Source organism: Staurois parvus, unplaced genomic scaffold, assembly GCF_062004578.1.
Source record: "Staurois parvus isolate SC_StPar_1 unplaced genomic scaffold, SC_StPar_1.0 ptg000639l, whole genome shotgun sequence".
NCBI classification, from domain to species: domain Eukaryota; kingdom Metazoa; phylum Chordata; class Amphibia; order Anura; family Ranidae; genus Staurois; species Staurois parvus.
Genome location: NW_028318435.1, coordinates 3006054 through 3294411, shown reverse-complemented (window position 1 = coordinate 3294411; position 288358 = coordinate 3006054). Strand labels below are relative to the sequence as shown.

General features: G+C 42.8%; 2 protein-coding genes across 4 annotated transcripts; one reads left to right on the top strand and one right to left on the bottom strand.

The window, feature by feature from the left end:
* The first annotated feature begins 145886 nt into the window (after positions 1-145886).
* Positions 145887-193638, top strand: SCOC (short coiled-coil protein). The gene is made up of 4 exons (XM_089693892.1): positions 145887-146038; positions 180377-180448; positions 182052-182135; positions 191250-193638. Exons 1-4 carry the CDS (start codon positions 145918-145920, stop codon positions 191390-191392), a joined length of 420 nt encoding a protein of 139 aa, XP_089550018.1. The 5' UTR covers positions 145887-145917; the 3' UTR covers positions 191393-193638.
* Positions 193639-206988: 13350 nt separating this feature from the next.
* Positions 206989-286536, bottom strand: CLGN (calmegin). 3 transcript variants are annotated; one of them, XM_089693889.1, is made up of 15 exons: positions 286382-286536; positions 268539-268703; positions 261092-261165; positions 253508-253566; positions 242833-242974; positions 239816-239897; positions 236654-236846; positions 234739-234928; positions 234203-234316; positions 228549-228705; positions 227817-228032; positions 220029-220148; positions 218836-218983; positions 214508-214608; positions 206989-208779 (listed from the first exon to the last, which is right to left on the bottom strand). In XM_089693889.1, exons 2-15 carry the CDS (start codon positions 268692-268694, stop codon positions 208699-208701), a joined length of 1833 nt encoding a protein of 610 aa, XP_089550015.1. In that variant the 5' UTR covers positions 268695-268703; positions 286382-286536; the 3' UTR covers positions 206989-208698. The 3 variants fall into 3 exon arrangements, with proteins under 3 accessions (XP_089550015.1, XP_089550016.1, XP_089550017.1); XM_089693890.1 differs by having other exon boundaries at positions 268539-268639; positions 286382-286525; XM_089693891.1 differs by lacking the exon at positions 268539-268703 and having other exon boundaries at positions 286382-286508.
* Between the last annotated feature and the right edge of the window lie 1822 nt (positions 286537-288358).

Here is a 288358-nt window from a genome sequence, read left to right as displayed (position 1 = left end):
CCTCCTCCCTCCCCGTAGTCTTGTGAGACACGTGACAGGTCCCAAAAGACTACGGGGCCAGTCACGAAGCGCAACGCTTCTCGCGCATGCGCAGTGGGCACCCGGCTGTGAAGCCACAAGCTGTCACAGCCAAGTGCCCACTCTGAAGATGCCAGTGCCAGGGAGAGAAGACGGCCGATAGAAGTAGGACACCACTGGACCGAGAAACAGGTAGGACAGAGGAGTGGGTTCTTCTGCACAGTAAAGCCGAGCGGCCTGGTATTTCCGCCGCAGCCGCTGTGTTGGATTACCAGGCCGGCCGCTCCATATTCACAGACATTTTCCCCCATTATTTTGGGGACAAAAGTGTGTCTTATGGAGCGAAAAATACGGTAGTTCATTTCCTCCTTGCCCTTCCGTGGTCTATGATCTCCAGTGTGTTCCTGTCTGTGTTCCTGTGTACAACTGACTTCTCTTCCAATTGCTGGCACATCCCACACTGGCATCCAAACCCTGGCTTCTGTTTTTGACTACATTCCTTCCTGTACTGTGTTATTTTTGCTATTTCATTAAAGGTGTGATTTTACTGCACAGTCTGAAGGAAAGAAGGGAAAGGGGAGATATGACTGAAACCTCTAAATACATCAAGGGGGTGAATAGGGTTCAGGAGGGCAGTATTTTCAACATGAAACCAAAATCAAGAACATGAGGACATGACCTTAAACTAACTGGAGAAAAGTTCAAAACTAATCTCAGAAAGTACTATTTTGCTGAAAGAGTAGTTTATGCTTGGAATATACTTCCAGCAGAGGACGTGAGCCAGTCAACAGTAAATAGCTTCAAACATGCATGGGACAAGCATAGATCTATACTCAGACAAAAAAGTTAATAAACAAAAACAAAAAAATTCAATCAAAATCATACAAACAAAAAAAACTAAAATAAACAAAAAAAACAACACCCCCCCCCCAAAAAAAAGGTGTAGACTCGATGGACCCCTCTTTTTCTGCTATCACTTTTCTATGTTTCTATGAATGTATACCAATAGTCGGGGGTGTCGCAAACGTGCGCACCAGAGACTGACGCAGTCCTGCATTTTGTTAAGCGTTCTCCATGCCCCCCCCCTCATTCTCCCCCTTCCTCTCTGTTCAGCCACAGTGACATCTGGTTGTGGGTCACTGGCAGGCTAGAGCCAGCAGGGAGCCCAGAGCTATAAAACACCTCTCTGAGCTGGGGCCTAGCTGTCCAAAGAACCTGTGCAATTTAACACCTCGTATAAGATAAGGCAAGCTTTCCCTGGAGTTCAAAGAACATTCCCAGGAAACACGGCCAGATAACCTTTGTTAAAATCCATTTTTCCCCTATGTCTCATATCTTGGAATATGAGAGACTTACATAAAAAACAGACATATCGTCAGATTGGCTAAGAGGAGACAAACAATTTGATAGGTCACTCTCCTTTTCTCGAATACAGAAAAGTAGATCTCGGGAACCGATCAGTGTATAATTTCATAATTCATATCTAATCAATCCTTAGACGTGTCTGCATAATAATCTACCCGCGGGTGGAATGTCACTTGTGCAGATGGAAAGTTATGGGCCAAAATATGAGTTATGGGAGATTTTGGCTCTAGTTGAGGCATCCACCCATACCTACACGGCCTAAACGGGGTATTGGTCCTTGACTTCAGAGACACCCCCTGCTGGGGAACTACAAATTAGGCTGTCAGGCCTAAGAGAAAGAAGTTGAAGACGTCTCCCATTTTAACATCAGTACCACCTGGGGAGACCCGTGCCCTTTCGCTCTGAAACTTGGATCTGCTAACCCAGGACTTTGGCAAGTACCTTAACCCTTTCACCTCTCTCTGATATCTCTTTGCTGTGCTGTTAGTCCCTGTATATTTATATATATATCTTAGTTACATCTTTTCTGTAAATATTTTTATTGCACCCGTTTGACCTTTTAGTAATAAATCTTTCCTTCGGAAAGTGTTGAACTGTTTCTATAGCGCTTTATTGCAATTTACGAATTCCTTCCTCTGAAGAGAACGCTACTGTGTTTGTTTAACCCTCTGTATAACCGTGTTATACAGACGATTACCTCAACCATTATAATGTTATTGCGGATATCGCCGAGTTTCCTCTTTCTCTGTACAAAAAGGATGTGGTGGCAGTGTGAAGGGTTAATTGCGTTATTAACCTGACCCAGTAACAATCGCTTAGGCTGCCGGTACATCGATTGTGGTCCAATTAGCTGGAAAATCGTTGTGCAGGGTGCAGCTGGGTGTGGCATTGTTACGCACGTGAAATCGCGGTTTTAGATCGTCTAGTCCTTTGGTCACAAGTTTGGTGAGAAGGTCTGGGGTCTGACGCCGCGATCATGACAGGGGGTACTGAGTGCAAGATACAGAGCAGGAGCAGGCAGGAATTAGGATTAAAATAATTCAGGAAGCTGGTATCTGGCTAGCAGGCAAACCACTGAAGCAAGGTGGAATAGCAGAGGAGGGACTAAATACCCACACAGCATCTAGCATTAGGTGCAGACTCTTTGCTGGGATCTGCCAGCTTACTGGGAGACACCCACTGGTAGACACCAGAGCTACAACATTCTGGTCTGGGAACCACAGTGCCACCAGCAGGTGATCCAGTTCCTGACAATTCAACGGTTCTAATGGCAGGATCACTCTATAAGAGGAAGTACCTATACAACAGTTCTACTGGCAGGATCACTCTGTTGAAGTATTAAATAAAGTACCTATCCAATGGTTCCACTGGCAAGAGGATCACTCTATTAAAAAAAGTACCCAATGAAGAGTTCTACTGGCAGGATCACTCTATTAAAGAAATTACTGGTTCAATTATTCTACTGGCAGGATCACTCTATCAAAGGAGGTACCTATCCAATGGTTCTACTGTAAACACTGGTGCTAGACTTGCTCCTTTTTTGACAATCACTTTCTATTATAGTAGGTCTATGCAGAATAAAAATCAAGCATATGATTCTTACATACATATTAGGAATGCTATACTATCTTCCTGAACCCATAAATAACCCATGGCCTGCAGCTTTTAAGTTCCCTGTAGCAGGATGTCTCACAGGGAGCCGTAGGAACCTGGTTTACACCTCACCCAGGCTTCTCTCATATACCATTTCATATTCCAAGAAATGCACTTGTGTCTGGCTGCAATTACGCAGCCAGGTGAGTTCTATTAACTACTTCCCAATCGTCCTATAGCAGAACTACTGCTACAGAGCAGCAGGGCTGCGCAAAATCATGTATATATAAATGTGATTTTGTATTTCCAGGTTGGGGATGCACGCGCACCCTACCCGCGCCGCCATTGGTGGTTACAGCTGTCGATCACCGGGTCCTGGAGATTCCCCGCCGGCACCCGGTGATTACTGAGGAACACTGATGAGGTAGAGGTCTGTATATAAACAATACAGACCTTTCCCCTGTCGGCTTCAACACGGTGCTTTGTATTGCTCTGCATAGCAGAGTACTACAAAGCAGCGTGCTTACACAGTAAAACAGCACACTGCATGCAGTAAAACACACACAGCACACAGTTACCCTTTGATCGCCCTAGATGTTACCCCTTCAGGCCCAGTGCCCATTAGTACAGTGTCAGTGCTTTTTATTAGCACTGATCACTGTATTAGTGTCACTGGGGATGTCAGTGACAGTTAGTCAGTTCCCACCCAGTGTCAGAATGCCCACCGCAGTCGCTGATCGCCACCATTACTAGTATTAAAAAAAAAATTCCAGTATATATATCACTATTTGTAGATGCTATAACTTTCATGTAAACCAATTCATTTACATGTATTGGGATTTTTTTTTAGCAAAGATATATCACAGAATACATTTTAGCCTAAATTTATGACGAAATCTGATTTTTAAAATTTTTTTCACTGGATATGTTTTATAGCAAAAAGTCAAAAATATTGTTTTTTTTCAAAATTGTTGTGCTTTTTCAGTTTATAGAGCAAAAAATTAAAACCGCAGAGGTGATCAAATACCACCAAAAGAAAGCTCTATTTTTGCGAAAAAAAGGACATAAATCTCATTTGGGTGCAGCGTTGCATGACCGCGCAATTGTCAGTTAAAGCAACGCAGCGCCATATCGCAAGAAATGGCCTGGTCAGGATGGAGGGCAAGTGGTTAAAAGAACTGGTACACTCAGAGAGAGTGTTTTGTAGCCTGCCAAGCAGGAAGGTTGAGTCTGCTGGAGTTAGGGATTGTGGAAATTTATTTTTGTGTCTGACAAACACTAGACATGTTTAGTTTGCTGGTCAGGACTGTGTTTATGTAAAGTTAATGTCAGGACAAGGCTTTTCATTTTTCTTGTGTTTGTTTATTCATAGCTCCCATGTAAATTTTTGTAAATAGTACCTTTAAACACACCACTGTTTGCAAGAGGCCACTAGACTAGACTCTGTCTCAAAGCAGACATTTACTCAGATTTTGGACAATTCAGAATCTTAACTCCCCCTCCTGCCTTTCACACATTTAGTCATTTTTTTGGGGGGTGATAAGTACCTTTTCCTCTGAGTGGCGAGGATGATGTACTCTGAATCTGCTTCCCACCCCCTCCTCACCTGCATCTTCCTTGGATACATGGTACTAGGTATAACTTGCAGTGCCGCTCTAAGCAGAGACAAGGATCTACCCACTGATTGTAGTGAAGGAAGCAGGAGCCAGTCAGGGGTGTAGAAGCATCATCAGAGAAAGGAAGAAGCATTGCTCACCATGACAGTCCTTGAATATGTAGATGAGTGTACCCTCAGACAGTGCCGCTTCAGCCAGACCCTCTGACATGTTTCGCCCCACATATGGGGGTTGGTCACAGAGGTGTGCTTCTTCCTTTCTCTGATGTTCCTTGGATACATGCCATACATCCCAGAAGATCACAGGACCACTCTACCTACATACTGTGTCTCACACATACACTGTAGGGGCCAGCTGTGAGTCTTCAGGAAGTCCTAGCTGGCTTCTGATTTCAGGATGGTGGCATGGGTTGCATTATAAAAAAAACAGTGCTGGACTTCTTTTCCTGGCAGGTTTTTTTTTTTGTTTTTTTTGTTTTGGGTGAAAAGACGCCGCTAGGTGAAACGTACGTAGAAGCGTTATCCCGTCACTTCCGGGTCCTTATGACATCACATCTCGCCCACTGGTAGCGAGGCATGGAATGCACGCCAGCCATCACAATTGAGAGTCATGATGCACACAAGCTGCATAGATTGGTGCCAGTATTTGAGCACCGTCACATGTAAGTGTATTGACATTTTATTTATCTGAACCATGGTCTTTAATAAATATTACACTTAGAGCATTCTAATCTATTTGGTTAATTTGAGCTAATTGGAGCACTATCTATACCTTGAGGAGAGCCTGGGATTGGGAATCCATTCAATTATCCATTCACCTAGAGCTTCAAGACCACCTATCTGGGGGTCGTTATTCTTGGTTCCTTGGATCCATATTCCATATCAGGAGACCAGGAGGCCCAGTCCATGAGAGCTTGCTGTTGGCTGTCAGCTTACTGTATGACCATAAAGCGCTTTTTCACCACCTTAACTGGGGTCAATAATTTTTGGTGAGTGTGGAATTCACTTATTGTCAACACGTGGTGGAAAAGAAAATCTTTTGATCTACGGGTTAACATTTCATGGGACTGTTATTCACTATACCTTTAAAATATTTTGTCTGGGACTTTAAGTCACTTTATGTTGCTGTGAGGTTATTTTGTTGTCATTTGTCACATGTCTTATTGATTTAGCGCATACCTATTCACAATTTTATTTCACAAATGTATTTGAATGTTTAGGGGCAGCTGATATTATTGCTGGCCTAGTGCTGGCACCATTTACAAATTTCTGATGTTATTCACTAAGGTTTATTCCTTATTCACAATAAAGTTCCTCTTTAGAAATGCTGCTCATTCTGGAGAGCAGGGCACCTGCTACTCACCCCTCATATAGTAACTACCTCCAACTGTCATCTGCTGGATATCTCTCTTGCTGCATTTATTTTAGGGGAATCACTAACTAGAACAAGAAAACTGTTCTGTAATCTTAAAGGTTTTACACTTGCCGATAACACACATTTCATTATGAGCACCTGCTAAAGTTCTTAAACTAGCTATCCCAGAGTGCCTCGTTGTAATTGGCAGCCCCATTCTGACATCCTCTTCCTGCTTTTCATTACAATGTCTCCTCAATCATTATAGTACTTCCTACTTGTCCTCTTCCCCTTCCATCACTCGTTTTCCCCCCTCCCATCAACAGCATTTTATTTCTCTTTGCAAAGAATCGAGCTGAGTGACTCTTTCTGCAGTATTATTGTGAAATAAATGTGCTTTATAATCGGACATGAGCGGTCTCTTATAAAAAAAATGAGCATTGGTGTGTTGTAAGTCATTCTGGCAGCCCACATACAGTATTTATCTCAAATATTAATTTTGAAAGGAATATATTGTTGCCTTTCATGGCCCATTCACACCAGGTGTGTTGGGCTGCACTGGGCAGTGTTGTTCCAATGCATAGACAAGGCAAATTGCTTCATGTCCTACTTCATCAGTTTACATCACTGCACTATGGTAGTGTGTACTGAAAAAAGTACTACTTATTTCCTCCTCAGCAGTGGTGAATAAACAGGAATAGAATGTCATTTTGTGACAGTCCAATAAAGTTGAAAAAAATTGAATAAACAAACAGTGTGATATGCTGTATTCAGTGCATACGTAGTGTGGACTCAGCAAGGCATCAGTGGGCATATTACAAACTGTCTGCTTATGTGAAAAAACTCTTGTAAAAAAAATATTATTTCCTTTTGTAAGGTAACATTTAAATATTTCATATAAATATTGTACAGTGTTCTGTCAAGCCAGCAAGTGAAGCTTCAAACTTCTTTTCACATGTTAAAGCCTAATCTTACTTGGAAGACAAAAAATAAAAGAAAGAATAAGCACAAGGGTTATTAATTAGCTTCAGTGAGGTACAGTTGTGATCAAAAGTTTACATACCCTGGCAGAAATTGTGAAATTTTGGCATTGATATTGAAAATATGACTGATCATGCCAAAAAATGCTTTTTTATTGAAGGATGATGATCATATGAAGCCATTTATTAAGTGTTCTTGCATGGCAAGACCACTTACTGTTATCTCACATATATATTCTTATTATTATAGCCAAATTTGCCACCCTAACTCCTCCCACAGTTTTTACACTACATAGACAGTAATATACCTAAACGTGCGGATTGTTCCCGATTGGTGTGCTATTACTTTGTGGAACGTTTCGCCAAATGGCAGAGCAGGTTGTGACCTGTCATCCACCCGCTCTGCTCATTGTGGCCCACGGCTGGTTACCAAGTTGCTTAAGTGGCCCTCAATCTTCAAAAGATTTGGCGCCCCTGTTATGAATAATGGACAATGTAAAGAAGAAAAAATTATACTCCAACAGAACTGTTTTTTTTTTCAGTGTACGACAATCACAACATACAGGCGTGAGTGGGTGCAGCATGGTGTGGTGGTAATGAAACACAGTGGGGTTAATTTACTAAAAACTGCAGAGTGCAAAATCTGGTGAAATTAATCAGCTTTCTGGTTGTTTTGGTCAACGCTTCTTTGAACAAGCTGAAGTTAGATGCTGATTGTCTACCATGTACAGCTACACCAAATTTTGCACTCTCCAGTTTTAGTAAATGAACCCCACTGAGACCGGTTGCAATGAACAAACTTTTATTGAAGGAACTGCTCAAAGATACAAACAGTCCAGTGGGAAGGCTCCCGTCTAGGAACTCTCACAGATCCATTACAAAATTGTAGAGTGAAGTAGCTTCTGGTGCATCGACAGCATCTGTCTCTTAGTCTGAGGGTGTAGTGTGACCTGGCCAGTCTGAGCCCAACGAGGAAGGATTCCTAAGAAGGATGGCATGTCCCTATGCTGTCCCCACTCGTCCGGAAGCTTTCCCTACCGTTATTCACTTTTCTTCACAGACGGGTAACCTGTCCCTACTTGTCTACTCGCAAAATACATGCCAAGTCCGGGAGCCAGGGTCTTAAAAAGACTCTGCCTGACCCAAGATGGTCGCCATAGTCGCATGGGGTGGCAGCATCCAACCAGATCACTTCCCCAGTGACCCAGGTAACCATAGAGGAATATGTTCCTCTTGATTTCCTCTCCTGCAGTGCCGCTGTGATTGAGCACCACCTGCAGTGGGTTTTTGATTCTTTTTTCCTTCTCCTCCCTATTCTCACCAAGGTTTGGCTTAGCTTTCCTTTTTTACTCTATTCTGGGTATTGTATTCCTGTATGTATTTCTGAACATCAGCTCTTACATTTTAAGTGTAGCTCATTGCACCTATATGCATGCATGATCTTTGCTGTAAGTCAGCAATGGAATGTACATCTTTCTCATATTATGCTTGATGTTAGATGACATACTTGGTTATCTGTACCAGCTAGGTGATTGTATGTATTGTATACGCCTAATACAAATGTATTTCTTAAGCAGTTTGGCTATGTGGTGTGCTTACTCTATACTTTAAAAACTCTTATACTAACAGATGGATACACTGTTGAGAGGTTTAAGCACCCTTACTAATAATATATTGCTGGTTGTTGAATGGTGTAGTTAAAGTGTTACTAAACCCAGGACCCTGCATTCACTATATCTGGTCTCTCACAGTACACAGAACATGGAAATGCAATTATTTTAATCAATATAAACTGCTAAATACCCTTTCACATTAGCAGTTAGAGCAGTCTTGTGACTTCTATCAATGTCCAGCCGTGCACTAATTAAAACTTTTTAAGAGGTGTTGCTCTAGGAGGATGCAGAACAGACATGCTTTACTGCATATACAGACTGATTTTACTGTTGTGGGTTTAGTAACACTTTAACAGTGGTGGGACCTTTATTGCTAATTACACTGTTTAAAGAACCTTTCAATTCGTTAACTGAGCTACCTAATTTCATTAACTTGCCTATTATTTAGGATAGTTTACTTTCCATTTAATTAAGTGTTCTTGCATGGCAAGACCACTTACTGTTATCTCACATATATATTCTTATTATTATAGCCAAATTTACCACCCTAACTCCTCCCACAGTTTTTACACTACATGGACAGTAATATACCGAAACGTGCGGATTGTTCCCGATTGGTGTGCTATTACTTTGTGGAACGTTTCGCCAAATGGTTCACGAACTATCTGTGTTTTTGTGGTAAAATTGGTCCATTAGGAATGAATGGCGGAATGTTCAAAAGTAGAGTGGGAGCTGACAAAAGCTAGTGTGAGCTGGAAAATCAGGACATGATTTCTAAACTGCCATCACTCCCTCATTTTCAAGCCCACCTACACAAATCTTATATCAAAACGTTCAGCTATCCCTGCTGCCACTAAAAATGTCCATGACTAAGCCATAGTCCTGATAGTTTTCACAATATAACCATTTGTTTGCAACTCACGCCGCCCATTGACATTCATTAAAACTCCACTTAGCCACCTCAAATTTGAAGGGCAAATTCTACACTGTAACTGTGCCTTCATTTTTAATATTTCAGAGACATACTATGCATCAAAATGTAGGTCTGGGTCTTGTGATTCTCACAATATAAAGCTCCTCGGAGTAGGATTTATAATTTTTAAACTACAACCATTTGAAGATGGCAACGCCAGTGAAGTGAGCAAGTTGGAGCAGTTTGTTTTTAACCGCTCTTCTCTGCCCTTGCTGTAGAGTGAGTTGCCATAGGAACCCAGGTGTGTGAGCAGGCAGCAGAGTGACAAAAGCTAGAGTGTGAGCTGGAAAATCAGGACATGAATTCTAAACTGCCATCACTCCCTCATTTTCAAGCCCACCTACACAAATCTTATATAAAAACATTCAGCTGCCACTAAAAATGTCCATGGCTAAGCCATAGTCCTGATAGTTTTCATGATATGATCATTTGTTTGCAACTCACACCGCCCATTGACCTTTTCACAGTTACTCCAGCCACTCCAACCACACAACAGTTACTCAAGCCACTCCACCCAGTTACTCCGCCCACTCCAGTTGTAGACTAATGGTGGAGGCAAGAACACTAGCTTTTCTAGTTTTCTTTGCAATTGTGGTTTTTATCTTTATTGTGTATTTGATCATTATTTGTATACTATTGCAATTAAATATTATTTTACTCTTTTTTCAGTTTTTTTCTTTCAGTGATATTTTCATAAATATTGAGATTAATCAGATACATTTTTGGCAGAAGAAGAAGAGGTCCAGGGTAGGTTGAAAGCAGCTTCCATGGTGAAATTTCACAGAAATCTCCTGATTTTTACCCAAAGTTTTGCATTTTCTTCACCTTTATTTTCTAGCAAAAGTGGTCACCGGAACTTCTGTGCAACCAGCCTGTCGGTTTTTTTTCACCCTATAGCTGACAACAATGATCATTGTATTCTGCCAGTGGGGAAGGTTCCCCGTGCTCCCCACCGGCAGAACACAATAGCACCATGAGATGGATACCCCCAGCAGCACCTGTGGCTGAAGAAAAGAAAATTGCATAATGTATGGCTAGCCTTACAGAAAAACTGATAGGTGTTCTAATCCTTCACAATGCCATCTCAAAAAGGAGAGAAAAAGGTTTGGCTGTGCATACTCTTTATTTCAGTGCTTTATTCTAGTGACAGAATCACTTTAAAAGTGGGGTTATGTTATTTAACACCTGTACTGCAAATTAGAAGGAGGAGGAAAGTATATGTGGTCAGGCGTAATTTCTAAACTTCCTGGGATTGCTGACTTTAAGTCTCAAACTGAGAAGACTCAGACAAAGTAAGTAGAAATAAATTAAGGGGAAATATAAATATTAATATTGAAGAGAAACTATAATGATTTGGCTCAGTTTTATTGATATCACATTTTTAAGTATATAGTATTTTATATTTTTTAAATATTTATATAAAATACTTGTTTTGCAAACAGATCTTTGGTACAGGGGACACCCATGACACAGTGAAACAAGCAGAAGCAGAAGCTGACTCCTGCTCTCTCTGATTAAACTTTATATGACCCCTCTCAGCAGAGCAGGGAGAGAAGAACGAGTCACACTGACTCAATTGTGAGTGTGATATTTGGCTTGAGCTACTGAGCTCTATAAATAACTTTTTTTTTAACAGGTGAAAAAAAGAAAGAATGAAAAACATGTTGAAATCATCAAGAAGGATCCAAAAGCTTCACAGCTTGTTAATATGCAATATTTCATAATTAATCCACAAAAATTGTATTTTTTTTTAAATTCCTAACCATAACACAGCAAGTATAGTCAGAACCACTATACAAGTATACCAGTGTTATGTAAGTAATTGATAATATGTACTAATTTTTAAAAACTTTATTTGTATGCACATTTTGTAACTATATACTGTATGTACATGGTGGGAACCATATTTGTTTAGTAAATACACAGATTATTTTTCCTGTATGTGCTTTACTGAATCTTCTAACAGTAAGCGTCTATGATTGTACAGCTCATTGAAAACAATGCACCAAGTCTGTGGCTAATATCCTTTCTCAACATTTATAGAGAGAGGTAAAGCTCTTGCACCAAGACATTGAGCGCTCCATGTAGTACCTAAACTAGGAATTTCTATTTTAAATTTTTAGAATTAATACAATAATAATAGAGCATTTATTTGTGGGGAATGCAGGAGTTTTAGTGTGCTTTCGGAAAGCTGGGCAGGTGGTGAGAAATCAACAAAATGCTGCCTAATTTAACCTGTTTGCTGTACTGCATGATGGTGCAGGAGGCTTGCAGAGTAGTCTCATTCACTTGAATTGGTCATGCTTGGAAGGAGCCACACCCATCAACCATGTCAGGGTGTATAACTCTGCTGTGGATTCAACATGTGTACACCCCTGGCCACTGCAGCTAAAGGGGGTGCGGTTGGGGCAGGGTGGTAAAAACACATCTTAACCATGGAGTTTTACCACCACCCCCCAATCTGAAAATATAAATGAACCCTTACTGTTCTGAGCCCTCTAGAAGACTGCTTTCATACCGATGTGCTGTGGTTTACCTTCACCGCAGGTGCATCACAGTGCACCTGTGACTTTCCTGTGTTAGCTGCACTTTGCCATAGACTTCTATTATATCCTGCAGGTGTGGTACACTTTCTGAAAGCGCACTGAAACTCCTGCATTCTCAGAAAACCCTTAGGCTATAATAGAAGTCTATGGCTAATCGCAGCAAACCCGCAGGAAAGCTGCACCTGCAGTGCATCAGTGTGAAAGCAGCCCTATACTATTATGCCCAGTGTATTGCTTCACACTGACCTGAAGATCTCTTCTTTCCTAATGCTGGCAACACTCTGGAGACCTCTAATTGGGTTAAGTGGTGGAGTGCAGTTGGTGTCACTCCGCATGGGGTAGGAGCCAGCACTACAGAGGAGGCTTCAGCTTAGGTGGCTCTTGCTTCCTACTACAGCTCCAACTTTACAAGTAGCCCCTCTGCATTGCACTCTGTTTGATGCTCTGGGATGGAGGGTCAGCAAGCCCTGACCGTGATCTACCAGTCACCTGGCCAAGATCTACTGGTAGATCGTGGATTGATCCTATGATATTATTCAATAAATGTTTTGCTGATCTTTGTAGGCTGCATCCCTGATCATTTATTGGAAAACCACAAGAATATTACCTGATTTTCAGTACTGAGCTCCATATGCAAGCACCCCTTGCATTTGTACATATAGTAAAGTTCTAGAAATGGAAATGTTCGGCACATTTCATATTTTTCCTCTGCAGAACAATGTACAATTCTTTTCTTCATTTATTATTTATATTGGGCTGGCATGCCTGCTATCCATTTACATAATTCATCCAGCTGCTTTTTCTTATACACTAGCAACAGTCAAATGTGGTAAATGTATCCATCATTACTTCTCTCTTTATGACTTTATGGCACTGACTGTCCTTCCTATGATGTGCAAATCCAAAACCCAGCATCCCTGTAAAAACCTACTGTGCCTACTGGTACTTATAGATCCATACTCACACAGGACACCTATGACTACTATGAAATAAAGTCATTCTATCTGAAGTGAATAACTGCTTATACACCTCTATATATAATTCAAGACCAATTGCATGTAATGTTGGTAAAATAATAAATCAATAATGTAAGGTTATGTTAAAATAGTTACATAGTTGGTAAAGTTGAATAAAGGCACCAGTCCATCCAGTTCAACCTGTATGGGTTTGTGTGTTCATTTTAAAAACCATTTCCCGTATCCCTGTATACTGCGTTAAGATGCCCATCTAAGTGTTTTTTTAAACTATCTATACTTCCCATTGACACCACTGATTGTGGAAGGGAATTCCACATCCCTACCCCTCTGACACTGAAAATCCCCCTATGCAGTTTAAGGTTAAACTGTTTCTTTACCAATTTCATTGAGTGGTCCTGTGCAGTCTTACACTCCAGAGGACTGGTTTATTTCCTATGCTAGAATCATTAGATATTTAAGGTATTTCTATGTAGCTATCATATCGCCTCTCAAGCGTCTCTTCTCCAGGGAGAATGAGTTTAAAGTTTGGAGTAGTTCCTCATAGCTGAGGTCCTCCAGTCCCCTTATTAGCTTTGTTACCATTCTCTAGCCTCACTCCATTCCCAGCATATCCTTCCTGAGGACTGGTGACCTTAACTGGATGGCATACTCTAGATGTGGCCGAACCAGAGTTTTATAAAATGGCAGGATCATTGTTTTATCTCTGGAGTAAATACACTTTTTAATGCATGCTAATATTCTGCTTGCTTTGCTTGCTGCATCTTGGCATTGTATGCCATTTTTGAGCTTGTGATCTACTAGGACCCCCAGATCTTTTTTTCCATCCTGGATTCCCCCAAAGGTTCTCCCCCTTGTTTGTAATTTGTGTTCATATTTTTAGCCCCCAATTGCATTTTTCAACATTAAACCTCATTTGCCATGTAGTTGCCCTTTATTTTGTTGAGGTCTTCTTGTAAAGTTATTGCCCCACAGGATATTGAAACTTTACAAGAAGACACACTCTTACAACATGTGAATGTGCTCACATACCTCCCAACATTTTAACACCTGTATTTCTGCTACAACCTGCAAGAATCTCACTTTGCTTTATCCAGCTTCCCTACCTTTAAGTGAGATCTCAACTATTAGTACCTAATTGCTTTCAGAGTCCAATAGTATAGACTGTACAACCAAACTATGAGAAGTGAGATGTATGTTTGGTGGCATTTCTATAACTATCAAGACCACTATGGTTTTTATTTATTTCACTTTTTTTCCTTAATATTCAACTCAGAGTTCATATTTTAATCCACAAGTCGATACATTTTGCATTTTATACAAACCTTTTAATAAATATTTATTAGAAAAATTAAAAAAATGTGGGTTGGCTGAAAATTGGGAATGGGATATTTAAAGTTATACTGGGGGGAGGATAATTGCTGAAGTATGTAAATATTACCATAGTACTAACACTACTGCTGTAATACACATACTGTAAATACATATGTGACAAGGTGTTGAAAAATATGATGATGCTAATAGTATAGTAACCCTAATTAGCAGCTAACCAGATTTAGTGACACATCCTATCTTTTTGCTATACCATATACCTTTGTTTATAGGTAGTTGTTAGCTATATATTGCAGCCTGTTTATTCTGTTACTCCTCTCAAGGAATCCCTAGGTAGCAGCTGTGAAATTGCGTAAAAATTGACTTTACCTTTAAAGGTCTGTGTTCAGTCTGATACAAATACGTCAAGCCTTTTTTTCTGATTGGCTTTGATTTTTGTCTATTATAGGAGATTAACCAATAGAAAAAAATACATTCTGCCAATAAGGAATGCAGTGAAAGTAACTAGAGCCATTGTGTAAAGGTAATATTATATGTATTTACTTATTTTATTTATTACAGGTATTTATATAGCTCTGAAAATTGAAAGCATTACTATACCCACATAATAAAAAAGCTTCCAATAAATGCTGTATTACATGCTGTTCTTACTCACTGAGTCACTATGAGATTTGTTTCTGTATTCTGCAAACAACCTGGTTGAACCTGCTGTTCTCTATCTCCACCTTCTGTTCATGTCCCCAATTCAGCTAGGGATTTTGCAGCTGTAGTGGCAACTCTGCACATGCTCAGTTTTCAGTGAGTTGCTATGTTGAGCATTTCCTCCCTATCAGATATGAGCAACCCATGTGATTATATAGTCACACATGTGGGTGTATACACAGTGATAAATGACAGCCCACTCTCTCCCTCCTCCTCCATGCCCACTAACCATCAAAACACAACGAGGGCGGGATAATACGTATAGATTGATGGAGGTTTCACCTCCCTCTAATTCTAAGACGCAGACTGGAAGGGTGTGACACATGCTGTGACTGTCAGAAATCCATCCACACCATGTTACTTCCAGGAAATAATAAAGATTTGATTTCATATATATCTTTGTATGCCAATTTAAACTAGTTTATTGATATTATTTATTTATTTTACTCTGTGTTCCAAAGGCTATTTTTTTTTATTTTGAACATGTGACCAGCAGCAGAGGACTAGAGGTTCATCCTGCTTATGTTCCCCTACAGACAGGCTGGAAAAGAGCAAAGTCATGTGACAGTTGTATATTGAATACGAAAAGGGTACTTAGATTTTTTTTAAATTTAAATAATTACAGTACCATCATCCATACACAGAGAGAGAAGGGAAAATGTCAGTTATACACTGGGGGGAGATTTACTAAAGCTGGTTCACTCAGAATCTGGTGCACCTGTGCATGGTAGTCAATCAGCTTCTAACTTCAGCTTGCTCAATTAAGCGTTGGCAATAAAACCTGGAAGCTGATTGGTTTTTATGCAGTAGTGAACGTGATTTTGCACTTTCCAGCTATAGTAAATAAACCCCACTGTGTGTTTAGTATCACTCTAGAGCTGATTGACGTTAATGTGAATTGGATGCATTTTGAATTGCATCCAACTCGCATGACATGTGAAATAACATTGGTTTATATTGTGCTCTTCACACATATGCGATGTGCGGATGTGGTGCGAACTAAAAAAAAGTCCTGTCAGTTTTTTGAACAGTGCAGTCTGGTTCAGATGTGAATTCAGGCTTATTGACTTCTGTGGGAATGCTTCTGAATCGCACATGTCATCAGTTGTGAACAGGATAAAATCCTGACCCGATCCTGATCTAAACCTGTCCTGAACATGATCTAAACCTGACCTGAACCAGTGAAAAACTACTTTGTCAATTAGCTGTGAAACTTGAGCATCAATTCACAATGGACATATGTGAATCCACATACTAAACCCACAACAGTAAAATCAGTCTGTATATGCAGTAAAGCATGCTTGTTATACTCACTGTGGAATTTAGGGGTTAATCCTCTGCATTGTGTAAAAAAGGATGTTTGATCCTGTCTTCTCTAATCCTTCCATTTTTCCAGGTTCCCTATTTCATCTCCCGGTAGAACACAGCCTCGAGGACACTCTGCACATGTGTAAGCCATGTACCGGGGTGGGCTCCCCAGGATACAGTGAAGTCACAAACGAGGACAGCAACCCCAACACCAGCTTTTGCCACAACAGAATTTTACTTAGATGTGGCAAATAAACACAAGCACAAATGCTGGAAACATACAATAAATTTACATACACCCAGCCCAAAGGCTGAGACCCTTGTGCTGCACAGCACGGCGCCTCCTGATGGATGAAGGTAGAAAGTGAAGTAATTTACCTACTGGCGGGCACAACTAAGCTGCCACACCTTACCTGTTATTACCCTAAAAGAGCAGGAATCAGTGTATGGGTGTATGGTATGGGCTAGCCTGCGGTGCAGCACAACAGCTTACAATCTTACACAAATCTACAGTATTCCTCTCCCATAACTGGTCCTGTGGCATGTGCCTGAGTATTCCTTCTCAGCAAAACGCCAGTCTGGCTTGAGTTTGTAGGATTTTATCAGCTCTCCAATGTGAAATGTCACTTTAAGTTGTGGAGTCCTTCCAATGATCAGTAAAAACATTTGTGGCCTGACACAAACAGAGACCCTAACTAACTAACTATATGCCTGGACTCAGTCTCAAGGTGCCAACACTGAAATGAGGTGCGTGCACGATCTTACCGACCCCGGTCTGCTTTGCATCCGCTGTTGACTCTGAACAGAACAAATGTCTCTCCAACAAGCATGCGGTCTCGCTGTATATGTTGCTTAGTTCCTCTGCTCTCATCAGCCTTCCTGGCAGCAATCACATCAGCATTCCTGGTACAATCTCATCAGCTTCCTGGCAGCAATCTCATCAGCTTCACTTAGCTGCAGCTCTGGTTACGGAGGGACGCTTTCACACCTGGATGTCATCAGATTCTCAGCTCACAGGGCCCCTTATTCACCATGCTCCAAAACATGGCTTCTCTCTCTCCTTCCTGTTCTCTCCAACTCTGTGTGCAAAAAAACCCCACCTCTTCATGAATATAGAAATATCTATGCAGTCTGAGGCTGTGTTAGAAAAACAGTGACATCTTTTGGCTAAACTGCAGAATGTCAGTCAAAACATTACTTCCACACAAACAGTGTTCAAACAATGAGAGCTGTTTCCCCATCTCACACATGCTCAGTTTGATGTGTACTGCTAGAGTTTTTTTTTTTTCTTGGGAGAGAGCATGTGATCAACACAAGGCCAATCAGCACTGTCCAGACAGAGGGTCAGGGGTTATGCAATATCATAGGGCAGTTAAAGGAGAATGAAAACTCCTCCTACAAGCTTTAACCAGTGCTTAGCTGGATACTGATAGAAGTCACAAGACTGCTATATACTGCTGATGAGAAAAGAATTTAGCAGTTTATATTTACTAAAATAATTGTACTTTTATGTTGGGTGTACTGTGGGAGACCAGATATAGTGAATGCAGGGTCCGGGGTTTAGTAACACTTTAAACAGCACTTTACATACCGTGCATTCACATCAGTCCCTGCCCTCAAGCAGTTTACAGTCTAAAATGGGATAAGATAGCAAGCAGAATGGCATGTGTTAAATTAGGTTTATTGCAATCAAAGGGGAGTTTTTTACACTGAACTTGTTGCTATAAAGTACTTTACATACAACCTAATCAAAGTTATTATAATTTGCGTATATTGGGTGGGTGGCACTGGATCTCTAGAAAGCGGCAATTGCAATGAGTACCATGGAGTATATAAATTGTAGTGTGTTTGCGCTAAGCTGGTGACTCGTATATACAGAATGGTCCTGGAAGCTCTTCATGTTAGAGAAAGTGTTTGGATAAAATCTTGGATGGACCTCCACATTCAAAAAAGGGTCTAAAACATATTTGTTTCAATAAAATGGTTCACTAACCTTCAGCAGTAATAAACCTGGCTCTCTCTTGTATAAGGAAAGAAGGAACAAAAATTACACATTTTGCTACAGAAACCAATTGGATTGTTTGTTGTTTTTTTCTCATTGCAGTAGAGAAGTGTTAGTTTGCATCTGGTTGGCTCCTATAAGCAATATTTCAGTATTTATATCTTATTTTATTATGCAGTATCGCTTGCAATAATTGACACCCATAGTTAGAAAACACTAGAAATTCCATTATAAGCACTTCCATGAATGTGTTGCTGTGTGATAGATATAAGAATTAGGTTTGCAGGAAATACTGTTCATTCTCAAGAAAAAAACGATTTATTACTGACATTGAACGACACCATGTACTGTATGTATCTGAGTATAGTAGGATAGGAGCTGGCCAGGGTGCTGGAGTTTGCAAAACAAAGTAGGTGCATATGCTTGTGTTTTCCAAATTAAGTAAATTATTAAATTATGCACCCCTTAACAAACTTTAAATTTGCCAATGCTTGTGTATCATTTTCTTAAAGCAGAACTTCACTCTCTCAATCAACATGGACTATTTCTAATCCTTATGCTGCTAGCATTAGTACATAAATAGGAAAATATATAATATTTACTTGTTTTAACCTTTTTTTTCATTCCTTAACCTCCCTAGCGGTATGATTATGTCCATATTTCTGTGCTCAAAGCAGTACATTTTTATGCATGGAAATATGTCGTTTTTTGTATTGTAGGCCTGTAATTTTTAGGAATAACTCACTGAAATCTGTCCAAACAAGAGTCTAGTAAACATCCTGGATATGATAAAACTTGAAACACAAAATCATAAATTATAATATAATAAATAATCATAAATAATAATAATATACTAATAATAAATTTAATTCAATAATGTAATCAAATTAAAAACACTGAAATGTGAAATATAGCGCCAAGTTCGCACATCGCTGAGCTCAGTCGAAGAATTGTTTTCAGTGTCTGATGATGAATTTCCCCACGAATCATTATCACTCAATTCTGCAATTGGTTCTAATTTACTATCGCTGTTCTCTAGCTGGTCTAAAACCGCTTTTGACCTAAAGGGACGCTTTTTGTACGCCATGGACTTTTCTCAGTTTCCAGGCAGAAAGAACAGTAAAAATGCAGGCAGGGCACAGGACAAAGCACTAGGGACAAAATGTATGTGAAATGCTTTGAAACAGGAATGTTTTACTATGTGATTTTAGTGTATTAGTGAATGTCAGTTTTTAAAATTTTCAAATTTCCTGCCGGTTCCGGCCCCTGTACGTCCCGTACATCCAACGCTCACAGGAAGATGGAATACGGATGCTGGCATCGGCTGGAGGAGATGGCCGGGGACGCTGCAGGGGTCACATCACAGGAGCACAGGACAAGGTAAGTGCTACAGGGAATCCCTGAGCAATGCTGCAGGGTATTCCCAAGTGTAGCTCGGGGTTACCGCTTTTGGTACTGAAACTTTACCCCGAGCTACACTCAGGAATACCGCCAGGGAGGTTAATTTACTTCCTGGTTTCCATGTCTAGGCAAATGACATCATAAATCCCAGGAGTTTTCAGGAGGGGAGAGGATTATCACCTCAGTCAATACCTGAGCTAAGGACAGATACATTTTAGGAAGTAACTGCTACAAGAATCATCTGCCCTTACTCAAGATGGCCACTGCCAGAAATTCCTGGAGGTGTTTTTAAAATGATTTATCAGAAAAATAAAGCATGGATGGATGGGTGAGTTTGTTTTGAAAATTAAAAATGAATTATATAGCATATTTGGTTTGTGGTACTCAGATGCAGAGCAATTCCACTTTAATCACTTCTTGGGTTGTGCACTTGCTGTGATTTTGAAAACAGATCTGTTAGTATATGATTTATTATACACTAAAACTTTTATCAGGTGTCCTGATTTACTTATAAGAACTCCATTAAAGAAAAAGGTAAGAGTAAATTACACTGACCTCAGAGGATCAGATACTGTAAAAATAGGGTTATCCAGCATGATTCCAGTCACTGTGATTTGACCTACCTACAGTACTTTACTGGAAATGAAGTCTGGAGATGTAATTTTGCCTGCTTCTGACTGTCCTGACTTCCCAACATACTTGACAGTAGAGACCAAAAATGGGTTTGGAATCAGGAGATGATCTGGGATGTTTTAACAGCTGACCTCCTAAATAAAACCACAGAGCTAAATGTAACTTACACTAACTGCCAGATATAGCTAAAAGGGATGTAGATTATTTTTATATGTAGCACCCCTTACCCCTGGGAAGTTAAGGAGGCTCTCATGGTGGCTTGGTGTGCTAGCATTTCAACTTGACCTGTTGTGGGGTAAATGGAATTGAGCACCAGTGACTTTAGTACATTTATAGGGTTTATATACAGTAGTCTAATAAGCAATGTAGAGAGGGTTAGGGTACAGGATACAACACAAAAACAGACACTAATACAATTCCAGAATTCTCTTCTAGGAAAGTTGGTAGTTGGCCCTTTAGGAGAAGCCAAGCAGAACTCAAGTGTTATGCAATCAATGGCAGAAAAACATATAAAGAGAAGTGCATGGCTAATAAAAGCAGATAAACCACTATAACATTTAAAAACTTAATTAAGTAAAATGCAAACAGATAAATTGGAAAGTATCTTCAACAGACAAACGGTGTGATTCAGCTGGAAGAATGTGACACAGTCCACCTATAAAGCCTTAATAGGCTAATCGATGGATGCTGGTGCTCAAAGGATGATGACTATAACAAGAAACCCTTCACCAGACCAAACACACTGCCTCTTACCAAAGCATATTGACCACCCTAAAAAAGGACACTATCAAACAGCACTGTATTAAACCAAAGAGCACTTCAGGGATGGACTCTCCACCAACTTCTCACCCAGATCTGACTTTCATAGGTTTCCAGATTGATCCAACCAAATGGGCAAGTTTATTAGGTTGAGCTGTTTTTAATATCTCCAAACTGTATGTGTTACAGCTGTGTCCAGGGAACGCTCATGTGTCTGCTTAAAATTCTTTTCCATTCCTTGTTGTGACTCCAACATTCTTCCCAGGGAGTTTTAGCATATTCAAGCAGAATTGTCTTTCTGAAAAACCTGCTGCTCATTTCACCATATCTGTCACAATGCATTAATAAAAGTGGAAGTAAACTTCTTGAAGAAAACATTATTTTAATGTGTTTTCTGTGCCAATATTTCATGAATATATTCGGAAGTGCCCTAAATATGCTACAGCATGATTACAGTACAAGGCATGGTACAACTGTCAAGTGTGCATGTGGGAAGGTGCAGCATGGTGCGGTGACAGCAAAGACACAGAGGGGTTAATTTACTAAAACTGCAGAGTGCAAAATCTGATGCAGATGTGCATGGTAGCCAATCAGCTTCTAACTTCAGCTTGTTCAATTAATTTTTGACAATAAAACCTGGATGCTGATTGGTTTTAATGCAGAGCTTCACAAGATTTTGCACTCTCCAGCTTTAGTAAATCAATGCCTGCAATAAAATTTAGAACTTGTATTGAAGAGAATGCCAAATACAAACACCACAGTGGGAGAACACCGCTTGGAGAAAACATTCGCAGTTCAGTCAAAGGCAGAGATGCAGCAACAGCGTCTGTTTAAGAAGGTGAAGTTCAGCCTGGCTGGTCCAGTCCCAAAAAGGGAGGCTCCTTTGAGGATAGCGGATCCCTAGCCTGTCCCTCCTCATGAGGAACATTTCCCTGCTACTAGTCACTTTCCCTGTCAGACAAGGTCTCTCTCCCTACTCCAACAACTTCCCCAAAGAGCTCCAAAACCAGGGGGACAAGGACTTATAAAGATCCTGCTGACCCAAGATGGCTGCCAGGGATCACATGGATGCAGCGTAGCCAACCAGCGCACTACTCTGTGACCCAAGTTTCCCCTGACTTCCTTTCCAGGCTGTGGTAACACTCATTTGAGCGCCCCCTGCAGTGCAGTGAACAGATTGCATACATGCAATCCATAATATGTAAGCCCTGGGTCACACTGGATCTGACTTTGAAATCATGCAACTTCACTTGAAGTCACATGATTTCAAAGTCACATGCCAGTGCAGCTTCAGGTGCGCCTTGGAAGACATCTGTGGGACTTCATGCACAAATGTCTATGCAAGTCACTCCTGAAATCGCAAAAAGTAGTGCAGGAAATGCTTTCAAAAGTGGTGCGACTCCGTTGGAGTCGGGAGTCTCGCTGATTTGAACGGTTCCATTGTGGATAATAGAGTGCGACTTGTCATATAATTTTAAACTGTCAAATTGCACGAAAAGTTGCACCAGTGTGAACCAGGGCTAAGGATTGCTGCAAAATCAATGCACCTGCTATCCCCACCAACCTAGGTATAGAAATTGAACTTTATTAAAGGAACTAACCCCACATGACAATCCCCAGGTCTGGTAATGCTAAATAAAATGTGATGTACATATGTTGGATTTCTACTCATGTATCACGAAGGATAGCGATTTCTGCATACAGTTGTGCAGCTGACAAGCCCAGAAGCTTAGTAGAGGAGTATAAGGAGAAGAAAACAACGTCCTCAATGCAGCCATGTCACAGAATAGTAAGCTGCTGTTCTGCAAGTGGGCTATTGTCATCCAGTGTCAGTCAGTCAGGCTTTGTACATGCCAGGAATGCACTTGCAATATCACAGGTTTATTAGCATTCACAAAACATTTCAGATACAGCTTCTTTCCTTTGGGTTCATTACAGGAAAAAGGCTCAGACAGCTGTCATTTCAATAACAAGGCACCTGTTTTAAAAATATCACATTTTACATACTTGGAATGATTGATCACACAGCTCTGACGTGATGATTATAAATAAAACCAAAAGGAGTGGAAGTATCTGGAGCAAGTCAGTAGAAAACAGAAATATTCAGCTGATTTGATTGCAGTTCATCTCCTCTCAGCATGAAAACAGAGGAATGACAATAAACAGTATACTTCACTTTCTTTCACATGAATAGGTGGCCCTATTAGATTGTATACAGCAACACCCTCAGATTCTTGTCTGACAGTGTTTATGGTCAAGAGGGGAAGCTCACAGTTAATATACATATAAAGGTCTCCTTCACACTGACAATGACATACATGCCTCTAGTGTCTGGTCACACCAGTGCGAATTTAGGTGCGATTTGCGATTAGAAATTACACCTGAAATCGCATCTAATGAATGTCAGTGTCTTAACATGTGTGATTTGCTGCAGCGCAATTTCTAAAGTAATTCTTGCATTACCTTTTCTGCAGTTTTGTTGAGATTTCAAATATATAGAATTAAATGGAAATCTCGCCGCCAGGTGAAACGTACATAGAAGCGTGATCCCATCACATCTGGGTCCCCATAATGTCACATCTGGTCTGCTGACAGCGAAGCTTGGAACGCATGCCAGCCATCACCATTGAGATACATAGACAGGCTGCATAGACTGGTACCGGTATCTGGGCACCATTACATGTGAGTGCATCAGAATTTTATCTATTTGTACCATAATCTTTAATAAATACTACACTTAGAGCATTTTAATATATTTGATTTATTTGAGCTACTTGCAGCAATATCTTTATCTTGAGGAGAGCCTGGGATTGGGAATCCATCCTATATCTGTGTATCCAAAGTCTCACGACCACTTATCTGGGGGCTGCCATCCTTAGTCTTCTGGATCCATATTCCATACTAAGAGGCAAAGAAGCCCGATCCATGAGAGTTTGCTGCTGGTTGTCAACATTCTATGATCACAAAGTGCTTTTTGATCATCTTAAGCGGGTTAAATAATTTCTGGCGAGATATTCACTTATTGTTTACACGTGGTGTAAAAGAAAATTCCTTTACCTATGGGACTATATTTTTATGGGACTGTCACTTATCATTATATGTCTATTATTTATATTATTTTATTCTGTTTGGGACTACTGTATTAGTTACTTTATGTCGCTGATAGGAAATCTATTTTTGTCATATGATATATTTGATTTAATGAATTAGCGCCTACCTATTCAAAAATGTATTATCTAATAATTCTTTTGTACAACAAAAGGATAAAGGAAGTACAGAGAATACTCAAAGCTGACTTTGAATGTAGCGACAATAGTAATACAGAATAATGGCATTTAAAAAAAACGTCAATATAGGGTGTTACATTTAACTTGCAAAACTGTACAAACACTTCAATTAAACAAAACAAATGGAGTCATCCAGAACAGGGGCACGTAATGTATCCTGCAGAATCATAGTATGAACAAGTACCCAATTGCATAAGCTATAGGAACCATACTCCCGGTGCCTCTGGGACAGTTGAGCTGCATTTGGAGAAAATAGAATTCTGTGTGTCCGGGGGCAGATACATACATTTAATGCAAGAGGAATTGACCTGAGAAGCATAAAGTTTTATTATACTTTCTAGGCCATTTTCCTGCTTTTAAAGCAGAACTACATCCATTTATTTAATTCCTTCCAAAACTGATAAATTCAAGGCAAACCATGAATGATAACTGTCACAGTTGCTTGTACTATCAACTGTCAAGTCATCAAATGGTAGGTGTCATAACTCATCACATGTTCAGCACCATGGCAACTGCTGGTCAAACTCAGACTAAGATGGGAGCTCTCCTGGCTGTAAAGCAGTGTATTCTAAATTGCTGCATCAGGGCCAGATGCAGAGCTTTGCTTGCTTTTATCCAGCCCTTGGGGCACTCTTTCATCAACTGATACCAACAATGGGGCATAATTCTCACCCACTGACACCAATGAAAGGGCACAATTCCTCCCAATGACACCAACGATGGGGCACAAAGATACCAATGAAGGGGCACAACTCCTCTCAATGACACCAACAGTGGGGCACAATTCCTCCCACTGGCACCAATGATAGAGCACAATTCCTCCTACTGGCACCAAAAATGGGGCTTTGTGTTTTCCCACTGATGTCGAGGTCTTTTCTACTCCCATTGGTCATAGTCTGGTCCCCCTAAAGTCTGAAGGACAGTAAACTGGCCCATTGATCAGAAAGTTTGGAGACCACTGTTGTAAAGGACAGGAATTATTATTTATTATTTTATTTCAGGTACTTATATAGCACCATCAATTTACGCAGCGCTTTACATATATATTGTACATTCACATCAGTCCCTAACCCTCAAGGGGCGTACAATCTAAAGTCCCTAACTCACATTCATATGCAAGGGCCAATTTAGACAGGATCCAATTAACCTACCAGCATGTCTTTGGAGTGTGGGAGGAAACCGGAGTACCAGGAAGAAACCCATGCAGGCACAGGGAGAACATGCAAACTCCAGGCAGGAGGTGCTGTGGCTGGGATTGAACCAACGACCCTAGTACTGCCAGGCGGAAGTGCTAACCATTTAGCTACTGTGCTGCCCATATTTAGTTCTTCATTAACCCCTTGGTGCCACATTCTGGTGGCTCTTTATAGTGGAGCTAAAGGTATTATATTTACTTCTCTAATGGTCTGGGTCTCTTGCCGGTGCCGGCATCTTCTCCCAGGGTGCTTGACTTCAGGCATCTTCATTGACCAGTGCAAGGCAATGGGATCCCTATGTATGCGCAGGAGTCAGTCATCCCATCACACAGGAACCATGTTGGTGATGTAAGCTGAGCTGCGCATGCTCATGAATGCCATGAGCCTATCTTTCTGGATCCCGATCACCAACAGTGATTGGAAGCTGGCAGTGATAGCTCAGTCAGTGTGCTTTGAGTGTGTGCTCAACACATGAACCTTGGAACCCGATGTATTTGTAGCACTACTCACCTTAGGGGTTGCTGATGAATTTTGGTCCCCCTATAGTCCTGAATAGCCAGGTATTCAGCATTCTTCAAACAAGCTTGCTTCAGAGTCAGAAACCAGTCCTTGAGCTTTTTTTTTAGTTGTTTATTGAGGGGATTTAGAACTGGGATAGGATAAAGGGAGTATAGGATGCCCAAGGGAACCGATAACTGAGGACAAACTTTCCTGAACAATGCACAAGCTTCTCTTCTTCTGTCTCAGCTGGAGAGCTAGCCAGCATCTCCTTGATGTACCACCCCAGACCGTAGATGAACTTCTCCCAGCAACCTGGAGGTCTTTTTCTGAGCAGGGGATCTGACTTCTGTCCCTTTGAATAGGTGTACAGTCACTAGTAGGTGACTTATCTGGTTTCCTACCAGAGTGCTCCCTCCCCTATCTGCCCAGGGGGTGCAGGTGTACTCATTCAGATCCTCTCCTGTACCGCTTATGGGTTGGCTGCTGCTACCAGGCCTGTCAGCTGGGCTGCTCCTTCCCTGCCATGCAAGGTGGTCCTTGCTCAGGGGCCAGTGAGCTCCATGTTTTCCTCCTCTCCATCTCCAGGCTTGCAGGCAGGCCCCATCCCACTAGGCTTCCTGGCAGCCTTCTATCTTCCTCTCCCACACTACTCTTCTTCTTCCACCTGCCTCCTCCCACTGAGCAGGCTCCAACACTTTTTAAGGGAGTCCAGCCCCTTGCCAAGCCTTCTGTTGGGGAATGACTGAGGTTCCCCAGGAGAGCAGCCAGCCACTGCCTCCAAGGCCAGTCTCTGAAAGCCTCAGAGCAGGGGGAAATTCCAGAAGGGCTGACCTGCAGAGCCTCTCAGCCCTGACCACAATTTGACCTCTCTGACTGCTACTCCTGAGCTGCTATTCAGCTGTTGTCTAACCATTAGGATCTAGCTCCAACTAGCTAAACTAGGAGAGTGCTACATATGCATATGCTCTGCCATATACATTATTCTGGTGGGAAGAGGTTAAGTAAACCAACTCGAGAGTGCTAGTGTGAAAGTAGCCAAATAGATTGCCATTTTCAGTGTTGGAATCTTCAAGTTCAGATCACTGAAGAGTGAACATTTGCAATACACAACCAAGATACTCCAGAGGCGAACAAATATTTTAACCTGGAGCTTTGTCTGTCAATAACCTGGAGATTTGTCTGTCAATAACCTGAAGTTTTTCATTATCAGCCTCCTTTTGTAACCTACACTGGACAAGCATGTGTCATATCCACAGAAGGGCCATTCCACCTGATGAAAAACTGTGGTTTTTAGTTGATGCAGATAAGTTAAATAGACTTCTTTTAACTTTGGATACCGCAGGAGAAAGATATCAGTTTGTCAATTTCCACGTCTCGCTAGAAATTAGGTAGGGGCAGTAGGAATCCCATGCATCTATTCTGCAGTCAGGGGAACAGAGCTCTTAATTCCAACAGGGAAATGTCATTACCAGAGTTACTAAGAGAGAGAATACATTGTTGGATAATTTAACTCATCAGGAGCTGCAAAAAAATTAACTTCAATTTATGAGTGGGAGTGACACTTCACAATGAAATTACAGTATTCTCAGCAGGGAAATGGGGTTGTTCGTTCCAAAAGACAAAGGGAACCTCTTGTCATAGGTGGTACCCTCTAGAGCTAGCTCTAATAAGATAAGATTCTTGCCTTGGCTCCAGGTTTCTTGGCTGCCCAGGTGCCCATGTGGTTTATTAAGAAAGTGCAGAGAAAATTCAGGGGGTTCCATTTCTCTTCTGCATTAGTGAACTGTTTCCCAGTATTTGCATTGGATTGTTTGACTACAGCGGTAAGGAGCAGAACCTACCACAGCAGAAGCGCTTATAGCAGATGGCCAGGTGTCACTAAGAAAGACAGAAAGATAGCTTTCTGTAAAACAGCTTATGGCATCAATAACTGACAATACTCTGCAATACAACCAAGCCTAATATACAAGTTTATGGGTTTAAATGGTTAATCTACTAAAGGCAAAAAGCTGTTCACTTTCCAAGGGAATTTTCACTTTTCAAGGGAATTTTCCCTTAGCCTAGTAATTGAGGGGAAGCTCTGCTGCCTTTCATCTTCCAATTTTGTGCAAGCAAAAATACTGTTTGTTTGTTTTCTCCTTGCACTTGAGTGAGTATTCTTTTTAAAGTGAAATTTCACTGAATTCACTAAGCTAAAGAGAAAATTTCTTCGCAAAGTGAAAAATATCTTACAAATGTTCTTGCCTTTAGTAAATTAATTACGAAAGCTGGCCATAGATCATGTAATTTTCTCCAACCCATAGTTGCAGGAAAGAAAATAGCTTGATTCCTCCATCCACACAGTCAGCATTGATGGGGGAATCCCTCCCACGGAGCTATTGTGTTCGCCCAGCAGGGGGCGGCCATCCCTGTCAGGAGAACATAGATTATTGTCAGGGATTACAGCCGCTGGCAATAACTGCATGAAAAATTCAACAGGCTGGTTGTACCCAAGTCATACAACAATTGAATTGGGTACAATCAGCCTGCCCATAGAAACCATAAAAACCCTCTATGTCCGGCTTTAGTCCTGATGTGCAGAAAGTGAATAAAGACAGATTTCAGGCACTTATACAAGCAGTAATTTATGAGAATTGTTTTGATGAGTACATAACTGGATCAAGAGAATTTAGCATTAACAGCATCTGTGGTATGAATGTCTTTTTACAATAAATATAAGAACGTTGGCTTTTTGACTGTTTTAAGAAGAAAATAAATGTTTAAATAAGAATAGCTATAATAATAAATGCAATGAGCATTGTATCACGGATGTGGTTTTGTTAAAACTGTTAGTTTGTGACTCCTGAGTGTTACTTTGTTTGTTTACACTAGAATACTGAATTCATCTCATCCTGACATATGGCACTGTCACTATGATTGACATATGTATATTTTCATTCCTTGTGTCGTGGGAGTTAAAGTGATAATACAAATGTCATCAATCTCATGTACTTGTTTGTTTTTTTCTGTGTAAGCAAGTAAACATATAATAGGTATCATAAAAGCATACTGAATGGAAGATTATTTGGGTGTTGTATAAATTATTGAATTTTTTATTATTAGCAAAAGTGTGCCCAGTAGTGTCATAAGGATTGAGAATTGTCCCTGTTACCTGGCTATAGATTTTGCTGGACACCTTCTTACTGGTCCTTCCGTGATCCAGAGAGTTTGTGCAGCCTCTGTTAAACATTCCTTTTAGTGAAGGGGTGATCGTAGACCAGAGGGTATGGGGGAAAGAAGGAATTAGGGGCTCATCATTTTACAGGGGGAGACAGAATCTGATTGTGGACCCAGAGAAAGGAGGGCACACTTGATGATGGACTGATAGAATGGGATGGCATAGAACCTGACCCTGGACTTGGGGGAAGAGAGACTCGGGAAACCCTGATCCAGGACCTGGGGGGTAGAAGCCCCATCATGAGGCTGATGGAGAGTTAGGTAGAGAAGAGGCAGTGAAAGCTCTATATAGAAAAGGGTGTGGGGACACTATCCGTATTACTGTATGGCTATAGGAGCTATTGTGCAGAAACCAGATACAAAATACACTGGAGGGAAGCATGTCTGTGGTTTGTAGGTGAACAGAGAGAAGAGCACAGTAGGGACCTAATACAGGTGGATGGCCAGAGAGGGGGGCGGCAGTAGGGACTTTATTATCAACAGATGAAAAAGAATAGGCGGAATAAAACAACAGAACTGCAAAAGATCACTGAAAAATATCAGGAGAGCATGTGGATTTGATGGAGGAAAATGAAATGAGAACAGACTACTACACATATAAAATGGGGGACAGAGAAGAGCTACATCTGAGCTACAACCAGATAGGGTGGGGAGGCAGAAGATGGAGCCATAAGACTGTTGAGTTGGAATAAGTATTTCTACAGTAATTGAGGGGAGAGCTCTATATCATGCATGCCCATATTAACTTTTTCATTATTGTAGTAAACAAGTGAGTGGTCCAGAGAACTCTTATTTCCATATATGCAGCAGAGAACACAGGGTCAGTAACTGTACAGCAGGGATACAGTAGAAGAGAGAAGGAGTACTGCTGATAGTTGGTCAAGGAGAAAGTCAGGTGGTCCCATTTGACAGGGAATGGGGAGGAAAAAGTAGTTTTGCCAAGGCTTCCATGGTAATCATGTGCGCAATAGAGGAGGCAAATCAAGGCTAGAAACTGGGGAGCAGAGGGAACTCTTGTTTTGGTGTTCTGCAATTCATGCTACTGTAAGAGAGGATTATGTTATCTGAAAAGTATGAATAATGCAACCCCTATATAGGCCATGCTGTAGGCAGTGGATCATGCATACAAGTGCATAAGAACAAGCATACAGCTTTATAGATTGGGGAGACATATATATATATATACACTATATTTCCAAAAGTATTGGGGCTCCTGCCTTTACATGGACATGAACTTTAATGGAATCCCAGTCTTAGTCCGTAGACTGGGATTGATATTGAGTTGGCACACCCTTGCAGCTATAACAGCTTTACCTCTTCTGGGAAGGCTGTTCACAAGATTTAGGAGTGTGTTTATGGGAATGTTTGACCATTTGTCCAGAAGCTCATTTGTGAGGTCAGGCACTGATGTTGGACAAGAAGGCCTGGCTTGCAGTCTCTGCTCTTAACCATCCCAAAGGTGTCCTATCGGGTTGAGGTCAGTACTCTGCGCAGGCCAGTCAAGTTCCACCCTCTGAACTTGCTCATTCATGTCTTTTTCGACCTTGCTTTGTGCACTGGTGCTCAGTCATGTTGGAACAGGAAAGGGCCATCCCCAAACTGTTCCCACAAAGTTGGGAGCATGAAATTGTCCAAAATGTCTTGGTATGCTGACGCCTTAAGTGTTCCCTTCACTGGAACTAAGGGGCCAAGCCCAACCCCTGAAAAACAACCCCACACCATAATCCCCCCTTCACCAAACTTTACACTTGGCACAATGCAGTCAGGCAAGTACCATTCTCCTGGCAGTCGCAAAACCCAGACATGCCCATTGAATTGCCAGACAGAGAAGCGTGATTTGTCACTCCAGAGACCATGTCTCCACTACTCTAGAGTCCAGTGGCTGTGTGCTTTACGCCACTGCATCCGACACTGTGCATTGCACTTGGTGATGTATGGCTTGGATGCAGCTGCTCGGCCATGGAAACTTGTTCCATGAAGCTCTCTATGCACTCTTGTTGTGCTAAATTGAAGGCCACACAAAGTTTGGAAATCTTTAGCTATTGACTCTGCAGACAGTTGGCCACTTCCGCGCACTGTGCGCTTCAGCTTGTGCTGACCCCGTTCTATCATTTTACGTGGCCTACCACTACGTAGCTGAGTTGCTTCCACTTTTTTAGAATACCACTAACAATTGACTGTGGAATATTTACAGGTGAAACTCGAAAAATTTGAAAATCGTGCAAAAGTTCATTTATTTCAGTAATGCAACTTAAAAGGTGAAACTAATATATGAGATAGACTCATTACATGCAAAGCAAGATAGTTCAAACCGTGATTTGTCATAATTGTGATGATTATGGCTTACAGCTCATCAAAACCCCAAATCCACAATCTCAGAAAATTAGAATATTACATGCAATCAACAAAACAAGGATTGTACATAGAACAATATCGGACCTCTAAAAAGTATAAGCATGCATATGTACTCAGTTCAATGCGGCGTGGCATGGAAGCTATCAGCTTGTGGCACTGCTGAGGTGTTATGGAAGACCAGGAAGCTTCAATAGCGGCCTTCAGCTCTTCTGCATTGTTCGGTCTCATGTCTCTCATCTTTCTCTTGGCAATGCCCCATAGATTCTCTATGGGGTTCAGGTCAGGCGAGTTTGCTGGCCAATCAAGCACAGTAATCCCACGGTCATTGAACCAGGTTTTGGTGCTTTTGGCAGTGTGGGCAGGTGCCAAGTCCTGCTGGAAAATGAAGTCAGCATCCCTATAAAGCTCGTGTGTGGAAGGAAGCATGAAGTGCTCTAAAATCTCCTGGTAGTTGGCTGAGTTGACCCTGGACTTAATGAAGCACAGTGGACCAACACCAGCAGATGACATGGTTCCCCGAATCAACACAGACTGTGGAAACTTCACACTGGACTTCAAGCATCTTGCAGTGTGTGCCTCTCCATTCTTCCTCCATACTCTAGGTCCTTGGTTTCCAAATGAGATGCAAAAGTTGCTCTCATCAGAAAAGAGGACTTTGGACCACTGAGCAACAGACCAGGTCTGTTTTTCTTTATCCGAGGTAAGACGCTTCTGACGTTGTTTGTTGTTCAGGAGCGGCTTGACAAGAGGAATACGACATTTGAAGCCCATGTCCAGGATCCATCTGTGTGTGGTGGCTCTTCATGCACTGACTCCAGCCTCAGTCCACTCCTTGTGAAAGTTCCCAACACTTTTGAATGGCCTTTTCCTGACAATCCTCTCCAGGTTGTGGTCATCCCTGCTGCTTGTGCACCTTTTCCTTCCACACTTTTCCCTTCCACATAACTTTCTATTAATGTGCTTTGATACAGCACTTTGGGAACATCCAACTTCTTTTGCAATTACCTTTTGAGGCTTTCCCTCCTTATGGAGCGTGTCAGTGATGGTTTTCTGCACAACTGTCAGGTCAGCAGTCTTTCCCATGATTGTGATTCCTACTGAACCAGACTGAGAGACCATTTAAAGGCTCAGGAACCCTTTGCAGGTGTTATGGCTTAATTAGCTGATTAGAGTGGGACACTTTGAGCCTAGAATATTGCACCTTTTCACAATATTCTAATTTTCTGAGATTGTGGATTTGGGGTTTTCATGAGCTGTAAGCCATAATCATCACAATTATGACAAATCACGGCTTGAACTATCTTGCTTTGCATGTAATGAGTCTATCTCATATATTAGTTTCACCTTTTAAGTTGCATTACTGAAATAAATGAACTTTTGCACCATATTCTAATTTTTCGAGTTTCACCTGTAGTAGCAAGAAAATTTCACGGATGGACATATTGCACAGGTGGCAACCAATATATATATATATATATATATATATATATATATATATATATATATATATAAAACAGTTTCGGGGCAATATAACTAACCATTCCTCAGGCAAGACACAAAGAAACACATCTAACAAAATATCACACTACACTCTTAATTTATACTATACAGCGAACCATAATTATATAATTGAAACTATTCTGTACAGTTGAATGAAATACTAATGATTATAATGAAAAGGAGATAACAGCTAACATTCCCAACTGACTGAAGATATATAATACACATGTAATCATTTTATTTTAGAATAAGAAGAAAAATAGAGATGAATATATCACATGGAAATCTATGCAAAAATATAAAAGTATATAAGGATGCATAAAACTACATATACAGTATATACAATTGGTATCAAAAACATATAATCTCTAATACTTTTCTGTTATGGTTCTGTGTATAGTATAAATTAAGAGTTTAGGTAGTGTGGTTATATTGGTATATTGAGATATATTATATATAATATGTCGTAATTTACCAATTCTTAGATGTGATAGTTGTCTTTTTTAGGCTTTCTTTCCTTTATATTCACCTGGTGATCCAGCCTGCAGATGTACAGTAGCAGTTAGAGATTTGAGACAAACTATTTACTACTGACAGGGGTGCTTACAATGATAGTTTACTGTCAAAAAAAATTGACAGTAACTGCCTAAAAGTTGTTAGCTGGAGTTTGACTTTGACTTCTGTTAGTGAATCTACATCTGCTAGTACTGTACATATAACACTCCCCTCACTCCAGATTGACAATGTTGCTGTTCAAAGGTGTCCCTGTTGCTCTTTCATTCAGAGTGTGGTCACTGTACTGCAGATGTGTTACTGGCCAGATCACCAGGTGAGGGAAAAAAGCCTAAAAAAAGGACACTATTGCATCTAATCATTGGTAAGCTGCAATATATGACAAATAATTAAACAGCAGCATCATTTTTTATTTTGTGGCAGCCTAGGACTTGGACTTTGGGTGTCAGCTAAGTAGGTATTGATTGCTGCCACGTGGTAAAGTGACATTAAACCCACAACCAATAATGTACCAATTATGGATGTGGCGGCTGCTTCGGTTTTCTTTTCTTTGGCTCTTTTCCTCTGTTTTCACATGGTGATCTGGCCATACCTCCTATATTAGTGAGACACAACTCTGGAGGAATGAGCACAGGAGGCACCTTTGGACAGCAGCATTGTCAGTCTGGAGGGAGGGGAGTGTGATATGTATTTTCAGATTTAAATACGCTAACCAAACTTCAGCCAAACCCCAGCTCACACTTTATAATCAGTTACAGCATTTTTTTTTTCATTTTATTAACTCACTCAAAATTCACAAAAAAATGCGTCTAAAACACAGCATGCGGTATTTTTCCAAAATAAGCAGTATTTTTCTCATGAAACGATGCAGTATTTTATCTCATGCAATATCCAGTGGGATAGATACAGTGGAGAAGGATTATTTTGTAAAATGTGGTGTAGCGCTGTATGTGCTATGATTAAATTAAATGATGTCAAACCATATTAATATGAATAAATAATCATGTGTATACTCAATATACTTAATAAAAATATAAAGTGTAGTATAATCCAACAAAAAGATAATAATTGCAATCAAAGTGACCAAATTATACACGGTGACATACATAAATAGCAAAAAGTCCCAAGTGTGAAAAAATTATATGCACAAAAATAAATAAAAAAAAAAAAATAATTTAAAAAATCCAGATTTTTCAATTCTTCGACTTTATATTGCGTGCTCATATAAATGGTGTCAATCTATCTGTCACCTTCTGGCGTGTGCACTCACCTCACAAATTTGACCCTCAAGGAGTCATAAAGCAATTAATATCACCTGATGATCCCAGGCTGGATGGATCTCTCCCTTTGACTGGACACAGGAACAGCTTCCATCGAAATCAAAAAACGGTCAAACACACCTTTAGGGGATCTTCAAATGGCTCAAAAAGAAGTCAGAAAGAGAACTTCCATAGTGTAGTAATTTAGTATTTATTGGTAAAAAATCAATGCCAAGAACCTACTCACAATAAAAACAAGGGTCACAGACCCATCAGGCATGTACTGTGTAACCCACAGTCAGGAGTACATACAAAGTGTCCCAAGATGGCAATTGCCATCCATACGGTGGTAACGTTACCTGTGTAACGTCACGTTAAAAACGTGAGTTTTTCAGCTTTTTTTAGTGTTTTTGCATTAGCGTTTAGCGGTGTTTTCCCGTGTTTGCGTTCTTCAGCATTTTTTTTACCAAACAAAAAAAATTTTTTTTTGTTCAAAAAAAGTCCAAAAATGCCGGTTTGCAGCATTTTACCATGTTTTACCAAGTTTTACCGTGCTTTGCTGTGTTTTTCAGAGTTATAGCGTTTTTACAGCTAAAAAACTCCTCTAGAAACCCACTAGTTTTGGGGGTTTTTTCCTGGCAAAAAACGTCCCAGCCAAAAAACATTAATTACAGTCTATGTGTGCACAGACACATAGGATAACATGCTGGGGAGTTTATTGACTGTAGAAAAAAACATCAAACGCCAAAAACAGCAGCTGTAAAAACGTCCAGTGTGCATGAGGGCAAATTAAGCAGTCTTTTAGCCTGAACCAACTCCTGGCCAGGCTTTTCTTATTAGTGTTCACATGCTGTCTCTTTTTACTGATCTATGTACACATGCTCCTCTCCTGCAGCAGCCATGCACCTGGCTGAGGCTGGAAGGGAGACCATTATGGCCAGAAAAGTTGAGGCTTTGTATTTGGCTTGATTTACAGTTATTACTTTTTTTACAGGCTATGTAGGTACTACTAAGCAGTACTTACAAAGCCAGTTATACTTAATACTTTGTGCCTGGCTTCGTGCCTGACGTTGTAAGTACAGCTCTGAGTCTGGCTTTGTGAGTACAGATTTGTGCCTGGCTTTGTGAGTTCAGGTTTGTGCCTGGCTTTGTGCCTGGCTTCATGAGTACGGCTCTGTGCCTGGCTTTATAAGTATGGCTCTGTTCCTGGCTTTGTGAGTACAGCTTTGTGCTTGGCTTTGTGACTACAGCTCTGTGCCTGGCTTTGTAAGTACAGCTCTGTACCTGGCTTTGTGACTATAGCTCTGTGCCTGGCTTTGTAAGTAAAGCTCTGTGCTTGGCTTTGTGAGTACAACTCTGTGCCTAGCTTTGTGAGTAAAGCTCTGTGCCTGACTTTGTGACTACAGCTCTGTGCCTGGCTTTGTAACTACGGCATTGTGCCTGAATTTGTGACTACAGCGCTGTGCCTGGCTTTGGGACTACAGCTCTGTGCCTAGCTTTGTAACTATAGCTCTGTGCCTGGCTATGTGAGTGCAGCTTTGCACCTGGCTATGTGAGTACAGCTCTGTGACTGGCTTTGTGAGTACAGCTTTGTGCCTGGCTTTGCGAGTATGACTTTGTGCCTGGCTTTTATAAGTACAGCTTTGTGAGTGCGGTTCTGTACTTGGCTTTGTGACTACAGCTCTGTGCCTGGATTTGAAAATACAGCTCTGTTCCTGGCTTTGTGCCTGAATTTGTGAGTGTAGTTTTGTGCCTGGCTTTGTGAGTACGGCTTTGCAAGTACTACTTTGTGAGTGCAGCTCTGTACCTGGCTTTGTGACTACATCCCTGTGCCTGGCTTTGTAAATACAGCTCTGTTCCTGGCTTTGTGCCTGAATTTATGAGTGCAGTTTGTTTTGTGCCTGGCTTTGTGAGTATGGCTTTGCAAGTACTGCTTTGTGTCTGGTTTTGCAAGTGCTGCTTTGTGGCTGGCTTTTTGAGTACAGCTTTGTCACTGGCTTTTTGAGTACTGCTTTAGAACTACAACTTCACAACAAGGTTTGGTAACTGGTGCTTTAGAAATATTATTTGTTCTAAAGTACTAGTTTCCAAACCCTGTTCTAAGGCTACTTTCATATGAGCTTTTAGCCATTGCATGAATGGCAGCAACAGAAATATGCGGATTGCTGCTGTTGTGTTTGACACCTGCAAGGGGCACTTTGGAGTTTTTTTTCTAAAGCTGGTTCTCTCAGAATGTCGTGCACTTCTGTATAGAAACCAATCAGCTTCCAGGTTTTATTGCTAAAGCTTTATTGAACAAGCTGAGGTTAGAAGCTGATTGGTTATCATGCATAGGTGCACCAGATTCTGAGTGAACCAGCTTTAGTAAATCCCCCCCTTTGTGTGCATCCAGCAGCAATAATTGCAGGTAAATGCTGGCTGTGTCAACAGCCATGAATAGTTGCAGCCACTAGAAACGTATCATCAACCAGTTCCCAACCACCCTATAGCAGGAATACTGCTACAGGGCGGCACAGGTGCGCAAAATCATATATATATATATATACGTGATTTTGCATTTCAGGGTAGGGCCGTCAATTACCAGGTCCCGGCCATTGATTACCCGTGATTACCGACAATCACCAATGGGGAGGAGGGCTGCTTTGTTTACCAACAGTCCTCTTCCCTGTCAGTTTGGGCACACTGCTCTGGGTGGCTGTGCACAGCCATCCAGAGCAGTGTGCTTACGGTGAAGCACACCCCTCCCCCGCCCCCTAGTAAAACACTCCCAGCACACAGTTACCCCCTTTGATCGCCCCTCATGTTAACCCCTTCCTGCTTAGTGCCATTAGTGCCATTAGTACAGTGTCAGTGCTTTTTTTTTAGTACTGATCACTGTATTGGTGTCACTGGGTATGTCAGTGACACCAATTCAGTTCCCCCCAGTGTCAGAATTCCCTGCCATAGTCCCACTATAAGTCGTTGATCGCCCCCATCATTACTAAAAAAAAACAAACCAATTCCAGTATCTATACTGCCATTTGTAAATGCTAGAACTTTCATGTAAACCAATTCATTTATACGTAATGGGTGTCTTCTTTAAAATATATATATATAATGTTTGGGGGTTCAAAGTAATTTCCTAGCAAAAAATACAGATTTTTTTCATGTGAACAAAAAAGTGTCAGAAAGGGCTTTGTCTTCAGGTGGTTAGAAGAGTGAGTGATGTGTGGCATAAACTTCTAATGCTGGACATAAAATGACCCCCAAAACGACCCCTCTTTGGAAAGTAGACACCCCAAACTATTTTCTGAGAGGCATGTTGAGTCAATAGAAGAATTTATTTTTTACCACAAGTTTTTGGGAACTGACAAAAAAAATATATTTTTTTTTACACAGAATTGTCACTTAAATGATGTATAGGTATATGTAGAATTACTCCCCAAAACACATTCTCATCTTTTCCAAAGTATGGGGATACCACATGTAAGAATCTTTTTGGCAGTCTGGCCAAGTACAGGACCCCAAAATCCATTAGGTACCTTCAGGCTTTAAAAGGCTTTATTTCCTCATTACACTTCCTGGCTACCTATCACAGTTTTGGAGGCCCTGAAATGCCAGGATAGCACCAACCCCCCCAAATGACCCTTTTTTGGAAAGTAGACACCCCAGGCAATTTGATAAGAAGTATGGTGAGTATTTTGCAGATCTCGTTTGTTGCCACAAGTTTTTGGAAATTGAAGAAAGAAAACAAAAACATATTTTTTCTTTTCTTTTTTTATATTTAAAAACCTTGAGAAAAAAAATGGGATCTGCAAAATACTCACAATGCCTCTTTTTAAATTCCTTGGGGTATCTACTTTCTAAAAATTAGTCATTTGGGGGGGGGGGGGGGGGTTGGCGCTATCCTGGCATTTCAGGGCCTCCAAAACTGTGGGTAGTGAGGAAGTGAAATGAGGAAGTTACACACCTTCAGGTTTTCAAAGTGGTCATTGGATTTCAGGCTCCTGTATGTGGCTAGGCTCCCAAAAAGTCTCACACATGTGGTATCCCCATACTCAGTAGAAGTAGCAGAATGTATTTTGGGGTGTAATTCCACATATGCCCATGGATTGTGTGAGAAATATATAATTTAAGTGACAACTTTGTGTAAAAAACATAAAATGTTTTTGTCATTTTCCAAAAACTTGTAAAAAAAAAAATCTTCCAGGGATTCAATATGCCTCTCAGCAGATAGCTTAGGGTGTCTACTTTCCGAAAAAAAAAGGTAATTTGGGGGTGTTTGTACTGTCCTGGTATTTTAGCACCTCAAGAAATGTGATGGGCAGTCAGAAAGTAAAAGCTGTGTAAATTCCATTATCTATACCATAGTTTGTAGACGCTATAACTTTCACACAAAGCAATAAATATACACTTATTGAATTTTTTTTAACCAAAAACATGTAGCAGAATACATTTTGGCCTAAATTTATGACTAACTTTGAGTTTACTATATATTTTTTATAGCCAAAAGTAAAAAATATTGTTTTTCTTCAAAATTTTTGGGGTTTTTTTGTTTATAGCGTGAAAAATAAAAAGCACACAGGTGATCAAATACCACCAAAATAAAGCTCTATTTGTGTGGAAAAAAGGGCCATGCAATTACCAGTTGAAATAGTGCAGTGCTGTATAGCAAAAAGAGGCCTGGTAATTAAGGGGGGCAGAAATTGGGGTAATCGGAGGGGTGAGGGTACAGGAATTGGGGTGATCTGAGGTATGAAGATACAGGAATTGGGGTGATTTGTGGTGTGAAGGTGAAGGAATTGGGGCTGATCTGAGGTATGGAGATGCCGGAACTGGGGTGATCTGGGGCTGAAGATGCAGGAATTGGGATGATCTGAGGTGTGAAGGTGAAGCAGCTGGGTTGATCTGAGATGGGAAGATTCAGGAAATGAGGTGCTATGAGGGTTAAAGGTGAAGGAATTGGGGTGAACTTAGAGGTAAAGGTGCAGGAATTGCGGTGATATGAGCTGCAAAGGTGCAGGAATTGGAGTAACCTGAGGTATGAAGGTACAGGAATTGGGGTGATCTTAGGGGTGAAGGTCCAGGAATTGGAGTAACCTGAGCTATGAAGGTGCAGGAATTAGGATGATATGAGCTGCAAAGGTGCAGGAATTGGGGTAACCTGAGATATGAAGATGCAGGAATTGGGGAGATCTTAAGGCGAAGGTGCAGGAATTGGAATGATGTTAGGGGTGAAGGTGCAAGAATTGGGGTGATCTGAGGTGTGAAGGTGAAGGAATTGGAGTGATCTGAACAAGGATAAGTTACCATTTATTTTATCACTTTCCATTGATCTTTGAGAGCTCAATGCTCATTTCTTACTATTATTCAAATATTTTTTTCCTTTTCGCATTTGATAGTGTGAAGTTGACATTTTTTTTAAAGTAATTGGCACTCTCAATGTCTCTGAAAATATTTTTCGTCACACTCTGCTCAAAAGATTGCCTACCCCTGATGTAGAAGAAGGGTATTTATATATGTGTGTGATTTATTTATATTATTTTCATTCAATATTTGACATTTTTAAAGATATATTGTATTTCTTTAAAGTATAACTAAAGGAAAAACTTTGTTTTAGTTTTGGATAGGGTGGAGAGGTATTAACACACCAATTAGGTTATTATTGCTTTCTGTGTACCCATTAAGGGGATTCACTCTCTCTGTCCTGCTTAGCATTATCTTTGAAAATGAAAGTAAAATAAAATCCACATTTTGGGTTGTCCCTAGAAAATTAGTAAAGGGGAAATCTTCCAATGGGGACACTAGTTCTGGTGACCTTGGATTGCAAGGGTTTCCTCTCACTTCCAGTTTTGGCTATGGGACAGGAAGTGAAGGGAAATCTTCCCAACGGGACACAGATGGCAAAAAAAACTAAATCTGACAGGGGTTCTAACCCTCTATTACACGATCAAAACTGAAAAAGAAATTTTGTCGAGTTATACTTTAAAGCAGCCTTTCTTAACCTTTTCAACACAGAGGAACCCTTGAAATAACTTTCCAGTCTCAGGAAACTCCTACTGAAAATTACTATCTCCACAAGTAATGATACATTTGTGTGATAGCCAGAGGTAAGAATGCTCCTTACACGTGTGGTCATTGGGAAGAATTCCCCCTTACAGATAGCTAAAAACATCAATGGTGTCCGTGGGAACTTGTCAGTCGGAAGATATCTCTAAAAATAATTGTGAAAAATGAAAAGTTTCCCCACTACATATGACATACAGTATGTTCTAACAAGGGATGGGATCGTTGTCATATGAATGCATATTGTAATATGTTTTGAGCGATTGGGAGGTTCTTTTGCAACAAATGATGTATATGCTTGTATAGTCACAAACAAAGTCTACAAATCTGGCAAAATGACAGGAGAAAATAAATAGATGTTATTACATGTAATGGGGTGGATTTAGTAAAGGCGCATAGAAGGAGCACTTTGCAAGTGAAGTTGCTCCAGAGCTTAGTAAATGAGAGGAGCTCTACTGACTTCCATCATCCAATCATGTTCAAGCAAAACTGCTGTTTTTCTCCTTGCATGTGATTGGGTATTCTTTGTAAAGTAAAGTTTTACCTCATTTACTAAGCTCTGGAGCAACTTGCAAAGTGCACAGCCTATTTGCTCTATGTAGTGGGGAAACCTTTCTTTTTTCACAATTATTTTTAGAGATATCTTCCCACTGACAAGTTCCCACGGACACCATTGATGTTTTGATGTCTTCCCAATGACCACAAGTGTAAGGAGCATTCTTACCTCTGGCTATCACACTAATGTATCATTACTTGTGGAGATAGTAATTTTCAGCAGGGGTTTCCTGAGACTGGAAAGTTATTTCCAGGGTTCCTCTGTGTTGAAAAGGTTAAGAAAGGCTGCTTGAAAGTATAACTTAAGACAAAATTTATTTTTCAATTTGGATCATGTAATGGAGGGTTAGAACCCCTTCCCTTCTTCAGGGAAGCCTACCCCACCCCCTGCTAATTGCCGACCTCCTCCACTCTTCCTACCACTCCATCCCCCACAGCTATTTCCTCCTGTATCACTATCCCCTCCCAACTAGATTGTAAGTTCCAAGGAGCAGGGCCCTCGAATCCCTTGTGTATTGCACTGTAATGTTATTGTACTCATGTATTGTCTCCCATTGTAATGTACAGCGCTGAGCGAACTGTTGGCGCTTTATAAATACTGTATTATAATAATAATAATAATAATAATAGAACTTTAGACAAAACTTTTCTTTTTCATTTTAGATTTAGTTTTTTTTTTGCTATCTGTGTCCCATTGGGGAGACTTACCTTCACTTCTTATCCCATAGCCAAAACAGGAAGTGAGAGGAAATCCCTACAAAATAAAGGCATCCATTGACAAATAGAGTATGGTATTACACATGCCTTAATGTTTGAATGCTTTCTAAGCATACGGCACAATTATCTTTGGGTTTCAATTTTTATATTTTTGGGGGTTATTGAATGTATTGAGTTTACACCATTATTATTACCTTATAAAATAATATGGATTGATATACAGTCATGGCCGAAATTGTTGGCACCCTTGATATTTCTCCAGGAAATCATGTATTTCTCACGAAACGTATTGCATTAACACATGTTTTGCTATACACATGTTTATTCCCTTTGTGTGTATTGGGACAAAACAAAAAAAGGGAGGAAAGAAAGCAAATTCGACATAATGTCACACAAACCTCCAAAAATGGGCTGGACAAAAGTATTGGCACCCTTTCACAACTGCGGATAAATAAGAATGTTACAAGCATGTGATGCTCCTGTAAACTCACCTGGGGCAAGTAACAGGTGTGGGCAATATAGAAATCACACCTGAAAGCAGATAAAAAGGAGAGACGTTCACTTAACCTTTGCATTGTGTGTCTGTCTGTTCCACACTAAGCATGGACAACAGAAAGAGGAGACGAGAACTGTCTGAGGACCTGAGAACCAAAATTGTGGCAAAATATCAACAATCTCAAGGTTACAAGTCCATCTCCAGAGAACTAGATTTGCCTTTGTCCACAGTGCGCAACATTATCAAGAAGTTTGCAACCCATGGCACTGTAGCTAATCTCCCTGGTCGTGGACGGATGAGGAAAATTGATGAAAGATTGCAACGCAGAATAGTCCGGATGGTGGATAAGCAGCCCCAAACATGTTCCAAAGACATTCAAGCTGTCCTGCAGGCTCAGGGAGCATCAGTGTCAGCGCGAACTATCCGTCGACATTTAAATGAAATGAAACGCTATGGCAGGAGACCCAGGAGGACCCCACTGCTGACACAGAGACATAAAAAAGCAAGACTACAGTTTGCCAAAATGTACTTGAGTAAGCCAAAAGCCTTCTGGGAAAACGTCTTGTGGACAGATGAGACCAAGATAGAGCTTTTCGGTAAAGCACATCATTCTACTGTTTACCGAAAACGGAATGAGGCCTACAAAGAACAAAACACAGTACCTACGGTAAAATATGGTGGAGGTTCAATGATGTTTTGGGGTTGTTTTGCTGCCTCTGGCACTGGGTGCCTTGACTGTGTGCAAGGCATCATGAAATCTGAGGATTACCAAAGGATTTTGGGTCGCACTGTAGGGCCCAGTGTCAGAAAGCTGGGTTTGCGTCCAAGATCCTGGGTCTTCCAGCAGGACAATGACCCCAAACATACGTCAAAAAGCACTCAGAAATGGATGGCAAAGAAGCGCTGGAGAGTTCTGAAGTGGCCAGCAATGAGCCCAGATCTAAATCCCATTGAACACCTGTGGAGAGATCTTAAAATTGCTGTTGGGAAAAGGTGTCCTTCCAATAAGAGAGACCTGGAGCTGTTTGCAAAGGAAGAGTGGTCCAAAATTCCGGGTGAGAGGTGTCAGAAGCTTATTGATGGTTATAGGAAGCGACTGATTTCAGTTATGTTTTCCAAAGGGTGTGCAACCAAATATTAAGTTAAGGGTGCCAATACTTTTGTCCAGCCCATTTTTGGGGTTTTGTGTGACATTATGTCATATTTGCTTTTCTGCCTCTGTTTTATATTTGTTCCAATACATACAAAGGGAATAAACATGTGTATAGCAAAACATGTGTTAATGCAATACCTTTTTTGTGTGAAATACTTGATTTTCAGGAAAAATATCAAGGGTGCCAACAATTTCGGCCATGACTGTAGTTATATTATATGAGGTGTGAAGGTAAAGGAATTGGGGCTGATCATATTATATGAACAATTGCACTTTGGAATTTTTAAGAGACAGTGCGCCCACTTTTCTTGAAGTAGTTGTTTTACATCTAGTATCTAGATTGTGTAGTGGAAATGGAGTGAGTTACCAATATGCCAACAAAAAAGGTAATTGGCCTTTGAGAATTTAGGCAATTGAATGGGGTAATGTGCAAGCAAAGTAGGATTTTTTGGGGATACTTCCCAATGATCCATGTAATGAGATGTACTGTAACTGGATTTTAAAGCCTGTTGCCATTGACTATGTTAAAAGATTATGCCAAGGTCCCTTTTCCACTTGAACAAAGGGTTAGTTTTGGAAAACAGCATTTTATTTCTGAGAATGTGACAGAATAAAGAAATGCCTGTGCATGTGTTGGTCAGGGGGTAAAGAATTGCCAAGCTTTGAAGAAAAGTAGTACATGTGGGTGTTTAGCAGTTCTTATAGAGTGAGCTATTTGTAGATATTTCAGCCTCTTCTGTTTGGGCAGGCTAAATTTAGCAGCTAAGGAAGTCGGTATTAATTTATTGTTGGTAAAAGGGTTGATGGACCATTGTGTGCATTTGTTATTCCAACTCTGTAGTAAACTTCATTATTATATTTTTTTATATATTATGTATATATTATTATATATTATTTATATTTTGGCATTGCGAGAGATTGTTTTTCATCAGCTCCCTGGCTCACATTCATTAGAATGGTAGATTTATGGAAGGAATCTCACTGGGGTCATGCTGATTATGTAGGACTGATTTAAGATGTAGAGATACCTCTACCTTTCACTTTCTCTACTCTGTGCAATAAGTCCATCTGCAACTGGGTACAACAGCAAGAGGCCACGTAAAATGACAGTCAGTGCATGCTGATGCGCACAGTGCACAGAAGTCACCAACTGTCTGCAGAGTTAATAGCTAAAGACCTCCAAACTTCATGTGGCCTTCAGATTAGCACAACAACAATACATAGACAGCTTCATGGAATGGGTTTCCATGGCCGAGCAGCTGCATCCAAGCCTTAAATCACCAAGTGCAATGCAAAATGTTGGATGCAGTGGTGTAAAGCACACCACCACTGGACTCTAGAGCAGTGGACATGTGTTCTCTGGAGAGACGAATCACGCGTCTCTGTTTGGCAATCAGATGGACACGTCTGGGTTGGCGGTTGCCAGGAGAACAGTACTTGCCTGACTGCATTGTGCCAAGTGTAAAGTTTGGTGGAGGTGGGATTATGGTGTGGGGTTGTCTTTCAGGAGTTGGGCTTGGCCCTTTAGTTCCAGTGAAGGGAACTCTTAAGGCGTCAGCATACCAAGACATTTTGGAAAATGTCATGCTCCTAATGTTGTGGAACAATTTGTGGATGGCCCCTTTCTGTTCCAATATGACTGCACACTAGTGCACAAAGCAAGGTCCATAAAGACATCGATGAGCGAGTTTGGGGTTGAGGAACTTGATTGGCTTGCACAGAGTCCTGACCTCAACCTGAAAGAACACCTTTGGGATGAATTAGAGCAGAGATTATAAGCCAGGCCTTCCCGTTCCACATCAGTGCCTGACCTCATAAATGCGCTTCTGAAAGAATTGTTAAACATTCCCCTAGACATACTCCTAAACCTTGTGGACAGCCTTCCAGAAGAGTTGAAACTGTTATAGCTGCAAAGGGTGGGCCAACTCAATATTGAACCCTACGGACTAAGATTGGGATGCTATTAAAGTTCATGTGAGTGTGAAGGCAGGTGACCCAATACTTTTGGCAATATAGTGTATGTAGGACTTCTGTAGGAAGCAATAGAAGTCAGTGGGCTGGAATGGCCAGTCATAACCTACAGTATATGTTGTATGCAATATTGTTGACAGTGTAATGTTAGCCCAGAAAATGTAAAAGTGAACACTTAAGGGGAGGACACTCAATGGGGGTCAGAAATATGTTGAGCACCCCTTAACACATCTGTCTGAACGAGTCATTTATCAGTTGTCACTGTGAAAAAAATGACAGTGTGCCGTTTCAGAAGTTGCCTGTAAATGCGCTGAATAATGATGTTTTATCAAAGCCTTTCTTAACATACTAGCTACTAAGCTGCAGGTCAGCACATTTACACATTACACCAAAGCTGCCACAGATCCGGAAATGAAGGGTGTGTAACTTGAACATTTCCAGCATAACTAACACATTATAAAATTGCACCTTTGTTTTATAAAGTTCCATCCTTTTTGCACTGAATCAGCTATTTAACTTTCTAAATGTTTCCTTATCATAACACTGACCTTGCTCTGGTTTCAAGGCACATTCTATAGTTTTCCAACTAAAAAATCGGAAGAAAGATTATGGCATGTACAAAGTAGAAGTCATTGATAACATAATTATGTTCTCTTAAGGAAAATGTGAGGCTTTCAAAGATCTAGCATTTTTGTGATGCAAAAAGCAGAACCTTTTGACCTTGGCTAGTCCAAAAACTGTTCTACTAGTATGTCCTTAGTATATGCAACCTTTTAAAAAAAGTCTCAGTAACAGCCAGCTACTTAGGGCTCATTCACATAATATTAAACAATGCAATACACACAGCCTTGTATTTTGACATGTGTTGGATTGCAGTTTTGAAGGATCCTATTCTATAGACTAAGTGTATCTTAACCAACACATTTAAACCAATAGTGTATGCTATTGTACATGTTCCTGTGATGTCAAAAATTAAATTTTTAAAATATGGTGTGCTTCCAATGAAATCATACCAGCAAGGTGTATTCAGAGGTTTTTCCTGTTCTAGGGTGACAATGCTTACTCAGTTCAGATGCAGCGTAGTCATCCTCTTCTGAGTTACAAGCAGCCATGCCAATGCACATTGTGCCAGTATATTCTGCTGTAGCCAACACAGTAAGGGCTCATGTTGATGGGTGTAATTTCAGTGGACTTGAAATATTTTCTTTAAATATCAGTGTGGATGGACATTTTAATACTGAGACCGAACAGCACTTGCTTTGTGAATTATCAAACAGAGGCTATTCCATTTACCAGTGTTTGAGGTAACTCAGATGGCAAAGAAGAGGAAATGCTGCTCAGAGACAGTCTGCCTGACAACTTGTGGCTGTGAGCTGGTTTGGAAGTGAGTGCATCTACAATCATAAGATTGGTTGGAAGAGAAGAGCCAGACAAGTCAGAAGACTAGAACTATCAGGGGAACACATGGGATGGCCTCCAATAGCAATTTTAATGTAGTTTGGAAGCACATGTTTGTGGGCAGGTGCTTCTAAAAGGGTTCTAAAGTGTTAACAGTTTTTATTTTGCTTTTTTCATGCTTTAGGGTTATGTTAGGCCCCTTTCATATGGACTTTCATATGGACTTTCATATGGATGGACTGATCAGGTCTGCCTGTCCGTTATTTAGGCGGACCTGATCAGACCATCCTTTGCCCTTTATAGAGCAGCGGATGTAAATGGACATGTGTCCGTTTACACCCTCCTGCATCTAATCTGCTGAAAACAGACCGTTTGGGATCTGTTCATCACCCATTTAGTGGATTGGATGACAGTTGGATGTAAATGGACAGGCGGTCTGTTTATATCCTACTGTCCATAGAGGAAAGCAGGCTCTCTCTGTGTCCCCTCTGCATAAGTGGAGAGGACGCAGACCTGTCATCCGCCTGTTTCGTGGGGATCAGCGGACAGATCCCCCATTAAGCAGGTTGATCTGCTGGCAGAGTTTGCCCTTCTGAAAGAGGTCTTTTGTGTGCAGACCAAATGTTACAATGTAACTGTTTGCAACATTTGTCCTTGGTTGATCTGCTAGGCTGGGGGATCTGAGAAGGAAGAATTAACTGCAGGTCATACAATATAAATTGGGCTCATTTAGTGCCCTGGGAGGGCTGTTAGCAGAGGTTCCAGATATACTGCCTAGGTGTAGCTATTATTCTGCCGATTTGCCCCTTATGGGAACCCAGTCAAGGTTCCAAGGGGTTTGGACCTACATGGACCTATGCTTAATTCTTGTGGATTAATTAATTGCCTTTGTGGATTTATTAGAACTCTTGCCTTGCTATGGATTACTTGTATGAACTCTGCTGCTAAACTCAGGTATGACTACCGTATGGAGTATTAGAGAGTTTTTTACAGGAATTTATGCTGAAGACCTATTAACTGTTTCTTGTTACCTTTAACTACATTAGTAAAGAATTTTGCTGTTCATGTCACCTACTTGGTCTGAAGTCTTTAGAGGGGTGCATGCATGGTGTATCAAAAGAACAGGTCTGACAACAAGATACTAAAGAGGTTAGAGAAGATACAGTACAGAGGTCTAACAAGCAGAATGCTGTCCAGAGGAGGCTAGGTTGCCATAGCTAATGCCATATTCGTGTCACATGCTAAAGCAACCAACCAGCCAGGAGATGGGTGACATGGCAGAGTTGACGGATACTGGGGTAGTAAAGAAGTATTATGTTTGACCCCTTCAATAGTAGCCATTCCCCCATAACCTGGTACTGATCTTGCAGCACAGAGTACCTAGGGACATAGCCTGGAGTTACAGGAGACAGATGTAGAGAGGGCCCTGGGAAGAAAAACAAGCCTAGAGTTATGAAGTTATGAACAAGCGTGTTTCACGTGTTCAATAGCAACATACAGCACATTGTCACTGGAAGTGAGGTGAGAGGACTGCTGAGTTGCTGGAGACCGATACATGCTCTGCAGTACCATCTTAGAAATGCTGCACTGTCAAGCAGAAGTCGTGTCCTAAGTGCTTAGTGATAACAGCGTAAGGAGAAGGGCCACAGATTACAAAGAGTTAACTGTGCAAGTTGCTGCTCGCTTCTAAGTCTGGAGTGCTGCCTTTTAGTTAACTTTCCCATGACAGTGTGTTAGGCCTCAGGTACACATTAGCTCATCTAGACATTTAGCTCTCCTGGCATTAGAAAAATGGTAAATGCAGCAAAGACGCATGTAAATGTGGTACCGCATTTAGCCGTATTCAGCCGCGTTCAGCACTTGGACGTTTATTCATTTGATTGGTGAGAATATTTTCCACTGACATGAATAAACGCCCATGCGTTAAACATTGCTAGCGTTTAGACGCATTTACACATGTTTTGTGTAGTGTTTTTTTTGGTCAAAACGTTCCTCTCCTGAACTTGATTCTTCTGGGTTCAGGAGAGAAACCTTTAACTGCCCCTAAACTCTGCTACTCTTAAACTCTGGGAAAAGCCTATGTGTACATTGACACATAGGCTTTTATTGAGTTAAGTTCAGGGACTTTGGCATAAAAATGCCCAAATCTCCTAAACTCACGTTTAGGAGTAGCAGTGTACATGAAGCCTTAAAATGTTAAAGCGTTTGGGGATTAATTAAATTTTTAACAATGAAGCCTGTCATCATGAGACTTTAAACTGTGATGTTCATCTGCTGCAAGAATATGCCAACGTCCATAAGAATTTCATACAAGGGCTCTACAGGATGTGCACAGCACCGGGTGAGCAAACATGTACAAAGTAAGTGCAAAACTGTATTCTTGTAACTAAAATAATGCAGTTCTGTCTTACTTACAGTGTTCTGCAAAACTAAATATTCTATTGTGGGAGTTCAGTTTCACTTTTCACTATAGGACTACACGTCCCAAGATGTCCCCTCTGCTGTCAGAAGAACTGGATCCACTCTGCTAACAGGAAGTGATGTAGCAGTTCCAGTACTGGGCACCAGGGGGAAAAGGGTAAATCATAGTCTCATCTAAATGTCCTTGAAAGGCATAATGATATACTGTATCAGACACCTGGCTACACTTAACTCACTTACACTCATTGACCACTTTATTAGGTACACCTTGCTAGAACCAATAAAATATCCCCCACCCCAGTACACCACCACCACCACCACCAGCCTGAACTGTTGATACTAGGCAGGATGGATCCATACTTTCATGTTGTTTATGCCAAATTCTGACCCTACCATCTCAATTAGAGATGAGCGAATCGAAGTATCCGAAGTGGAATTCGAGTCGAATATCTGAAAAATTTCGATTCGTGCCGAATCCGAAAAATAGCCTAATTCGGACGCGCGAATCGAAATTTTTCAGAAAATGGCGGCTGACATGTGCGGCGACGGAGCGGGGATGTCTGGGAAGGCGCGCAGACAAGGCGCGCTGACCCATAATGCATGCCTCAACTACATGTGATCGCATCAGCCTATCAGCAGCCAGCCAGCCAGCACTGTGTAATGGTCGAGCTATAAATAGCGGCCATTTTGGAATTCTTCATTTGCCTGCAGTTATTGAACAGAGGCAGACCGCTCTGTACTAGGGACAGGGACAGAGTTAGGGCCACAGAAACGATAATTGGGGACAGAGAAAAGTTACTTAGGGACAGAGAACCATTACTCAGGGACACAGACTTGTTAATGAGGGCCACAGAATCGTTATTTAGGGACAAAGAAACGCTAGTTAGGGCCACAGAATTCATAATCAGGGACAGACAGAATTGTTACTCAGTGCCAGAGAATTGTTACTTAGGGCCACAGAAACGTTATTAGGGCCACAGAATTGTTACTCAGGGACAGACAGAATTGTTACTGAGTGCCAGAGAATTGTTACTCAGGGACAGACAGAATTGTTACTGAGTGCCAGAGAATTGTTACTCAGGGCCACAGAAACTTTAATTAGGGCCACAGAATTTTTACTCAGGGACAGACAGAATTGTTACTCAGTGCCAGAGAATTGTTACTCAGGGACAGACAGAATTGTTACTGAGTGCCAGAGAATTGTTACTCAGGGCCACAGAAACTTTACTTAGGGCCACAGAATTTTTACTCAGGGACAGACAGAATTGTTACTGAGTGCCAGAGAATTGTTACTCAGGGACAGACAGAATTGTTACTGAGTGCCAGAGAATTGTTACTTAGGGCCACAGAAACTTTACTTAGGGCCACAGAATTGTTACTCGCACAGACACAGAATTGTTACTCGCACAGACACAGAATTGTTACTGAAGGCCACAGAACTGTTACTTAGGGCCACAGAATTGTTACTCGCACAGACACAGAATTGTTACTCGCACAGACACAGAACTGTTACTGAGGGCCACAGAACTGTTACTTAGGGACAAAGAAACGCTAGTTAGGGCCACAGAATTGTTACTCAGGGACAGACAGAATTGTTACTGAGTGCCAGAGAATTGTTACTCAGGGACAGACAGAATTGTTACTGAGTGCCAGAGAATTGTTACTTAGGGCCACAGAAACTTTAATTAGGGCCACAGAATTTTTACTCAGGGACAGACAGAATTGTTACTCAGTGCCAGAGAATTGTTACTCAGGGACAGACAGAATTGTTACTGAGTGCCAGAGAATTGTTACTCAGGGCCACAGAAACTTTACTTAGGGCCACAGAATTTTTACTCAGGGACAGACAGAATTGTTACTGAGTGCCAGAGAATTGTTACTCAGGGACAGACAGAATTGTTACTGAGTGCCAGAGAATTGTTACTTAGGGCCACAGAAACTTTACTTAGGGCCACAGAATTGTTACTCGCACAGACACAGAATTGTTACTCGCACAGACACAGAATTGTTACTGAAGGCCACAGAACTGTTACTTAGGGCCACAGAATTGTTACTCGCACAGACACAGAATTGTTACTCGCACAGACACAGAACTGTTACTGAGGGCCACAGAACTGTTACTTAGGGACAAAGAAACGCTAGTTAGGGCCACAGAATTCATACTCAGGGACAGACAGAATTGTTACGGAGTGCCAGAGAATTGTTACTCAGGGACAGACAGAATTGTTACGGAGTGCCAGAGAATTGTTACTCAGGGACAGACAGAATTGTTACTGAGTGCCAGAGAATTGTTACTTAGGGCCACAGAAACTTTAATTAGGGCCACAGAATTTTTACTCAGGGACAGACAGAATTGTTACTGAGTGCCAGAGAATTGTTACTCAGGGACAGACAGAATTGTTACCGAGTGCCAGAGAATTGTTACTCAGGGACAGACAGAATTGTTAATGAGTGCCAGAGAATTGTTACTTAGGGCCACAGAAACTTTAATTAGGGCCACAGAATTTTTACTCAGGGACAGACAGAATTGTTACTGAGTGCCAGAGAATTGTTACTCAGGGACAGACAGAATTGTTACCGAGTGCCAGAGAATTGTTACTCAGGGACAGACAGAATTGTTACTGAGTGCCAGAGAATTGTTACTTAGGGCCACAGAAACTTTCATTAGGGCCACAGAAATTTTACTCAGGGACAGACAGAATTGTTACTGAGTGCCAGAGAATTGTTACTCAGGGACAGAGAGAATTGTTACTGAGTGCCAGAGAATTGTTACTTAGGGCCACAGAAACTTTAATTAGGCCCACAGAATTTTTACTCAGGGACAGACAGAATTGTTACTGAGTGCCAGAGAATTGTTACTCAGGGACAGACAGAATTGTTACCGAGTGCCAGAGAATTGTTACTCAGGGACAGACAGAATTGTTACTGAGTGCCAGAGAATTGTTACTTAGGGCCACAGAAACTTTAATTAGGGCCACAGAATTTTTACTCAGGGACAGACAGAATTGTTACGGAGTGCCAGAGAATTGTTACTCAGGGACAGACAGAATTGTTACGGAGTGCCAGAGAATTGTTACTCAGGGCCACAGAAACTTTACTTAGGGCCACAGAATTTTTACTCAGGGACAGACAGAATTGTTACTGAGTGCCAGAGAATTGTTACTCAGGGACAGACAGAATTGTTACGGAGTGCCAGAGAATTGTTACTCAGGGACAGACAGAATTGTTACTGAGTGCCAGAGAATTGTTACTTAGGGCCACAGAAACTTTAATTAGGGCCACAGAATTTTTACTCAGGGACAGACAGAATTGTTACTGAGTGCCAGAGAATTGTTACTCAGGGACAGACAGAATTGTTACCGAGTGCCAGAGAATTGTTACTCAGGGACAGACAGAATTGTTACTGAGTGCCAGAGAATTGTTACTTAGGGCCACAGAAACTTTAATTAGGGCCACAGAATTTTTACTCAGGGACAGACAGAATTGTTACTGAGTGCCAGAGAATTGTTACTCAGGGACAGACAGAATTGTTACGGAGTGCCAGAGAATTGTTACTCAGGGCCACAGAAACTTTACTTAGGGCCAGAGAATTTTTACTCAGGGACAGACAGAATTGTTACTGAGTGCCAGAGAATTGTTACTCAGGGACAGACAGAATTGTTACGGAGTGCCAGATAATTGTTACTCAGGGCCCCAGAAACTTTACTTAGGGCCACAGAATTTTTACTCAGGGACAGACAGAATTGTTACTGAGTGCCAGAGAATTGTTACTCAGGGACAGACAGAATTGTTACTGAGTGCCAGAGAATTGTTACTCAGGGACAGACAGAATTGTTACTGAGTGCCAGATAATTGTTACTCAGGGCCCCAGAAACTTTACTTAGGGCCACAGAATTTTTACTCAGGGACAGACAGAATTGTTACTGAGTGCCAGAGAATTGTTACTCAGGGACAGACAGAATTGTTACTGAGTGCCAGATAATTGTTACTCAGGGCCCCAGAAACTTTACTTAGGGCCACAGAATTTTTACTCAGGGACAGACAGAATTGTTACTGAGTGCCAGAGAATTGTTACTCAGGGACAGACAGAATTGTTACTGAGTGCCAGAGAATTGTTACTTAGGGCCACAGAAACTTGAATTAGGGCCACAGAATTTTTACTCAGGGACAGACAGAATTGTTACTGAGTGCCAGAGAATTGTTACTCAGGGACAGACAGAATTGTTACGGAGTGCCAGAGAATTGTTACTCAGGGACAGACAGAATTGTTACTGAGTGCCAGAGAATTGTTACTTAGGGCCACAGAAACTTTAATTAGGGCCACAGAATTTTTACTCAGGGACAGACAGAATTGTTACTGAGTGCCAGAGAATTGTTACTCAGGGACAGACAGAATTGTTACCGAGTGCCAGAGAATTGTTACTCAGGGACAGACAGAATTGTTACTGAGTGCCAGAAAATTGTTACTTAGGGCCACAGAAACTTTAATTAGGGCCACAGAATTTTTACTCAGGGACAGACAGAATTGTTACGGAGTGCCAGAGAATTGTTACTCAGGGACAGACAGAATTGTTACGGAGTGCCAGAGAATTGTTACTCAGGGCCACAGAAACTTTACTTAGGGCCACAGAATTTTTACTCAGGGACAGACAGAATTGTTACTGAGTGCCAGAGAATTGTTACTCAGGGACAGACAGAATTGTTACGGAGTGCCAGAGAATTGTTACTCAGGGACAGACAGAATTGTTACTGAGTGCCAGAGAATTGTTACTTAGGGCCACAGAAACTTTAATTAGGGCCACAGAATTTTTACTCAGGGACAGACAGAATTGTTACTGAGTGCCAGAGAATTGTTACTCAGGGACAGACAGAATTGTTACGGAGTGCCAGAGAATTGTTACTCAGGGACAGACAGAATTGTTACTGAGTGCCAGAGAATTGTTACTTAGGGCCACAGAAACTTTAATTAGGGCCACAGAATTTTTACTCAGGGACAGACAGAATTGTTACTGAGTGCCAGAGAATTGTTACTCAGGGACAGACAGAATTGTTACGGAGTGCCAGAGAATTGTTACTCAGGGCCACAGAAACTTTACTTAGGGCCAGAGAATTTTTACTCAGGGACAGACAGAATTGTTACTGAGTGCCAGAGAATTGTTACTCAGGGACAGACAGAATTGTTACGGAGTGCCAGAGAATTGTTACTCAGGGCCACAGAAACTTTACTTAGGGCCAGAGAATTTTTACTCAGGGACAGACAGAATTGTTACTGAGTGCCAGAGAATTGTTACTCAGGGACAGACAGAATTGTTACGGAGTGCCAGATAATTGTTACTCAGGGCCCCAGAAACTTTACTTAGGGCCACAGAATTTTTACTCAGGGACAGACAGAATTGTTACTGAGTGCCAGAGAATTGTTACTCAGGGACAGACAGAATTGTTACTGAGTGCCAGAGAATTGTTACTTAGGGCCACAGAAACTTTACTTAGGGCCACAGAATTGTTTCTCGCACAGACACAGAATTGTTACTCGCACAGACACAGAATTGTTACTGAGGGCCACAGAACTGTTACTTGGGGCCACAGAAACGTTAATCAGGGACACAGAATTGTTACTGAGGGCCACAGAACTGTTACTTAGGGCCACAGAATTGTTACTCGCACAGACACAGAATTGTTACTCAGGGACACAGAATTGTTACTCAGGGACACATAATCGTTTAATTAAAGAGTATGTCAGACAACATGCAGAGGAGTGGCAGAGGAGGCAATGTTTTAGGAGCGAGCAGACGTGGCAGCAGAGGAAGGGGTCGAGGCAGCACTATTCGCAGCCAGAGGCCAGTGCTCCCGGTGTCATCCAGCGGTCGTGTCTCCACCGACAACCCTGCCGTCGTCGATTGGTTGGCTCGGTCGTCTTCCTCTTCCCAGGTCACCTCTGACACCTACAGCCAACGGTCGGTGGGTACGTCAGACACAACCGTTAGTTGGCATGGCCCGGGACCAAGCCCACTGAAATCACGTGTCCTCTACCTGCCCCTGTCCTTTGGTGTTCCCTCACCAAGCGAAGTATCGCATGCTGTGGACTCAGCCCCACTGTACAGTGAGGAAGAGCTAACAGAGGGTGGTCAGGAACGGGGGGAGACATCCGCCTTTTCAGCAGCCAGGCGAAGAAGTAGTGGCGAGGAGAGTGGCTCGGTAGCCGGTCTAGAGACAGGTCTGTCTCCTGACCCAGACGCAGCCGAGGGGGCTAGTAGTGAGGCGGAGACCCTACTTGATGATGAGGAGGTTGATCGCACTTGGCAGCCTCGTCGTCATCAGGCAATTTCTTCCGCATCATCAGGAGAAGAGGGTGGCAGCTTGGCAGCGAGCAAAACAGTCGGTGGGTTGCCCAGGAGACAGCAGCAGGGTCGCAGCAGTGTCAGTGGAGCCAAACGGCCACGGAGTAGAGCACCAGCTCCACTGCAGCCTACCACCACGGCCAGTAGTGGTGCCGGTGTGCACGGAGGAAGCAGCAGTCAGCCAGTGAGGAGTATCGGGGGCAAAGTTTCCTACTCGGCGGTGTGGCAATTTTTCGTCAAGCCGCCCGAGGAAGTAAACGTAGCCGTATGTCGACTATGTGGCCAGAAAGTCAAGCGTGGCCAGGGGGCCCATGTTGGGACTATTTGGGCCATGTTGGGACAATGGGAGACCTCCCATTGCTGCTGTCTCCATCGCCACACTCTGCCATGTGCCACTTTCAGGTCTCCTCACACACTGCTGGTGTGTTGAATTTTTTGACATAGGGTGCTGGCAGATTACGGGCCTCCCATAGCTGCTTCCAGGCCCCTAATCTGCCATAGGCCCCTATATACCGCCTCCTCATGCTGCTGCCAAGTCCAGAGTCTGTCATGGGTCCCTGTACGGCCTCCCATTGCTGCTGTCTCCATCGCCACACTCTGCCATGTGCCACTTTCAGGTCTCCTCACACACTGCTGGTGTGTTGAATTTTTTGACATAGGGTGCTGGCAGATTAAGGGCCTCCCATAGCTGCTGCCAGGCCCCTAATCTGCCATAGGCCCCTATATACCGCCTCCTCATGCTGCTGCCAGGTCCAGAGTCTCTCATGGGTCCCTGTACGGCCTCCCATTGCTGCTGTCTCCATCGCCACACTCTGCCATGTGCCACTTTCAGGTCTCCTCACACACTGCTGGTGTGTAGAATTTTTTGACATAGGGTGCTGGCAGATTATGGGCCTCCCATAGCTGCTGCCAGGCCCCTAATCTGCCATAGGCCCCTATATACCGCTTCCTCATGCTGCTGCCAGGTCCAGAGTCTCTCATGGGTCCCTGTACGGCCTCCCATTGCTGCTGTCTCCATCGCCACACTCTGCCATGTGCCACTTTCAGGTCTCCTCACACACTGCTGGTGTGTTGAATTTTTTGACATAGGGTGTTGGCAGATTACGGGCCTCCCATAGCTGCTGCCAGGCCCCTAATCTGCCATAGGCCCCTATATACCGCCTCCTCATGCTGCTGCCAAGTCCAGAGTCTGTCATGGGTCCCTGTACGGCCTCCCATTGCTGCTGTCTCCATCGCCACACTCTGCCATGTGCCACTTTCAGGTCTCCTCACACACTGCTGGTGTGTTGAATTTTTTGACATAGGGTGCTGGCAGATTACGGGCCTCCCATAGCTGCTGCCAGGCCCCTAATCTGCCATAGGCCCCTATATACCGCCTCCTCATGCTGCTGCCAAGTCCAGAGTCTGTCATGGGTCCCTGTACGGCCTGCCATTGCTGCTGTCTCCATCGCCACACTCTGCCATGTGCCACTTTCAGGTCTCCTCACACTGCTGGTGTGTTGAATTTTTTGACATAGGGTGCTGGCAGATTAAGGGCCTCCCATAGCTGCTGCCAGGCCCCTAATCTGCCATAGGCCCCTATATACCGCCTCCTCATGCTGCTGCCAGGTCCAGAGTCTCTCATGGGTCCCTGTACGGCCTCCCATTGCTGCTGTCTCCATCGCCACACTCTGCCATGTGCCACTTTCAGGTCTCCTCACACACTGCTGGTGTGTAGAATTTTTTGACATAGGGTGCTGGCAGATTATGGGCCTCCCATAGCTGCTGCCAGGCCCCTAATCTGCCATAGGCCCCTATATACCGCTTCCTCATGCTGCTGCCAGGTCCAGAGTCTCTCATGGGTCCCTGTACGGCCTCCCATTGCTGCTGTCTCCATCGCCACACTCTGCCATGTGCCACTTTCAGGTCTCCTCACACACTGCTGGTGTATAGAATTTTTTGACATAGGGTGCTGGCAGATTATGGGCCTCCCATAGCTGCTGCCAGGCCCCTAATCTGCCATAGGCCCCTATATACCGCTTCCTCATGCTGCTGCCAGGTCCAGAGTCTCTCATGGGTCCCTGTACGGCCTCCCATTGCTGCTGTCTCCATCGCCACACTCTGCCATGTGCCACTTTCAGGTCTCCTCACACTGCTGGTGGTTTCCATTTTTGTCATAGGGTGCTGCATGGCCTCCCATTGCTGCTGCCTCCACCGCCACACTGTGGCTCCACACTCTGGTTTTGGCCCCGTGACTGGCCAAATGAGTGAAGTGTGCGGTGATTCTAAGATCGACGGCACTCATCTGCATGTCATACTGCCTGACAGTATTATTTCTCTTCCCCAGCAGACTCCAAGGGCATTTAAATTAAAGGTACAGTGTTCAGCACTAATATTAAGTCTCTCTGAAGCCTAGAAACACCCTTTTTTAAGTTAAATTCACAGCGAATATATTCGACTCGAATCGAATTTTTTCTACGAATTCGCCGAATCAGTCGAATCGAATTTTTGAATACTTCGCTCATCTCTAATCTCAATGTTACAGCAACCAGTCTGCCCATTCTCCTCTGACCTCTGACATCAACAAAGCATTTTTGTCTACACAGTTGCTGCTTACTGGATATTTTCTCTTTTTCAGATCATTCTCTGTAAACCCTAGAGATGGTTGTGCATGAAAAATCCCAGTAGATCAGCGGTTTTTGAAATACTCAGATCAGCCTGTCTGGCACCAACAACCATGCCACATTCAAAGTCACTTAAATCCCTTTTCTTCCCCATTTTGATGCTCAGTTTGAACTTCAGCAAGTCGTCTTCACCACGTCTAGATGCCTAAATGCATTGAGTTGATGCCATGTATTTGGCTGATTAGCTATTTGGGTTACCAAGCAATTGAACAGGTGTACCTAATAAAGTGGTCTGTGAGTGTATATTCACCTTCCCTGTGCTCCCCTGTAACTCATTTGCATTGTTAGAGCAGTTGGTGCCTCTAAGTATGGGGAGAAAGTGACCTCCTCCAAAATGCAAGATGCAGCTAGTATTGTGTACTTGGAAGCTTCTGCAGTGGTAGCTTTTTGGAAGGACCACACGCATGCTCTGTGTCAGTAAATGGGTTGCAAACATTTCATGATTTCTATCTACTTATCCTTTCAAAGTGTCTGTGAATCACCTTGATACAGGATATGATACCAGAATACTAATGTACAGATTCTTAGCCATAACATACTGCAAGTCTACAAAAAATGTAGACATATAGAAACTAGTACTTTGACAGCTGGCATAAAAGATTTTCTTGCAAATAGATTGACACACATCGATTTATTTTAAAGAAAGTAAATGGCAATACCAACTTAATGATATCTTTGGAATGCTCAGACATTTACAGATCCTAAGCTAGTACACGATTTTGTATTCTTATTCAGAAGACACATCACGTCAGATTCTTTCTTACAACTAACTTTTGTACAAGTGATATCTGCTACTATTAAATAGCAAAGACAATGATTATTTTATGGGACAATACCAGTGGACTTCTTGAACTAAAGTGACTGAAGAAGAAACATTTCATGTTGTGCATAAGTGGCCCAATTGGAAAAGCTGCAATATGCTAAAGTGACACATGAAGTGATGTAATCACATGTAATAAAATTGCATGACAACAAAAAAGGGAAACATTCATACACTACTGCATCACAGAAAATGTAAAATTGTGATTTTAATGACTGATTCACCATGCTTTTTTATTAGACAAGAAAGTTGTCATTTAAAAGGCTTGAGCTTTTTACCTGATACAAAAAGGTGAAATGTCAATTTCACTTGATATGTAAAAAAAAAAATACATGAATGCATTTATAAGCTAGAACTTTATAGATCAATAAATATACAAAAAAAAAAAAAAAAAAAATATATATATATATATATATATATATGTTAAAAATGTATGTGAGACATACAAGAATGCGGCCTCACTCTGCACATGTTAACATTGAAACATATGTTAACATTGAATGTAGTCCAAGTCCACAGTTAAACACCGAATCAGATCCTGCTCCTCCGCTGTCACCTCATGGCCAATCACTGGGCTTAATAATAGACGTGTATAGTATGCGGCCTATTCTTATACGTCTTGTTAGGAGAAAGCCGATCTTTTGTGGTGCTGGGGCAACCAATAATTAAATATGCAGCTGAGTATCAATGAATGGTACCATGAAGAACAATACCCATGACCACTGCACCGACTGCATGGGCAGTCACCCTGAAGATAAGCACAGTGAGGAGCTGGAAGGAAGCGAAGGTGTACGGTGTTAGTTCACCTTTTCATTTTTTCTGAAAAAGCTGCATTTTGGAAGTGAATTATTGCTCTTTTAGCCCATTTGCAGCACAGACTAGCAGGAGGTAATTGAGAAGTGAATGTAAACATGAAGGAACTAGCTGAAAATAAAGGGGAAAATGCAGCCATTACACTTTAGTACTAGTAATCTGCACTAGATTACATTTAGTTTTTCTTTTTTTTTTGAAGGGGGACTTAGATTTGTTTTGATTTTTCCCACAGAAGGCTAAAAAAAAACAGTGTATGCCAGCATGCCTAATGATATTTGTTCAAAAGTGGACCTAAACCCTAACCTAGGTTGCTGAAATACTGTCATAAACTCCGAGCTTCTCTATCTCCTGGTTCCCAATCATAACTTCATAGTTCGCCTTCTTTTCTGCGTGTCCATAAAGCCACTGTAGGCAAAGCATGTACTTTAATTAGGGGTGGAGCATTCATTTAATACGGGCGTGGTTCCACAAAAAGGTTAATCATGTCCAGCCTTAACCCCTTGTTTACATCTGTGCGGGTGGTGCCGCTTCAGATCTGCACAAAAATCTGTGCAGCCGCACCACCTGCACAGAGGAATGCGGACCCGCGGGCAGGTGCCATAAATTCTAATCACAGGCCGCCCACACTGGAAATGACAACCGTACTGGGAACTGAGGTTCCCGTGCGGGCTGCGTTTTCGGAAGAAATGCAGGGACTTCTTCCCTGCGTGTCCCGGGGCACAGGAGTTCATTCAAATGAATGGGCTCTTGTGCCCACACAAAACGTGGCCCGCAGGAACACGGAGATGTGAACCTAAATAAATAATAGAAGGGTTAATCATGTCTCTAGCCACCAGTGATCTTAGGCTAGTAGGCTTTACATTCTTGGCAACTATGCAGGCTGCTAAGATCCCTGTGGCTATAGATATGAGCGAGCAGAGTTCAACCTTGCTGCCCACACAGACCTACTATTCTGGTAAGATCAGGACAGTTGGCAACTATGCCAACACCTCTGCATTATAATACTCTTTCACTCATCCCTGCTCACCCCCTGTACACCTCTGCCACCACTGTAGCCACCTCACACCCCTCTGTACCCCCTGAGCACAGCTCTGCTAGAACTGCATACCTCTGACATCATTGTGCCCCTCTGCACAACCCTGTCACCACTGGAATCCCTTGCACACTTCTGCACCCACCTGCCCACTACCCACCCCCACCCCCAACATACCTCTGCTACAACTGTACTCCTGCTGTGTACATCTGTCACCAATGTCCAAACCCAGAAACTTCTATACCCCAGAAAATACCACTGCCCCCCCCCACAAACACTTCTGCACACTGTACCTCCCTGTCCACAATTGCACTCCCCCTCACTTTTTTGCCACCTCTGTTCCCCATGCCACCACTGCACTTCCTACCTCTACCTCTGCCACCAGTGTGCCCCTGCATACCTCTGTACCCCCCTAATATTACTCTGTCACCACTATACTCCACAGCACACTCCTGTACCCCTCTCCCCCCCCCCCACATCTCAGTGACTAACACTTCTCCATCCAGGATAGTATTAGTAGGACACCACTGCCACTTATACTACCACAATTACTGGAGGACACACAGTGCCGAGATCATTCTGCAGCTGCACTGCCTTCCTATGGTATAAACAGCATCAGATAATACAGAGCGTGCTGTGCCACCAATGAGGGGTGGGCCATGGCGTGGCTTTGTGCCAGCTTCCTGCAAGGATTGGAGTCAGCCTGCAGACCCGATTGCAGTCTCTACTGTCAGATGAAAACGATCCCTTCACAATGCCATGCCTCAGCGTCCAGTCACCGTGGTGACGAAAATAAACAGGTAGGAAAGAGGCATGTAAATTACAGAAATCTGGACATAGCCTTGGACACAGAAGTCACAGGACAAGGGACCAATATACGGGACTGTCCCGGAGAGTCCGTGACTGTTGACAAGTATGTAACTATGCTGATGGGTACGTGGCAGATTTATATGAAAGTATTTGTAAACCTATTCAGTAAAATCTCATATAAGCTTTAACATGTTAATGTTACTACAAATGTTATTTCAATATTTCTAAATGTGTGGCTTTAATTAAAATAAAACATAGCGATTTGTCCTTGTGCAGGCGCTTCTGGTCAAAGTGTGGCAACGTTCTACCCTCTCCTGTTACAAGTTTCTTCAAGCAATAAATATTCAAAAAGACATCCCATAAACTGTTCAATGAGCCAGAGTGAATAGAATGTTGTTATGTGTGCCTGGCTGCCTCAGCACTAGTTTGAGAAAGAACCGGTTAAATTACAGTGGCCCCTTTGAGGATAGCACTACATACCTCTCCCACAATCCTCAGTTCTTCCTAGCATTCATAGCAGTTCGAGCAGTTCACATCCTCCTTCTCCTTCTCTGTTTGGTGGGCAGACCCAACCGGCTACACAAAGCTCAGGCCCCAGGCACAGAAGGAAAAGGTCTTTTACACTTGTGGGTAACACCTGTACCGACACTGGCTACCGACACATTTTTAGGGAAAAAGCACTTGGCGCTGATTATCCTTCACCAACTATTCACAACACACCTAACCATCACACTTACTTTGAGAGGACTTGCACACTTGTGGTTCCAGGCCTAGTCCCTAGGAAGGTTTTATCCTGTAGCGGGCTCTAAGTTAGGTACCCAGCTGCACAATAGAGTGCACAAAATGCCAGGCTACCCTTACCTACAGAACCTATGTCACTGGCCACCACCATTCCCTTTCCTGAAGTGGCTGCTCCTCCTTCTTACCACATCTAGCTCCATAATTTCAAGGCTTACCTGTACTTGTATGCTTCATTCCCCAGTTCTTCAGTACACTGTTGAAGCATACACTCATTCCTTCTTCCCTCAAGTAATTCAGACCAAATGATTTTTCGTAACCAGCAGCTACTTTACATAAATAAGTCGTATTTACAGTCCTGCAACATGTTCATAGCAGTACATTCAGTGCAACATCCAGACTTGACTTTACAGTCTCTTTCTTCCCCATTGTAATGCTATACAGAGGTTTGGCTGTGTTATGCCATGTTGTGGGGCGCTCTCCATACCTTGTTATAGCTTTTCCATCCCCACAAAGTAGCATTAATAGTTCAGTCCTTGGTGCCCACGCCATCTCCTCCGCTACTCTGGCTCACATTCTGATACTACCTGTCTTGGCTATTCAGCTCCAATACACAGACAGTCACAAGGTCCAGAAGGATGTGAGTCATGCAGGGGAAGACACATCACAGCACTAAGTATTTAAACTCCATAAAACCAGGCATTAACTCTTTATATGCAACATATAAAATCACTTTGTTAGGCACCTTCCTGCAGGCTGCCTTAACTCCTTCTCACCCGGCCTATTATACAATGACGGCTGAGCGGGAACCCTATTATCCTGGGAGGACGTCATATGATGTCCTTCCAGAATTGAGCCTTTTGCATGCCCCACAGGCTGTGCTCCGGCGTGATCTGTCACCGGTTGTGTCAATGGGACATGGCCGGTGACAGATCACTACACCTGCCCACTGCCAGTGTCATGTGTTTGCTGTGACCAATCACAGCAGATCACATGACAGTTGTAAACAAGGAATGGCTTCCTTTCATGACATTCATTGCTTACAACTGTGCTTGCTACAGACTAAATATTAAAAAACGATTTGGGTTATTTTCACCAAAGACATATAGTAGAATACATTTTGGCCTAAATTTGTGTAGAAAGATTATGTATTTGCAAAATGTTATAACAGAAACAAAGAAAACGCATTGCTTTTCAAAATTTTCAGTCTTTTTTTTTGTTATAGCACAAAAAATAAAAACCCCACTGGTGATTAAATACCACCAAAGAAAGCTCTATTTGTGTGAAAGAAATTATAACAATTTCATATGGTACAGTTTTGCATGACTGCGCAATTGTCATTTAAAGTGCAACAGTATTGAAAGGTGAAAATTGGCCTGGGCAGGAAGGGGGTAAAAGTGCCCGGTAGGCAAATGGTTAATATAAGAGCCAGCTGTGGAAATTCCTCCATTTGCACTGCTTAGGGTAGATAGAGAAATCGATTAATTTTCTTTTGATCAGCCCATGGACTAAGTGAGGGCAAATTGAACCATATATATAGTTAGCTTTAGAAAAGTGTATGGTGAAGGGTGAAAGAGGGTGTATTAAATGTTTGGGGTTAAACCTGAATTGCAGGTGTGTCTTATTTTTGCATAATTACATTGGTCTAGCATGGACCAATGTAAGTATGCATATTTCATATCTGATCAGTCCAAGTGAAAGCAAAGAATCATTGTCATAGCTACCTCCTAGCTGCTCCTCACTCCTCCTCCCCCTTCCTTTCTCCAAGCTTAACAGTCCACTGTTAACTTCTTCCTGTGAAGACAGGATGTTCAGGGAGGTAGCACTGAGCGAGCAGGAGCCAGCAGCATTGAATGTTGTAAACTGCAAGAGCTGACGTAAGAATTTTACCAAACAATATACTAGTGAATGTTTATTTAATTGTACTCAATGTGTTAAACTAAAAAACACTGAATGTGTAACACTACTTTAAAGTGGAGCTCCACCCTCCGCTTTGAGGCCTTGTGCCCCGCTCCCCGTTAAGAATTGGCACCTTTGGGAAGTGGGGGGGGGGGCAGGTACCTGATTTTGACAGGTACCCACTCCCACTTCCATTGTGACCGCCTAGGCGATCGAAATCAGAAGTTGTCCTCTCCCGCTCCCTCCCCGTGACAGGTCCCAGAAGACTATGGGACCATTTACAAAGAGCAGTGCTACTCGCGCATTCCCAGCGGGCGCCCAGCTTACAAGAAATAAAGGCTGCATGTCATAAGGATTAAAGTTCTAAAAGCAAAATGCAACACATTGCATTCATTTCTAAAAAAAAAAAAACTATTTAGGCATGTGTGAAGCACATTTTTGTGTTCTGAGATGAGAAGAAAGAGTTTCAATTTAAGTAATACAACCTACACAGCGATGGTGTAATACTTAAAATGATCCACACTTTTGGAACCATATCTCTGCAAAGTGAGATGCTTGTCTAGAGGTTTGCTATACAAATCTGGCCGGCATCCCAGGATTTCCCTTCCATAGGGAACAGTTGGGCTTGCAGCGGAGCACTCCGGGCCAGCTGCTACTCTGTGATTCAAGACCATTCACGTCTGAGTAAGATCGAAGGGAGCACTTCCTTCACAGAGCAGAAGTTGCTGGCAAAAGTTTTACACTCTGAGCATTTTCTTCTTAGCTTTCAGTGAAATAATGGATCAAAGGGATGAATGGATTTAACCTCTTCCTTTCCACCCCAGAAAGACAGGATATTACTAAATGATACATATAAAAAACAGCAGTCATGAACTAGTTTTCCTGTCTGGAGGAAAGCATGGTTTAACACACAATTACCTGTAATTTAAATATACACTTTTAAACACATGCTATTCTGCTGAATGTTAGAGCACTGTAATTCAAAGGGCATGATTCACATCCAGTGACAACTGGTAATTTAACTTTAATCACATGCATGGGCTCTTGTATAGACCTATGAGGTACAACTTGCAACTGAAACCTAACGCTGGATATGTTTCTTCAATTACTATGCACTTTTACATTAATAATGTAGAATAAGTAGACAAGCCCAAAAAAAAGCTCCTGCAAGTAGTAGCCTCTTCATTATATATAGCTTCAGGAGCCACATTCTCAGATCTGGCAAGCAGTGCCACCTACAAGTGTAAGCAGTCACTGCACCCACATTTATTTGGTGGAGTGTAGTGCCCGGACTGAGTACTTTTCACATTATAGTGGAGAAGAAAAGCAATTTACAGCGCCACTATTGACCAGCAAAGGAGCAATCAAACAGGCTTTTATATAAAGCACAAACATTTTTTGCCAATGTTATTGCAGACTCTTATGTGCTTCTATAGTTAATAGGTTACACTGTATACAAAACAGCCCTAACGTCTGTTGCAAAAGAAAGCAAAGGGAGGAAAAAGTGTGATGTAAAGGAAAGAAAAAAAAAGAATGAAAAGGGAAGAAAGAAAAAAAAGAAGGAAAATGAAATACAAGGAAAGAAGGGTGGGTGGAAGAAAGAGGTGGGTAGAAGGAAGGAAGGGAGGGGTGGGTGAAAGGAAGGGGTGGGTGAAAGGAAGGGGTGGGTGGAAGGAAGGAAGGAAGGAAGGGTGGAGGGAAGGAAGGGAGGAAGGGGTGGGTGGAAGGAAGGAAGGGGTAGGTGGAAGGAAGGGAGGGGTGGGTGGAAGGAAGGAAAGTTGAGTGGAAGTAAGAAAGAGAGGGATGGAAGGTAGGGGTGGGTGGAAGGAAGGGATGAAGGGAGAGGTGGGTGGAAGGAAGGTAGGAAGAAAGAAAGGAAGGAAGGAAGGAAGGAAGGAAGGAAGGAAGGAAGGAAGGAAGGAAGGAAGGGAGGGGTAGGTGGAAGGAAGGAAGGGATGGGTGGGTGGAAGGAAGGGTGGGGTGGAAGGAAGGAAAGGTGGGTGGAAGAAAGGGGTGGGTGGAAGGAAGAAAGGAAGGAAGGGGTAGGTGGAAGGAAGGGAGGGGTGGGTGGGTGAAAGGAAGGAAGGGGTAGAGGAAGAAAGAGAGGGGTGGAAGGGAGGGGTGGGTGGAAGGAAAGGAGAAAGGGAAGGAAGGAAGGGAGGGAGGGAGAAAGGAAGGAAGGAAGGAAGGAAGGAAGGAAGGAAGGAAGGAAAGGGTGGGTGGAAAGAAGGAAGGGAGAGGTGGGTGGAAAGAAGGAGGGAAGGGAGGAAGGGAGGGGTGGGTGGAAGGAAGGATGGAAGGAAGGAAGGAAGGAAGGAAGGAAGTAAGGAAGGAAGGAAGGAAGGAAGGAAAAGGTAGAGGAAGAAAGAGAGGGGTGGAAAGGAGGGGTGGGTGGAAGGAAAGGAGAAAGGGATGGGTGGGTGGAAGGAAGGAAGGAAGGAAGGAAGGAAGGAAGGGAGAGGTGGGTGGAAAGAAGGAGGGAAGGGAGGAAGGGAGGGGTGGGTGGAAGGAAGGAAGGGAGGGGTGGGTCGAAGAAAGGAAGGAATGGGGTGGGTGAAAGGAAGGGAGGGTGGGGTGGAAGGAAGGAAGGGTTGGTGGAAGGAAGGAAGGGTTGGTGGAAGGAAGGGAGGGGTGGGTGGGTAGAAGGAAGGGAGGAAGGAAGGGGGGGTGGGTAGAAGGAAAGAAGGGAGGAAGAAAGGGAGGGGCAGGTGGGAGGGAGGGGTAGGTCGAAGGAAGGAAGGAAGGAGGGGTTGGTGGAAGGAAGGGAGGAAGGGATGGGTGGGTGGAAGGAAGGAAGGAAGGAAGGAAGGGAGAGGTGGGTGGAAAGAAGGAGGGAAGGGAGGAAGGGAGGGGTGGGTGGAAGGAAGGAAGGGAGGGGTGGGTCGAAGAAAGGAAGGAATGGGGTGGGTGAAAGGAAGGGAGGGTGGGGTGGAAGGAAGGAAGGGTTGGTGGAAGGAAGGGAAGGGTTGGTGGAAGGAAGGGAGGGGTGGGTGGGTAGAAGGAAGGGAGGAAGGAAGGGGGGGGTGGGTAGATGGAAGGAAGGGAGGAAGGAAGGGAGGGGCAGGTGGGAGGGAGGGGTAGGTCGAAGGAAGGAAGGAAGGAGGGGTTGGTGGAAGGAAGGGAGGAAGGAAGGGGTGGATGGATGGAAGGAAGAAAGGAAGGAAGGAAGGGAGGGGTGGGTGGAAGGAAAGTAGATTGGACTCATGTGCTCAGTCAGATTCATCAGAGCTGTCGGCGGCTCTGTTCAATTTCCTGCCCACACATCCTCTGCAGCTGTACAAACTGGAGTGTGGGTGGCCACAGGGGGAGGCAGAGCAGATCCAGCCTCTCTCCCCTCTGCTCCTATTGATGCAGAGGATGGAGGGAGGGGCTGGGCAATGAGAAGAACACAGCAGCAGTGCAGGGGAGGGGGCCAGAAAGAAAACTGAATCGCCAGGTATGTTCTGTGCAGCGTTAAGGGCAGTGACAAGCAGCGATCTCCTGTATAGCTTTCAGTGACGCAGTTAGAAGCCGCTTCTCCTTCTCTCCCTCCCACGGCTTTCAGCTGCTTCATTGAAAGCCATTACAGGAAATCGCTGCTTGTCACCGCCCCCACCGCTGCAAGGGTGCAATGTCAGCCTTTTGCAGACACTACCTACAGCTTTCAGCCTGTACCACTCTAAGGACTTTCTGTTTGAAAGCTGTAGGAAGTGTCAATGAACTAAGAAAGTGCCCTTGCAGTTAATTGAACTAAAAGCCATCTGCCACAATGGAAGATGGGACTTGTAGTTCATTTATTCAAAGAACTCTGTAAAATGAATAAAGTGGCCATGTGAGCGGAGCCCTGCACAGCTGTACTGTTTTTAAATGGTGACAGTCCTGAAGGTGGGGGGGGGGAGTGCGGATAGGTGCTCTTTAGTAACATGTTACATGTTGCACCCAAAATTCAGGTGTAACATGTAATATGTTTCTAAAGCTAAACCTATTCTTTAAAGCAGCCTTTTTCATCCAGGGTGCCTTCAGGTTTCTTTAGGGGTGTCTTGGCAAAATGCCAAAAAATGGCCAAAAATTGTATACAACCCAGCGGGTGGAACAAATCTCTATTATAATACTACAAAGCTACAGGTTTTTCTTGCTCACCATTACAACCTTCTGGCCACCAGTATCCTAACAACTAGAGATGAGCGAATCGAAGTATCCGAAGTGGAATTCGAGTCGAATTTCGGAAAAATTTCGATTCGTGCCGAATCCGAAAAACAGCCTAATTCGGACGCGCGAATCGAAATTTTTCCGAAAATGGCGGCTGACATGTGCGGCGACGGAGCGGGGATGTCGGGGAAGGCGCGCAGACAAGGCGCGCTGCCCCATAATGCATTCCTCAACGACATGTGATCGCATCAGCCAATCAGCAGCCAGCCAGCCAGCACTGTGTAATGGTCGAGGTATATATAGCGGCCATTTTGGAAATCTTCATTTGCCTGCAGTCATTGAACAGAGGCAGACCGCTCTGTACTAGGGACAGGGACAGAGTTAGGGCCACAGAAACGAGAATTGGGGACAGAGAGAAGTTACTTAGGGACAGAGAACCATTACTCAGGGACACAGACTTGTTAATGAGGGCCACAGAATCGTTATTTAGGGACAAAGAAACGCTAGTTAGGGCCACAGAATTCATACTCAGGGACAGACAGAATTGTTACTCAGTGCCAGAGAATTGTTACTTAGGGCCACAGAAACGTTATTAGGGCCACAGAATTTTTACTCAGGGACAGACAGAATTGTTACTGAGTGCCAGAGAATTGTTACTCAGGGACAGACAGAATTGTTACTGAGTGCCAGAGAATTCTTACTCAGGGCCACAGAATTCATTCTCAGGGACAGACAGAATTGTTACTCAGGGACAGACAGAATTGTTACTGAGTGCCAGAGAATTGTTACTCAGGGACAGACAGAATTGTTACTGAGTGCCAGAGAATTGTTACTCAGGGACAGACAGAATTGTTACTGAGTGCCAGAGAATTGTTACTCAGGGACAGACAGAATTGTTACTGAGTGCCAGAGAATTGTTACTCTCACAGACACAAAATTGTTACTTGCACAGACACAGAATTGTTACTTGCACAGACACACAATTGTTACTCAGGGCCACAGAATTCATACTCAGGGACAGACAGAATTGTTACTGAGTGCCAGAGAATTCTTACTCAGGGCCACAGAATTCATACTCAGGGACAGACAGAATTGTTACTCAGGGACAGACAGAATTGTTACTGAGTGCCAGAGAATTGTTACTCAGGGACAGACAGAATTGTTACTGAGTGCCAGAGAATTCTTACTCAGGGACAGACAGAATTGTTACTGAGTGCCAGAGAATTGTTACTCTCACAGACACAAAATTGTTACTTGCACAGACACAGAATTGTTACTCGCACAGAGACAGAATTGTTACTCAGGGCCACAGAATTCATACTCAGGGACAGACAGAATTGTTACTGAGTGCCAGAGAATTGTTACTCAGGGACAGACAGAATTGTTACTGAGTGCCAGAGAATTGTTACTCTCACAGACACAAAATTGTTACTTGCACAGACACAGAATTGTTACTTGCACAGACACACAATTGTTACTCAGGGCCACAGAATTCATACTCAGGGACAGACAGAATTGTTACTGAGTGCCAGAGAATTCTTACTCAGGGCCACAGAATTCATACTCAGGGACAGACAGAATTGTTACTCAGGGACAGACAGAATTGTTACTGAGTGCCAGAGAATTGTTACTCAGGGACAGACAGAATTGTTACTGAGTGCCAGAGAATTGTTACTCTCACAGACACAAAATTGTTACTTGCACAGACACAGAATTGTTACTTGCACAGACACACAATTGTTACTCAGGGCCACAGAATTCATACTCAGGGACAGACAGAATTGTTACTGAGTGCCAGAGAATTGTTACTCAGGGACAGACAGAATTGTTACTGAGTGCCAGAGAATTGTTACTCTCACAGACACAAAATTGTTACTTGCACAGACACAGAATTGTTACTCGCACAGAGACAGAATTGTTACTCAGGGCCACAGAATTCATACTCAGGGACAGACAGAATTGTTACTGAGTGCCAGAGAATTGTTACTCAGGGAAGACAGAATTGTTACTGAGTGCCATAGAATTGTTACTCAGGGACAGACAGAATTGTTACTGAGTGCCAGAGAATTGTTACTCTCACAGACACAAAATTGTTACTTGCACAGACACAGAATTGTTACTCGCACAGAGACAGAATTGTTACTCAGGGCCACAGAATTCATACTCAGGGACAGACAGAATTGTTACTGAGTGCCAGAGAATTGTTACTCAGGGACAGACAGAATTGTTACTGAGTGCCAGAGAATTGTTACTCTCACAGACACAAAATTGTTACTTGCACAGACACAGAATTGTTACTTGCACAGACACACAATTGTTACTGAGTGCCAGAGAATTGTTACTCAGGGACAGACAGAATTGTTACTGAGTGCCAGAGAATTGTTACTCAGGGACAGACAGAATTGTTACTGAGTGCCAGAGAATTGTTACTCAGGGACAGACAGAATTGTTACTGAGTGCCAGAGAATTGTTACTCTCACAGACACAAAATTGTTACTTGCACAGACACAGAATTGTTACTCGCACAGAGACAGAATTGTTACTCAGGGCCACAGAATTCATACTCAGGGACAGACAGAATTGTTACTGAGTGCCAGAGAATTGTTACTCAGGGACAGACAGAATTGTTACTGAGTGCCAGAGAATTGTTACTCTCACAGACACAAAATTGTTACTTGCACAGACACAGAATTGTTACTTGCACAGACACACAATTGTTACTCAGGGCCACAGAATTCATACTCAGGGACAGACAGAATTGTTACTGAGTGCCAGAGAATTGTTACTCAGGGACAGACAGAATTGTTACTGAGTGCCAGAGAATTGTTACTCTCACAGACACAAAATTGTTACTTGCACAGACACAGAATTGTTACTCGCACAGAGACAGAATTGTTACTCAGGGCCACAGAATTCATACTCAGGGACAGACAGAATTGTTACTGAGTGCCAGAGAATTGTTACTCAGGGAAGACAGAATTGTTACTGAGTGCCATAGAATTGTTACTCAGGGACAGACAGAATTGTTACTGAGTGCCAGAGAATTGTTACTCTCACAGACACAAAATTGTTACTTGCACAGACACAGAATTGTTACTCGCACAGAGACAGAATTGTTACTCAGGGCCACAGAATTCATACTCAGGGACAGACAGAATTGTTACTGAGTGCCAGAGAATTGTTACTCAGGGACAGACAGAATTGTTACTGAGTGCCAGAGAATTGTTACTCTCACAGACACAAAATTGTTACTTGCACAGACACAGAATTGTTACTTGCACAGACACACAATTGTTACTGAGTGCCAGAGAATTGTTACTCAGGGACAGACAGAATTGTTACTGAGTGCCAGAGAATTGTTACTCAGGGACAGACAGAATTGTTACTGAGTGCCAGAGAATTGTTACTCAGGGACAGACAGAATTGTTACTGAGTGCCAGAGAATTGTTACTCTCACAGACACAAAATTGTTACTTGCACAGACACAGAATTGTTACTCGCACAGAGACAGAATTGTTACTCAGGGCCACAGAATTCATACTCAGGGACAGACAGAATTGTTACTGAGTGCCAGAGAATTGTTACTCAGGGACAGACAGAATTGTTACTGAGTGCCAGAGAATTGTTACTCTCACAGACACAAAATTGTTACTTGCACAGACACAGAATTGTTACTTGCACAGACACACAATTGTTACTCAGGGCCACAGAATTCATACTCAGGGACAGACAGAATTGTTACTGAGTGCCAGAGAATTGTTACTCAGGGACAGACAGAATTGTTACTGAGTGCCAGAGAATTGTTACTCTCACAGACACAAAATTGTTACTTGCACAGACACAGAATTGTTACTCGCACAGAGACAGAATTGTTACTCAGGGCCACAGAATTCATACTCAGGGACAGACAGAATTGTTACTGAGTGCCAGAGAATTGTTACTCAGGGAAGACAGAATTGTTACTGAGTGCCATAGAATTGTTACTCAGGGACAGACAGAATTGTTACTGAGTGCCAGAGAATTGTTACTCTCACAGACACAAAATTGTTACTTGCACAGACACAGAATTGTTACTCGCACAGAGACAGAATTGTTACTCAGGGCCACAGAATTCATACTCAGGGACAGACAGAATTGTTACTGAGTGCCAGAGAATTGTTACTCAGGGACAGACAGAATTGTTACTGAGTGCCAGAGAATTGTTACTCTCACAGACACAAAATTGTTACTTGCACAGACACAGAATTGTTACTTGCACAGACACACAATTGTTACTGAGTGCCAGAGAATTGTTACTCAGGGACAGACAGAATTGTTACTGAGTGCCAGAGAATTGTTACTCAGGGACAGACAGAATTGTTACTGAGTGCCAGAGAATTGTTACTCAGGGACAGACAGAATTGTTACTGAGTGCCAGAGAATTGTTACTCTCACAGACACAAAATTGTTACTTGCACAGACACAGAATTGTTACTCGCACAGAGACAGAATTGTTACTCAGGGCCACAGAATTCATACTCAGGGACAGACAGAATTGTTACTGAGTGCCAGAGAATTGTTACTCAGGGAAGACAGAATTGTTACTGAGTGCCATAGAATTGTTACTCAGGGACAGACAGAATTGTTACTGAGTGCCAGAGAATTGTTACTCTCACAGACACAAAATTGTTACTTGCACAGACACAGAATTGTTACTTGCACAGACACACAATTGTTACTCAGGGCCACAGAATTCATACTCAGGGACAGACAGAATTGTTACTGAGTGCCAGAGAATTCTTACTCAGGGCCACAGAATTCATACTCAGGGACAGACAGAATTGTTACTCAGGGACAGACAGAATTGTTACTGAGTGCCAGAGAATTGTTACTCAGGGACAGACAGAATTGTTACTGAGTGCCAGAGAATTGTTACTCTCACAGACACAAAATTGTTACTTGCACAGACACAGAATTGTTACTTGCACAGACACACAATTGTTACTCAGGGCCACAGAATTCATACTCAGGGACAGACAGAATTGTTACTGAGTGCCAGAGAATTGTTACTCAGGGACACCTAATCGTTGAATTAAATAGTATGTCAGACAACATGCAGAGGAGTGGCAGAGGAGGCAATGTTTTAGGAGCGAGCAGACGTGGCAGCAGAGGAAGGGGTCGAGGCAGCAGTATTCGCAGCCAGAGGCCAGTGCTCCCGGTGTCATCCAGCGGTCGTGTCTCCACCGACAACCCTGCCGTCATTGATTGGTTGGCTCGGTCGTCTTCCTCTTCCCAGGTCACCTCTGACACCTACAGCCAACGGTCGGTGGGTACGTCAGACACAACCGTTAGTTGGCATGGCCCGGGACCAAGCCCACTGAAATCACGTGTCCTCTACCTGCCCCTGTCCTTTGCTGTTCCCTCACCAAGCGAAGTATCGCATGCTGTGGGCTCAGCCCCACTGTACAGTGAGGAAGAGCTAACAGAGGGCGGTCAGGAACGGGGGGAGACATCGGCCTTTTCAGCAGCCAAGCGAACAAGTACTGGCGAGGAGAGTGGCTCGGTAGCCGGTCTAGAGACAGGTCTGTCTCCTGACCCAGACGCAGCCGAGGGGGCTAGTAGTGAGGCGGAGACCCTACTTGATGATGAGGAGGTTGATCGCACTTGGCAGCCTCGTCGTCATCAGGCAATTTCTTCCGCATCATCAGGAGAAGAGGGTGGCAGCTTGGCAGCGAGCAAAACAGTCGGTGGGTTGCCCAGGAGACAGCAGCAGGGTCGCATCAGTGTCAGTGGAGCCAAACGTCCACGGAGTAGAGCACCAGCTCCACTGCAGCCTACCACCACGGCCAGTAGTGGTGCCGGTGCGCACGGAGGAAGTAGCAGTCAGCCAGTGAAGAGTAGCGGGGGCAAAGTTTCCTACTCGGTGGTGTGGCAATTTTTCCTCAAGCCGCCCGAGGAAGTAAACGTAGCCGTATGTCGACTATGTGGCCAGAAATGCAAGCGTGGCCAGGGGGCCCATGTTGGGACTACAGCGTTGCGTCAGCATATGCAGCGTCACCATTCGGTGGCCTGGGAAAACCGTGATAAACATACGGCGGTTCTGCCTGCCCCAGCCCCCGCTCCATCACCCGCTCCGTTACTTGCTCCGTCACCCGACGTCGTCAATCGCCCTCTATCAGCCAGTCAAGGCTCCAACACCTCTGCTGAGGGGAGTTGTCGCTCATTGGCATCTTCCGCTCGTTCAGATGCTCCTTCTCCTGCTACTCCTCTTCTCGGATTCCGTCAACAGTCTTTCTTGGAATCCGTATCCAAGAGACAACAGTTTGCGAGCACGCACCCGACGGTGCAAAAGCTGAACGTCCTCCTGTCCAAGTTGCTGGTGCTGCAGTCCCTCCCTTTCCAACTGGTGGACTCAGCACCTTTCCGAGAAATGATGGCTTGTGCCGCGCCGCGGTGGAGAGTGCCAAGCCGTCATTTCTTTGCCCAAAAGGCAGTGCCAGCCCTGCATTCACATGTAGAAGAGATGGTGGGCCAGTCTTTGAGCATGTCGGTCTCTGCCAAAGTGCACGGCAGCGCCGACGTGTGGAGCTGTAACTACGGTCAGGGACAGTACATGTCATTTACGGCCCACTGGGTGAACGTGGTGCCGGCACAGCCGCACCAGCAACTTGGACAGGTCACGACGCTTTTGCCTCCACGTTTGCACGTCCTTGGTCCAGCAAGCATGTCCGCCTCTACCACCTCTTTTTCCGCCGTGTCCTCAGCCGCCACCCCCGTGCCAAGTCCCATTACCCGACCGGCATATCACATGTGCAGGGCGCAACGGTGTCACGCTGTGCTGCACCTGGTATGCCTTGGCGAACGTAGTCACACAGGGGAGGAACTGCTGAGTGTAATGAACAGAGAAATCGACAGATGGCTGTCTCCGCGCAAACTAAAAATCGGAACCATGTTGACTGACAACGGAAAGAACATGGTGTCTGCTCTGCGTCAAGGAAGGTTGTGCCATGCGCCATGCATGGCTCACGTGTTCAATCTGGTTGTCAAGCGGTTCCTAAAATCCACCATCCCACTGCAAGACATCCTTAAAATGTCACGTAAACTGTGCATGCATTTCAGCCATTCCTACACCGCAAAGAACACCCTCATTGAGCTGCAGCGGCAGAACGGAATTCCACAGCATCGCCTGATCTGCGACGTTGCAACAAGGTGGAATTCAACCCTACACATGTTAGACCGCCTTTACGAGCAGCGAAAGGCCATCACCGATTTCCTGATGTTACAAGCGGATAAAGGTACTCCCCTGTGTAACTTAGATGTCAGCCATTGGCAGCTCATGCGTGACACCTGCCGCTTGCTCAGGCCCTTTGAGGAGGCCACGCTATTCGTGAGTCGGCAGGACTATGGGATGAACGACGTCATTCCTCTGTTGCACGTCCTGGAACAAATGCTGTTAACAATGGCTGGTCAGGGTGCGGTAGACGTGGCGCACAGATCTCAACGCCACATGACCCCTGTGGGGGCAGGACAGGAAGAAGAGGAGGAGGTAGAGGAGGACATTTGTGCTCAGGAATTATTGAGTGAAATGGGTGGTTTTTCCACTCAGCGGACAGGAGTGGAGGAGCAGGAGCATCTGGTAGAGGAGGAGGAGGAGGAGACAGAGGACCCAGACGCACCGTGGCAGTATGCTGTGGAGATGGAGGCAGGGAGTCCCTCGCATTCCTTGGCACAAATGGCCCATAGCATGCTCGGTTGCTTGCGTAGCGACAGCCGAATAATAACCATCAGACAGAGGGATGACTTTTGGCTGTCCACCTTGTTGGACCCTCGCTACCGGTCCAAAATGGTGGCCTTTTTCACACCTGCTGAGAGGGAGGCCAAAATTACGTACTATAAAAACCACCTATGTAGTCAGTTGGTCTCTGCCTTTGTGCGCCATCGTCCATCCTCAGACACTGTGGGCCCTGTGCGCTCGCGTTCCGCTGGCATGGCAGCAGGGGAGGGGTGGGGTGGTAGGAGCAGTGGCAGCTCCACCAGCAGCGGCTGCCTCAGTCTGCAGTCGATGATGAGTAGCTTTCTTCACCAGCGCAGTGAGGAAACTACTAACCAGCCGCAGCAGCAGCAGCAGCATCAGGTGGACCTGGAGCAGGAGCTCAAACAACAGGCTTGGGCCTACTTGGACAGCACCCTGCCAACCGAGGTAGACAATCCCCTTGACTACTGGGCAACGAAACTTGACCTTTGGCCCCAACTAGCTGAATTTGCCCTTGAAAGGCTGTCATGCCCGGCCAGTAGCGTGGCATCGGAGCGCGTGTTTAGTGCGGCAGGAGGTATTGTAACTCCGCGGAGGACACGACTGTCCACCCAAAGTGTGGAGAGACTCACGTTTGTGAAAATGAATCAGGCGTGGATTAGTCTGGATTTCAAACCACCAGTTCCTGACACAACTGACTAAATCCGCCATGAATCATGCCTCAAACATGTGCCACTTTCAGGTCTCCTCACACTGCTGGTGTGTTGAATTTTTTGACATAGGGTGCTGGCAGATTACGGGCCTCCTATAGCTGCTGCCAGGCCCCTAATCTGCCATAGGCCCCTATATACCGCCTCCTCCTGCTGCTGCCAGGTCCAGAGTCTCTCATGGGTCCCTGTACGGCCTCCCATTGCTGCTGTCTCCATCGCCACACTCTGCTGCCATGTGCCACTTTCAGGTCTCTTCACACTGCTGGTGTGTTAAATTTTTTGACATAGGGTGCAGGCAGATTACGGGCCTCACATAGCTGCTGCCAGGCCCCTAATCTGCCATGGGCCCCTATATACCACCTCCTCCTGCTGCTGCCAGGTCCAGAGTCTCTCATGGGTCCCTGTACGGCCTCCCATTGCTGCTGTCTCCATCGCCACACTCTGCTGCCATGTGCCACTTTCAGGTCTCTTCACACTGCTGGTGTGTTAAATTTTTTGACATAGGGTGCAGGCAGATTACGGGCCTCACATAGCTGCTGCCAGGCCCCTAATCTGCCATGGGCCCCTATATACCGCCTCCTCATGCTGCTGCCAAGTCCAGAGTCTGTCATGGTCCCTGTACGGCCTCCCATTGCTGCTGTCTCCATCGCCACACTCTGCTGCCATGTGCCACTTTCAGGTCTCTTCACACTGCTGGTGTGTTAAATTTTTTGACATAGGGTGCAGGCAGATTACGGGCCTCACATAGCTGCTGCCAGGCCCCTAATCTGCCATGGGCCCCTATATACCGCCTCCTCATGCTGCTGCCAAGTCTAGAGTCTCTCATGGGTCCCTGTACGGCCTCCCATTGCTGCTGTCTCCATCGCCACACTCTGCTGCCATGTGCCACTTTCAGGTCTCTTCACACTGCTGGTGTGTTAAATTTTTTGACATAGGGTGCAGGCAGATTACGGGCCTCACATAGCTGCTGCCAGGCCCCTAATCTGCCATGGGCCCCTATATACCGCCTCCTCATGCTGCTGCCAAGTCTAGAGTCTCTCATGGGTCCCTGTACGGCCTCCATTGCTGCTGTCTCCATCGCCACACTCTGCTGCCATGTGCCACTTTCAGGTCTCTTCACACTGCTGGTGTGTTAAATTTTTTGACATAGGGTGCAGGCAGATTACGGGCCTCACATAGCTGCTGCCAGGCCCCTAATCTGCCATGGGCCCCTATATACCACCTCCTCCTGCTGCTGCCAGGTCCAGAGTCTCTCATGGGTCCCTGTACGGCCTCCCATTGCTGCTGTCTCCATCGCCACACTCTGCTGCCATGTGCCACTTTCAGGTCTCTTCACACTGCTGGTGTGTTAAATTTTTTGACATAGGGTGCAGGCAGATTACGGGCCTCACATAGCTGCTGCCAGGCCCCTAATCTGCCATGGGCCCCTATATACCGCCTCCTCATGCTGCTGCCAAGTCTAGAGTCTCTCATGGGTCCCTGTACGGCCTCCCATTGCTGCTGTCTCCATCGCCACACTCTGCTGCCATGTGCCACTTTCAGGTCTCTTCACACTGCTGGTGTGTTAAATTTTTTGACATAGGGTGCAGGCAGATTACGGGCCTCACATAGCTGCTGCCAGGCCCCTAATCTGCCATGGGCCCCTATATACCGCCTCCTCATGCTGCTGCCAAGTCCAGAGTCTGTCATGGTCCCTGTACGGCCTCCCATTGCTGCTGTCTCCATCGCCACACTCTGCTGCCCATGTGCCACTTTCAGGTCTCTTCACACTGCTGGTGTGTTAAATTTTTTGACATAGGGTGCAGGCAGATTACGGGCCTCACATAGCTGCTGCCAGGCCCCTAATCTGCCATGGGCCCCTATATACCGCCTCCTCATGCTGCTGCCAAGTCTAGAGTCTCTCATGGGTCCCTGTACGGCCTCCCATTGCTGCTGTCTCCATCGCCACACTCTGCTGCCATGTGCCACTTTCAGGTCTCTTCACACTGCTGGTGTGTTAAATTTTTTGACATAGGGTGCAGGCAGATTACGGGCCTCACATAGCTGCTGCCAGGCCCCTAATCTGCCATGGGCCCCTATATACCGCCTCCTCATGCTGCTGCCAAGTCCAGAGTCTGTCATGGTCCCTGTACGGCCTCCCATTGCTGCTGTCTCCATCGCCACACTCTGCTGCCATGTGCCACTTTCAGGTCTCTTCACACTGCTGGTGTGTTAAATTTTTTGACATAGGGTGCAGGCAGATTACGGGCCTCACATAGCTGCTGCCAGGCCCCTAATCTGCCATGGGCCCCTATATACCGCCTCCTCATGCTGCTGCCAAGTCCAGAGTCTGTCATGGTCCCTGTACGGCCTCCCATTGCTGCTGTCTCCATCGCCACACTCTGCTGCCATGTGCCACTTTCAGGTCTCTTCACACTGCTGGTGTGTTAAATTTTTTGACATAGGGTGCAGGCAGATTACGGGCCTCACATAGCTGCTGCCAGGCCCCTAATCTGCCATGGGCCCCTATATACCGCCTCCTCCTGCTGCTGCCAGGTCCAGAGTCTCTCATGGGTCCCTGTACGGCCTCCCATTGCTGCTGTCTCCATCGCCACACTCTGCTGCCATGTGCCACTTTCAGGTCTCTTCACACTGCTGGTGTGTTAAATTTTTTGACATAGGGTGCTGCAAGATAACGGGCCTCACATAGCTGCTGCCAGGCCCCTAATCTGCCATGGGCCCCTATATACCGCCTCCTCATGCTGCTGCCAAGTCCAGAGTCTGTCATGGTCCCTGTACGGCCTCCCATTGCTGCTGTCTCCATCGCCACACTCTGCTGCCATGTGCCACTTTCAGGTCTCTTCACACTGCTGGTGTGTTAAATTTTTTGACATAGGGTGCAGGCAGATTACGGGCCTCACATAGCTGCTGCCAGGCCCCTAATCTGCCATGGGCCCCTATATACCGCCTCCTCATGCTGCTGCCAAGTCCAGAGTCTGTCATGGTCCCTGTACGGCCTCCCATTGCTGCTGTCTCCATCGCCACACTCTGCTGCCATGTGCCACTTTCAGGTCTCTTCACACTGCTGGTGTGTTAAATTTTTTGACATAGGGTGCAGGCAGATTACGGGCCTCACATAGCTGCTGCCAGGCCCCTAATCTGCCATGGGCCCCTATATACCGCCTCCTCCTGCTGCTGCCAGGTCCAGAGTCTCTCATGGGTCCCTGTACGGCCTCCCATTGCTGCTGTCTCCATCGCCACACTCTGCTGCCATGTGCCACTTTCAGGTCTCTTCACACTGCTGGTGTGTTAAATTTTTTGACATAGGGTGCTGCAAGATAACGGGCCTCACATAGCTGCTGCCAGGCCCCTAATCTGCCATGGGCCCCTATATACCGCCTCCTCATGCTGCTGCCAAGTCCAGAGTCTGTCATGGTCCCTGTACGGCCTCCCATTGCTGCTGTCTCCATCGCCACACTCTGCTGCCATGTGCCACTTTCAGGTCTCTTCACACTGCTGGTGTGTTAAATTTTTTGACATAGGGTGCAGGCAGATTACGGGCCTCACATAGCTGCTGCCAGGCCCCTAATCTGCCATGGGCCCCTATATACCGCCTCCTCATGCTGCTGCCAAGTCCAGAGTCTGTCATGGTCCCTGTACGGCCTCCCATTGCTGCTGTCTCCATCGCCACACTCTGCTGCCATGTGCCACTTTCAGGTCTCTTCACACTGCTGGTGTGTTAAATTTTTTGACATAGGGTGCAGGCAGATTACGGGCCTCACATAGCTGCTGCCAGGCCCCTAATCTGCCATGGGCCCCTATATACCGCCTCCTCATGCTGCTGCCAAGTCTAGAGTCTCTCATGGGTCCCTGTACGGCCTCCCATTGCTGCTGTCTCCATCGCCACACTCTGCTGCCATGTGCCACTTTCAGGTCTCTTCACACTGCTGGTGTGTTAAATTTTTTGACATAGGGTGCTGCAAGATAACGGGCCTCACATAGCTGCTGCCAGGCCCCTAATCTGCCATGGGCCCCTATATACCGCCTCCTCATGCTGCTGCCAAGTCCAGAGTCTGTCATGGTCCCTGTACGGCCTCCCATTGCTGCTGTCTCCATCGCCACACTCTGCTGCCATGTGCCACTTTCAGGTCTCTTCACACTGCTGGTGTGTTAAATTTTTTGACATAGGGTGCAGGCAGATTACGGGCCTCACATAGCTGCTGCCAGGCCCCTAATCTGCCATGGGCCCCTATATACCGCCTCCTCATGCTGCTGCCAAGTCCAGAGTCTGTCATGGTCCCTGTACGGCCTCCCATTGCTGCTGTCTCCATCGCCACACTCTGCTGCCATGTGCCACTTTCAGGTCTCTTCACACTGCTGGTGTGTTAAATTTTTTGACATAGGGTGCAGGCAGATTACGGGCCTCACATAGCTGCTGCCAGGCCCCTAATCTGCCATGGGCCCCTATATACCGCCTCCTCATGCTGCTGCCAAGTCTAGAGTCTCTCATGGGTCCCTGTACGGCCTCCCATTGCTGCTGTCTCCATCGCCACACTCTGCTGCCATGTGCCACTTTCAGGTCTCTTCACACTGCTGGTGTGTTAAATTTTTTGACATAGGGTGCAGGCAGATTACGGGCCTCACATAGCTGCTGCCAGGCCCCTAATCTGCCATGGGCCCCTATATACCGCCTCCTCATGCTGCTGCCAAGTCCAGAGTCTGTCATGGTCCCTGTACGGCCTCCCATTGCTGCTGTCTCCATCGCCACACTCTGCTGCCATGTGCCACTTTCAGGTCTCTTCACACTGCTGGTGTGTTAAATTTTTTGACATAGGGTGCAGGCAGATTACGGGCCTCACATAGCTGCTGCCAGGCCCCTAATCTGCCATGGGCCCCTATATACCACCTCCTCCTGCTGCTGCCAGGTCCAGAGTCTCTCATGGGTCCCTGTACGGCCTCCCATTGCTGCTGTCTCCATCGCCACACTCTGCTGCCATGTGCCACTTTCAGGTCTCTTCACACTGCTGGTGTGTTAAATTTTTTGACATAGGGTGCTGCAAGATAACGGGCCTCACATAGCTGCTGCCAGGCCCCTAATCTGCCATGGGCCCCTATATACCGCCTCCTCATGCTGCTGCCAAGTCCAGAGTCTGTCATGGTCCCTGTACGGCCTCCCATTGCTGCTGTCTCCATCGCCACACTCTGCTGCCATGTGCCACTTTCAGGTCTCTTCACACTGCTGGTGTGTTAAATTTTTTGACATAGGGTGCTGCAAGATAACGGGCCTCACATAGCTGCTGCCAGGCCCCTAATCAGCCATGGGCCCCTATACCGCCTCCTCCTGCTGCTGCCAGGTCCAGAGTCTCTCATGCCATGTGCCACTTTCAGGTCTCTTCACACTGCTGGTGTGTTTAATTTTTTGACATAGGGTGCAGGCAGATTACGGGCCTCACATAGCTGCTGCCAGGCCCCTAATCTGCCATGGGCCCCTATATACCGCCTCCTCATGCTGCTGCCAAGTCTAGAGTCTCTCATGGGTCCCTGTACGGCCTCCCATTGCTGCTGTCTCCATCGCCACACTCTGCTGCCATGTGCCACTTTCAGGTCTCTTCACACTGCTGGTGTGTTAAATTTTTTGACATAGGGTGCTGGCAGATTACGGGCCTCCTATAGCTGCTGCCAGGCCCCTAATCTGCCATGGGCCCCTATATACCGCCTCCTCATGCTGCTGCCAAGTTCAGAGTCTGTCATGGGTCCCTGTACGGCCTCCCATTGCTGCTGTCTCCATCGCCACACTCTGCCATGTGCCACTTTCAGGTCTCCTCACACTGCTGGTGTGTTGAATTTTTTGACATAGGGTGCTGGCAGATTACGGGCCTCCTATAGCTGCTGCCAGGCCCCTAATCTGCCATAAGCCCCTATATACCGCCTCCTCATGCTGCTGCCAAGTCCAGAGTCTGTCATGGGTCCCTGTACGGCCTCCCATTGCTGCTGTCTCCATCGCCACACTCTGCCATGTGCCACTTTCAGGTCTCCTCACACACTGCTGGTGTGTTGAATTTTTTGACATAGGGTGCTGGCAGATTACGGGCCTCCTATAGCTGCTGCCAGGCCCCTAATCTGCCGTAGGCCCCTATATACCGCCTCCTCATGCTGCTGCCAGGTCCAGAGTCTCTCATGGGTCCCTGTACGGCCTCCCATTGCTGCTGTCTCCATCGCCACACTCTGCCATGTGCCACTTTCAGGTCTCCTCACACTGCTGGTGTGTTCCATTTTTTGTCATAGGGTGCTGGCAGATTATGGGCCTCCCATAACTGCTGCCAGGCCCCTAATCTGCCATGGGCCCCTATACCGACTCCTCATGCTGTGACGTTGCAACAAGGTGGAATTCAACCCTACATATGTTAGACCGCCTTTACGAACAGCAAAAGGCCATCACAGATTTCCTGATGTTAAAAGCAGATAAAGGTACTCCCTGTGTAACTTAGATGTCAGCCATTGGCAGCTCATGCGTGACACCTGCGCTTGCTCAGGCCCTTTGAGGAGGCCACGCTATTCGTGAGTCGGCAGGACTATGGGATGAACGACGTCATTCCTCTGTTGCACGTCCTGGAACAAATGCTGTTAACAATGGCTGGTCAGGGTGCGGTAGACGTGGCGCACAGATCTCAACGCCACATGGCCCCTGTGGGGGCAGGACTGGAAGAAGAGGAGGAGGTAGAGGAGGACATTGGTGCTCAGGAATTATTGAGTGAAATGGGTGGTTTTTCCACTCAGCGGACAGGAGTGGAGGAGCAGGAGCATCTGGTAGAGGAGGAGGAAGAGGAGACAGAGGACCTAGACGCACCGTGGCAGTATGCTGTGGAGATGGAGGCAGGGAGTCCCTCGCATTCCTTGGCACAAATGGCCCATAGCATGCTCGGTTGCTTGCGTAGCGACAGCCGAATAATAACCATCAGACAGAGGGATGACTTTTGGCTGTCCACCTTGTTGGACCCTCGCTACCGTTCAAAAATGGTGGCCTTTTTCACACCTGCTGAGAGGGAGGCCAAAATAACGTACTATAAAAAACACCTATGTAGTCAGCTGGTCTCTGCCTGTCTGCGCCAACGTCCATCCTCAGACACTGTGGGCCCTGTGCGCTCGTGTTCCGCTGCCATGGCAGCAGGGGAGGGGTGGGGTGGTAGGAGCAGTGGCAGCTCCACCAGCAGCGGCTGCCTCAGTCTGCAGTCGATGATGAGTAGCTTTCTTCACCAGCGCAGTGAGGAAACTACTAACCAGCCGCAGCAGCAGCAGCAGCATCAGGTGGACCTGGAGCAGGACCTCAAACAACAGGCTTAGGCCTACTTGGACAGCACCCTGCCAACCGAGGTAGACAATCCCCTTGACTACTGGGCAACGAAACTTGACCTTTGGCCCCAACTAGCTGAATTTGCCCTTGAAAGGCTGTCATGCCCGGCCAGTAGCGTGGCATCGGAGCGCGTGTTTAGTGCGGCAGGAGGTATTGCAACTCCGCGGAGGACACGACTGTCCACCCAAAGTGTGGAGAGACTCACGTTTGTGAAAATGAATCAGGCGTGGATTAGTCTGGATTTCAAACCACCAGTTCCTGACACAACTGACTAAATCCGCCATGAATCATGCCCCAAACATGTGCCACTTTCAGGTCTCCTCACACTGCTGGTGTGTTCCATTTTTTGTCATAGGGTGCTGGCAGATTACGGGCCTCCCATAGCTGCTGCCAGGCCCCTAATCTGCCATGGGCCCCTATACCGCCTCCTCATGCTGCTGCCAAGTCCAGAGTCTCTCATGGGTCCCTGTACGGCCTCCCATTGCTGCTGCCTCCATCGCCACACTCTGCCATGTGCCACTTTCAGGTCTCCTCACACTGCTGGTGTGTTCCATTTTTTGTCATAGGGTGCTGGCAGATTACGGGCCTCCCATAGCTGCTGCCAGGCCCCTAATCTGCCATGGGCCCCTATACCGCCTCCTCATGCTGCTGCCAGGTCCAGAGTCTCTCATGGGTCCCTGTACGGCCTCCCATTGCTGCTGTCTCCATCGCCACACTCTGCCATGTGCCACTTTCAGGTCTCCTCACACTGCTGGTGGGTTCCATTTTTTGTCATAGGGTGCTGGCAGATTACGGGCCTCCCATAGCTGCTGCCAGGCCCGTAATCTGCCATGGGCCCCCGTACCGACTCCTCATGCTGCTGCCAGGCCCGTAATCTGTCATGGGCCACTGTTGTCGCTTGTTGGCATATTCCGCTCGTTCAGATGCTCCTTCTCCTGCTACTCCTCTTCACGGATTCCGTCAGCAGTCTTTCTTGGAATCCGTTTCCAAGAGACAACAGTTTGCGAGCACGCACCCGACGGTGCAGAAGCTGAACGTCCTCCTGTCCAAGTTGCTGCTGCCAGGCTCGTAATCTGTCATGCGCCCCTGTACCGCCTCCTCATGCTGCTGCCAGGTCCAGAGTGTGTCATGGGCCCCCGTACCGACTCCTCATGCTGCTGCCAGGCCCGTAATCTGTCATGGGCCCCTGTACCGCCTCCCCATGCTGCTGCCAGGTCCAGAGTGTGTCATGGGTCCCTGTACGGCCTCCCATTGCTGCTGCCAGGCCCGTAATCTGCCATGGGCCCCTGTACCGACTCCTCATGCTGCTGCCAGGCCCGTAATCTGTCATGGGCCCCTGTACCGCCTCCTCATGCTGCTGCCAGGTCCAGAGTGTGTCATGGGTCCCTGTACGGCCTCCCATTGCTGCTGTCTCTATCGCCACACTCTGCCATGTGCCACTTTCAGGTCTCCTCACACTGCTGGTGGTTTCCATTTTTGTCATAGGGTGCTGTATGGCCTCCCATTGCTGCTGCCTCCACCGCCACACTGTGGCTCCACACTCTGGTTTTGGCCCCGTGACTGCCCAAATGAGTGAAGTGTGCGGTGATTCTAAGATCGACGGCACTCATCTGCATGTCATACTGACTGACAGTATTATTTCTCTTCCCCAGCAGACTCCAAGGGCATTTAAATTAAAGGTACAGTGTTCTGCACTAATATTAAGTCTCTCTGAAGCCTAGAAACACCCTTTTTTAAGTTAAATTCACAGCGAATTTATTCGACTCGAATCGAATATTGTCCACGAATTCGCCGAATCAGTCGAATCGAATTTTTCATTTCTTCGCTCATCTCTACTAACAACCAATGACGTCATTGGTTGATAAGAAGGAAATCAGGCATCTGCATAGCATCCTTGTTTGCCCTTCTCCATCTGCACTGGGGTTACGTTAGCTGAGTGAAGGAGAAAAACTGAGGGAGAAGAGAAACATTGGCAAACTAGTCAGCACCAGTGTGCAAAGATGTGCTTGCTTTAGAAGAACGTAATGCTGTAATGGGTGTCCTATATGTTTAGATGTTGCTGCATTTTACAAAACTATTCATTTTAGTTACATTATAGAATTGGGTACCTCATGATCGTACAGAATTGTAAAGGGTGCCTCGACTAAAAAAAAAGGTTGAGAAACACTGCTTTAAAGTCTCAGTGTAATAAAAAAAACAATTGCTGTGACCTTAGGCATGTTGACTGGTTATATGTAGTATCCAGGCTAGTCTTCCAGGGTCTAAAACTCTGACTCTTTTACAGTTTCTGTGCAGCCTTCTGCATGTATTACAGATTTACAGGATTACAGAAACCATGCTAACTGCTGAATTTCCACTTCTGATTACTTAGTAATGGTAGCATTATTCTAAAAAGTAACAGTAAATTCAACAGTTTCTAAATCATCTGCTCTCTAACACTGTGATCTTGCGTTAAATGTGACAGTTTCACTTTAATTCAACTCTCACATCTCTTTTTAAAATATTTAGTGCTGTCAGAAAGTGAGCATTCAGTTCTTGAAGGTATTAAATAATGAAATAAATATGTATTAAATAATGCTGTGTTGCTTCAGTATGAATGAAGTAATGGCAGCAGGACCTTTTTGCAAATCTGGCAGAAACAGAACAGTTTACTGCACAACAACCTGAAAACACTGCAGCTTGAGGAGGCCATTAGTATTAAACTTTGTACTTCTGAGAGTGCTCAGATCACATTGCTTAGCAATAGGTGTCTGGCCTATGGGAAGAGGTAGGTTTCTTATTAATGATTTAACTCAAAGTGTCATGTGTGTTGTAAAATGACAGGCACCAGCGTGATCTTAATTACACAAAGCCAGACAAAATAAGACACAAATGGATCCACACGAGGAGACAGAGGATGAAATGTTCAATGTTTCTTTGAGAGACGAAAGTACAGGTAACAGATCTTTCTGCTTATTATAACTTGAGAACTCTAAGATTAAATTTATAGAACTAGAGATAAGTGTCCTGACTTTGCAACTATGTGCTTATTTCTTAAGGCCCGTTTCACACAAATTGACTGATTGAGTACACCTGTCAGTTTTTCAGGTGGGCCCAATCGTACCCTCCATTCTTATCTAAGGAGCAGTGGATATAAACGGATATGTGTCTGTTTACACCCACCTCCATCCAATACGATCCTATCTGCTGAAAATAGAAGGATGAGAATCCGTTCTCCTTCTGTCTAGCTCAGTGGTCTCCAAACTGTGGCCCTTTATTTGCCTTTATCTGGCTCTTGTGGCACTTTTCCTCCCACTGATATGAGCCTGTCCTGCCAGCTGACAACAATGGGACACCATTTCTCCCACTGGCACCAACAATGAGGCACTATTCCTCCCCCTAATACCAAACATGGTGATGTTTACTCTTATTAATGCCAGGAAATATTTAAATCCTGCTGACCACAGTCTGATGGGTTGGTGGCTTCTCTCAGACCTTCTGCTGTGCCACTCCTTCCATGCTGCACATATGGTCCTCGCTCTGGGGGCTGATGAGGTCCTGAGCTTTCCTCCTTTTCAGCTCCTCTGCCACTATTTGAGCCTCTTTCCATCTGGGCCCCATCCCAGGCTGCTGCTCTCCAGCCTCTCATTTCTTCTCTATCTTCCACCCAAACTCTCCTGCTGTTGAGCAGGCTCTATCATATTTGAAGGGTGCCCTGGCCCCATGTCAAGACTTACTTGGGAATTGGCTAAGGTCCTCCAAATGTGCAGACCAGCCCCTCACCACCCCCAGCCACTACTTTTAAAATCTTCTCCAAGATTCTAGAGCAGGGGGAGGTATTAGGGACTGAACTCAACTAAATAAAAGCCTATGTGTCCATGCACACATAGGTTTTTATCAGAGTTTAGCAGCAGCAGAGTTTAGGGGCAATTAAACGTCCCTTTCCTGAATGCAGAAGAATCGCATTCAGGAGAGGAACATTTTGGCCAAAAAATGCCAAATGCAGCAGAAACGCATGTAAACGCGCCTAAGCACTAACCATGTTTAGTGCTTGGGTGTTTCTTCATTTCAATGGCAAGTACTCTGAATAAACATGTAAATGTTTTTGCTGTGTTTAGGGTTTTTCTGCAGCCAGTAAAATAAACGTCCCATTGTACATGAGGCCTTAGTGGAGCCTTCTTCACAGTAACAGGCAGAAGCAATTACTCTACTGAGATTAGGAAAGACCTGCAATATGAAAGACATTCACTTTTGTGCATTATAAACAGGTAAAACCTCTGAAAATGTAAAAGTACAATCTACCCTGAAAAAATCAGGCACGGGTTCCTTAGAAGGAAAAAAAATCATACTCACCTAGGTGGATGCAGCACCAGTCCAACTGTTCCACTGCTTCTAAGATAGAGAACTGAGAGATCAAGACTGCTTATCACTCAGTTCTCAGTATTCACTAAGCAGAGAGCTGGTGAGCTGTACTGTAGCTGCACACGAAGAATCTGTTCTCAGAGTTTAAAAAATCCTAGTTTTCTAATCCTAATGAGTTAGGCAGCGAGGCCTTCTGTCACTCAGGTGAAGCCCTATCCAGGTCAGATGCTAGTTAGTAGATTGTAAATTGTTCATACCTCAGGGCACTGTAGACTCACAAGCATGCCACAAAAATGTCTCTGGAGGCTGCACCATGGGCTTACAAGTCTTTGTTGCCATTGTTGTGTCTTAGCAGTGCAGACACTGTTAACAGGTCATAATCTTTATTAATCACACCAGCTTCCTGGTCCAACACCTCCTACTCTTTATTAAAGCTATTAAAACATAAATACCATAACATCTTTTTAAACAGCAATACACAGAACTTAGCAAATACACAACACAATTGAATCATCAACAAGCAGATGATGTCTCTTTTTAGGAACCTCTCCATGACACTTGCCTAGTTAATAACATCAGATCCAAAGTTTACTTTTGGAAAAGCAATTATTTTCTCAGGAACTTCCATCCTATACTTGCAACATCTCTGCCACCCTTTTGTTCAGAAAGAACACAGTAAGGGTTATACACATCACACAACAAAAGCTACATGGTTATCCACAACCTTCGCTCTTTCAGACCCAACAGATGTCCACCCTGCCTAGCTCCAGATGATGACATCCTGCACTACAAAAGCTGGTGAGAATGTGTATAAATCAGATAACCTTTTCCCCCTACTCAGAAAGATGTGTAGGGGTATACCATGTTCCAAATGAACATATGTATAATGAGATCAGCATTTTAAACAGACTGTAGAGCCACTACCATCCAACTTCATAGCACTGTAGTGATTTATGGACCACTGAGTCTGTGAAACATATCAAACACATTGAGTCCATGATGTTATGGTGTGAAAATGGGAAGAAAATCCTTTGTATTGAAATCTATCAAATATTACGCTGTATAGAGGTTCCAGGAAGCTCTTGCTGGGACTGATCTGGACCCAGCTGACTTGCAAAGACCTTGGAGCAGATACATACTGGTGGAGGTTATTTCTGCCAATACATCTTAGCCTTTCTTGAATATTTTGTGAAAATAAAAACAAACCCTGTGTCCCATCTACGTTAGAGGGCAGAGCTCATATACTATAGTTCAACAGCACAAGGTTTTGAACCTGTAGTCCTTGTCCAGTGCTGTCTGAGCAAAGTCCATGGCAAGATCTGGACTGCAAACAGCACTAAGAAAATTAGATGATAAGATGTGCCCAAAAATGGAGGACAAACAGTCTTGATTAGCCAAACACAAAAAATGGGTTTGCTTCCTTTTTTGTACCTGTGTAATATATACAATATTCTAGCAATACAAGTCAGTGACCAAGGCACCACTTATTGCATCTCTTTTAGGTAGTCTACTTCCTGGTACAATAATTTTTATTGGTACATACGGTACATCAATACAACTGGTAAAAAACAAAGAACAGGTAAAAAGGTGGGCGATGGCTACAGCAACATTGTTTACTATGCAAAATATCTACAGTGCAGTCTTATAACCTAAGCCGTAGGCCTGCTTGAATGACCCAGGTTAGAGTACCTGGAAGCTCAATACAATAAGTGTGGAAAACCACAATGTCGGTGTTTAAAGAACAGGACAGAAAAAGACAGAAAGTGAAGGGGACAGAAGGAAAGGAGCAGGAGGAAGGAGGGCAGGAAGGGAATAATGGAAGTTCTTGCAGGCCTGGGTAGGTAAGACTTAGGAAACACCCAAACCTAGTGGGGACAGGGTAGGAAAGGCGTAGGACCACCAGGGATTCCATATTTACAAACATTTGGCAAGGGAGTCATGTAAAATACTGGACATGGCTTTTCTCAGATAAATAATTACCCCTGGATAAAGTTTTAGAGTAATTGTCAATGCCGCAGCAAAAGTAGTATTGTCTGACCAACTTAGATTAATTTCTTTTCTTCCTTTCATGTGCATTCCCACTATTTAAATAAAATAAATGGACATTATTTTCAGCAGTTTCTGCCAGAACTAAAATTCTTAATTGGAAATGGATAAATCTGAGGTTGCATAATTACTTATCCACGGTGAAACTTGCTGATTTTGTAAGTGGAAGATAATGTAAAATGCACTGTCACAGACACCTACTCTGATCTGACAAAGACCTTCGAGGGGACGTATAAAAAATGCAACAAGAAAGAAATAGATTAACACTGGTTCATCGTTAGAAATGACTGTAGGGTCAGTAATGGCCTGACCAAAATTATAAGCTTCTTTTTCTGTGCAAAGCTCTGGAGAAAACCCATTTAGCATAAATAAATGATCTTATGTGTAATATACCGATTACTTCAACGAGCAAAGGATCCGTATTATGCATGGATAGAATTGGTCACTTTGAAGAATAATTAGAAATTCTTTCAAAGTACAATTACACAGAAGGAATAATGCAACACTGAAGACTGAAACACTAGTAGTGCTATTTATCAAAATCTACAGCAGTGATAGATAGCTTCTTTATAAACGTAAGGAACACTGCACAAAGTGAGTTGCATGAAAAATAGCCAGCATTCATAGTATTATACCTTTGCTCTGTGGCTCCTAGTACAGCAATGATGTCATTCCATGTGAAATGCGATGACATCATCAAACATCACTCACATTGATGCCAGGGCCTATGTGCATAGGGAGCCTTATCATACTCAGGTTCAGCATGTAGAGAATTCCAGATCCACTCAGAGGCTCAAAGTCCCACTTTAGCATTGATCACCCTCTTGAACAGAGTTGACCTGTATCCTTAGTAGATTCTTCAATTCTTCAGTGAGAATATTTTTATCCTATCCCCCCTTAATTAATTCCTCACTAAAGAGTGCCCTCAGAGACAGCAGTTTAATTATGAAAATAAACAACCTTTTCTTGTAAAAAGTCATATTTTCTTGGTAAAAAAGAATTGTTGCAACTTCACAACTGGATGCTGTATACTTCTATGGTGTCAACGAGAATCATTCAGTGCTGATTGCTACATAACAGCAGTATGAATGTCACATAGTAAAGGAACATTGTTTAAAGCACTCAACTTTACATTTTTTTTAAATAACATAAAAAAAACTAGTATTTAGCCTTAAAATGTTATTGATACTGCAATTTAGATATACTGTACATGTGACAGCAGTGTGTCGCTTTATAGTTACTTCCTACTCTACAAAAAGAAAAACAGGATGGCACAAACACCTAGTGCATTACCAGAGATTTATTTTGTAAAAAATCCAATAAATGCTAAGTAGGTACTCACAGAAGTAGAAGAAATAGCGTTACAATCACACAAGATACCACAATAAGTGGAAAACCGCATATGGTCATGCAACCCTGGCAAGCTGAGGCGTACCCCTACTTTCAAGCCATGCATACTACCAAAGCCTCCTGAGTATATATTGGGACCAATTCACACAATGTAACTATAGTTCATAGACTGTATTAAGCTACTTTCAAATGTAACACAGTGATTTACTAAAGGCAAATGAGCTGTTCATTTAGCAAAGTGAACATGCTCTACTTCCGTAGTATATCAACCCAAATGTTTTACTAGGCCCCGTTCTAGTCTGTCAGTTCCCATGTGTTGCGCTAATGCATGTTGTGTCATGCTTTAAACGTGTTTTGTGTTAAAACAGCACATTTATTTTAAGTGCACTGCTAATGTATTAGAATGGACCAAAAAATGGAAATTTGTTTCCGATGCAGCTCACTACAGCTCACAGTGGTGCATTACTGTGTTTTGAAAGGGGGGGGGCTGCACATGAGCATTGACGTTACATTGCCTTAGTGCATTGAGGTGCAATTCAAATTGAAGGCAGCAAATGAATGGCATCAAAGAGTGGTAACACAAATGTGTTTTGTGGCCCATAAAGTTTCCTCCTGGCAATTAGAATAAGGCGTCGACTGGCAACCAAATTGTCAATTGTTTTACCTGTATCCTCTGGTGAAGCAACCACCTACCATAATTTAGGGGCTCATTTACAAAGAAGCCATACTACTTCTACTAAAAAAAGTAATTAAGCTCTGCCTATTTAGAAAGTGCAGCAAAGTACTATTTTAGTTGGTGGAGCATTAATAAATAATCAGGGCTTGTGTATTAAAAAAAAAAAATCTGGCATGAGAGCCTGGTCACGTGACTTGTCATCATCACTTGGCTGACTCTCCTCCAATCACAGCACTCAAGTCTCAAGACTATAAGATATTATTAAAATCTTATGGATAACAAATAGTTAAATCTCAAGAGGTGCATGCCACCACCAGTATTGCTGCTGTTTTTTCATTATTTGCATTTTCATTGGTGCTAAGAAGTACAGCTTTCGTTTTATACACTTCTGGAACTCTAATCAGAGACTTGCTTCTCCTCTACACAGCAGACATATAGAAAATAGCAGATGGTGATATCTGCTCTTCAATATAAATGAGCATCTTCATCTCCACTGAGATTGCACACAGTAACAAATTCTATATTTACTTCATGGCTCCTTTTGACCAGTTTAAGGAACAAAGAAATTAAAAAAAAATATAAACATTCAAGCATAATTAAATTCAAAACTGTTTTTTATAGTTTTGGACAGAAGGGAGATGGATTAGAACACTTGTCAGTTTTGATCGCTGTTTGTACCCCCAGTCAGGAGATTTATTCTCTCTATTTGTTCTGTTTACCATTATCTTTGAAAGTGAAAGTAAAAGAAAATCCAAAAGTTTGGGTTGTTCCCAGAAAAGAAATAGGGGGAAAACCTTCCAATGGGGACACCAGTTTTGGTGACCAAGGGTGGCCCAATGGATCCCATTACTTTGCCAGGATTTGCTCACACTTCCTGCTTTGGCTATAGGAAAGGAGGATAATGTAAATCTCCCCAGAGGGACACAGATGGAAAAAAAAAGAAACCAAGAGGGGTTATAACCCTCCCTTCCCTCTATCCAAAATGAAAAAAAAAAGTTTTTCCTTTAGTTTAATGGTAAAAATTTAACAAAAATAATAGCTAGGGAGAGAAGAGGAGGAAGGAGTTGAAGAGCTGGAGGTATCCAAGGACAAAGAGCCACCTCACTGGACTTAGAGTATTCTGGTAGAAATTGGAGAGGGGCTCCCCACAGTAGCTAGGTCTTTTAGAGAAACTTTGTGCTACTAGTCTCTGGGCTGGCAGCCTGCAGGTTCTGACAGTGAAGAGCCTCTCATTCTGGCTGCAGATCACTTGCCCAGCTACTACTGCCTCATCAGGTGTAAAAACTTGGAGATGCTGAGGGCAGGAAGCTATTGAATTTTTGCTACCTGGGAATGTACAGGAATGAGTTGATGGACACTCTGCTACAACATCACACACCTGCATTCAGGTGAGTACATCTTTCTATCAAGCCAGTTAGCAGGGGCATTGAAGAAGTGGGTTTCCCCTTTGGTAACATCAAGCTATCTTAATGGGGTAGAGCACAGTGTTTGGAATATGTAGAGCTTTTAACTGGCAATTTACATCCTGGAATTCAGCCCTCGGTTTTTGCACTTGTGGGGAAAAATCTAGGAAAAGAGAGGTGAATGCCCCATTCAAGGAATATTGTTAAAATCTTGCTCCCTGAGTAGGAATATGTTGTTATCTTGGTAACTGAGAAAAGGGAAAGGGTAGTCCTTGGAGGGATGCCTGGTAAGAGCGCGAGCAGGCACATTAGGCAGTGAGTGTCTTTTCTTAACACAGAAATGAGGTGATTCTCAACATATCCTGTGCGTTGTCCCCTTCAGACTTTCATAGAAGCCAGCAATTCTAATGTCGTTGCAAAGCGGCCTGTTCTTGACGTTGTCTGATTTGTCAATATTGGAATTATATTTTTGTGACTTCCACAGAATACAAGGTGTTCAAGGGCAAAGTCAAAGGAGGGAAGGTAGGATGGCATTAGGGTGAGACTCAGTTCTCATGGCCACAGCGGGCCAGTAGTACAGGGAAAGCTGGCTACCTGGCAGAATGGTGTATTTACCCTTGTGCTGCCCTGGGCAAAACTAAAATCGGGGGCACCCCACCAGCACCCTGTACCCCCCCCCCCGGTTGCAACCACCACCACATGTGTTGTGTGCCCACTTCCCCCTATCTGATCTGACAGCAGCCCCCTCAACCTGTGATCTCCCTTCAGGCACGACCCTGTGCATGCCCCTGGCTGTGCCCACTGTGCCAGGAATGCCATGCCCCATAACCATAGTGGTGGCAATGAGGGCAGCTCTGGGTGAAAAGCAGCTCTGGAGGGAGAAGACGGGGCAGAGAGTGCTACTACGCCATGAAGGATGTGATGCTGGGGCAGCTGGGTCCTCCTCAACTCCGCCTGAGGGGATGGCTTGATCATACCGGGGACAGGTGAATTGGTCCAGAGTGCAGGGACAGGAGCAGGGAAACTGCAGGAGAGCAGGTGGAGGAAGCAGGGAGTTCGGATGAGCTTGTTGGGGTAGCCGCTGTCTTGTAAAAGCAGGGGGTGACGCCGCCTACCCTGAAAATTGCTTTCCGAGGCAAACGCCTTGTTTGTCTCGCGCTAAATATGTCGCTGATCTGGCGTCAACAAAAATTCAATTTTTTTTTTTTACCGTGAAGGGCAGTGATCTTGATGTGGGATAAACTTCAGCAGAGGTAACTTTTTTTTTTACAGAACAGAAATAAGAAAATGCCTGGAGTTCCACTTTAAGACCAGCAGATGCAAAAAATGTTTAAAATAGTAAAATATGCTCCAGCAATTAGTTTGGACTGCAATAAAGTCCAGAAACGCAGTGAAATGCACGGTGCATTTGTGGAAAATCTTGGTGATCATATATAGCATTGTCTTATCTAAGTCTCTGCAGGATCTTTATTTCTGGAAATTCTGTACCAATTCTCTGTTCAATAATACTACATGTCTCAGTCTATGGAGAAGTCATAAGCAGAAAAGCAGAACTGTACTGTATCTGAAGATGTGGGAAATATTAAAGAATATTCTTCAGAGAGGGTTGTCATAAAACTCATCACTTCTGCTCCTTTCCTGACTCCCTTGACATGTGCACCAGCCTGGAACAACTCTATGTCTGTGTGCAGAGAACCACTGGCATTACCCTCCCCATACATTTCAATAAATACAATGCACAATATTCTTAACACAGGATAACACACACAATGCCAGCAAAATGTCTTTAGATTAACCTGTCGGGGTGTTCCTAAGTAGCAATGCTAAAAGAAAAGGCTGATGTTAGTTAACAGTCACAGCTAGAAAAAAAAGGGATCTCAAACTGTGATTCCATGTCCTGTAATTACAGGTGGGTGGAAAAAATGCTTCTCAAATATGGAGCTTGCTGAACTGCAAGGAAATCGCCACCTCCTGCCTCAGCCTGATTGCATGATGACTCAAGTTCTGTGACTCTCCTGCTAGCTGTTCAACTGCTGGCAAGTCACATACCTGCACAATGTAATATTGTATTTTTTTTTTTTTTTTGCAATATTCATAGCACCATCATTTTGAAGCTGCCATTATTTTCCTGATATGAAAAGAATAATGTTCGATGTGTCCTGTTTTCAGAGAACCCATATGAAACTGGTATAGGGATGCTCTAGGCTTGTGCCCTTCTATGTTGCCAGTTCTGCTATGTGCAAAGCATGCATAGACTTAGTATTACTATTGAGTTATATACCCAAGACTGAATTGTGTTATGTTTCCTGTTCTGTGCCTGTTTTGTGTTTGCTTTGAACATTAAAGTGAAAATTCACCTTTAGCAAGATTTTTAAAAAATCCACCTTTGCAATTCCATATTCTCTGAATAATAAATACCTGCACTCCTCCTGTTTTAAATGATGCATGTTCTCCCATTACACATGCAACTGTTGGGGGGCTGTACCCAAAAACGCTGGCCTCTCAATCCCCCATAGTCTCATCATTTGCAGGATGGGCTGGAAATTACAATTGTGCACCCTCAAGCAGCCACTCTGGGACTGTTCAAATTGCGCATGTGTGCAGTGCACTTTCTCCTGCTCCGGCTGAGCTCAGTAACAGCCATTCAGTGCCGTTCAAACTGTGCTTAGCTAGAGAAGGAGAGAATGCAGTGTGCACCAGCACAGTTTGAATGGATCACCTGAATGGGTGCCTGCTACTGAACTCAGCTGGAGCAGGGAGTACACACTGTGTGAACGGCCTAGAATGGCCACTAGGGGACGGAGGAGCCCTGGTATATACTATTCATGGAATATAAAATTGCATAGGGAGTTTTTGAGCAATCTTCCTGAAGGTGGAATTATTCTTTAACCAATATGCAAGGGAATAAGGTAAATTAATAAATAACCAATAAAACCAATTTCCTTGAAGTGCTTACTTATCCTGATCAGTTCCTTCATTTGTGAACTGTATAAAAGGAACGCAACCTTTCCTAAAATGTGTCTGCTGGAGCAGAATTGCTGAACTAAGTGCCTGCAAGTGCCTGTGATAATCTTTAAAATCAATCTAACGCATCCTAGTTATTTTCTTTGTATTGTGTGGATGAACAATACTACGCTGTAGCAGAACTAAGCTGTATCTGAGCACCACAAAATGAAAACTCTATTTATTTCATTTTTAATTTTCACATAAAACTCTATCATCTATTCCACGTCTCCGTGCTTTATTTTGTTGAGAAATCTCTGTGAAAAACACCCCCTATCATTTATAGCCGTAGCCATCTTGAGTAAGGGCAGATAATTCATGTAGCATTTACTTCCTGGAATCCATGTGCCCTTATATCAGGCATGGTGGTAGAAGTGTGTGCTTAGCTGAGGAAGTCCCTCCTCCAGATGAAAGAAAGAAAAATGCCCTTAAAGAATCCTGAGATGTGTGACATCATTTTGGCCTAGGCCAGAAACCAGGAGGCAACTGAAATGTTTGTTAAAAAAAGGTTAAAACAAGATAATACAATACACATTCCTATCTATTTACTAATGCTAACAGCATTAGGGTTAAAATCGGTTAATGCTTTTTGCATGAGTTTTCTGCTTTAAAATCACTTACTAAACCAGATGTATAAATGAAACCGTTCTCTGTAAAAAAAGAAAGTAAATGCTTATCTCTACCACTGTTTGCACTGTCAAATGATGCTGTAATTAAGAAAGTGCGCTGGTTGAAGTCTCTTTAGAAACCACCACTTCCGGGAGTGTCAATCTTTAGTGGCCCTCGCTGCACCCTGTGGTTTTTCTCACCAACCCACACATGACTACAGGACACACTGGTGACATGGAGGTTAGTAAGAGGAACCACTAAGTGATGTAGGGGACACATAAGGTCGACACTCTTGGGAGTGTTTGCTTCTGAAAAGACATCAGCAGGTAATTTCTCTTGATTAGAGTAGTGCAGGCAGAAGGAGAGGTAAACATTACTTTCTTCTTTACAGGGAACTCTATTATTTACACATTCAGTTTAGCGATCTAGTCTCTTAAAGGCAAACTATAATGATTTTCTGTAAGATATATTTTAGCTATTTTACTTTTTCAACTATCTTTGTTTTATGTATAAACCTCTAACACACGACAAAGGATTCTCAAAAGATAGTGCAACTGATCAAATTTGCTTTACAGTTTTATTTTTGATTGAAACCCCAGATTTGGCCCAACGCGTTTCATCATCATACATTGTCTGATGATGAAATGCATTGAGGCTGAGTCTGGCAACTATTCTAAGACCCAGGCTGTACATTGATATAGAGTGCTGAGTGGCACTTTACCTGAAAGCTAAGATTAGACCTTTCTTTCTGTTGACGAAGGTTTTTCTGATAACAAGTGGGCGGAATCTGGCAGTACGCTGAGTCCCAGGCTGTGTGTAAACAGAGCGGCGAGTGGTGCTTCAGCCACAAACAGACCTGGTGTATCAAAATTTGAATTTAAAATTTTTTGTCAATGCTGATGTGCATTGCTTTGATGTGAGCACACGTTTGATTTTTATATAATAAAATACTGTTTTGCTTTTTATGTTATGTTTTATGTTATATTCCTCTCTGCTTTTTGCTTACTTGGTGTGGAGCTGATAATGGAGGAAGTGACTTAAGGTGTGAATCTGAGCTGCTGGAAATTAAAAACAGCCAAACTAGGAAGGCTTGTTACCTGAAGGTGAAACATATTGCCTGCCTTGAGAAAGAGAGGCTTTAAGAGAGGGTGAGTTTCCTATCATAGGTGAAGTTGCTCACATGTGCTGGATAAAAAGTTTGTATTTAGGAAAAGGAAAAATGGACGTTTGTTTATTTAAGCTAAAGAAGATCAGATACTGTTGTTGAAAGCCGAAATTGTGACTCTTTGATGTTATCGCTTTGTTACTCTGTTGCAGTTTTATTTTTCATTAGAATATTGCTAGATTTGTAAAAGCGCTGCATTGGGGGTATGTATACTTGTATATGATATCATTTTTTTATGCATGGTGAGTGTTTTGATTGCAGCAGCTTCACATATTGTTTTACCACATGGTTAGAAATTTGGGGTATTTTATTTTTATTAACACTCTGAGAGTGCAGAGTGGAGAGTTTAATTGATTTTACAAATTGACATACTGTAGTGTTAATACGTTACTCTGCAACTATGGAACTATGAAACTCTGCAACTATACAGTAACTTTGTTACAGAATACACAAATTGATTTAGATGGTCTATTTAGATACATAACGCTTTTAAAAAATAGACCTATCATAACCTTTATGATGCTGCTTGGTAGTCCTTCTACAAACCAAATATATATATATATATATATATATATATATATATATATATACAGTGGGGATCGAAAGTTTGGGCACCCCAGCTAAAAATTTGTATTAATGTGCATAAAGAAGCCAAGGAAAGATGGAAAAATCTCCAAAAGGCATCAAATTACAGATTATACATTCTTATATGTCAACAAAAGTTAGATTTTATTTCCATCATTTACACTTTCAAAATAACAGAAAACAAAAAAATGGCGTCTGCAAAAGTTTGGGCACCCTGCAGAGTTAATATCTTGTACTGCCCCCTTTGGCAAGTATCACAGCTTGTAAACGCTTTTTGTAGCCAGCCAAGAGTCTTTCAATTCTTGTTTGAGGTATCTTTGCCCATTCTTCCTTACAAAAGTCTTCCAGTTCTTTGAGATTTCTGGGCTGTCTGTCACACACTGCTCTTTTAAGGTCTATCCATAGATTTTCAATTATGTTGAGGTCAGGAGATTGGCAAAACCTTCAGTTTACGTCTCTTGATGTAATCCCCCGTGGATTTCGAGGTGTGTTTAGGATCATTATCCATTTGTAGAAGCCATCCTCTCTTTAACTTCAGCTTTTTCACAGATGGCATCAAGTTACCATCCAAAATTTGCTGAAATTTGATTGAATCCATTTTTCCTTCTACTCGTGAGATGTTCCCTGTGCCACTGGCTGCAACACAACCCCAAAGCATGATTGATCCAACCCCATGCTTAACAGTTGGACAGAGGATCTTTTCATTAAATTCTGTGCCCCTTCTTCTCCAAACGTACCTTTGCTCATTCCGGCCAAAAAGTTCAATTTTAACCTCATCGGTCCACAGAACTTGTTTCCAAAATGCATCAGGCTTGTCTATATGTTCATTTGCAAAGTTCAAACGATGATTTTTGTGGTGAGGACGTAGAAGAGGTTTTCTTCTGATGACTCTTCCATGAAGACCATAACGGCTTCAACTCTTCTGGGAAGGCTGTCCACAAGGTTTAGGAGTGTGACTGTGGGAATGTTTGACCATTCTTCCAGAAGCGCATTTGTGAGCACAGGCAGTGATGTCGGAGAAGAAGGCCTGGCTTGCAGTCTCCACTCTAATTCATCCCAGGTGTTCTATTGGGTTGAGGTCAAGACTCCACCCCAAACTCGCTCATCCATGTCTTTATGGACCTTTATTTGTGCACTGGTGCACAGTCATGTTAGAACAGGAATGGCCATCCCCAAACTGTTCCCACAAAGTTGGGAGCATGAAAGCCCAACCCCTGAAAAACCAACCCACACCATAATCCCCCCTTCACCAAATTTACACATGGAACAATGCAGTTAGGCAAGTACCGTTCTCCGGGCAACCGCCAAACCCAGACACATCCATCAGATGGCCAGGCAGAGAAGCGTGATTCGTCATTGCAGAGAACATGTCTCCACTGCTCTAGAGTCCAGTGGTGGCATGCTTTACACCACTTCATCTGACACTATACATTGCACTTGGTTATGTAAGGCTTGGATGTAGCTGCTCAGCCGTGGAAACCGATTCCATGAAGCTCTCTATGCACTGTTGTTGTTGTAAACTGAAGGCCACATGAAGTTTGGAGGTCTTTAGCCACTGACTCTGCAGACAGTTGGCGACTTCTGCGCACTGTGCGCTTCAGCATGTGCTGACCCCTCTCTGTCATTTTACATGGCCTACCACTTTGTGGCTGAGTTCCTGTTGTTCCCAGTCACTTCCACTTTGTTATAATACCCCTAACGGTTGACCGTGCAATATTTAGTAGCAAGGAAATTTCACGGATGGACTTATTGCACAGGTGGCAACCTATCACAGTACCATGCTTGAATTCACTGAGTTCCTGAGAGCGACCCATTCTTTCACAGATGTTTGTAGAAGCAGTCTGCATGCCTATATGCTTGATGTTATATACCTGTGGCCATAGAGTTGATTGGAACACCTGAATTAAATTGTTTGGAGGGATATCCCAATATTTTTGACAATATAGTGTGCATATACAGTTGCAAGAAAAAGTATGTGAACCCCTTGGGATTACGTGGAGTTTTGCATGAATTGGGCATAAAATGTGCTCTGAACATCATCTAAGTCACAACAATAGAAGAACACAGTCTGCTGAACATAATACTACACAAACATTAGATGTTGCCATGGTTTAATTGCACATAACATGTAAACATTCACAGTACAGGGAGGAAAATGTATGTAAACCTTTGGACTTAATAACTGGTTGACCCTCCTTTGGCAGCAATAACCTCAACCAAACATTTCCTGTAGTTGCAGATCAGACCTGCACAACAATCTGGAGTAATTTTGGACCACTCCTCTTCACAAAACTGTTTCAGTGTAGCAATATTCTTGGGATGTCTGGTATGAATCGCTCTCTTAAGGTCATGCCACAGCATTTCAATCGGGTTGAGGTCAGGACTCTGACTGGGCCACTCCAGAAGGCGTATTCTGTGCTGTTACAGCCATTGTTTTGTTGAATTACTTGTATGCTTTGGGTCATTGTCCTGTTGCATCACCCATCCTCTGCGGAGTTTCAATTGGCGGACAGATGGTCGTACGTTTTCCTGCAAAATGTCTTGATAAACTCTGGAATACATTTTCCCATCAATGACAACAATCCGGCAAAGCAGCCCCAAACCATGATGTGCCCTCCGCCATGTTTTACAGTGGGGATGAGGTTTTGATGTTGGTGTGCTGTGCCTTTTTTTCTCCACACATAGTGTTGTGTGTTCTTCCCAAACAACTCAATCATGGTTTCATCTGTCCACAGTATATTTTACCAGTAGTGCTGTGGAACATCCAGGTGCTCTTTTGCAAACTTCCAACGTGCTGCAATATTCATTTTGGACAGCAATGGCTTCCTCTGTGGTGTCCTCCCATGTACTCCATTCTTGTTTAATGTTTTCCTTATTGTAGATGTGTCAACAAAAATGTTAGCATGTGCCAGAGATTTCTGTAGGTCTTTAGCTGACACTCTGGGATTCTTCTTTACCTCATGCAGCATTCTGCGCTGTGCTCTTGCAGTCATTTTTACAGGACGACCACGCCTAGGGAGAGTAGCAACAGTGTTAAACTTTCTCCATTTGTAGACAGTCTGTCTTACCATGGACACATGAACATCAAGGCTTTTGGAGATACTTTTGTAACCCTTTCCAGCTTCATGCAAGTCAACAATTCTTGATCGTAGGTCTTCTGAGAGCTCTTTTCTGCGAGGCATGGTTCACATCCATCAGACAGTGCTTCTTGAAACCAGTAAACCCAAAACAGGTGTGTGTTTTTTAAGGGCAGGACAGCTGTCAGCAACACATCCAATATCATCACACTGACTGGAGTCAAGGTTGGCTCACTCCTGGCTCCAATTAGCTCTGGGAGAAGTCATTAAGCTAGGGCCTCACATACTTTTTCCTCCCTGCACTGTGAATGTTTACATGTTATGTGCAATTAAACCATGGCAACATCTAATGTTTGTGTAGTATTATGTTCAGCAGACTGTGTTCTTCTATTGTTGTGACTTAGATGACATTCAGAGAACATTTTATGCCCAATTCATGCAAAACTCCACGTAATCCCAAGGGGTTCACATACTTTTTCTTGCAACTGTATATACAGCGGGTAAAGTAAGTATTGAACACATCACCATTTTTCTGACATTAAATTTTCACCGCATGTCAGTAACAACCCATGCAATCCATACATACAAAGAAACCAAAACAAATAAGTTCAGAAATTTGGTTATGTGTAATAAAATGGAATGACGCAAAATTCTTTGTTGGTAATGACAGCTTCAAGATGCCTCCTGTATGGAGAAACTAGTCACGTGCGTTGCGCAGGTGTGATTTTGTCCCATTCTTCCACACAATCTTCAAATTCTGAAGGTTCTGTGGGCCTCTTCTGTGAACTCTGATCTTTAGTTCTTTCCATAGATTTTCTATTGGATTCACATCAGGTGATTGGCTGGGCCATTCTAGCAGCTTTATTTTATTTCTTTGAAACCAATTGAGAGTTTCCATGCCTTTGTGTTTGGGATCATTGTCTTGCTGAAATGTCCACCCTGGTTTCATCTTCATCATCCTGGTAGATGGCAGCAGATTTTTATCAAGAATGTTTTGGTACATTTTTTCATTCATCCTCCTTCATTCATACGAAGTTTGCCATTACCATGGGCTGAAAAACAGCCCCACACCATGATGTTCCCACCTCCAAACTTCACTGTTGGTATGGTGTTTTTGGGGTGATTTGCAGTGCCATTTGACCTACAAACATGTGTATATAATGGCATCCAAAGAGTTCAATTTTGGTCTCATCTGACCAGACTATATTCAAGCAGTATTTCACAGGCTTATCTAAATGTTGTGCAGCAAACTTTAAACAAGCTTCAACATGCTTTTTCTTCAGCAGTGAAGTCTTGCATGGTGAGCATGCATACAGGCCATGGCGGTTGAGTGCATTACTTGTACCTGCTAATTCCAGGTCTTTCTGTAGCTCTCCACAAGTGGTCCTTGACTCTTGGATAACTCTGCTGATAATTCTTTTCACTCCTCTGTCAGAAATCTTGTGAGAAACACCTGGTCATGCCAGTTTATGATGAAAAGTGCTCTCCACTTCTGGATTATGGCCCCAACAGTGCTCATTGGAACATTCAGAAGTTTAGAAATCCTTCTGTAACCAATGCCAGCAGTAGGTTTTGCAGCAATAAGGTTGTGAAGGTCTTGAGAAAGCTCTTTGCTTTTACCCATCTTGAGATGATCCTTGTGTGACACCTTGGTATTGACACACTTTTTATAGGCCATCAGCTGAAACAAAACCAGCTGATATTAATTTGCACTGACAAGGGACAGGATTGCTTTCTAATTACTGATAGCTTTCAGCTGGTGTCTTGGCTTTCCATGCTTTTTTGCACCTTCCTTTCTTCACGTGTTCAGTATTTTTCCCTGTGTCATTCCATTTTATTACACATAACTTAATTTCTGAACTTACTTGTTTTGGTTTCCTTGTATGTATGGATTGCATGGGTTGTTACTGACATTGAACATTTCATGTCAATATCACCTTTGGAAATATATTTACTGAGAAAAATGGTGACGTGTTCAATACTTTTATTTGCCGTGTGTGTGTGTATGTATCTTAGGCGCTAGTCTGGCGAGATCCTCCAGTGTCATCCCCACAGCTGTAGTAATGCAGTCAGTCTCCCTCTCTCTTGACAGTGTGGCCAAAATAGGACAGTCTCAACTTCATCAGTTGGGCTTCTAGTGACATAACCGGTTTGATCTCATCCAAACTTGATCCATTAGTTCTATGGGCTGTCCAAAGCACACATAATATTCTTCTTTAGCACCAAAGCTCAAAGTTCTGTCCTGTTTCTGTAATGTTCATTTTTTTGCAGCTGTAATTGACAAATGAGAAAATTAGTCTTCAATGTGTAGCTATCAAGTGCTATTCTGTGGAATATTTCCTTGCTGTTAGTTGCTTCCTTGTTTATGAGAGAGCCCAGAAGATTAAAATGCTTTAGAACTTCTATTCTGTCACCATCAAGCTCAAAATTGTCATCATTTTCTGTGTTTATGATCTTTGTCTTGTTTATATTCAGTTGTAATCTAATGTTATGACTTTCAGTTTTAACTTTTCTCTGTAGATTTAGGAGATATCTTCTTTACTGTTGGTGTGGAGCATTGTGTTATCTGCATAGTGCAGGTTGTTTATGTTTTGGCCACCAACCGCGAGACTCTTCTTCCAAATTCATTTTTCTGAAGATGCCTTCCTCATACAGGTTGAACATGTAAGGTGACAAGATACATCCCTGCCTGACACCACATTTTATTGGAAAGCAGTCAGTGTTGCCATATTCAGCTCTCACTGCACCTTCTTGATTTTTGTAGAGGCTCTTTATTAACTGTGCTATGTGTTTAGGTATTCCCATTTGCAACAGAGTCCTCCATAATTTATCATGATCTACACGATCAAACGCTTTGCTGTAGTCAATGAAGCAAAAGTATACCGTCTTTTTGTATTCTTCTCTAATATCTATCTAACATTGACAATAATGTCTCTTGTTCCTTGGCCTTCTCTGAACCCAGCCTGAGCTTCAGGTAGTCCTTGATCGATGTATGATTGTACTTGTTCTTTGTATTATTTTTAGTAATACTTTGCTGGTATATGGAATTAATGCAAACATTCTATAGTTGTTACAATCTTTGTCATCTCCTTTCTTCAATATAGGAATTAATAGTGATCTTCTCTAATCGATTGGCAATGTTTTTTCATTCCAGATCCATTTACATAGCTGAGTAATGGCCATGATAGCACCTTCTGAGCCTCTGATTAGAAGAGTGGGTGATGTGTGGCATAAGCTTCTAATGTTGGTCCTGAAATGCCAGGATAGTAGAAGCACCCCTCCCCCCCATCCCCCCCATCCCCCAAGTGACCCTTTTTTGGAAAGTAGGCACTCCAAGGTATTTGCCAATGTGCATGGTGAGTATTTTTCAGATCTCATTTGTTGCCACAAGTTTTTGGAAAATGAAGAAAGAAAATGAAAATGTATTTTTTCTTTTTTAAAACCCTGTGACAAAAATTATATCTGAAAAATACTCAGCATGCCTCTTATTAAATTGTTTGGGGTGTCTACTTTCCAAAAAGGGATAATTTGAGGGGTGTTTCTACTATCCTGGCATTTCAGGGCCTCCGAAACTGTGATAGGTAGTGAGGAAGTGACATAAGGAAATGTGCCCTTTAAAGGCCTGAAGATGGTCATTGGATTTTTGGGGCCTGTATGTGGCTAAGTTGCCAAAAACACATGTGGTATCGCCATAATTGGGAGAAGTATCAGAATGTGTTTTGGGGTGTTATTCCACATATTCCGATGGCATGTATGAACAATATATCATTTAATTTAATCTTTCATGGACCCAGCATGTCTCTCAGCAAATTTCTTGGGGTGTCTACTTTCCAAAAATGGTCATTTGGGTGATTTTTGTACTGCCCTGGCATTTAAGCACCTAAAAAAATGTGATAGGCAGTCAGAAAGTAAAAGCTGTGTAAATTCCAATGTATATATATATATATATATATATATATACAGTGCTAAGCATAAATGAGTACATCCCATGTACAGGATTTGTTAATTTGCACACACAAATAAGTATTTTTCCTAACAAATTCAATCAAGACCATGTTGCAAAAATGAATACACCCCAATGAAAGTCTTAGGAGCAACGCTAAATTTTAGAGAACTAAATCCTAATTAACAAGAATTCAACTACTGAAGAGTCTAATTATTCATTAAACAGGTGTCCAGCAGACAGTTGATTATAAAAGCACATTACTTAACAATGAAAATCCCTTCCAATTTCATGATGTCAGCAATGGCACCACATGGAAGAGAAATGTCACAAGGCTTGAGAAAGAAATTAATTTCTTTACACAAGAAATGTAAAGGCCACAAGAAGATCAGCAAAACTTTACTTATCAGTCAGAATACTGTAGCAAAAGTGATACAAAAACATAAAAAAGATGGAACTGTAAACATCTCACAGAGATGTTCAGGCTGTCCATGGAAGTTAACACCTCAACAGGAGCGCATTCTGATGAGAAGGGTTGAACAAAATCAGCTTGCAAGTTCACTGCAGTTAGCTAAAGAAGTAGAAAGCCAAATTAGGGTGATTGTTTCCCATGACACAATACAGCATACACTGCAGAGGAATGGCATGCATGGGTGTTATCCACGAAGGAAGCCTCTCCTAAAGCGCGTATACAAAAAAGTTCAGCTAGAATTTGCCAGGGCCCATGCAGAAAAAGAAGAAGACTACTGGGACTCTGTACTCTGGAGTGATGAGACCAAGATAAATGTTTTTGTAACTGATGGCTTCAAAACTGTATGATGTCAAAAAGGTGAAGAGTGCAAAGAAAAATGCATGGTGCTACAGTGAAACATGGTGGTGGCAGTGTCCTTCTGTGGGGCTGCATGAGTGCTGCTGGTGTCGGGGAGCTGCATTTCATTGATGGTATCATGAATTCACAGATCTACTGCTCTATATTGAAAGAGAAGATGGTACCATCACTCCGTGCCCTTGGTAGTCGTGCACTTTTCCAACATGACAATGATTCAAAACACACAGCTAAGGCCACTGTTATATTTCTGAAGAAGAACAGGGTGAAAGTGATTCAGTGGCCAAGTATGTCTCCTGATCTGAACCCAATCGAACACCTATGGGGAATTCTGATGAGACAAGTTGAGCATCCCTCTCCAGCCAGCATCCAAGCTCTACAAGAGGTAGTTCTTGAAGAATGGAAAAAGATAGATGTCGCAATGTGTCGCCAACTTGTTCATTCTATGCTTAGAAGACTTGGTGCTGTCCTTACAAATCATGGAGTTCATACAAAATACTAGATGTAGTAGTTTTGTTCTGGGGTGTATGCATTTTTGCATCTACTAATTTGAGTAAAATTGAAGATTATGTAATTTAAGTTATGTTATTAACCTTACTTTCATGTAACGAGCACTGCATATACGGTTAGGTCAATATATTTTTGGACACAGGCACAATTTTCATACTTTTGGCTCTGTATGCCTCCAGAATAAAATTAAACAAAATAATCCAAATTAATTTGAAGTGCAGACTTTCAGTTTGGATTCAAGGGGTTGAACACAAGTACAAATTTTAGGAACTGCAACCATTTTTATACACAGTCCCTCCATTTTCAGGGGCTCAAATGTAATTTGACAAATGAATATAATCATAAATAAAATGTCCATTTTTAATATTTTGTTGAGAATCCTTTACTGGCAATGACTGCCTGAAATCTAGAACCCATGGACATTACCAAAGACTGGGTTTCCTCCTTTCTGATGCTTTGCCAGACTCTAACTGCAGCTGTCTTCAATTGTCCTTTGTGGCTCTTTCTGACTTTAGTTTTGCCTTCAGCAAGTGAAATGCACGCTCAATTGGCTTGAGATCAGGTGATTGACTCGGCCATTGCAGAATATTCCACTTCTTTTTCTTCAAAAGCTCCTGGGTTGCTTTTGCAGTGTGTTTTGGATCATTGTCCATCTGTACTGTGAAGCACCGTCCAATCAACTTTGCTGCATTTGGCTGAATTTAGACTGACAGTATATCTCTAAACACTGCAGAATTCATCTGGCTGCTTCTGTCTTCTGTCACATCATCAATAAACACCAATGACCCAGTGCCACTGGAAATCATGCATGCCCATGCCATCACACTGCCTCCACCATGTTTTACAGATGACGTTGTGTGCTTTGTATCATGAGCTGTTCCAAGCCTTCTACACATTTTGTCTTCCTGTCATTCTGGTACAGATTAATCTTAGTTTCATCCATCCAAAGAATGCTTTTCCTGAACTGGTCTGCCTTCTTTAGATGTTTTTTGGCAAAGTATAATCTGGCTTTTCTATTCTTCAGACTTATGAATGCTTTGCAGCTTGTGGTGAACCCTCTGTATTTGCTCTTGTGAAGTCTTCTCTTGATTGTAGCCTTTTACAATGATACACCCACCTCCTGGAGAGTGTCCTTCACTTGTCTGGATGTTATGAATGGGTTTTTCTTTACCATAGAGAGGATCCTGCAATCATCCACACTGTTGTCTTCTGTGGATGTCCATGCCTTTTTAGGTTGCTGAGCTCACCAGTGCATTCTTCTTTCCTCAGAATGTACAAAACTGTTGATTTGGCTACTCCTAATGTTGCTGCTATCTCATTGATGGATTTGTTTCATTTTTGAAGCTTTACAATGGCCTGTTTCACTTGCATGGACAGCTCCTTTGAACACATGATGTAGGTTCACAGCAATAGATTCCAAATGCAAATACCACACTTAGAATCAACTCCAGACCTTTTACCTGCTTAATTGATGAAGAAATAATGAAGGAGTTGCCCACACCTGGCCATGAAATGGCTTTTGATTCAATTGTCTAATTACTTCTGGTCCCTTGAAAAAGGGGGGTGGCTATTCTTAAGAGCTGTAATTCCTAAACCCTTCCTCCAATTTAGATGTACATACCCTCAAATTAAACCTGATAGCGTACACTTTGAGCCCATATCCATTATATAACTATAGCTTGAATATGTTGTGGTAAATACCTGAAAAAACTACAATTGTGCCTGCGTCCAAATATATATGGACTTAACTGTATACCACAGTTTGTAGACGCTATAACTTTCATATAAACCAATTAATAAACATGTATACATTTTGGCCTAAATTTATGACTAAATTTGAGTTTATTGGATATTTTTTGTAACGGAAAGTAGAAAATATGTTGTTGTTTTTTTCTCAATTTTCTGTCTTTTTTCATTTATATCATAAAAATAAAAAAACCCCATTGGTGATAAAATACCACCAAAAGAAAGCTCTATTGTTTTGGGTGCAGCATCGCATGACAACACAATTACCAGTTGAAATAGCGCAATGCCTAATAGCAAAAAAGAGCCTGGTCAGGAAGTGGGGAAAAACTTACGGGGCTGAAGTGGTTATTAACTCAATTAGAATACCATCAATACCTGGTGACTTATTGTTTGATAAAGTTTTATTTGCTGTTATTACTTCTTACTTTAGAATATCTGGTTCGTCTTTGGCGTCACTGTCTGGTTCACTTTCTACAATGTTATCCACACACATACTGGTATGTTATTTGACTTCCTGTCACAACTGGCCTATATAAATGTTAAACTTGTGTCTAAGACCAAAACATTTTTTTTTTACGAGTTTGGATAGCATGGGGGGAAAGATTAGAACCAAGTTTTTTGTTATCTGGGGCTCTCTTAAAGTGATTTTGTCTCACTTTTGGTTTGGGATAAGACAGGAAGTAAGGGAAAATCTTCAACAGAGAAAGAGACAAAAAAAGCTGACTATAGAGGTTGTAGTATTCCCCCACTTAACTTTACAAATTGGAGTTTTTTACTTACTGTAGAATCTCTTCCTTAAAGTATATGTAAAGCCTCACCTTGTAAAGCAATGCATTCAGTTTAAAATAGAAATGAAAGGCAAAACATTTGTGTATAAATATAAAAAAACATTATAAATACCTTTTTTTCTCTGTTTTATAAGTGATCACTTACCCTCTAAGCTCCTTATACAACTGAGAACAGAAAACAGGGGAGGGAGAAACATCAGCTCACTGAACATCCCAGTGAATGGCTGTGCAAGGGGAGGGGGTGTGAGCAGAAGTTTGATCATTGGAGAAGAGCAGGCCGAATTTCCAGCATAGCTAGATAACCGACTATGCTGTGCTCTCTTGCCTAGTGTAGCACATTTTTAAAAGGAAAACAGAGGGACTGACAGGAGCACCAGGGATTTCATACAAAGGAAGCAATACAAAGAGAACAGGATACTTTTTCATATAGGTAAAGCAGACACATATCTGGAATATGAAATGTTGGGTTTACATACTCTGTAGGGAACACAAGATTCGGTTACTCTCAATTGGTTTATGTTGCCGCCTACAGGATAATTTAGACACTGGCAAACAAAAAAAGCTGTTGGCCAGGCAGGTTTAATTCCTCCCATGCTTCAGTTTTGTAGAAAAGCAGTACATGGATCACAAACAGAGGGGGGTGGAACCTGTGCCCCTTAATGGCCAAAAGGCTCTCACTAAACTAGTAATGTGTGTCTTGAGTAGAAGAGGTGGAACTTTGTTCATTTCATGTCTTCGTTCAAATCATGTTCTGATGAACATGATGACAAAGAGGTGATAGAACAATATCCTAGCAGAGGTGAAAGGCCAAAACCACCTTAGGAAGGAGGCTCTAGGCTTATATACTACCTTATCCTTGTGTAAAACCAAAAGGAGTTCTTAGCAGGAGAAGACTGCCAGTTCAGACACACATTTTGCAAAGAGGAGCACAACCTTGAGAGGTGATAAAAGCAAACCTTACAAGAGGTATATTTCTTAGCTTTACAACCCCAATTCCTAAAACAGTTAGGACACTGTGTAAAATCTACATAAAAATAGAATTCACTGACTTGTAAATCCCATAAACCCATATGTTTTTCACAAGAGAAAAGAGAAAACATATCAAATGTTTAAACTGAGAAATTGCACCATTTAAAAAAAATAAGGTAATTTTAAAATTGATGGCAGCAACACATCTCTAAAAAGTTGGGATAGGGCCATGTTTACCATGATGTGGCATCCCCTCTTCCTTTAACAACACTCTGTAAACATCTGGGAACTGATACCAGTTGCTAGAGTTATGGGAGAGGAATGTTGATCCATTCTTGCCTGATGCAGGTTTCTAACTGTTTAACAGTCCTGGATCTTCTTTGTCTTATTGTTTGTTTCAAGGTGTGCCAAATATTTTCAATTGGTGAAAGTCCTGGACTGGAGGCAGGCAAGTTAAGCACCTGGACTCTTCTACTACAAAGCAATGCTGTTGCCATAGATTCAGTATGCGGTTTAGCATACTCCTGCTGAAATATGCAAGACCTTCCCTGAAAAAGATTTTGTCTGGATGGAAGCATATGCTGCCCTTAAACCTGGATATATATCTTTCAGCATTGATGATGCCTTTCCAGATATGCAAGCTGCCTACTCGATACATACTAATGCACCCCCATACCATCAGAGATGCAGGCTTTTGAACTGAGAGCAGTTAACAAGCTGGAAGGTCCCTCTCCTCTTTACTCCAGAGGATGTGGCACCCATGGTTGTCAAAAAGAATGTCAAATTTCAATTCATCTGACCAGAGAACAGTTTTCCACTTTGTAACAGACCATTTTAAATGAGCTTTGACCTAGAGAAGATGGCAGCATTTCTGGTCATGTACAGATATGGCTTCTTCTTTGCATGACAGAGCTTTATCTTGCATTTATGGATGGAACAGAAAACTGTGTTCACAGTGATTTCTGAAAGTATTCCTGAGCTCAAGCAGTGATGTCCATCATAGAATCATGCCTGTTTTAAATGCAGTACCGCCTGAAGACCCGAAGATCACAGGTATCCAATATTGCGTTTCGGCCTCAAGCAGTGATGTCTATCACAGAATCATGCCTGTTTTTATGCAGTGTACCTGAAGGCCCGCAAATCACAGGTATCCAATATTGCGTCTCGGCCTTGTCCCTTGCGCACCAAGATTTCTCCTGATTCTCAGAATCTTTTGATATTATGTACTTTAGGTGATGATATATTTAAAGTATTTGCAATTTTATGTTGAGAAACATTATTCTGGAATTGACATCTTTACTTCTGAGACACTCTCTAAGATGCTCTTTTTATACCCAATCATGTTACTGACATGTTGCCAATTAACCTAATTAGTTGCAAAATGTTCTTCCAGCTCTTCCTTGTTAATACCACCTACTTTGCCAGTTTTTTCCTGCCCTGTCCCAACATTTTTGAGACATGTTGCTGTCATCAATTTAATATTACCTTATTTTTCTTAAAATGGTACTATTTGTCAGATCAAACATTTGATAAGTTTTCTGTTTTCTATTGTGAATAATATATGGGCTTATGAGATCTGCAGATCACTGCATTCTGTTTTTATGTAGGTTTTACACAGCATCCCAACTTTTTTGGAATTGGGGTTGTAGAAGATTGGGAATCACTGACTCAGAGAGACCTTTAGCCCTCAATATCTGGGCTTCTTCTCCTGCATGGTGTCTGCCAGAAGCTTGATCAGATTGGAGGACCACATCTGCCTGGGCCAATTTGGATCTATGTGGAGCACCACAATACCCTCAATCCTGTGGAGTAGATGAGGCAGGAGTTTCAGAGGAGGAAAGGCATAGATCAGGCTGTGCTGATCCAGTAGATCAGGGGTCCACAAACTTTTTAAACAGGGGGCCAGTTCACTGTCCCACAGACTGTTGGGGGCTGGACTATAGTTTTAAAAAAATATGAACAAATTCCTATGCACACCCGTATATCTTATTTGTAGTGCAAAAAACAGGAAAAAAAACCAATGCAATATTTAAAATGAAGAACAATTTTAATCAACATTGTTAAATAAGATAAAGCATGATGTTTCAGAATGAAACATTAGAAGTATCAAAATGCTTTGTGAAACATTTGGCTCATCCAGCCAACATAACGGTCAGGATACAGAAGATGGTCAGGAACTGCGGACAGGGTACAGGAGATGGTCAAAGACTGCGGACAAAATACAGGAGATGGTCAGAGACTGCGGACAGGATACAGGAGATGGTCAGAGACCGCGGACAGGATACAGGAGATGGTCAGAGACTATGGACAGGATACAGGAGACAGTCAGAGACTGTGGACAGGATACAGGAGACAGTCAGTATATTGCAGACAGGATACAGGAGATGGTCAGAGACTGTGGACAGGATACAGGAGATGGTCAGAGACTGTGGACAGGATACAGGAGAACGTCAGAGATTGTGGACAGGATACAAGAGACAGTCAGTATACTGCGGACAGGATACAGGAGATGGTCAGAGACTGTGGACAGGATACAGGAGAAAGTCAGAGACTGTGGACAGGATACAGGAGACGGTCAGTATACTGTGGACAGAGTACAGGAGACGGTCAGAGACTGTGGACAGGATACAAGAGAAGGTCAGACACTGTTGACAGGATACAGGAGATGGTCAGTATACTGTGGACAGGATAAAGGAGATGGTCAGAGATTGTGGACAGGATACAGGAGATGGTCAGTATACTGCGGACATGATACAGGAGATGGTCAGAGACTGTGGACAGGATACAGGAGATGGTCAGAGACTATGGACAGTATACAGGAGATAGTCGGAGACTGTGGACAGGATACAGAAGATGTTCAGTATACTGCGGACATGATAGAGGAGACAGTCAGTATACTGTGGACAGGATACAGGAGACGGTCAGAGACTGTGGACAGGATACAGGAGACGGCCAGAGACTGTGGACAGGATACAGGGGACGTCAGAGACTGTGGGCAGGATACAGGAGACGGTCAGAGACTGTGGACAGGATACAGGAGTCGGTCAATATACTACAGTAATGAAGGAGCTAAAAAAAATACCTCTGTCAGTTTGATTTGTTAGCCAGGTTTGTGCAATATAAGGGAAAACCTCTGATTTCACTGCGCACCCGCCTCTTCAGCTGAATCGAACCCGTCCCCTTGGCAAAGCACAGCTGAGATTACCCCCCTGGTCTAGCACAGCTGAGACCGCCTGAGCACAGTTGAGCTCGCCCCTGCCCGAGCACAGCTGAGCCTGACCCCCCTGCCCAAGCACAGCCAAACCTGCTCTCTGCTTGAGCACAGTTGAGCCCACTCCCTGCCAGAGCACAGCCGAGACCGCCCCCTGCCCAAGCACAGCCAAGCCCGCCCTCCCCCCTAGAACAGCCGAGCTGAAACCACCCTCCCTGCCCAAGCTGAGCCCGCCCACGCCCGATGCAGTCCACCCCTGGCAGGGGACAATGGACCCTCTATAGTGACGCCACTGGTCCCTGCCTGGGGGGTGGTGCCGCCCCCTTGAAAAATGCCACCCAAGGCAAACACCTTGTTTGCCTCACAGCAGATACACCCGTGCTCCTCATTTTAGCTCTGAATGACGGGCGGGCCGGGTAAATGACTTTGGTTGGCCATATCTGGCCGTAGTTTGAGGACCCCTGCAGTAGACCCACCAGAGTAACCACTGCTTCTGCCAGAGGATCTCTGCATCTGGAGATAAACCTGCTCAGTTTGGTGTTAAACCTGGTGGCCAGGAGGTCCACATACAGTGCCTGTAATGGTAATGCGTACTGAGCCCTCACAAAGCTGTGCGAAAGGGCAAGGATGCCATTTTGTATGAACTTCAACCATGACAGTTGTCGAATAGCAGAAGCTGTTCCCTTCTCTTCAGCCCCCCAGGAAGCCTCTGGTGCAACACACAACTGCTAACTGATGCCAGAGCCTTCTTATCAGACCAGGACAGATACAGGCCCTCTCATGCCTATTAGCCCAATCCACCATTCCAGGCTGGAAACCCTAATAAAACTGTTACCCTCGCAAGCTTGGGCAATCCAGAGAACTAACAGAAGAGGGAGAGAGAAGGAAGCACCAGCTGAGCTTAGTAGATTAGTAAACCATTTAATGATACAGGATTAAAAACACACAAGAGTTATTACAAAACAGGGCTCATCTGTATGTCCATGGGGAGCCACTCCTTTCCATCCTGCAGGAACCACCAGATGTGGTTAGGTTAGGCTTGCAGAAGGAGCTAGAGGCTCAGAGAGCGAAACCTGTGTATCCCTGTAGTCCACATCCAGCCCTCTAATTCGTCTGGTGACATCACTTCTGCAGGTGCGTTCCACAGATGAGTCCTGTTTTGCATTAACTCCTGTGTCATTAAATGGTTTAATAATCTACTGCACTTAGCTGATGCCTCCTTCTCTCCCTCTTCTTCCATTATTTAGAACTGGCAACACTCTAAAGGATGGCAGCCACTACGTGCCCTTCAGAATTTAAAGGACTCATATAATCTCATGGACTTTTACAGTCACGGCTTTAAATTATAGTGTCCTCACAGCCATTTGACTACTAAGTTTTATTTTTATTTTGGATAACATACAGTATCTCTTTGTACCAGAATCACACTTATCGGAGAATTAACAAACATTGGGTCATAGATACCTTATTGGAAGTCTGTGGAACACCCATTTCTGATAGATGGCTTATCACCCGAGACTCTAAAACTTCAGCATGTCTTATAAATTTTGAAATTATGATAGTACAGCCTAAATAAAGTCATATTCATCCTCATCAGTTATTGGGTAGCATTTTAAACCCAAACTCACCTATGCTAGGAGGTAGCAGAGTGGATTAGACCTCCACAACCCTCCTATGAGAAATAGATCTCCGAGACCTGTCCTATTTATATCCATTTTGAAGCTAATTTCAAACTGGACAATAATCTTCATGGTAGCAGACTGTAAATGGTAGGTTTTAAGAAATATGAATACTTATGAGAAACTGTATTTTGGGACTTTGTCATAAATGTGGAGACCTCCCAGCACCCACCCCTTAAACCAGATGATTGGTCAGAGGGCTCTGTCAACACCCCTTTGATACCACAGAAAAAGGGAATGTCAGGACCTTTAGACTAGCTCTCGTTTTAACATCAACCAAGTAACACTGAACCTGACTGAGCCACTGTACCGCTTTTGCTTCATCAATTGGACACTGCTAAACTCAAGGACATTGCAAGTATTCTTCATTTTCAACTCCTTTTTAATTCTCTGATGCTTTATTGTCTCTTTAGTTCTTTGTAACACCTGTTTCTGTAAATAATTTATTTGCACCATTTTGACCTTCTCATTATTAAACCCTATTTTGAAAAGTGTTAAAACCGTCCCTAAGTCTCTTAATGCAAACTAAGGAATCCCTGTCTCTTGAAGAGTGCTACTGTATATGACAAATCTCTGAATATACCTGTTTGTGGTGACTGTGTATACAGATGTTTAATTTCATGTTTGTTGTTTCTAAGATTGTGAGTTTCCATCTTCTCTGTCAAAAGGAAGTGATGGTAGCTTAAAGAGTTAATTGCTTAATTAACTTAATCCACTGACAATCGCTCTCTGGCTGCTGCCACCTAGATTGTGGTTCCATGAGCTTTGTGCAGGGTGCAGCTGAGAGTGGCATTATTACGTAAGTGACAGCGCAGTGTAAGATTGGCAGTCCTTTGTCACAAGTTAGTAAGAAGGGCAGGGGTCAGGTACGTCACAGTGCTAACTTGGAACCTAGAACTAAACCAAGATATCCCAAGCAAAGTGTCAGTTTCAGCACTGATTTCAGAATGTTCAAAATCCAACCAAACCTTTTTAGATCTGCTGTCAAAATCAAGACTTAAACTGTAAGATCCTTGGGGGTTAGGGACTGATGTGAATGTATAATAAATATGTACAGCGCTGTGTAAATTGACAGTGCTATATAAGTACCTGTAATAAATAAATAAAGAGGAGTAGAGGTGTCTGACCAAGGTATCTGGCCAGATGACCCCCTCACTTTGAGAAGTGTTGGTGTTCTTTTATGCTATAGTGGACAAGTCTGCAGGCATGGATGATTTAGAGGCCCAACACTTGCAGTGGTACTGGGCCAGTTCCTAGGCTTGGATTTGGATTAAGAAGCCCAGGAGAAAAGAAAAGAACTCTCTTTCACTTTAGAGGCAGGAGAAGGTTTGCAAGATTGAAGCTTAGGCTTTTACTGGAGTAAATGAGTATTGTCACTGCCTGTGATATCTTTTATAAAATGTACCAACAAAATGCATAAAAACACCTTCAGTATCAAAGGTGCATAACACACATTTTTTTAGGTGCTGTTCTGCATACCAATATATTAGCCACAAGCAGGAGACTTGTTTTAGAGTAGAGAAAAACAAACAGAGGGCGCACCAGCCTAGTGCATTACCTTAAAAGTGTTTAATAAATGTAAATAATAAGTATTATACTCACAAATGATCAATAAATAAAAGGCACATCATAAAGAAGCAGCTCTGTCTCGTTTCGAGGACTAGCCTCTTCCTCAGAGGAAGAGGTTAGTCCTCTAAATGCATCAGCCTTTTGGATGTCCAGAGTTCTCACTACAGATAGCAACGCAGTGTGAATTGGACAGAGCTGTTTCTTTATGATGTGCCTTTTATTTATTGATCATTTGTGAGTATAATACTTATTATTTACATTTATTAAACACTTTTAAGTTAATGCACTAGGCCGGTGTGCCCTCTTTGTTTTTCTCTATTCAGTACTTTGGACTCCCCTAGTTCTTGAGGGCAGCAAGGCGTGAATATCCCAAGCATTTCCATATGTGGTCTTAATGACATTGAGTCCATCCCCAAGTGCAGGAGTGACTGGGTTTTCCACTTCTACACAGACTTGTTTTAGAGGTAAGATCACTAATATCCGGGGCTTTTTTTCAAGGAGAATAGGTACAGGAACTCTGCCTTTCCAAGTCATCCCTTGTCTCCACCCCTACCCACCTCCAAGCACTGCTCCTTGGTTCCGCCCCCTACCCACTTCCCAATACAGCCCTTTTAAAGAATACAGAACCAGGTATCATTTTGTGATAAGTAATTTGCATGGAATTTGTTAATTATTATTATACAGTATTTATATAGCGCCAAAAGGTTTGCACAGCGCTGTACATTATAGTGAGGGACAGAACATGAGACAATACAGTAACAAAACAAAAGAAAACACGAGGGATTCAAGGGCCCTGCTCTTTCGAGCTTACAATCTAAGAGGGAGGGGATAGTGGTACAGGAGGAAGTGGCTGTGGGGGATGGAGTGGTAGGAGGAGTGGAGGAGATCAGCTGTTAAGTGAGGGCGGGGTAGGCTTCCCTGAAGAGATGGGTTTTCAGGGTGCCCCTGAAGGTGAGGAGGGTAGGTGACAGTCTGATGGATTGGGGTAGTGAGTTCCAGAGGATGGGGGAAGTTAATGATAACAAGAAAAGCATTCAAATAGATCCCCTGCAGCCAGCAACAATAGCCCCCCCCCCCCCAGAAACAATAGATATCCCCAGCAACAATGGACTACCCACAGCAAAATACCTCTCCAGCAACAATGGACCTCGGGCAACAACATATCTCCCCACAGCTAGCATCAATAGACCCTCCAGCAGTCACCAACAATAGACCCTTCACTCAACAGTAGATTCCTCCCAGCAACATAAGACCCACCCATACTAAAAATAGATCCTCCACCAGCAACGATAGACCTCCCCAGCAACAATAGACCCCCCCCCACAAAAATAGATCCCCTCAAGCAACAATAGATCCCTTAGCAGCCATCCTCAATAGACCCTCCAGCACACAGCCCTTGCCATTACATACATTCACTGCTGGAAGTACCTAAACAGTTCCTCCACGTTCCCGCTGAAAAAAAGCCCTGATAATATTAGATAGGCCTTTAACACAATAATGTAGGGCCCTAGTTGTAGCTCTAAAACTCTAGAGTTGTAGCTCTGCAACTAAAAGGACAAAGAGGACTGTAGTTGAATTGTTCATCGTGAGCTGAATCCACTCCCCTAAGGCCTGACAGACCAAGTTTACATCTATAGCAGGTTGCATAGCAGGACTTGCTAGTAAAGTAAGGATTTGTTAAGGGCTTCCATAGGTTTATCAGTGGGATCCTCAAACACTGGAACATCCTCAATAGGTACAGTCAGTGTTTTGTTAAGGCAGGACATAAAGACAATATTAACCATAAACAATGCTGCGCTACATTCAAACTAATTTATGTGAATGTGGAATCCAACATCTCAAATCAAAATTGTGACAATAATAATGACAATATAAATCTATACGTGCTTACTGATAATCAAAAATATCAAATAAATCACCCAAAAAGATGAAAAACACAAAACTGTATCTATACGTATGTGCATAAAAGAATACACATACATATAATTAAATCACACGTGCATATTGTGAAGTGAAAAAATAACCATAATAATGATACACGCAAAACTCAAAGTCCAAAAATAGAATGTTGAAGGTGAACAAAACAGTAAACGGTGTTTCCAAATAATACTGTAAGTGACCACAGGTGAAACAAATCGTGCAGGTATCTGGGTGTATATAGATCTTATGAATCCAACCACCTTCTGGATTAGCCTCTCACCTCATCCCTTCGACCCTTGCGGATCAAAGAGCAGTAATGGATCCCTCTCACAGATCCTCCAGGCACCAAAGCACTCCAAAACCGCTTTTCAAGATTTAATATTCCCACTCAGGCTCTTCTCCAGGAAAAGTTGAAATATCAATCTCTCAGAATGAGACAAAGGAATCCTCCCATAGTGTAGTATATTTATTATACCATAGGAACATATAATCTCTTATAAAAACAAACTTACGTAGCAGCCAGTCCACATTAGAACCTCATGCTTTCAGATGAGGATATATCTGTTGGGTGTACAGCTGGATACACAGGTGTACCAAGATGGCCGCCACGCCGGAAATACGTCAACGCGCTACGCCGACGCGTTACGTCACAATGTCACGTGACTTCATCAGGGCTGTGAAGTCACGTGACATTGTGACGTAACGCGTCGGCGTAGCGCGTTGACGTATTTCCGGCGTGGCGGCCATCTTGGTACACCTGTGTATCCAGCTGTACACCCAACAGATATATCCTCATCTGAAAGCATGAGGTTCTAATGTGGACTGGCTGCTACGTAAGTTTGTTTTTATAAGAGATTATATGTTCCTATGGTATAATAAATATACTACACTATGGGAGGATTCCTTTGTCTCATTCTGAGAGATTGATATTTCAACTTTTCCTGGAGAAGAGCCTGAGTGGGAATATTAAATCTTGAAAAGCGGTTTTGGAGTGCTTTGGTGCCTGGAGGATCTGTGAGAGGGATCCATTACTGCTCTTTGATCCGCAAGGGTCGAAGGGATGAGGTGAGAGGCTAATCCAGAAGGTGGTTGGATTCATAAGATCTATATACACCCAGATACCTGCACGATTTGTTTCACCTGTGGTCACTTACAGTATTATTTGGAAACACCGTTTACTGTTTTGTTCACCTTCAACATTCTATTTTTGGACTTTGAGTTTTGCGTGTATCATTATTATGGTTATTTTTTCACTTCACAATATGCACGTGTGATTTAATTATATGTATGTGTATTCTTTTATGCACATACGTATAGATACAGTTTTGTGTTTTTCATCTTTTTGGGTGATTTATTTGATATTTTTGATTATCAGTAAGCACGTATAGATTTATATTGTCATTATTATTGTCACAATTTTGATTTGAGATGTTGGATTCCACATTCACATAAATTAGTTTGAATGTAGCGCAGCATTGTTTATGGTTTATATTCACTTGATCACTGGTATATGATTTAATGCTAGCAGCTTCTTTGGGGTTTATACATTTATTTATTTATTTTGGTTTAATTATTTTAAACACACATTTGGAGCGCAGGAGGGTCACACCACTATTGATAAAGACAATATTGTTAAGGCAGGTGCCAATTGCACAGACCATCATTGTGAATAGAGGAGGTATTGGTGGGAAACACTAACAGGATGATGAGAAAGGACATACGGGATGGACAATCCAGCAGTGGGAAGTGAGAAAAGCAATTGGTTGGGCTGATCAGCAGTGTGAAGAGGAATGAAGATTCACAATCAGAATACTTTAATATTACAAGAAAGTACAGGTTATACAGACTAAAAGGGAGATGGGAGAGGATGTACAGGTTGGATAGACCAGCAGTGTGAAGGGAAACGAGGTACAGGTTGGACTGCCTACCAGGGTCAAGGGAGATTACATACAGGTTGGACCGACTGGTAGTGTGAAGGGAAAAGAGGTACAGGTTGGGTAGACCATCAGTTTGTAAGAGTGGTTTAATGTACTTTTTAGGGTGGTTCCACACTGTTTCTAGCCAATCTGGGCTGGATTTCATCTAACTGGTTAGGCTATAAAAAGTGGAGGAGTAGCTTCTAGGTTGGATGCTGCATGAAAAGAGACCATCTAGAAGGACTTCCATTTATGGTGGTAAGATAGCCATGTATTTTCCCTCACAGTATATGGGCCCCAACCTGGGAATGCATATACACCTCATGGTGATAGGTTTGGAAAGCAGCTATGCAGAGAATCAGAATACTGACAGTCAACCCCTTTATGCAGGAAATCCTGACAATCTATGTTAAAAACGTAAGCCACTAGTTACTGAAAGGAACAGCTTTTAAGTAAGCTTTTAAACATTCAGAAAAGACAGCACCAATTGGACATTCCATTATTAAGTGAGCTGGGATGAGTGTTAAGCCCAATCTGCATAAGGGTCAGCACACCCTGACAGACTTGAAATATGATTTGGGCAGGAGGCCAATATGTAATCCTGGTGGCCCCGTGGCTGCAAAATGCTGAAGAGTCCCCAAGGGGGTACGTGGGATCAGTACCTCAAACTTTTTGTGTTTCCTGGTTTTGCAGGAGGCTCCTGGCATTGGATTTGACCAACATTATCAAGCTCCATGTTTTATCCACCTTGATACCAGCATGTTTCTTAAATAACCCTCCCCCCTCCCAAAAAAACCCACAAAAAAATGAGATTACCTTAGGGGGTCTGCTTTCCAACATTTTTGGGTTATAACAGAAAGTAAGGAATATTTTTTTACAAAATGTTTTGTATTTTTCCTTTATACAGTAAAAGAGAAAAAATGGTTATTAAATACCACCAAAAGAATGCTCTATTTTTTAAAAACATTTATATAAAATGAATTTATGTGCAGCGATGCATGACTGATTACTTGCCAGTCAAAGCAGCACAGCACTTAAAACTGAAAAATTGCATGGACGAAGTGGTATATACAGACTAATACTCAAACGGTTAACAACTATTGGCCATTCACTGTTAACTTTTTCCACTCCGTGTTCAAAGTTCAAAAATGCATTGGGATCACAGTCAGTGCCATATGTCAATGCACAAAGACTTTGGAAACACACATTGACGTGTGATAATGCAACAAAAAAGCACCTCTACACACACACAGATCTAAATTGGCCCTTACAGAGTTGCAACTCTCTGCTGTCTGCAGACCACAGGGCTTTCCTATCACTGATGTGAGCTAGAAGCAACCTTGTGGCATGCATTTGACCTGCATAGGAAACTACTAAAACATGCTATGTACAACCTGCAGGTGAAATTGGGACAACATAAGAAGAACTGGGATCAGGTGGAGGTGGAATCTGTCTGAAATGCATTGAACTGAAAATCATTATTTGTGTTTTATTGTCTATACCTGCCATTGGATGTTCAGTTGCACAATACAGAACTCTTAAATGAATTTCTACCTTTGCTATATTGGATTGGTTTAGGCATTATGAAAATGCTTCTGTGTTATCTCTGGAAGGCTTTTTGATGGTTTATTGGCCAAAGTCCTTTAGGACACAGATCCTTAAGAAAAATGAGAACACATCCTAATTAAGGTTTTATTCGATAAACTCCAGAAGAACTGATTATATGCTGTTGAAATCAATGAGGGTTTCAGAGGTATTCTGCTCTAAACAATACTGTCATAGCTTAACAAATAAGCCTCGTGGGAGAGAAGAATAAATGACAAGCCATACCAAAATTTATAGCTTCTTATTGTGCCTATAAGCTGCAGGTATCTCATCTGTTAATGCTCACTGCTTTATAACTGTTGTATGCTGCCACCTACTGACTGCATTGCATACATATCATGTGTCTCCACTAATCCGTAAAATCCAATAACAGAGAGATCACAGTAATGGTGGCCATACACACTTTGATAAATGATTGATTTCTTTTCTGAGCGTTATCTTCTGATAGGAAAAGTTGATCTATAGTGGACAACCCATTTGATTGATATGCCACACATGGGGAAGTGGATTTTGATCAGCAGTTAAATTATCAATCTTTTCTCTGTTTCCAACATGCAATCTTATAATCTGATTGATCAAAACATGATCTTTTTCATGAATAAAGTATTTCAGTGCTGATGATCAATGCAAAGTGATCAATAATTTTCCATTTTGGCTAATCAACTGAGTTTGATCAAATCCAATCTAGATCGAGTCTAAATCAATCAGAAGGGAGGTTATGACAATTTGATTGTTTGCAGATTGTTTGCAGATTTGATCGTTGTAGTGGATCATCGTAGTGGATAGAGGGGTATATAACCCTTTGAAAAGGACTATGAATGCTACATGCTTTCACAAATATCACCCAGCAATCTACGATCTTCTGGAGACACATCTTATAGAGCAGGGGTTAAAATTTCGAGTCCAGACCTATTAGCCAGTCACAAAACGTACTCTCCACCAGTTGCTCCACCCAACCTTGCCCAGGTCCACCCGCAACCCCACCCCTGGTCCGCCCCAAACCCCACCCCTGCCCCACCCCAACCACGCCCCCTTAAAACTTAGGAAATTACATTTTTCTTTAGAATAAATAGTCCAAAATATAAAACTGTACACAGTAATGTATATCCCAGCTCCCCTGTACTCCATTATAGTGATATGACATGGTATATCCCAGCTCCCCTGTACTCCATTATAGTGATATGACATGTATACAGTAATGTATATCCCCGCTCCCTTGTACTCCATTATAGTGATATGACATGTATACAGTAATGTATATCCCAGCTCCCCTGTACTCCATTATAGTAATATGACATGTATACAGTAATGTATATCCCAGCTCCCCTGTACTCCATTATAGTAATATGACATGTATACAGTAATGTATATCCCAGCTCCCCTGTACCCCATTATAGTGATATGACATGTATACAGTAATGTATATCCCAGCCCCCCTGTACTCCATTATAGTGAGATATGTATACAGTATGTATATCCCAGCTCCCCTGTACTCCATTATAGTGATGTGACATGTATACAGTAATGTATATCCCAGCCCCCCCTGTGCTCCATTATAGTGATATGACATGTACACAGTAATGTATATCCCAGCTCCCCTGTACTCCATTATAGTGATATGACATGGTATATCCCAGCTCCCCTGTACTCCATTATAGTGATATGACATGTACACAGTAATGTATATCCCAGCCCCCCTGTGCTCCATTATGGTGATATGACATGTACACAGTAATGTATATCCCAGCCCCCCTGTGCTCCATTATAGTAATATGACATGTATACAGTAATGTATACCCAGCTCCCCTGTACTCCATTATAGTGATATGACATGTATACAGTAATGTATATCCCAACCCCCCTGTACTCCATTATAGTGATATGACATGTATACAGTAATGTATATCCCAGCCCCCCTGTACTCCATTATAGTGATATGACATGTATACAGTAATGTATACCCAGCTCCCCTGTGCTCCATTATAGTGATATGACATGTATACAGTATGTATATCCCAGCTCCCCTGTGCTCCATTATAGTGATATGACATGTATACAGTAATGTATATCCCAGCTCCCCTGTGCTCCATTATAGTGACATGACGTATACACTAATGTATATCCCAGCCCCCCTGTACCCCATTATAGTGACATGACATGTATACAGTAATGTATATCCCAGCCCCCCTGTACCCCATTATAGTGACATGACATGTATACAGTAATGTATATCCCAGCCCCCCGTACCCCATTATAGTGATATGACATCGATACAGTAATCATTACTCAGTAATCAAAGAGGAAGCTTTGAAATAACTTTCTGGTCTCAGGGAACCCTCCAAAAAATTACTATTGCTACATGATACATTAGTTTGATTAGTGTGATGGTCAGTGGCCATAATGTTCCTTACACTTGTGGTTACTGGGATGAATTACCTCCTTACAGATAGCTAAAAAACTCAGTGGTGTTATTGTGAACTTAACTGAGAGGCAGAAATTGCTCATTGCTCAAGGAAGCCCAGCAACCTCTGGAGGAACCTTAGAGTTCCAAGGAACCCTGGTTGAGAAACCCTGCTTTATACTGTTAAGTGTATTCTGGTGTATAAATATATTCCACCACTTTTTTCAAGGGAAGACTTGAAGCTTTTATTGTCGTACTTGGTGGACAAACCTGATGTCTCCCTCATCATTTTAGGAGGCTAATTGCTATATCAATCCTTCTCTAGATAGACATCCACCCCCTTGTATGCCATCTGACAACAAAGTTGAAGGTGTGTTGGACAGACTTCAGGAGACACAGGTTCCCACTGGCCAACCAATTTTCATGCTTTTCTTTTCCAATAGTTTTTGTTTTGAGTTTGGCAATAGAAAAAACATTGCAACAATAAAACATGTTCACTTCCATGTAAATCACAAAATTGCAAATGACAGCAAGTTGTTTGTTATTGGTCACAACAAAAATTTAAATGAAAAAGGATGCAGATTATAATATCCCCAAACAAGCAATTCTTGCAGAAGGATGCATAATCATGTCTTCCATGTCCGAAGTCACTTATTTTATGAGAATAAAAGTTTTTCATCATTTTCTAAAACATATTGTCCCTTTCTCAGATAGATCTTTGTGTTGGTACCCTGTCCATGGTCTCTTTACTAAGATTCAATACTCTCCCTGTTGTGTTTTGGATCATTCTCCCCTCATGGTCTGACTTAGCTCGACCTTCCACTAACCTTCCTAAAGCCCCCTGGAAACTTAAAGTGGTTGTAAAGCAGGGGCGGACTTACCATTTGGAAACTCGGGGTCAGTAGGGGGGCCCATGAGATGCCCCTGGTACCTTTTTCATAGGCTTTTTTGAGTTTGGGCAAGGACACAGGGGCCCCATGATCCCCTATTGCCCGTGGGCCCCATGAGTTGTCAGTCTGCCCCTGTTGTAAAGGTTCAACGTTTTTTACCTTCATGCATTCTTCTTCTAAAAACCTTGTGTGCAGCAGTGTCCCCAGCCCCCTCAATAGTTACCTGACCCCCATCGTGATCCATTGAGGTGAACGACAGCCTCGGCTGTCCCAGGTCTCTGCCTCCTCATTGACTGAGGTAGCAAGTGGGAACCATTGGCTCCCACTGCTGTCCATCACAGCCAGTCAGCCAATGAGGAGTGGGGGGGGGGCAAAGTCACGGCTCTGTGGATGAATGGACACACGGAGTAGCTGGTGCCACATAGCAAGCTGCTGCTGTGGGGGCACCCGACAGGAGGAAGGGGCCAGGAGAGCCTGCAGGAGACCCAGGAAAGGGACAATCCAGGCTCATCTGTGCAAAACCACTGCACACAGCAGGTGTGTAAAGCATGTTTGTTATTTTCCAAAAAAAGAAAATGAACCTTTAGAATCGCTTTAAATTGATATTAAACAGAGAAGTGTTAAGTGCCATAATTCACTCACATACATTATATGCTGTATATCATTCCAATGTACTTTGTGTTTTTTTTTTTTTTTTAAATACTCTAAGTACCTTATTCCTTATTCCGCAGCTCTGTTGTGTGGTCACATGATCCTTTCTTGTTCTTTGGTGTCTGCAGGGAAAGATCTTTGGGAGGGGCTTCTATTACTTCATCCATGTATGCTCTCTGCAGTGGGAGTCTGTGTGTGGCCAGCCCTGATTGGTGCTCTGCCATTCACATGAATAAAAAACTGTTTCAGAGGAGCAATTCAAGTTATAAATAATAAAAAAACTGTTTTATAACACCCTATAAATCTTTATTAAACAACACATGTGTATTTTTTGTGCAATAATATGGTGTAGGTGGAGTCAAAGATGATTGACACTACCCTTTATTTTGTGCAGACGGCATCTGCATCCACAGCTCTTTTTTACAGGTATTAAAATTTACATTTGATCTAATTAATATCGATTTATATTAAAATTAAGATTTTTTGTGAGTCTATTAGTGAATGTAATCAATTAGCATACTATTCCCCCCCCCCCCCAATAGTGTTCAACAAAAGGGGAGGGAGTAAGGGGAGTGTTATTTTCCACTGTGTATACTCCCACATGTGTGACTCACACATGTGTAGTCAAGTGGGCTGTATAGATAAGAAAAAGGAGGAAAGGAAGAGCTTGAAATGAAACTGAAATATGAGCATGCTCATGACACCAGATGATCTATACAATGTCAGCCTGCAAGGGGGACACACAGAAGATGGGAGGGACAGCTGACGGCAAGATCGACCAAGCATATTTCACTCTATACAAAATGGATGCTTTAGTGGCTTTATGAGTATGAACACTCTGCTACCTTGAGCTGCCTGACCACCTACAGAATAACGTAAGAGCGTCTTAAACAAATTGGCTTATTATGAGGATGGGGAAAAAACTGGTTGCCTACTTGCCAAAATGATCCACTCCCATCAGACATCCCCAACCATTGGTGCTGTTATATCACGTACTGGTAAAGTAGTTCACACCACAGATATAGTGTTTAGTGAATTAGCGGGTTTTTATTCTGATTTGTATCTCTCCAAAACTTGATATACTGTACATCTGATGCTCTCTATATCCAATGCACACCCGTTCTCACCCAATCTAAAGCTCATAGAAAACTGCTGGATTGTCCAATTACATTGGAAGAAATCCAGATGACGACTATTTTTTTCCCTATTTGTAAAGCTCCAAGCAGGGGCGGACTGACAACTCATGGGGCCCCCGGGCAATAGGGGATCATGGGGCCCCTGTGTCCTTACCCATACTCAAAAAAGCCTATGAAAAAGGTACCAGGGGCATCTCATGGGGCCCCCTACTGACTCTGGGCCCTCGGGCAGTGCCTGAGTTTCCAAATGGTCAGTCCGCCCCTGGCTCCAAGGGATGGCAGTATACGGATAGAGGTATATATATATTACGCTGATTGTCTGTTACTGCATCTGCTTAAGGTCTTTAATGCTTCTTTTGATAGCCATTACCTTCCACCATCGATAACTAGGGCTAATATAATTGTTTTGTTAAAACCTGTTAAAGATCCTGCCTAACCACATATAGACCTACATCCCTTCTTCAAAGTAATGTAACGATTCTGGAGAAAGTATTGGCTTCAATAAGGTGATTACAACTATCATACCCTGACCAGGTAGGTTTTTTACCTCATAAGTCCACTGCCATGAATACTAGATGGCTTTATATTAACATACACAAACCCTGGTTCGGGTGTCGGCAACCCGCGGCTCCAGAGCCGCATGCGGCTCTTTTTCACCTTTGCTGCGGCTCCGGAGCACACTGCCCACCAGGTGACAGGCAATAGGGTTGCCGTAGCTCAGTGGTCGGCAAGCCGCGGCTCTTTTAACCTCCCTGGCGGTTTTCCCGAGTGTAGCTCGTGGTAGAATTTCTATACCACGAGCTACACTCAGGCTTACCATGCAGCGCTGCTCTGGGGGTCCCTGCAGCACTTACCTTGTCCTTCGTTCCCGCAATGTGTCCCCTGCAGCGTCCCCGGCCATCTCCTCCGGCCGATGCCGGCATCCGGCTTCTGTGTTCCGGTCCCCGTGACGTCGGGACGTACGGGCGCCGCCGGCGGCGGGAAATTTAAAAAATTTAAAAAATGTCTTTTTTTTTTTTTTCAATTTTCAATAGTAAAACATTGCTGTTTCATCCCATTTCACATACATATTGTCCCTAGTGCTTTGTCCTGTGCCCTGCCTGCATTTTGTCTGTTCTTTCTGCCTGGAAACTTAGAAAAGTCCATGGCGTCCAAAAAGCGTCCCTTTAGGTCAAAAGCGGTTTTAGACCGGCTAGAGAACAGCGATAGTAAATCAGAACCACTTGCAGAATTGAGTGATAATGATTTGTGGGGAAATTTTCCTAAAAATTACAGTACAGTACAGTACAGTAAAACTACAATAAAAAACTATTTCCATGCGAAAAAATGGTACCGCTTTCAGCACAAAAAATCGGAAGGAATCATACCGCCAGGGAGGTTAATGCAGCTCTTCTGTGTGCCGGGTGCCCGCTCCCCTCCCTCCTCTCGGGCGGCCGCCCCAAAAGTCAGGACTCTGCAGCTAGCCTAGCAATGGGCAAACTACGGCCCGGCAGACCTTATAATCCGGCCCGCGGAGCGTGGCAAACATTGGCTGTCAGGATGTAGGCGGGGCAGCGTGACGAACTCCTCTCCTCTCACAGTCCGCCCTGAAGACCAGAACTGCGCGGGAACACGGCGAGAGGAACGCGCGGAGTACAGGTAAGTGAATTGACACAATATGGGAATGAATTACTATAGGGGGGATGAATTACTATAGGGGGGATGAATTACTATAGGGGGGATGAATTACTATATGGGGGATGAATTACTATATGGGGGATGAATTACTATAGGGGGGATGAATTACTATGGGGGATGAATTACTATATGGGGGATGAATTAATATAGGGGGGATGAATTACTATAGGGGGGATGAATTACTATGGGGGATGAATTACTATATGGGGGATGTATTTTCAGTTTTAAAAATGTGGCTCTCAAAATAAATTTTAATCGTGGTTTTGGCGAGATTTGGCTCAGTTGAAAAAAAAGGTTGCCCACCACTGACCTAAGGCTATGATTGTGATTATGATGATACACTGTGGCCCTGATTAACCCTTTGCTTACTGGGCCCTTAAACCCCCTTCATGACCAGAGCGCTTTTTGCAATATATGCAGTGTCGGATTTGTTTTAAATGTTGCAATGGTTTTGCGGCTCCCAGTCTTTTTTTCCCTCTCGGAAACGGGTCCAAGTGGCTCTTTATGTCTTAAAGGTTGCAGACCCCTGTCCTGGTTGATAATAAGAGCCAGTGAGCCTGGCTGTCTGCCACCCATGCATTAACTGTCAGTGCCAATGGTCCATATTAGCTAAGTTTAGGTTTGGAGAGAAATTTATCTCTTTGGTCCAGCTGCTTTATCACAGCTCAGAAACTGCCATAATAGAATCTGGTAATATTTCCAATACATTCAAGTTATGAGGTGGTATTAGGCAAAAGTATCGCTTATCACTGCTCTTATCTGTGATAGCAATTGAGCCCCTGGCTGCTTTGATTCTTGTTTAATATACTCATAACTGGCTTCTGGTATGGTGAGAATCATGGAAAACATGCTTTAAGCTGATGACACTTTGGTGATGCTAGGTAATACCACCTCTTTCTTACAGGTGGCAATGGTTAGAATTTCTGGCTTTGGTACATATTCAGGGATCACAATTAATTGGTCAAAAACAGCTCTGATATTATTGAACCGTGATGAGACGTAGCCATTGTTTTAGCTATTGACGTTGTTGGGTTATGATAATTTCTCTTCACAATGGTTGTGACTGTGGTAAATTGGGCCTGATAAATTACTGCTGACAGAATGAGAAATTGCAACAAAAAAATTATGTGCAAAATTCTCACAAAAAAAGTCAGTTTGTAATAAATTATTATGTTGCAATGAGCAGTTTCTGCTCTAAGTCACACCACCTACTCTTTCATGCACCAATGCGCTTACTCTGTGCACTCAAAATACCTTGTATGCAATCTTTTCAATTACATGTTGCATAAATTGCTAAATTTCTGCAAAATATTGCAAATAGGGATTTTCCTATTTCAGGCACACATGTAGAATGCAACAAGATGCACCAAGAATCATTGTTTATTTTTTACAAAACCTCCAAAGAAAGCCTCAAGGTCCCCAAAAATTTTGCTAATGATAAGTAAACTGGGAGTCCCTAGTCACCAACATATTGAGAAACTGCATAAAAATACGGCTAGTTGTGGACTCAACCAGAATATTGGGTTTGTTCAAATATATTAATAATGAAAAAGCAATAATTCAAAGAGGCTGGTTTTCAGCGGCACACAATCATTTCTTTATTCAACATAGACAATTCTAATAAATAAATTTATAAGTGTAATGGCTTCACCTCCCTCTGGCGCCTAAAATGGGGGCACCATCCAGGGGAGAAACATGAGCCAGGGAAACCTCCCTCATACATTGATGGATAATAACCTTGTCTGGGGCCAATCCATAAGGTATTCTTGATATTGATTTGGTGATCTTAGGAATGAGACTTCTCCAAATCTGATCAAGTAAAGGGGTGTAGATCGTAATTGAGCAGAGTTGAAAGTACTCCCTTTGTGATGTACAATGCTCAACAGCAAAGATATCTCTTCCAAAGTTGAAAGAGTATTATTTGTAGATGGATTTGAGTAATAAACGTATAGGAAGTCCCTTTAAATGCATGTCAGCAAAGCGATTTCTTTCCAAAGTTGGTCCGGTTAAAGCAGCAAGAGAGCATTGGAAGCAACCCATTTTATGCTCCTAGAACTCCTAGAACACTTAGTCTACAATCACCTGAGCTCCTACCTCACCGACAACAACCTTCTTGACCCTTTACAGTCTGGCTTTCGCTCACTACACTCCACTGAAACTGCCCTACTAAAACTCACTGATGATCTACTAACAGCTAAAACCAATGGCCACTACTCCATACTCTTACTACTTGACCTCTATGCGGCTTTTGATACGGTTGACCATACCCTCCTCCTCAAATAACTCCACTCTCTTGGCCTCCAAGACTCTGCTCTCCTCCTACCTATCGCAGCGCTCTGCCTCCTCCTCTTCACTCCCTCTTTCTGTAGGGGTCCCTCAAGGTTCCGTCCTTGGACCCCTTCTCTTCTCCATCTACACCTCCTCCCTTGGTCACTTGATCAACTCCCACAGCTTTAAGTACCATCTCTATGCTGATGGCTGATGACACACAAATCTATCTTTCTACCCCTCACCTCACCCCTTCAGTCTCCTCTCGCATTACTAACCTACTGTCAGACACTGTGTAGTGGTATCTCTAGCAGCCCACAACGCGGGGTTCCTCAGGGCGCGGGGTCTAAGTCCCAATCTGCTTATTCACCAGGACCCCTGATGGTGGGAATGGACTTGGAGCAGACTGAGACCAGGTCGCGACTCCTGAGTACGTCCAGCAGTGGTAGAGAGTACTGACAGAGGTATGTGGGAAATAGAGCCTGATGTGAAGAGGCTGGCAGGCCTGGCAGCAGGGACTGATCCGTGCGGGATGGATGGATGGACAGTCAGAGTAATGCAAGGCGTAGTCAGGCAGGCCAGGTCAGCAACGTGCAGGCAGCGAGGTACTAGAGGAGCAGACAGAGAATGGTCAGGGTCACAAGCCAGGTTCAGCAACTAACGGGCAGGTAGGTACTGGAGGAGCAGGCAGAAGAGTGGTCAGGTCAAGCCAAGGGTCAAGCAGGAGACAATCAGCAGGGTCAGGATCAAGCAGAGGTCGGCAACAGGAAGCTTCACTAATCAGATCACAGGAACAGGATAACAAGACCAAACGGCAATGCACATACCTTCTGTCCCGTTTAAATAGCGCGCCCTGCGCTGTCATTGGTGCCAGGCTTGTGTCCGTGATCGCGAGTGCGCATGCGTGGCCGTCGCTGTTGCCGCTATCGCCCAGGTCCCTCTGCCCGCTGGCTAGAGCGTGTTGGTGTTCTGCGCATGCGCCGCCTGGCGCATCACTGCAGAACACCGGATCCCTGACACCTACTAAGTGACATATCGGCATGGATGTCATTCCACTTCCTCAAACTCAATCTTTCCAAAACTGAGCTCTTAGTATTCCGCCCAGCCCATGCCCCCTTCCCTGACTTCTCCATCAAGATCAAAAACACAATCATCAGCCCCTCCCCTCATGCCAGGGTACTAGGTGTAATCCTAGACTCCCATCTGTCCTTTCAGCCCCAAATCCAATCGCTGTCTAAATCTTGTAGACTTCACCTCCGCAACATCTCCAAGATACGCCCGTTCTTAACCTCGGAAACCACTAAGCAACTTATTCACTTCCTGGTTATCGCTCGCCTTGACTATTGTAACTCCCTCCTCATTGGCCTACCTAATCGCAGGCTATCCCCTCTTTATTCTAGCATGAATGCTGCTGCCAGACTCATCCACCTTACTAACTATTCTGTAACTGCCATTCCTCTCTGCCAATCCCTCCACTGGCTTCCCATTGCCCAACGGATACAATTCAAAACATTAACAATAACATATAAAGCCATTTATAATTCTACCCAAAATTACATCACTGATCTTGTCTCCAAATATCACTCAAACTGTACTCTCCACTCCTCGCATGACCTCCTGCTCTCTAGCTCTCTTATCTCCTCCTCCCATACTCATCTCCAGGACTTCTCCAGAGCTTCCCCCATCCTCTGGAATTCTCTACCCCAATTTATCAGACTATTGCCTACTCTGCTCACTTAGGCGATCTCTGAAAACCTATCTCTTCAGGGAAGCCTATCCTGCCATCAGCTAATAATGGAATCTTCTACCAGTCCATCCCCCACAGTTACTACCTTTTGTACCACTAGCCTCTCCCTCCTAGATTGTAAGCTCCGAGGAGCAGGGCCCTCCTATCCCTCTTGTATTGAACTGTATTGTTGCTGTATTGTCTCCCATTATATTGTAAAGTGCTGAGTAAACTGTTGGCGCTATATAAATCCTGTATAATAATAACATTATATGCAGAGTTAGATAGCAGTAAGGCATTCCCTTTAAATGCACAAGAATAAACAAGCTAGACCCTTTAAATACATGATATTACTATGCACAGAGCACCCCCAATCCTCCTCTTCTGAGGTCCTCCTCCAGCGCTGCTGCTCTTAAGCACAGCGCTGGATTGAGATTGGGCTCAGGTAAGTATTTCAGAGGGTTGGGGAAGGGGGACTGGACAGGTTTTTTTTTACCATAATGCAGAAAATCAATTAAGGTAAAAAAACTCTCTACTTTTACAACCACTTGCACCACTGATCCTTGGTCTCTTGGCTAGTTCTTCATAATTCAGAAAAATAAGTCTATCTCATTGGTGCTACATTGCTATGAGAATATTGCCATTTAGGGTATATATGGATTAAAGTGGAGCTTAATGTAAAAAATACAAAATTGAGAACAGGCAGGCTTTTTACTCAAGAGAGGCATGCAAAGTCTCTTCTGCAATGAAGTACATTTACCAGCCTATTGACAGGCCAATTACTGAAACCCATCCCCTGTATGGCTCTCTCTGCAGCAGCTGAAAGCCAGAGAAAGCTGCTGCAGAGAGAACCACACAGGGGATGGGTTACAGTAACTGTCCCCTGCTGCACCAACCACCCTCCTACACCATCCTCTTCCCCCTGCTGCCTGAGCCCCCTTGTGTGCCCCCCACCTGCAGCACTGCCGGTTTCCCTCCTCTTGCATTCTGCAGGCACACAGAGGGATGTTTCAGGATGGAGAGCAGGGGAAGGGACTGGTAAATATGTCATATTTACCAGCCCCTTCCTTTCCTGAATGAACACATTTAGTGATCAGTAAAAATCACGCACTGTGTATATCCATAACTGAAGCATAGTAAACTGTGCCTACTATGCTTCAGTTTGTGAATGAACAGTGACCTCTGTACAGAGCACTTTCTGTCCATTCCCTATTCAGTGCAGCTGAGGCTGCAGAGGAAGGGACTGACAATTGTATATCCTCAGCCCCTTTCTCTGTCACAAAAGTGAGACATCAGGGGACCCCAGATATCTTCAACAATGCCCCCCCCATCCATACATCATCGTGAAAAATAAATAAATAAATATGTAAATAATTATTTTTAAAAAATGTAAAAAAAACTAAAAAAAAACAATATGGTGTAAATGAACAGTTTGTTTGTGTAGCTGTAGCCACCTGTTACTCTATGAGGATGCAACAACTGTACGAATACTGCCACAGGTCCTAATTGACAGGTGTGCAGGTGTGGGTGCCCCCAAATGTACACTGATTGTGTTTGGGGCTGTGTACCTGCATTCACATGCCTGTCAAATTAGGACCTGCGGCTGTGATTGTACAGCTGCTGCGTCCCAATAGTGTAACAAAGCCTGCCTTTGCACAGCTCCAACCGCATAATAAAAAAAAAAAACATTGATTCAAACTGTACAGGTCACAGCCCCCCCATGCATGAGCCCCAAGCTCCCATTCACGTACTTAGCTTTTCTTTTTTTTTTTTACTCGCTATAGTTTTATCTTTTAGATATAGCAGGTAGCAGTCAGAAGTAAACAATGCAGAGTAAAGCGATCAAAAGTAACACACAGAGTGCCTCCCAAGCAAAAATTCCACTCTCTTCCCAACAAAAACCCCAGGGGTAAAACCACCTCCAGCATAAATTCCCCTCCCTCAGTTGTACTCATTGGACCTTGGCATTGCATTGCATCTGCCGGTGAGTTCCCCAGGTCCCAATACCATTTATTTTAAATATGCTGCAAGCGCATAGGAACTGACTGAAAAAATGGACATGCAGCACTTTTTCAGATGCAGCATACCTCAACGCTGTGTTGTCTTAACGCATTCAGGCGCCCTTCCAAATAAATGGTACTTAAGTGTGCCAACGCACTTAGCGTGATGAAGCAATGCACCACAGCATTTTTCACCAAAAATGCACCAAAAACACATTCCTCCAATGAAATGAATGGAACCTGCATAAAAAAAGCATAAAAAAGTGCATCTAAAACACAATGCACCTGTGGGAAGTGGTTCAAGCACTGGTTCACAGAATCGCATGACAAGGGAAATCACATTATATACACTGGGGTCCTTCTCAGCACAGCGCAATATTGGAAAAGGTTCCAGTGTGATTTCAGCCCCATAGACTTCTATGTTATCTCAAATAAGTCACATCAGCATTCCTAGGCACCTTTGATGGCACCTTTGATGGATCAGTGTTTTTTCCGAACGCACTGCAATTCGAATAGAAAACGCACACTTTGCTACGGGTTTTCCAAAACGTTTGTTGTGCATGTGTTTGCCATTTAGGCTGAGTTCGCATCTGCATGTTTCCAAACGAGCGGCGACCCTCAAAGAACACGCATGACGTATGCACGTTGCATTTGCATTATCATTTAGGCTGTGTTCACATCTGCGCATTTCCAAACACGCAGCAACCTGCACAGAAAACACACACTTTAGGCATGCATTTTGGCAGAACACGGCAAACGAGTGTCGCATTTGTGTTGCCCTTTGGGCCGTGTTCTTATCTGTGCATTTCCAACCACCCAGAAAGTCATGCAGAAAATGTGTGCTTTGCATCATGTTTTGGAAGCGCGCATCACACTTCCGATGGGATTATGGCGACGCAAGTGTGATGCACATTTCTGAAATGTGTAGCAAAGCACACGGTTTCTGTGCAGGTTGCCATGCATTCGGAAACGTGCAGAAGTGAATGCAGCCTAGTTGTTAATGACACCCTAATCATGGATAGCAGACGCATGTTTTGGCGCACGACAAAACATGCAACAAATACGCCAGAATGCGCACTGAAAAAACATGAGACACTCCATGACCGAAAACGTTCTAGTGCTACATTGAGGCATTTGAGAAGCATCTGGCTGCAAACACATAGGGCATAGGTTTGTTCTTGAAAAACGTGCAAAAAAAAATGCGAACGGGAACACGTGTTTCCTCAGGTCTGAATGGAATGTGCTTGGGAGGAAGTGTTTAGGCAGCAAGGATAACCAGAAGGAGAGGTGAGGGTTAAATAAAAAAACACTCATTATTATTATTATTATACAGTATTTATAAAGCGCCAATAGTTCGCTCAGCGCTGTACATTACAAAGGGGGACAGAACATGTGATAGAACAATAACAATACAATGCAAAACATGAGGGGATTGAGGGCCCTGCTCTTTCGAGCTTACAATCTAGGAGGGAGGGGAAGGTGGCACAGGAGGAGAAAGCTGTGGGGGATGGAGTGGTAGGAAGAGTGGAGGAGGTTGGCAAGTTAGCAGGGGGTAGTGGTAGGCTTCCCTGAAGAGGTGGGTTTTCAGGGTGCACCTAAAGGAGAGGAGAGTAGGTGATAATCTGATGGGTTGGGGCAGGGAGTTCCAAAGGATGGGTGACACCCTGGAGAAGTCCTGGAGGCGGGCACGGGAGGAGGAGACCAGGGAACTAGAGAGAAGGAGGTCTTGTGAAGAGCGGAGTGTGCGTGTTGGGTGGTACTTGGATATTAGGTCGGTGATTTAGTTCGGGGCAGTATGGTGGACAGCTTTGTACGTCAGTGCTAGGATTTTGAATTTGATCCGTTGCACAATCAGAAGCCAGTGGAGGGATTGACAGAGGGGGGTGGCGTAAATGGAGCGGTTGGAAAGGTGAATGAGTCTGGCAGCCGTATTCAGGATCGACTGAAGCGGGGATAGCCAGCAGCGAGGCAGGCCAGTAAGGAGGGAGTTGCAGTAATCGAGTCATGATATGATGAGGGAGTGGATGAGCTGTTTAGTGGTTTCTGGGGTTAGGAACGTGCGTATTTTGGCGATGTTGCGGAGGTGGAGTCTGCATGAGTTTGTTAAAGATTGGACTTGGGGCTGGAAGGATAGGTTGGAGTCAGAATGACACCAAGTACTGTGGTCTGCGGGGCGGGTTTGATGGTGGCGTTGTTGGACATGATGGAGAAGTCAATGGGGGGTGGTGTGCGGGCTGGGGGGAAGACAAGAAACTCGATTTTGGAGAGGTTCAGTTTAAGGAAGTGGAGGTGTGTGATTCGGGCGGAGACTGAGGGGGTGAGGTAGGGGGTTGAGAGATACAGTGGGGATCGAAAGTTTGGGCACCCCAGCTAAAAATTTGTATTAATGTGCATAAAGAAGCCAAGGAAAGATGGAAAAATCTCCAAAAGGCATCAAATTACAGATTAGACATTGTTATAATATGTCAACAAAAGTTAGATTTTATTTCCATCATTTACACTTTCAAAATAACAGAAAACAAAAAAATGGCGTCTGCAAAAGTTTGGGCACCCTGCAGAATTTATAGCATGCACTGCCCCCTTTGCAAAGCTGAGACCTGCCAGTGTCATGGATTGTTCTCAATCATCGTCTGGGAAGACCATGTGATGTCAGTCTCAAAGGTTTTAAATGCCCAGACTCATCTGACCTTGCCACAACAATCAGCACCATTGGTTCTTTTAAGCAGTTGTCTAGAAAACTGAAACTGAAAAATAGTTGACGCTCACAAAGCTGGAGAAGGCTATAAGAAGATAGCAAAGCGTTTTCAGATGTCAATATCCTCTGTTCGGAATGTAATTAAGAAATGGCAGTCATCAGGAACAGTGGAAGTTAAAGCAAGATCTGGGAGACCAAGAAAAATATCAGACAGAACAGCTCGCAGGATTGTGAGAAAAACAATTCAAAACCCACGTTTGACTGCACGATTCCTCCAGAAAGATCTGGCAGACACTGGAGTTGTAGTACACTATTCCACTATAAAGAGATACTTGTACAAATATGGTCTTCATGGAAGAGTCATCAGAAGAAAGCCTCTTCTACGTCCTCACCACAAAAATCATCTTTTAAACTTTGCAAATGAACATATAGACAAGCCTGATGCATTTTGGAAACAAGTTCTGTGGACCGATGAGGTTAAAATGGAACTTTTTGGCCGCAATGAGCAAAGGTACGTTTGGAGAAGAAGGGGCACAGAATTTAATGAAAAGAACCTCTGTCCAACTGTTAAGCATGGGGTTGGATCAATCATGCTTTGGGGTTGTGTTGCAGCCAGTGGCACAGGGAACATCTCACGAGTAGAAGGAAAAATGGATTCAATAAAATTTCAGCAAATTTTGGATGGTAACTTGATGCCATCTGTGAAAAAGCTGAAGTTAAAGAGAGGATGGCTTCTACAAATGGATAATGATCCTAAACACACCTCAAAATCCACGGGGGATTACATCAAGAGGCGTAAACTGAAGGTTTTGCCATGGCCTTCACAATCTCCTGACCTCAACATAATTGAAAATCTATGGATAGACCTTAAAAGAGCAGTGCATGACAGACAGCCCAGAAATCTCAAAGAACTGGAAGACTTTTGTAAGGAAGAATGGGCAAAGATACCGCAAACAAGAATTGAAAGACTCTTGGCTGGCTACAAAAAGCGTTTACAAGCTGTGATACTTGCCAAAGGGGACAGTACAAGATATTAACTCTGCAGGGTGCTCAAACTTTTGCAGACACCATTTTTTTGTTTTCTGTTATTTTGAAAGTGTAAAGGATGGAAATAAAATCTAACTTTTGTTGACATATTATAAGAATGTCTGATCTGTAATTTGATGCCTTTTGGAGATTTTTCCATCTTTCCTTGGCTTCTTTATTCACATTAATATGAATTTTTAGCTGGGGTGCCCAAACTTTCGATCCCCACTGTAGATTTGTGTGTCGTCGGCATATAGGTGGTAGTTGAAGCCGTGAGAGTGTATGAGTTGGCCAAGGGAGGAGGTGTAGATGGAGAAGAGAAGGGGCCCGAGGACGGAGCCTTGAGGGACCCCAACAGAGAGGGGGAGGTGGTAGCATTATAGGTAACGCTGAAAGAGCGTTGTGACAGGTAGGATGAGAGCCAGGAGAGAGCAGAATCTCTGAGGCCGAGGGAGTGTAGTTTTTTGAGGAGGAGGGGGTGGTCGACTGTGTCGAAGGCTGCGGAGAGGTCAAGGAGTAGGAGCACTGAGGCACTGAGGCTGCAGCTGCTTGAATGGCTGAGCCACCGATGGCATCTCTGCTGTGCACGTGCATGGGAGTTTTGGCCATGGCTATAAAGGGACAGCACGGCCATGCCGTCCCTTCAGAGCGGTGAAGTCACCAGCTGCAGCTCTGTAGAATCTGTAGAGATATTAATTTTACCACTAAGTAAAGTTTATTATACATTTACCTGTAGGTAAAAATAGAAATGAGAGTTTACTACCAGTTTAACCACTTTACCCCCGCCCTATAGCAGAAATACTGCTATAGGGCAGAAGGGGGCGCAAAATCATAGATATATATATATATATATGTGATTTTGCATTTCCGGGTAGGGGGCGCACGCGCATCTGCCCTACCTCCGCCTCCATTTGCGGCCTCAGCTGTCAATCACCAGGTCCCGGTCGGTGATTACTTGTCGGCACCCGATGATCGCCGAGTAATACCTACGATGAAGAGAACTGTATGTAAACAATACAGTTCTCTCTCCTGTTGGCTCCAGCACACTGCTTTGTATGGTTCTGCATAGCAGAGCCATACAAAGCAGTGTGCTTACAATGGAAAGCACAGACATAGCCCCATAGTAAAACACACACAGTACACAGTTAACCCTTTGATCACCCCAGATGTTAAACCCTTCCTGCCCAGTGTCATTAGTACAGTGTCAGTGCTTTTTATTAGCACTGATCGCTGTATTGGTGTCACAGGGGATGTCAGTGACACCAAGTCAGTTCCCCCCCAGTGTCAGAATGCCTGCCGCAGTCCTGCTATAAGTCTATGATTGCCGCCATTACTAGTAAAAAAAACAAAAAACACGTATTTATACCACCATTTATAAATGCTGTAACTTGCACATAAAGCAATTAATTTACACATATTGGGATTTATTTTTAGCAAAGACATGTAGCAAAATACATTTTCCCCTAAATTTATGATAAAGTTTGATTTAAAAAACAAATTTTTTAAATTCTGCTATCTGCTATAGAGTGGTCGGGAGATGTTTAACTGCTTCCCGACCACTCTATAGCAGAAATACTGCTACAGGGTGGCACTGGTGCGCAAAATCACATATATATATATATATATATATATAAATATATACGTAATTGTGCATTTCTGGGTAGGGGGCGCGCATGAGCTGCACATGCACCCTACCCTCGGCTGTCAATCACTGGGTCCTGGTCAGTAATTACTTGCCGGCGCCCAGTGATTACCGAGTATCTCCGACGGGGAGGAAGACTGTTTACTAACAGTCTTCCTCCCTGTCAGCTTGGGCACACTACTCTGGATGGCAGTGTGCTTACAGTGAAGCACACCCCCCCCCTAGTAAAACACTCCCTACACATAGTTAACCCTTTGATCGCCCCTCATATTAATCCCTTCCTGCCCAGTGCTAGTAATACAGTGTCAGTGCTTTTTTTAGCACTGATCACTGTATTGGTGTCACCAGGTCAGTTCCCCCTCAGTGTCAGAATGTCCGACGTAGTCCCGCTAAAAGTCGCTGATTGCTGCCATTACTAGTGGAAAAAAAAATTCCCAATATCTATACCAATATCTATACCGCCATTTGTAAACGCTATAACTTTCCCAATTAATTTACACATATTGGGATTTTTTTAGCAAAGACATGTCACAGAATACATTTTGGCCTATATTTATGACAAAATGTGATTTTTAAAATTTTTTACTGGACATGTTTAATAGCAAAAAGTCCAAAATATAGTTTTTTTTGCAAAATTGTCAGTCTTTTTTCTTTTATAGCGCATAAAATAAAAAGCACACAGGCGATCAAATACCACTGAAAGAAAGCTGAATTTGTGGGAAAAAATGGCGTAAATTTCATTTGGGTGCAGCATTGCATGAACACGCAATTGTCAGCTAACCACTTCCCATCCGGCTCATGTACATACACGGCCGGATGGGAGTAGTGCAGGAGCACGTGGCTGTTTATAAATGTCCTCCCAAGTTCCCTGCCTGTCCGCGCCCCCTGGGAGCGTGCGGCACCATTATCCAGTGCCCTCTGTGTCCTCCAGACACAGCGGAACACCAATCGCTGTATGGGACCTCTGTGTGAGGTCCCGATCATGTGATCACTGATTGGCCAGTCAGTGATCACATGAATAGTAGTAAGCAAGATGTCAGTTCTGACATCATTGCTTACTACTTGTGAAATCTGTGAATGATCACAGAGATCACATGGTACAAGGCTATTCAAAACGGCCTTGTACCATGTGACAAGCTGTGACCAATCACAGCTCACACAGTATTTCTCAATGCCTGCAAGAATGCAGCCAGAGAGGAGAACTTATTGCTTTTACAGCCTTTATGGTGTAAAAGCAATCAGTGTAAAAAAAAAATCTTCATCACCCCCCACAAGTACCGTATTTTCCGGCATATAAGACAACTGGGCGTATAAGACGACCCCCTACTTTTCCTGTTTAAAATGTAGTGTTTGGGCTATACTCGCCGTATAAGACTACCCCTCTTCCAGTGCACACCAGTGGGAAGAATCGTGCCCCATCATTGGTATTAGTGGGAGGAATAGTGCCCCATCATTGGTATCAGTGGGAGGAATAGTGCCCCATTATTGGTATCAGTGGGAGGAATAGTGCCCCATCATTGGTGTCAGTGGGAGGAATAGTGCCCCATCATTGGTGTCAGTGGGAGGAGTAGTGCCCCATCATTGGTATCAGTGGCAGGAATAGTGCCCCATCATTAGTATCAGTGGCAGGAATAGTGCCCCATCATTGGTGTCAGTGGGAGGAATAGTGTCCCATCATTGGTGTCAGTGGGAGGAATAGTGCCCCATCATTGGTATCAGTGGGAGGAATAGTGTCCCATCATTGGTGTCAGTGGGAGGAATAGCGCCCCATCATTGGTATCAGTGGCAGGAATAGTGCCCCATCATTAGTATCATTGGGGGGAATAGCACCCCATCATTGGTGTCAGTGGAATAGTGCCCCATCTTTGGTGTCAGTGGGAGGAATAGTATCCCATCATTGGTGTCAGTGGGGGGGGGGGAATAGTGCCCCATCGTTGGTGTCAGTGGGGGGGGAGGAATAGTATCCCATCATTGGTGTCAGTGGGGGGTGGAATAGTGCCCCATCATTGGTGTTAGTAGGAGGTGGAATAGTGCCCCATCCTTGGTGTCAGTGGGGGGGGGGAATAGTGCCCCATCATTGGTGTCAGTGGGGGGGGGAGGAATAGTGCCCAATTGTTGGTGTCAGTGGGGGGGGAGGAATAGTGCCCCATCGTTGGTGTCAGTGAGGGGGAGGAAAAGTGCCCCATCGTTGGTATCAGTGGGAGGAATAATGCCCCATCATTGGTATCAGTGACACCAACGATGGGGCACTATTCCTCCCACTGACACTTGCTGACCCCTGTTCCAGTACGGTGCTGCTGCAGCCAGCATATGTGGTTGCAGCAGCACCTAAGCACGGCACACTTACCTGCATCTCCACTCGATTTTCGCGGGGCCGCTCAGCTCCGCCTCCTCACCGGTGATTGGCCGCCTGTGTGCCTTTCCTGAGCTACAGTTCTGGCGGCCAATCACCGGTGAGGAGGCGGAGCCGAGCAGCTGCACGAACATCCAGTGGACGAACCGAAGGAAGGAGCAGTCGCGCTTCCTGGACCGGATTATCGTGGGACCGGAGCCAGGTAAGAGACAGCAGCCCCTGCCCACCCCTGTACTTAGTGTCCCTTCTGTTGGAAGGGGGGGGCGGTGGCGGCGGCACCGCGCCACCCCCCTAAAAAGTGTCAGCATGCCGTTACCGGCGTATAAGACGACCCCCGACTTTTGAGAAGATTTTCAAGGGGTAAAAAGTCGTCTTATACGCCGGAAAATACGGTAGTACAGTGTCACCATGGTGACACTGTACTGCTAGGGTGACGGTATGTTAAAAAAAAACCCACATAAATAATGTAAAAAAAAATAAACATGTAAAAAAATGTTTAAAAAAATTATAATTTTTGGTTATAAACTAATTTGGGTTATTTTTTTTTGTTAAAAAGAAAACTGAATACATTTTGGCCAAGATTTATGAAGAAAGATTATTTATTGCAAAATTGTATAAGACAAACACTTTCTTTTTCAAAACGTTTGGACTTTTTTATTTATAAAGCATAAAAATAAAAATCCCAGTGTTGAATAAATAACACCAAAATAAAGTTTTATCTGTCTTAAAAAATGCTAAAAAATTCATATGGGTACAGTGTTGCATGACCGCGCAATTGTAATTCAAAGTATGATAGCACTGAAAGCTGAACATTGGCCTGGACTGGAAGGGGGTGAAAGTGTCCGGACTTGAAGTGGTTAAAGCAATGCAGCGCTGTAAAGCAAAAAATGGCCTGATCAGGAAGGAGGGAAAATCCTCAGGAGGGTAAGTGGTTAACAGCAAAAATTCAAAAATATTGTTTTTTCTCAACATTGTGGGTCTTTTTTGTTTATAGCGCAAAAAATATGCACAGGTAATCAAATACCACCAAAAGAATGCTCGATTTGTGTGTGAGGGAAATGTCATTTGGGTGCAGCGTTGCATGACCGCGCAATTGTCAAAGTAACGCAGTGCCGTAATGCAAAAAATGGCCTGGTCAGGAAGAGGGGAAATCCTCAGGAGGGCAAGTGTTGTAAACTAGCAGTAATTCCTTGTATGGATTATCACAGGAATGTGCAGCATGGATGGATCTAGGGGGGTGCTGGGGCGGGCTATGCCCCTCCAGATTTAAGTTGTGCCCCCCCAAAGCCAACCTTAACCTGCCACTATACTACTCTAACCTGCCACCATACTGCCATGTGTGTTGTGTGGGAGGAGCTGTGCCCGTCTTCTTCCCTGCCTGCATTGACCTCTGCCCCCCTGACATTTTTTTACTGCACCCCCACATCAGACAGACTAGACACGGCCCTGGTGTGCAGTAGAATCAGGAACGAGGCTTGGTTTTGTCCAGACTGAGGCTGGGCACATCCAATCCAGAACGAGACTTGGCTTTACCAATCAGCTCCGGGCTTAGGTGCAGCAGACTTGGACTGGGTGCTCCGCTGGTCTTCTCCCTTGGTGACCAGCGAAGGAACAAGAAGCAGTACTGTGCTGACTATACAATTGGTATATTCCCCGCGCTGGGCGGACTCGTATTAAGAATTACACAGACTGGTCTTCGGTAAAATGTCTGCTGTACAGGAGACACTGATGAGCGTAATGGGTGTACGTCATGACGCTGGGAGGCACGCACGGCCGGTCCTGCCTGCTGTCGCAGAGGAGGGTCCAGGCGGTGTTGGTATATAGAGTACTATACAGTGATAGACGGAGCTCAGCATCGGCTGTCCGGGGAGGTGAGGCCATAGGATAGAATCCTCAGCACTGCTCTGTATTCAGACATTGTTACTGGACACGGCTAGACCAGGGACAAGGGGGGTGGTAGGTGTGCATTGCTGGGGTGTCCTGAGTCCCCTCTCAGCTGGGAGGACGGACAGTGTACATGATATCAGTTCTCTGTATAGGATTTGGAGAATATAGATTTTTGGGGTGATGGGGGTTAGTCATTTGTGGGTTCAGGCTGATTTTTGTCCTTTGAAGAGCTGGAACAATTAGGGCTCATTCACATGGGGAGAAAAATAATGCGTTTTAGAAATCCTGTGTCGTGAAAGAGAGGTCTTTGCTGGCAGAGCTACACCATCCTGTGCAAAATACCTGCCTGAGGTACTTGCGGCTAAATGCATATGTGCGCAAAATCTGCAAATCTATGTACGCAAAATCTGCAGATGTATCCCACTTTTTTATGGGCACTATTCTCAGTGTACCTTTTTCGTATGCAGATACGTGTAGGGATTCATTGACTAGACTTTGGCGCTGTGTTGCGTCTAGATGCACACAAAGCGATATGCTGTATGTATCTAAATGCAGTGTTCTACTCGTGTGAATGAGCCCTTACACCCCAGTCACATCAAACCCAGCTTTGAAATTGTGTGACTTACAGTGAAGTTGCACAATTTCAAAGTCGGGTGAGATGCTGATTTCAGGTGCGATTTTCAAGATATCTGCCACAGATTTCGATGCAACTCACACCAAAAGTAGTAATTTGCGGACAGCAGGGTGCGACTTGGCATGTGATTTGCAAGCCGCATGGCATGCAAATCGCATGCTAATTCTCATCCATTGTGACCGGGGTGTTGGAGTGCAAGCTGATCACCACTTGCCCTCCAGAGGATTTACCCACCTTCCTGACCAGGTCATTTTTTTGCGATACGGCGCTGCTTTACTTTAACTGACAACTGCACGGTCATGCAACGCTGTACATAAATGAAATTATGTCCTTTTTTTCCCCCACAAGTAGAGCTTTAATTCGGTGGTATTTGTTCAGCTCTGTGTTTATTTTTTGCTCTGTAAACAAAAAAGACCAACTATTTTGAAAACAAATAATCTTTTTGCTATAAAACATTCAATAAAAATTTTTTAAAAATCAAATTTCTTCATAAATTTAGGCCAAAATGTATTCTGCTACATGTCTTTGCTAAAAAAAAATCCTAATGTGTAAATTAACTGGTTTACGTGAAAGTTATAGTGTCTACAAATGGCGGTGTATATATACTGGAATCTTTTTTTTTTTTTGTATACTAATAATGGCGGCGATCAGCAACTTGAAGCTGGACTGCGGCGGGCAGTTTGACTCTGGGTGGGATCTGACTAACTGCCACTGACATCCCCAGTGACACTAATACAGTGATCAGTGCTAATAAAAAAACAATGACACTGGGCAGGAAGGGGTTAATATCTGGGGCGATCGAAAGGTTAACTGTGTGTTTTAATGTGTGCTGTGTTTTACTAGGGCAGTGTTTCTCAACTCCAGTCCTCATGGACCCCCAACAGGTCATGTTTTCAGGATTTCCATTATTTTGCACAGGTGATTTGATCAGTTTCACTGCCTTAGTAATTACCACAGCTGTTTCATCTGAGGGAAATCCTGAAAACATGACCTGTTGGGGGTCCATGAGGACTGGAGTTGAGAAACACTGTACTAGGGAGACATGCTGCTTTGTATTTTTCTGCTGTGCAGTGATGCAAAACAGCATGTCCATGCTGAAAGGAGAGAGACCTCTGTTTACACACAGGTCTCGCTCCTGTCAGATTTCCCCGACATTCACCGAGTACTGGCCAGGACCCGTTGATTTCATCTCTAGCTGCCAATAGTGGAGTGGGTAGGGTGGCGTGTGTGTATGTGTTTGTATATATATATGTGTGTGTGTGTGTGTGTGTGTGTGTGTGTATGTATGTATGTACAGTCAGGTCCATAAATATTGGGACATCTACACAATTCTAACATTTTTGGCTCTATACACCACCACAATGGATTTGAAATGAAACGGACAAGATGTGCTTTAACTGCAGACTGTTAGCTTTAATTTGAGGGTATTAACATCCAAATCAAGTGAACGGTGTAGGAATTACAACAGTTTGCATATGTGCCTCCCACTTATTAAGGAACCAAAAGTAATGGGACAGAATAATAATCATAAATCAAACTTTCACTTTTTAATACTTGGTTGCAAATCCTTTGCAGTCAATTACAGCCTGAAGTCTGGAGCGCATAGACATCACCACACGCTGGGGTTCATCCCTGGTGATGCTCTGCCAGGCCTCTACTGCAACTGTCTTCAGTTCCTGCTTGTTCTTGGGGCATTTTCCCTTCAGTTTTGTCTTCAGCAAGTGAAATGCATGCTCAATCGGATTCAGGTCAGGTGATTGACTTGGCCATTGCATAACATTCCACTTTTTTCCCTTAAAAAACTCTTTGGTTGCTTTTGCAGTATGCTTTGGGTCATTGTCCATCTGCACTGTGAAGCGCCGTCCAATGAGTTCTGAAGCATTTGGCTGAATATGAGCAGATAATATTGCCTGAAACACTTCAGAATTCATCCTGCTGCTTCTGTCAGCAGTCACATCATCAATAAATACAAGAGAAGCAGTTCCATTGGCAGCCATACATGCCCACGCCATGACACTACCACCACCATGCTTCACTGATGAGGTGATATGCTTAGGATCATGAGCAGTTCCTTTCCTTCTCCATACTCTTCTCTTCCCATCACTCTGGTACAAGTTGATCTTGGTCTCATCTGTCCATAGGATGTTGTTCCAGAACTTTGAAGGCTTTTTTAGATGTCGTTTGGCAAACTCTAATCTGGCCTTCCTGTTTTTGAGCCTCACCAATGGTTTACATCTTGTGGTGAACCTTCTGTATTCCCTCTGGTGAAGTCTTCTCTTGATTGGTGACTTTGACACACATACACCTACCTCCTGGAGAGTGTTCTTGATCTGGCCAACTGTCGTGAAGGGTGTTTTCTTCACCAGGGAAAGAATTCTTTGGTCATCCACCACAGTTGTTTTCCGTGGTCTTCCGGGTCTTTTGGTGTTGCTGAGCTCACCGGTGCGTTCCTTCTTTTTAAGAATGTTCCAAACAGTTGTTTTGGCCACGCCTAATGTTTTTGCTATCTCTCTGATGGGTTTGTTTTTGTTTTTTCAGCCTAATGATGGCTTGCTTCACTGATAGTGACAGCTCTTTGGATCTCATCTTGAGAGTTGACAGCAACAGATTCCAAATGCAAATAGCACACTTGAAATGAACTCTGGACCTTTTATCTGCTCATTGTAATTGGGATAATGAGGAAATAACACACACCTGGCCATGGAACGGCTGAGAAGCCAATTGTCCCATTACTTTTGGTCCCTTAATAAGTGGGAGGCACATATACAAACTGTTGTAATTCCTACACCGTTCACCTGATTTGGATGTAAATACCCTCAAATTAAAGCTGACAGTCTGCAGTTAAAGCACATCTTGTTTGTTTCATTTCAAATCCATTGTGGTGGTGTATAGAGCCACAAATGTTAGAATTGTGTCGATGTCCCAATATTTATGGACCTGACTGTGTGTGTGTGTGTGTGTGTGTGTGTATAATTTGCTTTTCTCAACCTTGTTTACATAGAGGAACTCTTGAAATACGGTAACTTTCCAGTCCCACAGAAACCTTGCTATTAATTACTCTATATAAAGCTCCTGGTACATTAGAGGTATGGTCAGTGGGAGGAATGCTTCTTACATTTGTGATCATTGGGAAGAATCCCTACTTACAGATAGCAAAAAAGATCAATGCTGTCAGTGGTTAGTTATGCAAGATGCAGAAATTGCTCATTAGGCTACTTTCACACTGATCTGCAGCAAAAACGCATATGTGTATGTGTGTTTTTTACCGCACTTGCAGTGCCTTTTTTTTTTTTTTTTCCCTTTACAGGACATGTGACTCAAAAGCATCACCAAAAACACACTGCACGTACATTTTTTTTTTTTTTTTGCTGCTTTTTCTGTTGATTTCGATGGGGAGGTACATTTTTGGTGCGGTTTATTAACCACACCAAATCTGAACCAAAATTGCAGCAAGCAGGATTTACAAGAAATGCACCTGAACCACAACAGATCGGTGTGAACAGTTCCATTGGAATGCATGGTTACACATTTTCTTCTGTGTTTTTTTTTTTTGTTTTTTGTTTTTTTTTTAACGCAAAAGCGGAAGAATAACAGATCAGTGTGAAAGTAGCCTTACTCAAGTAACCCATAGCAGCCTCTGGAGGAAGTCTAGCGTTTCATGGAATACTGGTTGGGAAAGGCTTGGTTCACACCTCTGAAGTTTGCTTTTGATCTGTTTCTGCAGTGCTTTTTGCAGTGCATTCTGTGTTTTTGATGTGTTTACACAGTTTTGGATGCATTTTTTTAATGCTTTTTTTTTTGTTGTCCACTTGTATTTTGGTCACATTACAAAATGCATCCAAAACGCACTACATGCTTTTGTGCCAGCATCTCTATTGAAATCTTTTGAACCAAAAAAGCATAGTTTTGTGTTTAAAAAAAAAAAAAAAAAAAAAGGTCCTTGACTCTTTCCAAAAATGCAGCAGCTGTAAAAGCACAGATATGAATGTGTTCCATAGGAAACCATGTGTAATGGACTGTAGTGCATTTCTGCAAAAAGCACAAAAAAAAAACCCGCATAGGTGTGAACCAGGCCTTATTATAGGGTGAGGTTAGTGTGTTCAGAATTGATGACCACACTATGATGATTGTTAATTAAAAAGAAAAACAACCTGCAGGTCCTCTTAATTTAAGGCTGCATTTATATGCATTCTTTGGTACTTTATTGGATTCTGTCAGGCACAAAAAGTTGAGTTTATAGGAGGGGGCATCTTGCCATGCACTGGATGTCATTGCCATCAGTAGTTTTTGGCCAATGCAGTGAGTAGATGTGAACCCGTACCATTTAAGCTGTGCACACCCATTGACTTGCGTTAAATCACGTGGGTGTATAAGGGTCCTTTTTATGTATCATTTTATTTTCTTTAAAGAAATCCTTATTTTTCAGAACAGGTCAGAACATTCTAAAGTGCGCAGAAGTCGCCAGCTCTCTGCAAAGTCAATAGCTAAAGACCTCCAAACGTCGTGTAGCGTTCAGATTAGCACAACAGTGCATAGAGATCTTCATGGAATGGGTTTCCATGGCTGAGCAGCTGCATCCAAGGCTTACATCACCAAGTGCAATACAAAGCGTCAGATGCAGTGGTGTAAAGGATGCTGCCACTGGACTCTAGAGCAGTAGAGAGATGTTCTCTGGAGTGATGAATCGTGCTTCTCTGGATGTGTCTGGGTTTGGCAGTTGTCAGGAGAACGGTACTTGACTGACTGCATTGTGCCAAGTGTAAAGTTTGGTGGAGGAGGGATAATGGTGTGAGGTTGTTTTTCAGGGGTTGGGCTTGTCCCCTTAGTTCCAGTGAAGGGAACTCTTAAAGCACTAGCATACCAAGACATTTTGGACAATTTCATGCTCCCCACTTTGTGGGAACAGTTTGGTGATAGCCCCTTCCTGTTCTAACATGACTGTACACCAGTGCACAAAGCAAGGTCCATAAAGACATGGATGAATGAGTTTGGGGTGGAGGAACTTGACTGGCCTGCGCAGAGTCCTGACCTCAACTTGACAGAACACCTTTGTGATGAATTAGAGAGGAGACTGCAGGCCAGGCCTTCTCATCCGACATCAGTGCCTGACCTCACAAATGTACTTCTGGAAGAATGGTCAAACATTCCCATAGACACACTCCTAAACCTTGTGGAAAGCCTTCCCAGAAGAGTTGAAGCTGTTATAGCTGCAAAGGGTGGGCCAACTCAATATTGAACTCTACGGACTAAGACTGAGCGGGTAGCTGTCAAATTCGGGTAAAAAACACGTTATTAGAGCAATTTAGTGTTTTTGTTTTGTTTTTTATGCAAGGAGTATAAATACCTGGGTTTGATTTAGTATTGGCCTCTTGTAACCCCTGTAAGGGAGAGGTTAGGCCTGGACAGAGATGCAAAATTTCCAGAATTTTTGAGGCCGTGAGAAAAGTTTTATTTACTTGTTTTTGTTTTTATTCGTTTGTTTTGTTTTTGTTTTTTCCGGGGGAAAAAGTGAAAATTAAAAAAAAAACAAACTTTAGTGCGGAGTAGTTTTACAAATTTGAAAAGCGGCTTGTTTGAGGAATGTCTACTTGGCAAACCGTATGATTGTAATTTAAAAGCTTCCTGCCAATATGCATTTTGTTATTGACCATGCTGATCCTGAAGAATATATTGCTCTTGTACGAGCTCGACCAATGTTCTCCTGATTTTCAGATGTTTTCTCTATAAATAAAGGTAATGAAGGTATGATCCTGAAGCAGCAGAAAGCATGTTTCTAGACTGAACTCTGGAAGGAAAAGCTACTTTCACTTTCATTTTGGTCCTCCCTCATTTCATTCCATTAAGTATTTTCTAAAATGTCTTTAGAGCACCTCTGGCATGCATGGGATTGTTCTGCCATCCTTGTAGCATTTGGCAAAGAATTTCTTCTCTCAATATTTGCAAATTGCAGCTTTTCTCTCAGCAGAAATATCACTGTGTAAATGTGTGGGAACTCTAGATGTTGGTGTCACCATTTTACTGAGAAGAGGAAAAAAACAATTTACTGACCAGACTATAGGTAAACCGTATGCTGTGATGGTGGAGAACATTAATAGGAATCATTTAAAGGTTATAAAGATAAACTAATTAGGCAGATTTACCCTCTTATCTGTCAATTATAGCCTTAGACAGAAACTATCATCTACTGTATCCCAACAATAACTCATCTGTAGGAGATACAAGATGGAGCCCACAAGCAAACTAATCTGCAGTCCCCCCTAGTAGCAGAAATACGTAATTCACTTGCTTGAGAATTGCATTGAGTACAGTGTTACCTGAATTGTATTCCAGGAATTGCTTGTCTTCAGCTGAGAGAACTTGCAATAATTTATGACTTTACATAAAGTTTCAAACCTTTCACTAAGGCCTTCATGTTTACTTAGTTTGAATAATGACATATATATTAATATTGTAAAAGAACATATTCCACGCTCCTTGTGTTTTTTCTTTTCTTTTTTTTCTTTTTTCAATGTTTCTGAAAAAAACAAAAATGGTTTTGGAAAACAAAAAAAATAATGGTTCACCCCCCCCCCCCACACACACACACACACAGTAGAAATATAGGCAAACTTTTTTTTTTTTCATTTTGGATAGAGCAAGAGAAAATTATAGCCCGCCAGTTTTTTTTTTTTTTTTTTGCCATCTGTGCCCTGTTGCAGAGATTTCCCTTCTCTTCCTGTCCCATAGCCAAACAGGAAGTGAGAGGAAATCCCTGAAAATTAAGGGAATTCCTTGGGGACTCCCAGGTCACCAGAACTAATGTCCCCATTGGAAGATTCCCCCTCTATAACTTTTCTGGGTACAGCCCAAGATTTGCAATCTATCCAAAAAAAAAAAAGTTTTGCCTTTAGTTATACTTTAAGCCGATTTCATGGTGTTTTATCTTTAACTGCTTGCCCGCCACCCTGTAGTAGAAGTACTGTTACAGGGCTGCACAAAAACACGTGTGTATAAATATACGTGATTTGCATTTCCAGGTATCAGGCACGTGCCTTACCCACCCCTCCATTGACGGCTAGGGATTTCAATCACTGGGTCCCGACCGGAGATTCCCCGCCGGCACCCAACGATCACTGGGGAAAGCTGACGGGAGAGAAACCTGTGTGTAAACACAGGTTTCTCTCCTGCCAGCAAGCACATGCTGCTTTGTATTTCTCTGCACAGCAGAGAAATACAAAGCAGCATGCTTCCATAGTAAAACGGCACACATCGTAAAACACGCAGTTAACCCTTTGATTGTCCCAGATGTTAACCCCATCCTGCCCAGTCTCAGTACAGTGTCAGAGCTTTTTATCAGCACTGATCACTGTACTAGTGTACCTGCGGATGTCAGTGACCGTTAGTTTCCAGTCGGTGTCAGAATGCCTGCTGCAGTCTCACAATAAGTTACTGATCGCCGCCATTACTAGTATAAAATAATTTAAATTTCAGTATATATACCGCCAATTGTAAACGCTCTAACTTTCATGTAAACCAATTAATTTACACGTATTGTGATTTTTAGCAAAGACGTAGCAGAATACATTTTGGCCTAAATTTATGAAGAAATTTTATTTTTAAAATTGTTTTATTGAATGTTTCATAGCAAAAAGTCAAAATATATATTTATTATATGTATAAATTATTTTATTTTTTTCAAAATTGTCAGCCTTTTTTTGTTTATAGCGCAAAAAATAAAAACTGCAGAGGTGATCAAATACCACCGAAAGAAAACTCTATATGTGGTATGTAGCGTTGCATAACTGCGCATTTGTCATTAACACAATTTATTCAGTTTATTTTTTTCCTCAGACCTGGACAGACTTGGAGGCAGATATACATGGAGCTTTTGACCAGGTCTGCCTGAAAACTGACAGGCGGACCTGATTGGAATACCCTTGTAAAAGGCCCCAAATGATCACTACTCTTACCAGTTAAAGGATAACTTCACCTTTTTAAATAAATGCACATCTTTTTTTTGCAGGCGTGTGTGGGGGCGAGGGGGGGTGGGGAAGAAAATGCATTTTACTTTTTTTTTTTTTTTACTTGGAGCCTGTAAAGCACTTCACTCACGATCAGCAGATCACAGGTACCATGCAGGACTCCTGTAGACTTGTCTGTGTATATGTCCGCTCATACCTTGTACAGGCAGGCAGATGCACACTGACAGGAAGAGAACATGAACTACCACAGCACCGTGGTAGCTCATTGAGAACTACAAGTTGACAGCCGCAAAGGCTGTCTGTATTTGTAGATTCACAGAACGCTGTAAATGAATGATGTGGTTGGGGGGGGTGGAGCCCCACACTGCCATGTCCCCTTCTTTTTTTTTTTTTTTTTTTTTTAACTGACAGCTAGCATGGGGAGAAGATCCCCCTTTCCCCGCTAGCTGACACTATATGCAACAGAGGACAGAACATGTCACATGTTCCCAAAGGTGAACTTTTCCTTTAACCACTTGCCTACCGGGCACTTATACCCTCTTCTTTACCAGGCCAATTTTCAGCTTTTGGCGCTGTCCCACTTTGACAATTGCGCGGTCATGCAAGATTGTACCTATATGAAATTTTTATAATTTTTTTTCTCACAAATAGAGCTTTCTTTTGGTGGTATTTAATTGCCACTGGGCGGTTTTACTTTTTGCGCTATAAACAAAGTGCAAAAAATTTTAAAAAAATTTCTTTCTATTATAAAATTTTTCAAACAGGTAATTTTTCTCCTTCACTGATGTGCGTTAATGAGGCAGCACTAATGGGCACGGATAGGCGGCACTGATGATGGTTACTGATAGACAGCACTGGTAGGTGGCACTGACTGGCACAACTGATGGGCACTGACTGGCACAACCGCTAGGTACTGACTGGCAGCACTGCATTGTTGGGCACAGGTGGGTGGCACTGCTGGGCACCGATCATCAGTGCCGATCCCTGCCTTGACAACTGCCGGTTCTCGGCAGTACTTTCCTCGGGCTCTGACAGCGTGAGGAAAGTGCAGCCGAGAACCGGCAATTGCATTTCCCGGTGATCAGCGTGTCATTGGACATGGCTGATCACGTGGTAAAAGGCCGCTGGGATTGGTCTTTTACCACATCACATGATCAACTGTGGCCGTAGGACATAGCAATCATGGATATCACAGGAGAGCGTGTTCTGTGAGGACGTCATATGACGCCCTCCCAGAACTAGCCGGCCGCAGTGTAGCCGTCAGTTGGCTATCTGCGTTTGGCAAGAGTTAATCACTAGAGATTTTTTTGTAGCATGAATGGGGGTCTAAGTCCTCATGCACACTGGACGTTTTGATAACGCTGGTAACGTTAGCTGTGTAAAGTCACGTTAAAAACATGAATTTGTCAGCTTTTTTTTTTCTTAGTGTTTTTGCATTAGCATTTAGCGGTGTGTTTCTGCGTTTGTTTGTTTTTTTGTTTTTTTTTGTTTTTTTTTGTGGTCAAAAAAACATCCAAAAATGCTGGTTTGCAGCATTTTTCAGCATTAGAGCGTTTTTACAGCTAAAAAACTCTAGAAACCCTAGTCCTGTGTGGTGTTTTTTTTTTTTTTTTTTGTTTTGTTTTTGTTTTTATTTCCTCCAGCAAAAAAAGTACCAAAAACGTTGATTACAGTCTGCATGGACATAGGATAACATGCTGGGGGGTTTACTAGCTGTAAAAAAAAGTCAAGCCAAAAACAGCCGCTATAAAAACGTCCAGTGTGCATGAGGACTAATGATGAGAGAGAACATTTTTGCAGACTTGCTGAATATTTTGTGTATTTTGAGAAGTGTTGCATACTTGTCCTTTATGTCTCAGTGTACAAGGGTATTTTCTATTCTAAGCTTGAAGATGGAAGAAAGAGGAATGTATTAATATTTATATCTGTAAATCGTTGAGTCAGTAGATACACTCAGTTCTGACAAGCATAGTAAACATATTCAGTATTTGTGTAGGAGAAGCTAAGATTTTTCTTTGTCCTTCGAGTAATACGCAAAGTAATCACAAAGATTAGGATCGGGGCTCAGTTCAGTTTGTCAGTGAAGCCTGCCAGACAGAAAAGTGTTCTCTATCCCAAGCAGAAAATGCTGAGTGTGCATACTAGAAGGGGTGGCTGTAGACGTGTATGTAGAATGCAGCCATATATTTCAGAAGACATGCTGTGTTCTCTGCAATAATACAAACTTACCTGCCTACTCATAGTTTCTGCTGAATATACACTGAACTGTGCATTCCTCGCATACTTCAGCTGTGCTGGAATCACTGATTACCATGTGCATGTGTGGTATGATGTCACCCCCAGTATTTATATCCGTATAATATAGTTATATATACATTGTGGCTCCACCCTCGTTTAGTTACATAATCCTATCCGTTGGTGTTTATATGTCTGCATGCAGTAGGTAGTAATCCTTCAATTCGCACGGCTGAAGGTAAGATCTGACCACTGCTTTTATGAATATGCTGTAAAAGTAATGATGATGCGCCATCACATAAATTGCAGAGCACCCCTGAAACCCTGGAGTATCACCAAGCATCGATATCATCAAGCCCTTTTCTTTCCCAGCTTTACTGTTCGAGGCCAACCCCTTTAATTCATTGAAGTTCAGTTCAATCATGGAGTCTCAGCTTAACATGTGGACATTACCTAGGGCACTCTGCATGCAAATGTATGTAATCTCTCCTCCAAACTTCACTTTCTCAATCAACATTGACTATTTTTAATCCTTATGCTGCTAGCATTAGTAAATAAGTAGAAAAGTATATCATATTTACTTGTGTTAAACTTTTTTTTTTTTATTACATTTCTTCAGTTACTTCCTTGTTTCCATGCTGAGGAAAAAGATATCATACATCCCAGCAGGCTTCAGAAGGGGAAAGAGGGTTCTCAGCTCAGCCAATGACTGAGCACAAGGCAAATCGATTCCAGGAAGTAAATGTTTCATGAATCCTCTGCCCTTACTCAAGATGGCCACTGTCAGAAACACCAGGGGGTTCTTTTCAAAATTATTTCTCAGAGAAATAAAGCATGGAGACTGTAATGGAACTGGACCCAGACTGCACTTGGGTATTCCGTTAGACTCCAGCTTCCCTGTCCGAACACAAATTCACGGACGCCACAGCTGATCATGCAGGAAATAGCACCAGACAGGAAGTGAACTCCTTTCTTTTAACACAAAATATATACACAGGGCAGGGAAATACACCCAGGAACAGGAAACATATCAGCAGCCCGCCCCATCAGGGGGAAGGGCTACAGGAAACACCCCACCCCCACCCAACCAAGACACAGAATAGAACAATAGGATACACCACATGGCAGAGAACAATGGACAACCACATGGCAGAGAACAATGAACAATCCCTACACCAATACAAAATACTAGGACATGGACATTCACACCCTGTACCCCTTAACAAGCACAGGGTGGGTTAAACATAATGAAGGGAACATGGGGAGCTGACACATGGGTCCCCCCACCCTCAAAAGTCACTTCCGTCACAGAGACATGAATGGATGAGTGAGTTTGCTTTGAATATTAACAATAAATGAAATAGCATTTTTTGTTTGTGGTGCCTCAGATGCAGTGCAGTTCCACTGTAAGCTCCAGTTCACACTAGAATGTGGTGTAGGAAACCCACGATCCATACACCTGCAGATCGAAAGGGCAATGCTATCTTAACAACACCCCAAACGCAGGTCATGAATGCAGTGTGTTTGCTTGCACTGGATCGCATGGTAAAAAACGTTTTTCTAAAATTGGTGCATGCATGACTTTGATGTGGTGTGGTGCGATTTGAGCCCATTCAAATCACACTGCACTAAATATGGTGCACATTCCTGTATGATTCATAACATGAACCAGGGCTAAACATTGTTTATTACAGACAATTGGGCTTCATTAAGCAGCATTTATATTCCTGATAGTTCTGAAATAGCCAAAAATATATTTGGTAAAATCTTCTGGGAAGATTGTGAAGGATAGACTCCTCATATAATTCCTCAATTAATAATACCCATGAAGCACAGAGAAGGAAATTAAAATAAAATTTGCCTGTCATGTGGTAAAAATGTTAATGTGATTAAATGATAACTTCAAATGCTTATTGTTGCATGCAATGGCAAATTTCATTGTTCAGTCACTTTAGTCTAATAAATAAACATATGGTGCCGTGCTTCCTTTAACCATTTGCCCTCCTGAGGCTTTACCCCCCCCCCCCTTCTGACCAGGCCATTTTTTTGCGTTATGGCGCTGCGTTACTTTAATTGACAATTGCGCGATCATGCAGTGCTGTACCCAAATGATATTTATGTTTTTTGTTTGTTTTTTTTTCCCCACAAATTGAGCTTTCTTTCGGTGGTATTTCATCGCCTGTGTGGTTTTTTTTATTTTTTGCGCTATAAAAAAAAAAAGACCGACAATTTTGAGAAAAAAAATTTTTTTTGCTATTAAACCTGTCCAGTAAAAAAAAATTTAAAAAATCAAATTTCGTCATAAATTTTAGGCCAAAATGTATTCAGCTACATGTTTTTGCTTAAAGAAAAAAAATACCAATACGTGTAAATGAATTGGTTTATGTGAAAGTTATAGCGTTTACAAATGGCAATATAAATACTGGAATTTGTTTATTTTTACTAGTAATGGTGGCAATCAGCGAGCGAGTTATAGCGGGACTGCGGTGGGCATTCTGACACTGGGGGGGAAACTGACTTGGTGTCGCTGACATCCCCAGTGACACCAATACAGTGATCAGTGCTTAAAAAAAAAAAAAAAAAAAAAAGAGCACTGTACTAATGTCACTGGGCAGGAAGCAGTTAAAGCGGAGTCCTGCCGAAAAGGGGAAGTCTCCCGCTCCCCATTAAGGATTGGCACCTTTGAGGAGCGGGGGGGGGTACCCAAATTTGACAGGTACCCGCTCCCACTTCCGCTGCGATCGCCTAGGCGATCGGAAGCAAGGTTTGTCCTCCTACCCTCCCTCCCCGAAGTCTTATGGGACACGTGACAAGTCCCAGAAGATGACAGGGCCATTCAGAAAGCGCAGCGCTACTCCCGCGTGCGCAGTGGGCACCGGCTGTGAAGCCGCAAGCTGTTACAGCTGGGTGCCCACGCTGAAGATGCAAGCACCTGGAATACAGGACAGATGGTGAAACGGGCTGTGGCGGGGGCAACGCAGGATCGTGGGACAGGTGAGTGTAAAAAAATTTTAAAAAGTCAGCAGATACAAAAACTGTAGCTGCTGCCTTTTAAAAAACAGGCAGAGTGAGTGGAACTCCGCTTTAACATTAAGGGCGATCAAAGGGTTAACTGTGCGCTGGGTGTGTTTTTGTTTACAAACAGTTCTCCTCCCCGTCGGAGATGCTCGACAATCACTGGGAGCCAGCGAGTAATCACCGGCCGGGACCCGCGCGCCTCCTACCCGGAAATGCAAATTCATGTGTGATTTTGCGCACCCGTGCGTCCCTGTAATAGTATATCTGCTATAGGGCTCTAGGAGTGTATATATATATATATATATATATATATATATATATATATATATATATATATATATAGCCGCACCCACAGCCATTTTCTTGTAGCCCACATGTAATCAACATCTGCCAGTTACACATAATGCAAGGCAAAACCTTCCCTCCTGAAACCATCAATATATGGATATATACTGCTAATACTAACCCCCTACCAACCTACATAATTACCACAAATGTACACCCCAAAGTTAATCTTGAAAACGAGCATAAATAAAATATAATAAGCATAACACTGTATAAAACACCGATCGGTAACTACATATGTATACTGCACAATAATAACTAAATGGACAAAGTTAGAATATGCATATCAAAAACTATACAAATCAATGATTAACTTGAAGGGTATGAAATCACAAATCCTTCATTCTACCCCTATACTTTATCCATAATCTCATACATTAAATCTACCATTAAATTAACTGGGGTCAGGGAAAACGTTCTATCAATAATTGCTAAAAAAACAGGTAAGGGCAAATTCAGCATTTAAGCCATTAGGAGTTAGGGGTCCCAATTCATAAATCCATTGAGATTCTTTCTTGCTTAGTGACTTTAGTCTAGTCATACGATTAAATTGTAAAAAGTTGACCCAAAGGTCTTGTTCACATAGGTGTACTACAGTGTACATCCGTACAAGGCAGTTCCATTCTTGTCAGTTGGGATGCAGCCAGTGCTCCCAATTTGACAGCCGCATGAATGCATGTCCTCAAACCATGTGACCGTGTCTATACAGCCACTTCATCCTAATTGACATGAATGGGACTGCCTGCATGGGGAATCATGGAACACCTGTGCATGGGTGCACCATGTAGTACACCCTAGTGAACAAGGCCAAGCCATTGCACACTTTTACGTGGAGTCACCCACTTGCTTGTATTTTTTTTTTATTTATTTTTTTTTTAAGCTTCCAGCTGCAATACCTACTTGTCATAGTTTTTGGCTCTGCTCCTGTCCACCTAGCATCTTTTAGGGTTGATTTACACCAGAATTGCATGGGCCATGCTGTAAACTGGGAATACACAATACCAAAGCTCTGATCCTGGTGAATCACATAAAAAAAAAGTAAATTGTTAGAACGTAATGAAATGTGAAACTTTTTAATACAGTTTTGTGCTGTGGGGTCCACTGCAACGAAAAATAACTGCACAAACAAATATGATGTCAGTCCAAAGGGGCTCTGGGCAAACCTAGGTATGGCTATTCAGTGATGGGGATATCAACAATAGCAACATCTAATCTGCTACAACAGCAGCAATAGTGACAACACTGCAGTGATTTCACTGCAAGAGGAAAAGCGTTGTCACACAATCAAGTGCCTATCCACTGGCTCTTTTGACAGGTTTAACAAGTATTTACAAAAATTTTCAGGTGTTAGAGAGCCCAGCCTACATCTCCTATGTATTGCAAACCATAGTTCTTCTTTAACATCCTGACACATGACAGGTGTCTACATTTAGCTTCCGTCTTGCCTAATGGTGTGTACTGTATTTCTCTGCCTTGTGCATGTCCTGGTTTACCAGATCCGAATAAAGAACAAAAAAATCTTCATATCTATGAACCAGTAGGAACTTTCCTGAGTCATGTTCTGATTATGATATCGATGGCAAAATAGGATGGCTTCAACTGACTTTAGAGATCTTTAAAGCATTCTGTTTTTATTAATTTTACAAGCCTCAAAAAAATCAACTTTTGACATGTCACAATATACAAGAACAGTATCATTTTTCAGAAAAGATCTTTTTCTATGACTTTGCCTATTCTTTGATGTCATCAATCTGAGGTAGGTGTCTCCTATGACAGAGAGCATAAAGAATTAAATTAGTAAGCCCAGTTTTGTCTGCGTGACAGCAAGGCAACTAGCATTTTCAGAAAGGGCAGTCAGAAATGACAGCTAGAATATTTCTGTCACGTAAAGATTTTCAAAATGTGTTCTTTTGGAACTTTATAATTAGGCATGTGTTCTTTATAGTCCTTATTTATTCCAGCTCTTTCAAGTTTTTATATTCTTGTTTGAAGCGTTGATTTTATTTTTGTGCTTTCCTTTTAGGACAATCTTTTCAGTAGATCAGTGCAACCACACACTTCTCTTTTGTAAGGCATAACCATGTTCTTACATTCACATTTGAGTAGTTAGTTTGCAATGGCTTTTAGGGGTCATTTTATTTATTCTATTATTTATAAAGTTGATTATATAAATATATAATCCGTAGTATAAGGCGATATCCTTTTGGATGAATTTGTTTGTCTTACCAGATGGATGAATGCACTTATATTTTTTTGATGATCTAAGTGCACTTAGCACTTTTATTCAGATTCGTATCTAGGGAGATCAGACCGTGGTTGGTAATATTCATATACATGGCAGATGTGATTCTTAACCTCTTAATACCCACATAACATGTGTGAAAGGAAAATGGGGACACATGCGCAGTAGCAGCAGGAGTAGAAGGTCGGCCATATTATTTACATAGGACATTGTCTGTTGCATGTGAGCTGCTGCTACCTCTGCTGGACGCTGGAAGGATGTCCAGGGCACAGGGCAGGTTATTCTAAAAGGCACGCGAGTATTCCCCTGGGGGGGTTGACCAGTCAAGGAGGGTTGTGTACATGTTACCCCCTTTTTTCAGTGGACTGTATTGGGAGTGTGTTGTTTCACTCTTAAACAGGTCTATTGTGTATGCTGTGTTTTTATTCAATTCTTACACAGTTATTGTAATGCTAGTGGAGGTAATGTCATCCAGAAAGTGGTATGGGGGAGGCACAGCAGGAAAGGTGCAAATGCACCACCACCAGATCCTGTGGAGCTAGTCAAAGTTTTGCTGTGCTTATCCTTTCCTGAAAGACCAGGTGCAATAGGTCACGTCTGAGCCGCTGCGTTTATCCAGCATTGTGGCTACTGCCAGTGCATCCACTTCGGCGTGCGTAACTAAAGAGGCTCTTGCATCAGCCTTAGCAGGGTTAGAAGACATGATTGCATTGGTGGCTCAGGGGACTAAGAAGCAGGAAAGATCCCCATCTTTGGACACACCAGTCCTTGAACAAGAGTGGTTGAAACCTGAGGATGAACATGCAGTGGAGGATCTTGAAGAGGGTCAGGTGATTCTGTGTCAGAGGAGTCACAGCCTGATGAGAAGTGAGGGTTTTTCTGCTTCTCAATCAGAGGTTATTGGTTAAGACACTCACTGATATGGTCTGGTCAGGTTTCAAGTTACCTCCCGCAGAGGTATCTAAGATGTGTTCCTCTTTGGGCTCATTAAAGCCGCCTTAGAGTATTCAGGCATTTCCGGTGCATCCTCTTGTGAAGCAAGTTATGTATGCTGACTGGGAACTTTGTTTTAGGCGGAACATTCTCCCTTCTGTATCCTATGGAAGAGAGGTTTGTTAGAAAATGGGGCATGCCGGGGGAAGACGCAGCTGTGTGGATAATGCCCAAGTGTTTAAAGGATCCGGCAGATAAGAAATTACAATTGCTCCTCAAGGAATCTTTTTCCCTGGCAGGGGCTGCCGCACAACCAGTGGCTGCTGCAATCGGTATCTGTCAGAATCTGAATGACTGTGTAAAGCAGGTGGTTAAAAGACCATCTATCTTGGACTAGATATGGCTGTGGATTTGGCAGATTTACCACAGGCCTTGTGTTTTGCAGTTGATGCCCTTAAGGATTCTATTCAGCATATCTCCCGCATGGCACCTCTGTCGGTACACATGCACAGAATCTTGTGGTTAAAGAGTTTGGTGGCGAAAGCATTTCACTGTACACAGGGTTCTGCTTGAAGGGAAAAATTTCAGGGCCAGTGCCAGAAGAAACCCTGGGTGCATAAGCTCACCAGGTCAGATTCTACGTCGTTATGAAGGGGCTCCCCCACTTGTGTGGGTGGGGGGGGGGGGGGAGACTTGGTTTTTGCAGAAATCTGGGAAGAGCTGATCCAGGACAAGTGGGTCAATGCTACAGTTGCTCAGGGATACAAACTGGCGTTTTTCAGGGGATTCCTGCTCCCTGTTTCTTAAGGTCCAATGTATCCTCGAATCCATTGAGAAGGAATTATTTGTTTAAGGCACTCCACCTGATATTGTCCTAGGGTGTGATTGTGGAGGTTCCAGCGAACGAAAGGTTCCAGGGATTTTATTCAAACCTATTCACGGTTCCAAAGCCAAATGGGGATGTAAGGCCTATTCTAGACTTAAAAGGGATGAACCAGTTCTGAAAGACTTGTTAATTTTGGATGGCATCAGTCTGGTCAGTAGTTGCATCTTTTACAAGAGGGAAACTTTCTAGTGTCCATAGACATCAAAGACACATACCTGCATGTGCCAATATTTCCATCTCATCAAAAGTTTCTGCGGTTTGCAATATAAACTTGGCATTTTCAGTTTGTGGCACTACCTTTTGGGCTAGCCACGACTCCGAGTGTTTACAAAGATTCTGGCTTCAGTTCTGGGGCTGCTCAAGCCTCAGCGAGTGTCGATTTTGGGCTATCTGGACAATCAACTGCTCAGGGGTTAGTCTGGTCCAAGCCTCAGAAACAATGTGGCCCTTGCGTTTCACACTCTGGAACACTTGGGCTGGGTGCTCAACTTTGAGAAATCGGCCATGGAGCCAGTACAGAGTCTGAAGTATTTAGAGTTGGTCCTAGACATTGTCCAAGAAAAGGTTCTGTCTCCAGGAAGGGCCACGCCCTGAGGGATCAGGTTTCGGCGTTTTAGCAGCAGGTAGTATCATTCCATTCGTCTGCATGAGGTTAATGGAGAAGATGGTATCCTCACTCAAGGCAGTTCCCTATATGCAGTTCCACTCAAGGCCTTTGCAGAGGAATATTCTGTCAGCATGGAACAAAAAGATTCCAATACTGGATTACCGCATGTTTTTGTGCCCCCAGCTGCTGCAAAGCTTGAATTGGTGGTTGGAAGTGTGGAATCTGGAAGAGGGAAGATCTTTCCCACCAGTGATTCGGAGGCTGGTAACAACCGATGCCAGCCTCTCTGTTGGGAGGCTGTTCCAGGGGACATGGTCACTGTAGGAAAGATCCTTCCCATAAATATTCTGGAGCTTTGAGCAGTGCGGCTTGCCCTGAGATATTGGAGGACCATGATTTATGGTTGGCCAGTCAGGGTCCAGTCTGACAATGCTACAGCAGTGGCATATATCAACCATCAAGGTAGTACCAAGAGCTGGAGGGCTCAGGAGGAGGTAGATCTCATTTTGGCTTGGGCACAAGGGCATGTTCCAGTTCTGTCAGTGGTATTAATTCCAGGGATAGAGAATTGGCAGGCGGACTACCTCAGTCGTCGGTTGTTTCCGGGGGCATGGGCTCTGCATCCTGAGGTATTCTCGGCACTCTGCCAGTGTTGAGGGTAGATCTATTTGCCCGTCCAGGTTCAGCAGCAAGGTGGACAGGTTTGTGTCCAGGATGTGGGACCCTCTTGCGATAGGAACAGATTCCTTGGTTATACCTTGATGGCCCTCAATATTTATGGCCTGCTCTGTGTCCCGTGATGTACGTGAAAGAAAATAGGATTTTTTTTCTACTTGCCAGTAAAATCCATTTCTTGGAGGTCCCTCCCTGCTTTCTGGATTTTCATTGCTTGCTACAAAAATTGAGTACTTCCTGTGTAGGAGGGGTTATATGGGGGAGGACTTCCTGTTTGACTGGTCAGCCAATGTCCATTCACCTATAGGTGGCATATATCCCACATAGTTAGTCATCTTTCATGGCCAGCTCTGTGTCCCGTTATGTACTCAGAGAAATGGATTTTACAGGTAAGTATGTAGAAAAAATCCAATTATTGCCCATATGCCGCACTTATATGTCCATGGGCCGCATAAATCCCTGTGGGTTATTACTAATAATACAATTTTTATCAACAAATCCTTCAATATAGTCCCTTGTCAGCCCCTCCAATAGTTTGGATAATATTGATGTTAGGCTGACTGCTGTAGTTTCCAGCTATATAGCTCAGCCCTTTTTTGAATATTGGTACCAATCTGCTTTTTGCCAACCATCAGATCCCATTCCGGTCAGTAAGCTGTCCTTATATATTGGGAATAATGGTCTGGCAATAACCTGGCTACGTACTTTTGCGGGCTCACAGATGAAAGCCATCTGATCCTGGTGATTTAGCCACATCAAATTTTTCACAACCTTTTTGAATACTGGCTTCTGTTAGCAACAAGGGTTCAGTCCTTGTTAGTAACATAGTTCTAGTAATAGTTTACTAAAAACTGAGGAGAAGAATGTATTTAAAGCAGTTGCCTTCTCCTTTTCACTCGGAACCAACTTCCCCTGACCTATCCTTTTTGTGTCCTAAATGCTCTGACGTTGGCTTTTTTTTTACTAGTAGCATATTTAAATGTTTTTGTTTTTTTTGGATTGTTTTTATTCTCCTCTGCCATGTCTCATGGTCTGTATTCGCTGCCCTGATTGTGTTTTTAACATTTGTTATTGCATTCTTTGTAGTGTTGGAATTCTGACGGCCATTTTTTGCTTGAATTTAGCCAACCAGGTTTACATAGTTAGTCTGGCTGAAAAAAAAGACAAAAGTCCATCCAGTTTAACTTTTTTATTTTTTTATATATTTCTCCTGAGGAAGGTTTACCTCTTTTCTTCTTTGGTGGTTTTTTTCTCTAAGATGATTATCCTATCACAATTCCCGTCTGCACTATAGCCACTGTGGCTCCTCTTCTGGGTTGGTTGACTCATCAATCTTGCCTTGCGGCACTGTACCCAGACCTTGCTTAGATGAAGATGTGGAACTGGCCTATAATGTTGCTCTGGGCACTGGATTCTGTGTGGCCACTTGTGGTGCGTCACATTGTTTGCCCCAAGGTGTTATAAAGGTCTTGCCTGCAGCTGAGCCCTCTTTTGCTTAACAATTGTACGGTCCCTGTAATGGACTCTACCATCTCTTGTCTTATGTACTTTAGGCTTCATTCACACTTCGGGGTTTTGAATTGCAGGCAGAATCGTATTTCTGCCCGCAATTCCAAATCACACTGCAGACGCAGCAGAATGCACCACGTGTGTTTGAGTGCCATTCTTCTTAATGGCACCTCAAACACCGTGTGATTTTGCTGTGATTGTCGCATGACACAAATGCGCTGCAAAACTCATTTCGCAAAGCTTGTTGCCCAAAAAGGGGCAGGAACTTCTTTTGGGTGACAGCTGCGCATGATGTGTTTTTTTTCTGCAATTGCAGTGCTATTCTGCTGTGCGACAATTGCAGCAAAATTGCACCACTTTTGAGGTGCCATTAACAATGACTGGTACCCAAACACGTGTGGTGCGTTTTTGCCACGACTGCAGTGTGATTTAGAATTGCAGGCAGAATTGCAGTGAAGGGTGAATGCAGTCTTAAGTACATTGATTGTGGTACAGATCACACTGTTAAGTTGAAAAGGGTTGTGGTTTTGTTTATTTCAGTAAGCTCACCCAATATTTTGCACAGACTGTCTTGTGAAAAGGCAAATCTGGAATTTCTTTATAGTAATAAAAAATCATGTTGCTGATAGGATCATATATGGAATAAAATACACGTTGACATCTGAAAACAGGTCTCATGGGAGAGCATTATGCTGTATTAAGTATTGTATCAGTTTATCTCTAGCAGGAACTATGTAATGTAATCTCAGGCAGAATTCATTGCTTCCTCCCACTCTTCTCTGCCAGGTTAATAAAATCTAAATTTACACAAATTTCCCCCATGGGTCTTTGTATTGTTACAAAGCAGAAATAGGCTCAGTGAGGTCAGTGCCATAACCTGCAGCATTTAACTTCCCCCTCATCTAACTGCATTAAAATGAAATTTGATGGGTTGCTATGGTTTGTTTTGATGGGATGCTTTGCCTTGTAAAATGCTCATTAGTCTATAGATAATTGGCAGTTGTATTCAGCAATACTGTTATGTGTTGATTTTTATTTCTGTAAATCTGATCGGTCCATTAAAATGCTAGTGTATATTCAACAACTAATCATCTTTTTTTCTTTTTCTTTTTTTTTTTTGAGAATCAGAACTGTGTTTTAAAAAAAAAAAAAATGGGCGGTGGGCTATTTACCAGTATTGTCAGTGGTCTCTGTGCATCAGATCTTTTACATACTAACCATACATTGTTCTGAATTTTCTCTCTGTGTGGAGGTGGCCATCTTGGTAGAGTTAGGGCTTTGCTTCCTACTGTAAGAAGCTCCATCAAGGAGAGAGCAGTAGTGACCTCAGCAAAAAGTGTTCAGAGGCACAGTGCCTGAAGCTAAGTTCATGTCTGTGTGTTGCGGGATTGTGCATAAAATCCCTTTTGCAGGTTTGCGGTGGTGCCATTATTTCCTAATGGATCCCCAGTGCATCTTGCTAGCATATGCCCCAAAATGCATGGTAACAAACTGCCATGAATTTTGGTGTGGTGCCAATTTGGAAAAAGGATCATGCACTTCTTTTGTGTGATTTTTGCACATAGGGCAGCCCTTTGAAGTGAATGGGCTGCCTTTTAAACACATTGCGCAAAAAGACCTAAACATTGTTGAACCTGCATAGGTGTGAAAGGAGCCTACTATCTCACACTGAAGATATACAACTATATACAGCTGCTCAGAAGTTTGCACACCCTGGCATAAATCATGAAATTTTGGCAATGATATTGAAAATATGACTGATCAAGCCAAAAAAAATCTTTATTTAAAGCGGAGTTCAACTACTGTAGCTGCTGACTTTTAATATTAGGGCACTTGCCTGTCCAGGGATCCAGTGGTGTCCTCACCCTATGCCGATTCTTCAATGGGCTGTTGGGTGCTGGCACCACATCTTGACTAAGAGAAACTGGTTTCCTATTGCGCATCCAGGAAGTGCGCTGCTCTTTGAAGTGTCCCAGAGGTCTGCAGGGGCGGGGGCAAACTTCCGTCTCCGTTTTTATGTGATAGACCAACACAAAGTGGCACATAATTGTGAAGCGGAAGGAAAATGATAAATGGTTTTCCACATTTTTTACAAATATCTGAAAAGTGTGGCGTGCGTTTGTATTCAGCCCCGCTGAGTCAATACTTTGTAGAACCAACTTTCGCTGCAATTACAGCTGCAAGTATTTTTGGGTATTGGATGGAGAGTGTATGTACAGCAATTTTCAAGTCTTTACACAGATTCTCAATTGGATTTAGGTCTGGACTTTGACTGGGCCATTCTAACACATAAATGTGCTTTGATCTAAACCATTCCATTGTAGCTCTGGCTGTATGCTTGGGGTTGTTGTCCTGCTGGAAGGTGAACCTCCCCCCAGTCTCAAGTCTTTTGCAGACTCTCAGAGGCTAGGTTCACATATGTGTGGGTGGTGCCGCTGCAGATCCGCACAAAAATCTGTACAACTGCACCACCCGCACAGATAAATGCGGACCCAGGGGCGGGTGCCATTAATTCTAATGGCACACCGCCCACACTGGAAATCGCAACCGTACTGGGAACCGAGGTTCCCATGCGAGCTGCATTTTCAGAAGAAGTGCAGGGACTTCTTCCCTGCATGTCCTGGGGCACGGGAGTCCATTCAAATGAATGGGCTCTCATGCCCGTGCAAAAACGTGGACCACAGGAACGCGGATATGTGAACCAGGGGTAAAAGGTTTTCTTCTAAGATTGCCCTGTATTTGGCTTCATCCATCTTCCCATCAACTCTGACCAGCTTCCCTGTCCCTGCTGAAGAAAAGCATCCCCATAACATGATGCTGCCACCATCATGTTTCACAGTGGGGATGGTATGTTCAGGGTGAGTGCAGTGTTAATTTTCTGCCACACATAGCGTTTTCCTTTTAGACCAGAAAGTTCAATTTCCCAAGTCATCTTCTAGGACAGCTCACTTGAGAGAGAGGGCTCCTCCCAGGAAACACCCGCTCCACCTTTTTTTCCCCTTTATAGGCGTCCTCTCTCCCATTGGCCCCCAGTTTTAGTGTTTCCTCCGGCCAGGAAGGAGCTACGCCCGTTTTTTATTTTTTATCTGGGCTCTCTGGCGGAGTACAGAGGGTCCCTGGCTGGGGCCCCCCCCTTCCTCCAAGCAAGGCAGGGGCCTTGTGAGGGGGGGGGACCTTTCAGCCAGTTTCACCAGGGATGCCCGTTGTGGGATGGGGGCGTCGGCCCCAGATGGTCCCAGCGGGGCTCTCCAGGGGGGTAGAGCCCGCTCCGCCGACCGAGGCATTGGTGCCTTTCCCTGGGGGTTCAGGTAAGTCTTACCTGCTCCTGGATCCCGGCAGCATGGCCAGGAGGCTCGGCTGCGGTGGGTCTGGACGCTGCGATCGCGTCACTTCCGGGCGCCGGGTGTCACTTCCGGCGCAGGAGCAGGGAACGGCCGCCGCCATCTTGGAAATGGGCGGCGGGCCGTGGAAGGAACCCGTGCCACGGCCGCTTCTCCACCGGCGGCCGTGAGAGGGGGGTCGGCGAGGGGGGATCGCAGGGGGGGGCGGAGCCCACCAGCCCCTGAAAAACCGTCGCACCGAGGCAGAGTCTGCGGCGGCATGGAGGCAGATCTGTCAGGAGCGGGGGAGGCCTGCAGTAAGGTAAGGGCCTTGTTTGGCAAACTTCCTTTTGTTTTTACCCCCCTCCTCCCCCCCCCCCCCCCCCTCTCCCCCCCCCCCCTCTCCGGGATGATTGGGTACCCCCCACGCACACACAGCCCCCCTCTCCCCCCCCCCCCCCCCCCCCCAGGCCCACATCTGGAGCTTGCACAGTGGCACAGGGGGGGAGGCGTTGCTGTTACAGACGCATGAACGCGTGTATCTCCTTGTCCCCAGATGGGCCCACAGGAGGAGGATAGAGGGGAGAAAGAAGCTCCTTGTGAGCAGAAAAAGAAGTGTGCCACTTGTAGGAAGAAACTGGCGAGCTCCTGGAGGAAGCAGCTCTGCCAGGGGTGCATAGACAAGCTCATCAAGAAGGAGTCTGGATCTCTTTTTAAAGACTTCCTACAGAATATGACGCAAGAGATGTCCAAGACATTTCACAGCTTCAGAGAACAGAAGCCGGGACCGGCCCAGGATGAGCCCCAACCGGGTACTTCTGGCACCCAAGGGGGGAAAAAGAGGAAGCTGGTAGCGCCGGTAAGGGACTGGGAGGACGAACAGTCGGACACCTCAGACTCGGAGGAGGGTGAGATTGAGGCTCAGGGCCCAAAGGCAGACAGGTTCCTTTTTCAGGTGGAAGACACGGAGGACCTGTTAAAGGTGATCTATGAGACCCTGGATCTGGAGGAAGAACAGCAGGACCTCTCCCTCCACGACCAACTGTACGCAGGGCTACAGGCAAAAAGCAGCCGTACATTCCCAGTACACCCTGCCCTATGGTCCACGATCAGGAGAGAATGGGAAGAACCAGAGAAGAAGGCTTTCCTTCCCAAGAACCTCAAAAGACGTTTCCCCTTTAAGGAGGAAGATGCCTCAGTTTGGGAGACTTGCCCAAAGCCAGACGCCCCTCTCTCGAGGATCTCGAAGGACACGGATCTGTCCTTTGAAGACGGTGGGTCCCTAAAAGACCGGATGGATCGGAAAGCGGACGCCTTCCTGAAGAGGGCATGGGAAGCGTCCGCAGTGAATTTTAAACCTGCAGTGGCAACGACCTGCGTGTCCAGAACCCTGGATGTGTGGTTGGGGCAGCTCCGTTCGCATCTGGAACAAGGCACTCCGGGGGAAGAGATTCTGAAGTCCCTTCCGGTGCTGGAGAAAGCGGTAGCCTTCATCGCGGACGCATCAGCAGAGACCATCAGACTCTCTGCTAGATCTACAGCGCTCATAAACACGGCAAGGAGGGCTATCTGGCTGAAATCGTGGCAGGGGGATCTGGCCTCCAAATCTAAACTCTGTGGCCTGCCGTTTGAAGGTAAACTCCTTTTCGGCCCGGAGCTGAATTCAGTCCTGGAAAGGTCGGCCGACAGGAAAAAGAGCTTCCCGGTCCCCAGCAGGCAGGTTGGACGGAAGGGGTTTCGCCCATCCAGGCGATACGCGTCAAGGGAAGCTAGGTTCCAAACCCAGCGCCCAGGCTGGGGCGCAAGAAGAGGCAGGAACGAGCCGAGAGGCAGGGGAGGTTTCCTTTTCAACCCCGGCCAGAATAGACCCAAAACCCAGCCGAAGTGACTGGAGAGGCCAGGTGGGAGCGAGACTGGGGCGCTTCCACGCACAATGGCTAAGGATAACCCAGAACACCTACATTCTGGAGGCCATCCACAGGGGGTACAGAATGGAGTTCACAAGGGCCCCCCCTCAGAGATTCTTTGCAACACCCCTGCCAAAGGACAGGGCTATGGCGGATGCGCTGGTGGACCTCCTACAAAATATGCTCAGTCAGAACGTTATCTGCCAGTTGAGAGAAGAGGAAAGGGGACGTGGATTCTTCTCCCATTTCTTTCTAAGGAAAAAACCGTCAGGTACTTACAGGATGATATTGAATCTGCGGAAGGTGAACGAGTTCGTGAGGCCCAGCAAATTCCGTATGGAATCCATATACACGGTGAAGGAACTCCTTTCACCTGGGGTGTTCATGGCCTCGATAGATCTGCAAGACGCATACCTACATGTCCCGATAAGAGAAGATTCCAGGAGATTCCTGAGGTTTGCGCTGGAAGGAGAAAAGGGTCCGGTGCTATTTCAGTTCAACACACTCCCCTTCGGCCTGTCGTCGGCCCCGAGGATATTCACCAAGATTTTAGCGGAGCCTTTAAGAGTTTTGAGACTGGAAGGGATAAACATTATCCCCTATTTGGACGACCTGCTTGTATTTGCGGACACAGAGGGAGGCCTGAGATCGCACATCGAACGTACGATATCTTTTCTGGAAAGTCTGGGGTGGCTTATCAACAAGGAGAAGTCACAGCTAACCCCCTCCAAGAGGATTACGTACTTGGGGTACGTCCTGGACTCCGCACAGGCCCGATCGTACCTAACATCAGAAAAAGCCCTCAACCTGCGGCAGGACACAAGGGCCCTCCGGAGGATGTCGACCTGCACGGTCAGGACCGCGATGAGAATAATCGGGCGGATGACAGCGGCAATTCCAGGGGTGCAATGGGCGCAACTTCACTCCAGGGTGCTGCAAAATCACACCCTTTCCCACTGGGACGGCAGCCGAGCAGGTCTGAGTTCCAGGATCCGCATCACGCACGAAGTGAAGGAATCGCTAAGGTGGTGGGGAAGCAGCCTCACCTTGGAACGAGGAAGAAGTTGGAGGCTGGCCAACCCACTGCGGATCACCACGGATGCAAGCATGACTGGTTGGGGCGCCCATATGGAAGACGGCCTGGCCCAGGGCACGTGGAGTGCAGTAGACTCCAGCAGGTCGTCAAATTACAGGGAGCTGCTGGCAGTTTTCAAGGCACTTACGACCTTTCAGGAAAAGATAAGGGGGAGAGGTGTCCAGATTCTCTCCGACAATACCACTGCAGTGGCGTATTTGAACAGGCAGGGAGGCACAAGGTCCCCAAGGCTGATGGAGTTGGCCGGATCCCTCCTGAGCTGGGCGGAGGAAAACCTGGAGTTCATCACGGCAGTACATCTGAAAGGGGACCTGAACCAGTTGGCGGATCAACTGAGCCGAAGAGAGGTCATCCAGACAGAATGGTGCCTCAGCCAGTCAGCGTTCGATCAGATTTGCGCCAGGTGGGGCTCCCCCTCTATCGATCTATTTGCCAACGGCCAGAACACAAAGCGGGAAAGGTACTTCTGCCTGCAGAAAGACCCCAAAAGCGAGGGGATAGATGCGCTAGCCCAGCAGTGGGAAGGAGACCTCCTTTATGCCTTCCCTCCATTCAGACTACTGCCGAAGGTTATTCAGAAGATCCGGGTGTCTCAAGCCAAAGTTATTCTGATCGCGCCATTCTGGCCCAAGAGATCTTGGTTCTCCCGGTTGAAGGAGCTCAGTTTAGCAGACCCTTGGATGATACCACCCACGCGCGATTTACTCAACCAAGGGAGGGTGATGCATCCTCATCCAGAAAGGCTGTCCTTAGCGGCGTGGCTTCTGAGCGGGACAGGCTAGCGGAAAAGGGGCTCTCGGCAAGAGTGATCGCCACCCTTTTGGATGGCCGGAAGAGGTCGACGAACGCCTTGTACGACAAGGTCTGGAAGAAGTTCTCCGCCTGGAAGGTCAGAAACGAAGCACCGGGCACGCCCATTTTGCATACAGTTCTTGAATTCCTTCAAGCCGGGGCGGATAAGAGTCTGGCCGCCAATACCCTCAAAGTACAGGTAGCGGCTCTGTCGAACTTTCTCGAGCTGAGGTTGGCGGCAGACCCATTAGTAATCAGATTCCTGAGGGCTATCTCCAGGCGCCGTGCCCCGTCCTTGCCAAAACTTCCATCATGGGACCTGGGCACAGTCCTGAAGAGCTTTCAGCGGGGGCCTTTCGAACCGCTGGATGAATGTTCGCTCAGATCTTTGACTCTTAAAACCATCCTCCTCACGGCACTAGTTTCTGCCCGCAGGGTCAGCGAGTTGCATGCCCTTTCAGTGATCGAGCCGTACTGCACCATCTTATTGGATAGAATCATCCTCCGCACGGACGCGGCCTTCCTACCTAAGGTCGCGTCACACTTCCATAGATCTCAGGAAATAGTAATACCTTCCCTGGAGGCCGATCCGGGCAGCGCGGAGGACTGTAGCAGGTTAGACGTAAGACGGTGTTTGATCACGTACATCGAACGCACAAAGACATGGAGACGCTCGTCCCGGCTTTTCGTCCTATTCCAGGGACCAAGGAAGGGGGACGGTGCCTCCAAGGGCACCATCGCCAGATGGATCAGAGAGGCAGTTTCGGAAGGTTACAAGTCGGCAGGCCTGTCACCACCCCCCGGCCTAAAAGCCCACTCCACAAGGGCCACTGCGGCCTCCTGGGCGGAAAAAGGGGGGGCCTCCCCCGGACAGATCTGCAGAGCCGCGACGTGGTCCAGTTTCGCCACCTTCACTAAACATTACAGGCTGGATCTGATCGGCAGCAAGGACCAGGCATTTGGCAGGAAGGTCCTACAAGCAGGGTGCCCGCCCTAATGTACGTATTTCTATTCTACTCCTCTCAAGTGAGCTGTCCTAGAAGATGACTCGGGAAAACGCAGTTATTTACCTGTTAACTGTATTTCCAGGAATCTTCTAGGACAGCGTAACTCCCCCCCGATTACTGTTTGATCACACGATTATGTGCAGGTATGTTGCGAACCTATGGGGGATATCTTTATTACTGGTTTTCTTCTTTGTTTTTCTCCTAGGCCTTCGGTCATATTCTTATACTGGGGGCCAATGGGAGAGAGGACGCCTATAAAGGGGAAAAGAAGGTGGAGCGGGTGTTTCCTGGGAGGAGCCCTATCTCTCAAGTGAGCTGTCCTAGAAGATTCCTGGAAATACAGTTAACAGGTAAATAACTGCGTTTTTGGTCTCATCTGACCGGAGCACCTTTATTCACATATTTGCTGTGTCCCCCTACATGGTCTCTCTCAAACTGCAAATGGGTCTTCTTATGGCTTTCTTTCAACAATGGCTTTCTTCTTGCCACTCTTCCATAAAGGCCAGATTTGTGCAGTTCACGACTAATAGTTATCCTGTGGATAGATTCTCTCCCACCTGAGCTGTGGATCGCTGCAGCTCCTCCAGAGTTACCATGGGCCTCTTGGCTGCTTCTTTGATTAATTCTCTCCTTGCGCGGCCTGGCAGTTTACGTGGATGGCCATGTCTTGGTAGATTTGCAGTTGTACCATACTCTTTCTATTTTAGGATGATGGATTGAACAGTGCTCCTTGAGATGTTCAACGCTTGGGATATTTAAACTTCGCCACAATTTTATCCCTGACCTGTCTGGTGTGTTCCTTGCCCTTCATGATTCTGTTTGTTTACTAATGTTCTCTAACAAACCTCTGAGGGCTGCACAGAACAGCTGTATTTGTACTGAGATTAAATTACACACAGGTGAACTCTATTTACTAATTAGGTGACTTCTGAAGGCAGTAGGTTCCACTAGATTTTAGTTAGGGGTGTCAGAGTAAAGGGGGCTGAATACAAATGCACGCCAGACGTTTCAGGTATTAATTTGTAAAAAATGTTAAACCATTTATTATTTTCCTTCCACTTCACAATTATGTTCCGCTTTGTGTTGGTTTTTCACATAAAATCCTAATAAAATACATTTTGGTTTTTGGTTGTAACATGACAAAATGTGGAAAATTTCAAGGGTTATGAATACTTTTTCAGCGCACTGTATATACTGGACATTTTATTTTTTATACTTGTAATGGCGGAGATCAGTGACTTATTGTGGGACTGTAATAGTGTGGTGAGCAATCTAACACTAGCTGATGCTGGCTGGGAGGTATGCTAAATGACACCAACCTCAATAGTGATACTAATACAGTGATCTGTGCTAATACTAAACCCTGTTGCTGTACTAATGACACTGGCTGGAAAGGGGTTTACCAACACGGAGCTCTGTTCCATGAAAGGCGATCAGCGGGTCCCGGCGATCAGTTTCTGTCCCACTAATCCGCTTGTGCTGTAATGCAACGCAGCATAGCTGAGGCATCGGGCACGTGCCCCACCTGGAAGCACTGATTACTTGCCAGATAGGTGATCCAATGCAGAGCGGCCTCCCTGCAGTAGTATATCTGCATGGGGTGGTCGGGAAGTGGTTAGTGAATTTCACATCTAAAGCACCATTCTACTAGCAGAAATCCATCTATTGATACACTTTTATTGTGAAAATGTCCTTGCTGGAGTGGCTAGCAGTCTAGGCTGATGTGAAGCTATGATGTGGAAAAGCAGACTGCAGTCCAGTGCATAGGCATTAGTAGTTAATGTATCTGCTGGAGGAGCTGCTAAATGGTTTCCGGTAACAAATACTCTCTAAAAGCACAGATTGTAGTTTGTTTGTCTGCTACCAACAGCATTCCAGAAGAAATGCTAAATTAAAGACAATTGTTTCATTATTAAGAAAGCTCAAGGGAATACAGTATAAATAGCAGAAACAGAACAGAAAGGCAGTCCAAAATGGTATTTATGCGGGAAGCCTGTGCACTTACAGTGCCTTGAAAAAGTATTCATACCTCCTTGAATTTTTCCATATTTTGTCATGTTACAACCAAAAACGTAAATGTATTTTACCAGGATTTTATGCCATAGATCAACACAAAGTGGTACATAATTGTGAAATGTTGAAACCATTTATCATTTTCCTTCCACTTTTTACAAATATCTGAAAAGTGTGGCGTGCATTTGTATTTAGCCCCCTTTACTCTGATACCCCTAACTAAAATCTAGTGGAACCAATGGCCTTCAGAAGTCAGCTAATTAGTAAATAGTCCACCTGTGTGTAATGTAATCTCAGTATAAATATAGCTGTTCTGTGAAGCCCTCAGAGGTTTGTTAGAGACCATTAGTGAACAAACAGCATCATGAAGGCCAAGGATCACAACAGACAGGTCAGGGATAAAGTTGTGGAGAAGTTTAAAGCAAGGTTAGGTTATAAAAAAATATCCCAAGCTTTAAACATTTCACGAAGCACTGTTCAATCCATTATCCGAAAATGGGAAGAGTATGGCACAACTGCAAACCTACCAAGACATGGTCGTTTACCTGAGTCCCAATAAATTACATTTGTTTTTGGTTGCAACATGACAAAATGTGGAAAACTTCAAGGGGTATGAATACTTTTCAAAGCACTGTGCTCAAATACCCCCCCCCCCCCATCCTCCTCCCAGAGAAGATGTACATTACAGACATGACAGTATAGAAGTTCATTATAAGTCTAAAGCATTTTAACTGGCTTTTGAATAGCACATTTAATATTTGTGTGTACTAAGAACACCATAAAAAAATTAACTCCATGCAGCTTTAAAAGACACAAATATTGAAGCTCCGTATTCAGGAACACATCCTTAAATGTAATCTTTAATCAAACAATACAAGTACATTTATTTGACTTTGTATCTGGTTCATGTGGTCCTTGTACAGCAGAGTTCAGACTAGGGGAGGGAGAAGCAGCAGAAGGAGACAGTTGGTTGTTACAGGGTGAGGATCATCCAGAGACCTGTATATGTCATTGAACTGCGGTGACGAAAAATCAAGTCTCTTGCCCTGCCAGACAGGACTGTGCTATGTAGCAGAGCTGTGTAAATCTCAGGACTAAAACCGGCCATGTTAATTTTTCACTTCATTCGTGTTCCAGCTGCGACATGCAATTTTTCATGCCCCAATTGAAAGTTCCTTATTTAACATGCTGTTGTGTTTTTTTTAAGACAAATTAAACAAACTATGACAATCGTATGGGCCATTTTCATTTTTTGATCGATAGAACATTTGGTTTTTGACTGTGTGCTTGGCTTAAGTGACAGGCTTGCAAGTCCATTGGCAGGTAAAAACCGTTTCCATATGTGTATGTTATCTGTCTGGAGTTCCTTTTAGACAGAAATGTCATTTGAGTGCACTAAACACACAAAAAAATTTTCTTTAACTCTGTGGGGGGAGTTTATGAGCTGTATGCCACTTGTATGTTTGCTGCCCTTTCTTTATTTACAACTTTCATTCATGCTGGATAGTGTAGCTTTCACTATACTGCAGTACTTCAACTATGAGAGCTGCGGCTCTCCTACAAGAAAACCTTGTTCCTCCTTTCCCCTTGTATGCTCAGATTCCTTGTATTCTTTGGATGCATAGCAGATGATAATGTTGGGAAAAGACCCAGGTCCATCCAGTCCAACGTGTATGTGTGTGGTTTCACTTCTAAAATACAGAATACTGTACATGTCCCTGTATATTTTGCTCACCAAAGAAGACCTCTAGTAGTTTGTGGTGTGTGTTTTTTGTTTTGTTTTTTAAATTTGCCAAGAATCCCAGCTGATACCATCACATGGGAAAAAAATGTCCATTTTTGCTGATCTGATCATAAAGAATCCTCCCAGGAATTTCTGTTTACACTGGATTTTTTTTTTTGTCACAAAAATTGCATACGTCAGGCATTAAGGGGGGTGGAATTAATTGCTGAAACCGAGTAGAAGTAGATGTTTTCACTTTGGTGGAACTCCACATTCCAGCCTAGTCTGTGGTCCAGGTGTGACAAATTGGCAGGCAGATTTTTTCCGGTCCTCAGCATCTGACCCCAGAGGAATGGTCTGTTCACCTAGAGGTCTTCAACTTTTTCACCTGGACCAGGGATCCTTGGGCTCTTGCAGAGAATGCCCTTTGACTCTACGGGATCAGTTTGACTTAGTACTCAGACCTCATCAAACTCCTGTTGGACTTTCTGTAGGTTCCACCAGATCTTCTGCCATAGGGTCTTGTCAACCATCCTTCTCGGTTGCTGACATTAACAGAGTGGCTGTTGAAGCCCATGTCCTAAGGAAAATGGATCTCCTGAGCTCAGCCATCCTTACACTCCTAAAAGCTAAGAAATCGACTTCAGCAAAGTGTGCAATCCCACCTGAAAGGCCTATTTTGCCCCAGGAAGTACTCTATTGGATGAATTTTGTCTTTCCTCTGGTCTGGATCCGCATTTGTTTTTAACTGGAAGATGGGCCTAACTATAACTAGTCTTTAAAATGTTCCATCCTCCTGCCTAACCTGTATAAAAAAGATGTGTGTACTTGCCTATTTTTAATCCACTCCTGTCCAGTTATGTGATCCCGCAGCTCTGGCTCCCCTGTGTCAGTAAGCGGCTGCTGAAGAGGAGAGGAGGCAGTGCTGACTTGGGAGCTGCAGGATCATGTGACTAGAGTGGATTGAAAATGGGTAAGTACACAGATGTTTCCACTTATGTAATGGAATTAGGAGCATCTCAGCTGCTGTTGCTATGGTGGGGGGGGGCACTTCACATGCATGGGGTTTTGAAAAAGGGGATCGCTCACTACTGTGATGCTGTCTGCAAGCATCCAATGGCTGGAGCATCCTGGCAACAAGGCATAAGGAAATGCTAGCTATGCCATTGTTTTTGTTTTTTGTTTTTTTTTTGCCACAAATGACCTTCAGGTATAACCGTTAAATTAATCAGCAATTTTTCAGGTGTGTGTTTTATCTGTAAATACACACGGTGATATAATAGACTGTGGTGACTGATATATCACTTTTCCCAGGTCGAATATTTTGAGTACTAATGAAATGGTACCTTTTTAGCTTGACATCTAGATTCTGATGTATTTGTGAACTGAACTTTTTTTTTTTTTTTTCCTATTCTACAGATTTTAGTACTTTGCAGTTAGAGTTTTGTTCACTAGACAACTCCTCAATGATGATGAACTCTGACATGGATGGTATGTATCATTGCATTTTTGGATCAGCTGTGCATGACAACCGATCAGCTTCTAACTTTCATTTTCAAAACTTAAAGCCGAACTAAACCCGATTTAACTGTTTCCCAAAACTGTTCTCAACCAAACTGTCAAGACATCAAACGGCTGGTGTCTTAACTGCTGTAGAGCCAGAGGTCAAGATGGCTGCTTCATAGGATAGGAGGTTTTTAAATGAACAAATTGAGGATAGAAGTTGATTGGTTACCTTGCATAGCTGCTTCAAATTCTGCCTGCTCCAGTTTTGATAACTTCTCTTCAATTAATGTAAATGTATGTATTATAACAATGAGAAATGAATACCCTTGTATGCCTTGTATTTTTTAATAGAGAGAGAGTTGAGAATGGTTAGAACCTGTGTCTGTTTGGTTTTTTAAGGCCTCGTTCACACCATACGTGCAGAAAAACTGATGGAAACTGACACGCAGATTTCACTTGCAGAGACATCAGTTTACATCAGTTTTCATGTGCTCTGCAAAGGGTTTTATACACGTTGCAGATTCCTGCGCAGAAATAACCAGCACGTAATACTAGTGTTGTGGTGCAATCAGGGCACATGGAAAACAATTGATTTCTTTGGGCCCTTGCACGCATGCAGAGAATCTGACATCTCTGCACCATGGTGTGAACAAGCCCTATTGCTGTGTGTTTTTACAATTAGGGAAAACTATCACCGAGACTAAAATTTAAAGAATATTCAAAGTTTTACATTTGTTGCTGGAATATGAAGTGAGAACACTCCCAATGGTGATAGCTGTCAAAGGGGGAAATTTTCTTCTCACATTAAGAGATTTCCACTCCTCTCCTCTTCGGCCTCTAAGACAGGAATTGCAGGGAGATCTACCCACTGGAAGATTTCAACTAAGTCTGTGTGTGTGTTTTTAGATCATTTGAAATGTGTTTTTGTAATTAAAAATAAAATGCACAAATGTAAAACCGCAAGTTGGGTAACAATGTTTCCAAAAAGGAACCACTGTGTTAGTGACCCGAGGGAGCAATGGTGTTACTCCCCTGCTTATCTAATAGTGCTTTGACCCAGTGGTTACCTGCTAGACCTGGGCGCTGTCATGTGGGAGCAGGTCACTTGCTCCTCCATACCTGGAAATGCCAGGTTTTCTGGTCGTCTAGGGAGGAGCAAAGCACTGCAAGGAACCAGAGGAAGTACACCTATATGTATTCCAGGAATATCTCAATAAAATATTTATTTTATAAATTATTTTTAGTAATTATACATTTTTTGCTTTTTAATTCTTCTTCCTTTTTTTTTTTTTTTTTAAGTTATTTTGCTACTTGAAACAGTTCAGCAGAGTCTGCTTTTGCAGCTGCCCACAGATGAGCAACCTATTTGTTGCCTGTACATTAGAACATACTATAGTCATCTTGCTAGTGTGAGTTTGGTTATAGATATAGCTGAATTTAACAAGAGTGTTTAGCATCAGACCTTCAGACTTCATTTTGCTTGGGTTATTTTTTCCCCATATGTGTAGACCGCACGTGTTCAGCTTGTAACTTCACCCATACAAATATTGTTTACTCTAATCTGAATCCTATTTTCATTTATTTATAGCTCTGGAAGTAGAAAATCAAGTCGAATTAGAAGAAAAGACTCGACTGATTAATCAGGTCCTGGAACTGCAGCACACTTTAGAAGGTAACAACATTCTGCATCTGTTTCTATTCAAGTTATTTACTTAACGTCCGTTTTTTTTTTTTTTTTTTTTTTTTTTTTTTCTTTTTATGTGGATGTGTGTTTCAGTATAACAAAAACAAGCTTATGTTATGATACAATGTAAAAATAGTGAAAGTCTTTCTGCAGTCAGATTAGTCAATAATGAAATCTGATTGGTGGAGTTAGAGTTGCTCACTCATTTTGGGTTAAGTCAAATAACATTCTTGACTGCATTTAAAAGGATTCAACTATGCTTTCATCTCCTGCCAGAAATGTACTGCTTATGATTGATTTTGTTTTCCATTAAACGCAGTATTTGCCTGCTGTGTATAGCTTGTTGTACTGTTATCGTAAATGGATCTCATGGCTAGTGATATAACACGCTGTCAAAACATTATGTTGAGATTTTTTTTTTTTCTTTAAGTCTGCAGTAATTTGAAAGTGTGTTTTTATGATAGTTCTCAGATTAGTCACATGATCTATTGTGGCTGCAAAAGCAAACCTTTTGAGTGAGTGTTCCCCAACCGCACACATACAGTGCATTCAGAAAGTATTCAGACCCCCTTCACTTTCTTTAATTTTATGTTGCAGCCTGATGCAGTACTACAGTTGTTTAAATTCATTTTTTGTTCTCATTAATCTGCATTCAGTACCTCCCTAATGACAAAGTGAAAACAGAATTTTAAAAATGTTTGCAAATTTTATGAAAGGAAAAACTGAAATATCACATTGCCATTAATATTCAGACCCTTTGCAACAAGACTTGAAATTGTAGCTCGGGTGCCTCCTATTTCTCTTGATCATTGCTGAGATGTTTCTACACCTTGCCTGTGGTAAATTAAATTGATTAGATGTGATTTGGAAAGGTGCACACATTTCTCTATAAAAGGCCTCACAGCTGACCATGGATACTCTATCAGAAAAAAAGGAACTGCCTGCAGAGCTCAGAGACAGGATTATTGTAAGTCAGATCAGTGGAAGGCTACAAAAAAAAGGTTCCCAGGAGCACAGCGACCTCCATAATTCTCAAATGGAAGATGTTTGGCACAATCAAGACTCTTCCAAGAGCTGGTCGCTCGGCCAAACTAAGCAGTCGGGAGAGAAGGGCCTTCGTAAGAAAGGTGACCAAAAACCCAATGGTCACACTGGGGTTCATTTACTAAAAACTGAAGAGTGCAAAATCAGACTAACTGCTGCATAGAAACCAATTCGCTTCTAACCTCAGCTTGTTCAATTAAGCTTTGGCAATAACACCTAGAAGCTGATTGGTTTATAGGCAGAAGTGAGTCTGATTTTGCACTCTCCAGCCTTAGTAAATAAACCCCACTGTCCCATCTCCACACAGGATCTCTGGAGCTTGGTCAGAGTGACTATCAGGTTATTGGTCACCTAAGTCCCTTCTCCCTCAATGTAAAGGCTAAAGCGATGTCATGTGACATATGATGTGCTATGGTTTTTAACCCAGACTGTGCTGCAATAACAGCAATCGCATGACTTAGGAAGTAAGTCATGTATAGTAATACATGGCTTACTTATTTAGCTGAATGAGGAGTATGCATACTTTGGCGGCAACCCTGCAGAGGTTCTACAGTATGAGCCTGCAGAGTGTTGCCACCAGAAAGCAGGAAGCCCTAGTAACAGCAGGATCATCAAGTAATTTCTATTAGAAGAGAGATTAAAATCTAAGTGCACAGATAGCCAGCCAGTCTTCCTTCCTTTTTTCCTTCCTCTTTGGAACATGTTACATGTTCCACCTGTTTTTAGGGTGTAACATGTTGCCATAGCAGCAGAAGCTTCCCCGTATTATATGTCACGGCCGCGTCATTCATTCACAGAGTTCTGTGAATGAGTGCCTACAAGTCCCAGCAGCCTTAGCGGCTGTCGGCTTGTAGTTTTCAGTGAACTACAACAGCTCTGTGGAGAGCCGTGGTAGTTCATTGAAGCTTCCGGTCAGAATATCTGCTTGCTTGTACATCCCGTACGGCAAGCAGATATTCTGGGAGACTTGCATGGCCTCAGTGATCTACTGATTGCTGGTGCAATGCTTTACTGGCTCATTTGGACAAAAATAATAAATGCACATTTTTTTTTTCTGCAAAAAAATATGCCTTTTTTTTATTTTTGTCCAAAAGGTGAACATAAAAGGTCTTGTTAGGGATCTTCCTGTTTATAGGATGATACTCTGGGGGTTATTTTACTAAAACTGGAGCGTGCAACACTGCCTAGAAACCAGTCTGCTTCCAGGTTTTATTGCCAAAGGTTAGTTAAACAAACTGAAGCTAGAAGTTGATTGGCTACCATGCACAACTGCGTTCAAATCGGAGTGCTTCAGTTTTAACCACCTCCCGCCCGCCATATAGTAATATGACAGAAGGTGGTTCTCTCGTTCTGGGAGGACGTCATATGACATCCTCCCATTCTCACCACGTATGCGCGGCTCAGGGAGCACACAGCGCTGCGATCGGCGGTGTGCTGTGTCCCTCGGATACAGCGGATCACGGAAAGAGCTGAAGATGTTGGCTCGGTCATGTGATCAGCTGTGTCCAATCACAGCTGATCACATGTAAACAGGGAAATGCCGGTTATCGGCATTTCTCTCCTCTCGAGCTGTCACGCTGACAGCTCGAGAGGAGAGCCAGTAATCGGCTTTCCGCGGAGGGGACATGTACACTGATCATTGGAGCACTGATGATCAGTGTGCCCTGATGATCAGTGTAGCCCCAGCAGTGCCACCTGTCAGTGTCCATCAGTGCCTTGTGTCAGTGCTTATCTGTGCCTCGTGCCAGTGCCACATCAATGCCACATATCAGTGCCCATCTGAGCTGCCTTTCAGTGTCACTCGTCAGTGCTGCCAGTCAGTGCCGCCTAACAGTGCCATGTATCAGAGATGCCCGTCAATGCCCATCAGTGCAGCCTATCCATGCCCATCACTGCAGCCTCATTAGCGCACATCAGTGAAGGAGAAAAATCATTTATTTTCAAAATTTTATAACAAAAACTAAAACTTTTTTTTTTTTTTTTGCTTAAGAAAAAATAAACCCAGAGGTGACTAAATGCCACCAAAATAAAGCTCTATCTGTCACAAAAAAATTATAAAAATTTCATATGGGTACAGTGTTGCATGACTGTGCAATTGTCATTCAAAGTGCAACAGCGCTGAAAGCTGGAAATTGGCCTGGGCAGGAAGGGGGTATAAGTGTCCTGTAGGCTTATGTTTAATAAATATCTCCCACTCTATCCCTGTCCATCAGTTGCTCTCCTGTGCTGTCATCCTCTGACACATACACTATATTGCCAAAAGTATTGGCATGCCTGCCTTTACACGCACATGAACTTGATTGGCCTCCCAGTCTTAATCTGTAGGATTCAATATTGAGTTGGCCCACCCTTTGCAGCTATAACAGCTTCAACTCTTCTGGGAAGGCTGTCCACAAGGTTTAGGAGTGTGTCTATGGGAATGTTTGACCATTCTTCCAGAAGTGCATTTGTGAGGTCAGGCACTGATGTTGGACGAGAAGGCCTGGCTCGCAGTCTCCGCTCTAATTCATCCCAAAGGTGTTCTATTGGGTTGAGGTCAGGACTCTGTGCAGGCCAGTCACATTCCTCCACCCCAAACTCGCTCATCCATATCTTTATGGACCTTGCTTTGTGCACTGGTGTGCATTCATGTTGGAACAGGAAGGAGCCATCCCCAAACTGTTCCCACAAAGTTGGGAGCATGAAATTGTCCAAAATGTCTTGGTATGTTGACATCTTAAGAGTTCCCTTCACTGGAACTAAGGGGTCAAGCCCGACCCCTGAAAAACAACCCCACACCATAATCCCCCTTCCACCAAACTTTACACTTTACACCACTGCATCCGATGCTTTGCATTGCACTTGGTGATGTAAGGTTTGGATGCAGCTGCTCAGCCATGGAAACCCATGCCATGAAGCTCTGAAGGGTACACAAAGTTTGGAGGTCTTTAGCTACTGACTCTGCAGACAGTTGGCGACTTCTGCGCTTTAACATGCGCTGACCCCTGCGACGGGCACAGCGTCAGACCCCAGACCTTCTCACCAAACTCGTGACCGAAGGACTAGCCAATCTAAAACCGCAATGTCACGTGCGTAACAATGCCATGTCCAGCTGCACCCTGCACACCGATTTTCCAGCTAATTGGACCACAATCAATGTACCCGCAGCCTGGGAGCGTTTGTTACTGGGTCAGGTTAATTACTCAATTAACCCTTCACACTGCCACCACCTCCTTTTTGTACAGAGAAAGAGGAAACTCAGCAATACACTAGGATGATTGGTTAATCGTCGGTATACTGCTATCTCCGTGGACAGGTTATTCAGGGGGTTAAACACTCATAGTAGCGCTCATCAGTGGCAGGGATTCGTAAGTCACATTCAAGAGCTATAAAAGGTCAAAAGGGTGCAGTAAAAATATTTACAGAAAAAAAAAAGCTGTAAACTCACACACTCTTTAAGTAAATAAGTACTTGCCGAAAGATGCCTGGGGTTAAGCAGTTTCAAGTCTGATGAGCTAAAAAGGGATTTCTGGTCTCGCACTCGGTTTCGTTGTTACAGCAAGATTCCCCTTTCTCTCTGTCTACTAGATGTTAAAACGCAGAAGGTCCTCACTTCTGTGTCTACACACAATACATAACAGCCCCTTTCCTACCCAAAATCAACGGGGTGTCTCTTACAACAGAACCCAATTGCCTTATTTGGTAAAAGGATTGTATAAAGGCAGGGACTAGCAAGGTACGCTGAACACATTCCTGAGGGAGGGGGGAAATCGGAGGAGGAAGACTGATTTGGAATTTAAGAGAAATACCAAAATGCAGAAGTTTGGAGCAAAATGGAGAACCGCGCCTCTCCCTGTGTGCATGATTGTTACAACCGCCGCTCTGCTATTTTATGTTGCCTACCACTTTGTGGCTGAGTTGCTGTTGTTCCCAGTTACTTCCATTTATAATACTACTTTGTTATAATACCACGAACAGTTGACAGTGGAATATTTAGTAGCAAGGAAATTTCACGGATGGACTTATTGCACAGGTGGCAACCTATCACAGTATCACGCTTTAAGTCACTGAGCTCCTGAGAGCGACCCATTCTTTCACAGATGTTTGTAGAATCAGTCTGCATGCCTAGGTGCTTGATTTTATACACCTGTGGCCATGGAGGTGATTGGAACACCTAAATCCATTGACTTGGAGGGGAGTCCCAATGCTTTTGGCAATATAGTATACTTCAGAGACTAAAAGCTGTCTTGACACCCAGTGCCCAGGCATGTTCTGCTATTGTCACCATCAGGAAGCCCACAGCAGTGACATGAAGATGCCATTGGAGGAAGTGCTTGTACACAGGAAATGGCTGCAAATAAGCTGGAGAAAATCTGCAATGTTTAAAGGCAAAACGTGATGAAAATGATATTTCCCAAATCGTCTTCCAGGACAGCCCACGGAGGAGATGCATCATTTGGAACCTGTGTGAGGGATGCCTCTGTATCTCTAACTATCATTTTCTTCCACCTAGTACTATACCTACCTTGCTCCACTGGGAGCAGCTAGTAGGATATACTGCAAGATTGCCCTCCAGGACCACTCCTCACTATTAGAAGGTGGTAGATTGGTTCCCGTTCTCCTTCTGTGCCTGGTGAAGGCCTTGTCTGGAAGGCACACACCACATTGACAGGGACCAGCAAGGGGCAGCATGGGTTTCCAGTCTGGGTTTCTGGGTGCGTGCACTGTCTTCACTATAGGACACTTTGGTGGGGACGCATGTGGTAGCTGCATTGGTTTTTGGCCTAACTGTGTTACTGTTTGACCAGATGATGCAGGGGCATTAATCCGGGCGCAGTGAAGTCCTTTCCAGGTGCCAGAGACTCTGGTTCCAAGCTTTGTTTTTGGTGCAGGGGAACTGGTAAGGGTGGCTGATGCCTTTTTAATAATAGTTCCCTCCAGCAGAGGCTGTCGAGACGCTAAAGGTGGAGGAGCTAATACTGCATTTTGGATTCATCAATGCAGACTATAGCTCAGGCGGATACAGGCGCTCTTGGCACCAGCAGCACATGGGTAAGCTGGAGGTTGCTATACCTACCCATTTTCATTTGTTTTTGCTCCTAGGTTTTCACCTAGCCTGTAATGTCACTTGGGGCCCCTGGGTGATTGGGACTTAATGTGACAGGGCACTGTTGGGCTCCCTCTATTTACCACAGTGCAGGAAGTGCCCGATGCAGCTCGGTGTGCGAGCGTGCCTCCCTGCAATTTGTTTTGGTCTGGTGTTGAACCCTGTTACGCTATCCAGGGGTCTCCAAGCTATGGCCCTCCAACTGTTGAAGTACTACAAGTCCCATTGTGCCTCTGGGAGACTTGCCTATGGCTGTCAGTCTTACAAGGCCTCATGGGACTTGCAGTTCCTCAACAAATGAAGAGGGCCATAGTTTGGAGACCCCTGAAGCCCTTGTCAGGACATGTCTTACTGATGTACTTCTGATGTTGTCCATCCCATACCACAGTGTTAACCTCTGTCATGACTTTCTATCTATATGTCAGGATAGTCCTACTTTTGCAGATTTAAATAACGTCTTCTGCGACTTTGTAACATTTTGTTTGGCAGAGTTGTGCAGCCAGTTTGTGTGTTTTTAACACTAGGACCTAAAGGGCATGTGTGGTTCTTGTGCTGTTTTGGTGTTATCCATCCTAGACCACAGTTTTTAAACTTCTACTTGACTTTCTTGTAGTGTATGTGTAATCTATTTGGAACATATAGAGCATGTCCTGGGATTGCTCTGCAGCACTAGTGTAATGGTGTAACCATTAACACTGCATCTTTTTACATGTACTTTACTTTACTGGAGTGTTGCAGCAAATTTACATTTATAACCTCAAGTCCATTTTGCATGTCATGCGCTGTACTTATGCATTTTGGGTGGGGTCTACCTTGTATCCCAATGTTCTACGTCTTCCATGGCATCATGTGTAGATGGTGTGATGGCTTATATTGCTGTCTTTATGTGCTGTCTGTGCTTGTGCTACAACAAATTGGTACGGGATATAACCTTACTTTACACATGTCGCAGGTTGTCTAGTTACATGGTAACAAGTGTGCATGCCTGGGATATGTTCTGTATTTGTGTCATTACAGACTTCATTTCAAGTTTGTATCCTGGCTCTGTTTGCACTGCCACAGCTTGGGATTCGGCTTGTGAGGCCCCTGGTGGCATGTGCGGTCCCATGCTGTTTGGTGGGAGTGGTTTTATTTAGCTCTACTGTTTTCGCTCCGACTTTGGAGGGGGTTTCTGTACTACTTCGGGGCGACTTCTATCAGACTTGTGCCTATAAACTTTGAAGTCTCCTCCAAGTCAGATCCTCGTCTATATTGATGTGATTTGGATCTGACATTACAGGAAGATTACCCAGGCGGGGTCACATGGCATGAAAGTCGCATAAGGTTGCCGGGAAGTCTGGCAAAGTCGCACAACTTTGAGGTCACAGTAGCTTGAGCCTAACTCCTAGCTGATTATGTTTCTACTATTTATGGTTGTCAGTTACCTTGATGACGTTATGCATCGCTATACTCCCCCACAGAAACAGGGTGCATTTGGAGGCTTGTTCTAGTGGATTTTTGGCATCCCCTAATATTCTTGAAGTACTGTAGTTGTGTTAGTATTTTAAAATCAATACCCTACTGCCTAGTCTTTTCAAGTGGCAGTTGGTGCACAGTACCTTTTTGGGGTATCTGCGTTGTCTCCATGCAGCATATTTTGTGCATAACTTGTTGTTCTTGCACAGTAGAGATTAGCATGGTTCTCTGAATGATAATGTGTGTCTCAAGGCATTGGGCTTTGTCACATTCATATACAGCAGTGTTTCTCAACTCCAGTCCTCATGGACCCCCAACAGGTCATGTTTTCAGGATTTCCCTCAGATGAAACAGCTGTGGTAATTACTAAGGCAGTGAAACTGATCAAATCACCTGTGCAAAATAATGGAAATCCTGAAAACATGACCTGTTGGGGGTCCATGAGGACTGGAGTTGAGAAACACTGATATACAGGGATGTAGGTGGTGGCAAGTCACTAGATGTATGCTTTTGTAGCGGATCCTTATGTGCTTATATTCTATAAAGGGTGGGGTTTTTCATATCGCCACCATAGTTCAGATCTAGTTATTCCATGTAGAATCTGTTGGGGTCTTTTTCCTTTGCTGTCAAGGCTCCACCTACAGTGTTCTTCAATTACGGTACCCTGTTTCTTTAGCCACACAGGCTTTAGGGGCATTCATCTGTCCTTAGTTGACCAGGGCCTCACTAAAGCTGTTTTGTTTTTTCTTGTTTTTTTTTTATCCTGTGTAACTTTGAGCTCCTATTTCCTGATATGTCTTAGTTTTACTTGCAACCAGGTCTCCGTCTTTAGTTTTCTCCCTATTGAGAATTTTAATATAATTGGGATCACCATATACAGTATATGATATTTATGCTAATCCCAAGGGTAAAGTATTAAAAGGCTTTGGGTTTTTAGTGACCCTCCCTAATCTAGTAAGTTATTGCTAATCATCTCATCCTGGGCTATCCTGGAAGACGGTTTGGGAAAACCGGAGTTAGACTTACCAGTAACTCTATTTCCAGGAGTCTTCCAGGACAGCTGGATTCCCGCCCTTGTGTTGTTTTCTGTTTGTATATGTATTACTCAGGTTTTGTCCTTTTGGTTCTTGTTTAAAAAAAAGGTCCCTCTGCTGAACTGATCAGTTTTAAAGGGCATTTGGTGATGTGTTTCCTGTTCCTGTTGTAGGAGGTGCCTGTATCTCATGGGCAGTCCTGGTATTACTACCAGTCTAACTCTGGTTTTTCTAAAGGAGAGAAAAAAAAAACAGTCATTTTTGATAGACCGTGCTTTAGCAAACTAAATGCCACCTAGTTAGGGTTTGGATTAGTTATGCCTTTAGAAAACAATAGAGCTCATTGAAGTTTAAAATTGTAGGTAAATAAAAGATTGTGTTTTATAGATGTAAAATAGGCATGTATTTTAAGTAAGCTTGTACTATTCGATATAGCTTTGCATGGGGTACAGGTTACACTGGTAATGTTTTGTCTACATACAGATCTCTCAGCTCGCGTTGATGCTGTTAAAGAAGAAAACCTGAAGCTCAAGTCAGAAAACCAAGTTCTTGGACAGTATATTGAGAACCTCATGTCGGCCTCCAGTGTCTTCCAAACAACAGACACAAAGAGCAAGCGAAAGTAGTGTATTTTTGCCCTCCACTGGTTTTACTTGTACAGTACCTGAGTAGCATATGTGGGTCCAGTTTGTATAGAATGTGCATTCAACCAGACAGTACTTCTGTAGATTGGTTCTATGTATAGTGACTGCACAAACAATACTACGTTAATAAAACGGCTTCACTGTTTTTTAATATATTAACAACAACAATAATATAAGGTAACAGAAAACCAAAGGCCAACACATGCAGTTTTGAAGTTTCACAATATCTCTATTTTAAAATTTAAAGCTTTACACTGGTATCCTTGTAGCTGTAGTAATACAATTTAGTCAGATAAATTATTTTTAAGGGTTTTTCTTGGTTAAAACTCCAATGTGGATGCTAAACGTTTTCTTTTGTTTGTGCCTGCAAAAAAATGACACTACATCTACACTAAATGGATCTTGTTATAATCCATCAAACAAGAGCCTAACTCATTTGTTTTAGATGTTTTATATGTGAAATATTGAGAACAGTTCAGTCTAAAAATCATTCTGCTATTTCAGATGTATATTATCTCCCGCATCTAATGTTCAATTTTTTTGCATAAGCATGGATTTTCTATGCAGCCATCTCGCACTTTCCTTGCAGCCCTTGGCTAGTTTTAGCATTTAAAAGAAACCAGTTTCAAAAAAACCATGGAGGAAGCAAGCCATTGCCAATTTCCTCTTGAGAAAATGTTTTTTGTCTGGCTGTCATGTTCCCCTCTTGCTCCTTTTATTTTGTGTCATTGACTTAGAACAAATTAGGTAAGGAGTTTTGCGTACTCCCTAGGTTCAAAACGTTGAGATACTGACCTGGAAAAAAACTGCCAGGTTTGGAAAGTCAGAACAAGCTGACAGCAGAGAGAGATCAATAATGACAGCCTGCTTATCTTCTTCTATGACTGGTTTACTTTAAGTGAATTGTTAAAAAAAAAAAATTAAATAAAAACACAAAAAACAACTAAAAAAGGTACAACCAAAATGAGCTACTGAAAAATTTTAAGTATCCACAATTAAATTCAAATTGCATCATATACTTGGTAAATTGCTTAGAGGTGATGTAGCAGATCTCCCTTTTGAGTATGTGTAGCCTTTCCAGAACCAGTGAAAGCGTTTGCCAAGTGCCCCACTCCAGTCAACATTCTGCTTTGTGAGTGTGATTTACTTGCAGTAGAGAACAGGTGATAACCCTTTGTGGTCATACACATCAGGATAATGAAAGAGTCTCTGCCATAATTTCACACTAAAGCAGGTAAACTTTACTAGGTATCACCGAGGCATCGTTTTCTGGTAGGTGCCCTTTTTTTTTTTTTTTTTTTTTTTTTTAAATGAATAAGAAATAATTTGGCATCCACATTAGAGATTTATACGTTTTTGTAACTTTAGTTTACAACATCCACTTAAAGCATAAAATTTAAAATCTACTCCTGTAATTTCACTACATTTATTTAAAAATGGCAAATCATTTTTATTTGTACATGCAGTTTCGAATCTCATAGGTATGGTATAAAGGTATACTAGTCATTGGCTGCAAGATCAGTTTTACCCTTTAAGGATCTTTTGTAGCTTTAATTTTTTTTTTTTTTTTTTCCTCCTATTCTGCAGTCCCTTTTAAATTATTTAATGACACCTTTCCAGCCTTTTTGGCTGCTTGGTTTGTATCACGTGAGAGTAATGCTGCCTTGTAAGATCTGAACAGTATTCACTGTAAAATATTGTTGTGTGTAAGTGTTCATTTTAGCAAATGTGTATTTATTTTTTGTGTCAAAATATGTTTGATTCTTTCAGTTTGTTTACCAAACACCAGGGATGGTGTTAGATATTTGCACCTAGCAAGATTTTAATTCTAGGCTGTGAGCACATCTTGCTTGCTAGTGTGTAGGAAATTCCTGGGATTGGGAAGTAGTGACAATACATTACATGACTTCCTTTTTTTTTTCCCCTCATTCCATTGCAGTTATGTAGAGAAGAAGCCCATTTGATATATTTTATACCTGACCATTAATTGCCAACATAAGTAAATGTCTTGTTTATAAAAGGAGCCATACTTCCTACAGTGCCAATCATGGCTGGGCATTTTCTTGAGGAGCACATGTATTACAGTAGCACGTGTATGGAAAACAAGGAGTAAAGGGATTTGGTGAGATGTAACTCAGTAATTACTATACTGACAAGTTTACATCCTTAGTTATTAGAATTCATTCTGTAAGAGAAATCTGAAATAAAGTGTTTTTTTATTTATTCCATTCCTCTGTGTTACTGTCTTTATTCAATATGAGGCGTTTATGGCAATTTTCTATATCTTTTGTGTTTGAGCAACTCCAGGCAGATAGTAAAAAAAAAAAAAAAAGTTCTATAGTTATGTATTGATAAAAAATTATTCATAAGTATCTGGTTTATTTGAAGTGCTCTGTGTACTAAAACTCCGGGAAAGGTAGTATTTTTTTTTTTTCATTGAGGGTACAGTCACACCACATGTGGTGGGACTGGCTTTGGGCAGCTATTCTAGCACAGTCCCACTGCATGATGAGGCAAAATGCCTTATTTCCACATCTGCCTGGTTCACATTGTTGCAGTGGTGTGTGGGCAGTGCAAAAAGTACTGTATGCAGTCTTTTTAATTTTTTTTTTTGTTCAGTATGAGGCAATCCACTGCCTTGCACTGTGTGGCTAACAATTGATCTTTGAGATGTCTGTGTAACTTAATAGTTAGTTTAAAAAAGGGAGTAATGTGATGTGCCGAGATTGGCCAGGGTGACGTAATTCCTGTGCATGTTTACACAATCGTATTTGCCAAATACAATTAAAGTATTTAAATACTTAACTGCATTAATATTGGGTCTTTTTAATAAGTCTGGCGTTCAGGTTCTATATATTTTATAGAAGGAAGCGTGTACTAGTAAACAAAGAAGTAGAGTTGCAAACCTTGCTCAATTCTGGAAGAGGATGCTAAACAGAAGAATGATTCAAACTGCCTTGGTAAAGGAACATAGAGTACTAGCAAGACCACTGTTCGCATAAGTGACCTCGGATAGAGCAGTGAGGATGGGGGCAGCACCAAGCCTTGGAAATTAGATATTGCCAGTGCCACTCCGTTATAGTGAATATTGCTTGCCATAGGTTCAGGAGAAAGAGGAAGAGTGCTCCAAAACATCACATGACAAGCCAAAAGACTTTTTTTTTTTTTTAATGTGTAGATAATTTCATATTACTCTCTGGAAGAATGGTGTCCCCACTGGAGTATTTGCATTTTCCCTCACTTCTTGCATTTCCCCCCTAAAATTTTGTATTTTTTGGTGAGAAGGGTAAGCAGGGAAGTGATCTCCTCGAAGGGAAGACATACAGCAATAAAACCTGACTGAAGGTTTAACCCTTTCCCATATACTGTGAAAAAGTATTCATACCCCTTGAAATTTTCCACATTTTGTCATGGTACAACCAAAAACTTCACTATTTTATTGGGATTTTATGTGATAGACCAACACAAAGTGGCACATATTTGTGAAGTGGAAGGAAATTGATAAATGTTTTTTTATAAATATCTGAAAAGTGTGTTGTGCATTTGTATTCAGCCCCCGGAGTGGATACTTTGTAGGACCACCTTTTGCTGCAATTACAGCTGCAAGTCTTTTTGGGGATGTCTCTACCAGCTTTGCACATCTAGAGTGAAATGTTTGCCCATTCTTTACAAAATAGCTCAATCTCTGTCAGATTGGATGGAGAGCGTCTGTGAACAGCAATTTACAAGTCTTGCCACAGATTCTCAATTGAAATTAGGTCTGGACTTTGACTGGGTCATACTAACACATAAATATGCTTTTGATCTAAACCATTCCATTGTAACTTGCTGTATGTTTAGGGTCATAGTCCTGGTGGAAGGTGAACCTCCACCCCAGTCTGAAGTCTTTTGCAGACTTTTTTTTTTTTTTTTTTTTTTTAATTTAAACATTTATTAGTTTTCAACATATTAGGAAATTTAAAATCCACAATACAAATTCTTTGCATTCATATATATATAAAAATATATATATATAAAAACCAAATTATTTACTCATTTCCCATATTTTCCTTTTTTTTTTTTTTTCCTTCCCATCCCTTCCCTTAGCATATCTAAGATCACCCCCCACCCCTCCCTTTTGTCTTCCTCTCATAAACACTAGAAAAAGGCCTTAAAGATGTTCTAATTACAGATGGGTAGGAATAAAGAGACCCTTCTTTTTTTTTTTCTTTTTTTTTTTTTTTTATCTATTCACTTTTGATCTTAACTCTTCCCATTTTTTCCATTTCGCATAATATGTCGCCAACCTATCTTCTTGAATATAAAATAATTTTCTCCAATCTAACAATATGGTCCACTCTATCTATCCAGTCTTCCTCTTTTAGAACTTCCAATTGACGCCAAAACTTTGGGATCAAACCCTTGGCTGCATTTAAGAAGTACCCTACACCTGATTCTTTATATTTATTTACTGATAATTCTGTATTATGTAAAAGGCAAGTTCCCGGGTCCAAACTAATATCATTTTTCGTAATCTTTCTAATTTGATGCACCACTCTTCTCCAGAATATTTGTATCTTTGGACATTTCCACCATAATTGATAGATCGTGCCTATCTCTCCACACTCTCGCCAACACAAAGGTGATTTCTCCCCACTCACTTTATGCTCTATACTCGGTGTAATATATCCTCTTGTCAAACATTTGTAATTCATTTCCACCTCCCGTGCACTTATATTCTCGTGAACCAATCTAAATATTTTCCTCTGTTTACCCTCATCTATCTCCACCCCCAAATCTCTTTCCCATTTTTCAATATACTTTTAATTTTTTTCCCCCTATATCTAACTCGGTAAGAATTTTATATATTTTTGCCGTGCCATGCTTTCCATCACCCCGTGATTCCAACAGCCTCTCAAACAAATTCCAGTCTGCTCTAGTTCTCAAAGGCTTAGGTAATTTCTCCACAAAACATTTTAATTGATTATATCTCCAACTATCTATCTTAGTGAAAATCTTTCCTTCTTCCTTTTTCAAGTCTTTTAAGTGCTCTCAATTCTATACCTTTCATTATATCTCTCAGCTGAACTCCCTCATTCTTAATCCATTTCCCTGAATTTTCCTCCCTTCCTGGCGGGAAATACCTTGAATTTCTCAGTGGCATAAAAAATGAGTTAAATTCCCACTTTAACTGTGCATTCTATCCCACACTCTTAACACATTCAAAGTGTACACACTCGTGCTCTTTTAACCCTCTATACTCTGATGGCACCCATATACTCCTACTTAAATTATTACCACTAAGTGAGTTTTCTTTTGTGACCCAATTTTTCCCTTTTACATTGTGTCCAATCAAATATTCTGGCCAAGATTACTGCTTTATAATATCTCTTAAAATCTGGAACTCCCAATCCCCCTTTCTCTTTATTTCTAGTTATCACTTCATAATATACTCTAGGTTTTTTTATTTCTCCAAATATATCTTATCTTTTTAATCATCTTAAAATATATCTCTATAAATTCCAAATGGTTCCCATTAAGATTCCAAAGGATTTTGGGAACCACTATAATTTTTTTATCAGATTTATGCGTCCCAACCAGGACTGCTTTTCAACTCCTAATCTCTTTAATTCCTCTCTAATTTCATTTAGCATTACTATATAGTTTGATTTATACAGGTTTTTATATGCAGAGGTGAGTTTTACTCCCAAGTATTTTAATTCTCTCTCCTTCCATACAAAGGGGAATTCCCCTTGTATCCCTCTTTTTTTCCTTATTTGAAAGATTTATATTTAATATCTCCGTTTTAGCCGGGTTAATTTTTAGATTTAACATCTCTCCATATTCCTTCAATGCCCTCATTAAGTTAGGGAGCGTTATCCTAGGATTGCGGACATAAAACAATAAATCATCCGCAAAAGCGGCTACCTTATGCTCTATATTTCCTACACATATTCCTTTTATGTCTAAGTTTCTCCTTATTGTTGCCAACAGTGATTCCAAGGACAATACGAACAGCAATGGGGACAACGGGCAGCCCTGTCTTGTTCCATTTGTCATCTCGAATGACTCCGATATCTCCCCATTTACCATAACAACTGCAGAGGGCCTCCTATACAGTTTTCCTATCCATGCTCTCATTCTAGCTCCCACTCCCAGGACCTCCAATGTATCCATCATATATCCCCGGTTAACTCTATCAAATGCCTTCTCTGTATCTACCGAAAGAACCACCACTGGAGTCCTTCCCTTTCTACTTTTCTGAATGAGCAGCAATGATCTCAACCCATTGTCTCTGCCCTCTCTTCCTTGAACAAATCCCACCTGATCTTCATGTATCCATTCGGGCATTAAATCTTTCAGTCTGTTTGCTAGGATCTTTGCATATAACTTTGTGTCTGTATTCAATAATGATATTGGTCTATAACTTGAGCACTGGATGGGATCTTTTCCTTCCTTGTAAATGAGGACCACCTGAGCCTGCAATGATTCCCGTCTCATGTCCATCTCTCCCCCCAAAGTCTTAAAATAGGCCTTTAATTTAGGTATTAACAATTCACTATATTTTTTATAATATCTAACAGTATACCCATCTGGTCCTGGACTTTTACCTGTCATAGAGTTCTTTAATGCTATCTTTATTTCTTCTTTTGTAATTTCAGATTCTAAAGAGTTCAAGAGATCTTCATTTAATTTCGGTAGACCTGCATTTTTTAAATATATTGTTCTTTTTTCCGCCTTTGCTATTCCATCTTTAGATGTTAAATCTTGGGGGGCAATGTTATAAAGTTTACTATAATAATCCCTAAACACCTTCGCAATATCTCTCGTTGAATGAACCAGTTCTCCCTTGGTTTTTTTTATTTTATCTATATAATTCCTGTTTTTCTTTTTCCTCAAAGCTCTCATTAAATATTTTCCTGTTCTTTCCCCCCATATATATCTTTCACATGCTACTTTATTGAAGACTCTCTTCTTCTCTTCTTCCATCATGATCTCTAGTTCTTCTTCTCTCTTTTTCTTTACTTTGTGCATTATTTCTTTTGTTATATTCTTTTTGTGTCTGTTCAATCTCCACTAATTTCCTTTAAGAGCCCACTGATTTTCTCTTTCCTTTCTCTTTTCTTTCTTGCCCCAATTGAAATAAGGATTCCCCTTATATATACCTTGTGGGCCTCCCACACCGTAGCCTCCGACACATCTCCTGTTTCATTTTCCTCAAAATATCTCCTGATCTCCTCTCCAATATTCCGCTCAGTCTCTTGATCCATTAGGAGAGCCTCATTCAACCTCCATACCGGCCCTCCTGGAGGCCTCCTTCCCCATCCTATTCTCATTACAACCAGGGCATGATCTGAGAGTGACATTACCTTTATTGTTATTTTAACCTATGACTCTATTAATCGATCTATCAGTATATAATCCAACCTAGAATACATCTCATGAACCTTGAAAAGAAGGAACAGTCTCTATCTTTCATGTGCATAATTCTCCAACTGTCCACCAACTGATAGTCTGTTATCACTTTCCTCAGTACTCTTAGGGACTTACTCCCCTCTCTTTGTGTTAAAGAAGTTGTATCCATTTGTGGGTCCAAACATAAATTAAAATCCCCAGCTACTATCAAAAACCCCTTTCTGAAATCCATCAATCTCTTTAAAACTCTTTTCAAAAATAGCTCCGGCTTCTTATTTGGACAATAGATATTAGCAACTGTACACTCAATATCTTGTATTTTACCTCTCAAAAATAAAAACCTCCCTTCCGGGTCTGTCTCTCTATCTTCCAACTCAAACCTTATATTCTTTGCAAATCCTATAGCTACACCCTTTGCTCTCTTAACTGGGGAATCTGCATAATACCATAATGGATAATATCTAGAATTCAGCTTTACATTTGATTTCAATTCAAGATGCGTTTCCTGCAGGAAAACCACTGAGGCGGCTCTATGTTGTAATTCCTTATATAACTTAAACCTTTTCCCTGGGCAGCTCAACCCATTCACATTATAAGTTATAAACCGTAAATCTTCCATTTTCTTTATATCCTTTCCCTCCTCTCCACCCTCTCCTCTCTCTCTCTTCCTCTGCCTCCATTTCTCCCCTCTTCCTCTAGACTATCCCCCCTAATACCCTCCCCTCACCCCTCCACCCTCCAGTCTACCCCCTTTTCCCTCCCCCCCCCCTTCTTTTAATATTGCTTTTTCCCTCACCTCTCCCTGTTTTAGGCTTGTAGTTTGCCTATAAATCTTTTGAGGGTCAAAACCCACCATAGGTTTATTACCTTGGGGTTGAACTCCACCCATGAACGGCCTACCTCACCTCCCACCACCCCAGATGCCCAATATCTATTTCGTAAACTCAACATGGTTCCACTAGGAGCTACTTCATGAGAGCAAGCAGAGAGAGAGAAGAGGAAAAAAAAAAAAAACACATCCTCTCCATCCTCTATCTCCCTCTCCTAATTAACTGCCAGTCTTCCTTTACTCTGGCCCCACTGTCTCCCTCCTCCTCCCAACCATAAATCTCTATAATTTGTAAATCAAGTCTGTCACAGAAGTCTCTTAAATCCTCTGGGAATCTCAAATAAGCTGTAACTCCATTCTTCCATCCGATTAGACACTCCGGAATACCCCATCTATAGTGCACGTTTTTGTTTTTTCATCTGCTCTAACAGGGGTTTCAGAGATCTTCTTTTCCATAGTGTCTCTGATGTTAAATCTGCAAATATCTGTATATCCATTTCTCCATACTTAATAATTGATCTTCCCTTAATCTTTCTCCATATCTCTTCTTTATCTCCCATCTTCTGGAATTGGACAATTATATCTCTCGATTTTCTTTTCTCCATTTCCTTGTTGGATCCTTCCAATTCTAAAAACCCCTTCAAAATTAACCAGTTCTGTTTCTGGGCTGTCCATTTTTGGAATTTAGGATTTTACAGACACAGTCTCTTATTTCCTCTCCCTTTGCAAGCTCCGGAACACCTCTTACCCAAAGATTCTTCCTCCTCTCCCTGTTTTCCTGTACCTCCATCCTATAAAGCAGTCTTTTTTGCTCTTTCCTAATATCTTTTGTCCTTTTTTCTAAACCGGAGATAAATTGGGCATGGTTTTTGATTCTTTCCTCTGTCTCCTCCATCCGCAATAACATCTGCCCCAAATCACTCCGTATAGTTGTCAGTTATTGTTTTTTCTAAATTCTTAAACATATCTGCCATCTCTTTCTTATTTGGTGCTTGTAATTCACTTTCCAATTCTTTCCTCTCCAAATTTTCTGATACTTGTTGGCTATTATATTTTGTTCCCAGGGAGAGTCTAGGGCTAACTTCCAAACTCATTTCCAGCTCACTTTTATCACCGATACCTTGAGATCTTTCTGGAGTCACATTTCCTTGGGATGTATACTTTTTTTATCGTACCAACTTGGGACCCCTTTAGCCCACTACTTTTGACGTTTTTATTCTTCATCTCTTCTGTGTGTCTTATTTGCTTAAATACAGGAACCACAGTGAATTAACAATTGCAAGCCAGGGACCCAGATTTTAATTCACGCTTATTTTCCACTTTTCCACTATATTCTCCTTCTAGGGCTGCTAGTTCCTCCTTATCTCATTCAATCCTCCCCAGGGAGTCCCCCCTTCATATATCTTCTTTTTCCTTTAAAACATGCAGTCACTGTTTGATCAATATTGGCTAGCCCAAGCTGCTCACACTCACCCTCTGCTTGCTTTTCTTCTGTTGAGACAGCTACAGGCCACCAGCAGTAAACTTCAGACTTCCATTGTTCTCTTCAGGGGGATTCCTCTGGGTCTTTTCTTTTTCAGATCCCACTCCCCTGTGTATAAACTTGGTTCACAAGGGGAGCAGGTTATCCATATAAAATTTCACTCGTGTGCTGAGGGGGGGAGCGAACTGGCGTCTTCGCTCTCACTTCGGACGCCGGCCGGCTTTTCCCCTTCCCAGTACTCCTCCGCGGCTGCCCACGTGGCCACGCTGCGTCTCCTCGCTCTCCCAGCAGCCCCGTACGTCAGGCCGGACTTCCTTCTTCGAGCCTGCAGCGAGCCCCGCTGTCATGGCTCGCCTTCTCCCCGCCGCTCCCAGGGTCGCCGAACCCGCTCTGGATCCCGCCACTCTCAAGTAGGTCCCCGGTTCACACCTCTGCAGGCATCTGGGGCAGTGTAGATGTCTCGGAGAGCACCCGCTCCGTGCTCACCTACACATGACTAGGCTCCGCCCCCAGTAAAAACTTTTGCAGACTCTTAACAGGTTTTCTTCTAAGATTGCCATGTATTTGGCTCCATCCATCTGCCCATCAACTCTGACCCTGCTGAAGAAAAGCATCCCCACAACATGATGCTGCCACCACCATGTTGCATGATGGGGATGGTGTGTTCAGGGTGATGCACGGTGTTAGTTTTCAACCACACATAGCATTTTGCTTTTAGGCCAAAAAGTTCAATTTTGGTCTCCTCTGACCAGAGCACCTTTTTCCACATATAAAAGCAATGTTTGCTGTGTCCCCTACATGGCTTCTCACGAACTGCAAACAAGACTTTTTATGGCTTTCTTTCAACAATGGCTTTCTTCTTGCCACTCTTTCATAAAGGCTAGATTTGTGGAGTGCACGACTAATAGTTGTCCTGTGGACAGATTCTCCCACCTGAGCTGTGGGTCTCTGCAACTCCACCAGAGTTACTATGGACTTCTTGGCTGCTTCTCTGATTTAGTGCTCTGCTTACCCAGCCTGTCAGTTTAGGTGGACGGCCATGTCTTGGTAGGTTTGCAGTTGTTGCATACTCTTTCCATTTTTGGATGATGGATTGAACAGTGGTCTGTGAGATGTTCAGAGCTTGGGATATTTTTTTTATCTTCTGCACAACTTTATCCCTGACCTGTCTGGTGTGTTCCTTTTGGCCTTCATGATGCTGTTTGTTCATTAATGTTCTTTAACAAACCTCTTGAGGGCTTCACAGAACAGCTGTATTTCTACTGAGATTAAATTACACACAGGTGGACTCTATTTACTAATTAGGTGACTTCTGAACTCCATTGGTTCCACTAGATTTTTAGTTAGGGGTATCAGAGTAAAGGGGGCTGAAAGAAATGTGCACCACACTTTTCAGATATTTGTAAAAAAAATTTGAAAACCATTTATCATTTTCCTTCCACTTCACAATTTTGTGCCACTTTGTGTTGATCTAACAAACGAGATACCTGTGCTCAAATCCCAACAGCTAGTGCATGCATGTATCCATCATAGTCTGCTTGAAAGGGTATATACCAGTGTGCAGAGGGTCCTTCAGAATTTCTAGTGTTAATATGTGGTTACACCCCTTTAGCACCTGATGGATAAATGCCTGCACGAGCTGTTGGGATTTGAGCACAGGGATCTCTTGTTTGTTGTATTGTTGGGTCAGTAACCAGACCTGAACCTTGTAGCTCTCCCCATTGTGTCTTTTCCCCTATGCTAGCATTGTGTCCACAGTAGCATTTGCGTAGGCAGAGCAGAGTAGGACTGGCCATAGAGGGATTACTTTGACGCAGTTGGCCAGCTTAAGCAAGTATTGCAATATGTGTGAACTAAATATCCCTATTTATTGCATAGTCTGCTTGAAAGGGTATATACCAGTGTGCAGAGGGTCCTTCAGAATTTCTACTTTGTGTTGGTCTATCACATTAAAATCCCAATAAAATACATTTACATTTTTGGTTGTAACAGGACAAAATGTGGAAAAGGGGTATGGATACTTTTTCAAGGCACTGTATCTAACCAATCCCTTAAGCTTTTATGCATAAAAATAAATCAAATTTTCTTTACCTTATATTTAATATTTATGAAGTTTTCAAGCTAATGTACCAAGTCTAATTTAACAAGCAGGTGTACTTCTTGAGCCAGAGGGAATAATCCCTGGGGGTGCTATGCTACATACTGAGAAGAACTATACCAGACAAATCTATAAGGGCAAACCTGTCAAACCACATGGGGAAATCCAAGAGTAAGCTGATATTTCAGATTTGTCTCCTCGGCGCTTAGTAGAACCGTTCAGGTTTTAAGGTACCGAGCGCTGGATCGCAGTCTGTGTTCCCGAGCCTGGCACTGCATTTCACTCGCACAGTTCCAGCACAAATGATCACCTGTTCAACAATCTTTGCAAACTTTCAGCCCAAAGTGGGGTACCACGGGGTCACGTCATCAGGTAAGTTAACTACTAAAAATCAGCACTGGGGTTCATTGTATTTTCACTGATGTTAATGATTGACATATTTTGCTCCCCCCCAGACAGCTCTCTTACTCCCACTGACACCTATTGTCACTTATTGAATTTCCACTGACCCCACTGATGGCGTTTGTTTCACTCCCACTAACACCAATGACAGGGCTAACTTTATTTAACTCACTTTTTAAAAGTGTATTTTTGTATTCGTTAAATGTTTGTCTATAGACTGCATAGAAAAAATATTTTTGCTAGACAATATTTCCAAAAGAGACTTGTTTGTGTCCCTCAAAAAATGTCTGTAAGGGATATACAAGTTCATAAACTGAAGTAGTTAATACCCACCCAATCAAAAGAACTGTGACCGATGCATTGTGGCATCATCTTCTCGGTTTTCTCCGTGGCTGTGACAGGTGTGATCTATAGTTGTGTCCCCTCCTTACATGCTCTGCTGCTGGGAGCACTGTGCAAATCACTCAATTCTGTACAGCCAATAAGCATCAAGGCTGCTGAATTTTCTGCCAGCTCCCCATACCCTTTTCCACTTTTCTCCAAATCTTAGTAAATCCACTGGCTGTATAAAGGAATGGATCCTTCCCTAACAGTATATGGATGATGTGAAATATGGAGTCCCTGTTAGGGTGCACTCATTCTGGGGCACATTAGGGAATTTGTATCTTATATGTACAGTATGGCAGACAAGATCTGTGAAACCCAGACCCATCCTGCGACCAAAAAAAACAATGCAATTTGCAAGACTGTTGACTGATGAATATTATGAACACTTTTGCCAAAACACATTGAGGTACAGGGTAAATGTAAGTGAATATTGGACTATAGAATATAATTTTGGTACTACCAGTGGAATTAATAATATATTTTATGTTTTTTATGGTACTTTTTTTTTTTTTTTTGTATATTGTATGTAAATACATTGATCAAAGCTTTTTATGTTTGATGGTGTGACACCTTTTTGAAAGTTCTGAATAGTGCAGTTAAAACAATAGATAAAGGGACTTTTTTTTTTTTTTTTTTGACCTTGGAAAAACAAAAATAGACGACTAGAGCGATAGGGAGGTGACACCATACACTATGTTGTGGGAATTATTTCCCAGTGCACATCTCCCTGCCTGCTTGGTGATCTCCACAGCAAATAGGAAGTAGCAAATTCATCATTATGGATGATTGACAGCCCCCAGAAAGTCCAGTGATAATGTTGGATCGCAACATTTATGTCAAGGTTTCTTCTCTGCTGCAGAAGTTTATTATTTGCGACAAACTGAATATACATTGTGATAGAGTGCAAAATTTATCCACTATTTTCAAGCCTGCAATAATTTCAGGTACTTAAATAGCGCTGTCAATTTACACAGCACTTTGTAATATATATATATATATATATATATATATATATATCATTCACATCAGTCCCTAACCCTAAAGGGGTGTACAATCTCAGGTCCCTAACTCACATTCATACATACACATATTAGGGCCAATTTGGACAGGATCCAATTACCCTACCAGCATGTCTTTAGAATGTGGGAGGAAACAGGAGTACCCTGAGTAAACCCACGCAGGCACGGGGAGAACATGCAAACTTCAGGCAGGTGGTGCCGTGGCTGGGATTCGAACCAACGACCCGAGTACTGCCAGGCAGAAGTGCTAACCATTTTCTTGACTCAGACATGATATAGAACTATCCAAATTACTGATATTTACTTATACTTTAAAGTCTAAAACCATCAATGTCCTGTCCTAGAGACAGAACAGGAAATGAGAGGAAATCTACCTCCCTGTGAGTTATCTCAGGAAGTGATGGACTAATTTATGTCTTGCTTGACACTTGAGGACAACTTGAATTTTTTATTTTCCTCCCACTTTGGTCACCAGGACAAACAGGGTGCAAATGACCCAGCGGGCACACAGACTGCAATAAAACTTGACAAAGGTCTAAGGTTCACATTACAATCAACTTTACTTCTACCAAAACTGTGTAGTATGAGGTTTACCTAATCTATCTAATCCGTTTATTTGCAGTCGGGCACTTGCACTTCATACTTGTTGATCAAAAGAAGATTGTACAGTCAGATTCTTTGCACAGAGCAGCCCTGCTCCTTCTCTTCTCGGGTGCCTGACTGGTGGTCCTGGCCCCTACCCCTACCGAGTGCCCACTATATAGCAAGATGCTTGCCATTTGGGAACTTGTGTGTGCTCGATCCTGAGCCCCACTCTGTGTTCAAAAGACACTCCTTCCTCACTGGTTGTAATGGCTCCCGCTGCTGTCTCTGAGCCAATGAGGAAGGAGAGAGCATCTGCTCTCATGCAGATCGCTGGATCGAGATCAGGCTCAGGTAAGTATAAAGGGGGCTGAGAGGGGAGTAGCTTGCAGAAGGTTTTTTTTTTTTTTTGCAGAGAATGTATTAAGGTAAAAAAAATATTTTGCCTTTAGAACCACTTTAAGGGTGCATTCACACCTGCAAATGTACCTGCACACAGATTAGATGGCAGAACCTCAGGGGGGTTTCCTGTGATTAGCTGCGGGAGGCAGCCCCATTGAAAGCAATGAGGCTGCCTGCTCCTGCAGCCAACAGTGACCATTTGCATGTAATCTCTCATGCAGCAATCATATGCGATTAATCAGTCCTGGACCAGACTGCCTGCGTCCAATCGCATGCGATTGCTGCATGAGAGCTGCAAGTGGCCGTGATTAGCTGCGAGAGCAGGCAGTCTGTTTCAAGGATGCTGTCTCCTGCAGCTAATTGCAGGAACCCCCACTGGGGTTCTTGTATGTAATCTGAGTGTGGGTGCATTTGCAGGTGTGAATGCACCCTAATCATTCATCACTCTATCCAAAAACGAAAACACTCTAGCTCTCATACTTTTATACCACTATGGGCCTGTTTCTTCTACAATAACTATCTTAAGCAGTAACAAAATAATTAATACATTGTTTTTTTGGGGACAAGCTAGGCTCTTTTGGCAATGTTGTCTTGTTAAAATGTATTTTGTTTTCCATGGAATCTATAGACAAAAAGATGTAAAGACATTTAAAATGTGTTTTTTCAATTTTGTCCATTGTTTCTCAAAAAAGTAGCTTTACTCTAAATAAAATGTATACATTTTTATTCTATGATTCGTTCCATTTAAAAATACACAAATTATATTTCTGTATAAAGCAAGGCGATTATTTACATTTGTTTTTCAATTATGCACATTTTCTTTTGTAGGCAACACTGAAAAAAACTAAATTATAACTAATGAAAACAAAAAACTAACTGTTAATGGTTAAAAAGAAAATTAAGCAACCTCTTGTACAATGTGTTTTTGTACAATATTTCTAAGAGCAATCCCTTCCCATACTACAATGAAGGTCAACTTCATATTTTAATAAATATTTATTTTAAATGATTTTTTTTTTCTTAAATAAACATTGAAAACATTTTTTCCAACATTCAGCTATAAAAGTTTGGAAAAATCTGTACATCCTTTCCTTTAGCTCATAGAGCAGCATTTTAGAATTGTAAACGTAACGATCTACAAGTCACCAGTACAAACGAATACAACAGGCCATTTTTTTGAACATTGCTGAGAACCAGTATACCAAGTTGTAAGTAACTAAGCCGGGGTATGCATTCAGGAACTTCACTGCATTGAATTCTCACTTTGTTTTTAAAGATTTTTATTTACTATAAACATTCTTTAAAATCATTCTCAAAATACCCATGGAAATGGCAAAAAGGAAAATATATTTATGATGTCAATATAGAAAACCACTGTGCTTCCTTTTTTTTTTTTTTTTTCCCCTTCAATGCTATTTCTGGTTTACTTATTTTTTTCCCCTCTAGCTTCCTGAGTCTGCTCCATTGGGCAAAGTGATGAAGCCTCTGAATTTTATAGGTGTCACTGCATCACAAACAGAGCAGGCTGGATAACCTGAGCATTTTTCATTTAATGTGTCTTACACATTTAATTAGCTCCAAGTATAAGTGATGACAAAACCAGTAACTCCTTTTTTGTTTTTTTGCTTTTCTACAACTTCTAAGTGCTGCAGTTGTCTATGAGGGGCTCAGAAGCAAAAGAGAGCTAATACAACAATATGCATTTTATTCTGTAACACACACTTTAAAACCTGTCCCTGAATAATTATGACTGTCCTGACCATCACTGAAATTTTCCTTATTTGTCAGCTACCTGCTTTGTACATTATGTGTATATTGTTTCATTAAAAATGTGCAAGCCTAAATCCTAGGCTGAACATTACTTAGCAGGTACTAAGACAGGATGGTTGAGAATGGGAGATTGCAGATTACCCATGTCAAGGTCTTTTGGATACATACCCAAATTCACACTTCAGCTCAATATTTACTCTGCCTGTACATGGACAACCTGGGTTTCCGGCCACTGTAGTCCATCAGAAATATGAAACCATGTATCAGCCAAACTCCGCTCTTGGCTCCTCTTTACATATTTATTAGTTGTCAACAAAATAAAGCAATATCTCCACCCGGAAACCAATGTTCTTTGATGTGTGGCACCATTCCTGTCTTCCTCACAAGGACAAGGACTTCCCGTAGCCAAGAGCGGTGAAATGCATCACAGAAGGTTGGCTCCCAGGTGGAGACATTGCTGTATGCAGTCATTTTGTTGACAACTAATAAATACGGCAAGAGGAGCTAAGAGTGGACGGTGGCTGATTTTTTATTTTTTTTTTCAAAAGTCTTGTGGAACTTTGACTATGCAAAAATGGCCCCAAATGGAAACTATAAAGTGAATCCTATAGAAAGGACAGTGGTAAAAAGTCTACCCTTTCTTACACTAACAAGTATATTTACTAGCGCCAAGACTCAAAATGAATATAAAAGGTAGGCTATTGAACATGCAGTTCTGACCTGTGTAATATAGTTACATGGAAAATTCTGCCTTCCAAACGGAAAAACCCTGACAGAATAGCATAACAGGACAACTTTTCAGGTAACACAAAGTATTGGACCAAGAGGTAAGAAGCGGTTTCCTTTCACTGTACATCATGTCCATCACCAGGCTAAGACAGACTGGCTCTCTGTAACAGTCCAATATATGTATAAGTGATACTAGTCTTTCCGTACTCGTCTCTTTCGCAGGGACTTCTTTAAGTTGTCTCCAGAGTCCGCACCTTCATCTGCTTCTTTCATCTGGTGCACAAGCAAACAGAGCCATGTTAAGCCAGAACATTTCAAGACCTAGTTTGATTAAATGTAGATTGTTTGTTTCTTTCTCGTCCATTGAAGGACACTGGAATTCTTGACTGTTGGGTTATACTGCCAACTACAGGAGAAGTGGACACTGGCAAACAAAATTGTGGGCCAGCCAAGGATAACCCCTCCTACTCCTGGCATGCCTCTATTTTTCTCCTCCAAGGGTCCTGGGAGATTGGATGTCTTCTCTCTCTCAACTAAAAAAAAAAAAGTCTAACCTTTTTGTATTTTTTTTTTTTTCGAGTTTTATATGCAATTAAGATTCTTTCAGTGCTGCTTTAGAGTCGGGTCTCTAAATGTGACCTTTCCTCAACATGACTTTGGAGTGCTGTAACAGGCCTTTGCTGGAAATGCAGGGCTATCCATTGATCCTCCACTTTAAAACTCAAGGGGTAGCCCATAGCTGTTAACTTTTAATGTTCCCAGTCTAGGATCCTTTTAGGGCTTCTATTACTACGAAGACTTTTTCTGGTGCACTGTTATTTGCAGTCTTCCTCTTTGGAGACTGAAAAAAACCTTGACACTGTTCCCCCCCCACGCATATATGAGTCTTGTATCGTATGTACTCTCCAGCGCCTCAGGATATGCACAGCCAAAAGGGAAGCCAAGGATACCAGGACAGCGACAACCAAAGGAACTGCTTCAGGGGTGCAGCCCTCCTCAGACAGGGAAATCAGCCACTGGATAGAGAGAAAACAGGTGGCGCGCACACACCTAGTGCATTATCCAAGGTTTATTGTAGGAGTGAAAGAATAATAAAAACATACTCACAGACGAATCCCTTTCCTGCATCAACAGCAAGGCTCTTACTTTCCATTCATCATACATCAGCATCAGAGGTTGGTCATCAGCTCTGAGGAAAGGGATTCGTCCCTGAAACGCGTCAGCCATTTGACCGCACTGACAGTGAGAACACCTTGCCTGCCGTTGTGGCCATTGTCATTTTTCTATGCTTTTTAGATACATGCTTCGCCTGTGAGTATGTTTTTATTATTCTTTCACTCCTACAATAAACCTTGGATAATGCACTAGGTGTGCGCGCCACCTGTTTTCTCTCTATATATGAGTCTTGTGCCTGTCTGAGAAAGACATTATTAAACTGTGGGCTGTTCTGTGGATCCAGCAGTGTCCAGTCTTAACAAAACATCAACTATCCCAACGAAGGATGCACCTATCTAACTACCCCTTCAATAAGCTACTGGAGGCCCTTTCTAAAACTCTTTGGCAAGCTCTGCACTCCAACCTGTCTCTGTCCTGACCTTAATCTGTCAAACTTTAGCTGACTGGTCTAAGGCCATTAGATAGGATCTGATCATTATAGCAGTTTTCGTCTTTGAACTCATGCTTGCAGCTTTGAACTACAGTGCAGGTTTTTAGAGGTATCTCGTCTCATTTACTGTATGAGTCTCCTGTCAGTGAACATGAGGAGAATCCTTTGGTTAAAGTGTTGGACTGCAAAATCTACATGCCCTTCGAGGAACAACCCCTCTTCAGAGTTGCCCTGAATGCCTCTGTAAAAGAAACCAAGGGCTCAGTTTGAGAAAACCACCCTTCGACAGAGGTCAAGAAGAGTCTCTTTTATAACTCGCAGGCCTCAGCCTCCAAATCTATCACCCAAACTGCCCACAAAGCCTGGATTTCTAAGTCCCTCCAAAGCCTCAGGTAAATCTTCCTCCACATGAAGGGGTACCCTCACTTTCCAAAGTAAAGGGACATCTGCTAGTTTTTGCGGACACTTGGATAGCTGGCATATGAAATGGTTGGATGAAGCAGGTGGTTTGCTGGGGCTACATGCTTCCTTTTAAGCCACACTCTACTAGAGCAGCAAGTGGCTCTGCGGCATGAGGCTACGGTTTCTTCGATATGCAAGGCTTCCACCTCAAGTGGAAGTGGATATTCAGGCCCCATTCAATGCCAGCTCTAGTCATAAGGTCCTTCAGGTGCCTCTTTGAGCTGCAAGCCATCTCCAGTTCTATTTCTTTAGGGCATGTTGTTTGCTGTGTTCCTCAATGTTCCAACAGGCAAGAATTTACATGTCCCCCAATGGATGAACAAGAAAGTTTTTGTATTCACTTGAAAATAATCTTATTGGAGTCCACTGAAGAACACAGGTCCCACCACAAAACCAAAGCATGCTGGGAGTAGGAGGGGTTTTATCCTGGGTTGGGCCACAGTTTTTTTTGTTTGTTAGGGTCCAGTCTTTATGCAGGATGCAGTATAAATGAGCAGTCAAGGCTTCCTGTGCCCCCCGGACCCAGAAAAGGATTGGACAGTGATTACAAGAATACTATTATTGCTATGTGCACAGGTCTGTGTGACAGCAGTTTTTACAACAATCTATGATAAAGCATTTGCAAAGCTTTTATTAGACTCCAATGAAGTTGCTGGAAGCTTATCTGGGCACGTTCACACCAATTGATTTGGGCTGTGCTGGGCAACCTTGCAGTCCCAACGCAAACACAAGGAAATGTGCCTTGTTTGCTATGAGGTCACGTCGCACCATTGCTTTGCAATGTTGTACACTGCAACAAAAAGTAGTGCATGCAGTACTTTGTTTTGCAGTGTAGCATGCTGCAATGGAACCCACCTAATCACAACACTGCTGCTGTGACTTGACATTTCAATTAAGTTCTAACATTTTAAAAAAGTAATTTGTGTGATTCTGGCACTGTTCCTTCTAGTGTGGGGGTCAGCAACCAGTAGATCGTGATCTACCAGTAGATCTTGGCCAGGTGAATAGAAGATCACGGTCAGGGCTTGCTGACCCGCCATCCCAGAGCATCAAACAGAGTGCAATGCAGACAAACTTTTTTGTAAAGTTGGAGCTGTAGTAGGGAGTAAGAGCCGCATATGTTGATGTCTCCTCTGTTATGTCGGCTCCTACGCCCGGTCATGTTTGGTGGGTGTAGCACCTGTCATGCATGACCCATTCAAGGGAATGAGGCTGCTCTGCAAGTGCCTTGCAACCTCATGCAGCACAGCAAATAAGGGGTTAAACAGGCAGCAGTGTGTTGCTTTCTCACCGCCTGCTTTAACCCCTTGGACCCCGCAGAAGCATGCAGTTGTGGGCACTTGCAGAGCGGCCCCATTTACTTGAATGGGTTGTGTTTGGCAGGTGGTAGCACCCACCAAAAGTAACAGGCCATGTGTACACCTTTGGCTGGTGCCTCAGCAGCTAAAGGGGGTAGAGATTGGGATCGGTAAACTGTGACTCAACTGCAGGGTTTTTACCACACCCCAACTTTACATATGAACGAGCTCTAAGGCCCTAATGGTGAAGCCCTAAGCGCTTCACCATTATTTAACTATTATATTGCACCTATTGGAGTCAGGTTAGGTGATAGCAGCTTTTTGTTTATTTAATCTTTTTCCCCATTTAAGCGCAGGAGGGTATTACTTTCTTTTTGTCCCTAAGGGTAACGCTGCCAGATACATCTAAGGGCTCATTCATAAGTGCAGCAGGCACTGCTGCTCCTCTGCAAAGCGATCTGAGTGTGTTTGACAGGTGATGAGGAGGTGATATGTTGCCTCCTCACCACCTGACTTAAACCCATAATTGCCGTGCAATGCACGTGATTGTGACATGTTACTACTGCAATTAGAGTTTTAAATCAAGTATGAGGAGGGGACACTGGCTGACACTGTGCTCAGTGATCTTTGACTTCTCCCATGTAGTTCAGGTACATCTCCACCTCTTTAAAGTTGCCTACCCCTGTTCTAGTGCACGTTAATGGCTATGCTTTCATTGTGGCTTCTGCTGGGAACAAGCAACCTTCACTTCCAGTCCGAGGATGTTAAACATAGATCGTAATAAGAGTGCTAAGCAATTTGCTAGCAAGCTTTCAGCAAGTCCATGATGCCAGCTAGCAGTATTAACAAAATAATAAACTATTAAAGAAAAAAAATGATCCAGTTCCCATCCCAGACCACAGCACTATATATTGTATGTAGCTGAGACTGCATGTACTTTATACATTACTCCCAGTCACTGCATCTCCTAGCCCTGGATCACAATGATGCAAATTGCCATCCAACTTTGTCGGAATCGCACCGATTTGAAAAGTAGTTCCTGCAACTTGCACAGACATCAATGCACAAAGTCACGCAGATGTCTATCAAGTCGCACCAGAAGTCGCATTGCCATGCGACTTTGAAATTGTGCAACTTCACTTGAAGTTGCATGATTTCAAAGTCAGTTCCAGTGTGAACTGGGACATAGAGAAGGTAATAGTTCGTTTGGACCAACTTGATCCAAACAAAATATTTAAACTTCACTAAAAGCTGGAGATCAGCTTTAAGGGAAGATCAGCATTTTCTGTGAATCTGTGATCCATTGACTGCCATCTGGAAAGATTTAAAGAAAGGCACAGATGTGGGAGACATGCTTTCACCTCAGGGGCGGACTGACAACTCATGGGGCCCCCGGGCAATAGGGGATCATGGGGCCCCTGTGTCCTTGCCCAAACTCAAAAAAGCCTATGAAAAAAGGTACCAGGGGCATCTCAAGGGGCCCCCTACTGACCCCAGGCCCTCGGGCAGTGCCCGAGTTTCCAAATGGTCAGTCTGCCCCTGTTCCACCTTGACAAGTGGTAAGGGGAAACCTGCCCTATGTAAACACAAGAAGCAACAGCCAGACTGTAGCATATTTGTTTACTTTTTTTTCTTACTATGCCACCTAACCTATATGATGTGCACCAGGCATTTCTATTTGCTCCCATTGGCTGAACAGAGTGGGGTGTTTGCTAAACAGATTCTCAAGCCCTACAAGCAGTTCATGTTTTGTGGATATCCACCTGTGGTAGCCAAATCCCATTTCTGAGACTCTAATAGCTTCACCTGTGCATATCAGGGGTTACTGCACCATGCACTTTTAGCCCTGGTTCACACCGCCGTGATTTCAGGCGTGACATACGAATTAGAAATCATATCTGAAGTCGCATCTAATATATTTCTATGGCACTCTCTTGCAATTTCAAGTAGCGTGACTAGAAAAATAGTTCCTGCGTTACTTTTTCACCACTTCAGCACAATTTAACTCTCATAGACTATAAGGTAAATGGCACAGAAATTGCATATGTGTCTGTATTAGCGCTACTTTGAAGCTACACTTTTTGAAATCGCATTTGGTGCGAACAAGGGCAAACTGGAACCTGAGACATCCCCTGGTGTCTTGTGCTGCCTGCACTGTCCTAGACAGAATAGCAAGGTCAAGACTGACACAGGATTACAGGAAACCTTTCCTCCGAGAAATAAGGATGCCATTGCTGGCCCACCTTCTAGAAACACCTGGCTATTATGTTTACCCACTTCAATGCTTTCATAGTTATTGACCGAAAACCAGTATGTAGATCAGGAAAGTCAGAATAAAGTCAAATGTCTTTTTTTGCATATTTTATTCTGGGTTATTGACTCAAAATGTTGAAGCCAGAGCATCAGCATGACCAACCAAAATGAGCAGAATGAAAAGTCCGCAATGGCAACCTCTGTGTCCCTCAGGAAAGGTGCTGAATCCCCCCAGTATATCACGTCGGTCTGTATGGGATAACAATTATTTTTCAGCACCATTGTATCCATGTACCAATGACAAACTGCACATTATATTTATACAGACCCAATGAAATATAAACTATATCTATGCAGAAAGCTTTTTTGACTGGTCACTTACCTCATCATCTGAAGACTGATCTACTGCATCACCAATCTCCTCTTCTTGACTGAACTCTTCATCTTCCTCATCTTGTTCCGTCCTTTCATCTTCTTCAGTCTCTAGAATAGGACAAGTTATCTTTGGAATGAAACGTGCAGCCTTATTTAACAACTTGCCTACCAAGCACTTATACTCCCTTCCTGCCCAGGCCAATTTTCAGCTGTCAGCAATGTTGCACTTTGAATGACACTTGCGCGGTCATGCAATACTGTACCCATATGACATCTTTATCATTGTTTTAACACAAATAGAACTTTCTTTTGGTGGTATTAATCACTGCTGGGTGTTTTATTTTTTGCGCTATAAATAAAAAAATAGCAAAAAATTTGAAAAAAAAAGTGGTTTTTTTTGGTTTCTAAACAAAAATTTTGCAAACAGGTGATTTTTCTGCTTCACTGATAGGCAGCAATGATGGCCAGCACTGACGGGTGGCACTGCTGGGCACACTGATGATGCTGCACTGATATGCAGAAATGATGGGCACTGATGGTTGGCACTGCTGGGCACAGGTGGGTGGCACTGAAGGGCACAGGCGGGTGGCACTGCTGGGCACTGGTGGGTGGCACTCCTCGGCACTGATAATCAGTGCCGATCTGTTCTCTGACAATTGCCAGTTATTGGCAGTACTTTCCTCATGCAGCGTGAGGAAAGTGCAGCTGATAACCGGTAACTGTATTTACCCAGTGATCTGCTGTGTCATTGGACACAGCTGATCATGTGGTAAAAGGCCGCTGTGACTGGCCATTTACCACATCATGTGATCAGCTGTGTCTGTAGGAGATTACTGGGGGCACGCAGGAGGGCGCATTCTGGGAGGATGTCATGTGACATCCACCGAGAACTGCACAACCGCGCTGTAGTCGTCATTCGACTATAGTGCGGTCGGCAAGTGGTTACAGCAGAACTACATAGTCATGGCGTCTTCCTGGGATGTCCACATAGAGATCTGTCACCAGGAGATCATCAAGTATGACCTAGAGATAAAAGCACTGATCCAGTGGAGGAGGAGAGATTAAGAGAGTGGTGGCCTCTGGAGGAAGAATCTGTACTCTGGACACATACCAGTACATGTCCACTTCTTCATGATGTGAGGTCAAAAACTCCAGGTGAGGGCACATCTGGTGGTTATTACGTGGAGGATTTAGTTTATATGAAGACAGAAGCTTTGATATTGATTCAAGTTGAAGACACCACTATTGAGAGACTTTTATATTGATGCATGTTCACTTTAATTCAACATGCACACACACACAGAAATATGTACACACATGCACAGAAACACAAGCACTATATATTTTGCATTTCTTTTTGATCTATTATATTTACAGGGAAGTTCTGCGCTGTATAATTATATTTAATTATATCTGAGCTCCACAAAGCAAAAATGCTATTTAATTAATTTTTATTATTCAAGCAAACTCAACCATCTGTGTCTCCATGCTTTGTTTTGCTGAGAAATAACTTTGAAAAACAACCCCCTAGCACAGGGCTCAAAATTTCAAGTCATGAGCTACTAGCCAGGCCTTAAGAGTTACTTTCCACCAGTTGACCCACCCAACTCCTACCATGCCCTGTCCCTAAACACGCCCTCGTAAATTATCTCATAAAATTACACTGTTAAATGTTACCCACATTACATCGGGGTCCCCAAAGTCCCCCCACATTACATGGGAGCATCCAATGTCCCCCTAAGCACTACATCATACATAGACCATGCACTGCATACAATCAAAACCCCCCCATAATCTTTCACTCACCAAACCATAACTCTGCCAAGCATGTCCTACCTTCTATCCAACCCAGCAGTACCTCAAATGCCCCATCCTCTACCACCCATAATAACCACGTCATCCTGAACTTGACCAAACCACCCATACATGTATGTTTGTTTACACACAAACACATGTACACACACACACACACAGAAACATGTACACACATGCACAGAAACACAAGCATACACACACATGTACATAAACACACACATGTACATACACAGCCCTATAAAAAGTTGCAGTACTTCGTTACCTTCACTCACAGAGCCAGGTACTGCACTCTAGGGGGAGGCAGAGAGCAGAGCCTGCACTCCTTCCTTTGCTTTCACTTTGCTAAACTATTGAGCAGTCTGACGGCTCCCAATGCGAGTGACAGAGCCAGTCCTGAGTTCCGAGCCTGCTCAGCAAGACAGTCCTGGGGGACACACTCACCCCCACTTTAATTTCCACTCGCCAATGCGAGCAGGTGAGTGTAAATTTCTAGGCCTTCCCTAGCATTTCTGGCTGTAGCCATCTTGTATAAGGGCAGATGATTGTTTCCTGGAATCCATCAGCCCTTAGTTCAGACTTACGAGCAAGAGGGCGTTCTTAGCTGAGAAACCCCTCCAGAAGACTCCTGGGATGTATGACCTAATTTGCCTAGGCAAAAAAACAGGAAGTAACTGAGGAAACTTAAAAGGAAAGTATATCATATTTACTTTTTTATCTATTTACTAATGCTAGCAGCATAAGGATTACAAACAATCAATGTTTATTTATGAGAGTGACGTTCCACTTTAAGGAACAATGTAATAAACTGCCAGTATGCAGGTGCAGGGTATATTTCCTGCAATTTGTGCCCCGTAGACCCACTAACCAGTTCACTTCCTTTAATGACAGCTCAACCTCTCGGCACTAAAAGCATGTTACATCTCATAGAAGGCCTGATTACCTGAAGAAGTGAGCAATTGGTAATGACTGGCACTCTGAAGTTCACTATGTGAGTACCCCAGATAATGTAACATTTTCACTATGCTTTATCCTACCTCTATTATACAGGTCAAAGTATTTTTTGTAGAATGAGAAGGGTTAGAGCCTTGGTTTGAATATCAGTCTATAAACCAAATAGTGAGATTTCCTATCACTTCCTTGAACAGAAAACAAGTGGAACCTCCCCAATGAGGACACATAGGACTTTTATAGAACAGTGGAGAAGGGTGGGTATCTCTGCTATCTCTGTCAGGTTTTCCTGCTGTGTCTTGATTGGGAAGATTCCCCTAAACTTCCTGTGTGGTTCCTAAGACAGAAAATTAGGAAAATCTCCTCAAACTGCACAGGCAGCTTTAAAGCTGACAGAGGTTCTAGCCCTACCCTGCTCTAACTAAGATAAAAAAAAATTGTATCTGGAATTTCACTTGATTATTTTGATTTGATCCTTTATCACTACAACAGCATTAGGTTGGCCAATCACTGCAGAAAAAAAAAAAATGTTTTTGCAAGGTTTTCAACAATTAGGCTGTGTAAGGATTCACACCTTGTGTGGTGCCATTTATTCTTTGGATAAAAAATAAGCATTCTCAAAATCGTGCAGATCCTCTTGTGTATTGAGGTATATTGACAGCCACATTCAATATGAATGGACTGCCTTAACACATGAGAATATGTGTTTTTGTTTATTCATGCATACATGTGAATTGGTCCGAATGCTTTCACTGACACACATCCATCCACCAGATGGAATGGGAAGATGATCAATGACAGATCCAAAAATGTTTAAGATGGCTGATAGCAGCCTGTTATTTTAAGATGGACACTTGCCACATATGGTCACCTTAATCCTGACCATACACGTCAGTACTGGCCATACACATGCTTTTAAATTACTACAGCTAAACACATCAAGCAAACGAAAATTCCTAACATTTCAGGGTTTCAAGAGAAAATATTGGTAGTTGGTTGCATTGAACTATTCGGTCACTTTTGCTATCCAAAGCTGGATAATAGCAGCTCAGATTGTCTGGAAATTGCTGTTTGCTTCACAGGGTGGAGTAAACAAGATCATCACATCCAGATCTGCCTGATCCCTCTAATAATAGTGTTCAGAAATGTTATGCCATATCACCAAAGCCTAGTACACGCAATCAGAAAATCATCCGAAAAATACTACTTTTGAAGGGTTCGTAAGAAAATTTGATTGGTAGTACACAGCTTTCGTCCAAAAATTATTTGAATGGACAAGCACAAACATTTTTCCATTTTTCTCAAATTGTACCATTTCGTACAATTTCCATTTAATCAGCACAGTTTGAGTCCGAAAATACAATAAAAATACACTATGTCACTTCTGAATTTTCTTTCTGCCATACAAGAATTTTTGTAACTTTAAAAACCTCTTCACTTTCGATATGAGACTAGCATGCAAAGAAAACAAATCGATAATTCCTCCAATATTCTCATCATGTGTGGCTTAAGCGCCATCTACCCCGCTGTTCTAAAATCAGAGCTGTTCCCTTCACCTTAAAGTCAACTTACCTTTGTCATAATGAGTTTCTGATGTGGCACCCTCCAGATTTTGCTGGTTCTCCTTCGTGACGTCTTTCTGGAGCTCAAAATCATTTTCATCAGATTCTACAAAATCACTCATCGAGAAATCTGCATCTTCTTCTTCTTCTTCAATTTTCTAAAATGACAAGAAAGTAGTTATGTGCAGGTTTTTGTTTCATTGCAGTGTTTCTTCTTTGGCTCTGTGTGTAATATCTATATTTCAGTTATGCAATTCTTTCTGCAGTCACTGGAAACATACTCCCTTGTCAGCAGAGAATTCCACCTTATAGTATGTTGCTTTCAATGAATAAAGACCTGCTAGAATTACCACTAATAAGATTACAACAAGATACAAGAAACATTACATAAGAAGGGCCATTTATCACTGTTTTCTTCCTGACTTCCACCACCTTTGCAGTAAGGCTCTTAAAGTTATTCCCATAATTGTCAGGACTTTGAAGTTGTATAAGTAATTTGTATCAACTAAGAGTCTCAGAAATCAAAGGGAGGCTGGACTGGACATCCGCAGTTATAAGATATTGAATGCAAGCTATCTGCTCACCATCAGCATAAGCACAGTATGGGGTGGGGTAGCTAGGGTGAAAGATAACATGATTCCTAGATCCTGCAGGAACAGGTGCAATTATCCATGCATTGATGATTTGAGAAATCAAAATGTAACAGATGATGTACTACAAGGTACTCTGTAAACACTTAGCGAGATGTGCAGGGATAAGGAGTGAAGTATCTACCTTATCTAATACAGTATCCTGAAATCCAGTGGGTAACATCGTGAAGTTTCTCTGATGTGTGATATGTTTTTCATACTACTTAGTGAACTCTGTGCCATATTTACTGGGCCAACAGCTGTGAACCCATTTTCAGAACGGATTTGTGACAAATCAGTTTTGCAGTTTTCTCTACACTGTTATTAGCTCCTGGCCAACAGCTACAAGATGTATTTACTTGCAGGTGTTATATGAGAAGGTAGAACACCCATTTATAGACTGTGAAAATGCAATATCATTTCCCACTATAGATGTACATTTCAAATAAAACCAATACTGACACAATTTTTACCAGTTAGACTCCATTCACATAAGTAGGAGAAAAAAGACCAACTTTAATAGAGCTAAATACTTTTTCACATCCCTGTGTCTCAATTTTCTGATCATTCTCACCTTTCTGGGCCAGCAGAATAGGGCCAGCAATCCTACAGGCAGAGCAGCTGTCAGCAAGTACAAACCCCAGAGCCACGGCCTCTCATCAGCAGCAGCAAGAAGCTGGTTTATCATGCCTGGCTGGAGAGAAACAGAATAACCCATTAACTGCGGTGTCCTAGAGAAAGCATCTTCTAGCGCAAGCAGCTGAACTGGTATGAACTTACCAGTTACAATAGATCAGAACAGGAAAGCTTCATCAGCCTGCAGGCCCTTGGTACTACTGTCCATGTCTGTGCTGGTGGGCATATACCATGTTGTATTCAACACACAATATCAAAGCTTCCTATGTTCTTCAAAACGTGGTTTGTTTTTGGTTTCATGATTTCTTTATTTATGAACAAAAATATTTAAACTAAAAACTTTATAAAAATAACAAATGAAGATTGTGTTAATGTGTTCTATCCAGGGGCGGACTGACCATTTGAGCACTCGGGCACTGCCCGAGGGCCCGGGGTCAGTAGGGGGCCCCATGAGATGCCCCTGGTACCTTTCATTGGCTGTTTCATAGGCTTTTTTGAGTGTGGGCAAGGACACAGGGGCCCCATGATCCCTTATTGCCCGGGGGCCCCATGAGTTGTCAGTCCACCCCTGGTTCTGTCAAATTTATTTTTATTTTATTATTTTTGATTATTTTGAAATTATAATAACAAATTATTTTGTTAATTTGTTCTATCATTTAGGCATCTCAAAGATACTCAGGAAAAAAGGTATAGGCCTATTATATTACCAGTTTCTTTGATATATTGTATATGGGTAAATAATGGGTACATATATTGTAAAGATTGCCTGTCCCATTGAGCAGACTTCTGTGACTCTTTAAGACTAACAATTTCACAATGTTAGTTCTTGGAATTACAGCAAAAGCATTCACTTTGTAGACAGATATCAAAATCCTTGTCTACTTGCTCATGTAATTGGTTTGCCATCTATCCACAAAGTTTGCACAGAGGTCAAATTAGAGACAGCCGGCTGTATAGATTATGCCTTTGCCAACAATCCACACTGGAGTCCCAATTTTTTATGTGGCCATTTTGTACATTACTTCTGGCATTTCTGCCGAGTTATTTGAGCTATTAAAAAAAGGATGCTGATGTTGCAAGGTTACTGCAAAACTGGGACCAATAATGTAATCATAGAAAAGATGGAGCCTCCCACCGACCACTCATTTTGAAAGACTTCATCAATTGTGATGGAATTACTTAACTCAATATCTATTGAATGGATAAGAAAAAATTACTAGCATAAGTCATATACAAAATGACCAGGAAGTTTATCTGTGGAGTTTTTGTTAAAATTTATGGTGAGATAGACATGATCCAGCCAATTAATTCATGCACCCTCTTTCTATGGCCCAGGGGATCAGAAAGTGCCCAGTTATTACTATATTTGTTCTCCCATGAATGATTTCCCTCTAGTGTTGGTATGCCTTTACTAAACACTTTCTGCAGAAACCAAATTTAATTTTCTCTAACAAACTTTTGCTTTAATTTCAACAAACCTGTCAGGTTTAGGCAGATTGCTTGAACGCAGACAGCAAAAGGTTCCTGCCAGTACCTACAGTATATCATGCACAGAATCACCTTTGTGCCCCCAGGAAGCTTTGTACAGCCTTTTCAGAGATTTCATTTTCTGTGATTTAACGTGGCCATAGATGGGGACCTGCTGAATTTCGATCCATGTATGGCCACCATGTAGGGCCACTGCAGCCTACCAATCGACTTCTGTTCAACCACCCTGTCAGATTAAATCTGCTCGATCAGCGGCCGCAGTGCAGATCTGTGTATTCTGACAGAAGGGTAGTCTATCCGCTGTCAGAAAACAATAGCGCAGGTGGTTGCATCATTGTTATGATGAGGTCTCATTCACTTGAATTGGGCGTGTTTGCCAGTGGTATCACCTACACTACATGCTTGTATAGATTTGCGCTGCTCAAAAACTGCAGCAATGTTTACAGGTAGTGGTAACTTGGCCATGGGTGGTTGGGAGGGGGGTTGACCTAAAAACACGGATCAACCGCCTATTTTTGCTGTCCCTCAAGCTGTTTGTGTGAAGGACACCTATACAGTAGGGAAAACAATTATTCGATCCCCTATAGATTTTGTAAGTTTTCCCACTTACAAAGAAATGAAGGGTCTATCATTTTTATCATAGGTGAATTTTAAATGATAGAGACAGAATCAAATAAAATAAACAATGTCCGCGCTGACTAGAAGTGTAAGGCAGCTAACACCAATAGGTATTATAGAAACCTAAATATATAAAAATAAAACTTAAAGTGTAGCACCAAACATATACTAGTGAAACTGAAAAATATCAAAACAAATATAGTGTGATAAAGTTTATCACACTCTATTTGTTTTGATATATTTCAGTTTTACTAGTATATGTTTGGCGCTACACTTTGTTTTATTTTTATAGAGATGTATAAATATATAGACAAATATTATAAATTGTGTTTCAGTTCAATGAATGAAATAAGGATTTTATCCCCAAGCAAAACATGACTTAACACTTGGTGGAGAAACCCTTGTTGGTAAGCACAGAGGTAAGACGTTTCTTGTAGTTTGTTACCAGGTTTGCACACATCTCAATAGGGATTTTAGTCCACTCTTCTTTACAATTCTTCTCTAAATCCTTAAGGTTTCTTGACTGTTGGTAACTCAAAGCTTCAGCTCCCCCATACATTTTCTATAGAAGTAAGGTCTGGCGACTGACTAGGCCATTCCATGATCTTAATGGCCTTAAATGTGCTTTCTCCTGAGCCACTCCTTTGTTGCTTTGATGGTATGTTTTGGGTCATTGTCATGCTAGAAGACCCATCCATGACCCATCTTCAGTGTTCTGGCTGAGGAAAAAAGGTTCTCATCCATGATTTTACAAAACATGGCCCTGTTCATTGGTCCCTCAATGCGGCAAAAGTTGGCCTGTACCTTTAGCAGAAAAACAGCTCCAAAGCATAATGTTTCTACCTCCGTGCTTGACTGTAAGGATGGTGTTTTTAGGGTCATAATTAGCATTTTTCTTCCTCCAAACACGGCAAGTCAAGTTAATGCCAAAGAGCTCAATTTTGGTCTCATCTGACCACAGCACTTTCTCCCAATCCTTCTCTGAATCCTTTAGATGTTCATTGGCAAACTTCAGATGGTCCTGTACATGTCCTTCTTGAGAAGGGGGACCTTGCGGGCACTGCAGGATTTCAATCCATGGCGGCATATTGTGTTGCCAATTGTTTGGTGACTATGGTCCCAACTGCCTTGAGATCATTCACAAGCTCCTCCCGTGTAGTTTTAGGCTGATCCCTCACTTTTCTCATTATCATCCTTACCCCATGAAGCGAAATCTTGCATGAAGATCCAGACCGATGGTGATTAATAGTTATTTTGTATTTTTTCCATTTGCAAATAATTGCTTCAACAGTTGTCTCCTTCTCACCAAGCTTCTTGCTGATGGTATTGTAGCCATTCCAGCTTTGTGCAGATCTACAATCTTGTCCCTGACATCCCTTGACAGCTCTTTGCTCTTGCCCATGGTGGTGCCCAAGAAAGAGATTCTCTGGACAGGTGTATTTTATACACATAACAAGTTGTCATCAGGAGCACCTTCTTAACCTCCCAGTCTGTGGGAGCCAGAATTATTGTTGATTGGTAGGGGATCAAATACTTATTCTACTCACTGAACTGCAACTCAATTAGACCCATCTCCCTGCTGCCATTCACTTCCAAGCTCCTTGAGCGCTTAACCTACAATCGCCTAAGCACCCACCTCACTGATAACAACCTCCTTGATCCACTACAGTCTGGCTTCCGTCCCCTACACTCCACCGAAACCGCCCTACTTAAAATCACTAACGACCTGCTAACCGCCAAAGCTAATGGCCACTACTCAGTCCTCCTGCTCCTTCAGCATTACCTATAACGCTGCCACCTCCTCCTCTCTCCCCCTCTCTGTTGGAGTCCCCCAAGGCTCTGTCCTCGGACCCCTCCTCTTCTCCATCTACACCTCCTCCCTTGGCAAACTGATACACTCCCACGGCTTCAACTATCACCTCTATGCCGACAACACACAAATTTACCTCTCCACCCCTCACCTCACCCCCCCCTCTCTCTCCGCCCGCATCGCCCACCTCCTGAACGACATATCAGACTGGATGTCGCTCCATTTCCACAAGTTAAACCTGTCCAAAACTGAGCCCCTAGTTTTCCCCCCAGCCCGCGCTCCCCCTCCCCCATCCTCTCCATCACGACTAGCAACGCCACCATCAATCCCACCCCTCACGCCAAAGTCCTGGGTGTCACCCTGGACTCAAACCTTTCCTTCCGACCTCATGTCCAATCGCTATCAAAGTCATGCAGGCTCCACCTCCGCAACATCTCCAAGATAAGTATGTTCCTCACCCCAAAACTACTAAACGACTCGTACACTCCCTCATCATCTCACACCTGGACTATTGCAACTCCCTTCTCACTGGCCTACCCAAACAAATGCTATCCCCACTCCAGTCTATCCTGAACTCAGCAGCTAGACTCATCCACCTCACCAACCGCTCCACATCTGCCTCCCCCCTCTGCCAATCCCTTCACTGGCTCCCGATTGCCCAACGCAATAAATTCAAATTACTAACTCTGACATACAAAGCCATTCACAATGCTGCCCCAAACTACCTAACTGACCTGATACCCAAATACCACCCTACCCGTGCCCTTTCGCTCCTCACAGGACCTCCTACTCTCCAGCTCCCTGGTCTCCTCCTCCCACGCCCAACTGCAGGACTTCTCCAGGACTTCCCCCATCCTCTGGAACTCCCTAACCCAATCCATCAGAATGTCACCTACCCTCCTCACCTTCAGGCGCACCCTGAAAACCCATCTCTTCAGGGAAGCCTACCCCACCCTCACCTAACAACTGATCTCCTCTACTCCTCCTACCACTCCATCCCCCACAGCCACTTCCTCCTGTACCACTATCCCCTCCCTCCTAGATTGTAAGCTCGAAAGAGCAGGGCCCTTGAATCCCTCGTGTATTGTATTGTACTGTATTGTCTCATGTTCTGTCCCCCTCGCTAATGTACAGTGCTGAGCAAACCTTTTGGCGCTATATAAACACTATAATAATATGTTTATTCTGGGGTTGATATTCTGTCTCTATCATTTAAAATACACCTGTGATAAAAATGACAGACCCTTCATTTCTTTGCAAGTGGGCAAACCTACAAAATCTGCAGGGGATCAAATAATTGTTTTCCCCCCTGTATAAGGGGAAATCCTACAAGCAGGTGACAATAAAAACTAGCAGAGGATCTTACCTTTCCCTGCTCTAATCAAAATTAAGAAAGAAAGTTTTGCCCTGACTTGGGTTTTAGTGAATACAGTGGGGATCGAAAGCTTGGGCACCCCAGCTAAAAATTTGTATTAATGTGCATAAAGAAGCCAAGGAAAGATGGAAAAATCTCCAAAAGGCATCAAATTACAGATTAGACATTCTTATAATATGTCAACAAAAGTTAGATTTTATTTCCATCATTTACACTTTCAAAATAACAGAAAACAAGAAAATGGCGTCTGCAAAAGTTTGGGCACCCTGCAGAGTTAATATCTTGTACTGCCCCCTTTGGCAAGTATCACAGCTTGTAAACACTTTTTGTAGCCAGCCAAGAGTCTTTCAATTCTTGTTTGAGGTATCTTTGCCCATTCTTCCTTACAAAAATCTTCCAGTTCTTTGAGATTTCTGGGCTGTCTGTCACGCACTGCTCTTTTAAGGTCTATCCATAGATTTTCAATTATGTTGAGGTCAGGAGATTGTGAAGGCCATGGCAAAACCTTCAGTTTACGCCTCTTGATGTAATCCCCCGTGGATTTCGAGGTGTGTTTAGGATCATTATCCATTTGTAGAAGCCATCCTCTCTTTAACTTCAGCTTTTTCACAGATGGCATCAAGTTACCATCCAAAATTTGCTGAAATTTTATTGAATCCATTTTTCCTTCTACTCGTGAGATGTTCCCTGTGCCACTGGCTGCAACACAACCCCAAAGCATGATTGATCCAACCCCATGCTTAACAGTTGGACAGAGGTTCTTTTCATTAAATTCTGTGCCCCTTCTTCTCCAAACGTACCTTTGCTCATTCCGGCCAAAAAGTTAAATTTTAACCTCATCGGTCCACAGAACTTGTTTCCAAAATGCATCAGGCTTGTCTATATACTCATTTGCAAAGTTCAAATGATGATTTTTGTGGTGAGGACGTAGAAGAGGTTTTCTTCTGATGACTCTTCCATGAAGACCATATTTGTACAAGTATCTCTTTATAGTGGAATAGTGTACCACAACTCCGGTGTCTGCCAGATCTTTCTGGAGGAATCGTGCAGTCAAACGTGGGTTTTGAATTGTTTTTCTCACAATCCTGCGAGCTGTTCTGTCTGATATTTTTCTTGGTCTTCCAGATCTTGCTTTAACTTCTACTGTTCCTGATGACTGCCATTTCTTAATTACATTCCGAACAGAGGATATTGACATCTGAAAACGCTTTGCTATCTTCTTATAGCCTTCTCCAGCTTTGTGAGCGTCAACTATTTTCAGTTTCAGTTTTCTAGACAACTGCTTAGAAGAACCCATGGTGCTGATTGTTGGGGCAAGGTCAGATGAGTCTGGGCATTTAAAACCTTTGAGACTGACATAACCTGGTCTTCACAGACAATGATTGAGAACAATCCATGACACTGGCAGGTCTCAGCTTTGCAAAGGGGGCAGTGCATGCTATAAATTCTGCAGGGTGCCCAAACTTTTGCAGACGCCATTTTTTTGTTTTCTGTCATTTTGAAAGTGTAAATGATGGAAATAAAATCTAACTTTTGTTGACATATTATAAGACTGTCTAATCTGTAATTTGATGCCTTTTGGAGATTTTTCCATCTTTCCTTGGCTTCTTTATGCACATTAATACAAATTTTTAGCTGGGGTGCCCAAACTTTCGATCCCCACTGTACATAAGAGTGATGAAGGACCCATCTATCCTGCTGATTGGACAATAATGGAGCAGCAGCAAGCTGTGCTCTTTCCTCATGTAAACATTGTAGCAATAAATCATTAAAAGCCCAGGAAAATGCCATTAAGTAATACCATTAAGAAAATACCATTAAGTAATGAATACCATTAAGAAAATACCTTTGCCTGAAGCCTCGGTTGTCAATGAGTTTGCATTCTGGATCTTCAAAAAAGGATCTCTTTTACAACGTACTATATAAATGTCTTTTTGTGGGCTCCAAATATTGTAATTTCTAATAAAGTTCAAAGTTTGCACACCTCTTCTCCTTCTTGATCCTTTAAATCACCATAAATTATGGTCTAATCTACAACTGCCTAATTACAACATATACATTCACCCTGACCATTGGCAAAGTATTACATACCTTTTCACTCCAATAACATCAATCAGATGAAGGTTTTAGTAACTGTGTTCTCAGCTAAACTGAAACATTAGTGAGGTGCATAGATTATTTTGGCCAACATTATGCATCTATAATCATTATTGTATTCATAGAAATCTGACACTATATGGAACCCACACACTTCATATCTATACAAGCATAGACAACTGGGTTAAAAAGGGACATTTGGCATGTACAATGCATACTTATGTGCAGTGTTTATAGGATCGCTTATCTGCTCATACAAAATGTGTGTTGTAAGCAGAAATCACCATACACCCCTATCAATGAGCGTACTTCATCAAGTAACTTATGCTGCAAAGTACCTCATTAGCACTGGCTACCAGTTTTTTCAATCCCCAGCTATCAGAGGCCCAACGATCAGCCACTTCCTTTTCAGAGCAGATTATGAAGTTGTCAAAGTAGATGTCAGGAGTCATTGACCACAGTTCCAACCCAATAGCACTAAATGTTGTCATTTTAAATGGGTTAAGGTCTTCAAAGTAGTATGGGTTGGGAATTTTTCGTGGTTTCCAAATACCCTGCAAAAGAGAAAATTATTATTAAAAGCAACAATTTCTAATGGTCATATACAATGCTTCACAAAGTATCTCTCCCCACCATTGGTGTTTTTTTTACTGTTTTGTTGCATTATAAACTAGAATTATAATTTTTGGGGGGTTTGTATCATATGTTATACACAACATGCCTACAACTTGGAAGGTGCAATTATTTTTTTCTTGCTGTGACCCGTCACCCAAACAATAGTTAAGACAAAATAAAACAGAAATTGTGAGTGTGCATAAGTATTCACTCCTCCCGCATACCAAAAGTCAATACTTTGTACAGCCATCATTTGTTGCAAATACAACTGCAATATTACAATACCTGCAGCACAGGTATTGCTGTCAAGAAAGAACTTGTACATGTTTTATCAAAAGATTCAGATGGATAAATAAACCTGCAGCTGGCAGGAGAAATCTTATTGTATTAGAGAAAGGTAGAAGCACCAGGTGATAATCTTGAGGAACCTTTATGTTACTAGAGCTGACCATTACCTGGTAATTGGGGTTCTCAATCATAGGAGGCTTCCATTTCCCCTTGTAATTTGGATTGTCTATAAGAGGTGGACTCCATTCCCCACATCCAGGAGCAGTTTTGCACTGTGAGTTTGGAACCAGAGGAGCCTCCCATTCTCCATCCATGTCATCATTCCTGTCAACAAAAAGAGTTAATCCTTTTACTCTGATCATTACAGAAGATTAGATCTGATGAATACAGACAGATTGGTACCTATTCCTTGCATAATTCATATGATCTAACCTGATTATTCTTGAAGCCACATATACAAGCTGCAATTTATATATTAAAAAAACTGGTATATTGGCTTCACTTCTGAGGTGCAACTAGTTACATTTTGTATAATTTAAGGCATAATGTAGTGTGCTTTGCAATGCATATAGTGCCTTGAGAATGTATTCATACCCCTTGAAATTTTCCACATTTTGTCATGGTACAAAAATGTAAATGTATTTTATTGGGATTTTATGTAATAGACCAACACAAAGTGGCACCTAATTGTGCAGTGGAAGGAAATTGATAAATACTTTGTAGAACCACCTTTCACTGCAATTACAGCCTTTTTGGGGATATCTCTACCAGCTTTGCACATCTAGAGAGTGACATTTTTGCCCATTCTTCTTTGCAAAATAGCTCATGATCTGTCAGATTGGATGGAGAGTGTCTGTGAACAGCAATTTTCAAGTCTTGCCACAGATTCTCAATTGGATTTAGGTCTGAACTTTGACTGGGCTATTCTAACACAGGAATATGCTTTGATCTAAACCATTCCATTGTAGCTCTGGCTGTATGTTTAGGGTTGTTGTCCTGCTGGAAGGTGAACCTCAGCCCCAGTCTCACGTCTTTTGCAGACTCTTAACAAGTTTTCTTCTAAGATTGCCCTATATTTGGCTCCATTCATCTTTCATTCAACTCTGACGAGCTTCCCTGTCCCTGCTGAAGAAAAGCATCTCCACAATATGCTGCGGCCACCATATTTCACTGTGGGGATGGTGTGTTCAGGGTGATGCTCAGTGTTAGTTTTCCACCACACGCAGCATTTTGCTTTTCGGCAAAAAGTTCAATATTGGTCTCATCTGACCAGAGCACCTTCTAACACATGTTTGCTGTGTCCCCCACATGGCTTCTCGCAAACTGAAAACAGGACTTTCTTATGGCTTTCTTTCAACAATGGCTTTCTTCTTGCCACTCTTCCATAAAGGCCAGATTTGTGGAGTGCACGACTAATATTTGTCCTGTGGACAGATTCTCCCACCTGAGCTGTGGATCTCTGCAGCTCCTCTAGAGTAACCATGGACCTCTTGGCTGCTTCTGTAATTAATGCTCTCCTTGCCCGGCCTGTCAGTTTAGGTGGATGGCCATGTCTTGGTAGGTTTGCAGTTGTGCCATACTCTTTCCATTTTCGGATGATGGATTGAACAGTGGTCTGTGAGATGTTCAGAGCTTGGGATATTTTTTTTATAACCCAACTCTGCTTAAAATGTCTCCACAACTTTATCCCTGACTTGTCTGAGGGCTTCACAGAACATCTGTATTTATACTGAGATTACATTACACACAGGTGGACCCTATTTACTAATTAGGTGACTTCTGAAGGCAAATGGTTCTGCTACATTTTAGTTAGGGGTATCAGAGTAAGAGGGGGCTGAATACAAATGCACACCACAACTATTTATTTGTAAAGAAAATTTTGAAACCCATTTATCATTTTCCTTCCACTTCAGAATTATGTGCCACTTTGTATTGGTCTATCACATAGAATCCCAATAAAATACATTTATGTTTTTAGTTGTAACATGACAAAATGTGGAAAATTTTAAGGGGTATGAATACTTTTTCAAGGCACTGTACCTATAACGTCAGGGTTCAAAAATTAAGTAAAGCATAGGTTGATATGATGTACATATATGATGATACATATTTACAAAAGTGCAGGCAGCATTCTAGAAACACATTTTGGGAAAATAATCTGGACATTAATAAGCATATCCAGAACTCCAACTTTTAAGTAATGCACCATATTTTTTTTTTCATGATGATGTGTCTTACATAAGTACAGGCAAGGTTTTAGAAGTACATTTTTGGAACATACTCTGAAGAACGGCAATGATAGATTAGGCTATAAACACTATTACAGGCAAATGCATCAGCTCCTTTGTGTATAAGCCTTAAAGTGTTTGCAAACTCTTACATACACCCAGTGAAGTGTCTGGCCTGAGGTGATACACAAAGATGAAACAAATCATCCTACATACTGTAAGTATCTATCTATCTACAGCTGTCTTTCTCCTACATCCATTCAAAGTGCAGAAATTGCACAGGATCTCTCAACTATGAAAAGCCAGGGGCGGGGAGCTGAAGGAGAGCTCTGAGAGCTGATTGGAAGGAAGAGACACCCCCCCCCCTCCACACAGCTCACAGGAACAGAGCTGAATGTGTCAATCTGTTGAAGAACCCTCCCCTGTCACCATTTTTCTCTTGCTGTCAGGAAAACTTGCAGAAGTGATCCATGCTTATAGTAAAGGCAGGGGCGGACTGACCATTTGGGAACTCGGGCACTGCCCGAGGGCCCGGGGTCAGTAGGGGGCCCCATGAGGTGCCCATGGTACCTTTCATAGGCTTTTTTGGGTGTGGTTTGAGTGTGGGTGATCCCCTATTGCCCGGGGGTCCCATGAGTTGTCAGTCCGCCCCTGGGTAAAGGAATGAAGCAGCAGACAGAAATGACACTTAGTGCTCTGGATTGCGACAGGTACACACTATAGAGGGATATGCTTTGTTCAAATTTCATGTCTGAGGTTTACAACCACTTTAAAGAAAACCTGTCATTTGAGAAATATCACGGCTATCACTGATCATCTCCTTCTGAAAATGCTTGCACTTAGTGCTCTGGATTGGAACAAGTAGACACTATAGAGGGGTATGCTTTGTTAATATTTCATGTCTGAGCTTTACAAGCAGTTTAACCACTTGCCATGCACCCTAGAGCAGAAGTACTGCTACGGGTCGGCAGGACAGCGCAAAGTCATGTATATATACATGATTTGCATTTCTGAGTAGGGGGCGCACACGCAACCATCAATCTACCCACACTGCTATTGGAGGCTAGGGATGTCAATCACCGGGTCCCACAGGTCTCTCTCTTGTCTGCATGAACATGCGATTTTGTATGTCTTTGCACAGCAGAGAGATACAAAGCAGCATGTCTCACCAGAAAAACACAACACAGTGCATACAGTAAAACACACACAGCACACTGTTAACCGTTTGATCACCCAGATGTTAACCCTAGTGTCATTCACTTTTTATTAGCACTGATCACTGTAATACTGTCACTGCGGAAGTCAGTGGCAGTTAGTTAGTTCCCACCCATTGTCAGAATGCCTGCTGCAGTCCCACAGTCCAGCTATAAGTCGCTGATCGCCGCCATTACTAGTATATAAAATAAACATTCCAGTATATTTAACGTAATTTGTAGATGCTATAACTTTCATGTAAACCAATTAATTTACATGGGATTTTTTTTAGCAAAGACGTGCAGCAGAATACATTTTGGCCTAAGTGTATGAAGAAATTTGATTTTTAAAATTTTTTTATTAGATACGTTTTATAGCAAAAAGAAAAAAATACTGTTTTTTCCCCCAAAATTCTTGGTGTTTTTTTGTTTATAGTGCAAAAAATAAAAACCACAGAGGTGATCAAATACCACTGGAAGAAATCTCTATTTGTGGAGAAAAAAGAAAATAAATTTAATTTATGTACACAGCTGTACGACCGTTAAAGTAACGCAGCGCAGTATCGCAAAAAATGGCATGGTCAGGAAGGAGGATAAATCCTCTGGAGAGCAAATGGTTAAAGAAAACCTGTCATTTGAGAAATATCATGGCTATCACTGATCATCTTCTGAAAATGCTTGTTCTCCAGGTGTCAGGCTGACTTTAGCTTCATTGCTTTCTCATTAACTGATCTATAACAAATTGGAGTTCTGCTTTGCTTCGACATTACTTGCCACATACACATTCCATACATTGAAATTTGCATAAACACGGCGTTTAGGAGCAGTCTACGTTTTCATGTGTACATCAATTATAGTGAAAAATGAACAGAGGGGAATGTTTTGGAAAAAAAGGGCTTATAAACCTGGGTTCACATATATGCGGTGCGGTATATCGCATGTGATTCTCACAGGAACCGCACCACATTCCTGTGCAAATCACATGCGATTTGTGTGCGGAGCGATTGGAGCCATACATTTTGTATGGCTCTAATCGCACTGCACCCACACCAAAAAGATGCAGGACCCTTTTTTGGGTCCGCACTAGAATCGGATTGCATGGCTATTCACACCTATGTGATCCGATTTTGCACATCGCACCGCATTTTGCGGACCGCTTTCGGGGTGTTGTTAACTTAACATACACACCCACAGTCAGACCGACTCCTCCAACTTTTATCTCTTTCTCCTTCGATTTGAACTGGCACTTAGGAAAATCAGGCTAGAGCAACCAGTAGCTGATCATCGAGCTGGAGCGATTATAGCCTTCGAGGTCTTTTTCCAGCTGCGGATTTGTGTTTTTTAGTGATTTTACACCAGCGGCATCCTGGCCATCAGCCAATGTACCAGCAATGTCCAGAACTGGATGATATATACAGCGAGAGGAGCCCCCCCTTTTTTTCTGATCTTGTTATCTGGTAAGGTGCATAAGATAAGAGGTGGCACACTAGCACTGGGAGCTTTTACAAGAGGGGAGCTCGAGAAGAGTGAAAATATTTTGATGATACTATAATTTATGCGATTTCTTTGGAAGTACACCTCCTATGTGAAGGCAGACGGATTCGGTAACCTAACCACCAAGGAAGATGGTGTAGAAGTTTTTTTTTAATTTATAAGAGGGTAAGAGTAAGGATGACAGATAGTTGAAAGGTGCACACACAGTGGAGTGGATTTTGCACGCATTGGCACAATTTTTGTAAAGTGCGTTTTGTTATGTTGAATATCATGCATTGTCGATAATGCACTATATGCGTTTTATATTTTTTTGAGGGCATTAAGAGGATTCTTTGGATTTTGTGGAAAAAGAATATTCACTAAGGAAATATTATAATCACTGGTTATTTTACACAGAGACGCGGAATTAAATTTGGACTGTTTTTGGACTTTGGGGGGTGAAAGTGGTTTTTTGGCATCAGGGGTTTTTTCATTTTATTACATTTTGGTTTAATATTTTGTGACATCACCTAGTATTATACTGATACATTCACTTATTCTGTAATCAATAGCAGCCAGACAAGTTTCAATGGATTGCTATGGGTTGCCACACTTTGCTTTTTCCCTTTGACTAAAGCTGACCATAGACGGATCAAAATTCGGCCAGTTCAACAGAAATTAAACTGAATTTCGATCCATTTATGGGCAGGCTGGCTGCATTGAAGTTGATCCAATGATTAATTTCAGTACAACCAGTTTGTCAGGTTTTTTTCTCCTGATCACTGCCGGAAGGCTCTCAGCACTCCCCACCCATAGAACACAATAGCGATGCAGGAGGGATTCCCCTTTCAACAGTGGCTGTGTTCTTTCCTTCAACACAATAGTAAAAAAAAAAAAAGTTTTAAGAAGTTGACACTGAGTTCTTACCAGTCACTTGGTTTCTGAGCTTCTGGGTCGGGTATCAGGTGCGATTCATCATCCAGCCAGCCCTCTGGTTTCACAGCATTGGGATCTTCTATTCTAATGGGCCCACCTTCATCCCTATAATAGAATACATTAACTTAATGAAAATAGAAATAGTTTTCTGTTAAAGTGCTCAGTACTATATATAAAATGACTTTGTGCTGCTGGATTAACTTTCACTTCGCAGAAACATGGACATGATCATACACCACAGATTGTCTGAACATTGGTAGACTCTGAAGACATTTTAATTGTCAATCACTGATTATTTAATATCTGTAGGTACCCAGACTCCTGATGTTACTCACAGCAGTACATCAAATGTCACGTCCTCTTTAGTGCAGGTTAGAAGATCTAATTGGTTATAGTGTTTAGCACCAGTCACCTTATGATTCCATGTACATTATAACAGCATTTCGCAGAAAATCACACTAATAATTCATACTAATGTGTTGTCAATTGTTCATCTATTCAGCCTAGGCCACATAAAGTGATCTTACCATTCTTCTGGTTTTACAGCATCAGGATCTGGAATTTTGACCCGCTCATCCCATTCTGTAGGTTTTTTATCCTTTGGATCATCGATTTCCTTTGGTGGATTTAAAGGTGGGATAACATCATCCAGAAGGCTTCCTTGACTAACAACTGTTTGATCAATAAGGATCTCAAAGGTGTTCTCTGGCTTCAAAACTGGATAGCAAAAAGAGCATTAACCACCACAATCAGTGTGGACTTCTGAATTTTACAAAACACAGCAGTTTTCAGCTCTGGGTTGGAGATTAAATATGATCATACACATTAAAATCTGATTGTAGAATCTCTGTGGGGTTTATTTACTAAAGCTGGAGAGTGCAAAATCAGGTGCACTTCTGAATAGAAACCAATCAGCTTCCGGGTTTTATTGTGAAAGCATAATTGAACAAGCTGAGGTTAGAAGCTGATTGGCTACCAAGCACAGCTGCACCAGATTCTGAGTGAACCAGCTTTAGTAAATCTCCCCCCAGTGTTACCACAATTATGTAGTGTGAGGACCACACTAAGCAATCGATTTAATGTGTATTCAGTCAAACAGGCCCTTGTCCCTCATAGCTGTTGGTAGATGTACACTGTATCTGAGTACCACAAACCAGAAACTCTATTTCATTTTTAATATTGAAAACAAACTCCCCCATTGATCCATGTCTCCATGCTTTATTTTGCTGAGAAATCACTTTGAAAAACACTCCCTAGCATTTCTGGCAATGGCCATCTTGAGTAAGGGCAGATGATTCTAGATTTAGCATTTACTTCCTGAAATCCATCTACCCTTAGCTCAGGCATGCAGACAGGAGGATGTGCTTAGCTGAGAAAGCCCCTCTTCCCTCCTGAAGACCCAAGGGATGTAAGACATAATTTGCCCATGTCGGAAACAAGGAAGCAACTGAAGAAATGTAAAAAAAAAAGAAAAGTTTAAAGTGTTACTAAACCCAGGACCCTGCACTCACTCTATCTGGTCTCCTCAGTACACAAAACATGGAAATGCAATTATTTTAGTAAATATAAACTGCTAAATACGTTTTCTCAAGAGCCGTTAGAGCAGTCTTCAGTGTTCAGCAGAGCACTGGTAAAGCTTGTAGAAGGAGTTTTCTTTCTGCTCTAGGAGGATGCAGAACCCCTGACCTCTATCTAGACAGTACTGATTGACCCTGCGCTGACCACATGCACTCTCCCAAGAAAAAAAAAAGCAATACACATTTAGCTTATGATATGTCTTATCAGGAGATAAGAGGGGGGCACTGGAAGAAGGGGAGGATCAAAGAAGTTAGGATCAAACAGCCTTTTTATACAATGCAGAAGATTAACCCCTTAGGTGCCAAAGTTAGTATAACAAGCATGCTTTACTACATATACAGACTGATTTTACTGTTGTGAGTTTAGTAACACTTTAAATCAAGTAAATATATTATATCCTTTCCTATCTACTTACTAATGTTAGCAGCATAAGGATTAAAATTAGTCCGTATTGATTGACCGAGTGAAGTTCCGTTTTAAGACCGTGTTCAACACATCTTCTTACAGAGTGCTCTATTCTACATGTTAATATATTCAATAGCAAGCAACAGCTATTATATCCAAAATTATGTAAGCCTGTATACTTATATGTAATGGTTATAAATTGTGAGAAGTGTATAATATGCAATCTCCTTTTCAACAGTTTGAAACCATACCATCATCACCACCTTCTTACAACTAGAAGTGGCATTAGAAGTGCAGTATTACCATTACAGTAACAATGTCTCAGTATACTTGTAGCTGGTTCATTTTTATGATATAGTAGGTCCACTACTACATGCGATGCGTATATATATGAATATATTCTAGCTAGACTGTTTTCTATTTTACTGCAGGTTGTTAACCATACAGAAATAAACATACTCAAAGTATAAAGATGTGTCTTCTTGTCTGTAAAATACTTTTTCAGATCAACATCAGGACGCTTTGCATGTTTTTCGTCATAATCCCCAATGATTGGATTTTTATGCCTGAAGATGAAATGCAGTTTATAATCTTCTCCGCATTTGTCTGGCCCAAACATGATTGTGTACGAAGTCCTGTCATGGAATTCCTCCTGTTTAGGATACAAAGTGAAATCAATGAAAATCTTGAAGATGAAACAATTGAGCACTGTCTGTGATACTTTTTTTTTATTTGCATTAACATACAATTTTTTTATCCTGCTTGTGTGTTTCATCCATTTACAGATGATAAACATGACTACTTTGACTTCCACCAATGGGGTAACTAATGGAAACCTGTGGAATTGACACTTGGCCTTACTGCTGCATCTATCCACAGGGATATAGAAATTATCCACTATCATCCATTATATATCCATTTCATGTGTATGGGCCCAGGGGCTGATATGCATGTGACCTTGTGGTGCTGTAACTTTACAATTGATAGCCAATATACTCCAAGTTTTGGGACAACATCCTACGGGGAATACATGCATATAGGATAATTGATGTCCGGACATTAAGACCTTGTTTTTAATGTTGTTTGTATGTCTAAATATATGTTGTGGTCACTGAGCTCAGTGTGTTACTTCTACTTTGCTGCATTGCAAAATAGTTTTTGCTAATAATTAATAAACCGTCTTTTAAAATTGTAAAGACTGATACAAGCCTTGTTTGTTGTCCAATTAACCACTTGTCTCATAGGGTGGGCTATACCCACTCATGTGACTATTTTGTTTTTAGCCTGTTTTTTAGTTTAGACAGCAACACTTATCAAGTGACTAGGCAATCAGTGTTCTCTATATTCCCTTCTTATTCTTTCAGTTTTTCAGTATGTATGTACCGTGCCTGGTTGATGTTCCTGGAAGCTGGAAATCACTGAACTAGACACCACTACTCCAGTCATTTTCACTTTATTCGGGGTCCCTCACTGAGGAACTGCCCTTCTGTATTCTGAACACAGGAGGTTATCTGCCTGGCACGGGCACCATCCAGAGAATGTTATGCATTTTCTGAATGAATGCACAGCATTCTCTGATTGGACAAGGTGGAGAGGCAAAGGTGGTGATGTCACAAGCTACACCTCATCTAATCAGAGAACACTTGCATTAATTGAGAAAAGCTGACCTCCATTGCTCATAATGCAGCAGGCCAGCCATTTGCCATGGGACCTGAAAGCAAGTAGAGTTTACTGGAGTAGCAGTGATTTCCAGCTTCCGGGGCATCGGCTAGGTATGGTATATGCATAGTTACATTGGTCCAGGGTGGACCAATGTAACTATATAAAAAAAAACTATATTTGGAATTCATCTATAAATTGTTTTGTTCTGCACTGTGTCTCTGTGAGGGGGTAGCCATCTTTTTAGAGGCTTTGCTTCCTCTGGTCAGAGCCTCTAGCAAGAAGAACAATGAGCATCACAGTGGCGACATCACCCAATCTCACTCTAAAACACCTGAGACTAGCAGAGGCAGCAGTGCCTTATATCCCATGCTGAAGATATATGGCAATAAGGATATAGGCATACATAAGCACTTGGTAGGTACTTTAAGTATTTCTTATGCAAGAATACAGTTACTAAAAATTTCAAATAACATAGCAAATCTTTCATTTTTTAGTTAAGGTCCACTTTAATGTGTACGTGTTTCCTAGAAAATCCATTCACAAGTCTGGAATTTGTCATGCTTTGCATCTGCTCTCCACTTTTCAAAGGCGCTGGGCTGTGGGAAGGTCCCATAAGTGGTCATGCCTCATTTGTATGTGATGTTATGGCTTACTTTGGGGTTACATTTTCTGGCATTCCCTGCTGCTGAATAAAGACTTAAGAAACTGTGGGAGCTCTGAGATGGATGGGGAATGGGTGGTGATGGGTGCCCCATTCACATTTGATGTGCAATTAATGTAAATAAAGGTGAAACTATTAAATGCACGATTACCCAACTCCAGCCAAGGGCACTGTTCACGTCTCTGCACTTTCACCCACTACATTTTTTTCAGCCCTACAAGCAGCAGTTTGGATATTTTGACAGAAACAAATCTGCTATATGGCTGAACAGACATGGATGAAAAGCATCCACATTTTGGAATATAAACATTTTATCATCCTTTGTAAAGTTGGTCTATGCAGTTCAACTTGGATCTGCCCTTCTACATTAGAAGCCTGGAAATGCTTTCCTCTGGCCTAGAGATATTAGGGGTCTGACCATCAAGATGGGACAGTGAAGTGGTCATAAATTGCTAGTTTTCTTTCATTCAGCTCACGGATACCTCCATCTATAAAATTGAGGTAGATGGAGGAATGCCCCTCCCGTCGGGACACTGTATTCTGTCATAATACCCTGGTCAGCAGCTGCTGATCGACAAACGTTTTTCATCAAATGATCAATTTCTGTTGAGCTGCACTGGCCGTACACTGATAAAATGTCAGCCAGCGTCTGCTGAACCAGCCGTAGTTCGATTAGTATATGGCCAGCTTTAGTTTGACAGTTCCAGCACATCCATCCATCTACCTGAGAGTAGGTGGAGATGAATGGTTACAGGGTGCTGGTTTTTAGCCCCTTTCACATGGATGATCTGATCAGGTCTGCCTGCCCGTTTATGAGGCGGACCCGATCGGAATCTCTATTCCCCGCTATGAAGCGGCGGGTATACATGGATATGTGTCCGTTTACACCCACTGACATCCAAGCTGATCTGATCCACCAATAAAAGATGAATGGGAATCCTTTCCCCTTCCATTCGTCGGATCGGATAGCAGTCAGTCGGAAACTGACAGGCGGTTCGTTTCCATCTGACCACCCCATAGAAACAGCGGGCTGTGTTTGTGTCCACTCTGCAGCAACAGAGCCTGTCATCCACTTGCTAACATGGATCAATGGAGAGATCCCCCACTGAGCAAGGAGATCCGCTGATGGGTCCACCCCGTGTAAAAGGGGCCTAAAACTATCTATGAATAGCTGAAATACTTAAAAGTATTTTCAATGAGCAGAAGTTGTGCAATGACATGATTCCCCTACCTATAGCTTTACATTTGGAGTAGATAATAAAACATCTGTTAAAGCAAAATAAGATCAACTCACACACCAGATTCAAACTGCTCGAATGAGAGAGGAGCTTGATATATGCCCCTCCACAATCAATGCTGTCCTGAAAATTCACCTCATACCTGGGTAAAAATAAAACAGAATTCAGATAAGAATAAATAGCTCTGTATATGATAGTGCACGGTATAGTAAGACGTCTATGATATTTCTCTGGTTAGATCAGTAAAAGATACATTCGGATTGAATGGTAAAGGGCTTATCATTTAGGAGCTCCTTAAAGCAAGTTTAAACCCAAAAAACAATGTAATATATTGAACTTACCAGCCCTTAGATGTGGTGGATGCACTAGTTTACTTTTTCAAGCTTTTATTTCCCTTTCTTTCACCCAGTGATCCCACCAGTAACACTTTCTATCCCAGGATGACAATGCTAACTCAATGCACTGGATCTATGGAGAGAATCATTGCAACCCTGGGACAGTGTATTAGGACTACAGAACACCTTCCCCTCTCACCATCTCTATAATATAGGTGTGTTAAATAGTTCCCAAACAGAAGTGGGAACAATGCTAACTGATAATACACTGCTCAAAAAAATTAAAGGAACACTTTGAAAACACATCAGATCTCAATGGGGAAAAATATCATGCTGGATATCTATACTGATAAGAACTGGGTAATGTGTTAGGAATGTAAGGATGCCCCATCGTTTGATGGAAATGAAAATTATCAACCTACAGAGGACTGAATTTAAAGACACGCTGAAACGCAAAGTGAAACAATGATGCAGCAGGCTAGTGCATTTTGCTGAAATTTAATAGCAGCAACTCAAAATGGTACTCAGTAGTTTGTATGGCCCCCACGTGCTTGTATGCATGCATGACAATGTTGGAGCATGCTCCTAATGATGGATGTTGTTCTGGGGTATTTCCTCCCATATCTGGACCAGGGTATCACTGAGCTCCTGGACAGTCTGAGATGCAACCTGGCGGCGTTGGATGGACCGAAACATGATATCCCAGAGGTGTTCTATTGGATTTAGGTCAAACAAGCATCAGGAGCATTCAATGGTATCAACTTCATCCTTCAGGAACTGCCTGTATACTCTCTCCACAGGAGGCCGGGGATTGTCATGAACCAGGAGGAACCCAGGACCCACTGCACCAGTGCACGGTTTGACAATATGTCCATTCCATGGTATTCATCCCAATACCTATTGGCAGTCAGGTTGCCATTATCTAGCCTGTAGAGGTCTGTGCATTCCTCCATGGATATGCCTCCCCAGACCATCACTGACCCACCATCAAAATGGTCATGCTGAACGATGTTACAGACAGCATATCGTTCTCCACGGCTTCTCCAGACCCTTCCACATCTGTCACATGTGCTCAGGGTGAACCTGCTCTCATCTGTGAAAAGCACAGGGTGCCAGTGGCGGACCTTCCATTTCTGGTGTTCAATGGCAAATGCCAATCGAGCTCTTTGCTGCTGGGCACTGAGCACAGGGCCCACTAGAGGATGTTGGGCCATCAGGCCACCCTGATAAAGTCTGGTTCTGATTGTTTGGTCAGGGACATTCACACCAGTGGCCTGCTGGAGGTCATTTTGTAGGGCTCTGGCAGTGCTCATCATGTTCCTCCTTGCTCAAAAGGAGCAGATATCGGTCCTGCTGATGGGTTAAGGACCTTCTACAGCCCTGTCCAGCTCTCCTAGAGTAACTGCCCATCTCCTGGAATCTCCTCCATGCGCTAGAGAGTGTGCTGGGAGACACGGCAAACCTTTTGGCAATGGCATGTATTAATGTGCCATCCTTGAGGAGTTTGACTGCCTGTGCAAACTCTGCAGGGTCCAGGTATTGCCTCATGCTACCAGTTGTGACACTGACCCTAGCCAAATGCAAAACGAGTGAAAAACAGTCAGAAAAGATGAGTAGGGAAAAAAATGTTAGTGGCCCCCACCTGTAAAACCATTCCTGTTTTGGGGGTCGTCTCATTTCCCATCTAGTGCACCTGTTGTTAATTTCATTAACACCAAAGCAGCTGAAACTGATTAACAACCCCCTCTGCTACTTAACTGACCAGATCAATATCCCAGGAGTTTAACCTGACTTGATGCTATACTCTGATTAAACAGTGTTCCTTAAATTTTTTTGAGCACTGTAGTACAGAACAAGCACAGGGCGATGTCAGCTCACTAGATTTCTTCTTATAGAAGAAATGTAGCAAAACAGTTTCAACTGCATATTTAACTGACCAAAAGGCAACAAATAAGCGTTTATCATTGGGGGTTTAGAAACAATAAACCTGGCAGTCCTCTTTTCTTAATAACTGTACTTAGACACTGGCTTTTTGTTTTATTAATATATAGTGTAGAAAGCAACAATGTGCATTAACCATCCAAAGCCAAATATCCGTTTGTAGCAGTTAAATGTGGTTAATCAGTTTTTAACTGTGATTAAAGGATACAGGGGAAGGGTTATCAAAACTGGAGCAGACAGAATCTGGAGCAGCTGTGCAAGACAACCAATCAGCTCCTATCTCCAGCTTGTTCAGGTAAGATTTGAAAATGAAAGATACAAGCTGATTGGTTGCTATTCAAAACTGCTCCTGATTGTGGCTGCTCCAGTTTTTATAAATTCCCCTCAATGTGCTTTGCACATATACTGTATACTTTCGCCATTCAGGACCACATAGTTCACTTTAAGTTAGGCTATTATCTTATGTTAATATATATAAGATATATAGTGTATACTGTATATATTGTTAATAGCTACAAATTACATTATTATTAAATCCATAAAAGGGAAAAGGTAATAGTTATGCTTTCACTGAAATATGCCTGGATTAAACATAGGCCTATAATCAGACGAAAGAGAAAATGAAGTATATAAAAAAGAGGACTTGATAGACTTCTTGGTCTTTTTCATCCTACACTTGTCTATGTTTTTTATAACCTGGTGAACTCCATTATGGCAGGATTTTCAGGGAACATAGATTTTGTATACAGTAAAGAGACACATGGGCATTTACTGCACATAGATAGGAGAGAGGGCACTTACTGAACAATCAGAGGTTTGTCTTCGAAGGTGAAAGGCTTCTTAAGCTTGGATGAAATGGCATGGTGTCTGGCTGTGGACTTTAGGACAAGGCCCAAATCTCCCGACAGCTTGTTTTCTTTTAGCTCTTCTACTTTCCACTCACCTAAATAAAGAAAAATGACTAGCATGGCTTAAAATAACTACAATGGCTAAATGTTTTGTTCTGTCCTGAAGGCACAACAGGAAGTAAGATGAAGTCTTTGCAAAGTGAAAAGAAATCCCACTTGAAGATTTTACTTCAACTTCTATTAAAAAAAAAATCCCAGTGCTTTATATCCTAGTTGCAATGATCACCAGGATAAATAGGCAGCATGTGTCCCCATTAGGGAGATTCACCCTCTCTATTTGTCCAATTTATGATGAACTATACTGTTGGACGGGAAGTGAAGGGAAATCTCTCTAATGGGACACAGATGGCAAAAAAAAAAAACCTGACACAGGTTATAACCCTCCCTTACTCTATCCTCTTGCCTTTAGTTCTACTTTGAAGGGGTCTCAGCTGACCTGCTTCCTTCAGGTGGCAAGAAAAGAATTGAATCAACGTCTCTATTGGCAGCATTTTATCATATTCGAGGCCCACCTTCTGGAAACCAGCTGCCTCTGTCACCAAACACACTGTGGGACCATTACATTGGTTCAACATTATGGCAGAGGCCTAGAACTAAGCATGGTGGTGGGGGGCAGTGGGAGTGTGTTTAGTGTACTCTCAGCTGAATATGAGAAGAATGCTACTAAAACCAGCACAGTGGGTAAGTGGTTAGCACTTCTACCTTGCAGCACTAGATTCGACGGTTCGAATCCCAACCACGACACTACCTGGCTGGAGTTTGCATGTTGTGCCTGTGTGGGTTTCCTCCCACACTCCAAAGACATGCTGGTAGATTAATTGGCTCCTGTCTAAATTGGCGCTGGTATGTGTATGTATGAATGTGAGTTAGGGACCTTATATTGTAAGGTCCTTGCAGGTTAGAGACTGATGTAGATGTACAATATATGTAAAGTGCTGTGTAAATTGATGGTGCTATATAAGTACCTGCAATAATAACCTTGGGCAGTCCTTTACTCAAAAGTGAAAATGTTGCTTATTCAACTCCCACTCCAGTATCTTTTTTTTCCCACTTCTTTAATTATTGTCTAGGTGAGAAAGACATGCACTTAGGTACACCACCTATCCACACCAGCAGCCTCCTGGGACACATTACACGTGTGATCTCATACATGCACAGTGGGGAGCTGGCTGGGATTCCTCAGGACATCACAGTATTCTTCCATATACAAAATGGCGGCACTGGGCACCTGAATAAAAAACGGCTGTGGGAAAAAAGCACTGGACCCCCAGGCACTGGTAAGCACCTTATTTTTAAAGGTTAGCAGCTACAGTATTTGTAGCTGCTCACCTTTAATTTAAGCAAAAAAGACTAAGAAGAATATAAGAATATCTAAACTCAAAAATAATCATTTAAAATTTTTCAGATTACAAATTCCTAGATGAGTTGGAAGTATTAGTTTTCATTTTTCCAACCAAAAACATTTTCACCAGATATAGAAAATAGCTGTGGATTTTGCCAGAAATTAAACCAAAATTGTAGACATATCTATCTTCCTTCCCAGCTACCTTCTGTAAACTACAAACGACCTCACCTGGCAATATAATGGAGATGAAAAGATGTTTGTAATTCATATTTTGGGGCAGCCTGTCACAGCCATAGCTCCCTCTATAGATACATTACACTACAGTAGAGTGAGTGAGATTAGCTGCCCAGGGACAGGAAGTGTGCTATTAGTAATGCAGTCAACTCACCTATAGTCTGGTCATCTGATATATATAATTTTTGGGTTAGATACATTTTAATTTAAATTTCTATTAAAAGGCCAAAACTGTGAAATGCAATTTAATGCCATTAAGACTAGATTTATGATGTAAAATACATATTTAGAATTATGGTCCTACATACCGTGGTTTGATACTGTTCACTACAGATCTGTGTCTGCTGTGTACTAGCTATGTTAAAGAAGAATTCCAGGTATGGATATTTTTATATAGTTACATTGGTCCAGCTTGCACCAATGTAACTTTCCTGACAGCTCCATGTCAGCACAGCTGGGTAAGGACCTCGTCCCCCCATGCTTCCAGGACCTAACTCATAAATTTGAGCCCACCTGCAGCCTCAGCATTCCTCTTTTTTCCTCCCATGTGCAGGAACTAGGTGTGTTCTTCTACCTGGCTGGTCTAAAGGGCTGGCTGTCCGTCCGTCCATACGTGTGGAATTCAGTTGGAAGTGGTCCCTGGTGTACCTGCTAAATGACCCACAATCCAGGAAGCCCATTGCTGGTCCTCGAGGTGGCTTTTATCACGGCTAACAGCCTTGTCTGGGTTCTGCTGGGTCCATGTGAAGTGGGCAGCGGTGTCAACAGTGTCTCCCCTAGGCATGCCTAGGGGAGACTCTGCTGACACCACTGCCCACTTCAGCATTGTGGGCACTGCACACCTGTGCAGGGCCAGTGTTTAAAGGCAAATGGCGGAGATTGGGTGAGCTAATTTTAAAAATGCTTTGTATCTAAATAAATGCATTGTTGTGGCTTGTTCCCTGCAGCTGCTGTGCACACCCTGATCTCCTCCAGAGGTAGTTTCTGCATAACTGGTGCAAAAAGTTATACTTTGTCCGTTTACACATGGCATTATCCTGTTGGTGACTTCTCATGTTTACTTTACTATTGTGCCATTATGACAACCCCCTCAAAAGACCAGCATTCCCAGAGAAGGTAGAGGAGTCGCCTGTGGATGACTACTATAACCAGCATTGCCTGTTGGAGTACAGGATATCCCTTTTATATTTGTTTGTGCTCTCCGGGTTCTCAAAAAAAAAAAGAGAAGGTCTTTATGATGTCTACAATTCCCTTGGATGGTTTGTGTACATTTTATACAGAATAATGTAATTCTGTTGCAGATTCCTACCTTTTTGTTGCTCTTCTTAACAAAACATTTTCATCATGTCCTGTTCTCTAGCAGGCCAAGGTTTGGTTCAATAACCACCTAGTGACATCAGGGCTGTGGTTGGAAGCTGCAATACCGGCATCACTCTAGCTGTGATTAACCCTTTCTACTTCATTAAATTATTGTTGGTTTTTTAGCTGCTTCAAGCAGCAAGCAAAATCCTATGAAAGGATTATCTAGTCTGGCTCTGTCTCAGAGTTTTCCCAAACAAAACAACCCTCTTCAGACTTTTCAAAAAAGAAGACAGATGAACATGACTTTGAAATGAACATGAGTTTAAGTGTTCCATTCACCCTGTGAAAGGGTTATGTATTCTAACAATGAGCAGTCTTATAGCCTTCTCAGGTAAAACAGCCTCTTCAGACTCTCCAAAGGGGAAGAGACAGATGAACATGACAATATGAATCTTGTTTTGTTCAAGCAACCAGAAATGAGGATGATGACACCCAACATGTTGTCACATTCATTAAACAAGTGGCCAGTGCACACAAAAGGAGTTGCTTCCACTCACCCCATGTAAGGGTTATATGTTCTGGCAATTAGAAGTCTCATAGCCATGCCAGGCCAGACAGCCTCTTCAGACTCTATGAACAGAAAGATTTGGATGAGCATGACTATGTAACCTGCTGGTTTAAGCAGTCAGGGATAGAGATGATAATACCTAACAGGATGTCAATTCAATAAACACATTGTCAATACACTCTAAAGGAGTGGCTTCCACTTACCCTTTAAAAGGGTTACCTGCTTTGGCAATGAGAAGCTGCCTAGTCTTCCCAGGTGAAGCATCCCTCTTTAGAGTTTCCAAAGAGGATGATGTGGACAGATATGACTGCATGACTACTGCTTTGTTCAAGCAACCAAGGATAAAGATAATGACACCTAACAGGTTGTCACATGAAGCTAAAACACACTGTGAAGAGGTTATCTATTCTATCAAGGAGCAGTCTCCTAGGCTTTCAAGCAAACAATCCTCTTCAGACTCTTCCAAAAGAAGAGTCAGATGAGCATGACTGTATGAATGCTGCTGGTTCAAGCAGCCAGTGATAAAGAGGTTGATACCTAACAAGTTATCACATTCATTGACCATGTGGTCAATACATTCTAAAGTTGTTGCTTTCACTCGTCTTGTGAAGGGGTCATATATTCTGCCAATTAGCAGTCCTAGAACCTTCACAGACAAATCAACCTTTGTCAGGTTCATCCAAAGAACATGTGGATGAATATGACTGATTCCTGCTTTGTTCAAGTAGACAGTGATTAAAATGATGGTGACTAAGTTGTCACAATTAAGCATGTAGCCAAGACACTCTAAAGGAATTGCTGAATTCACTTTCTGCAAAGGTTATCTATTCTGCCAAGGTCTAGTCTTCCTTTTAGGGCCATTATACATGGTCCAGAGCCTTCGCAAGCCAATCAATCCTCTACAGTCCCTTCTGAACAAGAAGGCTAGGATGACCTGTGTCCAGGTTTTTGATTCCTTTTGTAAGGTTGATGGAATGCCTTTAAATAGAAGCAAAGCTGTGGAAGTATTTAAAGTGCCTCCAGAGGATGGCTTGACAATTCCCTTATGGTGACTGAATCAAGTGCTCATTCTAAAAGATTGAAACATGTCACAGAAGAATGTCATGGGTTTCAAATTGCCCCTTTGGTCTCTTATGGCATTGGCCAGATACATGACCCTACCATTAGAAGATGCTGTGGCCTTTAAGGACATACTCAATCACTGCATTGTTCTTGATCTTAGAAGGTGAAGCCTAAATTAATAGTGGTAATTTTAGTTTCCTGCCTCAAGATGAACGTATGTTGAGTTAAAGGAGACTGAAGTTCAAGAGTCATTTTCCACGCTCAGTCCAGAGAAGGTAGCTTCGGCATTTCTGGTAGGGAGTCAAAGAAAAAACCAGCACATAATCCAAGAAGTCAGCGAAGACCTTCATGTCAGGATGCTTTCTGGTATTTTAGGGATTGTGCCATCCATACATGCCTTTTGGGCTTTTGGTTGCTACTCTTTGGACATAGGTACAGCTTTGGTGATGGACACAAGGTCCTTCAAGACAAGCATTATAGGCCATATTTGAGAGATCTTTCATCCTTCACATCTCAGATTCTCGACCTTGTGAGCGGTAGCAGGTTGAGTGATCCCAGACATTATCTGCAAGGCAGCTACGTGGGGGTCAATTTATATATGTTCATGACTCTTTACTGTATAGAAGCAGTCCTAATGACAGTTGAGCATGGCAGAGGCATCCTGGCTTCTGCTTTTACCCAGAATCGAGGAGTGTGTAGCATCATCCCTCCCCTGTGTGGCTAGTTAGTTCCCAGTTGTGCTGACATGGAGCTGTCAGAAAAATGTAAAATTGAATAACAGACACTTACTGCAATTTTCCTTTCCTGACGAGCTACATGTCAGCACAATTCCCACCCAGCTTGGTAGGACTAGTTATAGAACGCTGAGGCTGCAGGTGGACTCAAATTTATGAGTTAGGTCCTGAAAGCATGGCAGTGGCGAGGCCCTTACCCAGCTGTGCTGACATGGAGCTTGTCAGGAATGGAAAATTAAAGTAAGTATCTGTCATTCCGCTATGTATATACCATACCTGGCCGATGCCCCCCGGAAGCTGGAAACCACTGAAATGGACAACACTACTCCAATGATCTCCATGGCTTTCAGGTCCTACACCTGAGTGGCTGACCTACTGTATTCTTAACACAGGAGGTTGGCTGCCCTGCACAGGCTCCATTCACAGGAAACTTTGCAATCTCTGAATAAAAGCAAAGCTTCTCTGATTAGACAAGGTGAAACGGTGGGGTGGTGATGTCACACTTTCCACCTTGTCCAATCAGAGAACACTTTGCATTCATTCAGAAAATGCCAAGCATTCTCTGACCTCTTGTGTTCACAATGCGTCAGGGCAGCTGCTTGTCACAGGACAAGGAAGCAAGTGGAGATCACTGGAGTAGCGGTGTCTGATGGCATATACTTAGTTACACTGGGTCAAGCTGGATCAGTGTAACTATGTAAAAAAATACCCATACCTGGAATTTCTCTTTAAAGTGGATATTGCCTCGATTTAAGTTGATATAAAAGCAGGACTGGAAAAAAAAAGCAGTGTACAGGCTATTATCTTCTTCTGAACATGCTGCACCTTTAAGTGCAAGAGACTCTCCTTGGGGTATAGTGCATATGTGACTCATTAAGGACAGACACTTTTATGTTTAGTGGTGTGCTTTTCATATATGTATATCTGCCACCTGAGATTTATATAACGCCACGGCATTCCCTAGCCAGACCTCTGCTGCATTATAATTTGGATGTAAATATAAGCCAAAAAAAAAATTATTTATATATATATATATATATATATATATATATATATATATTTATTTCAACACAGCACAAGAGCATTGTTGGCATGTTTTACATGCGTTACCATGACAGGATTTGTTTTGCTGTGTTACTATGGTAAGATATAGCTGTAGTTCTGCAGCAAGACATTCTTTATAGGAGTTATAGTAGCAGCCTGCTAGAATAGCAGGATGTGAAAGTGTTTTATTACATTAGGCATATATGCATCCATTATGATATTGTCATTATATTATTTCAACAGTAAGATCTTCCTTGCGAAAAGAAAAACATTTCAGAAACCATTTGTCAGAAAGAGATTTAATATACATTTCTACATCTATTGCAGAATGTGCATCCCTCCTCCCGTTCTCTGTGTAAAGCTCATCTCACACGTTACTACAGTATACACTCTCCTTTAGACCTGCCAATATCAATGCAGTGCGAGAGTCCACCTGATCGGATACAGATTTATTGGATATAAAATATAATATTGCAGTGAAAAAAATCAAACAATCAATAGTGATGAAATAATAAAAGGTTCACTGTCCCAAATAAACGGTGATTAAGTACTCCAAAAAAAATGGTGCCAAAACAAAATGTGTTCTTTGAATGATATCCCCACCATCTGTGATCACCTTCCAGTACAATCCACACTCACCAGATTCGATTGACTCTTAGCTTTTTTTTTTTTTAGATTTATTGGATAATTTTGGTACGGCCTGATATTACATAGTTTTGATAAATCTAAAGTTGATTGCATAAAGATTGTATGGTTAGAGTGTAACATGCATGGTAAACTCTAGGTAGGCCAGACATGATTCTTTTTTTTTTTGTTCAACTTTTTCAAACAACTTTAGCTTTCAAATGTAAGCCTACTTTCCTTTCCTATAGTAGACTTTCTATATTTATCGGTATCCTTTGTGCAGAGAAAATATACACCCATGCTCCAGCCCCCTGTCACCAAAGGCCTCACTTCACTGTGTATTACAGCCTCATGCGCACTGACTCCTAGAACCTCCTGTGTGCTGAGGAGTAAATTCTCTGGACTAATCTGGCACCCTTGGAGCTGTATGTGCTGTGTACAGTATACATACAAGTGAATGGCTGTATGGGACCATGCTCAGATAAATGCTGATGGCCTCAAGCATGCATACAGTCAGGTCCATAAATATTGGGACATCGACACAATTCTAACATTTTTGGCTCTATACACCACCACAATGGATTTGAAATGTAAACAAACAAGATGTGCTTTAACTGCAGACTGGCAGCTTTAATTTGAGGGTATTTACATCCAAATCAGGTGAACGGTGTAGGAATTACAACAGTTTGCATATGTGCCTCCCACTTCTTAAGGGACCAAAAGTAATGGGACAGAATAATAATCATAAATCAAACTTTCACTTTTTAATACTTGGTTGCAAATCCTTTGCAGTCAATTACAGCCTGAAGTCTGAAACGCATAGACATCACCAGATGCTGGGTTTCATCGCTGGTGGTGCTCTGCCAGGCCTCTACTGCAACTGCCTTCAGTTCCTGCTTGTTCTTGGGGCATTTTCCCTTCAGTTTTGTCTTCAGCAAGTGAAATGCATGCTCAATCGGATTCAGGTCAGGTGATTGACTTGGCCATTGCATAACATTCCACTTCTTTCCCTTAAAATACTCTTTGGTTGCTTTTGCAGTATGCTTTGGGTCATTGTCCATCTGCACTGTGAAGCGGCATCCAATGAGTTGTGAAGCATTTGGCTGAATATGAGCAGATAATATTGCCCAAAACACTTCAGAATTCAACCTGCTGCTTTTGTCAGCAGTCACATCATCAATAAATACAAGAGAACCAGTTCCATTGGCAGCCATACATGCCCACGCCATGACACTACCACCACCATGCTTCACTGATGAGGTGGTATGCTTAGGATCATGAGCAGTTCCTTTCCTTCTCCATACTCTTCTCTTCCCATCACTCTGGTACAAGTTGATCTTGGTCTCATCTGTCCATAGGATGTTGTTCCAGAACTGTCAAGGCTTTTTTAGATGTCGTTTGGCAAACTCTAATCTGGCCTTCCTGTTTTTGAGGCTCACCAATGGTTTCCATCTTGTGGTGAACCCTCTGTATTCACTCTGGTGAAGTCTTCTCTTGATTGTTGACTTTGACACACATACACCTACCTCCTGGAGAGTGTTCTTGATCTGGCCAACTGTTGTGAAGGGTGTTTTCTTCACCAGGGAAAGAATTCTTCGGTCATCCACCACAGTTATTTTCCGTGGTCTTCCGGGTCTTTTGGTGTTGCTGAGCTCACCGGTGTGTTCCTTCTTTTTAAGAATGTTCCAAACAGTTGTTTTGGCCACGCCTAATGTTTTTGCTATCTCTCTGATGGGTTTGTTTTGTTTTTTTAGCCTAATGATGGCTTGCTTCACTGACAGTGACAGCTCTTTGGATCTCTTCTTGAGAGTTGACAGCAACAGATTCATAATGCAAATAGCACACTTGAAATGAACTCTGGACCTTTTATCTGCTCATTGTAATTGGGATAATGAGGGAATAACACACACCTGGCCATGGAATAGCTGAGAAGCCAATTGTCCCATTACTTTTGGTCCCTTAACAAGTGGGAGGCACATATGCAAACTGTTGTAATTCCTACACCGTTCACCTGATTTGGATGTAAATACCCTCAAATTAAAGCTGCCAGTCTGCAGTTAAAGCACATCTTGTTAGTTTAATTTCAAATCCATTGTGGTGGTGTATAGAGCCGAAAATGTTAGAATTGTGTTGCTGTCCCAATATTTATGGACCTGACTGTATATGGCACTTCTCAATAAACACAAAAGTGACACATTTGGGAAAAAGCACTGAATATGCATGTCAGGGATCTCCTCGATCCCCGCCGCGATGGGCCCGGCGCAGGCGCACTGCTCCACCCAGTACACGGGCACTAGGTCCGGGCCGGCCGCGGCATTCGAGTTCGCGCATGCGCAGTAGAAGCCGCGGCCGCCCGCTGGGCACCAATGGCAGCGCAGGGCGGGATATTTAAAGGTCCCTGAGCTGTCATTTCGTTGCCTTCTGGTCTTACCTGCTTCCTGTGTTCCTGTACCTGTGCCTAGTAAGTTATTGACCCGGATTACTCTTGACCTTGCTGATTTCTCCTGCCCAGACCCTTGCTTGCCTGACCTCTCTCCCTGGATGCCCCTTATTAGATCTGACCTCCTGTTGCTGACCTGGCGTGTGACCCGACGATTCTCTGCCTGCTCCCTTGTACCTTACCGTCCTCTACATTACCGACTCGGCCTGTCTGACTACGCACTTGCTCAGCCATCCATCCATCCATCCCATCGGGGTCACCCGACCTCCTCACATCTGGCTCTCCCTGGTTGGAACCCCTGGCGAACACCCCTACCACTGACAGGTGTGCTCAGTAGAGGCGACCTGGTCTCAGGGTACTACAAGTCCATCCCCACCATCAGGGGCCCTGGTGAACAAGTACCCTGGGGCTTAGACTCCGCGCTCTGGACACGCCTGACCAGTGGAGTGCTAGTGGTGCCGCTCGGCGGTCCCTCACAATGCATGTGCAGGTAAATGCCAATACACAAGCCATTTGGGTTCACCCAAGCATGGCTGTGTACAACAGGGGTGCCCAACCTTTTGAAGAATTGGACTTGTGTGAATGGGCAAATGCTATGTGTTTCAGAATCATTCTACTTGAATTTTGGATCAGATGGAGATGCCTTTGAGATCATTCACAAACAATTAGGGTCTGGCCTTCTGGTCTTTTCCCTATTAATAGCATTGGTAAAAAAGTTTACCAGCTAGGGTGACAACCCTACCTGAAATTGACTTCCTTCTGAACTGCATTTGATTTAATTCTAAGTTGCATCAAGCTATTATAAGGCTCATTCACATTGGCGTTTAAAACAGTGTTTATATGATTACAACATATAGATAATCAATGTTATACACTTTACCTGTCAGTGGTCATAATGTTATAGGTGTGTGTATCTATCTATCTATCTATCTATCTATCTATCTATCTATCTATCTATCTATCTATCTATATCAGGGATGTTGAATTTGTATTGCCCGACACCCGGGACATGTAGTTCTGGGCGTCGGGCAGGTAGCTGCTGCCCGATTGCTTCCACACAGCCCTGGACAAGTAGTTTTTTCAAAAATTTCCACACCCATGTGTGTTTGTGTGTGTGTGTATATATATATATATATATACACACACACAATGTATATAAAAAAATTATATATATATATATATATATATATATATATACTGTGTGTAATTTCTTACCATCATATTTGGCAATGTCTTCATCAGCATCTTCCTTCATGGTTCTGGAAAGCACCCACCTGGAATTAAAAATCAACACAAATAATTAATGACCTATGTCTAGAGTGCCTACTTTAATTTTTAACTTAAAAAATTTAAAAAACAAAACTGAATTCCATAAGTTTACAAATTATAGAACTGAGTAAGGCCAAGGAACTCATAGAAGCTCACACTTGTCCAGATTATATAAACAGCATCCCTTCTGACACATGACAGACTTCTCATACTGAAGGTCCAGACCCGTTAATGGACATACACTTTTAAATATATAAAAGGATAGTAAGGGCTAGTAAACACTGATGTGGTGTGGGAAACCACATGTAATTTGAACAGGAATCACACTGCATTCCTGTTCATATCAGATATGATTTTTTTGCGGTGCGATTTGAGCCAGTCATTTTGTATGGCACAAAACACACACCGCACCCGCAGGAAAGGTGCAGGACCCATTTTTTCCCACACTGGAATCGAATCACATGGGTGTGAATGCTCATACAATCCGATTCAGCCAAATGCACTCCGTTTTACGAACTGTTTTTAAAGTGTTGTTAAATTAACATTGACACCCACAATGGCTGACATTAAAAGAGTGCGATTGTGATACGCACAGGAATGACTGCGAATCCTGTTGTGTATCAGTGTGAACTGGCCCTAAAATAGTTACATGGATCCTGTCATATAAAAGTTTAACTGTAAGAAACTAATATATGCATATGGAAAGTTGTATTCATTACTTCAGCAGCCCATGGCAACTTTAAGAGCTGCAGGGACATGCGTGCCATGAGTTTCTGTGTCTGACTGCACTAAACAATGTGTAAAACAAATATAAAGAGATCTGACTCCTGCGCTATACCTCTGACCTAAACGTGTGTATTATTACATAACTGTATCAATAAATAAAAAACATTAAATGAATAATCTTACTGCTAACATCAGAATGTGTTCCCACATTAATTAGACATAATTTCTTGCGACAAGTGATGTTGCGCTGCTAAACCCTCATTTTGTGTGAATCACTCATGTGTGCAAACCTATATAAACAAATGATGAATAAATAAATAAATATAACCATATGTGCGATATTAACATAAAATGTGTAAATTGGTATTATTCCTTGTACAAATAAATTAGTTGATAAAGTCCATATATTGGTCTGTGCGTGCTTATCTAACACCCCAATTTCCAAACGTGCTCCTTAATAACTTCACACAGTAAAAGTGCCACCTATGTGTTCACAGAACTCTCACCTCAAAATACTTTCTCAATGCATGTGTATATCATTTTATCCAAGTTCCATCAACTTTATCTGACCCTTGCTCCTCCAAACCACTAGAGACTTTATCCTGAAACCAGTGACTAGGTGTTGGGGTCACGTGACAGTGACGCAACGCGTAAGGCACGCGGAGGCAAATGCAAACCAGAAGTGAGGAAGTGTTTATTGATCTCTCTGTAATACAAGCGGTTTTTGTATTTTGTACCTGGTCACTGGTTTCAGGAGAAAGAGGAAAGGAGAGTCTCTAGTGGTTTGGAGGAGGAAGAGACAGAGTTGATGGAACTTGAATAAAATGATATACACATGCATTGAGAAAGTATTTTGAGGTGAGTTCTGTGAACACATAGGTGGCACTTTTACTGTGTGAAGTTATTAAGGAGCACGTTTGGAAATTGGGGTGTTAGATAAGCACACACAGACCAATATATGGACTTTATGAACTGATTTATTTGTACAAGGAATAATACCAATTTACACATTTTATATTTATATCGCACATGTGGTTATATTTATTTACTCATCGTTTGTTTATATAAGTTTGCACACATGAGTAATTCACACAAAATAAGGTAATGAGATTTTAGCAGCGCAACATCACTTGTCGCAAGAAATTATGTGTAAAACCAATCTGTGCTGTGGACCTTCCCTCAATGAAGTCACATCCTATCATGTGCAAAATGAAGTTATTCAGTAGTATAGTTGATATGACTAAATAACATACTATAAAACAATACCAATTGATATTTTAAAAACATTTCTCTATTTGAGCCACAGTTGTAATAAATAACAAACATGGGCTATCTGTCCCAGTGCATACTTTTCCCACTGCTCCTTGTTCTGCAGCTTCCCTGCACAGGCTCCAGTTCAAGAAATAAGTCCTCCAGCACTACCATCTAAATATGATCTTATTGGTGGAGTAGCTAGCAGGATCATGCATAAAGGAGCACAAACTGTATTACAGTGCCAGCTGTCAGTGAAATATATACTGGGGATTTCATAAAGAGTGTTGTAGACAACCCTTAGAATTCCTTTGTGGAGCAGCCCTGAAAGTGTTGATGCTTGCACCCAATTCATGTGCCTGCTACTGGAGGGGTGAGGATTGCACTGATCTCAGCCATTTTGATATATTGCACCCATGGCAACCCTGAGGTTTTATTATGATGCGTGTAAAAGTGTAGTGCTACTCAAACATTTTTAATATGTAGGTCTCTTATCTGTTTTTAGCTCAATCTGAATAAAACAGTATTACTTATGGGAAGCAATTTTGTTTTTTGGACATTTCTCTGTTCATTTTGAGCTGTGGTGGTTCAGAAAGGATTTCCGGTATGTAGATGGATGATATATGCCAATATTGACCTTCCTATAATTTGGGGGTCACATCTACTGGGCATTCATCTGATCATTGTGAGCTGTAGTGGTGGATCAGAAGATATTTCCACAGTATGGATAAATGAAATATGCCCATATTGACCATCCTATAATTTGGGGGTCACATCAGCTATATGAACACACTTGAATGTGAAGGTAATTAGATGTACACTTTATAGATGACATACATTATATTTTGCACTATATAGAAGTGCTGCTCTTTGTGGTTATATTTGGTAAGTACATAAATCTAACAATGCCCGGCACTGAGGTCGGAGTGTCCACATTAGACACTCCTCCCTCAGTGCACTCTCCTCCTCCTGGTCACTGCACCCATCACACTGACAGGCGCATGGCCAAGGAGTTTTGTAGTGGGGTCAACAGAGCCCCATGGGGAACTACTCTTAGTCTCTACTGGTTCCCCATTAGGCCTGCCTTGCTGTTGATTACCAGCATACAGCAATGGGCTGATCCATAGCCACAGTCAACTCTGCTCCTTTTGTATGCTGTCAATTACAAGTAAGACAGACCTGATGGGGCATTAGTCTCAGAGTTCACTCCATCAGGTTTCACTCACCCAAAAGATGCAGCAGCCATGAATTTTAGCATGATGGGGAACTCCAAGACTAGTTTCCCATTAGGTCTTCCTTGCCTGTGACTGATAGCGGATGACAGTGGGTGGATTCCAAAGCCAATTTTGGACTGAATAACGGCTATGGAATAACCCACTGCTATCCCATCAGGGTCCGCCCAATGTCACTTCAGTGTGATGCATCATTGGTTGCTAGGGTGTGGGCGGCCTTCATCCTAGCAAGCAAAATACACTAAATGTAAAGCACAAACACATTAATAAAGTAATGATCACATAACACCCTCTCCCCCTGTACACCAACTTTAAAGTGATATTAAAGGCAATTAATAAAAAAAAAAAATAACATGTTTTACTTACCTGCTCTGCGCAGTAGTTTTGCACAGAGCAGCCCCGATACTCCTTTTCTCGGGTCCCCCACCAGCGGTCCTGGCCCCTCTCTCCTGCCAAATGCCCCAGAGCAAGCAACTTGAATGGTTGGTATCCAAACAGGCACTCACAGAGCCATGTATAGCCTCTCTCTCTTCATTGGCTCATTGGCTGTGATTGACAGCAGTGGGAGCCAATGTCTCAGCCAATGAGGAGGGAGAGTCCTTGAGAGCCAAGGCTTGTGCACCTCACTGGATTGCTGCAGAAGCCTTTAGAGCAGTGTTTCTCAACATTTTTTCAGTCAAGGCACCCTTTACAATTATGGACAGGCCTGAGGCACCCTTTAAAATAATGGACAGTCTGGAGGCACCCCATTCTAAAATGGGGTGTCTCGAGAATGTCCATAATTTTAGAAGAGCACCCCATTCTAAAATGTGAAAAAGGAAAGGAATAAGGATAACCAGAATGGGTTAATTTTCTAATAGGTTTTTTTTAGAGAGACCACCATTGCTAATCTGTACCCAAATGAGGGAATGATCAGAAACAGTCCTAGGTTCATAATTGGCAGAAGATATCAAAGAGAGCATTTCCTCATTAACCAATCCTATTCCAATAGCTTTATATAACACAGCAACATCCAAACATAGAACACCCAACATTAGAAGTGATTTATTCTTCCAAATCAAATACACTTTTGCACACTGATACTGACTAGTATTCCGATGCTTCTCTTCTCCCTCATTTTGTTTCCATCACTGAGCTAATGTGACCCCAGCACTGATGGAGAGGGGAAGGGGAGGGTCAAACTAGGGTGCTGTGCAGGCAGCCAACATTCACCTTATCAACTAATGATGTCATTAGTTGTCAGGACGGTGACAACTAGAAGATCGTAATGGTGCACAATGAAAACCTGTGGCTTTGTGTAACTAAAAGGCAGGTTTGTTCCACCTGCTGGCTTTTATACAAGTTTTGGGCAGTTTTTAGACATTTTACGAAGGCACCCCTGAAGAAACCTCAATGCACCCTGGTTGAGAGAGGCTGCTTTAGAGAAGCATACTTCAGCCTTTACAACCCCCTTAAGTTGGTCTTAATTACCGCTAGTTTGCTTATCTGCGAACTGACAGCAATTATTTTAGAATCTGTTGCAGCCATAGTGACAGATTGTAAATGTGAAGTAATAAGAACTAACTGGTACTTGTACAAAAACTGGTGCAATGCTTTCATGAATTAGGTGCAAATCATGTTATAGAGGCCATACCACCAGAAAAGTGAGGTTACTGCTTATTAAATTCCTCTGATAGACTCAGCAACACAGGCACCATGAATTTGGCCTTAAACCATAGGTGATAACAGTGACTATACAAAAAGCCTTTATTCAGTCCAGTACAATGATTGTATGACAGTCTGTACAGGTCTCACTGAATAAGGCTAAAACAAATAAGTATGTTAATGGAAGAGTCTTTTATAGGATCTTTCAACTGCATTCTCATGTGTTTGACATCCAAATAATTGGAGGCCCCACACCCAAACTCCTCTTTGGCATCTTTATAGAGAGGCTGAGGAGAAATTCTGCACCTAGAGTCAGAACGATGTACAAAGGGAAGTCTCTAGCCAAGCATCTCTATTGTTTGTGATTCTCATGCGTGAGGACTTACTAAGTTCAAATTTCAATCTGCACTGCATCTGTTTGATAAATTGTGCTGAAATTAAATTTGTAATTTTTCAACTAGCAGAATGATACTGTTCACACTGTTTTGCCTTTAGACATGCTGGACCGCTGTGGAAGACTACTTAAGCAAGAAATAGATCAACCTTACCCAGGATTGTTGTGGAGATGGGCCTGCTTGCTAAGCCAGTTTACTTTTGTTGTTTATTGCAGCTGGGATTATATTTTTTTTCAAAAGAGGTGTCAAGTGACTTTATGAGAGCATGGATCTGTTTTTACAATTGAAAATAGATCTAAACCGGGTGACATTTTGTTTGCTAAAGTCCTGCATATCTGTATTATGAGGGGTGTTTAGCTCAGTGGTTGTGAACATTTTCAGAGTCATGCCAGTCCAAACTGTGGTTAAGGTCCCACTTTTATTAAACAAACAAAAAGAAAAACAAAGTCTCTTATGTCAGTATTTCCCACACTGGAGTTCAACAAAACGTTATAAGCAAAAACACCGAGCCACCTGTACTTACTCTTCAGCAGTACTGCTGGTGTTGTCAGGATCCTTCAGACCCAGCTCCTGGCTCACTCAGCCTCTAGTTACCCCTGGTTCACATCTGTGCTGGTGGTGCTGCTGTGGATCTGCACAAAAATCCATACAGCCGTACCACCCGCACAGAGAAATGCTGACCCCGCAGGCGGGTGCCATTAATTCTAATGGCACGTCGCCCGCACTGGAAATCGCAACCGTACTGGGAACCGAGGAAGGCTGCGTTTTCTAAAAGAGTGCAGGGACTTCTTCCCTGAGTTTCCCAGGGCACGGGAGTCCATTCAAATGAATGGGCTCTCGTGCCCATGCAAAACACAGCCCGCAGGAACGGAGATGTGAACCTAGCCTTACAGCGTCTTTTTGCACCAGCCCACTCATGATCTCTAGATGGGGATCTCCTAGTATCCCGGACTCTCTCACTCCCTGGAGATTTACAGAATTAATCTCTGTCCTCTGGACTCATAGTTGTGTCAGCTCTCCCAGATTCACTCAACTTGTTCTGACTTTCTCAATCCTGCAGGTGAGGAATCTCTCCAACATGGAGTGCAGTCTCTCAAGTTTATCATCTCCTTTAATGGGTGCACAACTGTCTCCTGGCTGGAGCACACAGCTGTCTTCTGACAGGGCAACTGAGTTATACCCAAGCTTTTCTTATGATGAATATGTGCACCTGCACAAACTGCAGGTCTCCTATGATACCTCGGCACAGGATTGAAGGCTTCATCCCACCCAAGACGATTTGAAGCCTTTAAGCTCCAGACCATGATCTGGGATTACAAAACCCAGAGAACACTGACAAGCCAGTCTTCCCCTCTCTTTTGTTTTCCCCTATACTCACAAGGTGGCAGGGCCTAGCACTGACACAGTATCATAAACAAGTGCCATGTTTTTTTCATTCTTGGTTGACTTTCATTGCTCAGGACTGGCTTCCTAATAGTAACAATTGTAGAGGATAGACACAAACTACCGTCAAGCGGCCTCTTAGCCAAGCTGCTTGCTGCTGATTTGTCTCTAGTGGCCAGCATCGGGCAACTCACCATCCGACATACTGACATCAACTATGGCTTCAAATATCATTTCTATGCTGATGACACCCAAATCTATCTTTCTACTCCTTGGTTCACACCATCAGTCTCCTCATGCATCACTGAGTTAGTAACAGACACATCAGTCTGGATGTCACACCACTTCCTCAAACTTAATCCAAAACTGAGCTCATACTATTTCCTCCCCCATGTGCCTCTCTGCCGAGGCTGATGACACAACAACCAATCCTCCTCCTCATGCCAGGGTGCTAGGTGTAAGCCTGGACTCTAAACTTTCTTTTTGGCCCCTTATCTATCCAATCATTTGAAATAAATGGGCTGTCAAAGTGCAATGCATGGAAATGCGTGCATTCCGCTGTGAAGAAGCCCTTTAGGGGCATACAATCAAGGAGTTGGCCCTGGGCATCACCAAACCTCTGCACACTACTGGCTTGTAGTCTTCAGCAAGGATGTAAGTGACTTAAAGACAATGTAGGAGCACAACTGGAATGGTTGTCACTCCATAACAGGAAGTGTCTAAACAAGTATCTTCAAGGCAGATTCCCCATGTAATCTTTTAATGAAATTTGCATATTAGAAAATATTAAAAACAACTTTTGAAATATAACATATTTAATCTTTTATGAGATTTTAGTCTCTGATCTCAACTTCAACTGTAAATTATATAGGGATGCTCGCTTTTACCAGTAGACATACCCATTCAGAGTTCCATCATCAAATGTCTCAGTAAAAAACACATCGCCACTAGGAACAGGTGTCTGGTATGGAACCTGAAAGAAAACAAGGATCAGATAACATCTGATATGTCATGGGTATCGAAGCAGGAAGCATGATGAGGAACAGTATGACATTTTCTTCTGACAATCAATGTTCTGTTACTCTGTAAAATAAACTCAATGTGAACATAAGATAAAAAAAAAATATTATTTCACAGATACAGAGCACCCACTAATTCAGCATTCATATAAATATTAGTAGTTAATTAAAGTGAAAAGAAACCATTGTGCTCAGTCACATTGTTCAGCATCTTTAATCAAAAAAGCTTGGCATCAGTTGAATGTCGCCAGCCATTGAGGACAAAATTGAAAAAAAGCTAATCTAAAATCTCTGTTTATATTAGATAATTCTGAACCAGACCAGACCATCTGTAAGCACACAATATAATTAGGATAGCCCAGGCAACATCTATGCATAGGCATTGATAAAGGTTCCTTGCACACAGGGCTATCTAGCTGCTGTGTTGCTCCCAATGTTTTAGTGCGCCCAGGTGGGATAGGTGCAGCACCCAGTCCCACTATCTGCAGCTTGTAATAGGCCAGGAAGCAGGTCGTCTGTATCCAGCATTCGTCCCTGAATGCATAGGGCGTCCCTAAACTTGAATACCACTTGATATGGTATTCAGTCCCGCCCAGCTGCAGCATGCCATAGACTTTAGCAGGTTGCAGGCAGTGGGGTTGGGTGCTGCACCTACCCCTCATAGGCACTCTGAAACACCAGAAGGGATGCTCAACAGCCAGACGGCTCAGAGTACAAGGGACCATATTCATATCTCTAATCTTGAAAACCCCAGCCCTGTATTATAAACTTTACTGCTTTTTAACAGCAGTATACAATAGGTGTTTGACTCTTTTAAACATAGTTCAGCTAGAGTAGACACATTAGCAGCATCCTAGACAAACTTGAAGAGTCCAGCAGCGATCTGTGTTGAGAATTACCATTTACTATGTGTGTATAAAATGTATGAGCATACTCTGTAAACTGCTATTGGTATATGGGTACTTCTCAGGGACACTGACCCTTAGGAGCTAAATGTCTCCTGTCATACTGTACTAGAGACTATTCCTTGCAATTTAAAAAAGGTGTCTTGCATAATTTTCCCCCACGCCTTTTCACATTTTGTAATTGAGATAGATTTATTTGAAGTTTTATGTCACTGATCTACCCTAAGTAGCCCATAAGTTCAGGGAGGACAAACATCCACATCCTTTTTGTAAAAAATTTTGAAAACCATTTATCATTTTCCTTCCACTTCACAATTATGTGCCACTTTATGTTGGTCTATCACATTAAAATCCCAATAAAATACATTTACGTTTTTGGTTGTAACATGACAAAATGTGGAAAATTTCAAAAGGTATGAATACTTTTTCAAGGCACTGTATTATAGCCATAAAGGAGCTTGCTTCATCAAGTCAATTCCCTACCTATTGGAATACAAATTCTATTGGAGTCTACTGTCACCTATTCTTCATCTATACTGATCCTTGCCTTCACCTACTTCCACTAAGGGACCCTTTCCCTAACTTTGCTGCCACCAGTCAAGGGAAGAATATTTTCTACTACTGTGCTTTTCCTTCTTCAGTAAATCTTGCTCTCAAGCAAAAAGGGCTTCAACCTAAATGTGCACCAACTGGGGCCCCAACAAGCGTGCAGAAGTTGTTTTCTTTTTCGTATCTGGGGTTGGTATTAAAGGGAACATTAACATCTGTATATTCATCTTATAGTTAAACCCTGTTCCCAGACAACTGAGAATCCAAAAGTGAGTTAGCCCAAATTCTTGATAGCCTACTACAGCTCATTTGTGGGAAAGATATCTCAGTGTGGAGATTGGTGTTTAAACTCTGCAGGAAAATGTTGGTTTGTTCTAAAGTGGTACTGTGTTTTATCATTTGGCTGAGCCTTGCAGTGTCAAACTGCTGTATATTCTTACTGTTATCTCTTTTGTGCTTGAACTATTTCTGTTACTTTGATCTCAATGGAGTCAAAATATTGGTTCATCTTACACTGTGTGGTTACTGCTCCAGGGCCAGGGGATTCTCCTGGTTTTACGGTGGTGTCAGCAGGGGCTATACTTCCAAATCAGGCTCAGAAAAGACAGGGAACCCAAAAATATTCAGTGGCTACAATTGAACAAGCCAATGCTGCACATAATATATAGTTACATAGTCAGTCTGGCTGAAAAAAGACAAAAGTCCATCAAGTTCAACCAAAAAAGAAAAAAAGTTATAATCCTATACCCACAGTTGAACCAGAGGAAGGCAAAGAAACCCAGCAAAGCATGATTCAATTTACTTCTGCAGGGGAAAACATTCCTTCCTGATCTCCCGAGAGGCAATCAGATATTCTCTGGATCAACTTTACTTATAAATGTTAGTATCCATATTATGTTATGTGTATCTAGGAAAGAATCCAGGCCTTTTTTAAAACAATCCACTGAGCTGGCCAGAACCAACTCTTGAGGGAGTCTATTCCACATTTTCACAGCTCTTACTGTGAAGAAATTTTTCCGTGTTTCTTTTCCTCCAGATGTAAAGAGTGCCCCCCTGTCCTCTGTGATGACCTCAGGGTGAATAACTCTACACCGAGTTCACTATATGAACCACTGATGTCTTTATAAATGTTGATCATATCCCCCCTTAATCTCCTCTTCTCAAGAGAGAATACATTTAGTTCCTCTAATCTTTCCTCATAACTGAGCTGCACTGTCTCCATTTCCCCAATATTATTTTTGTGAATCGGTGCCCAAAACTGAACTAATGATTTGTACAGGGGGAAAATGATATCTCTCTCCCTGGAGTCTATACCTCTTTTAATACAAGAGAGGATTTTGCTCGCTTTAGAACCTGCAGCTTGGCATTGCATGCCATTATTAAGCTTGTGATCTACCAGAACTCTCAGATCCTTCTCCACCATTGATTCCCCCAGTTGTACTCCCCCTAGTATGTATGATGCATGCATATTCTTAGCCCCCAAGTGCATAACCTTACATTTATCAACATTAAACCTCATTTGCCACACAGTTGCCCAATTAACCAGTGCATTGAGGTCGGCTTGTAAATTGAAGACATCCTGTAAGGACATTATTCCACTGCACAGCTTGGTGTCATCTGCAAAGACTGAAATGGGATTTTTAATCCCAGACCCTATATTGTTTATAAATATAATAAAAAGTAAGGGTCCCAACACTGAACCTTGGGTACACCACTGACGACCCTAGACCATTCAGAGTATGAATCATTAACCACTACTCTATGAATACAATCTTTTAGCCAGTTTTCTAGCCATTTACATACAGATTTTTCCAAGCCTGTAGACTTTACCTTACACATTAGCCGTGTGTGGGGAACTGTGTCAAACGCTTTTGCAAAATCCAAGTATACCACGTCCACAGCCACCCCTCTGTCCAAGGTTTTGCTCACCCCCTCATAAAAAGAAATCAGATTTGTTTGACAACTTCTGTCTTTCATGAATCCATGCTGTCTGTTGCTTAAAATATTTTTTTTCAGCAAGAATTCATCGATGTGGTCTTTAATTAAACTGTCCAGTATCTTCCCAACTATAGAAGTTAAACTAACAGGTCTATAATTACTTGGTAAAGATTTTGATCTCTTTTTAAATATAGGCACCACATTGGCCTTATGCCAATCCAGTGGTACTATGCCAGTCATTGAAGAGTCCCTAAAAATTAGAAACAATGGCTTTGAAATGACAGAGCTCAATTCTTTAGTCCTCATGCACACCGGACATTTTTACAGCTGCTGTTTTTGGCTTTAGTAAACTCCCCAGCATGTTATCCTATGTGTCCATGCACACATAGACCATAATCAACATTTTTTGGCTGGAAACCCCCCCCCCCCCCCAGAACTAGTGGGTTTCTAGAGGAGTTTTTTTAGATGTAAAATCACTGTAACACTGAAAAATGCAGCAAAACACGGTAAATCGCGGCAAACCAGCATTTTTGGATTTTTTTTTAGGGAAAAAATGCTATAAACTGCAAACACGGAAAAACGCAGCAAGACGCCGCTAAACGCAAATGTAAAAACACTAAAAGCCGCTGAAAAACTCACATTTTTAATGTAACTTTACACAGCTAACGTTACCAGCATTATTAAAATGCCTAGTGTGCATGGAGCCTAAAGGACCCGTGGGTGTATGCCATCCAGTCTGGGTGCTTTATTTATCTTTATTCTCTCTAAATATTTCTGGATCATATCAATTGTGATCCAATGTGGATCATCTGGAGCTGTGTCAATACTATGCCCATTATAGACAAGAGCTCCCCTATGCTCCTTTGTATACACAGAGCTGAAGAAGGTATTTAATAAAATTTGCCTTCTCTTTGTCCCCATTCACCCACTCTAGATTATTTTGAAAAGGGCCAACATGCTCGGACCTGACCTTTTTACTATGATTATATATTTGTATAATTTGTTGGGGTTTGTCCTGCTATCTCTTGCAACCTATCGTTCATTTTTGTAGCCTTGATTTCCCTTTTAAATATTCTGTTATATTCTTTGTAATGTTTAAACGATAATAGTGTTCCTTCATTTTATAAAAGCCATTTTCTTATTATTTATAGCTTTTTTAACTTTGGCCGTAAGCCACATAGGTTTGATTTTTAGCCTTTTAAACTTGTTGCCCATGGGAATATATTTTGCATTGTGTTCACATACAGTCTTTTTGAAGAATTCCCATTTCTGTGTTGCGTTCATCGATGCCAATATTCCCTCCCAGTCTAAGTCTTGAAGAGCAGCTCTCTTAAAGTTGAGCATTTTTTATTTTTCTATTTTGTGCATGTTGTTTACAGCTAACAATAAATTAAATCATATTATGGTCACTGCTCCTTAGATGTTCTTTTATATGGACATCTTCAATCTCTCCCTCTCCTCAGGCACTTTCCCCTCCCCTCTGAAAGATGCACACATCACCCCCATACTTAAAAAGCCCTCCCTGGACCCCAATGACCCGAACAACCTCAGACCCATCTCCCTGCTCCCATTTACATCTAAACTCCTTGAGCGCCTAGTCTACACCCGCCTATGCTCTCACCTCAACGACAACAACCTCCTCGGTCCCCTACAGTCCAGCTTCCGTCCCCTACACTCCACCGAAACTGCCTTACTCAAACTCTCCAACGACCTGCTAACCGCCAAAGCTAATGGCCACTATTCAGTGCTCCTACTCCTTGACCTCTCTTCGGCCTTCGACACAGTCGACTACCCCCTCCTCCTCAAAAAACTACACTCCCTCGGCCTCAGAGATTCTGCTCTCTCCTGGCTCTCATCCTACCTGTCACAACGCTCCTTCAGCATTACCTATAATGCTACCACCTCCCCCTCACTCCCCCTCTCTGTTGGGGTCCCTCAAGGCTCTGTCCTCGGGCCCCTTCTCTTCTCCATCTATACCTCCTCCCTTGGCCAACTCATACACTCTCACGGCTTCAACTACCACCTCTATGCCGATGACACACAAATCTATCTCTCAACCCCCCACCTCACCCCCTTGGTCTCAGCCCGAATCACACACCTACTGAGTGACATATCAGACTGGATGTCGCTCCACTTCCTTAAATTGAACCTCTCCAAAACCGAGTTTCTTGTCTTCCCCCCCCCAGCCCGGACACCACCCCCCATTGATTTCTCCGTCACATCCAACAACGCTACCATCAAACCCGCCCTGCAGGCCAGAGTACTGGGTGTCATTCTGGACTCCAACCTATCCTTCCAGCCCCAAGTCCAATCTTTAACAAACTCATGCAGACTCCACCTCCGCAACATCGCCAAAATCCGCACGTTCCTAACCCCAGAAACCACTAAACAGCTCATCCACTCCCTCATCATATCACGACTCGACTACTGCAACTCCCTCCTCACTGGCCTGCCTCGCCGCTGGCTATCCCCGCTTCAGTCCATCCTGAATACGGCTGCCAGACTCATTCACCTTTCCAACCGCTCTGTCTCCGCCACCCCCCTCTGCCAATCCCTCCACTGGCTTCCGATTGCGCAACGGATCAAATTCAAAATCCTAACGCTGACGTACAAAGCTGTCCACCATACTGCCCCGAACTACATCACTGACCTAATATCCAAGTACCGCCCAGCACGCACACTCCGCTCCTCACAAGACCTCCTTCTCTCTAGTTCCCTGGTCTCCTCCTCCCATGCCCGCCTCCAGGACTTCTCCAGAGTGTCACCCATCCTCTGGAACTCCCTGCCCCAACCCATCAGATTATCACCTACTCTCCTCTCCTTTAGGCGCACCCTGAAAACCCATCTCTTCAGGGAAGCCTACCCCACCCCCTGCTAACTTGCCGACCTCCTCCACTCTTCCTACCACTCCATCCCCCATAGCTATCTCCTCCTGTGCCACCACCCCCTCCCTCCTAGATTGTAAGCTCAAAAGAGCAGGGCCCTCGATCCCCTCATGTTTTGCATTGTATTGGTATTTTTCTGTCACATGTTCTGTCCCCCTTTGTAATGTACAGCGCTGAGCGAACTATTGGCGCTTTATAAATACTGTATAATAATAATAATAATAATTTGTAATAAGCTCTGCATGGTTTGAGCTTACCAGGTCCTGCAGAGCATCATTCCTAGTTGGAGCCTCTATGAACTGTACCATAAAATTGTTTATACATTTTTGCCCTTTAACTGTTCCTGCAGTGCCATTACCCCAGTCAGTTTCCGGGTAATATCCTGATAATACCATGTCACTGTAAAGCATGGCAGTGGTAACATCATGTTGTGGATATGTTTTTCACAAGCATGGCAAACTCAAAAGATTAACAGCAAGGTGTATATAGCAAAGTACAAGGCAATTCTACAGGAAAACTTGTTTCAATCTGAGTCCACCAGGACCCAAAAATTACACTGAGTTGGTCTGGAATCAAGAACCTGAATGCATTTAAATGGTCCAGTCAAAGCCAAGACTCCAATTCATTTGAAAAACTGCTGTTTTCTAGAAGTCCGGATCCAGTCCGACAGAACAAGAGCAATATTGTCAAGAAGAATATGCAAAGCAGGATGCAGGTGTGCGAAGCCGCCAGGGGCTCATCACAAAAAAAAGAAAAAAAAAAAGATGAAATTGGAGCCAAAATATGGTTCTACCACTACTGATCAAGAGCAGCAAATATGAACTAAGCAACCACAAAATGTCCTCTTTTTAAATTTGTGGCACAATAAAACAACATAATACAAATAATCTGTACATGTAGTGTGTTTGCATATTGTGTAAATCAAATGGTGAAAATGCAATCCGTTTTACTTTCAGGCTGTTATACTGTGTAATATGGAAACATTCAAGGGGTTAATACTTATGCAAAGCACTGTGCATACACTATTGAGTGATGAGAAACTATACTCACCTCCAAGAAGCTCTTGTTTTGTTCACTTTCAGGTTCCTCTGTGGTCTCGAGCAGTTCATCCTCTTCTTCATCTACTTTGTCATTGACTTCTGCTTCTGCTGCTGCCAAAGCAATAAGCACAGAGGCCATGTATATCCAACACCAATGAAGTTGCATTGTGAATCACTAAAAGCAAAGGATTGACAGGATGATTCAACAGCAACTAACAGAAAGTACATAACATATACCCTAGCATATCTTAACTGAAGATCACAATGCACACAGTGCAATTCATTATTGTATTCAGAAGCAAAGCCAGTCTCTGGTCATCTCCTGTACTTTGTCTGCAGTCTCTGGTCATCTCCTGTACTATGTCCGCAGTTTCTGGTCATCTCCTGTTCTATGTCCGCAGTCTCTGGTCATCTCCTGTACTGGTTCCTCAGTCTCTGGTCATCTCCTGTACTGTGTCTGCAGTCTCTGATCATCTCCTGTACTGTGTCCTCAGTCTCTGGTCATCTCCTGTACTATATCCGTGGTCTCTGGTCATCTCCTGTACTGCTGTATGTCTACAGTCTCTGGTCATCTCCTGTACTATGTCCGCAGTTTCTGGTCATCTCCTGTACTATGTCCGCAGTCTCTGGTCATCTCCTGTACTATGTCTTCAGTCTCTGGTCATCTCCTGTACTGTGTCCACAGTCTGGTCATCTCCTGTACTATATCCGCAGTCTCTGGTCATCTCCTGTACTATGTCCGCAGTCTCTGGTCATCTCCTGTACTATGTCCGCAGTCTCTAGTCATCTCCTGTACTGTGTCCACAGTCTCTGGTCATCTCCTGTACTGTGTCTGCAGTCTCTGGTCATCTCCTGTACTATGTCCACAGTCTCTGTTCACAGTCCCTGGTCATCTCCTGTACTATGTCCGCAGTCTCTTGTCATCTCCTGTACTATGTCCGCAGTCTCTGGTCATCTCCTCTACTATGTCCGCAGTCTCTGGGCATCTCCTGTACTATGTCCGCAGTCTCTGGGCGCAGTCTCTGGGCACAGTCCCTGGTCATCTCCTGTACTATGTCCGCTGTCTCTGGTCATCTCCTGTACTGTGTCCGCAGTCTCTGGTCATCTCCTGTTCTATGTCCGCAGTCTCTGGTCATCTCCTGTACTATGTCCGCAGTCTCTGGTCATTTCCTGTACTATGTCCACAGTCTCTGCTCATTTCCTGTACTATGTCTGCAGTCCATTAGTTCAGAATATTTTTTTTCTTGTTTTCCTCCTCTAAAATCCATGTGCGTCTTATGGTCAGGTTCGTCTTATGGAGCGAAAAATACGGTATGTTATTGACAGGTTCACCAGATTTTAGCAGGTGAAAAGAAAAAAAGCCAAAAATGACATTTAATGTAGCCACCACGTCTAAGGATTGCTAAACTGCAATATATTAAACTTTTTTTCTTGCGCTTAGATACTTTTTAAGGATTATTAGAGCATTGTAGACATACAGTATTTAATGAATTGGAAATATATCACTTTTTACATTTACTGGGGGAAAAAAATCAAGTATTTACAAGTAATGGAAGAAAGGAGTTTACATGAAAAAGGTATCAGATACTAGGGATTTACCTTGAATGTGAATTCTACATTGGTGCTCATAACCTTTGCCTATTATTGTTTCTATATTTAATGGCTCAGAGCTACCTCCATCAGAATCCACAGTTTATATACGACTAATTGCCGATGATCACAAATGATCCTTCTCTCTAGATAATATCAGACTCCAGAGAGTACATCATGGCTGCTCTCTGCAGTAGAAAAAAATTTATTTTATTTATGGTTCAAACACATCCCTGAACTATTTCACTAAATGATATTAATAGGTTCAAAATACCCGCTGTAAATTGTTGTTTTATTGCAATTCACAAGGAAATCATCAGTTTCAGGTCATTTCACAATGTTAATCTTTGTACTGCTTCTTTAGCTGTGAAAGTACCCCATAGGCACCAGATCCCTCTGTGCATACACCTAACGGTTTAGAACAGCAATTTAACTGACTACAGAGCTTGAATGACTGCAAAAAATCCTAACAACACAGTCAGCAGGAATCAAAATAATCTAGCTGAAGAATTCTGGAAAATCTGCTTTGTTAATTTCCATGCATAGGGCCAGGGTGTTAAATACAGATCTGGGCTAATAAATATATCCTTTAGATTGTGTAGTATAACCTTTTGTAACTGGTTGAATCTGCTGTCTTTAAAGTGAGTTGCTATAGATTAGTTTAGGGATAAAATCAGTATTAGTTGATAGAAGGAAGTGGTGGGTTTAGAGGCAGAAGGAAGCCTGGGATTGGTGTCACCAATGTACAAATGTTTTTTTAGAATGACAAATATCTGGCAGGAGGTTGGCACTGGCATTGCATCTGTAGGATTGCAGCCTTCATCAAGGGTTTAAAGCAGGGTTTCTCAAATAGGGTTCCTCCAGAGGTTGCTAAGGGTTTCTTGAGTAATGAGCAATTTCTGACTCTCAATAAGTTCCTGCTGACACCATTGATCTTTTTAGCTATCTGTAATGGGGTAATTATTCCCACTGACCGCAAGTGTAAGGAGCATTCTTCCAACTGACCATCACACTTATGTATCATGAGTTGTACATATAGTAATTTTTAGCAGATTCCCTGACACTGGAAAGTTATTTCAAGGGTTCCTCTGTGTTCAAAAAAAAGGTTGAGAAAGGCTTGTTTAAAGCATACTGTATGTATACCAAAAAATAGGCTGCATATAAACCAATGTAGCATATAGGTCCTCACACTGATCTTGTCACTACATAACTATGTGATATAATTGTAGAATATGAGGAGTGGCACCCATAACTTTCAAGTCTTTTATTGCTATCTGCTTTACTGCTTAATGAGATATGTATTTTGAAATTTAATTTTTGGTGGAATAGATCAAATGTTCCAATCACCTCCATGGCCACAGGTATATAAAATATATACCTAGGCATGCAGACTGCTTCTACAGACATTTGTGAAAGAATGGGTCGCTCTCAGGAGCTCAGTGAATTCAAGCGTGGTACTGTTTAGCTTGCCACTTGTGCGATAAGTCCATCCGTGAAATGTCCTTGCTACTAAATATTCCTCTGTCAACTGTTAGTGGCATTATAACAAAGTGGAAGCAACTAGGAATAACAGCGACTCAGCCACGAAGTGGTAGGCCACGTAAAATGACAGAGCATGCTGAAGAGCACAGTGTGCAGAAGTCGCCAATTGTCTGCAGAGTCAATAGCTGAAGACCTCCAAACTTTATGTGGCCTTCAGATTAGCAACAGTGCGTAGAGAGCTTCATGGAATGGGTTTACATGGCAGAGCAGCTGCATCTAAGCCTTACATCACCAAGTACAATGCAAAGTGTTGGATGCAGTGGTGTAAAGCATGCCGCCACTGGACTCTAGAGCAGTGGAGATGTGTTCACTGGAGTGACAAAGCACGCTTCCCTGTCTGGCAATCCGATGGACATGGTTTGGTGGTTACCAGAAGAAGGGTACTTGCCTGACTGCATTGTGCCGAGTGTAAAGTTTGATGGAAAGGGGATTATAGTGTGAGGCTGTTTTTCACAGGTTGGGCTTGGCCCCTTAATTCTAGTGAAAGGAAGAAGACATTTTGACAATTTCATGCTTCCAACTTTGTGGGAACAGTTTGGGGATAGCCCCAGTGCACAAAGCAAGGTGCATAAAGAAATGGATGAGCCAGTTTAGGGGGGAGGAACTTGACTGGCCTGCACAGAGTCCTGACCTGAACCCTACAGAACAACTTTGGGATGAATTAGAGCGGAGACTGTGAGCCAGGCCTTCTCATCCAATATCAGTGCCTGATACAAATGTGCTTCTGGAAGAATGGTCAAACATTCCTATAGACACACTCCTAAACCTTGTGGACAGCCTGCCCAGAAAAGTTGAAGTTGTTACAGCTGCAAAGGGTGGGGCAACTCAATATTGAACCCTACAGACTAAGAGTGGGATGCCATTAAAGTTCATGTGTGTGTAAGGCAGGTATCCCAATACTCTTGGCAATATAGTGCATCTCTCAAGGGCTCTGTTGTTGAGATCTCCCCACAGTACTTATAGGCTCCTCATTACTTCATAATGAAGGTGACCCATTCTCTCACAGCTGGACCCCCCCCCTCCCAATTGGTTTGTTTATTCTACATTGTGAAGAGTGTGATACCATCATATTGCTTTGAAACAGCTGAAATGGGAATTCTGGATGGTATATCTAAAAACTGGAGTTTCTTAGATTTGTAAGAAGCAATGACACATGATAGTAATGACACTGAATTGAATTATCAGTTCTGGGTAGAGCTGACATAAAAGCATATAAATTATTTATAAACACATCTATTCCTAATGGATATCAAAGAGCAAAATAACATTTGAAAGTCTAAAATATTTACCACTATCACACCATTGATGCACACGTAATGCTCATTAAAAGTTTAAACTACCTAAACTCTCCACCAATTCCAATTTCAGATTGTTATAAAAGATGTGCTATATGTACAGTGTATGTGTGTGTATATACACACATATATATATATATATATATATATATATATAGGGCCTCCATGGATCCAACTTGTTTTTCCAGCACATCCCACAGATTCTCGATTGTGATGAAATTTAGAGAATTTAGAGGCCAACACCTCAAATATGCCATCTACCCAAGAATACCCAGGGAATACCATTGGAGATAATCAATGTTATTTGCTTAACCTTTCAGTGGTCATACATTTATGGCTGATCGGTATTTGTGCATGTATACAAATATATATATATATACACATACACACATATATACACACACACACTATATTGCCAAAAGTATTGAGACACCTGCGTTTACATGCACATGAACTTTAATGGCATCCCAGTCTTAGTCCATAGGGTTCAATATTGAGTAGACCCACCCTTTGCAGCTATAACAGCTTCAACTCTTCTGGGACGGCTGTCCACAAGGTTTGGGAGTGTGTTTATGGGAATGTTTGACCATTCTTCCGAAGTGCATTTGTGAGGTCAGGTACTGATGTTGGACGAGAAAGCCTGCCTTGCAGACTCCGCTCTAATTCATCCGAAAGGTGTTCTGTTGGGTTGAGGTCAGGACTTTGTGCAGCTCAGTCAAGTGACTCCACCCCAAACTCACTCATCCATGTCTTTATGGACCTTGCTTTGTGCACTGGTGCGCAGTCATGTTGGAACAGGACAGGGCCATCCCCAAACTGTTCCCACAAAGTTGGAAGCAGGAATTTGTCCAAAATGTCTTGGTATGCTGACGCCTTAAGAGTTCCCTTAACTGGAACTAAGGGGACAAGCCCAGCCCCTGAAAAGCAACCCCATACCATAATCCCCCCTCCACCACACTTTACACTTGGCACAATGCAGTCAGACAAGTACCGTTCTCCTGGCAACCGCCAAACCCAGACATGTCCATCAGATTGCCAGAGAAGCGTGATTCGTCACTCCGGAGAACAAGTCTCTACTGCTCTAGAGTCCAGTGGCGGTGTGCTTTACACCACTGCATCCGATGCTTTGCATTCCACTTGGTGATGTAAGGCTTGGATGCAGCTGCTCTGCCATGGAAACCTATTCCATGAAGCTCTCTACATACTGTTGTTGTGCTATTCTGAAGGCCACATGTGTTTGGAGGTCTTTAGCTTTTGACTCTGTAGACAATTGGCGACTTCTGTGCACTGTGTACTTCAGCATGCGTTGACCCCGCTCTGTCATTTTACGTGGCCTACCACTCTGTGGCTGAGTCGCTGTTGTTCCCAGTTGTTTCCACTTTGTTATAATAACACTAACAGTTAACTAACTGTGGAATATTTAGTAGGAAGGAAATTTCACAGATGGACTTATTGCACAGGTGGCAACCTATCACAGTAACACACTTGAATTCACTGAGCTCCTGAGAGCAACCCATTCTTTCACAAATGTTTGTAGAAACAGTCTGCATGCCTAGGTGCTTGATTTTTTTACACCTGTGGCCATGGAGTTGATTGAAACACCTGAATCCAATAAATTGGAGGGGTGTCCCAATACTTTTGGCAATATAGTATGTGTGTATACTGTATATATATTTGTTACCTACTGTACTAAAACAAAACAGTTTAGTGAAGTCAAACATGAATTCTGATAGATTGCTATGGGTTGCTGCCTACTCATAGTAGAATGGATTGCTACCTATGTAGTAGAATTGGTTGTTGCAGGTAACTATGGATTATGTTTGTGTTACTATGGAGTTGATGTTCACACATAGTAGGAAATACGTGACAATTTGCATGAATATTAAAGATTACAATAAACCTACTTTTTTTTACAATATATATATACATACAGTTGTGCTCCAAAGTTTGTATACCCTGGCAGAAATCATAACATTTTGGCATTGATATGGAAAATATGACCAATGATGCTAAAAATCTCTTTAAGGATAGTGATCATATGAAGTCATTTATGATCACATACTGTAGTTGCTTGGCTCCTTTTTAAATCATAATAACAGAAATCACCCAAATTGCCCTGACCAATAGTTTTCATACCTGGAATGTTTGGCCTTGGTACAGACCAGGGGCGGACTGACCATTTGGAAACTTGGGCACTGCCCAAGGGCCCGGGGTCAGTAGGGGGCCCCATGAGATGCCCCTGCTACCTTTTTCATAGGCTTTTTTAAGTTTGGGCAAGGACACAGGGGCCCCATGATCCCCTATTGCCTGGGGGCCCCATGAGTTGTCAGTCTGCCCCTGGTACAGACACATAAGGTGACACACACAGGGTAAAATGGGAATTAAAGGTTAATTTCCCACATCTGTGACTTTTTAGATTGCAATTAATGTCTGTGTATAAATAGACAATGAAGTTGTTAGATATCATGTAGATGCACTTAGCAGGCTAGATACTGAGCCATGGAGAGTAGATTAGAACTTCTTAGAAGACAAGCGTAACAAGGTAATAGAACTTTATAGAGATGGAAAAGAATATAAAAAGATATCCAAAGCCTTAAATATGCCAGTCAAAGACAAAGCCAAAGGTAACCTCAGGAGAAATACAGGCTGCTCTGGAAAAAGATGGTAAGGGAAGAAAAGGACGCGCCAGATATGTGCAGTATGTATGTAAGATGATTTATTAAAAGTGGTTAAAAACACTCACAGAATAGCTGAAATGCAAGACTTATCAGATTCACTCCTTTTAGTAGGGCCCACCACTGTCAACCAGGCTAGGATATGGGGCCAGGACACCCTGTGTACACCAGGAAGTGCACCGGAACAAGAACGGAAAGCGGAAGTGACATCACTGGAAGAAGGAGAGGATCAGGACCAGTGTCACTCCTTCCAGTGACGTCACTTCTGTCCGTGCGACCATGCAGCCCCCTTCTCTGGGGCCCCCTCCTAGGCTACACAGCAGCACTTCAATCCTCCATCTTCCACCTGACTCCCATTCTGGCCAGACTGTGTCATATTTATTGGCAAGTCCGCCACACTGCCAGGCCTCCTGCCTGGGATTGGTCAGACTCCCATAAATATGCAGATCAGCCCCTCCTCACTTCCACTCACTGACTACTAGAAGCTTCTTCAAGCTTCTAGAGCAGGTGGAGGTACCAGAGGACTGACCTGTAGAGCCCTCCAACTTAATCTGATGTAACCCTCTATCTAAACCCAGGCTTTAAGCAAGCCTCTAACTTTACATAGTTACATAGTCTGGCTAAAAAAAAAAAAAGTCTATCCAGTTCAACCATCAAAAAAAAGTTCTACCCCTATACCGACAATCCAGAGGAAGGCAAAAAACCCAGCAAAGCATGATCCAATTTGCTCCTGCAGGGGACAAAATGCCTTCTTGATCCCCGAGAGGCAATCAGATATTCCCTGGATCAACTTTACCTATATATGTTAGTAACCAGTTATAGTCTGTGTATCTAAGAAAGAATCCAGACCTTTTTTAAAGCAATCCATTGAGCTAGCCAGAACTAACTCATGAGGGAGTCTATTCCACATTTTCACAGCTTTTACTGTGAAGAAACCTTTCCATATTTGGAGATTAAATGTATTTTCCTCCAGACATAAAGAGTGCCCCCTTGCCCTCTGTGATGACCTCAGGGTGAATAATTCTACACCGAGTTCACTATATGAACCACTGATGTATTTATACATGTTGATTATATCCCCCCTTAATCTCCTCTTCTCAAGAGAGAATAAATTCAGTTCCTCTAATCTTTCCTCATAGCTGAGCTCCTCCATGCCTCTTATCAGTTTGGTTGCCCTTCTCTGTACTTTCTCCAGTTCCCCAATGTTCTTTTTGTGAATTGGTGGCCAAAACTGAACTGCATATTCCAGATGAGGTCTTACTAATGATTTGTACAGGGGTGATATGATATCTCTCTTTCTGGAGTCTATACCTCTTTTAATACGAGAGGATTTTGCTCGCTTTAGAAACCGCAGCTTGAAATTGCATGCTATTAAGCTTGTGACCTACCAGAACTCCCAGATCCTTCTCCACCATTGATTCCCCCAGTTGTACCCCCCCTGGTATGTGTGATGCATGCATATTCTTAGCCCCCAAGTGCATAACCTTACATTTATCAACATTAAACCTCATTTGCCACATAGTTGCCCAATTAAACAGTGCATTGAGGTCGGCTTCTAAATTGGAGACATCCTGTAAGGACGTTATTCCACTGCACAGCTTGATGTCATCTGCAAAGACAAATGGGATTTTTAATCCCAGTCTTTATATCGTTTAGAAATATACTCAACAACTATGTACACTAATGGACGCCACATTTTCAATATCAATGCCAAAATTTCATGATTTTTGCTAGGGTATGCAAACTTTGGAGCACAACTGTATTTGACATTAATGAATAATCTTATCTTATTTTAGCATTGCTGTTCACATACAGATAGGCTTATTGGTTCGGAACTGCTGACATGCTACTATAAAATACTTCATAATACTGTATATCAATAAAAATGCTAGATTTCTATATGCATATTTCTGATGTGTATTGATAGATATACTTGTCTGGAAGAGAGGAAAAATATTAAATTGTATTGGAATATTATTCCTCACAAAACAACTACAATCTTTTAAACAGTAAACAAATATGTGCAAATGCAGCCATAAATTGCTCATACATACTCTGTTGTTCACATTACTAGATATTTCAGATTTGATTTGGATTTATATTTAAACTATTTTTCATAACAAGATATGAATGGGTGAAAATATACACTCCACTCACATGTCATTTTGCATTATTGTTCACTACAATATAAGCTTTCATCTGGGTATTCCTCCAACGTTGCCCAGCAGCAATCACCCACCTTGGGGGTTTGTACAACCAAGAGCAACATTAGACATCCTAAGGTGGTTACAGGAGCAGGTTACAATACAGGTGTACGTCAAACAACAAAAAAGAAAAATTCCCAGCTTTAACTTGTCAGCCAGCTTGCAAATTAACCTGTCTAACAGTACGCGTTAAAAACAGAGGTTTATTTAGCACACATTTGCAAATACATGCGTAAGCTACAGAGCCTGGTCACAGCACCCCAGTACTCTGTAGTTCCTAACTCTCCAATTTTAAGAGCCCCCATAGTACAGGTACATGTATTTAATGGATAGATCAAGGGAAGATTGACCTGAGAGAGCCCACCCCTCCTTAAAAGGTACAGGAGCGCACTGGACACCCAGCATGTAGCACAATGGCAGCTAAGGTGTCCAGTGCGCTCCCTCGACCAACAATTCAACAGTACAAAAAATGGCCACTACCCCAGTCTATAACTGGCCTTCACAGCAATGAGTACATGGAGGGGCGACACATGTCAAACAACAAAAAAGAAAAATTCCCAGCTCTAATTTACCAGCTAGCCTGCAAACAAACCCAATTAACCTGTCTAACAATATGCGTTAAAAACAGGGGTTTAGTTAGCACACATGTGCTCCCTGCTGTGAAGGCCAGTTATAGACTGGGGCGTACTGGACACCTTAGCTGCCATTGTGCTACATGCTGGGTGTGCAGTGCGCTCCTGTACCTTTAAGGAGGGGTGGGCTCCCTCAGGTCCATCTGCCCTTGGTCTATCCATTAAATACAAGTGCCTCTACTATGGGGGCTCTTAAAATTGGAGAGTTAGGAACTACAGAATACTGGGGTGCCGTGAGGAGGCTCTGTAGCTTACCTATGTATGTGCAAATGTGTGCTAACTAAACCCGTTTTTAACGCATACTGTTAGACAGGTTAATTCAGTTTGTTTGTAAGCTCGCTGGCAAGTTAAAGCAGGGAATTTTTCTTTTTTGTTGTTTGACATGTGTTGCACTTCCATGTGCTCCTTGCTGTGAAGGCCAGTTATAGCCTGGGGCAATGGCCATTTTTTGTACAGTACAGGTGTATGCCTTGTATAATCATAGTTTCACTGTAATTATAATAAAAATAAATAGCACTGTCACTTTACAAGTTTTTTAATACTTTGATGGAATTTGTTACGACATTTTAATCATTATGCCAAGACAAGCTAGGGAGATGCCCTTGCCTTTAAAAGACAGGGTGCTCCCAGAGGAGATACCTGTACGTAGATCAGTTCCAACCATGGTTTGTGAGAAGGCCTGTACAGCTCCCACACTAGTCCAGGGAATGAAGCTTTAGAGAGATGCTCTGTGGTTTTGCTAGGCATTGTTGAGATTGGGAGAAAGATGCAATCATGAAAATGCTACTTCTTGGACCAATAGACTTATTCCAGTCCTAAGAACCAGCGTTAGCTTCAGTGCAGATCCAAGCTAAGACTGGCTATAGGCATAGGAAGGTGCCTGAATATCTCCCCAGCATATCCCCTGACATTACTTGTAAAGATCAGGCTGGTAGGGCCTCCATGAGAGGAAAAAAGTACCATTTCGACTGAAGGAAGTGCTTGCTCCCACATACAAAGATTTTCCAACTGAGTCAGTGGGACCCAATTATTTCCTTTTCTGTGTAGTCCAAAGACTGGCAGATGTCCTGCCACCTGTCATTCTCAGTGAGATGTCAGCTCATCTTATTACTATGTCCATGCTGAGATAATAATAAATCAGATCAATCATTTTAACAGCAGCTCTTAAAAGTAATTGTTTAGCTGTAGCTTCCCAAATGTATTACACTGCTCAAAAAAAAAAAATTGCAGTATTACACTGCAGTAGAAGTGTCTACTACAATGATTTCCAACTTCCACGGGAATCCCACAAGTGTGGCATGTTCAGGGGATAGAAATAAAAATGGAAACACTACATGATTTGCAGGTGTGAAAGTGATGACATGTTTCACATTGAAAGTGGAAGTGATGTTCTTTTGCTTCTGCTGTGTGATGAGACACCTAGCTAACAGGTGGGAAGCCTCACTTTCGTCATTCACTGCGTGCGCTGCTGGTGATACAGAGTCGTGCTGGAGCTTACTCCTTTTGTCTCTTTCAGTCAATTGACCATGTCACCCTTGCTTATGCTTATCAGACAATGTTTATGTATATACCGTCATAACCTTTGATGCTGTACCTCGTGACACGGCAAATAAATAGGCAACTTCAATCAGAGAGGCACCAGCTGCTACCCTCTTGAAAGCAAAAAAAAAAAAAAAAAAAAAAACAACCCCATAATCATTGGTGTTCAGTGGCACTTTAAAACTCACCTTCACCTTTGATCTATCTCTCCTTCCTGCTGTGTTTACAAAATGTCATCCTATTCACAATGGAGGAAGGGGCGCTTCCAATGACAGCTCAGATCTCAGCCATTCGCGGGTGTCCTGGCCTCCCAATTGTGTTTTCTGAACCATTTATAAACAGCACTCCAGAAATACTCATTCACTTTGCCAATCTTCTTTTTTTTACAATAATGCAGTTCAGTGATGGATAGACTATCTATGCAATTTTTATTCAGTCAGGCCGGGATCCTGAGCTAGATAGTTGTTGGTAAATCAAATTACAAGTGGCCAGCATAAGACCTAGGCTACATGAGCTAATGTTTAGTTTCTGAATCATAATTGATATTGCCAACAATTCAAGAGTGATACTGAGGTTTGGCAAACTACCTGGAAGAGCTTGGAACTACTGTATTCGTAGATTCATAACTTTTTCCTTTGCTTCCCATTGTATATCAGCTTAAAAATCAGTCTTCCATACATTGTAAGGCGAATTTAATATGGAACTAAACCCATTGATTTAATGGTTTCAGAAAACAGTTACATTACCGGCATGCCAGGAATGCTGTCACATTTGCTTGGGCTCTCAACCAAACTATCAAATCAACAAATGACTGGTGTCATAACTGATCACATGTGTAGCACCATGGCAATTGCAGATCAAACAGAAGCTAAGATGGCAACTTCCTTGGCTGAAAAAGATTTGAGGGCTTAGTTGCACATTATAGTGTTCCTAAACCCAGGGCCCGGCATTCACTATATCTGGTCTCCCACAGTACACACAACATGGAAATGCAATTATTTTAGTAAATATAAACTGCTAAATACCTTTTCTCATCAGCAGTATATAGCAGTCTTGTGACTTCTATCAGTGTCCAGCAGAGCACTGGTTAAAGCTTGCAGGAAGAGTTTTCTTTCTCCCATTATTGTCCTATGAGGCTGCAGAACTCCTGACCCTCTGTTTGGACAGTGCTGAGTGGCCCTGTGCTGATCACATGCATTCTCCCAAGAAAGAAAAAACTCTCTAGCAATACACACCAAACTGAGCATGTGCAGCTTTCCCCCAAGGCTCTGTTTTATCGGGATATGGATTGGGGACAGTAAAAGGGGAGGATCAGCGAAGACAGGATCAAACATCTTTTTTACACAATGCGGAGGATTAACCCCTTAGGTTCCACAGTGAGTAAAACAAGTATGATTTACTGCATATACAGACTGAATTTATTGTTGTAATACTTTGAATGACATAATTGAGTTACTGCAATTATCCAGGCACCTTAAGCTGGTCACACACATAGATTTCTTTCTTTGAGCCTGCACAAATAGTTAAATCTCCCTATGTGACTATTGTGGTCAGGGCTTTCTGTCAAAATATCTGACAAAATATCTGGACAGCCGCTGCATCTGGTTTGGATGCAGCTGCTGTCCGGACAATAATTTTCTGCACATCCATTGATTTTTTTTAATGAAAGGATGTCGGACCGGATGTGAATTTAGATGGTTCATCAGGAACCAGCTGAAATTCATACAGTGTATGGCCAGCTTTAGGATATTAATTTCACCTTGTAAATTATCTGTGTATATCTGTCTGTTTTCTATGCTGTCTATTGGAATTCCATCTGGTCTGTCTGTGACCATTGATACCATTCACTTGAATCCATGTTCTCACAGTTTGTGTTCATTGTCAGTGTCTGTCAGACCTCAAGTGTTTTGGTGCATATAAATCCTTCAATAAACTAAAGTGTTACTAACCCCAGGACCCTGCATTCACTATATCTGGTCTCCCACAGTACACAGAACATGGAAATGCAATTATTTTAGTAAATATAAACTGCTAAATACCTTTTGTCATCAGCAGTTAGAGCAGTCTTGTGACTTCAGAAGAGCACTGGTTAAAGCTTGTAGGAGGAGTTTTCTTTCTGCTCTAGGAGGATGCAGAACCCCTGACCTCTGTCTGGACAGTGCTGATCGGCCCAGTGCTGATCATATGCACCCTCCCAAGAAAAAAAAAAACCTAGCAATACACACCAAACTGAGCATGTGCATGTGACCACAGATTCAGTCTGTATCAGGTCGACATTTTAACAAGAGGAGGAGCAGAGAAGGATCAAACAGCCTTTTTACACAATGCAGAAGATTAACCCCTTAGTTTCCACAGTGAGTATAACAAACATGCTTCACTGCATATACAGACTGATTTTACTGTTGTGGGTTTAGTAACACTTTAGGAAGTTCACCTTGGAGTTCTTCATCCTCTATGAGTGCATCGGCCTGCACCCTCCTGACAATTTATAACAGGGGGTACATTCCATGTGTAGCAAAAAATGGGCCCCATGCATGTAGAGTGGAAACAAAGAAAGTGGACCAGTTGTCTAATGAGCTTCCAACTGTCCCATTCTGTTCCACTTGTCTTGAATGGGACAGAGAATGAAAGCAGTTCTATGGGCAACCTCTCCACCTCTCCTTTTCTCCAGTATTTAGCCATGTAGAATACGTCTCTTAGGCTCCATGCACATTAAGCTAAAGAAACGATGGAGAAAAAACGCTGTATAAAAAACGCTGGTAATTGTGTTTTTCAGTAGTGGTTTAGTAGCTATCAGAATTATTTAGGAGCATTTAGGAGTGGTTAGTGTTTTATTAGAATTTTACAGTACATGTAAAGAAAAAAAAAACTAGAAAAAAGCTGTTAGGAGCGTTTTAGTAGTGTTTAGGAGCGCTTAGCGTTTTTTTTCTGCTGGAAAAACACTCCAAAAACCACTAAAACATTTTTTTTTCTGCTCCTAAACGCTGAAGCTCAAAAAATGCTAATAGCCTAAAGTAGTGTGCATGGACACAGGATAACACTATTTAGCTTCTAGGAGCTGAAAATATGCCGATAATAGCCTCTAGGACAGTGGTTCTCAACCTTTCTAATGCCACGACCCCTTAATACAGTTCCTCATGTTGTGGTGACCCCCAACCATAAAATTATTTTCGTTGCTACTTCATAACTGTAATTTTGCAGTGGGAGGAGTAGTGCCACGTCATTGGTGTCAGTGGGAGGAATAGTGCCCCATCGTTGGTGTCAGTGGGGGGAGGAATAGTGCCCCATCGTTGGTGTCAGTGGGGGGAGGAATAGTGCCCCATCGTTGGTGTCAGTGGGGGGAGGAATAGTGCCCCATCGTTGGTGTCAGTGGGGGGAGGAATAGTGCCCCATCGTTGGTGTCAGTGGGGAGAGGAATAGTGCCCCATCATTGGTATTAGTGACACCAATGATGGGGCACTATTCCTCCCACTGACACCAATGATACTTACCTTGCTGACCCCTGCTCCAGCCTGGGCTCGCTCGCTCCCTCCCTCCCCCATGGTACAGACACTTACCGGTCAGATGTCTTCCTTCTCCGGCCGCTCTCCTCCTCTTCACTCGCTCGATCTTCCCGGTGCCACTCGGCTCCTCCTCTCCAAGCTCCACCTCCTCGCCGATGATTGGCCGCCTGTGTGGCTCTCCTGAGCTACAGTTCCGGCGGCCAATCACCGGCAAAGGATTGATCCCGGGGGTGTGCCCAGATGACAAGGACGGCATGTCATCCCGCCCACACCTGGAGACGGATAGAGGAGCGGTGTCTCGGTTCCTAAGGCCATCGGAAATATGTGTTTTCCGATGGTCTTAGGCGACCCCTGTGAAATTGTCGTTCGACCCCCAAAGGGGTCGCGACCCCCAGGTTGAGAACCGCTGCTCTAGGAGCTTAAAAAAGCTGAATGGAGCCTTAGGCCCCTTTCATGTCTGTCCTGATCAGCAGGGAATTACAACAGGACAGATGTTACTGAGCTTTCCAGACCCACATTGGATCTTATGGATCTATGGGCAGCCTAATGGAAAAGGGCTTGCATCCGGTTACATCCAATTACCACTGATCTTTCATGTTTAGGTCTAGAAAACCCAAAAAGAATGCAGACAGTTTTCAATTTTTTTCTGGACCTAGATGAACTTGGAGGCAGTGCCTGTCTGTAGACCTATATGGATCTTCCAATCAGGTTTGCCTGAAAAATGGACACACAGCCCTGTCCGTACAGGGGCCTTACTGTAAAAAGCATGGATCATGTCAGTAAGAAATACATTGTGTAATACAGGGGTAGGCAACCTTAAAGCGGAGCTCCACCCAAAAAGGCAAGTTCCGCTTTAAAGACTGGTGCCCTGTTCCCCATTAAGGATTGACACCTTTGGGGAGCGGGGGGAAGCGGGTACCCAAATTTGACAGGTACCCGCTCCCACTTCCGCTCCGATCGCCTAGGCGATCGGAAGTGGAAGGTGTCCTCCTTCCTCCCTCTCCATAGTCTTGTGGGACACGTGACAGGTCCCAGAAGACTACAGGACCATTCAGGAAGTGAAGTGCTACTCACGCATGCGCAGTGGGCACCCAGCTGTGAAGCCACAAGCTGTCACAGCCGGGTGCCCACACTGAAGATGCCAGCTTCCAGGGAGAGAAGATGGCTGGTAAAACGGGCTGCAGGGGACACACCGTGGGACCAAGGGACAGGTGAGTGTGTTTTTTAAAAGTCAGCAGCTACAGTTTTTGTAGCTGCTGACTTTTATTTTTTTGACAGCGTGAGTGGAACTCCGCTTTAAAGAGGTGGAGATCTACCTGAAGAACATGGGAGAAGTCAAAGATCACAGAGCACAGTGTCAGCCAGTGTCCCCTCCTCATACTTGATTTAAACCTCTAATTGCAGTACTAACATGTCACAATCACGTGCATTGCAAGGCAATTATGGGTTTAAATCAGGTGGTGAGGAGCAAGGGTGGACTGACAACTCATGGGGCACCCGGGCAATAGGGGATCATGGGGCCCCTGTGTCCTTGCCCAAACTCAAAAAAGCCTATGAAAAAGGTACCAGGGGCATCTCATGGGGCCCCCTACTGACCCCGGGCCCTCGGGCAGTGCCTGAGTTTCCAAATGGTCAGTCCGCCCCTGGTGAGGAGGCAACATATCACCTGTCAAACACACTCAGATCGCTTTGCAGAGGAGCAACAGTGCCTGCTGCACTTGTGAATGAGCCCTTAGATGTATCTGGCAGCGGCACCCTTAGGGCTCTTTCACATGTAAAGCTGGGGTATGGTAAAACCCTGCGGTTGAGTGACGATTTTTCCGCTCCCAATCCCTACCCCCTTTAGCTGCTGAGGCACCAGCCAAAGGTGTACATATGTCGCAGCAGGAATTACACCCTCTGTTGCTTTTGGTGGGTGCTACCACCTGCCAATCACAAGCAAATGGGGCCACTCTGCATGCTTCTGCAGGGTCCAAGGGGTAAAGCAAGTGATGAGAAAGCAACACACTGCTGCCTGTTTAACCCCTTATTTGCTGTACTGCATGAGGTTGCAGGGCACTTACAGAGCGGCCTCATGCTCTTGAATGGGTCATGCATGGCAGGTGCTACACCCATCAAGCATGACGAGGTGTAGGAGCCGCATTACAGAGGAGACATCAACATATGCGACTCTTGCTCCTTACTACAGCTCCAACTTTACAAAAACATCTGTCTGCATTGCACTCTGTTTGATGCTCTGGGATGGCAGGTCAGCAAGCCCTGATTGTGATCTACTAGTCACTTGGCCAAGATCTACTGGTTGCTGACCCCCGGAGTAATATTAGCACACTGCAAAAGTGAGCAGGAAAGTAAGCCTGGAAAATATGAGATAGTATCAGAGATCAAGGATGCATGTTGACTAAATAACTCAGATACAACAAATACGAGCACAAACACAATATGTACACTGTCAAGAATTGTGTAATTATTCATCTACAAACACTTTCCTGCTGAAAATGAACATATGATTGCCATTGCTTGTACAGTCTATGGACTTATCATTGGAGGCCTATGTCAAAGATTTACCATTATAATAGGCTACCGGTATTCATGACTATTAAAATAGCATGTAAGAAAGAAAGGATGGATAGATAGATAGATAGATAGATAGATAGATAGATAGATAGATAGATAGATAGATATCCAGTTTATTCCCAGTGATATGACTGCTGATCCCAGCCAAGCTGAGTCAGTCAGATCTAGGGAGATGGGGGTGATGATCCTGAGCAGAGAGGGGAATGGTCCTTTTCAGAGGGTGAAATGAGGAGGAGGAGGGGAGGTGGGAGAAGAGATGGATATCATAGAACAGGATGCGATCATCAGTGTATACTCACTGCAGGAGGGGATCAGGAATGTGCAGCCAAGATGTAGGGCTCCTGGTATCCCAGTAACAATGACAGAGGGATGACAGGAGAGATCCAGCTTGTTCTATGTACTGCCTGTCTCTAATCCTCCTCCTCTGTGCCTGGGCGGGGGGAAGGGTGTGCAAGAGGAGGAGACACACAATGACAGCTTCTCTCTGCTGGGGGGCTTGCAGGGAATCGCACTGATGTGTGATAGCATCACTCCCAGCAGCATGAAATACTATACAACAGCTGATGTTTTTTTTTCTTATGGCTACATGCGATTTGACTGTTTAGTTCCATCAGTACAGGTGTGATCATGTGAAAAGAGATATTCACTTTCATTGCCTACTTTGGCTTACATCACAGATTACTTTTATTCTGTGATTTGTATTGATTTAGTCCTCCTTCACTTTGTTTTATGCCTTTGAATATGCTTTGTGCAGCTCTTCTATATGTGCTGCATGCAAATATTTTTTGGTTGTTACCAGTATAGTAAATGCATTATTATTATAAAACATAAAAAGTGGACCAAGAAGCAGGGAAAAAATAGACATTTAAAGGAACCTTCCGCTTTCCTACCAGCCCGTCCACCCAAATAAAATTAGCTGCTAAAGATATATGAAAATATACAATGTTGCAAAAAAAAAGTACTAATCTCCATTCCAGCTTTCAATGCTTTTGAGAGGCACAGGTGACATCACTGTGCCTTATAACTACCTGCCACAGCTAGCTTTGTTTCAGGGGTCTGGAAAAGTCTGGCCATACATTATACAATTTTCTTGAGATTTTTGGTTTAGATTTACCAAAAACCATATTATACGAGGTCAAAACTAACAACACTTTCAAATGTATCCAATTAGGCAGTCTCTTGCACTACATAGTTGAAATTGTAACTGGACCTTCCATTTGTATAGAAAGTCTGCTTTAGACAGAAGTTCTTACAGCATACACATTTACCAAGAGATGAGCAAGAAGTAAAATATTTTAAAAATAGAGGCAAATTTTGATTCGCTAGTGATGTAAAATAAAGGGATCAGCAGCATCATAACCATTATTCTTCAGTCAGGGCAGGAAAAAGCGTCATGAGTTTACAGCCTTGGAAATAACCAGCAACATTTGTGACCAAGCAGAAGCCAAACATTGTTTCTAATTCTTTCAGACTTCTCTCAGCATTGTGGTTAGTGAAGCTATGAATATGTACACTAGGCAGACCTTGAAGCTCATATTGATCCATTTAGACACATTAGTAATTTAGACACCATACACAAGCACTCAGAAATCAAGTGAGATGGTCCTATAGAAGGTGGATCCAGAGAAAAGATTACCATTACTGAGATTGCTATGAGGGACGCAGTATGGCTAAAAGTTTGTATGGAAAAGAAAAACCACCTGCCACCCCCATATTACACATACTGGGAAAAATTAATAAGCAAAAAATGATTTGTAAACCCAGAAATATTTTTTTCACAACTGCATTTCTTGCAGGGTCGAACACTGAGCACCTACTCTAGAGGCTTTCTTTCTCCAGCTGAACATGTACATTGGGGCTTTCTTCCCCCCGCTGACCACCTACACAGACATTCTTCCTCCCTCTGATTGCCTACACTGAGGCATTCTTCCTCTCACGGACCGCCTACACTGAGGCATTATTCTTCCCTCTGACCACCTACACTGAGGCATTCCTCCTTTGACTGACCTACTACACTGAGGCATACTTCCTCCAACTAACCACTAACACTGGGACACTCTTCCTTCCTCTAAACAGCTACACTGAGACATTTTTTCTCTCACTGAACACCTGCACTGAGGCATTCTTCCACCCTCTAACCATCAACACTGTGGCATTCTTCCTGCCTCTAAACACCTACCCTGAGGCATTCTTCCTCCCTCTGACCGTCAACACTGTGGCATTCTTCCTGCAACTGACCACCAACACTGAGACATTCTTCCTCCCTATCCCCTACA

What these genes read in the sequence shown, in the direction of transcription:
- SCOC (XM_089693892.1), top strand. Translation starts at nt 145,918, where the DNA reads ATGACGCTGGGAGGCACGCACGGCCGGTCCTGCCTGCTGTCGCAGAGG. An exon ending in GATGAACTCTGACATGGATG is followed by an intron (nt 180,449 to 182,051) that starts GTATGTATCATT and finishes ATTTATTTATAG; the next exon opens with CTCTGGAAGTAGAAAATCAA. An exon ending in ACTGCAGCACACTTTAGAAG is followed by an intron (nt 182,136 to 191,249) that starts GTAACAACATTC and finishes GTCTACATACAG; the next exon opens with ATCTCTCAGCTCGCGTTGAT.
- CLGN (XM_089693889.1), bottom strand. Translation starts at nt 268,694, where the DNA reads ATGCAACTTCATTGGTGTTGGATATACATGGCCTCTGTGCTTATTGCT. An exon ending in AAAACAAGAGCTTCTTGGAG is followed by an intron (nt 261,166 to 268,538) that starts GTGAGTATAGTT and finishes GTTTTCTTTCAG; the next exon opens with GTTCCATACCAGACACCTGT. An exon ending in AGAAACTCATTATGACAAAG is followed by an intron (nt 214,609 to 218,835) that starts GTAAGTTGACTT and finishes GTCCTATTCTAG; the next exon opens with AGACTGAAGAAGATGAAAGG.